This window comes from Rhodnius prolixus, unplaced genomic scaffold (assembly GCF_049639745.1).
Source record: "Rhodnius prolixus isolate KJV_2025 unplaced genomic scaffold, Rpr scaffold_11, whole genome shotgun sequence".
Lineage (NCBI taxonomy): Eukaryota > Metazoa > Arthropoda > Insecta > Hemiptera > Reduviidae > Rhodnius > Rhodnius prolixus.
The window spans coordinates 18,653,968-18,942,325 of NW_027411625.1; the positions used below are offsets into that span (position 1 = coordinate 18,653,968).

A 288,358-nucleotide genomic window follows, 5' to 3' on the forward strand; every position below is an offset into this window, starting at 1 on the left:
AACAAAAACTTACAGTTTAAAAAGTTAAGTATAAGGGTTGATTGAACGCCAAAAGGTACACAAATCAGCAAGTACCCAACATTTCATTCAAGCTTAGTTGATATAATTTAAGTAATTTTGCTGCATTAACTTTTTCTTCACATTTTTTAGAATTTATTAGATGTCACAGACCCTTATGCTGGCCAGTTCGTTCATAATATTATTTGGTTATAATTATGATAAAATGTATATTATATCTTCGTTTTTAAATAGGTACTTTATTTTAACTCTAATCCAAATTATTCTTCGGATTTATCTTTAATATGCCCTTTATTCTGAGTAGTCACATCTTATACATGCATGTTAAAGTAGAAAAAGACAAAGTTAGAGTCGGCTACTGTTTAAATTTGAATCACGGATTTCTCAATTGTAATTTAATTTTACTTATAGTAAAATACTGGAATAATTAGCTGTCCTAAAAGTATGCAATACTTATTTATTTTATATTACATAACATATATATAACATTGTGAGAAGAACAGCTACATTGAGGGTGTGATTGAAGAAAACTATATTATTATAAATCCTATATTGTTTTAAATCCTCCGTGATTCAAATTTAAACAGTAGCCGACTCTAACTTTGTCTTTTTCTACTTTAACATGCATGTATAAGATGTGACTACTCAGAATAAAGGGCATATTAAAGATAAATCCGAAGAATAATTTGGATTAGAGTTAAAATAAAGTACCTATTTAAAAACGAAGATATAATATACATTTTATCATAATTATAACCAAATAATATTATGAACGAACTGGCCAGCATAAGGGTCTGTGACATCTAATAAATTCTAAAAAATGTGAAGAAAAAGTTAATGCAGCAAAATTACTTAAATTATATCAACTAAGCTTGAATGAAATGTTGGGTACTTGCTGATTTGTGTACCTTTTGGCGTTCAATCAACCCTTATACTTAACTTTTTAAACTGTAAGTTTTTGTTAAGGAGATTTTTGTACCTTTTGGATAGATTTTCATTTTTGTCTATTTTGCAAAGTTACATATCTGCTTTACTGTTTTTTTTAAATTTGGAATAAGCAATTCTATCATTAGCCCAAAAAAAAAAAAAAAAAAAAAAAAAAAAAAAAAAAAAAAAAAAAAAAAAAAGTGTAAGAGCTGATCGCCGCTTTAATGTTACGTAGGGGAGCCCTAACTCTATCACCCTACCATTTTTTTTCAAAATCGGGCCAAGATTTACAGAGTAATTAGTAATAATAATTTTGGAGGGGGCCTTACATTAAGGGGGCTAACTCCTCTCCCATTCGAGGTACAGCGTCGAGACCCCCAAAAGGCACATCTACATAAAATTCCGAATTGAATGACATCTCATTCATGAAAATCGGTTCACGCGTTTAGGCGCTACGCAGTTTACAAAAAAGGTAACAACAACAACAACAACAACAACAACAACAACAAGAACAACAACAATTTTTGAAAATTGCTCATTTTCGGCAACTTTTTTCTCGAAATCTATTAGATCTGGGTGGTTGCAAAAAATTACAGTCATAAAGGAGGGTTTGCCCTACATTTTAAAGAAAATTTGGGAATTTTATCTTTTATAGAAAAAGAGAAAAAAATTGTCAAAGTTGGGTGTTTTTTAACGTTACGCTATTTCGTGCAGTTTTTGATGGTCAACCCTTATACAACTGTCCTACCGGACAGTTTTAAAAAGTGCCAGCACCTAGGTCTGATGATTAAATAAGGGCCTAATGAGTTTTCTTAAAAATTTCGATTATTTTTATTTTTCCAGCATTCGGTGGAAGATTGAGGCTGTTTGGAGAATAAATTATGTTTCGAATAGTGTCAATTTTTAGAAAATTTGGGTTTCTAACCGTGTCATCAGAATCGAATTCAGACTAAAACTTTCTGAGTAATAACATTTGTATTGCAAAAAAAGTAATGTTTTTAGAAAAAAAATATTAAGTGACGTCACTCAAGAACAGAGGAAAATATTAAGCTGGCCAATACGTCTTTGAAGTCCACTTCAGATGATTACACACAGTAGGCCTATGGACATTACTTACTGGTTCAACCTGTATATGCTTAGTTGCAATTCGGCTAAACAAATATCTTCATCTGATTCCGGATAAAAGTGCCCATAAAAAGTAAAATAATAATCAATATTATTTGGGTAGCTATTACGGAAAAACGAATGCCACTCACTATCTGAAATGCAACTTTCAGTATTTTTATTACCGTGATACCTATTCACTGCTCTCCAAAATTGAGCTGAGTTAGTAACATAAGCAAATTTATTTTTTAAATCTGCTTCATATAGTTGTTTGGAGTGTTTTACAAGAGTCTGATGGCTGTTCTTAGCACCCAAGTAATTTGAAAGAGATTGCCGTGAATGATTTTTCCTACATAGATTATAAAAGGCGGTTTAAAATTAGCCTTTGATTTTTTTACAAGCAGATGAAAACCGAAAGTTATTACCAACAGCCGGATTGTCTTTTTCATGAATTGTCCCAATTATGCTCGCTTCACTAAGTGAAAGATAAAGAGTTAGTTATTTTAGAAGATAATAGATGAACATCATCACTGTTTATATAAATGTTAGTTGAAACTTCAATATTCTGTTTATAAACGAGCCATTTGTTTGTTTTTTCGATCAATGGAATAATAAGTTGGAACTATTTTCTAAAGAATAAACTTTTACTGCTTTATTATTAGATAACAAGGATAATAAACACAAACTATGATCGGAGTTGCTAGTCGAATTAACTGACTTGTTTTACATGAAGTTTGTTCTCCAAAGTTACTGAGTGAGGTCTTTATTGCTTATTAATCACCCACGAGTATTATGACTACAAGTTACTACGTCATAGCGCGGCAGATAAGAGAAACTCTGTTCTGGGCAGCTACGGTGTACTTTCAACTATAAATAAATCTACACTTAAGATATCCAAAGCACATCAGTCAGTATTCCTTAGCCGTTTTAGAAGAGGTTCCTGCTCCGCCTCATTGCTGCTGTCACCTACATATGTTCCGAGTTCCTCATCTGAAAGTTTTACAGATTATAAACAATCAAAATAAATGCAATTAGTTCCATTTTTTACAGCTAGTCTAGTTTAAGATGATAGTTAGTTAAAGTTAAATCTTGTTGAAGGAAGTGTTAAACAAAAAAAAAAATGAAGGATTGTTGGGTTTACTGGTAAAAGGAGTAAGTTAGCGAGTGAGAACGTGTACGTAGGTAGGTAGGTGTGTGTGTGTGTGTGTGTGTGTGTGTGTGTGAGAGAGAGAGAGAGAGAGAGAGAGAGAGAGAGAGTGAGTGAGTGAGTGAGTGAGAAAGAGAGAGAATAAAAGAAATACGTTTATTAATGTCCTGGGACAATAGTCCCTTAAGGACAACAAAAAGTACATACATAAATTTAATTAAACAAATATTTCTCCTCTGAGTTGATGCCAAATTAATATATACAATATATACAGAGTAAAAAAAAACAAAAAAAAAACTGAAATTTCATTTCCTTTTTAAATATATACACAAATAAATAAATAAATAAAAATTTTAACAGAAAAGAAAAGAATTGGCCTACTGCTTACAGTTTAAATAACAATATAATAATTATATAATGATAATAATAACATTAATAACAATAATATCAGTAATAGTAATAGTGATAATAAGTAAAGGAAAAAATGACAAAATAAGAATAATAATTAGATCAAAATTACAGATTTAGATAACTTTTGAGAAGATGTTCATATAAATGATGTTTAAATGTTGTAACAGACTTGGCACGCAAACCAATCGGAAGAGAGTTCCATAACCTGCAAGCTTTTAAATAAAAAGAATTTTGATAAGTTGTAGTCAGGTCCAAATAAACAAGACAGCAATAATCTACATGCGGGAGGATGAGTGTTCAACTGCTTTCTTAATGATACAGGCAAGATTTCTTTATGGTACTTCAGTTGATACAAAGCTTTGTTCATTCTATTGACAACATCACCCACATGATTATGCCAAGTTAAGGCGCTATTGATTAAGCTAAGGTAACCCCCAAAAACTTAGCAGATTCCACATAAGGTAGATCAATGTTACCAATTTTGATCCTAGAAATATTGTTAAAATCGATGCCATTAACAAACCTAGAGCTACCAACCACCATCGCCTTCATTTTACTGGCATTAAAAGATACATTTTTATCTTTTGCCCAACTAAAAACAGAAGCGACATCATCATTTACACATCTGATTCCATTCTCCAATTGATCATAAGGAATATGAAAATAGAGAACTAAATCATCAGCGTAAATAAGATGCAAACAGTTTGAGATAACTCTAGAAATATCACTAACATAGATAGAGAACAATAACGGACCCAAAACAGAGCCCTGCTGCACACCAGAAGCAACATTTTACAATCTTGAGCGAGCACCATTCATTCCAACGACACATTGTCGCCGAGACGAAAGATAAGACTCAACCCATTTGAGGGCACTGCAAGAAAAATTCAAGCTTTTAAGAACAAAGAGGAGTTCAGAGTGACAGACAGAATCAAAGACCTTAGAAAAGTCAAAGAAAACCAAAACAGTAACCATTCGTTTGTCAATTGCATGGCGTATGTCATCAGTTAGTTTTAATAAAGCAGTCTGAGTACTATAGTTGTTCCGATATCCTGTTTAATAAGGATCTAATAAATTGTAAGTTTTAAGATAGTCAAAAATCTGATTGGAAACTATTCTTTCTAAAAGCTTGGATGTAGCACAAAGGATGGAAATTGGACGGTAATCATCTAAAGAGGAAGGTAATTTAATTTTGGGAATAGGGCGGATAAGAGATAGTTTCCATAAAGAAGGAAAAACTGAATTGGTTACGGAATAGTTATATATATCAAGAAGAGAAGGGATTATAACAGGAACGGACTTCTTTAGGAAATTAATTGGGATATCATCAACCTCCACAGCCCCAGATCTACTTTTAAATAAATTATCTAATAGTACATCCAAAGTTATGAATTAGATAGTAATAATAAATATCTAAATGACCATTTCCATTTTAATGACATAAAATGGATCTTGAAAGCCAGAGGAGGCTTGCTTTATCTCAATAGTGCACCCTCAAGAGAACTCCCACGTCGGCTGTGTTCTCTATGTAATAAATCTCTACCGGAAGACCTGTATCATTTTCTGTCAGTCTGCCCTATTTTGAAAGAGTTTCGGCAAGCGTATCTTAAAAAAAGTGAATTGACGATGGAAGAAACTCTAAAATATTTAAATGGTGATCTCCAATGGAGACCGATTATTAATTACTGTAAAGATGCATGGAGGTATAGAAAAGAATTAATATCAGAATTTAATTTCTAAAATCAAGTGGAATAAATAAAAGTAGCAAATATTGTTATATGGATAATAGTTTTCTATAAAAATTCTTAATAAATAGCTTATAAAATAATAATAATTAGTTAAAAAATAGTTAAGTATGAGAAATGAATAATACATTGTAATGGTATCATAAGGTACAAACAACAACCCCGCTGATGGTCTCAGACCTAGTGTATGTCTTTATTTTGTTTAGTCTTATTATTTAAAGAAGTATTTCTTATTTATTATTTATTTTAAAGGTAATTTATAATTTTTGTGATTGTTTACTTTTTTGTTATTATAAAAGGAAAATAAAGACTTTATCTATCTATCTATCTATCTAGTACATCCAAAGTAATATGTTGAAAGTAAAATTTGTCGTCGCCAGTTACCTGGATAGTCAGTGTTCTAGAGGGAGAGGGAATAGGAGAGTCAGTCTGTTTACTGAAGAAAGAGGAGAAGTGAACATTGATGTCGTCAAGAGAGAACGAAATTAGAGCTGGAGATATTTCTAGACTTTACCAGGCCTAATTTCCTTTTTTTTTCCGTATTCGGTATTTAGAGTATACGGACTCACAACGAGAACGACTAAATGCTCTAACGAAGAGAGAGAGAGAGAACAGACAACAGTAGTGAGAAATCCTAGGGAGTGCAGCCGCGCTACGAACGAGAAAAAGAGGAAGCAATTCGCTTTGCTACAGTTACGTCACATCTTATCCAAAAAATTATTGAAATCAATCTTAACTGGAAAATGATTCAACTCAATGTAAGAATCAAAATAGATAGACTATCAATTCAATGAACTTCTTTGGTGAGTGGTAGAAAATCGAAGTAAAAGTCCGCTCTATATAGTTGCACATTCGATGAACTGATTTTCATTCTACTCAAAACTTATGCAAAAATTTGTGTGATGAAAAACTTACTGTTTCGTTTGAGCTCAACATGAATACTTCGCGCCATTTTTTCTAAACAGTGACGTAAATTTGTATCCATATTTCTGATCTTTAAGAGGTTAGAAATGGTTACATCAAAACTCTGTTTTACCAATTCGTCTTTTACTTGTTGAAGCAAACCATTCACAATTTCCAGTAGAAGCTGACAGCCACAAGTAAAGTTTGTCTAAATAAAAAAAACAGGCTCAGTTAGTTCACTTGTAAATAACTCTTTAACAAAAACACAGTTTAAAAAGTTGGGTCTTAGTGTTGAATGAACGACAAAAGATACACAAATGAGGAAGTATGTACATTTATTTGATTCATACTTCAACTTTTAATTTCAGTCTTAAAATCCTTCGGACAAATGAATTACCTACGTATGTTAAATGTTGTAGGCTTCAACACACATTCTCTGTAATACAACGGTACTTTAGAAGGAACCGTGATGTCTCAGCTCTCAGTATTTCCTAAAAATCTAGTTTCAAGAAAACTAATGCAAAAAAAAATCTTATCTGAGGTAGTAAAGTACGTAAAGCTGCATATTCCTGCCTTTCTTAAGTTGAAAATTTTAACTACACATAGATTCTCAGACACAACACGTGGTCAAACCATGCAATTCATTGAAATTACAAATAGAAGTAAGCCCCCCTGGAATATTCCTAAATTACATTTTCCGGCAATATTATCCGAACCAGAATTTCAAAAATAATAGACCTAGATGAGAGCAGGAGTACACAAGGTGGAAGAAAAACGTTGGAGTCGTTATTATGAAAATAAAAAAAAAAATCTGGCGTGAGTACTCACAAGACTTTTTTTACTAAAGATCCTAAGGTTCTATCTCACCTTTACTCGGCAATATTTTATGGTTTCGATTTTATTTACATAAAATATACATACTTTTCCAAGATTTTGCAATAATTTAGCTATAACACCATAATTTGTTTCAGTATGCGGGAAATCTCCAAATTTATAAGAATTAAAAAGAATTGAGTATTCCTCATTTTCAAATTCAAAACTCTGAAAAATTTACCAAATTACTAATAACAATTGAATTAATACTTATGTTAAAATAACAATGATCTGTCAGAAATCACCTTGTAATAGCACTTAAACACATTCGGCAGTTGAATCTGACTGTTACTTGGAGATTTTACAGAAATTTCTAGCATAACTTCCAGTATGATTGCAACACAATTACGGTCCATAATCATGAATTCAGTCAGATTGTCTAAGAGCAAAATTAGCACTTCCAACAATCCACTGGACTTTGCAACAACTTCAACCAGGAAACTGAAAGATGACAAAATATCTGAGAAGTGCTAATTAGAAGTGTACTGAACAAGCACTGAAGAGTTGGCGCTGTCAACACCTCCTCTTGCCACCACTATCAAGTAGTATAAACAAAGAAGACCGTTATTCTAAATTAATAATTCCAATGCCTCAGCCTAGTCGACTGTTGCTTAAAGATACGTTATATTAATCTTTACTATTGTTAATTTTTTAAAATGCTTGGTAAAAAGAAGAACTGACCTTAGGTGGGGAAAAAGGAGCGGTGTGATTTAAACCTGATTTTGCGAAACCTGTCTCTTCAAGTCGATGTAAATTAATTCAGTAAATCAGTAAAGTTTCATTACCTTTACCAAGCAAAAATCAAGAGACCAACCTTAAAGCTTCATGGTGAGTTGCCTTATCGTAGTTCCAAATTCCAGCAAGCAGCCGGCACAAAATCACTTCATTATTAATTTTACTCCAGTCGAGTGATTTTTTCCTTTAAAGAATAAAGAATACACTTAAGTAAGATATACGACAAACATTAATTTTAAGTAAACTTATCATTAGCGTTATTTAGGGGGGTTATATGTTAAAGTCAAAAGCACTGGGACCTACAAGGATTTGGTCATACCCGTAGCTATCGTACATAGAGAACTACACGAACATAAGTGTACATTATAACGCTGCCGCACGCAGTAAATTGACTAGTAAATGGACATCCTCATACCGGAATAAGAGCTTAATCCAAAATTCCTTTAGCAAGACTACACTGACATTTCGTCTTCGATTGGCTCCATGTGTGTGAGCTTAAGCTATAATACGGGATTAATGGAATTTTTAAGAAGTCGATAAGCTGCAGTATTTCAGAGAATGCTAGCTTAACAAAATACATCTTTGGTCTAAGAGACATCCATATAATATAGCTGAGATTGCCTGGGATTATGACGTGAGCTTTAAACAGAAAAAATACGTTAAAAGCACTATGACAACGGAGCGGCAAATATTCTTGTTCGGTAAGGCTCTTCACGTTCTTCACAGCAACAGCCCATTTTAGAAGCTATCCAAAATATCTTACGATTGAGCCATTTCTGATATTTTTTTCTTGAAAGTAATAGCTCGACTCAAACACGATTAATTGTTCATTAAAAGCTATTTGCCTAAATTAAAAATGTATGTTAGGACAGTTATATAAATGTTGATCACCAAAAACTGCACAAAAAACGAAATGTTAATAAACAACAACTTTTTCATCCGTACCATGATAAAAGACAAAATTCCATTTTTTTCCTTCTTTTTTTTTTAACAGCAGAAGTAGAAAGAAAGGCAGAACACTATAACTAAACCGGACATTGACCATCTCATTAGCAAAAAGCAGGCCCATAATTCCCACAGAAATACTTGACAGTTTGGTGATTTAAATTAACTTTTCTTTAATTTAAATAAATATTTTATTTGTTCGTGTTTTTTTTTTTTTTTTTTTTTCTGTGTAAAATGATTGGGGTCACCTGCGGTAAACTGTTGTGACTGTAGGGAATAGTAAATATAATGAATAGTAATAGTTGCTATTAAATGTTAATAATGATAGTAATGTTACTGTGCTAATAAATAAGGTTTGTTATAAGTTTAGCGAGTTTTATTATTTAGGAACCCACTTATTAACTAGTGGCAGTCACTAGTTGTAGTTGCAGTTTTTCAAATAGTAGAGGAAAAATTTTAGAATAGTATACGATTAAATCGATCAGTACATCAATTTATCAAGTACTTAAGCGTTAAAAAAAATTAGTACTAATTAATCTGGTTTATTAATGTTAATTATTTTAGTATATATTGTATAAAATGAAGGTAATATCAATATGTTAAGTTTTATATATTGTGTTATATTGTTGTATGTTAATGTAATATTAATATGTTAATATGTTTAGTTTACAAGAGGTGTATCCAATAACTTTCATTAAGAAGAGGCCTCAGCCTTACCGCCTGATTTGAGCTAATTAATTAAAACTTATTACATTATTAAAAACTTTAAATTTTTGTATAGCTCAATAAATGGCTTATTTATTTATTTATTAATGTTAAATATTAAAAGTTTTCTTCAATAACATTCTTAATTTTAATCTTCTTTCAGTAATGTTATATTTATGTAATATAAAAAAGATAAAGATAGGGATTTTTTTAGGATAGACAATTATTACTAAAGCACTTTACTGTCCGGTAGGACAGTTGTATAAGGGTTGATTGTCAAAAAGTCCACGAAAAAGCGTAACGTTGAGAAACACCCATCTTTGACAATTTTTTTTTCTCTTTTTCTATAAAAGATCAAATTCTCAAATTTTCTTTAAATTATAGGTCAAATCCTCGTTTATAGCTGTATTTTTATTATTATTATTATTTTTTTTTTAACAACCCACATCTAATAGACTTCGAGAATAAAGTTGCTGAAAATGAGCAAAAGTCGCATTTTTTAAAAATTGTTCTTGTTGTTACCTTTGTTTTGTAAACAACGTATCGCCTAAACATCATCGATTCCAAATTTTGTACAGATATGCATTTTAATTGTGCCTCTTATGGAGGGGAGTTTCTCCCACGCCAGTAAGGCTCTGTCCAAAACAATTATTACTGATATTTTTATAACGGTTAGTCTGAATTGATATAACTTAGCAAGAAGTGGTTAAAGCATTCCCTACGTGACTTTAAAGTGCCATCTGTCTTACACTTACAAAGAAGAAGTAACTAAGCAATCGTTCAAATTATCTACGCCAGAATCGCTTTACATCAATGATTAGTCATTCGATTCGAAATTTTATATGGATATAACTTTTGTGGATCTCAACAACTACATTAGAAACGGAGTTTGTCCGACTTAAGTAAGTCCCTCTTAATAATCAATAATCTTCGACCAATTTTGATAAAAAAAAATTGGTTCGAGTTTTACTACGAGATTATCTCGAGGTTTTACGAGATTAAAGTGCCATCCTATACTTAGAATTGCAATCGTACGTATTTGAAATTTAACATATTTTCTCTTTGCTTTTTAGGGAAAAATAATGTAACCGCAGTTTAATTTTTTTCTTACTCCTCTTAAAAGGAAGTACTGTAATTGCTATTTACGTACAAATACCTTCCTATTTTAATCAGAATGTTTTCCCAAGAAACGATCGAAACGTTTCGAATTTTTTTTTTGTGGATTCTTTGGGGATTGCAACTATAAGCATTTTTTTAAAAAACGATCACTCCAGTAGAGAAGCGATTAGCTACGCGGTTAGCGTATTGGATTCCCACGTGGATGTTTGTTTCTGTTCTATAAAGTGAAAACTTTAACTTCAAATATCTCGAAAACTACTCGATAGATTTTGTTTATATTTTACATGTATGTGGGGACTCCTTTTGTCAATAATGGTGTAAATTTTAGTAAAAACCTATCTAGCAGAAAACGAGGCATTTAGAGTTAAAATTTGTTTCCGTTCTATAAAGTGAAAACTTTAACTTCAAATATCTCGAAAACTACTCGATAGATTTTGTTTATATTTTACATGTATGTAAATAACTCAAATAAATTAATAATATCAGAACCTACTTCAAAAATGTTTTTAAATCCATTAATGTTCCACAACCCAAGTTGAAAACAATCCTCAGCAGATAACCGTTGCCTCCAATTACTCTCTTTTCGCTGGGGGACGAAAAAACTGGTCGATTCTCTCGTGACTCAATTGTTTCCTTTATCGTTTCTTCCCCTTCTTCATCCTGCTCCCTTTGCTTACTTCGGAGATGTCCGTTACCTCAGAATCATCAAAATCAGTTTCTTCATAACGATCTTTTTTCTCCAATCCCACTAAATGTTTTCCTAAACTTTCCTCCAGATCCAGATTACTTCTAATTATTTTTGGTTTTGAATTTTCAAAGACTTTAACAAAAATTCTACCATTTCTTACCCAGACGTATTTAAGTTTATCACTTCTTTTAAAAGATCTTGCATCTTTAAAAAGTTGATTTAGTTCGGGTGATAAAAATTCCGATATATAAATAGGTACGCTGGAATTTCCCTTCTCAAACATATCAGCTTTCAGACGTAATTTGTTTTCTTTTAATAATTTTAACAACGATAATTTATCTTTCTCTCTTAAAAATTTAATTATAATCATTGGAGGAAATTTTTTATTTTTTGCATTCAAACAGAAACAATCATTTATGAATTTAAAATTAAAATCAAAATTGATACGTCTACATACTTTTTTAAAAACCTCTAAAGGGTCTTCCTTTTCAGCATTGGGGAAATTTAATATTTTTATTGCATTATAGTGAGTAGATTGCTGAGTCTGGATTAGCTCACTTTTCAATAATAAATTCTGTTTTTCCAATTTATCTATCATATCCTTTAATTGATTAGTTTCTTGTTTGAATTCACGTAGAGCCTTTTTTAAGTGCCCATCACAGGATGCTACAGCCAAGGAAATACGTTTATTTTCTTCTTTTATTATATCGAAATCACTTCTCATTGCTTTCATTTCAGCGGTGAGAGATTTCATAGCAGAAGAGATATTAGTAATACTAGAGATCAGTGATTCACTTACATTAATACTGTTATCCCCACTCACAGCGCCAGCATGCTCTCCAATGTTTACTTGCTTATCACTCATAGTAATAATAATAAAAATCCACTAACTCAGAGACAAGATTTAACAATAATCGTTCATTAAAACTGTAGTTAGTTTAAACAATTTTAATTTACTTTTTTCTCAAAAAATAAGGCACCAAATAATTCCAAATTTAACACAATGATTCAATCAACTGCAAAAATCAAGCAGACGAATTTTCAAAATTTTACATGCACTTATACGTTTGTACCAAACAATTAAACACAGAGCCGATGTGAACACTACACTGGCCAGGGCCAGACTCCTATTTGAGTAAATATTAGTAAAAATCTATCGAGCAGAAAACGTGATACATATTTAGAGTTAAAGTTTGTTTCGGTTCTATAAAGTGAAAACTTTAACTTCAAATATCTCGAAAACTATTGGATAAATTTTGTTTATATTTCACCAGTATATAGAGACTACTATTGTCTATAATTGTGTAAATTTTAGTAAAAATCTATCGAGTAGAAAACGAGTTCGATTATTATAGATTAATTAAAACTGTCCGGTAGGACAGTTGTATAAGGGTTGATCGTCAAAAACTGCACGAAAAAGCGTAACATTAAAAACACCCAAATTTGACAATTTTTTTCTCTTTTTCTATAGAAGATAAAATTCCCAAATTTTCTTTAAAATAAAGGGCAAACCCTCCTTTATAACTGTAATTTTCTTGCTTATTTGTGACCCTTTTGTCGTTTGATCAACCTTTATACTTAAATTTTTAAACTGTAAATTTTTGTTAAGGAGACCCTAAAGGATACGAATAGTTTTTTCATATGAAAAACTGATATACCCGCTACTTCTCAAACCCCTTTTTCAGAAGAATTTTGGGTCGCACCCAGATTTTAGAATAGGATTTATTTACTTATCAGTAAAAACTAAGAGTCAAAAACCGAAACTGTCCAATGTTAATCCATATGTACCAACCTTACATAATGTACCAATAAATTCCAAGTAGTTGTCAACAATTTGAAATTCATTGATCGCAATAAAATTACAATTTGATCCAAATTGTCTTCAATATTCATTAGCATATTACTGATACATAAATGCCTCAATAACTTCAATATATTTAACTGATCATCTTCACTTCTGAAATAGGAAAAATATAACACGCCAATAAAAAATAAACAGACTTTTTTGGAGAAACACACTGCTGTTATTGCGCTAATGGCTTGATAAAGAACTTCACTCTACCTTAATGATATATGATGAAAAATTCCACAATGGGACAATATTCCTTCAAATTCTGTACTAGCATAACAACATCTCCTGCATAAAATATCTATGGCAACTGCATGCAGTGGTTGTAACTTGGGTGTTATACATATGTAAGTCAGAAGCTCAGTGTTATGTCTGAAACACAAGTCAACACATACATTCCTTAACAAAAAGTTACAGTTTAAAAAGTCAAGTATAAGGGTTGATTAAACGACCTTTTGGCGTTTAAAGGTTCACCCCACTTGGGTGGGGCGAACTCCCCTCCATGTGAGGAGAGTTTTGCAGAAAGTGCAAATCTGTACAAAATTTCGATTCGAATGACACTTAATTCATGAAAATCGGTTCACGTGTCGATAATTTGAAACGATTGCTATACTTCCCCTTAACTAGTGTAAGAGCAGATCGTCGCTTTTATGTTACATAGGAAAGCCCTAACCCTATCATCCTACCAAATTTTATCGAAATCGGGCCAAGATTTACAGAGTAATTAGTAATAATAATTTTGGAGGGGGCCTTACATAAAGGGGGCCTCTCCCATTCGATGTACAGGATCAAGACCCCCAAAAGGCACATCTACATAAAATTCCGAATCGAATGACACCTCATTCATGAAAATCGGTTCACGCGTTTAGGCGCTACGTAGTTTATAAAAAAGGTAACAACAACAAGAACAACAATTTCTGAAAATGCTGTTTTTGCTCATTTTCGGCAACTTTTTTCTCGAAATCTATTAGATCTGGGTGGTTGGAAAAAAATTACAGTTATAAAGGAAAGTTCGCCTATATTTTAAAGAAAATTTTGGAATTTTATCTTTTATAGAAAAAGAGAAAAAAATTGTCAAAGTTGGGTGTTTTTCAACGTTACGCTTTTTCGTGCAGCTTTTAACATCAAAATAGAAAAATATATCACATATTAGATTTCGTCTATTACTATTGTAATTTAAACCTAAGGATTAAAACCTTAGGGGGGTGCCTAAGGATTAATGCGCTTTTAATCATCATTTTAAAACAATTTATTAAAACTGTCCGGTAGGACAGTTGTATAAGGGTTGATCGTCAAAAACTGCACGAAAAAGCGTAACGTTGAAAAACACCCAACTTTGACAATTTCTTTCTCTTTTTCTATAAAAGATAAATTTCCCAAATTTTCTTTAAATTGTAGGACAAACCCTCCTTTATAACTGTAATTTTTTGCAACAACCCTTAATATTAGTTGTAATAGTGAATGAAATTTTCACCTACTTACCTCTGCAATTCGTAGGGGCCCACTACACGCCATTTTTAACAGATATAAGAGAAACAAATCAGATGTGCAATTTTGGGAGAACAAAGAAGAAATTCATCTCCAATTTGTTCCCAAGGTACTTTATAACCTTTATTAGCGACAATCAGATACAATCCAAGCGTTATCCAGTTTTGTTCAATCTCAAAAAATTTGTTTTAAACAAGATAATGCTTCGTCACACACCTCCCATCAAACCAAAGTGAAACCTGAAGAACTCACTCCTTTCCCACAGTCCAGACCAAGCTCAATCTGACTACAGGTATCATTCGTTACTATCCTGAACATATTTTATACCAAAATATTAACTTCATCAAGTTCGAGGGCAACTGCGTAGATCTTCGCAGAAGGCTAAAGTCGGCAATAACTGGAAACATCCCCATTGTTCCGGATATTGTTAGTTCTTTAGACGTAAAAGGTGAGCTCGGAGTTGCTCGCAAAAATTTGAATTTTTGAGGCAAGCTGTATCAGACCTTGTTGAGGATATTGAGACGCCTTATCTCAAAAGGTTGGACGCATGGTTGTGGCATTAGTATGGAAGACTTAATCGGCTCTCATGGAATGAAGTCGAGGAAAGACAGAGTTGTCAATTGATTACTGACATGAAAGACGTGTGGGACGAAATTCAACAAATTACCCCCGGGACATCCTCCGGTAAGGAGAATAATATAGCAAGAGAACAAGCGGCTAATACAAAATCCGCTGAACCTAAAGCTGAAAGAACACGGCACACCCTCGCGCTGCAGTAATGGTAGCGGAGCAAACATTACTTGGGGAGATGGAAGACCTGTATTTAAGATGGCCACCCCAGCAAGGAAGTAATCCTCAGGTCAGACCAACCAATTAATCAACAATTAAGAGACCCAAAGCTATATAAGGGGGGATCACGTTTTCGGGGGACGGTTCTGAGCATTCTTTAAGCAATTTTCTTGAGGATGTCGAGAAAAAAAAAACGCAACCGAGAGGTAACCGAAAAGGAACTGTTTAGGGGAGTCACTGAGTTGCTGTCTGGCTCAGCGAAAATATGGTACAAGGCAAATTGAGAGCATTTTTGTTTGTAGGATGACTTGGTAAAGCAACTCAAAAAAGCGTTCTAAGATCTAGATTATGATGACCACTTACTTCAGGAAATAACGCGAAGAACACAGTGGGGTCATTCCATGTCAAATCAACACGGGGTCTGAACCTCACCATCTCGGATTTTCTTGAAATTTGGCACATGTGTACTATTGGTATAGACTTGGAAAAATATGAAATTTTACTGTGATATGTCAACTGGTTTATGAGTTACAGGGCTGTAAAGTTGCCAAAAATGGGCTGAAAAACAGGGAACCCCGTGTTTTTGAATTACTGTAGAAGCTTTCCTAATTGAGCTACAGACTTGGGATTGGTGTCATTTTATAGCATATATGATGCCCTTTCCTGTGATATGCGACACCATATGGGTTAGGATAAATAAAGTTTGTTAAATTTAAATTTTAAATTTTTTAAAAAGTACATATTTTAAAATTTTAAAATTAATTCTATGAATAGCTAGTAGTGTTATGAATCACTGGCCAAAATATTAATTTGGGACGACAATGGCTTCATTGTTAAAAAAAATTAAGACTAAAGCTCCAATCCGATTAATTCAACTCTGAATTCATGTTAATACAATAATGCTAATAATAATTCCACAAATAAGTCCAAAGTAAAACATACTGTTAAGTAATAGGATCTCTTTATTATTTTAAGCTTGAAAACGCTTCATTTGTTTGACATGCGTCACTTTCTAGTAGGACATATGTAAGTTCTTCCAGTCAGAGTCACAGGATCAATTTTTATCAAAACATCCACTACTGAGACCCAAAGAATATCGGCATTTCTTGGATGCGAGATGATTTAGAGGGACCAGCTGGATGAAGAAAAGTTATTTTTACTTCATCAAGTTCTTTATTTTTCTCTAAAAAATATCCAAGCCACCAGTTTCTTTATAGACTACACTGATATAACCTGATATGTCGGCTAATTTTAGTTTATCAGGGAATTTTGAAACTTCCATTTCGCAAGCTTCTGAGTTCATAGAAAAGTTTTTAACCAATATTTTGGATTTACTTCTGGGAATGAAAGCATGATATTGCTGTGTTCCTTTAATAGCCAATGCTTGAGCAAACCGATTTTTTAAAAAACACTCAGATTCAACATAGTCTTCCTGGGTTGAATATGCAAAGTCTATGTTGGTGATGTTTTCTACTGCCCACTCAAAAAGTTGTGAGTTTGGATTTGATTTCCATAGGGTCGTTGCAAACTGGCACGAGCTAGCAGTCTCTTTACCGAACCCCCTACGCCATCACAAGGCCCTTTGCCGACTTAAACCAACTTAAAGAGGCTGTTATCTCAGCCAAAGAAGACTGTTCTTGAACAAAGATATTATTTTTGTATAATTTGATTAACTGCATAATTTCATTAAAATAATATATTATAATTAATATGAATAATTACTGTAATCATAATTATTAATTCTAAAAATGATTTCAAAATCAATATTTTAAATCTTAATAATTATTAATTATGATTCATTGATTCATTATTACTATTTTCAATTTATTTATTACTTTAATTTTATTAAAATATATTTTCCATGAAAAGGAGCTTTAGTACTAAATTTTTTTAACAATGAAGCCATTGTCGTCCCAAATTAATATTTTGCCCAGTGATTCATAACACTACTAGCTATTCATAGAATTAATTTTAAAATTTTAAAATATGTACTTTTTAAAAAATTTAAAATTTAAATTTAACAAACTTTATTTATCCTAACCCATATGGTGTCGCATATCACAGGAAAGGGCATCATATATGCTATAAAATGACACCAATCCCAAGTCTGTAGCTCAATTAGGAAAGCTTCTACAGTAATTCAAAAACACGGGGTTCCCTGTTTTTCAGCCCATTTTTGGCAACTTTACAGCCCTGTAACTCATAAACCAGTTGACATATCACAGTAAAATTTCATATTTTTCTAAGTCTATACCAATAGTACACATGTGCCAAATTTCAAGAAAATCCGAGATGGTGAGGTCAAAAATGGTCTTTTTTTGTGTTGATTTGACATGGAATGACCCAGTGTTCGGATGAGCCTCCCCATATTTACCATTTTCAGCAACGTATTTCTCGAAACATATTAGATCTGGATTAGCAAAAAAAATCCAGCTATAAAGGAGGATTTGCCCTATATTTTAAAGTAAATTTGGGAATTTTATCTTTTATGTAAAAAGATAAAAAAAAATTGTCAAAGTTCGGTGTTTTTCAACGTTATGCTTTTTCGTGCAGTTTTTGACGATCAACCGTTATACAACTGACCTACCGGATAGTTTTAATATCAACCGGTCGGTTGAGCGAACCCCTACCAGAGTCTCAAAAGCATCGACTGGTCGAGAGAAATGTTAAAAGGGAACATTTACCATTCCTCGTCCAAGCCACCTACTCTTCCCTAAAGATACTACAGGCATTTCTATGTCGTCTCAAATCGTGGACCCAGTTGGGCGAACGATATAGGAAACCACCAGTTAAAAGACTATTAGAGCCCGCTCTAAGTCACCGATGAGGGAAGGGAAATATTTCTCTGTCCACCACCGAAGTGAAACCTAGTGGATCCCAGGAGAAAGAGGCCTATAGGCCTGTAATGCGAAGCGATATGGTCTGCTGGAATTGTGACAAAAGAAGTCATGGATTCCGCTCGTGGCAAGTAACGAAAGCAATCTTCTGTGAGGGTTTTGGGAAGAAAAGGGTTCGAAAGAAGGATTGCACGCGTTGCATCCCACCCACACAGTAAAAAGGAGAAGGAGTCGGGCTTAAGCAAAAAACGGGGAACCCGAAATTTCCCAAGGTTCTTAAAGGCAAATGAATGGAAAGACTGACTTCGATTCGTGAGCAACTTTATGAGAGAGGAAGCTAAATGCCGAGAGGAGTCACCGGCTCAGAAAGTAGACAAAGGGCCCCATATTACGATTAAAATATTTGGGAAGTCAATGTACATAGTTTTAGTTTTGGGAGCTTCCTGATCATTCCTTAGCACGGAGGGCTTGAAAAATATGTCCCTGCGAAAATGAGAGGCCATGCACCCCAGCAGAACAACGGTGGCTACAGCCAGTAAGTGGATCACGTTTGCCTTTTGAGAGGATAATAGTGCTACCAGTGGAGCTTAAGGGCAAGATCAAGCTCACCCCATTTCTGGTTGTTCAGCATTTAAGTAGCTCCCTCATTTTGAAAGTTGACTTTTGGAAAAAGATGTCCTTACTGCCGGATATTGCACAGGGCAAGTGGAAGTTCTCGCAAGAGGACGACATCAACTTCCACTCTCTAGTCGCTTTGCGCTGTGGGGAAAGCCTTTCTACACCTGTTGAGCAAACCCAGCTTAAACAATTGATTGAGCGATGGAAGGCGAGACAACCTGCACAATTGGGAATGAAAAGTAAAGTGTAGCATTTAATCGACACCGGATACAGTCGCCATGGGGCTGCTTTATGGAAAGCAGCGCTATTATTCCATCTTTCCACATAACCAAAAGATCATGGACCGGGAACTGGAGGATATGCTGGCACAGGGAATTGTGGAGCCATCTAATAGTGCCTGGTCATCACCTGTGGTGCTGGTTAAGAAACCGAATGGGTCAGTGCGCTTCTGCGTAGATTATCGGAAACTTAACCAGGTAACAAAGAGGGATGCGTATCCACTAATATATTCACTTTTTATATTAGTCAGAATATGTGACTAATATTCTGGGAAGGCTTCGCGATGTCCCATTCCTGTCCACTATTGACATAAACAGCGCTTAGCGGTAGAATCTAGGGAAAAGACTGCGCGTTCACGGTGCCAAATCAGAGTCTGTTACAGTTTAATAGAATGCCGTTTGGACTTCACAATGCGCCAGCTACTTGCAACGCCTGACTGATGAGGTTCTGGGAGCCGACCTGGAGCCATATGTACGAGTATTTGTCTACTTAGATGACATAATAGTGGCCTCGTAAGACTTCCAGACCTACATTCCAGACGCTGAACTCTGTGTTGGAGCGCTTTTCGAAAACTAATTTAACGCTACATTAAGAGTTTACATTGTGAGAAGGTTATAGTTATACCATAACAAAAACCACAGCTGCTTACCTGTCCACAATTTCTCCGTAATGTAATGCAATCTTTTCTAGTCTTAAAACAAAGGCAGCTTTATCGTCACAGTAAATACTAATCAAATCCTGCTTGACAATCCGCTCGTAGTACGAGACTTCACTCTGGCTAATTTGTTCGCCTCCTTTGCTAATTTAAAATAAAACAATATTTAGTTAATTCCGAAGTTTTTTTTTTTTTTCTAGACATACACATGTTTAAACGTAGCTACTTACACTAGAAATAAACCAATTAACTCTGAAGCCACTTTATTAATAGACTGAATAACATTTTTCGATAAAATTACTAGTATATTGAAAAATCTGTAACAAATATTATCAATGAACGACTTTCCCATACTCTTAGATCTTGTGAACTATCATAATTGAGTTTCTACAAGTGATTCTAGTTTCAAGGAGATAACAAATATTTTGAGCAAAATCTGATTGTATATGAATATTTGTATAAAAAAAAATATTTTTCAGACAGATTTTGTTTTTTTGGATTTTTTTCCAAATACGGTGGTTCATCAACTTTCTCTGAACTTTCAGTCATGAACTTACAGAGATAAACCATCGCTTTTATTTATTTAAAAGATTTGACTGTAAAAAATATACAGTGAGAATTCTGGAAGATCTGAGAGAGCTCGGTTGGTATAAATGCCGCACATTTTCTAGGGGAGAAGAATTGCTAGCTACTCTCTGGTCCCATTCATTAATCCCAGACTGAAACTTTTAATTACAAACCCTTACCACATATTTACGTGTTGTTTACACTATAACGTTTAGTTTCATGAAAATTTGTTAATTTATAATTATAACTAAAATTTGCATGAATAAGTAGTGCGAATATAGCACACCACACAGCCTTGTGGAAAATAATGCGATTGTGGCCGCCACTATGCACGGAATGCTATGCTTACAAACTTACTTCTTTCTTTCTTGAATTGTAAAAGGCATCACATAACTCTTCAAGTACAACAGTAATGTGTTAAGGCCAGTTCTCAATTCTACACCATCTCTAGATTTAGTAATCTGAATAACTGTTTGAATTGAACATTCCAACAAACCCTTCCACTTGATTAAGCATGAACTGAAATGCACAGCATGACTTCAGAACAAAGTACAATCACAACACTTCATGGTAACTAACATAAAAATAGCATAGAGCAATCGTGAATCTTTACATTTATATGTCAACGTTTTCCACTATCTGCGAATCAAACTATGATGAACTAAAATTAGAAACAAGTCAAAGAAAAGAACAGACACACAGACAACATATAGTGACCGAAAATGCAGATCCAACCAATTCGTACATTTCTGATAAAAGTCCTTATGAATGAAGGGTGGGTGCACAAGAACTTTGATGCCACCATATTCTCAATGTTTTTCTTGATCATGTTTTATCATATGTAACAAAACTTGGATTTTTTATGACCAAAAGTGTATAAGTCTGAGTTATTTTTGTGAGAAATTCTAACTGGTTTTGGCAAGGATGTTCGGAATTCATAGGAAGTCCATTTGTAAAGAATGCATGATGACTAATTCCTTCTAGCTTCAGAAAATTTTGAAAACTAATTTTTATCGAATTGCCCACCTTCTTCACCAACCGGAAGTTCCATTTGACTGAGACATAACGGACATCGCTAGTAAATCTGCTTCTCATCAAACGTCACGTATGTTGATAGAAGAGCATGCCAGTCGGATTTTGTAAGAGAAATTGGCGGCCCCTTCTTCCATATTTTTTTAGGCTTCCTCATGTACTGTAACGTATTAACGCTAGATACTCCAGTCTAGCAAAAAGTTTACCAGTAATTGCAGATTGGATTTGACTCGTCAGCATCCCGTAAATTGATCAATGTCAGGTGAAATCCGTTATGATTTTATCTACTGTCGTTATATTACTGTTACATTTTGTAAATCAACGAAACGATAAAAACGGATAGGACGGTGAATAGAGAAATCTTTCCGTTCGATTTCACAGAGCATCAGCAGTTACGCCTGTTTTCCCAGCATGAAAACTCAGTATACTTTTCTTACAAAACGCTTGCATCAAACACTGTAAATAAAAAGTTGCAAATTACAGAATTATTTTAAAGAGAACTGAATTATTAACCTCAATAGCTCGTAATTTCTTTTCACTTCTTTTTTGCCTTTACCAACAATATTTGTCATTAGAAGTGCCACAATATTTGATGCATATTTCTTTTCATTACTGTTTGCATCTGGCACCGCTATATTGTGCCAGCTAACAAGCATTGAAACCTACAAAAAATAAAAATTAGAACGCAGAAAACCTAAAATATTGGCATAACAAAGAGTAGCTATTTGAATAAAATGGTTTATTAATGTTCTAGTGTTCAACAAATGACAGTCAATTACAGTGCCTAACTCTCAGACTGCCCTAAACACATACAAAATAAACTCTAGCGGAAAGTACCTTTCATGGAGTCGTATTGGCAAAAATCTGTCTTAAAAGAAAGAGCGTACCATTTCTAGATTGACAAAGTTGGCTAAAAATATCGTTATTGACTCCTAGTAGAAAGGTGGAATAGTGATCAAGCAGAGTTTTGACTTTCTTTTTTTATTTTTTAGTTTTCACAGGAAATACTTCTTTCATTTACAAAACTACGAAATGTAGGATTCAAGAAACTGATCTTTAAGTGCTCAATTTAACACAAATACGGGTCGGTCATCGCAGAAAGTTTATACTTTATATTAAAACTGTCCGGTAGGACAGTTGTATAAGGATTGATCGTCAAAAAGTGCACGAAAAAGCGTAACGTTAAAAAACACCCAACTTTGACAATTTTTTTCTCTTTTTCTATAAAAGATAAAATTCCCAAATTTTCTTTAAAATATAGGGCAAACCCTCCTTTATAACTGTAATTTTTTTGCAACCCCCCAGACCTAATAGATTTTGAGAAAAAAGTTGCCGAAAATGAGCAAAAACGGCATTTTCAGAAATTGTTGTTGTTCTTCTTCTTCTTCTTCTTGTTGTTGTTGTTACCTTTTTTGTAAACTACGTAGCGCCTAAACGCGAGAACCGATTTTCATGAATGAGGTGACATTCAATTCGGAATTTTATGTAGATGTGCCTTTTGGGGGTCTCGACGCTGTACACCGAATTAGAGAGGAGTTAGCCCCCTTAATGTAAGGCCCCCTTCAAAATTATTATTACTAATTACTCTGTAAATCATAGCCCGATTTTGATAAAATTTGGTAGGATGATAGAGTTAGGGCTCCCCTACGTAACATTAAAGCGGCGATCTGCTCTTACACTAGTTAAGGGGAAGTATAGCAATCGTTTCAAATTATCGACAAGTGAACTGATTTTCATGAATGAAGTGTCATTCGAATCGAAATTTTGTACAGATTTGCACTTTAAAAGTCTCGTCGCTACGCCTCATATGGAGGGGAGTTTGCCCCACCCAAGTAAGGCCGTTTCTAAAACTATTATTACCAATATTTCTATAACGCTTTGTCCGATTTTGATAAAATTTAGCACGAAGAAGTGATTAAAGCTCCTCTACATGGCTGTGAAGTGCCATCATGCTCTTACACCTACTAAGAGGAAGTACTGAAATCGTTAAAATTATCATTGGGTGAACCTATTTACATTAATGAATTGTCGTTCGATTCAAAATCTTTGCCTCTTTGCCTTTTAGGGAGAAGTACTGTAATCGCCCGTTTATTTTTCTTACTCCTCTTAAAAGGAAGGTCTGAAATCGCAGTTTAAATTTGCTTTTTACGTACAAATACCTTCCTATTTTATATAAAAAGGCTTTCTCAAAAAAATTGTTATTGAGGATGGTTTGGGGACCGCAACTATAATCATTCTTTAAAAAGATCTCTCCAGTGGTAGTTACGGTTCCTACTTAACACCTTATCAGGTTATAATGTTAGAATTGCTTATTCCAAATTTAAAAAAAACAGTAAAGCAGATATGTAACTTAGCAAAATAGACAAAAATGAAAATCTATCCAAAAGGTACAAAAATCTCCTTAACAAAAACTTACAGTTTAAAAAGTTAAGTATAAGGGTTGATTAAACGCCAAAAGGTACACAAATCAGCAAGTACCCAACATTTCATTCAAGCTTAGTTGATATAATTTAAGTAATTTTGCTGCATTAACTTTTCCTTCACATTTTTTAGAATTTATTAGATGTCACAGAACCTTATGCTGGCCATTTTCATCTACAAAAAATTTGTTGAAGTAGCACTGTAGATTGACTGTAATATCTATTAATCTATAATAATCAAACTATTAATTACAGGTTAAAAAGAAAACGTTATAAAAAATAAAAAAAATTACGAGGCTACAAAATTTAAAAACTTTTTTAAAAAAATGCTTACACCAACATACATCAATGATTTCCATTATTTTATTTTTAATAAAAATCGTCTGTTTAAGTTCATTCTTCGATTAAAGTAATTGTTACTTTATGTAGTAGTCAAACGTTTATAATAATAGGTAATAATTATCTGGCTTTATAGAAAATAATATAGTTTTCTTCAATCACACTCTCAATGTAGCTGTTCTTCTCACAATGTTATAATATGTTATGTAATATAAAATAAATAAGTATTGCATACTTTTAGGACAGATAATTATTCCAGTATTTTACTGTAAGTAAAATTAAATTACAATTGAGAAATGAATAATTGTTGAATAATCTACTTGTTATTAACTGTGTGTTATTTGTGCTCACGAATATTTCGGTTAGACGAATTCAAGTCTGAAATATTGTTTTAAATCCTCCGTGATTCAAATTTAAACAGTAGCCGACTCTAACTTTGTCTTTTTCTACTTTAACATGCATGTATAAGATGTGACAACTTCAGAATAAAGGGCATATTAAAGATAAATCAGAAGAATAATAATTATTTGGAATAGAGTTAAAATAAAGTACCTATTTAAAAACGAAGATATAATATACATTTTATCATAATTATAACCAAATAATATTATGAACGAACTGGCCAGCATAAGGGTCTGTGACATCTAATAAATTCTAAAAAATGTGAAGGAAAAGTTAATGCAGCAAAATTACTTAAATTATATCAACTAAGCTTGAATGAAATGTTGGGTACTTGCTGATTTGTGTACCTTTTGGCGTTTAATCAACCCTTATACTTAACTTTTTAAACTGTAAGTTTTTGTTAAGGAGTTTCTTATACGTACTGTAGAGAAGCGCCAATAAGTTTAATTTAAATAAACAAACGGAAATGCCACATTTTTTTTTTTTGCGCATCGACTTCGCGGTCATTAGCGCCCATTTGTTTATTTTTTTCAAATTTTATAGAAAACGTCTCGACCGATTTTTAGGAATCCTGATAGAGAGAAGGAGGCACTTGCTCTCGCCGAAAGCGTAAATTCTGAGTAATCACATACAATAGTAATAATAATAAATTTATTGCTTTCAAGTTACCACCATAGCAAGGGGGTGAGCATACAAAACTGATAACATAATAAACATTATAAAAAATATTAATTTGTTATTTTGACATTAGTTCTGGGTTCTTTGAAATCCGGTAAAATAGTGAAAGTTACTTAAAAATACATATGGGAATAAGAAACCTTATTAGACAAAATAATGGAAATCTTCAGCATCTTGAGATATAGATAAATGACCATAATAATTATGGCAATTATCATAACAATTATTGTAATATTTTGAAGAAATGAATGTTAAGCCAGAAAATAATTCAAACACAAAAGTACAAAGAGACAACAATAGTACATGTTTGGCCCTACAATAATATTGATCTTAATCTTAATGCCTCGATAGTATATTTACAAATACTGTTTGCTTTGATATCATCTAAGCACAATAATTTTTCAAATTGGACGAAGTTATAAACCTGCTCCTCTTGAAAATAACATAGTAAGAATTTACTTCTCAGCCAGTCTAAAATTTTACATTCTGTAAAGAAATGACAAAGATCGTCCTTGGACCTAGCCTCATTACACAATTTACATTGGCTTTCAGGAAGAAATTTGTATTTCAGTCCATTAATCAATAATCGAACAGATTTTTTAGAAGCTAGTCTAATCTGAGAAATACTTCTGATTTTACTGATTTGAGGAATTGAATTCAGGTACGTTTCTTGGCCACCTAATAAACTAATATTTCTGTAGAACAAATTAAAAGTTGAATTTATAGAAATCTACATCTTTGCTCAACAAGCGGTTACTGAATGCGCTAATAAAGTCTTTTTTATATTTTATAATGATATTATGGTCCTCACAGTTCCAGATGTTCTTTATTTACCAATAGTAGCTAAATAACTTTTTAGTTGTAGAGCCCAGTTATACGGTAAGAAAGGGCAGTCGGTAAGAGCTTTCAATCTTCGAAAGGCAATATAAGGCAACCTGTTTCGAGGTAATTTCAAAACTTTTAAACACCAACCAATCATTCTGGAGAACACTTTTAGTTTTAAATGAGATCGCCCTGTCTCAAGCCGAATTAGAGCATTCGGAGAATTCAAGGACAAGTGTAACAGATATTTTAAGAATTTGGTTTGACCTTTCTTAATGATATCGGTGTAGCTAGTAATCATATACTCATGCACATTAAAATAGAAAAAGACAATGTTAGTGTTGGTTACTGTTGATATATGAATCACGGAATTAAAACAAAATTTGAATCTTTAATTCGTATGACAGAAGATACGAGAGCACAAATTACACACATTATAACAAATAAATTATTCATCTCTCAATTGTAACTTACTGTAGTCCCTTTAATTGAGATCTTGTAGTATAATATTTTAATAAATAGCTGCTCTAAAAATATGCATATATCTTCATCAATTTATACAATGGCGGGGCTTACAATTTAAACGAAAAGTTATAAATTTGCTAAAACGTTCGCTGGAATCAATCCAGCCTAAAACTTTTTTTTTTATAGGTTTCAGTCAACTCACATCCCGATATCGCCCACCTCTCACCAAAAAAGGTAAGGCTTTTTCTGCTACCCCACATATAGAAGTGAAAACGTATCATAAGTCAAAATAGACAATTTTTCCAAAAATATAGTGGGTTTAAAATAAATTACAACTAGGAATTAGAAGAAATACACTAATAATTTTAGTCTGACAAAATGCTTCATTGTGATTTTCTTTTGAATAGTTTAACTATCATTACCCAAAGGTAATTACAAATAATGAAACAACTTTGTCATTGAGTAGACACATACTTACAATTTGACAATAAAATTGGTTCACACCTGTTCCGCAAACACCACTATTAACTGCATACAATATTGGTCCCATCCAATGCATTGCAAAGCAGTGGAATATTTCTCTTGTATTATAAACAACTTTTATAATAAATGCACTCGCATTGGGATGTAGCTTTGGATTTCTCAAACTATTATTGAAAGACTTCATCCACATTGGCATTTTCTAATAAAAAAAAAAAAAAAAAACAGCGATACTTTAGTGAACAAAACAACAGTTTAATTAGATACGTTATATGTTGCAACATTCACTCCTTTGCAATTTTATTAAAACTATTCTGCAGGACAGTTGCTTAAGGGTTGATCGTCAAAAAGTGCACGAAAAAGAGTAACGTTGAAAAACACCCAACTTGAACGATTTTTTCTCGTTATCTAAAGAAAAGATAAAAAACCCAAATTTTCTTTAAAATACAAAGCATATCCTCGTTTATAACTTTTTTTTTTTGCAATAACGTAGATTAATTAGTTTTTGAGAAAAACGATGCCAAAAATGGGCTAAAACGGCATTTTGTTTATAAACTAAAGTGTCTTTTTTGAATATAATAACTTGCCAAAAAGTGTGTAATTCTTAGAACAATATTTTTACATAAAAGAAGAAAATTTCAATTAAAAAAAAAAATTTTTTTTTTACTTGTCCCGATGGAATGTTAATATCACATTTTCATTTTTAAATGTTCTTTTTTTTTTTTTTAGATTAACGGAACTATATGAAGAAACGTGGTCATGTGTCGCTTAAGGACTCAGTATAAGTCTACAGATCTGAGGGTCGTCATGATAGCACATGCTGTAGCTGGGGCATAGATCAACAGACCCCCAACTCAATACATAAATAATTGCCTAAAGCTTCCTTTAAAAACCAAAGTGATACTCACATCAGCTTGTGCATTGGTTCTTCCTATTCTTGTAATCAGCGCGCAGATTGTACCCATACATTCATGTTTGTTTAAATGATCAATTTCCAAATTGCATCCAATGTATACACGCTTGTCCTACAAACAATAATATTGCTAAATTATTCAACATTTTGATGGGATCTTGCCTAATTCAGAACTGACGCTTTCCAATAAATTAATGCCGATTTCCAAGTAAGAACGGGGTCGAATTTGAAGTCATAGTTGCCTATAACGCTGCATATTTACTATGTGCGTTCACACCTAAATGAAAATATTACTAGTACTGATAGTGCAGTGCTACAAAACCAAGTTCAAAATTTTGGTCTGTTTTTTTTTTCTGGAAGTTGCACTCACACTTGAAATTTATTGCAAAATGGTGTAATGATAATAGTATGAAGCTGAATCATAAAAAATGCTGTTATTTCATACTAACCTAAAAGAAGAACGGTTTTTATGTCAAAGCAAATGGTGACTTTAGGAACATAGCATACGGTTTGGAGGAGGTTCCTTGTCATAAGTTAAATAAATAGGAAGATGCGTTTAGTCTAGTAGAAGAGTATGTACCAAGGGCTTTTTAGCCAAATTCTAATTAAGTAATTTTACCTTACAGGTTATATACAATGGCTTCTTTTACTTACTGAATGATCAGGAAATTATATCAAATAGCTAACGAATCTTCGCGTGTTGTTTTCTTTTCCCCTTTGTCTATCCTTTTTGTTTATTCTTGGTTTTCTCTTTTCAATATAACCGAGCTACGGAACTAAGGCAAAAGTATCGAGTTTTTTCAAGATTTTTCTTGACCAACTTCCAGCTGTAGAGAAATCGCGCTTCTTTCAACCCACCAAGTCTTCCCTTCCTACCACCATCCTACTGTGGGTTTATGTGTATGCACATATTATTGCTTACTACATCAGGTAGTCGCTAGTGGCCGCTGAGTAAAACAGTTTAAGAGACTCAAGAATAACCACAAATAAAGATCATTTCTTCAGCGTTCACATCTAAGAAATCTTCGGGATTATGTTGATACCAAAGTAGTGCCCAGTTTTTTTTATTTCTATGACAGAAGTTTTGTGAAGTATCGCTTGAATTGTTCAGAAGTAATTTAGTTAAAAAGAAATCAGAAGCGACCCAGTCATATCTTAAGGCTTCAATAAGTTGTTTCAAAACCGAGGAAGCGAGAAGATTGGAAGATTTCATTTTTAAATATACTACTGACTGGAGATACTGACTGTCCAGAGCTTCTAGCTGCCTTTTTTTATGTGCTAGCTCAATCACTGCATGCACCAATGTTGTTCGCTGCCCTGCTCAGACGCACATACATTCGCTAAGAGCTACGTAATTTCAAGAATATATTCTGAATTGAATGGCCACATACACAGTGGAGACGACTTTCAAGCAGCGTCTGATTTTATTAAGAAACAATGTTTAAATATAAACAATTAATAAATTGTATGTCATTTTATACCTACATGTTTTTATTAACTTTTGTGTAATTGATTTATATGTTACAATGACTTTAACCATTGTTATTTATTTATTTCAAATTTTTAATATAGAAGCATTGTACCTTAGGAGTTGTATGATGGCCGACGAAATCATAAAGTTTACATTCTTGACTCACAATAGTTGAAGTGCTGTTAGTTTCTGTATCCTTCTCATGTTCAGTTCTAATAAACGATGGGTAACATTTTTCCATCTGCACAAAACAAATACGTTAGTTTTCACTAATTCAGGGACCTAGCGTGGTTCAACAAAATGTACAAATTTGGCCCAAACCACTCATAATGTGTTTAATATTCTGAAGGTACCTTATGTCTAAAGTGTATTTAGATAGTCGTTGGGCATTCAGTATCGGGCGAGGACATACATTCTCCTTATGTCTACTAAGTAGTTTATTAACTTGTTCGGTTACGTGCATGGTAGTCTCAGAAAATACCTCCACACATACAGTGTGTTAGTCTAGCTCCTATGGAGGCTGCTATAGGAGGGAGGAGTGGGAACGTCTTTTCTCTTATACTGACAAATTATTGTATGACTTATAATCGTTAAGATAAGTAGGGGATCTTAGCACCCTGAGACCAGAGGGCTCAAATCGCAAAAACAACTAGTGGGGAAGTTCCTGGATCAAGTAAAGAAAGGAAGGAAGCCAACTAATAATCAGGAATGGCACAATAAGCCTCTCTTAGAAGCAGTGCATTGGGAGACAAGAACAATTTAGTGTTTTACTTTAATATTGTATGAGCTAGTATTAAGAAGTTAGTCACTTAATAAAGCTGTACGGTAAAAAATATTTTCCGAACCAATTTTTAAATGAATGGTATAATTTCATCAATTTGGATAATGCTGAAAGAGAAACATAGCGGCTGCCCAAGAATAGTCAAGTCCTCACACCAAACTTTTTTACAAAATTAATAACCGACAAATATTCTTCAAAAATTGGTTCCCACAACTAAATGTGATGGAAAAAACTTGCTGATTTGTGTACCTTTTGGCGTTTAATCAACCCTTATACTTAACTTTTTAAACTGTAAGTTTTTGTTGAGGAGATTAAATAGAATAAGTCCAAACGTATTTAGATTTACTTTATAGCTCCTCTGGAGGGTTTAGATTAGTGGCCCAAGAATTTACCAATAAAAGAATTAAAGCAAGAATAAAGAAAAAATCTTAGTAGATAAAGCGAATTCTTATTAAAGGCAAAAATAGTTCATGGGAATGTTAACTCCAAACGTTTTGAGAGCGTTGTGTCTGCTATTGTACTACTCCGAAATATGGGCCAATATCTGTAAATCGTGGAAAATTACTTCTTTAAACTTTGTTATCGTGGCCGCGAAGTAGCCTTATCATTATGTGTCAATAGAAACTGGATGTAAAACTCTTTAAGTTGCTATTTTTAAAAGAATAGTTTCTTATGAATCAAGTTGTTGCAAACGAATCTGAGTAGGTATCCCCTCATTTGTTATCCCGAAACGCTGTGTGAATGTGGTGATAACAATTGCAATCGAGTGTAACAAATTCAAAACCTGTTGAGTCCTGGCTCAACAAAATATTTTATTTACAGTGGAGTCTCGGTTATCCGTCATGACCGGGACCGGACACGTGACGGATAGTCGAATAGACGGATAATGGAAAAAAACAGGAAAATTTCCAGATTCTTTTGTTTAACGTGTATAAAACTTTGTATTAACTGGTATACATATTTTATATGTGTAAAAGTATCATCAGAGGGGGCTGACGCGACACAACCTGAATGTGAGGTTACAACCTAGGAAGGTTCAGCGTCATTTGAGTGTTTACGTTAGATTGAGTGTTTACATAGTTTACATACTGTTTAAAGACGGTTACTTATAAACTTAGTAATTTAATTATTCTTTTCAGGTATTTTATTTGTTTTAATTATTTATTTATGTACGATTAATGTTTTGTATTAATGTTTATTTATAAAATATAATTCTTTTCAGAATAATAAAGTCTGTTTTCAAAACCGTCTTACAAATTAAATTACTAGTGGAAATATTTTTGACGTAGAAGACAATGGACAAAGTAGAAGGTAAACTTTTTGTGCACATTGTGAAAGAAGGAGAGGATGATTTCAAGTTAGCAGGAATTTCAGAAGACAAGGTTTTATGGTTCAGACTTCCAAGTGAGTTCCAGAATTTAAAAATTCATAAGGTACTATGCGCAAAATCAACAATAAAGTGTGCAATAAGAGCGATAAAACCAATTAATGGTTATCGTAAAGTGGGTGTTAGAATTGATGAATTACTAAAAAAAAGAGTATTTCGATGAAGATGGTAACCTCTGTTTTAAAAATCTCCCACTAGAAGAATACAATCCAACCACAGAAATATCTGCAAGTACAAGTAGGAGCAAACAAGAATTTTTTAATTGGATAAAATAAAAGAATTAGAAGCTAAACTAACTTTAAATGATTAAATTAAGTTACATGAGGTCGAGAGAAAATTTATTTTGGGAAAATTTGAGAAAAAACTAAATGCAACGGAATGGTTTGCTAAATTTGAAGCGGAGTGCTCTAGACATAAAGTGAGCCAGGACTCGAAGATCATTGAAGTACTCCGGTTTTTTTTAGAAGGTTCTGCAAAGGATTGGTATGAGGCGAATTTTAGGAAAATTGGTTTGACCAATTGGTCAGAATGGAAGAAATCATTTATGAACGTATTTGTAGACAAAGGTTGGTCGATGGTTAGAAGGGCTTATAACTACAAGTATTTAGGAGGATCATTAGTGGACTACGCATTAGTAAAAGAAAAATTATGTCTAGAATGCGAAAGTAGTGCCACTATTCAATCAAGAATCAAAATGATTGTTGTAGGACTACCTTTAGAAATACAAGACGAATTGGATAGAGAAGAAGTGATAGAAATGGACAAACTTTATACTGCACTCAGAAAATTGGACGATTCATATAGTACGAAAAGGAAAGACATTCTGATGACAACTAGGAAAAAAGTAAATAAACAGGCTGAGAATTGTGATGAAAGAAAACAAAATAAGTCTAATCAAGTAGACAAGAAACCCTGTTACATATGTGAAGCGTAAGGCTGGAAAAATCGCTACCACCCTAGTAATGAATGCAGGAACAAGAACTTGTATGCCACTAGATCGAAAGTTAATGCCATCGAAATGAACAGTGGTAGTCATGTAGCAGAGGCAATGAATGTCGAAATCAGTGATTTAAACTAAAGGGCCCGGAAGAATTGGATTCATTAATCAAATTAAATGTAATAATAGACGATAAGCTGTATATGACAGTGGTTCGAATGTAAGTTTACTGAACCAGAAAGTTGCAAATATGCTTAAATCCACAATAACGTTTTAAAAACAATTAATGGATTCAATTTCTGTTCTGCCCGGGCAAATATTATTTTAAAAATCGGAAATTGAACAAATACTTTGAGCACCTATGTGATTAAAAACAACCAATTTTCTTATGATCTTTTGTTAGGATTGGACGCCATTAAAAAATTTAAACTTATTCAAGATGAAAATTTAAATACATTGCAAAGAAACAATGATGGAAAATTGCTGAAATTAGATGACATTGAAAAAATGAATAAGAAAAAAAAATAGAAGAAAATGTGGTAGTTAATACCTATCAACATGTAGATGTAGAAGGAAATCTAGAATATATTGAAGATGAAAATAAAAAAATTCAAATTTCGCAATTAATCAAGAAGTACAAGGGCGGTTTCGCAAAAAACAAATTTGATATTGGTGTACTTAAATCAAGAGAGGCAGAAATTAAGTTAATTAGAGATGAGTATGTTACTTCCCGAGCTTACAAATGCTCGATACCAGACGAGAAAGAAATTAAAACGCAAGTTAAGAAACTGTTACAAATGGGTATAATAGAGGAATCAGATTCTCCATATGCTTCGTCGGTAACCTTGACGTATAAAAAAGATGAAGGATGTAAATCAAGACTCTGCATTCATTTTAGGAAGATGAATAGTACCAGAAAGTTATCCTTTCCCTACAATTAATGATGTTATAAAGTGTCAAATTGTCGGTTTTTCACAGTAATAGACATAAATTCTGCATTTTGGAGTATTCCATCAAAGAAATGTGACCAAGAGAAAACATCTTTCATAACAAAATTTGGTAAATTCATGTTTAAGGTCCTTCCTTTTGGTCTTAAGAACGCTCCAGCAATTTTCCAACGTGTACTCAGACAAGATGATTTAGATGACTTTTCTATCAACTATATTGATGATATATTAATATTTTCAAAGACATGGGAAGACCACATGAACCATATTGTTAGTGTTCTTAATGCTCTAAGAACGGAGGGTTTTGAAATTAAATTATCAAAGTGTATATTTGCATCTAAGTCAGTTAAATATCTCGGGCATTTTATACAAGAAAATGCAGTATCCCCTGCACATGAAAATTTATTGGCTATAAAAAATCTTAAAAGACCAATGGATAAGACAGGGGTTCGAAGTATATTGGGCTCAATTAACTTTTACTTAAAATTCATAGAAAATAGTGCTATTGAATTTGAACCACTGCACAATCTCTTGAGGAAAAATGTCGAATTCAAGTGGACAGATGAATGTGAAAAGAGTTTCGAATTAATCAAAGAGTACTTATGTACAGCTCCAATTTTAGCTATTTACGATGTAAACAAAGATATATACATTGAAACAGATGCCAGTTATAAAGGACTCGGAGCAACGTTAAAGCAACCACAGGACGATGGAAAACTTCACCCGGTTGCTTATTTTTCAAGAAAATTATCATTGAAGGAAAAGAAAATGGACATTATTCACTTGGAATGCAAAGTGATAAAAGAGTCAATAAAATATTGGCAATACTACCTCATTGGTCGAAAATTCAATATGTGCAGTGATCACAAACCTTTAGAGAACCTAATAATAAAATCTAGGACGGATGAAATTCTAGGGGATTTAGTTCACTACCTGTCCCAGTTTAACTTTAAAATTATTTATAAGAAGGGAAAAGAAAATATTCTACCAGACCTCTTATCAAGACAACCTGTTCTCGAGTATTTTGAGGATGAAGACGCCACAAAAGTAGTAAACTTATTAGAATTGAAGGAAATCTTAAACGACCAAACAGAAAACCTTGAAGAATTAAAATGTGCTAAAAACACTGATGTTCGAAATAACATTAAATTCAAGACGCTAAAAGGGGTACCAAGAATACTTGTCTCAGTTCAATTTGGGAAGCGACTAATAGAATTAGTACATAAAACATACGGTCACATTGGCGCAGCTCAACTGGCTTCCACAATCACACCATTCTAATATTTTAGAAACCTTTATCGATTAATTGCTGACTTTTGTAAAACATGCTCAGTATGTACTGAAAACAAAACGCGTCGCAGCAGGCTTATTGGCTTGATGTCCCATTTAGGACCTGCCAGAGAACCTTTTGAAATCATGTCCATCGACACTGTTGGAGGTTTCTCAGGAAATGGACCTACAAAAAAATTTATGCACATATTAGTTGATCATTTTAGCAGGTTTGCTTGGATATCCACTTCACGTACCCAATGTGCAAAAGATTTTATACATTTAATCGCTCCAGTTGCAAAACAAAACAAAATCAAAGTGATACTTGCTGACCAATATACTGGTTTAAACTCAGAAGATCTGAAGAGGTATTTAGACAAGCTGAATATATCTTTACTTTTTACAAGTGTAGATTGCCCACATTCCAATGGACTTAACGAACGCCTAAACCAAACCCTCGTTAACAGGATCAGGTGTAAAATAAATAGCGGGAAAAGGCGGGCTTGGACCGTCATTGCTGAAGAATGTGTTGCCGAATACAACCATACCATTCACACCTCAACTAAGTTTGCACCGGCATATCTTCTACGTGGAGAGAAACAAACAATTTGTCCAATAACTGCTTCTAACACAACTAATCTAGTGGAGGATCGGGAAAAAGCATTCGAAAACTCTTTACAAAGTTTTGCAATGAACAAAAAGAGGTTTGATAAAAATCGTCGAGAGTATGAATTTAAAGTTGGAGACCAAGTGTACATAGAAAATGGAAATAAACTCAACAGGCGGAAAATGGATAAAGTAAGAATAGGTCCATTTAAAATAACTCGAAGAATTTCCCCAACATTTTTTGAAATTAACTGCGGAAAACGGAAGAAAAATTCGAACTATTTCCATATTAGCAAGTTGTCTCCTTATGCTCCGGTACAAACCAACCATAGAGGGGGAGATGTAAAAGTATCATCAGAGGGGGCTGACGCGACACAACCTGAATGTGAGGTTACAACCTAGGAAGGTTCAGCGTCATTTGAGTGTTTACATAGTTTACATAGTGTTTAAAGACGGTTACTTATAAACTTAGTAATTTAATTATTCTTTTCAGGTATTTTATTTGTTTTAATTATTTATTTATGTACGATTAATGTTTTGTATTAATGTTTATTTATAAAATATAATTCTTTTCAGAATAATAAAGTCTGTTTTCAAAACCGTCTTACATATGTTTATACGCTTAAGCCTTAAAGGTCAGGTATCTTTCATTATTCAATTCATTCTATTGTGTATTAAAATTAACTCCTTAACAAAAACTTACAGTTTAAAATTACGTATAAGGGTTGATTAAACGCCAAAAGGTACACAAATCAGCTAGTACCCAATATTTCATTCATGCTTAGCTGATATAATTTAAGTAATTTTGCTGTATTAACTTTTCCTTCACATTTTTTAGAAATTATTAGATGTCACAGACCCTTATGCTGGCCATTTTCATCTACAAAATATTTGTTCAAGTAGCACTGTAGCGCTGTACAGTAGTAGATTGACTTTAATATCTATTAATCTATAATAATCAACCTATTAATTACAAGTAAAAAACAAAACGTTATAAAAAAAAAATTATGGGGCCAAAAAATTCAAAAACTTTTTTTAAAAAATGCTTACATCAACATACATCAATGATTTTGTTTATTTTATTTATTTATTTTATTTTATTTATTTTTTTAAATCGTCTGTTTAAATTCATTCTTCGATGAAAGTAATTGTTATTTTATGTAGTATTCAAACGTTTATAATAATAGTAATAATCTGGCTTTATCACAAATAATATAGTTTTCTTCAATTACACTCTCAATGTAGCTGTTATTCTCACAATGTTGTATATATGTAAAATAAAATAAATAAGATATGCATATTTTTAGGACAGCTAATTATTCCAGTATTTTACTATAAGTAAAATTAGGGGGACTAAATTAAATTACAATTTATAGAGAAATGAATAATTGTTTATTAATCTACTCGTTATTAACTGTGTGTTATTTGTGCTCACGAATATATCACTTTGCGAGATGGGTGCCCAGACAACTCACGGACGCTCACAAAGAAACCCGGCTTCAAATCAGTCAACAGTTGAAAAATCGATATTCGACTGAAGGAGAAGGTTTTTTCCAAAGAATTGTAACGTGTGATGAAACATGGATCCACCACTATGAGCAAGAGTCAAAACGACAGAGCCTTGAGTGGAAGCATACGACTTCTCCCATTCGGAAAAAATTCAGGACCCAGCCATCTGCCGGTAAAGTCATGCTTACAGTATTCTGGGATTTTCAGGGGCCAATTTATTGTGATTTTCTTGAAGGCCAAAGAACAATCAACAGCCAGTACTACAGTGACATGCTGGAAAACAAGATAAGACCTGCAATTCGAACGAAACGCCGTGGGCTCTTGACTGAAGGCGTGATTTTGCTTCATGACAACGCCCGTCCACATACGGCACAGCTGACGAAAGAAAAACTTCAGAAACTGGGATGGGAGATCCTTCCACATCCCCCCTACAGCCCCACCAGACTTCCATCTGTTTGGACCCCTTAAAGATGGTCTACGAGGGATACATTTTCGATCCAATGAAGAGGTAAAAAATCTGGTGCAAAAGTGGCTTCGAGATCAACCCAAAGAATTTTATGCAAAGGGCATTTACAAATTAGCAGAAAGATGGGACAAGTGTATAAGTGTTGCTGGGGACTATGTTGAAAAGTAACTAAAGTTTTGTACTGATTCAATAAACCGTTTTTGAGCAATAATAATTTGTCTCGTTACTTATTGAATGACCCTCGTAATTTATTGGGAACAAAATAATTTGTTTTTACAAGTTATAATGATTTATACAACAAAGAACATTTCTACTATTTATAAAAAGATGTGTTAAATTTTCAATTTTGAAAACTTCACTCTTCGAAATTGTTTGCAACCACATGAAATTTCAAATGTTGGAACGTAAAGTGACGTCGTCGTTCGTTCTGGGCGTAAGATGGACTTGTAACGACTAAAAGATCGTTCAACATCTACAGATGTTATAATAGGTGCCTTGCTGAAAGAAGTTATCTTGTTGGTTGTAAAGGGTACACGATGTTCTGAGATGACTTCTGTTCCACTGATAATATTAGAAATCTGGCAGATGGTCTCCCACCCTTTGTTCTTGCTCAGTACTTCTACCAGTTTTGATCTGATCAGATCTCCCTTACTCCCAGGTATTCCTTCCACCTTTTCGATGACTTTTTTAACGTTGGACACGTTTTCTGTCAGTCGAACATTTTGGGACTCAAGTTGGGTAATGACTTGTGCAAGAAATACGCGTCAGAAATGAATGCAAGGTCGTTCCTTAAATTAGGTTTCTTGAATAAAGACTTGGCTGTATTTATCGCTACTGCTTCGTCTTCGAGATGTGAAAGGACATTCTTGATTTTATTGTAGTTTTCATAGTAATACTGAGCTGCTTCCAGCCAAGTACCCCATCTTGTCAATATTGGTTCTGGTGGAAGGCACAAGTCTGGATAGAGATCTTTTAGCATTTTAATGCGACTTGGTGCTTTTAAGAACACTTTTTTAACCGAGGAGATTAAGGAATCTACGTCACTGAACAAAGATCGGACAGTTCCTGCTACTCGATGCAAGGCATGAGGAATACACGTCACATGAATTATCTTAGGATAAAATAACTGAATAGATTGCCCAGCCTTGACCATGTTGGGGGCAGCATCAGAGAGAAACAAAAGAACTTTTTCGTTCAAAACTCCACTGGCCCATAGGATATGCATTGAGGCATCGAAGAATCGTGAAATGGTGGAATGATTGCATTTTTCGAGAACCTCACAGTTCAAAAGGAATGGCTTTGAATCCACATCAGCATCACTGTCAAGTTTTCCAATAACTGCATTGGCAATATACCTGCCCTCAACGTCAGTGGTTTCATCAATTGACACCCAAATCGGTCCATCTTTGATATGTTCTCGAATTTTGGTTAGTGTATCTTCATAGATATCTTCCAGGTAGTTTTTCCGCAGAGTGCTCTCGTCAGGCATTTTTTTCCCAAAAAAGGTTTTGAATTTTTTATCCTCATAATTTTGTTTTATTTTAGCTTCTTCCTGCTAAATTTTAGCAAAATCGGACTAAGCGTTGTAGAAAGATTAGTAATTAAAACTGTCCGGTAGGACAGTTGTATAAGGGTTAATCGTCAAAAACTGCAAGAAAAAGCGTAACGCTGCAAAACACCCAACTTTGTCAATTTATTTCTCTTTTTTTATAAACGATAAAATTCCCAAATTTTCTTTATATTATAGGGCAAACCCTCCTTTATAACTGTAATTTTTTTTGCAACAACCCAAACCTAATAGGTTTCGCGAAAAAAGTTGCCGAAAATGAGCAAAAACGGCTTTTTCAAAAAATGTTCTTGTTCTTGTTACCTTTTTTGTAAACAACGTAGCGCCTAAACGCGCGAATTTTATGAAAATGTGCCTTTTGGGGGACTCGACGCTGTACATCGAATGGAAGAGGAGTTAGCCCCCTTTATGTAAGGCCCCCTCCAAAATTATTATTACTAATTACTCTGTAAATCTTGGCCCGATTTTGATAAAATTTGGCAGGATAAAAGGGATAGGACTCCCCTAAGTAACATTAATGCGGCGATCAGCTCTTACACTTGTTAAGTGGAAGTATAGCAATCGTTGCAAATTATCGACACGTGAACCGACCGAAGTGTCATTCGAATCGAAATTATGTACAGATAAGTCTCGACGCTATGCCTCATCAGGAGGGGAGATCGCCCCACCCAAGTAAGGCCCTTTTAAAAACTATTATTACCAATATTTCTATAACGCTTAGTCCGATTTTTTATAAAATTCAGCTCGAATAAGTGGTTAAAGCTCCTCTACGTTGCTGATGCTCTTGCACCTACTAAGAGGAAGTACTGCAATCGTTTAAATTATCAATGAGTGAACCGATTAAAATCAATGAATTGTCGTTCGATTAAAAAATCTTTGCCTCTTTGCCTTTTAGGGAGAAGTACTGCAATAGTAGTTTATTTTTCTTACCCCTCTTAAAAAGAAGTACTGAATTCGCAGTTTAATTTTGCTATTTACGTACAAATACCTTCCTATGTTATTCAAAACGCTTTTTCAAAAAAATTGTTATTGAGGATGGTTTGGGGGAACGTAAATATAATCATTCTTCAAAAAGATCTCTCCAGTGGTAGTTACGGTTCCGACTTAACACCTTATCAGATTATAATGATAGAATTGCTTATTCCAAATTTTAAAAAAGATATGTAACTTTGTAAAATAGACAAAAAGGAAAATCTATCCAAAAGGTACAAAAAAATCTCCTTAACAAAAACTTACAGTTTCAAATGTTAAGTATAAGGGTTGATTAAACGCCAAAAGGTACACAAATCAGCGAGTACCCAACATTTCATTAATACTTCATTAATAGTCAAGTAATTCTACTGCATTAATTTTCATTAATAAGTTATTTTTTAGAATTTATTAGATGTCACAGACCCTTATGCTGGCCACTTCAATTATAATATTTTTTGTTATAATTATGATAAATCACATATAATATGTACATACATGTTAAAGTAGAAAAAGACAAAGTTAGAGTAGGCTACTGTCTTGAATTCGCCTTACCGAAATATTCGTGAGCACAAATAACACACAGTTAATAACAAGTAGATTATTCAACAACAATTATTCATTTCTCAATTGTAATTTAATTTAGTCCCCCTAATTTTACGTATAGTAAAATGCTGGAATAATTAGCTGTCCTAAAAATATGCATATCTTATTTACTTTATATTACATATATACAACATTGTAGGATGAATACCTAGATTGAGAATGTAATTGAAGAAAACTATATTATTTGCGATAAAGCCAGATAATTATTACCTATTACTATAAACGTTTGACTACTTCATAAAATAACAATTGCTTTAATCGAAGAATGAACTTAAACCGACGATTTTTATTTAAAAATAAAAATAAATACATGAAATAAACAAAATCATTGATGTAAGTTTTTATAAAAAAAAGTTTTGAATTTTTTAGCCTAATTTTTTTTTATTTTTTATAACGTTTTTCTTTTTAACCTGTAATTAATAGTTTGATTATTATTCATAACTAGATATTACAATCAATCTACAGTGCTACTTGAACATATATTTTGTAGACGAAAATGGCCAGAATAAGAGTCTGTGACATCTAATAAATTCTAAAAAATAACTTATTAATGAAATGTTGGGTACTCGCTGATTTGTGTACCTTTTGGCGTTTAATCAACCCTTATACTTAACATTTTAAACTGTAAGTTTTTGTTAAGGAGATTAGTAATAATAATTTTGGAGGGGGCCTTACATTAAGGGGGCTAACTTCTCCCCCATTCGGTGTACATGGTCGAGACCCCCAAAGGGCTCATCTACATAAAATTCCGAATCGAATGACACCTCATTCATGAAAATCGGTTCACGCGTTTAGGCGCTACGTTGTTTACAAAAAAGGTAACAACAACAACAGCAAGAACAACAACAATTTTTGAAAAAGCGGTTTTTGCTCATTTTCGGCAACTTTTTTCTCGAAATCTACTAGGTCTGGGTTGTTGCAAAAAAAATACAGTTATAAAGGAGGATTTTCCCAATATTTTAAAGAAAATTTGGGAATTTTATCTTTTATAGAAAAAGAGAAAAAAATTGTCAAAGTTGGGTGTTTTTCAACGTTACGCTTTTTTGTGCAGTTTTTGACGATCAACCCTTATACAACTGTCCTACCGGACAGTTTTAATGAATACAAAATAATTTTTTGTTTTTGGTTTTAATTTTTAAATACTGAGGACAGTGACGGTTATTTGGAATAGACGGATAAATGGGTGACGGATAACCGAGACTCCACTGTATTTTGTAAATTAAAACTGTCTGGTATATTTCTATAACGCTTAGTACGATTTTGATAAAATTCAGCTCGAATAAGTGGTTAAAGCTCCTCTACGTTGCTGATGCTCTTGCACCTACTAAGAGGAAGTACTGCAATCGTTTAAATTATCAATGAGTGAACCGATTTAAATCAATGAATTGTCGCTCGATTAAAAAATCTTTGCCTCTTTGCCTTTTAGGGAGAAGTACTGCAATCGTAGTTTATTTTTCTTACTCCTCTTAAAAGGAAGTACTGAAATCGCAGTTTAATTTTGCTATTTACGTACAAATACCTTCCTATGTTATTCAAAACGCTTTTTCAAAAACATTGTTATTGGGGATGGTTTGGGGGACCGCAACTATAATCATTCTTTAAAAAGATCTCTCCAGTGGTAGTTACGGTTCCGACTTAACACCTTATCAGGTTATAATTATAGAATTGCTTATTCCAAATTTTAAAAAAATCTGTAAAGCAGATATGTAACTTTGTAAAATAGACAAAAAGGAAAATCTATCCAAAAGGTACAAAAATCTCCTTAACAAAAACTTACAGTTTAAAATGTTAAGTATAAGGGTTGATTAAACGCCAAAAGGTACACAAATCAGCAAGTACCCAACATTTCATTAATACTTCATTAATATTTAAGTAATTCTACTTCATTAATTTTCATTAATAAGTTATTTTTTAGAATTTATTAGATGTCACAGACCCTTATGCTAGCCTCTTCATTTATAATATTTTTTTGTTATAATTATGATAAATCACATATATGTACATGCATGTTAAAGTAGAAAAAGACAAAGTTAGAGTAGGCTACTGTCTTGAATTCGTCTTACCGAAATATTCGAGAGCACAAATAACACACAGTTATAACAAGTAGATTATTCAACAACAATTACGGTGAAGGAACCAGTATTTGACTTGGCACCAGTAATTGACATACCAGAAATAAACTGGTATTATAAGGGATATGAGCCGTTTTTAGTGGTGATTCTTTCAGTTTCGTTATTGAGAAGCCTTTGGGCAGCAGTTCCAGAAAAATATTAATTATTGGAAGGTTCCTTGGTATCAGTGGAAGGTTATTTGTGTTAAAAGTTCAAAATCAAGGAGAAAACAAGCCGTTGCTAAGGAGGATTGATAAGAAAATAATTTTTCTTTTTTCTTATTTTTCGTTTATTTGTTCATATATTCGTGTGGTTATCAATGTTCTGTTATAATTAGTATTACTTGTAGATTTCATTTATGTAGTTTTCTTTTTAATTATAAGAAGCATTGAGGAGAAAATGGGGCTGTCAATCACTGGTCCTTGAAACGGCAATTTGCCCAGTAATTGACATGTCTGTCAATTACTAGTCCTACAGCTTTTTTTATTGGAACCAGTGATTGACTTCCTGGGAAAATGATAAGATAGGTTGATAAATTTTATTATAATTAAAAGTTCAATACATTGTGAAATAAAATCATTGATAAAAATCGGCAACATAAAATAAATAGTAAAACTTCCAACAAAATATGTTTAAATTAATGAATTAGCAAATGTACGCCTTATTTCAAGAGGGCATGCAGAATGATTATCCTGTTGAGATCAGCAATGTATGAACAACAAACTGGAGTAGTCGAGATCGCCGAACAGCTTCACGAGACCTACGTGACTTATAAAAACGGCCCACTTATCGGAGTTTGAAAATCTTTCATTCTCCCTCAGTATTGGGTCCTTGCCACAATGCAAAGAAGAAAGCGAGGAAATGGCTAATCCATAGAATTCCAGCAAAGAAAACGGCCAGAGAAAAAATGAAGCTCCATCAAGAGAAGTACCAGGTGCGAAATCAAACATACGTGCAGAGTTGGTGACTTTGTGATGTTACACCTTAATAGCAAGAAAAAGATTAAAAGGTCTATTGTATTTACCAATTGATAAACATGTTGACCGAAAACGAATGGATGTCATCCCAAAGGCTAAATAGGCTAAACTGTATTCTAAAACAATGAAATCGGTATGAAAACCATTTTTAATTCCCAAATAGGTGAAGGTTGGATCGCCCTTTACTACTTTATGAAGAACGCTACCAATTTAATAAAACCGTTGATGTGTGAGGTTTTCAAATGGCTTGTGATTTCAAGTGGCTAATTATCAATTACATAAGATATATTATGATGTTCATTTCCTGTGTATTCCGAAAGAATATTTTGTTCTCTCATTCATTTTTTCTGTTATGGTGTGCCTATTTTAATAACACATATTTTTGTCAATTGGTTACCTAGTTATGTGAATATCAGTGGTTTATTTGTAGGTATGTGTATATTAATACCTATCCTTTCCAAGTTAAAGAGTCAATAACAGATATATATTTTTTAATCTAGTTTTTTTTTCATTGACGTTTCATTTATTTATTACTGTTATAAGTGCGAATGCTTACAACCTGAGGCGGGACGCGATGAACGTGCACACAATGTATATATACATGTGCTCAAGAGGTAATTCAGTAATAATAAACAATAAAATACTGAATAGATGCAGAAAGTAAGAATGAATTACATTCAGATAGTTTGGTTTCGAAGCAAATGACACTGGCAGCACAGATTGTGGAAAATATTAGCGAAGCGCTCCAAAAGAAGGGAAGCGTAGGAGAAATTTGGTTCACTAGAAAGCACCAACAACTCGAACCCAAAGACGCGTAGATGCCATCGGTGGCAGCGTTATAGGCGGAATGAATGAAACAAGGATGCGACCACATAGTCTAATCGGAATAGAGAGGGTAGTTTGGTAAAGTGGGAACCAAAAAAGGTTTAAGTAACAAAATATTTAGCGGAAACTTGGAAGGATAAGAGAGCGGAAAAGTTGAGAGAAAGAGATAAAAGCGAGCCGACAGACATTATGTGCGATCTAACAAGTATGTTAGCTAATATCTCCTTGGTACTATTGAAAGTAAGGGCTGTTCTTCAAATTACCTGTCTTGGTTTGGACTTAATTAAAACTGTCCGGTAGGACAGTTGTGTTAGGGTTGATCGTCAAAAACTGCATAAAAAAGGGTAAAGTTGAAAAAAAAAAGATTATTTAGGTTTACCTATTTAAAAACATTGTAATTAATTATAAGACTAATTTTTGTTATAAATCCAATTGAAACAGTGATTTAGGTGATTTAAGTGATTTATTTAGATTTAAAAGTGATTTTGAATGCATACCTTATGTCGTTTCATGAATATATTTGTATGTCAATTACTGGTCCCGCCCCATGTCAAACACTGGTTCCACCGAAAATTCGGTATGTCAATTACTGGGTCATTGACATACTTCCAAAAAAAATCATTTTTGGTTGACATAAAGATCAAATTTACTGCTTTTAAAATATTAATAAAATAAAATACATCCTACTGGAGCGGTACAATTTTACAACCTACACCTGGAGCCAAAATAACGGAAGTTATTCTATCTTAAACTCGAATTTTTTCTTAAGCAGTCAATTACTGGTCCCTTCACCCTATGATTTCTCGATTGCAATTTAATTTAGACCTCCTAATTTTACTTATAGTAAAATACTGGAATAATTAGCTGTCCTAAAAATATGCATATCTTATTTACTTTATTAAAACTGTCCGGTAGGACAGTTGTATAAGGGTTGATCGTCAAAAACTGCACGAAAAAGCGTAACGTTAAAAACACCCAACTTTGACAATTTTTTTCTCTTTTTCTATAAAAGATAAAATTATCAAATTTTCTCTAAAATAAAGGGCAAATCCTCCTTTATAACTGTAATTTTTTTTGCAACAACCTAGATCTAATAGGTTTCGAGAAAAAAGTTGCCGAAAATGAGCAAAAACGGCATTTTCAGAAATTGTTGTTGTTCTTCTTAAAACTGTCCGGTAGGACAGTTGTATAAGGGTTGATCGTCAAAAACTGCACGAAAAAGCGTAACGTTGACAAACACCCAACTTTGACAATTTTTTTCTCTTTTTCTACAAAAGATAAAATTCCCAAATTTTCTTTAAAATATGGGGCAAACCCTCCTTTATAGCTGTAATTTTTTTGCAACAACTCACATCTAATAGGTATCGAGAAAAAAGTTGCCAAAAATGAGCAAAAACGGCATTTTCAGAAAATGTTCTTGTTCTTGTTCTTCTTGTTGTTGTTCTTCTTGTTGTTACCTTTTTTGTAAACAACGTAGCGCCTAAACGCGTGAACCAATTTTCATGAATGAGGTGTCATTCGATTCGGAATTTTATGTAGATGTGCCTTTTGGGGGTCTCGACGCTGTACATCGAATGGGCGCGGAGTTAGCCCCCTTTATGTAAGGCCCCCTCCAAAATTATTATTACTAATTACTCTGTAAATCTCGGCCCGATTTTGATAAAATTTAGTAGGATGATAGGGTTAGGGCTCCCCTACGTAATATTAAAGCGGCGATCTGCTCTTACACTTATTAAGGGGAAGTATAGCAATCATTTCAAATTATCGACACGTGAACCAATTTTCATGAATGAGGTGTCATTCGATTCGGAATTTTATGTAGATGTGCCTTTTGGGGGTCTCGACGCTGTACATCGAATGGGCGCGGAGTTAGCCCCCTTTATGTAAGGCCCCCTCCAAAATTATTATTACTAATTACTCTGTAAATCTCGGCCCGATTTTGATAAAATTTAGTAGGATGATAGGGTTAGGGCTCCCCTACGTAATATTAAAGCGGCGATCTGCTCTTACACTTATTAAGGGGAAGTATAGCAATCATTTCAAATTATCGACACGTGAACCGATTTTCATGAATGAAGTGTCATTTGAATCGAAATTTTGTACAGATTTGCACTTTGAAAGTCTCGATGCTGTGCCTTATAAGGAGAGGAGTTTGCCTCACCCAAATAAGGCCCTTTCTAAAACTATTACCAATATTTCTATAACCCTTAGTCCGATTTTGATAAAATTTAGCACGAAAAGCTCCTCTACGAGGCTGTGAAGTGCCATCATGCTCTTACTCCTACCAAGAGGAAGTACTGCAACCGTTAAAATAATCAATGAGTGAACCGATTTACATCAATGAATTGCCGTTCGATTCAAAATCTTTGTCTGTATTCGCAGTTTATTTTTCTTACTCCTCTTAAAAGGAAGTACTGAAATCGCAGTTTAATTTTTCTATTTACGTACAAATACCTTCCTATTTTATTCAAAACGCTTTTTCAAAAAAATTGTTATTGAGGATGGTTTGTGGACCGCAACTATAATCATTCTTTAAAAAGATCTCTTCAGTGGTAGTTACGGTTCCGACTTAACACCTTATCAGGTTATAATGATAGTATTGCTTATTCCAAATTTTAAAAAAATCTGTAAAGCAGATATGTAACTATACAAAATAGACAAAAAGGAAAATCTATCCAAAAAGTACAAAAATCTCCTTAACAAAAACTTACAGTTTAAAATGTTAAGTATAAGGGTTGATTAAACGCCAAAAGGTACACAAATCAGAAGTACCCAACATTTCATTAGTATATCATTGATATTATTTAAGTAATTTTACTGCATTAATTTTCATTAAAATTTTTTAGAATTATTAGATGTCACAGACCCTTATGCTGGCCACTTCATTTATAATATTTTTTTGTTATAATTGTTATAAAATGTATATTATATCTTCGTTATTAAATAGGTACTTTATTTTAACTCTATTCCAACTTATTCTTATGGATTTCTCTTTAATGTGCCCTTTATTCTGACACATATTCATGCTTGTTAAAGTAGAAAAAGACAAAGTTAGAGTCGGCTACTGTTTAAAAAATTTGAATCACGGAGGATCTAAAACAATATTTCAGTCTTGAATTCGTCTCACCGAAATATTCGTGAGCACAGATAACACACAGTTACTAACAAGTAGATTATTCAACAATAATTATTCATTTCTCAATTTTAATTTAATTTAGTCCCCTTAATTTTACTTATAGTAAAATGCTGGAATAATTAGCTGTCCTAAAAAGTATGCAAATTTTATTAAAATTTTAATAAAAAGATATTACAGTCAATCAATTTAAGTTAAATGGTGTGCTACTTGAACAAATATATTGTAGATGAAAATGGCCAGCATAAGGGTCTGTGACATCTAATAATTCTAAAAAATGTTAATGAAAATTAATGCAGTAAAATTACTTAAATAATATCAATGAAGTACTAATGAAATGTTGGGTACTTCTGATTTGTGTACCTTTTGGTGTTTAATCAACCCTTATACTTAACATTTTAAACTGTAAGTTTTTGTTAAGGAGATTCTTCTTCTTCTTCTTCTTCTTCTTCTTCTTCTTCTTCTTCTTGTTACCTTTTTTGTAAACTGCGTAGCGCCTAAACGCGCGAACCGATTTTCATGAATAATGTGTCATTCGATTCGGAATTTTATGTAGATGTGCCTTTTGGGGGTCTCGACGCTGTACATCGAATGGGAGAGGAGTTAGCCCCCTTAATGTAAGGCCCCCTCCAAAATTATTATTACTAATTACTCTGTAAATCTTGGCCCGATTTTGATAAAATTTGGTAGGATGATAGAGTTAGGGCTCCCCTACGTAACATTAATGCGGCGATCTGCTCTTACACTAGTTAAGGGGAAGTACAGCAATTGTTTCAAATTATCGACATGTCAACCGATTTTCATGAATGAAGTGTCATTCGAATCGAAATTTTGCACAGATTTGCACTTTCTGCAAAACTCTCCTCATAAGGAGGGGAGTTTGCCCCACCCAAGTAAGGCCCTTTCTAAAACTATTATTACCAATATTTCTACTATAACGCTTAGTCCGATTTTGATAAAGTTTAGCACGAAGAATGATTAAAGCTCCTCTACTTGGCTGTGAAGTGCCATCATGCTCTTACACTTACTAAGAGGAAGTACTGCAATCGTTAAAATTATCAATGGGTGTACCTATTAATGAATTGTCGTTCGATACAAAATCTTTGCTTCTTTGCCTTTTAGGGAGAAGTACTGTAATCGCAGTTTATTTTTCTTACTTCTCTTAAAAGGAAGTACTGAAATCGCAGTTTAATTTTGCTTTTTACGTACAAATAACTTCCTATTTTATTCAAAACGCTTTCTAAAAAAAATTGTTATTGAAGATGGGAACTATAATCGTTCTTTAAAAAGATCTCTCCCATGGTAGTTACGGTTCCGTTTTAACACCTTATCAGGTTATTCCAAATTTTAAAAAAATCTGTAAAGCAGATATGTAACTGCAAAATAGATAAAAAGGAAAATCTATCCAAAAGGTACAAAAATCTCCTTAACAAAAACTTACAGTTTAAAATGTTAAGTATAAGGGTTGATTGAACGCCAAAAGGTACATAAATCAGCGAGTACCCAATATTTCATTCATGCTTAGTTAGTATAATTTAAGTAATTTTGCTGCAATAACTTTTCCTTCACATTTTTTAGAATTTATTAGATGTCACTGACCCTTATGCTGGCCAGTTCGTTCATAATATTATTTTGTTATAATTATGATAAAATGTATATCTTCGTTTGTAAATAGGTACTTTATTTTAAATCTATTCAAAATTATTCTTCGGATTTATCTTTATTATGCCCTTTATTCTGAGTAGTCACATGTTAAAGTAGAAAAAGACCAAGTCAGAGTCGGCTACTGTTTAAATTTGAATCACGGATTTAAAAGAATATTTCAGTCTTGAATTCGTCTTACCGAAATATTCGTGAGCACAAATAACACACAGTTATAACAAGTAGATTATTCAACAATTATTGATTTCTCAATTGTAATTTAATTTAGTCCCCCTAATTTTACTTATAGTAAAATACTGGAATAATTAGCAGTCCTAAAAATATGCGTATCTTTTTTTTTTATTTTATATTACATATATATAACATTGTGGGAAGAACACCTAGATTGAGAATGTAACTGAAGAAAACTATATTATTTGCGATGAAGCCAGATAATTATTACCTATTATTATAAACGTTTGACTACTACATAAAATAACAATTACTTTAATCGAAGAATGAACTTAAACCGACGATTTTTATTAAAAATAAATAAATAAAACAAAATCATTGATGTATGTTGGTGTAAGCATTTTTTAAAAAAAGTTTTTTAATTTTTTAGCTCCATAATTTTTTTTATTTTTTATAACGTTTTCTTTTTAACCTGTAATTAATAGTTTATTATTATAGATTAATAGATATTAAAGTCAATCTACAGTGCTACTTGAACAAATATTTTGTAGATGAAAATGGCCAGCATAAGGGTCTGTGACATCTAATAAATTCTAAAAAATGTGAAGGAAAAGTTATTGCAGCAAAATTACTTAAATTATACCAACTAAGCATGAATGAAATATTGGGTACTCGCTGATTTATGTACCTTTTGGCGTTCAATCAACCCTTATACTTAACATTTTAAACTGTAAGTTTTTGTTAAGGAGATATTACATATATACAACATTGTGGGATGAATACCTACATTGAGAATGTAATTGAAGAAAACTATGTTACTTGCGATAAAGCCAGATAATTATTATAAACGTTTGACTACTTCATAAAATAACAATTACTTTAATCGAAGAATAAACTTAAACCGACGATTTTTGAAAATCATTGATGTATGTTGGTGAAGTTTCTTTTAAAAAAAAGTTTTGAATTTTTTAGCTTCATAATTTTTTTATATTTTTTGTAACGTTTTTCTTTTTAACCTGTAATTAATAGTTTCATTATTATAGATAACTAGATATTACAGTCAATCTACAGTGCTACTTGAACATATATTTTGTAGACGAAAATGGCCAGCATAAGGGTCTGTGACATCTAATAAATTCTAAAAAATAACTTATTAATGAAAATTAATGCAGTAGAATTACTTAAATATTAATGAAGTATTAATGAAATGTTGGGTACTTGCTGATTTGTGTACCTTTTGGCGTTTAATCAACCCTTATACTTAACATTTTAAACTGTAAGTTTTTGCTAATACAAAGTTTTAACTGAGAAATGTTCGAACCATTGGTACGCTCAGTCTAACAGTTGAATGTGTATTGAATTATTGCTATATTAATATCTGTAAAAGTATAGCCTGTTGTGGCATGGAGAGGCACATTTAAAACTGAATGTATCAATAACAAAGATTATAATAGTCTCTCACACAAAAGTGTAATCAGAATATTTCATAACAGTTATTACAATATAATGCTAAAGAAATATAGTTTTGTTATATACTGAGAAAGCTAACTTTTAATGATATATTTTAATAAATTGCATGACATTTTTACTAATGCACATGGTAAGTACAGAGACCGGAATCAGTGAACGAGTTGTGGAATCGATTTCAACCCTGGAACTGATTCAAATCCAACGACTCCAAAGGCGGACTCGTTCAGCCCATTACTACTGACTACCACCAGAGAGCTGGCCAGGCACCGAGAGTCAGCGAGTATAGGCGGAGAGAACCGACCCTAGAGTGGGCGCGCGGCGCAGAGGGGGGTCCCACACACAACCCCAGGTGCCCCACAATGTTGCCGGATCGCTTCCCATTTACGCGGTTACGACCAAACTGTTACCTTTCGCTGAAGTAAGCGGAGAGCATGAAGTGCTGTGCGAATACGCCAAGAAAGCTTCCTTTCCTTTCGGTGAAAGGAAGCGGAAATGGTGAATGTGTACGTGTGCATGTTAAGCGTAGAGAACTGAGAGAGGGCCTAGGAGAGGCAGGAGCGGTTGAATGTGACTGGAGGGCACCAGCAACTGGTGCAGACACTGCCAGGCACTAGGTATCAGCGGAAGTGAAGCGTGGGCCCTCGTGGAGGCAGAGATACGGTAAGAAGCACACCATAAGCAGACTCGAGTTACGTACAGGATCATGGTCAGTAGCGGACTCCCTCTTCAATAGATAAGGAGGTGACCATATGGTCAAAGGGAAGGTAGACGGGGTAGTTTGATAGCGCGGGAATGGAACGAAATAACACTAAAACAATAAGTTTAAATAGATAAAAGGCTTAAGAGAAAAAAAGAAAGGTTTTAAATAAACAAGAAAAGCTGAAAGTCCAACAAGCAGGAGTGAAATAATAACTTAGTTATCATCGATAAGAAATATAAAATTGAAATTAAAGCGGATGCCTACGTGAGTACGCACGCGGGCGAGGGGCTACATAGCGCGGAGCGGTAGCCAGCCAAATTGGCAGAACGTCTCCGACCTCGCTCGAACAGATGTAACATAAAATTCTATTGTTAAACTTTATAATGGTAATCAAGATACTGAATTTATCAAGATGAGAAATAATAAATAAGTAACATGCTAACTTACTGCACTTTTGATCGCTGGAAAGACAAGTGAGATATTTTTGTCCACCAAATTTTCCCATACCGAACTCTCGTTAAACTTTTCTCGAAACAGGAAAAAATTGTAACTGAAACCATCTTCGTAATTTCGTGCAAGCAAAGTAATTAAACAATTGAATGAAGCACATTGATATATTCGCCATAGTTGGATGTCAATATCATTTTGTAACTGTTTCCTTACAGAGTAACACCTGAAATCACCAAATTTATGAGTGAGCAGCATTTACGATTCGAAACGCCACCAAACAGTACAAACAAACTTACCTTGAAATTAGCTCACAAACCAATGAGCTATAACACATACTTTCCTCACAGTTTTTTAAGACGGTTTCTTCTAAAACTGTTCGATCTAATGTTCCAAACATCACTTCTAATAGCTGCAGCATTACGACCTTATAGCATATCCAATTCTCAGGCTGCAACATGCGAACAGCAGTATCTCATTATAAAGACTTTCTTCCAGTTTTTTATTGCTGTTTCGTAACATGCCGGAGACCCCGAACACACTCGCTCACAACCGCCGGATAACAAATGCACAAACTCATAAGATATTTGTTAAAGGGAAATTTTAATGTTAGAGGGAATTTTAGTTATTGGCGCCAGAACATAGCGTCAGTAACATGGAGTCTTAATCTAAGTGTAAAACTTGTAATACGTTCTGTATTTTGTATTATGCCCTTTTATGTGAAATAGTGTTTTGCTTAAATAAAAGTCTTTAGAATTATAACGTGTTTTCTCCAATAAGAACCATTCTATCATCAATTCAATCAGGTTATGGGCCCAGTAATATTTCATAAAAGTTTTAGTTCATTATCTGTGAAAATCTAGATTGGAAGTTGATATTTTTTACTAGGTCGAATCATAGCAAAATTGAAGTCGTAAAAGGGACATTACCTATTAATAAATTAAGAGGCAATGAAAATTGGAACTTATGGAAATTCCAAGTGGAAATTTTGCTGAAATCAAAGGGCTGGTTATTATTATTATATTATTATGACCTTTATTTAACTAAATACAATTATACAAATGTAACAAGAACAAAAGGTATACAGCATGGCAAATGCCGTTGCTTATAGAAAACAAAAAACAAAAAATTAATAAATTCAGATAAATGAATGACAAAGATATTTAGGTCAATATTATTGATACATTAATAAGGACGAAGAAAGAAAGAGAGAGAAAAAAACCAAACAAAGAAACAATAAACAATTATAAAATGAAAAAAATAAAAGATTCTCAGAGAATAAGAATAAAAAGTAAGTTATTCAAAAAGTTTTCCCATTTTTCTCTGGAAAAATAAACTAAACATACATATATACCATATATAAAAGTAATAATTGAGGTGCTTTAGTCTACAGTCCTAGGCCTTCAGGCAGAGATTGCGAATCAGAAATAATCACATTAAAGTTACCTAGAAGAATTACATTTGTATTCGATATTCCAGATAAAAAATTAGATAAACAGAAGAAATCGTCTTGCCATTTCGAAGGATTTACGATGTAAATGTACTAGAACTATTAACATATCAAAATTTTGCTTACTGAAAGATATTACCACTCTTTTATTGACTCTTACAAAACTAAAACCTTTTTCTAAGTTATTAGAACGTATACAAATTAATATCCCCCCATTAGCACGCCTAGATTTAGATGATTTAATTGCAGGTATCCCCATTAATTTATAATTTTTGAAAAATTGTGAAAAATAACTGAAACTATCCTTTAAAAGATAAGATTTAAATAAACAAAATACTTGGTGATTAGTGAGAGAATTCATAAAATAAGAGTCGGTTACTTTACCTTTTAAGCCTGCAACATTATAAGATATTACTGTAATTGCTGTAGATTTGAAGTTTGTTGAAGAGTTCCAGCATGTAGACCTATCTCAGGATGATTGCACAATCGGAATAGATGGTAATACAGGTGGAGGATCAAGTGCAGTGGTAGTAGGTTGTTGCCTGAAGTAATCCCTAGGAAGGCTATTCTTAGTTACGGCAGAAATAAAACCGAGCAGACAAAGTTTCCAAGTTAATAGTTACTTCCTTTGGCGAACCCATATTTTCTACAGTTCTCTTAGAGACTCTATTTGTGAGTTCAGGAGAGCTTCTAACTCTTTTTGGTGTGCTTGAATCTTTTTTAAATATATACTCAGCTTTCTTAGACATACGAAAAGATTATTAAAAAGCCTGGTTATCCAATTAGAGGAAAACAGAATAAGTATTACTTTATATTAAAACATTTTACTAAAATAATTTTTCTCCTAACTTGTTTTAAATTAATGTCTTTCAAAATCTACTATATTATTAGTCAAAATAAATATGCTATTTACGAATGTTTGTATGCAATAACGCTGTTTGTAGACAGTATCAAAGTACGTACACACACAGAGATGCACTGGATTAAATAAAACCAATTTAAACAAACTGTCGTAATTACGAAACCATTCGATATTTTTTCTCCAAATTTTCTCACGATAAGCAGATTCTATTAAAGAATGATTATGCTGAATTTCACAATAAACAAACTTTTCTAACTGGGGTTAATCACAATAAATTTATTTCACATTACATATAGATGTTCACCCTATGACTGCTAGCAGCACACCTCCCAAAGGGCTGGTTAGACTGTATAGTAACTCCACAAATTGAAGCTAACAACCGAAAAAGTTTGTAATGATGAAAGAGCTCAGGGCCTCATTATAACACTTATTGAGGACAGAATTATATCATATTTGCTGAACTGCAAAACGTCATATGAAATGTGGAATAAATTATGTAGCTTATTTGAGCAACAGTCAAATGTAGGAAATTATCTTTTACAAAAGCAATTTTTTGAATATCAGTTTAAAAATCGAGGTTTGGGAACACATATATCAAATTTAGAAATTTTAGTAGCTAAATAGAAGGCACAAAAAGAGAGCATTAGTGATACAATGTTAATGACCAAGATTTTGTCATCGTTACCACCAGAATGTAAACATTTTGTGTCAGCTTGGGAATCTGTATCAGAAGAACAAAGAACGTTAAGTAACCTAACTTCTCGTCTATTTATTGAAGAAGGAAGAATGAAAGAAAATGAAAGTTTAAATGTTAATAATGTACATGCCTTTACTTCAAAGAGGATGAATAGGTACTCTAAGCAAAAAGAAAAGTATCAACAATCAAAAAACTTTCAGAAGCCGGCAAATAAGAAATTTCCATGCCATTTTTGTGGTCGTATAGGACATTATTGCTGATTGCCCGATTAAGTTTCAAAAAGAAGAATATAAACAAAATAGAAATACTAATTATAAACAAAAGAAGAAAGCAGCCTTTATTAGTTTAAATTTGATTGAAATATTAGCTGATGAACACTCCTGGATTTCGGACAGCGGAGCAAGTGATCATATGTGTATCAAAAAGGAATGGTTTGAAGAATAGATGAAATATGAAGAACCTTTATCAATTAAAATTGGAGATGGTTCTTTTCTCCAAGCTCTTGGACAAGGTACAGTTGAAATATTAGTATATAATGGTAAAACTTACATTCCTACTGCTCTCACCAAAGTGCTGTATGTCCCCAACTTAAAATTTAATTTATTTTCTACCAGTGCAGCTACAGAAATGGGCTATAGTATGGTCTATGCGAAAAATGGTTGTAAAATTATGAAGAATAATTTGGTCTATGCAATTGGAAATAAAAAGGAAAAATTATTTTATATGGATTTTAAGTTACCTACAAGTTCTATAACCTGTCATAGCGCAAAAAAGATTGAATGCTTAAGAACCTATCATGAAAAATTTGCACATCAAAATGTTACTCAAGTTAGAAAAATTTTGGAATTGACTGGAACAGAGTTCATAGACGATAAAAATTTCTTTTGTGAATCCTGTATGATTGGCAAACAACATAGATTACCCTTTCAAACAAGTAACATACTTCAAGAGCGACTAAGCCTGGAGAAATTTTACATATAGATCTTTGTGGACCGATGGAAGAAGAGTCTTTAGGAGGAGCTCGATATTTTTTACTCGTTAAGGATGATCTTAGTCACTTTAGAATGGTTTATTTTTTAAGAAATAAAAGTGAAGTAAAAGACAAAATTAAAATGTGTGTAAATTTTGTAAAATACGAGTACAATGTACGAGTACAATCATCGCATTAAAATCATAAGATCTGACAACGGAACAGAAATATTTAATTCTTATATACAAGAAATAACAAATAAAGAAGGTATTTTACACCAAGTCTCTTGTACGTATGCACCAGAGCAAAACGGCAGAATAGAGAGGGAAATGAGAACAATTGTTGAAGCCGCTAGGACCCTGATTCATGCCAAAAGCTTGCCGAAATCACTTTGGGCAGAAGCAGTAAACACTGCAATATATACTTTATGTTTATACATGACTGGCAAAAGCAGTGTAGAAAAGAAAACTCCATTAGAAGTTTAGTCTGGAGGAAAGATAGACATTGGTAAGTTACATGTTTTTGGTGAAACTGTCTTTGTGCATGTGCCGAAGCAGAAGCGACTTAAATGGGATCCTAAAAGTAAAAAAGGATTATTTGTTGGATACAGTGAATCTTCGAAAGGCTTCGAATCTATTTCCCAGAAAAAGGTGAAGTTGAAGTAGAACGAGACGTCATCTTTGTTCAATCAAGACATGAGAAAGCAATATCCCTTGATATTTGCAGTAACCAAAGTAAGATGAATATATGAACTATGAAGAACAAAAGGAACCAACATTGTTGTCTGAAGAGAAAGAACAAGAAAAAGAAGATATATATGTTGAAAAGCAGGGAGGAGAAAATAAAGAAACAAATGAAACTGAAACTATACAAATTGAAAGAGAAGATAAAGAAAAACGAAAAACAAACCAAGAAAACGAACAGAAAAAGAAAAACGAGCAGTATAGTCTGAGAGACAGAAGGTTATTAAAGAAACCACCAGATTTGGAAAATTATCTACTAATTGGAGAATGTGAGAATTTAACTACATCAGAAGCTTTAATTAACCCGAATTGGAAACAAGCAATGCAAGAAGAAATCGATGCACTACATAAAAATAAAACATGGCAAATTGTGGATCTACCTGAAGATAAAGAACCGTTAACAACTAAGTGGGTTTTTCGAAAGAAATACAAGAAAGATGGCACCATAGAGAAGCATAAAGCAAGGTTGGTTGTGCGAGGTTTTCAGCAGGTAAAAGGATTAGATTTTCAAGAAACATATGCTCCTGTTGCACAACATGATTCTATAAGATTTCTCATTGCTCATGCTGTAAAGAAAAAATTTAAAATACTTCAGTTTGATATAAAAACGGCCTTCTTACATGGAGAATTAGATGAAAAGATATATGTTACACAACCTGAAGGTTTCGTTGAGAAATGTAGTGAAAACAAAGTGTGTCTACTAAAGAAAAGTCTTTATGGACTAAAACAAGCTCCAAGAAAATGGGGAGAGAAATTCAAATCTTTTCTTGAAACTAAAAATTTTAAAGTATTTAAGTCTGATTCATGTGTATTTCTTAATAAGTCATCAGGAATTATAATTGCACTGTATGTAGATGATGGATTGGTAATAGGAGAAAATCTGTATGAAATGGAACAACTAATGTTGGAATTGAACAAAACGTTTGAAGCTACCTGGGGAGAAGCCCAGTAAATACTTAGGTATAGAAATAAAACAGCGGAAGGATGGATCAATTCTCATCAACCAGAGTCAATATACGAAGAAAATACTTCACACTTTTAACATGAGGTATGCAAACTCAACCTACACTCCGATGGAAACTTTGAAGAATACATCCGACACAATTGCTGAAGGGAAACCGTATCGTGAGCTGATAGGAAGCCTGTTGTATTTGTCAACCATGACTAGGCCAGACATATCATTTGCAGTAAACTATCTCAGCAGATATGTAGAGAGTCCAAGGTCAGAACATTGGCTTAAATAAAAGTCTTTAGAATTATAACGTGTTTTCTCCAATAAGAACCATTCTATCATCAATTCTATCAATACTTCTGTCTGTTCATAACAGTGCGCCCTCTTCATGGCTAAGGATATCTGTTTTACATCATGCCAAATATACTTTCCAATACCTGCCGCTGCCATCTTTGCATTACCCCTTTAGCAAAATGTATAAAATCTTCACACAGAAGGAAAGACACTGTCGTTATTGAATTCCAACTCTTGTATATTTACTGAACAATCCACTTTTTTTAAAAATTGTAGATAATGGAACTCAACAAAATGCAGTTGGACATGTTCAGATGATTTCTCTCCACAATATCTGCACAAATTACATTCTGTTAATTTCAACCGGTTAATTTCAAAAAATTGCCCTTGAAAGGATCTTGCACAATGAGGAAACATATCTCCTAATGAGGAATATCAACGGGTGCACACAAACGCCTACTCTTCCCATAAAACGACCTGTATACCAACATCTCATTTGTTAAAGTGGCGTCGTTAAAGGACTATTCAAGAATTTTCTGTTCTTTTTTGGAGGAGGAGTCGAAAGAGTTTATAAAAGATCTCAAATCAGACTCTAAAATAGTTTCACAACTTTGGATATTCAGAAACTTTTGAGACAAGTCAGTAGGTAAAGATCCGAAGTTGTGCCGCACACCCCTCGTTGGAACCAAGCTTTAACTGCCTTCGATGTGAATACGAATTTGAGAGAATCAAGGATATATCATAATATCTGCATATTCAAATCTCTAAATAAATAAAATACATGTTACCTTATCGTATGAATACAATTCTTTGAATATACACTGGTAGTGTTCAACTGTAACAGAAGTAGCCATATTTTGTAATAACACTAAATAAAACTGTTTTACAAAATTATTTCGATGTTTAAAGCCAATGGTAGGATTTATTGATATCTGATGGGCGGTTTTTAAAATATGTAATTGGCAAGAATTTGATAACCTGTAAAAGAAAAATATTCCATTACATTTTCTTATTGTGGAAAATTGCTGCTCCATGAGGGATGATAGCTACCTATCCACATGGTTCATAATGATGCTATAGCTGGTTGCAATTACACTTAAACTGTTCTTACACAAACTTTCCAATAAATGCGATAAAATTAATTCATTTTTCGTTACATCGAAATTGAGTATTAGGTTATTCCAAATTCGCTTTACAGAGTCCCTTGAGCATTCATTAACGTATGACATACTGAAAAACAACAAAAATCAAACAAATTAAGTCTGGAATTTTCTAAATGCAATGTCTAGGCTACTTGGAAAATTTGCAGCTTTTAACTGAGCAGTTTATTTACACCTAAAGTTCACCTCTAGACCATTCATCAGAACAACAGCCCTCATTAGCCATTCTTCTACCTAATAATTCGAATCTTCCTTGACGTCAACATTTCTTTTTCAACCAAAAACTTCCTGAACAAATATACTCGGTACGGAAAAAACCTCAGTCACAAAAGATCAGGAAACTATTGGTTGGTTAAGAATTTGCAAAAGTAAATTTACAAAGGCATACATACTTACAAACTTTCAAATAATTTCGGAGAAAAATAAATAATAAACGGTAGAAAATCTATCTTAAAAACATTTTCTTGAAGCAAATTAAATATCCATCCCTGAAAATGAGTCTGCACCAAGCAATCTTTCAGCATATACTCATTAGTCATCTGCTGATCGTAACTCGAAAAATTATGTAATAAGTTAGTAAATACTTTCAAGTTATTAGCATTTCTGTTAGCCCAATTAATTAATTCTCGTGATTGTCCAATGATTGCATATTTTAGTATGGATAGAAATCTGAAAAATGCCAAATTGTCATTAGCGGTATTTTGAAAAAATAGGATTAAAAGGTAACAGTACTTTTAATTCGTTAGAAGTGAGCGCATTGGGGCTCCGTAACATGTTCATTTCGGAAACGTGGTAGCATGAGGCTGTATAGGGCACGACTACTTAGCTTGGCATTCAAAAAATACAAATCCATTACGTCGAAACCCTTCTGCAGCGTGCGGCTACATCGCAGTCAGAAATCAGGTTTTAGATTGGCGGCAAAATTTGAGGCTCGTTGCGACAGGTAAAGGCGAATAAAAGAGACCTTTTCAGTACCTTTGTCAAAGTTTACGGAAGAGCTGCTTAATATGTAAAGGTTTGAACAGTTGGAGTGAGTCAATAGGATTAGGAGACACATGAGCCCGCTGGATCTGCAATGGTCACTACAGCTTTTTCTTGACTGCGAAAGAAATTCTGCTCCATATCTTCTATATCGCTAGGGAGCGATAAAAGCGAGGTTATTCAAATTGAGCAACGGCGATGAGCTATACAGGCAGCTTTGGAGCTTGCTTGTTGAGATCGAGCTTGCTCTAAGCTATTGTTCACGACTGTTAACGTGTTACAATACATCTTTATGATTAGAATGACTGAAAACCGCTTCGACCGCTCCCTCTTTTCAATACTATTCTACCACCATTGTGTACTGTCCAAAGCATTTCTATGTATGTTGTACACAACTATGCAACAGCTACGAGCTTAGTCAATAATAAGGTCTAGCAACTATATGTACAGTGTTGACTCACCGTTTCAATAAATCATAATGAAAATTTTGTAGTAAGTTATTAATGACGTTTAATTTCATTTTAGAGCATAAGTTTCCAATTTCTACTTTATCACATCTGCCCAATATATGTTTTCCAAAGACATCGATGAATAAAGTAAAATAAATCTGGCAAACACAGTAATCTATGTGCTCAAAACTCCGACAGTTACAATGAGTTAAATCTTGCCACACTTGTTGCTGCTTGAAACAAAAAAATGTTGTATCACGTTGTGATACAACATGTGATATATATCAAATACATTCAAAAAATATAATAACATTAACAGCATACTAAACTGGCTGCATTATCTTGGTTAACTTGGAGTTCGACCTTGGTTTTTATAGTGATCACATGTGTTTCTTTGATCTGTCTTTGAACTTTTTTTTTTTTTTTTTGTATGTAGAGAAGATTTTTAAGAGAAAAACACACGTACTAGTCAAAAATTTTCGGACTTCTTTGTATTTTTAATTTTTTAAATATGCTTTTGGTTTATTCAACAGTTTGAGAAAATCTTATTTTAACAAAGAGTTAATATTCGTTTGATTTAATTCAACTTCAAGTATGAATAGTGAGGATACGTGTTCTAAAAGAAGAAGTTCCGTCCACTGAAAATATCTTCAATATTGAAAACAAATTAGTGAGTGTGCTATTTGAAAAGTTTGATTTTTAATCAAATGCAATTACTTCTACTAGAGACCAAATTAAGGCATATAAAAACAAAATTAACAGTTTTAAGAAAGAAATTATAAAGCTTGTTTCCGAGATATAGGGATCGATTAGGGCTCTAAGAAATACAGAATTAAAACAGGATAATAACAAAATAAGAGATATAATTGATTGTATTTTTATTGAACTGAAAGTATTCAATATTGCAAATATAAAGCAGTGAAAATTTTAAATATCCCCGTAAAGAAGATGAGAATTTCACTCTCCAAGTTACAATGTTAGAGAAGACATTGTGTTTGATAATATTTGGAAAAAGCGTCTAGTTTTTTCAGACTGAAACCCAAACATAAAAGTAAAAAATATCCCCCTTCAATTCTATTAAAATTTATTAGTGAAGTTGAAAAACAAGCCTTTTAAACAAGAGAAAATTATCAAAAAATAAATTAACTTCAGAATTATTTGATGACCCTGCCAAATTGCCTACATTTGTCAATGAATTAAAACAGCCTCCTCATTGTTTCGTGAGGTGAACAGTTTAAGGCAAAATCTACTATTTAAATATATTTGGTTCATTAACAATTCCAAGAAAGTTTGGCAAAATGAAAGCTCTGGAGTAATTCGAATTAGATGTGAGAATGATCTGTATGAATTTGTAACATCTATGTGAGAATGATCTGTATGAATTTGTAACATCTATGTGAGAATGATCTGTATGAATTTGTAACATCTATGTGAGAATGATCTGTATGAATTTGTAACATCTGATGTTATTAGCATCTGAAATCTTGGCAACATCCATAAATAGAAATTCTACAGCTCAATTGTTAACGAATGAAACTTCAGGTAAAACCCTCAGGACCAGGAAAGAATCTCAAAAGAGTACGAAAGCTTCAGATTCACTTTTAGGACAAAAGCGTTAGAAGTCCCCCTCCTACAGTCTTATGGCGAATGATTTCAAAGTGATTTTTTGGAATTAGCAACAGTTATGATGATGCAGGTTAAACATGCAATCTAAAAATTTATATTACCCTGAAAGAGGCAATAAATTAGCCGACACGTCGGTAAAAAAAAAAGAAATTTGTGTACAAAATGTTTGACCGCTCCTTAATCTTCCCTCGGAATTTTTTTTGGAATATTAGAAGATTGGATTATCGCATTTTTTATACAGAAGACTTTAATTGGCAAGTAAACAGTTTTAAAATAATGTAGGAAAGTATTTACATCAATTTTGTCATCTTGCACAGAATTCGTAATGTAATGTTTAACTGTACTTCAGAAATCTTAACTGTTTCTAATATTTTCAAGTTTGGACATTATTTCCAATGTTTACTGACTTTCTCCCTTTTTAAAGTTTGTTTATAGTTGTTTATAAACTAGAGAAAGTCTACGAGCAGATCAGAATAATTCACATCTTTTTCTAAAATTGTTATACATACAAATAAACATCTCACCTGTCGTTTCAGGTCTCTAACTTCTGAGTTAAACGAAGGTTTATTGTTATAATTAAAAATACTTTTGTATGTTCGGTTCTTTCCTAACATATCACTCTTTATAACTGATTTATATACGACTACTAACAAATGTTTATTTAATTCGTCTACATTTTTACTGTTAAAATAGATATAATTGCACAATAAGTTTTAGGAATAGATTATCTCATCTAACTGGATTAACTATAAAGTAATTCTACTTAAATTTAGTATTACTTCCCTCTGTAGATATGTTCATAGATAGTTTTTATTTATTTTCGCTCTTTAATTGGGAGCATGACAAATATGAAGATAATTATTTACTTTTATTTTTATGTATTACTTTCTCAATTCTTTATTAATGTATTAGTGATTTAAATAATTTCTGTTTAGTAATATTTTATGAATCCACTGTAGTTTTTATTTTATTTATTTTTTAACTTTTAGTATTAATGTTTTGTATTCTGAAGTCTGTCCTGTTGAAATCAGCAGTTTAAAACCGCAATAATTTAATAGAAGCTATTTAAATTTATATAAGTGTCCATTTGAGTGAATTTATTTAAGTTGCTTTTATTCTCTTAGTGTGGTGTGGGTGTGAGTGAGTGCGTGTGATGTCTGAAATGCTCAGGTCAACCCCTTGCTACAATTGTAATATTATAAGCAAGTAACAATAAATAAATAATCAACAACCTAGATCACTTAAACTCTTGAGAACCCGTCCCAGTAAACGATGTTCTTTTGCAAAAGAAGCACTCATTACTTTCTCGTAAAAGAAAGCCTCTTTTTAGCTCGATAGAGAATGTATTATGATTTTCTATAGTAATTAAACTTTAGATATGGTTTTTAGTTATACTGAGAATAAAAATGTGGTTTTTAGAAGTAAGGCTGTGATTGTTTCTTCAGTCAGTGCTCAACTTATGAGCTAAAACATTGAAAATCGCAGCAAATTCAAATAAATATGATATTTCGTTCAGAGGAACCAACAGAAAATGTTGGGGCAACATCACTTTTATTTTATAAATATTTTGTAAGAAAAGTTATTTTTAAGGGTTTCTGGGGGAGATAAAAGGCCACACATCCACTTTTCTCTTAAGTACCGCTTTATTATAGTGTATCTATTCAATAACATCTAGCAAATATTATCGAAACCTTAACAAAAACTTACAGTTTTAAAAGTTAAGTATAAGAATTGATTAAACGCCAAAAGGTACACAAATCAGCAAGTACCCAACATTTCATTCATACTAGTATCATATTTTTTAGAATATATTAGATGTCACAGACCTTTGTGCTGGCCTTTTATCACCCATAAATATTTTTCTGTTAGAATAATAAGATGTATCTCATCATCATAGTTAGTATTAGAAAGGCTTTTCATTTTAACTCTATTCCAAATCATTCTTGTGATTTATCTTTATTCTGAATAATCATCACATTCACTCACACATTAAGGTAGAAAAATTAAAAGTTAGAATTGGTCTTTTACTGTTGTAATTTGAATTTCGGTGTTAAAACGATATTTCAGTCCTGAATTCGTCTTAAGTGAGCACAAATTACATATGTAGTTAATAACAAATAGGTAATATTTGTAATTCAGTTCATTAATTTTCAAACTTTAATTTAATGTAGCCCTTTAATTCAGAACATGTTGTAAAGAAGTTTTATTTTACCAACTAAAAATATGCATATTTATTTTGTATTTTAAATATATAACATTGTAGGAAGAACTCCTAGATTAACAACGTAATTGAAGAAAACTACATTAATATTTAATATTAACGAACAAGATTAATTATTAATTACATATTATGGGGAAATGGTAACAAGTTGGTGGGAAGAAGATGGAGAGTGGAGAAATGATGTGGAATAAGTGATGAATAGTCACAACCCATTAAGAGAAATAATAGAAAGAAAATTGCAATTTCCATTACCTTCCAATAAAAAAAAAAGATAAATTTTGATAACACTACTTCCTCTTAAGGGATGTAAGAGAAAAGCTGTGATCACAATAACTTCTAAAGAGGGGAAAGAAGAATGATTTGCAATTACAGTTCTTGTCCGTAAACAGGGCAAAGTTTACTGCGAATACGGCATGGTTGCAAATACTTCCCCTTAGTACGTGTAAGATCAGGAACACACTTAAAGTCACGCATTCTAAATTCTTCTTCTTGCCTAATTTGATCAAAGACGGGTGAAGATTTACAGAATTATTATTAATAACCGTTTAAAAGGGGGCTTTATTTACGTGAGGCAAACTCCCTCCTAAGTATGTACCATCGAGAACCCAAAAGCCGAATCTATTGTATCTAAAATTTCAAATTGAATGATAATTCATTCATTTAAATCAGTTCGTACGTCGATAATTCGAACGATTGCAGAACTTCCTCTTAGTAGGTGTAAGGGCATGATGTCACTTTAGATTCACGTAGGGAAGCTTTAACTGCTTCTTCCTGCTAAATTTTAGCAAAATCGGACTAAGCGTTGTAGAAAGATTAGTAATTAAAACTGTCCGGTAGGACAGTTGTATAAGGGTTGATCGTCAAAAACTGCACAAAAAAGCGTAACGTTGAAAAACACCCAACTTTGACAATTTTTTTCTCTTTTTCTATAAAAGATAAAATTCCCAAATTTTCTTTAAAATATTGGGAAAATCCTCCTTTATAACTGTATTTTTTTTGCAACAACCCAGACCTAGTAGATTTCGAGAAAAAAGTTGCCGAAAATGAGCAAAAACCGCTTTTTCAAAAATTGTTGTTGTTCTTGTTGTTACCTTTTTTGTAAACAACGTAGCGCCTAAACGCGTGAACCGATTTTCATGAATGAGGTGTCATTCGATTCGAAATTTTATGTAGATGTGCCCTTTGGGGGTCTCGACCATGTACACCGAATGGGGGAGGAGTTAGCCCCCTTAATGTAAGGCCCCCTCCAAAATTATTATTACTAATCTCCTTAACAAAAACTTACAGTTTCAAATGTTAAGTATAAGGGTTGATTAAACGCCAAAAGGTACACAAATCAGCGAGTACCCAACATTTCATTAATACTTCATTAATAGTAAAGAAAAAAAAAAGAAAAAAAAAAGAAAAAGAAAAAGAAGAAGATTTTTTGAAAATGCCGTTTTTGCTCATTTTCAGCAACTTTTTTCTCGAAACCTATTTAATCTACGTTGTTGCAACAAAATTACAGTTATAAAGAAGGATTTGCCCGATATTTTAAGGAAAATTTGGGAATTTTATTTTCAATAGAAAAAGAGAAAAAAATTGTCAAAGTTGGGTGTTTTTCAACGTTACGCTTTTTCGTTCAGTTTTTGACGGTCAGCCCTTATACAACTGTCCTACCGGACAGTTTTAAAAAGTAAGTTAGAACCTTGAGAATTTTGTGAGAAAAGATTGTATTCACACATTATTTTTGAGTGTGTCGACCTTTTACTTTTCTCCTTTAATATTTTGAACTAAGGTTTGCTAGGTGTAGGTTTTGAAAAGTAGCGTTTATCTATTTAGGAAACGTTTCGGTACTGATGTGCCCTTGTCATGATATAAGACATATTTTGAAAGGTACATTATGTGACGTTACATCCTGGAGCATTTTACCTTCTAATTTTTTTAATGAAGGCGCGTCAACATCTGAGGTTATTGGCGTCCGTAGCTTTTTTCAGTGCAATGCCGGCTTCCGGACAGTGTTCTCTCGTTTCAGACAACACTGTCTATCACCGGACAAGAAGCTGTAAGAAGCTTTTAGAAAGAGAAATCTAAAAGCCGTCAGAAGCTGGATTCGAACCCGGGACCTCCGAGTGGGAATCCAATACGCTAACCGCATAGCTAATACCCGTTTTTCTTCTAGTAATGTGAGGTATTTATGAATATTTATGTTCTCTTAAGAACACGTGCCTGTGCAGTCTTTGCAGTTCTGGGTTGTGTGGGGTGATTTTGTCTTTGACTTTCGTGTGTACTGTCTTGCTTAATGGACGTAAGAGACAATCAACTAGCTAAAAATAAATGTGAAGCACTGATCCAATGAAATCGAACTTAACCTGTACTCAACTAAAAATTTGGCTTACATATTGCTGAGTAGCCAGTTGTAATGTGATGAGGTCTGCAGTGACGCCAAGAGTATTGTGACTGCGACGTAAATACACACCACCATCATCTTTCAGACCACTTTTTATCACAACTGGTAGGTTTTCCAAAAGATGAAGTATGATTTCCTGGAAAAGAATGTTTTTAACAGTTTATTATCACAGGTTCTACCAGCTGCATATCAGAATATTTTGTTAAAGTATAAATAATAGCGAGACGAAAAATTGTTGGTTTTTCTTATCACAGTGTCGGCCTAAACAGTTAGCTGAGCCATAAACTTTTAGCAAACCATGACTGTTTGACTGTCTCTATCGCTATATTAGTCTTCATCATGCTGAAAAAGTGAATAGCTGCAAACGTGAAATCGAAGTGGAAAAAGCCTTAAACTAGTGCACAACTTAGCGATGATTTTAAACATTTACAAGTGGTGATTTGACCTTAAAAAGAAAAACAAGTTCTCTGCAGCAATCACGCAACATTGATGATACTGTAAAGTATTGGTAGTGTGTAGTGTGAGTGGGAAAGCCGAAATGTGTAGAGTACAGGACGGTGTGCGAGTAAGGTAAGAACCCTGGAGGGTGGTGGGGTGGTGAGACGGGGCAGAAGGAGGTAAGCCATGCCGAGGTAAGACCACGGGTTTGCGGAGAAGCTGCGAATTGATAAATTGCTGATTGGCGTGAGGTGAGCGTACATCTCTGATTAAGCCTCTGTATACCCTTAACCACTCACCAGGGTTCAGGCATTAACTCCGATTTTATTGTATCACCAGGGTTTATTTTTCGTTTCTTTATTTGTTAAAAGCGTTATAGTTCAATTTGAGTTGTAATTTCTTTTATTATTTCCGTTCCTTTAAGGGATTAATCGCAAACTAGTTTTTTTCAGCAGCTCAGCTTTACAAACTACTGTAAAGTGATGGTAGTGCTCAGTACCAATAATAATAATAAATAATAAATAGGTAGAGGACAGAGTTCAGTAAGGTAAGAACCCTGGTGAGTGGTGGGGAAGAGTGACGGAGGCAGAAGGTGGTAAGCCATTGCCGAGTTAAGTCCATAAGTTGCTGAGAAGTATATAACTAAACGATTGGCGAGAGGTGAGCCAGATCTCAGGTTAAGCCCTCTGTGCACCTTTAACCACTCACCAGGGTTCAGGTATTAACTCTTGTCAATAGTAATTTATCAGAGGTTATTTTTTAGTTAAAAGAGTTTTGGTTTATTTTGTTTTAGTTATTGTGAGGGATATTTTTAGTTTAGTAATGTTATTCATTTCAGGGGTTTTTATGTTACCGAAATTTAATTATAGTTGGGAGAGTTTGTATATACGAGTGAATGTAGAATAGTAATAATAAATCGCTAACTAACTAACTGTCTTTTCCTCCCCCTCTCTCTGTGTGAATGGTCGTGTAAGTGTGCGTGTGATTGTGTGTTTGCAGAAGATCGAGGAGAGCGCGCGCGTCAGAAGGACCGCGCGCTGTGAAGTAAGTAGGTACCAGAGAGGTTTACACTACTTTTATTCAAACATGATAAAAGATTGAAGAACTTGATGCCATTGAACTTGTATTAAACTCAGTTTAAGCATAGACTTAGCTCCACTAGGTTGTTTAGCTACAATCCTTTTTATTGCCGGAGAAAATTTCATCATTTTACCGAAACTAAAACTGGAGTTTTTTTTGTTTAATTTAAAGCAAAGAATGATAGGAGCAAGCGATCCAAGAGCTGGCAGAAACATTCCTAACAATAGTTCATCGTAATGGGCTTTAGGTTGAACGAAAATAAAATAATGATTTATCGAAAAACGTACTTTTTTTTTAAAGACACCTCATTCTCAGATTTTTCTTTTGAATGGTGCGCAGTCAAGTTAAACCACTATGGATAACAGAACTAATCAACTTACTAACCTGCATTTCTTTTGTGTCCTCTTCGACTGCCAACATACATTTCATACAGCTGATCACGTTTATATGGCAGTCAGTAAATCGTAGTTTCCCCTTTAATATACGCTTTAAATTATCAGATAAAGTGCGATAAGCTGGCGTTAAGGCAGACAATATCTGCCCCCGCAGTGTACGCCACAAGTCTTTGTAATTCTCATTTAAAGATTTTATAATTTTTTTCACACTTGATGTTAGCAACTTATCATTTTGTTCGTTCAACTCAATACCTAGTTTAGTAGGTTGTGTCACACAACTACAAAAGAAGAAAAATGTTTAAGTTCGCTTAAATACTTATGCTTGTTTTCCTTGACACTGATCGGTTTTGGCTGTTCTTCCATTATTAGAGATCGTATTGGAACCTAGAAGTTTCATTCCAGGACATCCAGGACATATGACTAGTTCTTCACCAGTGGTGCTAATTAAGATGAAAACATGACGAATACTGCTGGCCAAACGAAACTCTAAGAATGAAATTCTGAAAGCGGAAAGACAGCCTCTATGAAGGTTGCAATTTTAGTGATGAAGATTCTCAGTCAGTCACTAATTCTCCAATAAATTTAATCAAAAATTGCAGCGTTTTCAACTAAAGCGACGAGTTAATAACCTATTTTATTTTAGTTAGACACCCTTCGCGCAAATGACCGTAGCAGTCGATGCACAAAATAATAATTATTATTATAAGGGAACGGATTAGCTATGAGGTTAGCGTATTGGATTCCAACGCGGAGGTCCCGGGTTCGAATTCAGCTGCTGACCCTTAAATTTTCTCTTCCTAGGAGCTTCTTACAGCTCACTGCCCGGTGATGGACAGTGTTGTTCGTAACGAGAGAACACTGTCTGGAGGCCGGCAGTGCACTGAAAGAAGCCCCGGGCGCCAATAACCTCAGATGTTGACGCGCCTTAAATAAAAGATAAATAAATAAAAATAATAATTGTGTACATATATGTATATATATTGTATTATACATACAATATAACCAACTTTAAGTTGTAACTCAACCAACCCGCATAGCCACGCCCTGAAGAGGACAATATATTTGTCGAAACGTTGGCAAAAAGACGAGTTGTTTTATTTGACCGATTCCTCGCAAATCTTCCATCCTAAGTTAAACAATTTGCGGTCACGAAAACTATATATTCATATTTGTAAAATAATAGTATTGAGACTAATTTCATAAAATAGAGGTACGTTACCAACTTGAAGAATTCGTACCAGGGAGCTCAGGGAAAGTCGGTGGCAATAAGTACGGCGAGTCCTGGTGGCTATCAGCTGATATTGATTCCTCAGGTCTTAGAACTTTTTGGATATCCTCGCCGACACGAAATGACATGCCTTTTTACTCGGCAAATATGGCTCAGAAATGGGCATTATGCCGTTTAATTGCGAAGGAATCATAGTTAGAAAAAGAAAACTTTTTGGCATTTTCTGACCAGAGATAACAGCGCAAAAACGACAGTCAGGAAAACTCTGAGGCCTTACGAAAATAGAGGCTTACCTAGTATTTTTGCAATACAACTACTTTTTTTTATTTTTTTTTTTTTAATGCAGCATAACGAAATGTAGGTTATCTAAGACATTTACTGTTAAGTATGCAACATAAAGTTAGTACTAACCGTAACAACATGTTAGAAAAGTTGTCTGCGTGTATAAATAATTTTAAAGGTAGGATAGTAAACAACTCCAAAATCTTTATTGCTAACAATCCACTAGTCTTCCTCATTTCTGTAGCAGCTTTTAAACTTTCAAAGTTATGATTTTCCAGTCTTGTAGAAAGGGACTCAAAAAAGTCATTCTCTTGCTCTATATTACAAATTACTTCCATATACAACTGTATTCCAAAAATTAAGCTGAAACCACAAAAAAAGTTCATTAACAGAAAAGAGATGTTCCAGTTAAAATTCAATGGGCAAGCGCTTAGGAGTAGATCACTTAACAATATAACTTGCAACAACCTAAATTATTAGAGATATACATTCTGACTCAGACTAAAGAATGATGCGAGCCTCTGCAGCCAACAAAATGGTGTTCTCTGGAGATTGATAGACATTAGAATTAAAAAGTACAGTCAAGGTGCGGAAGAGTACATCGATGATACTTAACAAAAACTTTTAAAAAAAACAGTTTAAAATGTTAAGTATAAGGGTTGATTAAACGCCAAAAGGTACACAAATCAGCGAGTACCTAACATTTCATTAATATGTACTTCATTAATAGTTAAGTAATTCTACTGCATTAATTTTCATTAATAAGTTATTTTTTAGAATTCATTAGATGTCACAGACCCTTATGCTGGCCTACAAAATATATGTTCAAGTAGCACTGTAGATTGACTGTAATATCTAGTTATTTATAACATAGGAAGAATATTTCGGTAAGACGAATTCAAGACAGTAGCCGACTCTAACTTTGTCTTTTTCTACTTTAACATGCATGTACATATAATGTATATGTGATTTATCATAATTATAACAAAAAGTATTATAAATGAAGTGGCCAGCATAAGGGTCTGTGACATCTAATGAATTCTAAAAAATAACATTAATGAAAATTAATGCAGTAGAATTACTTAACTATTAATGAAGTATTAATGAAATGTTGGGTACTCGCTGATTTGTGTACCTTTTGGCGTTTAATCAACCCTTATACTTAACATTATAAACTGTAAGTTTTTGTTAAGGAGATTTTTGTACCTTTTGGATAGATTTTCCTTTTTGTCTATATTACAAAGTTACATATCTGCTTTACAGATTTTTTTAAAATTTGGAATAAGCAATTCTATCATTATAATCTGATAAGGAGTCATTCCATGTCAAATCAACACAAAAAAAGACCATTTTTGACGTCACCATCTCGGATTTTCTTAAAATTTGGCACATGTGTACTATTGGTATAGACTTGGAAAAATATGAAATTTTACTGTGATATGTCAACTGGTTTATGAGTTACAGGGCTGTAAAGTTGCCAAAAATGGGCTGAAAAACAGGGAACCCCGTGTTTTTGAATTACTGTAGAAGCTTTCCTAATTGAGCTACAGACGGGATTGGTGTCATTTTATAGTATATATAATGCCCTTTCCTGTGATATGCGACACCATATGGGTTAGGATAAATAAAGTTTGTTAAATTTAAATTTAAAACTTAAATTTTAGATTTTTTAAAAAGTAAAATTAAATTAAAGTGATACATAAATTGAAAATAGTAATAATGAATCAATGAATCATAATAATTAATTATTAAGATTTAAAATATTGATTTTGAAATCATTTTTAGAATTAATAATTATGATTACAGTAATTAATCATATTAATTATAATATATTATTTTAATGAAATTATGCAGTCAATCAAATTATACAAAAATAACTCAATTCAATATCTTTGTTCAAGAACAGTCTTCTTTGGCTGAGATAACAAACAGCCTCTTTAAGTTGTTTTAAGTCGGCAAAGGGCCTTGTGATAGCGTAGGGGGTTCGGAAAAGAGACTGGCAGCTCGTGCCAGTTTGCAACGACCCTATGAAAATCAAATCCAAACTTCACTACAACTTTTTGAGTGGGCAGTAGAAAACATCACCAACATAGACTTTGCATATTCAACCCAGGAAGACTATGTTGAATCTGAGTGTTTTTTAAAAAATCGGTTTGCTCAAGCATTGGCTATTAAAGGAACACCAATATCATGCTTTCATTCCCTGAAGTAAATCCAAAATATTGGTTAAAAACTTTTCTATGAACTCAGAAGCTTGCGAAATGGAAGTTTCAAAATTCACTGATAAACTAAAATTAGCCGACATATCAGGTTATATCAGTGTAGTCTATAAAGAAACTGGTGGCTTGGATATGTTTAAGATAAAAATGAAGAACTTGATGAAGTAAAAGTAACTTTTCTTCATCCAGCTGGACCCTCTAAATCATCTCGCATCTTAGAAATGCCGATATTCTTTGGGTCTCAGTAGTGGATGTTTTGATAAAAATTGATCCTGTGACTCTGACTGGAAGAACTTACATATGTCCTACTAGAAAGTGATGCATGTCAAACAAATGAAGCCTTTTCAAGCTTAAAATAATAAGGAGTTCCTATTACTCTTTAGAAGAAGAAAAAATACGTGTCTGAAAATGAGCAAACACGGCATTTTCAGAAAATGTTCTTCTTGTTACCTTTTTTGTTAACAACGTAGCGCTTAAACGCGCGAACCGATTTTCATGAATGAGGTGTCATTCGATTCGGAATTTTATGTAGATGTGCCTTTTAGGGGTCTTGACGCTGTACATCCAATGGAAAAAAGTGTTAGCCGTAGGACAGTGTAAAGTGGTAAATAACAAAAGGCGAAGTATTGTGAGGTTTAAAGGTGAAACAGAGAATAAACAGAAGTTCCGCGATAAGAGCGGTGGAGGGAGCAAAGGCCGGTGAGTGAGGGACTAGGCAGAGAGTGGGCAGTCACAGACCGACACAAGCCGAGAATCAAACTTAAAGATGGGTGAGCTTGTATGTCGGTGTGTTAGTCCCTTACTCACACGGCCTGGTGTATAGCGGGGGTGTTAACTGTAGAGACTATTTAACAATAAATATTAAGAACATGCTACATAGCAGATATTCATTCGTATTGTAAAGTTTTTTTCTTGTCCTTTTACTAAGAAAACTTTACTTACACAACTAATGCCTGCCACTAGTTACGTTAAATATGTGGGTTTGATTAAATAATAAAACTCGCTAAATTTGTAAGTAATAACCTGATTTATTAACACATTACCTTTACTCACATTAACATTTACTAGCAACTAACGCTATTCATTACAGTCACCATTTACAACAGTCACAACAGTTTACTGTTACTTACTCACTACGTAACGCCACAAAACTGTTCCCCGACTGACCACTGGTCCGCACTGCACCGAATTGCACTAGTCTCTGCTACACAAACAAAGCTCTACTCACTAACTGACTAACCGCCTGACTAGCTAACTTTGAAGCACTCCGCAACACTGACTCTCTCAAAACTAACTCATAAACTTGACTAATAACTCTAAACTCTAATAACTGTCTGCAAAGACTTCACTAAAAACTCTGTCTAAAAACTTGATTAAAAACTGATTAACAACTCATTAAGAACTCCTTAAAAACTGACTTCTCCAGCTGTGTCTGCCTCCTTTTAACTGCGTGCCTCCCTCCAACTGGGACTGCCCTCCTTCAACTCTCTGAGCATAAGTTTCCACGCCCTCCTGACGTTCATTGGCTGGAGAAAACATACTGCCACCACCTCAGCTGGGGCCGCCCTCCTCCTACTCTCTGTCTCGCTCCTACCTGTCAATCACTGGCTGGGAAAACACATATGCCACCACCCCAACTGAGGCCTTTCTCTTAGCTGGCTTTTACACAGGTCACTAACTCCTTGAACAATCTAGCCCATTCCTTTCTAGTTCAGGTAGAGACCGGCCCTTTTGTCTACACAGTGGTAGCCTGATACCGACTTTGGTCGCTTAACCCCTAGAAAAATCTAGGCCTTTCTTCTCTGCCACAGGTAGATACCGCCCCTTTTGTTTATGCAGTGGCGGCCTGTTACTGACTTTGGTCGTTCAATCTCTAGAACAATCTAGGCCTTTCTTCTCTGCCCAGGTCAACTTCGTTACAGTATAGTTATAAAGTCTTTTATGTTTTATGGTTTAAGTTTGCCTTTTTATTTATTTAATAAAGTTTTTGTTCTGTTTACCAGTTAACTGTTCTTGGCTATTATTTATCCAACCCTTCCCTAGTGTGTGTGAGTGTGTATGTGTAGAGAGTGAGTTGACAAGAGCGTGTGCAGGTGTGATCGAGAGCATCTCAAGGAGTGCAGCCGCGCTGCGAACGAGAGACAGCGGAAGCAGCGACTCGCTGGGTTTACAACAGATAAGGGTTGATCGTCAAAAACTGCACGAAAAAGCGTAACGTTGGAAAACACCCAGCTTTGACAACTTTTTTCTCTTTTTCTATAAAAGATAAAATTACCAAATTTTCTTTAAATTATAGGGCGTATCCTCCTTTGTAACTGTAATTTTTTGCAACCTAGATCTGATAGATTTTGAGAAAAAAGTTGCAAAAACGGCATTTTCCGAAAATCTTCTTCTTCTTTTTTGGGGTCACGATGGTATATACTTAGGAGAAGAATTTGCCCCACGTAAATAAAGCTTCCTTTTAAACGGTTATTAATAATAACTCTGTCAACCTTCGCCCGTCTTTGATCAAATTAGGCAAGAAGAATTTAGAATGCGTGACATTTAAGAGCCATTCTGCTCTTACACCTACCAAAGGGAAGTGTTGCAATCATGCTGTATTCGCAGCTTAATTTATTTTGCTCTTTTATGGAGTAGATGATTTTGCAAACGATTTTTTCCCCTTCTTTAGAAGTTTGCGTGATCAAAGCTTGTTTTCTCTTACATCCCTTAAAAGGAAGTAATTTTATCAAAGTTTATCTCTTTTTTTTATTGGAAGGTACTGTAATCGCAATTTCCTTTCTATCATCCCTCTTAATAGGTTGTAATTATTCATCACTTAATTCCACAAAATTTCTCCAGCTTCTTCCCAGTAACTTGTATCCAATTTCCCCATATCTTGTGTCAGTTATTACCGATGCCCATATATTTAAAAAATCATTGTATGTATAAATTTGTTCCAATCAAGGAACAAAAAGAAAAATCTATCCGAAAGGTACAAAAATCTCCTTAATAAAAACTTACAGTTTTAAAAGTCAAGTATAATGGTTGATTAAACGCCAAAAGGTACACAAATCAGTAAGTACCCTACATTTCATTCATACTTCTAGTATCATATTTTTTAGAATGTATTAGATGTCACAGACCCTTATGCTGGCCATTTTCAAATACAAAATATTTATTCTGTAAAGTGTATTACCCATTTAACTTAGATTGATTTTAATAGGAGGTTTGATTGCATTTGTTTTTAAAAAAAAGTTAATGAAAAATATATGTAATTGTTTTGACGTAAAAATTAAAAATGCGTACATACCGACTTTTTTTTTGTTTTTGAAATCTGATTTTGGTAGAAGTTTAGCGCAGCAGAAGGAAGTAAAAATCGTCGGTTTACAAGTTCTCAATTAAAGGGACTACATTAAATTAAAATTAGAAAGTGCATGAATTTTGATTACAAGTATTATTTATTTGTTATTAACTGTATGTAATTTGTGCTCTCGCATTCTCGCGTCATAACGAATTCAAGAATGAAATTTGATTTAACTCTGCGATTCAAATTACGACAGTAAAAGACCAACTCCAACTTCCCTTTTTCTTTTTAATGTGCGAGTGAATGTGATGATTATTCAGAATAAAGATAAATCACGTGAATAATTTGGAATAGAGTTAAAATGAAATGCCTTTTTAATACTATGAACTAGGTATAATTCTGTTTCCTGCTTAAATTCGCGCGCCCCCTCATACAAAAAACATCTCGAAATATACAATTCTAAAACATTACCTATGCACTAAACATTCATAACCTGCATACTAGTTTTCATTAATTTTATTTCGCTATTTATATAAGCAACTTTTAGTGTTCATTAACAGTTTAAATAACATACTTACAAACCATTAAACTTCCTTCACTCAGCAAGTGTAGCGTTAGATGGAATCACAGTTTTCTAAAAAAGTCAAATTTCCTAAACCAAACTGACTAATCACCTCTGATGATAAATGAAAGTTCGAAACCGGTTAGGGATCCAAAAACATGCATTCTATGAAGGATAAAATCCGCTTTACTTTACAATAAGTAAATAAGAAATAATGTAAAAATGTATAAGAAAATGGGAAGAATAACGGTGTAATAACTGGTCGAATACTGGTTTGGTTGCTGGGAAATTCAGTGTTTTTATCTGTTCATTGTGTAGAACACTGCTTAGAAAAACCTTCTCGTTATAGAGGTAAAACTTTTTATTTGAACCTAATTACTGTTTGACTGCTTTAAAATTCCTAGTCCAACTTGTATTAAATAAATAAATTGTCCAATTTTTGTATCTTCTACTGAATATTGCAAATTTAAAGAAAGCAAGAATTGGCACTTACTTTATGTCTCTCTCCAAACAGGACAAGTCCACTTTTAGATTGGTTACCAACCACTGATAGCACTCCAGTAATCTATTCAACAACTTCACCCACTTCAGTACATCTGTTATCTCGGTAGCACTACTCATCCAAGGCATAAACTGTAGCTTCGTTAAACTTACTTTCCTAAGTATTGAAACTTCAAGGTGTTCAAGTGAATAAGGAGGTTCAAGTTTTAAATTTTCTAAACAAAAACATAATATAGTAATAATATATAATATACATATCTAGCGTCAATATTCGCACAAATTTCTTTTACAACGTTTTAACGTATATTTTCTTCAGAATTGAAATTTTTCACACTAAAGTCCGCTATGGTATAGATTAAATGCAATAAAAGATAATACTCTAGCATCTGAGAAGTCGCTGATTAATTTTCCTGAAAAGAATTTCAATAAGGTCTCCATCTATTCCCCCCCCCCTTATTAATGTAACTGTCTATTACACTGACGCAACAAGCAAATAGATGTACAAGTACAGCATAAAAATCAAAATGAAGTTATAAAGTATAAATCATAATTAACAAAATAAAGGCTTGAAAGAAGTCAGTGCAAAAATACCGAATGAATTAAATTCGAAAGATGCCCTGTTAATCTCTCGACCAGGTGGTTGCAAAGCCATTGTCGCTTCACTCCACGAGAAGGATTTGACTGGAGGGTAGTGCGTGACAAGTTGCGATTAAGGGATTATGACGCACGAAACCTTTGGAGTGGAATTTGAAATGGCGAGAGTGGGCAACGCCAGGAACAAATAGGATTCGGAGATCGGTGTGGATGGTATGGTTGCTAACATAAAAAGGTGCCTCAGTGATCGTTCGCACGATTTTTTTGACTGGTTTGGATTCTGTTTAGGTTTGAACGCTTCGCTGTTCCGTACAGTTAAAGTACTTATAGCAACAAGTAAGGCTAAGTACAGTCTTTTCTTGTTTGTAAGAATCAGTTCTAATAGTTTAACAAGTAGTCTCTTCAGCATACAATATCTCTGGTTGAGTCCAAGTCGTTTGAGTCTAGTATGTGGATTCCACGTGAGTCGCTTGTCAAGGTATATTCAAAGATAACGAGCGGTATCCGCTACAGGTACAGAGAAGTGATACAAATACACTGGAGGAAGTGTTATTTCTAGAGTGATATGCAGTGGGATTTGTTTCCATGGACCATTATTCTCCATTTGCTCCAACCAGGGTTCAGGGATATCAAGATGAGCCTGGAGGGATCTGGTAGCGATAACAGGAACAGTATTTAAGGAGAGAATGGCAGTATCGTCTGCGAAGGTGTAAATGCTTGTACTTGGGTAAAGGGGAAGGTCAGCCACGTGGAAAGTTTATAATAATGAGGGAATGATGGAGACTATTGCTTTTATTGGAAGCCGTTGCAGAATATTGTCTGGGGTGAAGTCGTAGCAAGCAGATTCTTTCCTATGAAGGGAGTGAATAATGGTTTTGAATTTTGTTGGAGTGAAGTGTTTTGGCGGTAGAGAAAGACGGAGAGATATGTCAACGATATATCTATGTTGTTGACATCTTTTGTGTGTCGTGGGTCATGTATGTCAGAGTGTGCTGAGAATACCGAGAAGAGGTGCTGCGCCAAAAGAGCGCGGTTTTGAAAGGGGAAGATCCCCAGTTCGAATCCCGCATATGTCAACATTTTATTAAAACAAGTATTACGATGTATTAAGTATTATAAATGACTGCGGGATTCGAACTGGGGATCTCCAACTTACAAACCCACGCTCTTGACCACTAGACCAACACCCGTCCCTTCCTCGCAAGATATTCTTACCGTAATCATAGGTCAAGAAGTCTTGCATACGGGGTACATTAAAATGATGCAATGGTTGATTTTATTTGATGATAAAACAAATTTATTCTGATTCTCCCACAACCATTACATTACATTACATTCTTTAAAATCTTCAATTATTATTATTTTTGTTTGAAAACCGTTCACAAATGGATAAAATTGTAACTTTAAATATCTCGACTAATATTGGGGATATCGAATCGGGATTAACGTCATTTTTCACAGTTTTTTATGTACTTTCCATAATCATTGTCAAAGCCAGTGGTCCTTATGTAACCACGATTAGGTTTTTTGCCGTAACTCCGCCAAAAATGAAGATACAGCATTGGGGGTGAAAAATTTGGAAACTAGACCCAAAAAAACATATAGATTACTCGTTTTTTTTTTTAAATTCCGCTTTCCTAAAAAGTTATTAGCGATTGATGCGTTTTAAATGGATCACCCTGTATACAGGGTGTTCATTTTAAGATGGCTCAAATGCATTTCATGCTTAAACGGTTAATCTGAGCAAAAAATGGTAAAATGGAAGCATGTACTGTGCCTTCAAAGGTGCCTCCTCTGGCAAGCAAGCCAGGTTAGCCAGGAGGTTATCAACTGCTCTCTGTATCTGAGGAGACACCTTTGAAGGCACAGTACATGCTTCACAAGTTGAGTAAAGTGCATTATTTGATAAATTAAGGAATAAGTTTGATCCTTTACATGAAAGATATTGATCACTTAATATGGGGCAGTTGGTTTCCATTTTTTTTGGTAATTGAACGCAACTCTCCCAAAATTACCAAATAATTATTAAACCTTCTTGTTTGTAACAGATGTGAAATTAATTTTTAGCCATTTTGTGTATGCTTGAGAACATCTACAGCTCTTAACATTTGATTTTTCTTAGAAAAATCACGCGGAAAACGACTTATTTCTCGACATTAAGAAAAATACTAGCTTTACTGCCTTGGCAATATTTTTAGTAGAAAGGGGATGAAAAAATACATAAAAATGACCTATCACGTGCTCTTCTTTTTTTTGATAACAAGTTAAAAAATTGAAATATTATTAATAAATACAAGATTTTGAAATGGCCTAGCACCTTCAATTTTAAAGATATCGATTGTCTTAAAATAAGAAAGTCAAAGGTTACAAATTGCACTTTAAAATAATAATAATAATTACTTCTGATCTCTCTGAAATATTTGAGAAAATGTTAGGAAATATTTTAAACAAGTACTATTTTTATAAACAAAAATTCATATGTACTTACTCCAAATTACAATTTCATACATAACTACACTGTTGAAAAAGAAAAGAATGTGAATAAATCTTGTTTTTTTGTTTTGTTTTTTTTTAAGTGCAATTTGTAACCTTTGAATTCCTTATTTTAAGACAGCCTACTTTAAAGATTGACTACTGGTCCATCTAAAAGAGTTTTCAATGAATTAAACAACTTGATAACTAACACTCTTGAGTGCTCTTGAACACGTTTTCTTGCAAAACAAACGTAATTTCTCATACGAAGGTAAAAGGAATCCTGGAAAATGATATACCGTTTGAAAGCCCATTAAACAAGGAAACTTTTATAAAAAGTGCCAGCACCTAGGTCGGATAATGATCTTGATAATTGTCGGATGTAGAACTCTGACACGCCTTTTTTTGTGTGTGTTATGAGTTGTCTAATACAGAGAGGTGAAGCCAAAGTTCGGTGTCTGGTAGCAATGTATCATAACAACTGCTCTCCTGAATACTACTAGTCAGGTGATAAACGTTGTCGCCATGTTGTTCACCTGTTTCGAGTGGTACATTCAAGTATAGTCTCTGTTAAAGTTGTTCACTGAAAAGGGCCCAGTTAATTGGTAAAGTAAGGGATTGTTGGGTTGAGGACATTAGGGCGCCAGTTTGGGAAGAAATAAACAAGCAGACAACCATTTTTGGAAATATGTCCACAATAAGCCTTTAAAAAATGTTTTTATTATAAAGAACAAAAACTTTACCTTGTACGCAAACATTCCTCAACCGTGTATACACCTTGGTAATAGATGCTCGACAACGATCATTTCCGGTGTAACATTGTTCTAAAAGCCAAATCAACAAGTCTAGTATATGTCTGCCTTCAAATGAAAATGGTTGCATCCTGGAAACATTGTCCTGCAAAAAATAAGTACAAATGTTAACATGAGGTTCAGTGCAAATCCTTCGATTCTAAATCTTATCAAAGCACGAGTACTGGAAGGGGGCCTACCCTACATTCCTTGCATTAACACTACGCAAAACACAGCATTGTATAAGGTGATATCTCTGGCGCTCAAATAGAGGACCGCTACATAAAGGATCGATTATCATTGTACTGAATCTACATGGTAGACTTGATTCTTTTTGCAAGGTCATTTGAACCCGAATTATGTAGAAGTCCAACCCGGAAAATGGCTATTCTCCGACGAATTACACTAGGGATAACACCCTTCTGTAACGCTCTTTAATTGTGTTGACTCAGGTAGACGGTTTGTGAACTCACCAGAATGAATTTGATACGCTCACTCAGCTGTAGGACACCACTAAATTTAAATCCTGAGATTCTGTATAGGCAGAGAAGCAGCTTTTTTATAGGGAAGAAAAAATTGTATACCAACAAAATCGACAACTGGTTAAAGGACGCTAAATATGAATATATATTGGTTTTAGTGACCGTAAACATATTATGTATGTATGTATGTATGTATTTTCAAATGCTTGAATGGAAGCTTGACTCTAATAAGTAAACTAAAATAGAATTTGCTTGATACCTGACAAATGACTGGTCCACATTTCTCGACTGCATTACACACGACAACCAGTGCCGCATCTGCATCATCACTTTCCATAGGATTTAAATTTAGACTGCAAATTAAACTATGTATCACATGTATGTAGTAATTGTTCAAAAATTGCACATCTTCTAGTAATTCTGGCAAAATGCGACTCAACATTTTCATTGCCACTGAAAATTGATCATAGTCTGAGACAGTCAGTACTAGCCTGCTATATGTTATTTTAAAAACGGAAATACCCACCACTCTGAATTCTGATATCACTTAAGCCGTGAATAATAATGTCGAAGTACGGTTGAACACGAGCACAAATATCTACACTTCTGTTGTCCAACACGCAATGGAAGAATTCTTTGCCGCAAGTGGCTGCGAGATCTCTCACTCCGTCGTGTGCCCTGTCCGCACGGCCCTGAATCAGTAGATTGCATTTATTCCCAGCTAGTCCTATTCCCTATCCTAGTATGATATTATGCTTTATTTTGTTTTTTAATTTTTTATGTCCACCATTATTGACTATTTTTCGTATACCACCAACCAGCAACTCGCATACCACAGGTTGGGAAACGCTGGTATAGATGATAGTACTGTACAACTCAATGAAATGCCACATTACAGGAAAGTCATTCGTTAGGCATTGGACGATCTCCAATAAACAACCAAAGACTCACTGCCAGCTACAGCTCTTAGACCTTTTGATCAGGAGAAATAGTTACTTACGGCAATCAAACAACATACCAGTCTCTCAAAGCACAAACTAGTCAAGGCAAATAGCACTCCTCCAAGTGGTTCTTACCGACAGAATACAGACTGAGTGCCCAAATCTCCAGGTTAATCTCCACCATATCAATTTATTTAATATTCAGTTAACACTTGTTTGAAAACTAGATGAAAATCTGTACGCTCGCAAAACTTGATCCTCCTGCAGAAGCAATAAAGTATCTTACCAATAAGTTGATGAATGTCACTGCGAATGGTTCGCAAAGATTTACGGATGAAACCGCACGTGAAATTTGTAAAGAAAGTGCACGAAACAGAGCACGGATTACTGAGTTACCATCACAGCCTAACTTCAATACACAATGGAATATCATTTCAAATAAACATACGTGTTCTATTTGCTCTTCCAATTTCAATGATGCACCTAAAAGCACAAAAATCATTAAAAAGTGTGGACAAAGGTAACTTGTAATAAAGAAAGAGCGAAGAATATCTCACACTGGCCAATTAGACTGCTAGCTGCGACATGCAACACCTCGCAGGCGTACAGCCGTACACTATCCTCAATCTCTGAGTTCATACATAGATGAATGACATGAATTAGTATGACGCCTGAAAATTAAATACAAGTTAGTCTTCCATTTCTATTTACCTTGAGTGCTTAAATCTAATCCCAATTTAAAGTAAATTACCAAAAGAACACTATCATTTATCTTCAACTCATATCCCAAACCATTAACTTTTGGTAATATCAAACCAAAAAGAAATCCTTTAGGGTAAAATAGTGAGGCTTCTCAAAAAATTAATAAAATAATAATAATAATAAAGGGAAGGGATTAGCTATGCGGTTAGCGTACTGGACTCCCACACGAAGGTCCCGGGTTCGAATCCAGCTGCTGACCCTTAGATTTTCTCTTCCTAGAAGCTACTTACAGCTAACTGTCCGGTGATGGACAGGGTTGTCTGTAACGAGAGAACACTGTCCGGAGGCCGGCAGTGCACTGAAAAAAGCTCCGGGCGCCAATAACCTTAGATGTTGACGCGCCTTAAATCATAAAAAAAAAAATAATAATAAATATATAGGAACCTACTCAAAAAATAATTCAGACGGTTCGCCTTAGAGTTTTACTACTGGTGGAAATTAAAGAAAAAAAATTGTTGGTCAAGAGATCAATGAACTCCACGAAATCGTAACTGCGAGTCTTTGATATACCCGTACTATTCATAATGGGTGAGACTAACTAAACAAAACGGTTTGTTGGACTCATTTAACGTGACAATAGGTTGTAATAATCATTTAAAAATAAGAGAAAATTGAAACTTTGTGTATACCGAACAAGTTTATAAGAATTAGTTTATACTTCACTTATATTTCATGTTTAATATCTCCACTTTAATAGTAAAATTTGCAAATTTGCTAATAGCCTGGCTATATGGGCGGACCGAAGCGCTAGATCTTGCGTAATTAACTTAGAATTCACTTACTTATATCCACTTTGATAATTTGGTGTGGAAAAGCAATTGAAACTGTAAATTTGGTTGGTCCTATTACAATCGGTTTGTTTGTCTCTCTATTCGTCTTCAAAATTATAGCCAATTTCTCTTGTATCGTTGACCATTTTGTATTTCGAGTACTATATTTATCTTGAGAGTTAAATTGAACATTTACGCAATCACCTGAAATGAAATGACATGAGTAGGTATTACGATCTAAGGCAGCCGCCTTGAATTCGTTTCACTTTCTTAAAATAATGCACAATTAGAAATTTATTACTTTAAAAATGAATTCAACATTCACCAATTGCTGATTTAACATTCTAACGAAACTTGTAGAGGTAATTATATGGTGAAGCATACAAGTTACCACCAGCTACCAGCCTCTGTCGGTGATTGGCCGCGAAAACGAGCTCGAACCTGGTAGAATGCCCATGCATCCAGCATTGGGGCACAGTAGCAGAAAACATCTCCACTAAGTGGAACTAAACGACTCGGATACTTTATTCAGATTTGGAGAGGAAGAAGAGGAAACGTCGCCACATATCCTGTTTGATTTCTCTGCAATTGTTAGTTTGGGATATGAGACCTTTAGCACATTGGGACCAGTTAAAAAGATGAAGCTAAAATGAGTGATTGGGAAAAACCCTGGGCCTAGTGAAAAATAAGTTAATATACAGGGTGATCCATTTAAAACGCACCAATCGCAAATAAATTTTTAGTAATGCGAAATTTCGAAAACACCCATGAAGTAAACTAAATGTTATTTTGGGTCTAGTTTTCAAATTTTCCACCCCCGATGCTGTATCTTTATTTTTGGTGGAGTTACGGGCAAAAACCTAATTGGGGTTTCATAAGGACCACCGGTTTTGACTATGATTATGAAAACTACATAAAAAACTGTGAAAAATGACGTTAACCCCGTTTCGATATCCCTAATATTTGTCGAGATATTTAAGATCAAAGTTACTATTTTATCAACTCGTGAACGGTTTTCAATATTAATTTTCCAACAGAAATACACGTTTTGGGAGGTCCTCTGACTGCGAAAAATGTTATTTGTGACGCAAAGAACAAAAATAATAATAATTGAAAATTTTAATGAATGTAGCGTAGTGTAATGGTTATGGGTGAGTCAGAATAAATATGTTTTATCATCAAATAATAGCAATCATCACATAATGTTAATATACCCGTACGCAAGACTTCTTCACCTATGATTACGGTAAGAATATCTTGCCAGGGTGTTGGTTTAATGGTCAAGAGCGTGGCTTTGTAAGTGGGAGGTCCCCAGTTCGAATCCAGCGTATGACTACATTTTATTTAAAAAAAGTGCTATGATGTATTAAGTATTGTGAATGACTGCACCCGCGGGATTCGAACTGGTGATCTCCCACTTACAAAACCACGCTCATGACCACTAGACCAACACCCACTCCTCCCTGGCAAGATATTCTCACCGTAATCATAGGCCAAGAAGTCTTGCATACGGGGTACATTAAAATGATGCGATGGTTGATTTTATTTGATGATAAAACAAATTTATTCTGATTCTCCCACAACCATTACATTCTTTAAAATCTTCAATTTTTTTTTTTTTTTGTTCTTTGCGTCACAAATAACATTTTTCGCAATCAGAGGACCTCCCAAAACGTGTATTTCTGTTGGAAAATTAATATTGAAAACAGATCACGAATAGATAAAATTGTAACTTTGATCTTAAATATCTCGACAAACATTAGGGATATCGAAACGAAGTTAACAGCATTTTTCATATTTTTTTATGTAGTTTTCATAATCATTGTCTACACCAATGGTCCTTATGTAACCCTAATCGGGTTTTTGCCCGTAACTCCGCTAAAAATAAAGATACAGCATCGGGGTTGAAAAATTTGAAAACTAGACTTAAAAAAACATATAGTTTACATCGTACGTTTTTTCGAAATTCCGCTTTCCTAAAAAGTTATTAGCTATTGGTGCGTTTTAAATGGATCACCCTGTATAGATGTTCAAGGGTTTTGGTGGACCACACAACACAGGGCTGCGTTGCATGGGAAACACAGCACACACCTTGTTCTAATCTACCTTACTTAACTTATTCTCCATATTTGAACAATTCAACCTAGCCACAGATGGATAGTATTGCAATGTTGAATAGGAGAAGGCACTCTCTGGTAAGTCCCGAAACTTTGAAGTTGAATAACTTGCGAACAACAATTTTAAAATTTCTTTTGAACAGAGTTGCTTCAGCTGTTGCATTTCTGGAAGTTAGTGCATAGAAAGCGGAATTCCAAAAAAACCCACTAAGTAAACTACATAAAAAACCGTGAAAAATGACGTTGATCCCGTTTCGATATCCCAAATATTAGTCGAGATATTTAAGAACAAAAAACAATTTAATCTATTTGTGATCGGTTTTCAGTATTAATTTTCCACCAGAAATAAACGTTTTGGGAGGTCCTCTGCGAGACTTCTTGACCTTGACTGCAGTAAGAATATCTTGACAGGGTAGGGCGGGTGTTGGTCTAGTGGTCATGCGCATGGCTTTGTAAGTGAGAGATCTCCAGTTCGAATCCCACGTATGCAGTCACTCTTATTACTTAAAAAATCATACTTTTTTTAATAAAGTGTAGTCATACGCGGGATTCGAACTGGAGATCTCCCACTTACAAAGCCACGCTCATGACCACTAGACCAATACCCGCCCCACCCTCGCAAGATATCCTTACCGTAATCATAGGTCAATAAGTCTTGCATACGGGGCACATTAAAATGATGTGATGATTGCTTTTATTTGATGATAAAACAAATTTATTCTGACTCACCCACAACCATTACATTACATTTTTTCAAATCTTCAATTTTTTTTTTTTCTTCTTAGGGTCACAAATAACATTTTTTTCAGTCAGAGGACCTCCCAAAACGTGTATTTCTGGTGGAAAATTAATACTGAAAAACCGTTCACGAATAGATAAAATTGTAAATTTGATCTTAAATATCTCGACTAATATTAGGGATATCGTATCGGGATCAACGTCATTTTTCACAATTTTTTATGTACTTTCCATAATAATTGTGAAAACCTTCTGTAACCCCGATTAGGTTTTTACCCGTAACTCCGCCATAAATAAAGATATAGCATATTTGGTGGAAAATTTGTAAACTAGACCAAAAAAAAAAACAGTTTACTTTGTGGGTTTTTTCGGAATTCCGCTTTCCTAAAAAGTTATTAGCGATTGGTACGTTTTAAATGGATCACCCTGTATACAGGGAGGAATGGTCGAAACTTCGGGAGGTGATTCCATTTGCAGGAAAAAATTCCATATAAACTATGGATCGATTCGGCTCCGTTTTATAGATATTTTTAATTTTATGTTTTTTCAAGCTATCACTACTTTTTAGCAAACAGTTGTCTATATTTCTCAAACTATTAAAGCTACAGCAATTTCAATAAGCTCATTAGAAAGAAGGTTAAATTTGCTTTTAAATAAGCTAATTTATATTTCAAAATAATAATATTAAGTATTTCACTTTGTGGCCCAATTATAAGAAATAGCAAGTTTCTAATTTTTTCCAAAAACTTTGACTTCATTTTTCTCAAAAAAGGTGCACTACTCATGAAAAACATCTACATGCAATCATCTTTCGAAAGGTATACCATAAATAATATTTATTTTAAAAATTGATACAGAAATCGCTTATTAATTCCAAAAGTTTCCAAAATTTTGTAGTTCAAGAAAATCTGTGTTTTATTCATATTATTATTATTTATTTATTTATTTATTAATATTTAGCATATTTTTTTAATTAACTAAAGAATAGCACACAGTTCTATACTCATTAAACGAAAATCCTTTCTTTCGAAATTGGTACCTAACACTCATTTAAATTCATATACCATTTTATTTTATTTTATTATTTATAATGTAAATTTAATATTTTTTAATATAGTTCTTGATTAAATTATTATTAAATTACACGTTTGCAAAAAATGGTACTGGATTTGATGTTTCTGATCAATTATAATCTTATGATAGGTGAATTACTTTCGTAATGCCGACGCTGTTTTGACCCCTATTTTTTGCAATTAATAAGCAATTTCTGCATCAATTTTTAAAATAACCATTATTTATGGTATACCTTTCGAAAGGTGATTGTATGTAGATGTTTTTCATGAGTAGTACACCTTTTTAACATATGTAATATTTTTGAGAAAAATGAAGTCAAAGTTTTTGGAAAAAATTAGAAACTTGCTATTTCTAAAGTGAAATACTTAATATTATTATTTTGAAATATAAATTAGCTTATTTAAAAGCAAATTTAACCTTCTTTCTAATGAGCTTATTGAAATTGCTGTAGCTTTAATAGTTTGAGAAATATAGATAACTGTTTGCTAAAACGTAGTGATAGCTTGAAAAAACATAAAATTAAAAATATTTATAAAACGGAGCCGAATCGAGCCATAGCTTATTTAGAATTTTTTTTTTTTTGCAAATGATGACCGGAATCGCCTCCTGAAGTAACGGTAGTCATACACATAATCTACTAAATATTTAAATATTGAGTTTAAACTGCTTACATTGTGAATGTATAAAATACTTCATATGTGGATAAATAGTTTCAAGAAACCTATCCATTTTGATTTTATCCACTATTCTAAGCCAGTTTTCCAGACAGAGAAGCGCTTGTAGCATGACGTCCTGATCAAATGTTTCAGATTTGAATAAGTCCTGAAAATAAATAATTGTGAAAATACCAATAAGTGGTAGTTGAACGGAGGAATTGCTATGTTTCAAGCCTCATTTGAAAAAAAATAAAAAATTATGGGTTTTCAGATCCCATTATTACACGTTTGAGAAGCAGAATTGAATTGAGAAACAGAAATTATTTTTATGATGAAATCAGCGTAGGATAACATAATGTTTACTTACGATAAATATTTCCATCGTCTCATCTAAGAAAATTACCACAATCTTATCGGGAAAAATTGATAAAAATTTGAACAGAGTCTTTTTTATCCTCTTGCACTTATTTGTTGATCTCAACAAATCTAGAATAAATGTAGATATTTCTAGCAATAATTTTTGTATTTCTCCTGCCGTTCCATCCTGAAAGTGTTTAATTAAATTACAATTTGATTAGATTGTTGACTTGCCTAACGCCCCAACAAAATACACGGGGAGAAGTAGGTTGCAATGTCTATACTTAAGAAGAGATTCTACACCTCATAACCTTTTCGTAAAGTAATCGTCTATTTTTTCAGGCGGGGCTTAACGTCCAACTACCAATTAGGTGTCGTGGACGAAGGCGATTAGCAAACATACTTTACTGTAAATTTCTTTTATTAACCATTAAATAAAATCCAAGGCCTAAGACCGGGAATCGAACCCAGTACCACAATACATATTAGCTGACCTCATAACCTTTTCGTGTAACTGCACATTTTATTTATTTTTTTGAAATAGTTCAAGATTTTTATTCCTAAAAAATTATCTTTGCTGCTGGAGATTAGAAGAATATTTTATTACACCAATCAGTAAATTTCAAAAACATCAAATTTTTCTGAAGATGATAAAAAATGTTATCATTTTTAAGTTCGAAATTAATAGTCCAATAATAATTTTCAAAATTTAAAGTCTAAATTAATTTGACTAATAATATAATAATAATAATAATGCGTTTATTTAAATACTTTTTTTTTCAAATTACAGAAATTCCATAAACCTCCCAAACACTTGAACATGGACTCAGTCCATCTGCTAGAGAAGCATTGTACATTAATTAAAAATCATAAGAAGTGATAACCAACCAAAAGAAAAATAAAACAAAAATTAAAATTAAAGAATAGATAAAACCTGTCTGGCAAACTGAAATAATTAAAGTAATGATACAAATATTTTCTACTTTTATAAATTAAACGAAACAACTTCTGAAATAAATATTTAGAACCACACAATCTCACTCAAATAAGAACAAAACACCCGTAAGGCTGTACATAAAAACATAAATTAATTTCAATTACACATAAGATAATTCTTTCTTTAAATTAAAAATTAAATTCATCTACCAAAAACTGTCGGTACTTTATTGCCTGTAAGTGATAATACGTAATACAACTTCTTCCAATTTTTACCATTTAAAATTTGGATTACCTCCTCTTTTTCTAATAAATGCTTGACTAACCATCGAACCCGGAATTCCCGCAGAATGGGGCAGGCACTCCCCTATCTAATGAATTATATCCTCTTTTTCCCCCCAATTGCATAATGAGCAAAGTCTCTTGTTCTCTGTTCGGGAAACATTAAAGTTCAAGTTCACCAATTGGCCTCTAAGCATAAATATAGACCTCATGAAACTGGTATTGTTTTCGTCCGTAATGTAATGATTTGAGGCCAAATTCCAATTCAAATCTTTGTACAAAGAGTGAAAATAAGAATTTTGGGCCCTACCATTTACCGTTTCTAAAAAATTAAATTCCAAATACTTTAAGATTTTTTTCATTATTATTCACAGCTTCCTCATAAGATAATAAACAAACTTTTAAAAATAATTCCAGGTTCAATTTATGCAAGTAAAATTTCTTTTTTGTTGCTTCCTCCGCAAAAACTTTCGGAAGGCGGTCACTTGGTAAATTTAGAACTTTTCTGATGTAATTTAAATGAAGGAACAGGTAATAATGAAATAACGGGAAAATTCCGGATTCCAAATAGACAATATAATTTGGGGCATTCCTAGGTAGGGAAAATAACTTTTTAATGAAAAATAAATCTAATTTTTCGACTTCATGATTTCGAAACCCCATGACTGCGCGCCATAACAAATAATTGCCCCATTACTGAATTAAACACTTCAAACTTACTGGAATCGGGCACCTGAGGTTTCTTCAGAAAACTATTGTAGGTTGAAACTATTGCAAATTTAGTGGAGCTCATTTTTTCTTTAAAATATTTTGTAAGTGATAGTTGTGGAGGACTAGGCCAACGCCCAAATGCTTATAACAATTTACTATCTCTATCTTATCTTTATTTAATGACCATGATTCGTTCTTTCCCCTCCTTCCACCCCTCCCAAAAATCATAACTTTGGTCTTACTTAGGTTTACCTCAAGGTTCCACATTTTACAATATTCTGCTAAATTATTTACCATTGATTGTAAACCCTTTGGTTCCGAGAACATAAGCACCACGTCTTCTGCATACATTAGACATCTAATGTTCACATTTCCGATGTAGACCCCTCCACCAATAAAGTCATGCAGGTCGTTTAAAAAAAAGAGAAAAAAGTGAAGGAGAGAGCAGGCAACCTTGCCTGAGCCCGTCTTTAGTCTTGAAAGATGTCATCAACCCATTATTCGTCCACGCTGCAGTTTCAGTACGCCTATAAAGACCCCTAAGTACTTCAATAAACTTACTCGAGACGCCCAATGAATTTAGCTTATAGTACAGAGAATTACGGTCCGGGGAATCGAACGCTGCTTCCACATCGATAAATAGACAATACAATTTTCTTCTCTTATTAAAAGTTTTTAACTTAATAATATTTAACAAGGTAAAAATATTTTTATTTGTTGAATAACCTTTACGAAAGCCTGCTTGATATTCATTAAGCACTTTTCTAACCGAAATCCACTTTGTTAACCTTTTTAAGAGCAAAGCTGTAAATAATTTTGAAATACAATCTAAGCAACACAAAAAGTTTAGGCGTAAAAATCTTGAAATATTAACAAATTTGCCATATCTCGAAAATGGATAAGAAGCGCACATAATTTTTTTTATTTATACCAAACAAGGTATGTAGGACAGCCTTCTTAACTATAGTCAGTTCAGTCTGCTTCACCTTGTACGCTTCATATCTTAGACGGACTGGCTTTGTTTACAGAATTCAATGTAAGTATACAAACAACGATGTACAGATCTCTGGGAGTGAGTGTGTCTGGCATGCAGCATGCAATCTTTTAATTTACCTTAAGTTCATCAGTCAAATCAACCGATTCATTTCCTATTGATAGAATTCTGTAAATTCCACAAATATTTGGAATTTCCATAGATAATCTTAAAATATTATAAGAAAATAGCTTCGTCCATGTCTTCAGAAATAATGTTTTATTTTCATTTAATATCCTGTCAATCAAATAGATTAAGCTTTCAAGTGACGTGCCTAGCTCGTCACATAATGGCCGCATATCAGCCGACTGTTCCTGAAATGATGCAAACCTTTCTTACACACTTACTCTCATTTTTCTTGCAATTTTCAATGCTTTATCAAACTATCAACTATGTATTTATTAGTAAGTGTCAAAAACCTTAAATACTCATTCGAAAAATAACAGAAAGTTTAAAGGAAGCTCATTAAAATACCATTTATGAAGAGAATTTTCTTAGAAAAGCGATAGTTCTCTAGCAAAAGAGGCAACGATGAAAGTTAAAAAAAAAAAAATTGTTCAAGTATTTCCACTTCTTCTCAAAATGTTTTTGTAAAATTTTAACACTTCAGCAACATATTTAATGTTGAAAATGCGGGTAGGTCCGCAGTGCCGGATGGATAGTACCTTTGATTTTATCTCTTAAACAAAAACTTGCAGTTTATAAAGTTAAATATAAGGGTTCATTAAACGCTAAAAGGTACACAAATTAGCAACAACACAACATTTCATTAATACTTCATTGATATCATTTGAGTAATTTTACAGTATTAACTTTTCATTAATATTTTTAAGAATTTATTAGATGTCACACACCTTAATGCTGGCTATTTTCATATACAAAAGATTTGTTCAAATAGCACACCATTTAACTTAGATTGACTGTAATATCTATCAATCTATAATAATCAAACTATAATCACAGATTAAAAAGAAAAAGGTATAAAAAATAAAAGTAATTATGAGGCTAAAAAATTCAAAAACTTAAAAAAAAAAAATTGCTTGCACCATCATACTTCAATGATTTTATTCATTTATTTTTTAGATAAAAATCGTCGGTTTAAGTTCATTCTTCGATTAAAGTGATTGTAGTTCTCAGGCGTTAATAAGTAATCTGGGTTAATATTAAATAATATAGTTTTCTTCAACTACACTTATAATCTAGGTGTTCTTCCCACAAAGTATGTAATATAAAGTAGATAAATATATGCATATTTTTAGGACAGCCAATAAATTATTAAATTACTTTACTATAAGTACTCAATTAAAAGGACTACAGTAGATCACAATAGAGAAATCAATAATTATTGTTGAATAATTTACTTGTTATTAACTGCGTTTAATTTGCAACTTCTATTAGACGAATTGAAGAATTTTGTTTTAAATCCTTGATTCAAACTTAAACAGTAACCAAATCTAACTTTGTCTTTTTCTATTTTAATGTACATGTGTATGTGATTACACAGAATAAAGGGCATAATAGAGATCAATTAGAAAAATAATAATTTGGAATAGAGTTAAAATATAGTGCCAATCCCTATTAAAACTGTCCGGTAGGACAGTTGTACGTATAATTAATTACCTACGCACAAAAATGTACTGTGTTTCAAAAACGTGTTATTCTCCAATAAATTCAGATGAACATTTACCATTTGGATTTATATTTTTTTTTTTATCTATTCTACAAAGTTACATATCTGCTTTACAGATTTTTTTAACATTTGAAATAAGCAATACTTTCGTTATATCGTGATATGGTATTAAGTTGGAACCGTAACTACCACTGGAGAGATATTTTAAAAGAATGCTTATACTTGTGGACCCTAAACAATCCACAACAACAATTTTTTGAGAATAACGTTTCGAATAAAACAGAAAGGTATTTGTAAGTGAATAGCAAAATTAAACTACGATTACAGTACTTCTTACTAAGAGGGCAAAGAGAAATTAAACATCAATTACGCACGATTGCAATACTTCCCTTTAATAGCTGTAAGAGTAGGATGGCACTTTAACGTCACGCAGTAAAGCTCGAACCAATTCTTCCTGCCAAATTTAATCAAAATCGGGCAAATATTATCGATAATAAATTAAAAGGGGCCTTACTTAAGTAAGGCAAACTCCCTTTCTAATGCTGTAAACATCAAGATCCGCAAAAGCTATATCACATAAAATTTCGAATCGATTGACAATTCATTTATGTAAATCGGTTCACGCGTCAATAACAACTGCAGTAGTTCCCTTAATAGGTGTAAGAGCTCTGCGTGGTTTTTGGGGTGTTGCTCTACAACGACTGGTTCGACTACAGGAGAGGACGTCGGCTGAGGCGAAGAAGAGACAAGTTCTGTCGGCAACTACGCAGACCCCTTTGGTGGCCGAGGAAACCGGCCGGTATGCTTTGAGGAGGAAGAGTAGGGAAGGGAAAGCAGATGAGATAGCAGCGGAAATTGGAAGGGATGGTTCCACTTCAACTGGTTGGACGGAGATACGCCCTAAACGAATCCGTGAGCTGCAGAAGGAAGGAGAGAGGAGGGAGGCTGGGCCGGCGAATGAGAAGGAGCCAACGCCGAGGAGGAGTAAGAAGAAAAAGAACAGGAAAAAGAAAAAGAATAGGCCCCAGAGAGTCCGTCCAGATGCTGTGCTGATAAAGCCGGCTGAGGGGAAATCCTATGCGGAAGTGCTAAGGGAAATTCGTGAGCGGGTCAAGCCAGAAGACACCGGAACAGAGGTTAGTTGTATTAGGCAGACGAGAGCCGGTGGTATATTAGTAGAGCTAGGTAGTAACACCAAGGATAAAGCCGCCTTTGGGGCTGCGTTAAACGCGGTTCTCCAGGACAAAGCGAGTGTTACAAATTTAGAGCCCAAAATGTCAATTGAGATACGGGACTTGGATTCACTGGCGGATGAAGAGGAAATTCGGCATGCGATTGAGCAACGACTAGGAGATTTTGGAAGCGATGTGAATATCCACCTCACAAAGACTGATGCCAGAGGCCTTAAGGCTGCGATAGTGCAACTTGGCGTAAGTGGGGCTGGCCAATTATTGCAAGACGGCTTCCTTAGAGTTGGTTGGGTGCGTTGCCGGTTAAGGCAAAGGGTTGCAGTTATGAGATGCTTCAGATGTCTGGCATAAGGGCACGTTTCAGTGGCGTGTAAAGGCCCGGACCGCAGCAAACTCTGTTATAGGTGTGGAGGACCAGGCCACCTTGCTGCGGCTTGCTCCGCAGAAGGATGCTGTATGCTATGCTTAGATAGGAAACTATCTGTAGAGACGTGCAGGCATTTGCCGGGATCAGGAGAATGTGCTGTGTTCCGAGAGGCGCTGGAGCAGAGCAGGAGGAAATTAAATGTAAACTTTCGATGAAGATCCTACAGGGGAATCTTCATAGAAGTAAGCTAGCAGACTCTCTACTGGATCAGCTTGTAAGTGAAAAGAGTCCAGACTTGTTGCTACTTTGTGAGCAATACCGCGCCCGGGATTCCGGATGGTTTGTGGACTCACTAGGGACTGCGGCTATCTGGATCCCTGATGTGGGAAAGGTCTCGGTGGAGGCATGTGAGAGTAAAGCTGGGTATGTTTGGATAGAGAGCAGAGGTACGGCATACTTCAGCTGTTACTTTACTCCAAACGAGAGCATCCATGAATTTAGGCGAAAGCTCAATTCCCTAGAAGATGATATCCGGGGGAGAGGCGGTAGGATTTTGGTTGTGGGGGATTTAAATGCAAAGGCGGTGGAATGGGGAATGCCCGTTACGGATATGAGAGGCAGGCTCATCGTGGAAATGGCAGCTAGAACGGAGCTCGTTGTGTTGAATGAAGGAAGCACCTCCACTTTCAGGCGACCGGGGTATACGGAGACTATACCAGATATCTCCCTGGCATCTGAGGGACTTGCGGCACGTGTTCGTGGGTGGCGGGTGATCGAGGATTTCACTGGTAGTGATCATCAGTACATCACATTCAACATAGGTTTTGAAAGAAATTCTGATTATCTGGGAGCTAGAACTACGCCTGCAGCGTGGAATCTCGCTAGGCTGAATGAGGAAGTCTTTCAAGCTGTCCTCACCGATGGAAAGCTCCAGGTAGAATTTTTTTTTTTTTTGTTTTCTTTTTTTGGCATTGGCTTCCGCCATACAGCCAGCACCAGGTAGAATTAGTTCAATCTGAAGAAGATGTAGGAGCGGAAGCTGTGGTAGCCACTACTACGGAGCTTATCTCGGAGGCATGTAGGCAATCTATGCCTAAGGAGCCCCCTGGCGAGGTAGACGGCCAGTATACTGGTGGACTACTCATATTGCGGATTTGCGTAAAATCTGCATAAAGAAAAGAAGAAGAGCCCAGCGGGCACGGCAACGGCCAGAGGCGCTTAGTCGCTCTCTGGAATACAAATTGGCCAAGAAGGAACTGCGAAGGGCAATAGCCAGAAGCAAGAATCGCTGCTGGGATGCCTTAAAAGATGAGGTGGACGCTGATCCCAGGGGTAGGGGGTATAAGATTGTCATGGAGAAGCTAACGGGTTTTATGAAGCAGCCAGTTTTGGATGCTCGGACCGTTGATGAGATTGTGAGAACGCTGTTTCCCTCCCATCCGCCAAGGCCAGCTAGGCTTTGGGGCGAAATAGAGACCCCCGTTCTGTTTACGGAGGAAGAGTTGGAGGGTGCAGTACGTACCCTAAAAACCAGAAAGGCCCCTGGCCCGGATGGCATTGCCAACGAGATATTGAAGAAAGTTGCTCAGCAGCATCCTGACTTAGTATTGGGAATGTATAACGCATGCCTAAAAGCTGGAATTTTTTGTGACAGATGGAAAGTGGCGCGGCTAGTATTGATCGATAAAGGGAAAGGGGGATCACTCCCCACATCCTTCCGTCCACTTTGCATGCTTGATACTGCTGGGAAGCTGTACGAAAAGCTCCTTAGAGGAAGACTCATTGAATATGTGCAAGCGGCAGGAGATCTGTCACCGAGGCAGTATGGCTTCAGGGCTGGCCGATCGACCCTAGACGCGATAAAGGAAGTTGTGAGAGCCGTGGAAAGGTCGGAGGATCACTCCCAGTGGCTGCAAGGATAGTGCTGCTAGTCACACTTGATGTTAAAAATGCGTTCAATTCGCTGAGATGGGTAGATGCGATGCGCGCGTTGGAAGAGGACTTCAAGATCCCTACATATCTGCAGCGGATCTTAGGTGATTATTTCAGTAACCGAGTTGTAGTATATCAGACGGAGGAAGGGGTTAGATCCATGAATGTTACGGCCGGAGTAGCGCAAGGCTCGATTCTAGGACCTGACCTCTGGAACATAACGTACGACGGGTTACTTCGGCTAATATTACCGGAGGAAACGCTGTTGATAGGATACGCGGATGATGTAGCAGCTCTAATTTCGGCGCGGGACCTCATTGTAGCCCAGCTGAAGTTAAACCAGGTTATGCGCAGGGTAAATTGGTGGATGGCGGCACACGGATTGTCATTGGCACTGGCGAAGACAGAGGTCGTAATGCTCACCAGGAGACGGATTGAGACGGGCCTCCCATTCAAGGTGGGTACAGAGACGATTGTCTCACAGGACGCTGTCCAGTATTTAGGAGTAACCTTAGATGCCAAGTTAACTTTCGGCAAGCAATTACAGAAGGCCGCCGATAAGGCATCAAAATATGTCGGAAAGTTAAGTAGGTTACTGACTAACGTAGGGGGCCCGAGGGCTCATACCCGTATGATGCTAATGGGAGTAGCGCACTCCTTACTGCTATACGGGGCTGAGATCTGGGCGGACGCGCTCCAGAAGGAGGTATACAGAAAGAGACTGGCGCGGGTACAGAGGGTTGGCCCGTTACGGATTGCCTCCGCTTACAGAACAGTTTCTGAACCGGCCATTTTGGTGATCGCGGGAGTTATTCCCGTGGCGCTACTGGCCGGTGAGAGGAAACGGCTCTTTGAAAGAAGGTGGGAGGCCGATAGAGCAGCAGCCTACAGAGAAGAGCGGGAACGCACAATGGCTGCGTGGCAAGATGCGTGGACTGGGGAAACTCGTGGCAGATGGACGGCAGTTCTGCTCCCAGATGTCAGAAGTTGGGTTGGTAGAGGTTTTGGTGAGGTAGATTACTACCTCACCCAGCTCCTCAGTGGCCATGGTTACTTCCGGGAGTTTCTCTGGAAGATAGGGAAGCGGTCGGTGGGAAATTGCCCCCACTGTTCAGGAATAAGAGACGACGCCCATCACACATTCTTTGAGTGCGAAAGATGGGGTCGTATCAGAAGAGATTTGGAAGAAAGAGTGGGTCAATGGGTTCCTGAGCGCTTCCAAAGCATAATGCTCTCTGGCAGGGCGCAGTGGAATGCTGTGGCGATGTTTACAAGGGCAGTTCTAACCCTTAAAAGAAGAGACATGGATGGAGAGGAGGATAACCCCTAGTGGGTAAGGAACAGGAGCCTAGCCTGAAGTAGTGCTGCACAAGCGAATCCAGGCTAGGCCTGGTAGTAGGGGGGTGTTTTAGCCGGTAGGCCGCGAGGGAGTCCGGCACAATGTGCGTAAGATGCATTTCACCCCTCTTAAAAAAAAACAAAAAAAAAAAAAAATAGGTGTAAGAGCAGGATAACATTTTAATATCACGCAGACAAATCCTAACTCCCTGCCAAACTTTATCAAAAACAAAGATTCACATAGCAATTAGCAATACGTGGGGCAAACGTCTCTCCTATAACTGTTAGCGTCGAAACCGACAACAGCCATATCTATTATTTAAAATTAACCATCTATATTTCTTTACCTATTATAGCTAGAACATTGCAATTTATACCAGTCACAGAGCTAACTTCTCTCTACAATTCGATAAAGAATTCATTGGATTATCAAGAACACGAAGAGACATAAAAATGTTTGAAATTTGAACGTATTTAAAAACCTCCAAAATTTAACCTTCCATCTCTCAATAAATATCATCACTAAAAAACTGCATTTAATACTAGTTACAAAGCACACTTTTCTTTGACTAAGCGTTATAAAAATATAGTAATAATATTTTTAGAGAGGGCCTTACTTGCGTGAGGCTAACTCCCCTCCTTAAGAGGCACATCGTCAAGACTTCTAAAATGCAAATCTATACAAAATTTCGATTCGAATGACACATCATTCATAAAAATTGGTACAAGCGTTGATAATTTGAAACGATTGCCATATTTCCCCTTAATAGACTTTAATATTACTTAGGGGAGCTCTAACCCATTCATCGTACTAAATTTTATAACTATCAGGCTAAGATTTATATGTTATTAACAATAATAATTTTAGAGGGCCTTACATACATGGGCCTAACTCCGCTCCCATTCGATATACAGCATCGAGACCCCTATGATGCATCTACATAAAATTCTGAATCAAATGACACCTAATTCATGAAAATCTTGAATTTGCGCGCCAACTCCCGCATAAAATCTAACTCCAATTATACAATTCCAAAACATTGTACATACATTAAACGTACAGAACCCTTAAATAGTGACCAGCTTTCATCAATTTTTATTTCATTATTTTTACAAAATATTTTACGATTCATTAACAATTTCAATAACACACGTACACACACCATGTAACCTCCCTCACTGAGTCAGCAAGTGTAGTGAAAGACCGTAAAATAAGTGAGGTCAAAATCTCTACTCTGAACTGATTAATCGACCTGATGATGGATGAAAGTCCGAAACCTGTCAGGGATACTAACAACATGCATGCCAAGAAGGATAAAATCAAAGACAAAACCATACTTAAATCTCAATAATATTAAATTACTAATAATATATTATGCAGTGAAATGACAACAAAAAAGTTGGAATTAGTTGAATAGTGGAAGTATTTTGTAAAATCAGATTAAGTGATCATCAAGAAAATTACCTAAAAATCGACAAAAATTGAAAATTCACACTACATAATACATCTATCAAACTGGGAAGTTTAGCTATTCATTCGATCTTCGTTATTAATTTAGTGATAAAAAAGTTTCAAACAAACGTTGTCTACACGTATGAGATGATAATGCAATATTTAATCCCATTCTTACTCGCCCGTATGAGCAATGTCTCTGAATGTTAAAAAAAAAGTACTGTAAACCCAAATGAACATTTTAGTGTTCTGAGACTGTGATATATATACTCACGTTGGATCTTGTCAATTCCAATTCCTCAAAAAGTAAAATTGCTTGTTTGACAAAGCAGTCGTAAATAAACGGTTGGCTTGAACCTGTAAAATTAAAGTAAGCACCAAATCTAGCACTAAGATTTTGTTAAGCAAATCTGAAGAAATTTTGGATAAGTATTAGTAAAACTGCTAAGTTTTGAAGAAACATTGAAGTATTTCACACTTCTTTTCAAAACATTTTGTACAATTTCGAAATGTCAGCACATATTTATTTATTTGAATAAAAAGCGGATATTTAATGTTTACCTTTTATTTAAGACAATTATTTATAGTTACTGAGTGGATGGTACTATCAGGCAGGTATGTGACCCTACCCTGTACTCAGATGCACTTTACATTCTAATTACACCACTAAAGCAGATAGTGATACTGGCCATGATAGGTTGCTGTGTACAACGCTCGCACACGATTAATTAAGTTTTCCCCGGTTATCAGAAGCCAAATTGGGAGTTGAAGTACTAGTTCGCGTTATGAATGATGAAAGGCTGATGTGAGTTAAAAAAACTCACTTACAAATAAGACTTTTTTATTTGTATATTTGGGGGGGGGGATACAATAGATTCACTCGTAGCGTAAGTGCAACTTCTACAAATAGGAGGCTCCGATTTCTGGTTACTTTAGATTAACGTTACCGGAAATTCCCAAGGTTCTGACGGTCTCAAGGTAAATAAGAGGCTTCTGGCTAGACTTGGAGCAATGGCACCCACAGATTTTGTTAGAATGGAGAGGACTGTAATAAACTCTGTTATTACAACTCTGCATTACAACGCTAACATTTAGCGTAGCCTTAGAAGTTTAGTTTTTGAGTCTGCAAAAAACCGAACCAGGTGATAAAATTAATGAGCGAACTAAACTTGGAAGAAAGCTATAGTTTATTAGACAGTGTTTAGCCATTAGCATTATCATGCGCTGAGAAATGAGACAACATGGGAGATTTGGTCAGACTTACCTGTAAGTTCAGAAGCCATCAGTCCTTGCCATAAAGATACGTGAACCTCCAAATCTTGCGCACTTATTGGATCAGCACTGAGGTAGTTTTTAAAAATTAAACTTTGAGAAACTGAAAAACAAAATGCATCAATTTCAAAAACAAATCCGCGTTAAACAGTTTCAACACCTGCTCTTTCGCAAGCCTCTTCATACAAGAGTCGAAATTTTCTGAATTCCTGCAATATTTACAAATACTTCAAGCACAATAATCGGTCACCATAATTACCTGAACTACCCATTAAAAACTTCCTCTAATTTTTTTAGCAATTTCACTACGAACATGAAGTTGCTATTGTTTTTTTTAAAAGCGGATTAGGTAGAGAAATACAAAAATAAACTTTCACATTTGTGAGGATTTCTGAGGCTGTGGATCTCTATTTAGAAAAACAACCTATTCGCGAACAAGGACTTGTAAAGCGAGCACCGGTGTACGCCAAGGTCTGAGAGGATGTACGCTCTTCTTAAATTTTAGCTCATTGTGAATTTTATTTCTAGATGAGTTCACGAAGTTAATTTAAATTACTGCTACTTCTTAACTACCTTCCATAATGTAAATAATTTGTATTCGAATTTTACTATTAGTACTGTTATAAATATTGTAACTTATGGCAAGTAAACATCTGAGGTCACTACCACCTGCAGCCTGGTTCAATAGACTGCCGGTCTTCAGACCCAGTTGTAAACAACATTGAGCTGTAATAGGATGAAAAATTAATGCCAGTTTCAGTCATTACAAACTTTATTATGCCGAGCTTTCGACCTAGGAACTAGGTCATCTTCAGGGCTGTGGAACATATTTACAGTGTGTTAACAATTATATTACCAGTTAATTATATTACAATGAATACGTATAATGTAACGAAAATTTACAAAAATATTTACCTCATTTACAATATACTGTTTTACTTCATTAGAGGGTTGGTGCGTCTTCTACCTTGTCTGTTCATGGACTGAATGTGATCAGTCTGTGTGATTGTGTTCGGTTGTAAGGAAGTCAGTGTTGCCAATTGTCAAGTATTTTGCAGCAAGTTGGCGTATATGTTGTTTAAATTGTTGGTGTCAGTTTTGAAATTTAGACTGTTTTCTGTCTTAGATATGTATATCGTTTCTACGGGATGAAAAATTAATGCCAGTAATCTTCTTAGATTACTAAGAAAACAGTCTAAATTCACGCCAACTTGCTGCAAAATACTTGACAATTGGCAACACTGACTTCCTTACAACCGAAAACAATCACACATACTGACCACATTCAGTCCATGAACAGACAAGGCAGAAGACGCACCAACCCTCTAATGATGTAAAACAGTATATTGTAAATTAGGTAAATATTTTTGTAAATTTTCGTTACATCATACATATTCATTGTAATATAATTAACTGGTAATATAATTGTTAACACACTTTAAATATGTTCCACAGCCCTGAAGATGACCTAGTCCCTAGGTCGAAAGCTCGGCATAATAAAGTTTACAATGACTGAAACTGGCATTAATTTTTCATCCTATTGAAACTATGATTCAGTCACCAAAAATAATGAACAGTAATTGAGCTGTAAGAAGTTCCAAGGAAGAGGAAATCTAAGAGAAGAAGATCGCATCGAATCCGGGATCTCCGCGTGGGAATCTGGTATCTATCCACTAACTAATCTGTTTTCTCAATTATTATTGAAGAAAAATGTCCTGCAAGAAAAAATGGGAAATCAATTCAATAAAGTGGCTTTTCATCTGAAGGATTTTGATCTTCGCTGCCGGATCCAGAAAAGTACAGTTAAAACTTCCTTAGTATCCGTTTTTATTCTCAAATGCTCACCACAGAGAAAGAAAAAGAAAGAGAGGGGAAGAAAGAAATCGTGCGTATAATGGAAACTACTTTTTTTCACGTTCAAGTGAGCTCAGAATATTTTTTTTTCGATGAAATTGTTTCTAAAAATTTCATATATACATGTTCTGCAGTAAGAGTAAATGAGGGTGTTACCCAGGTAGTCAGTTAGTGCAGGCTTGCAGCTGTGCACACAGCACAGAGCGTTGTGCAGAGACGCGACCAGACCTTCTGCTCCCTGCATATTACTGTAGTTTCTAATAACAAATAACAGGAACTTGACAACCACATCTTCCTGATGAGCACTGATACAGGAGACTGACTTCTTGTAGAAGATCAGAATAGCCAGGCACTCTAGATAGGTGCCAATGTAATTCCTTTTTTCCGCACTGCAACAAACAAAACTAATAATATATTTTTTTTGGAAAATAAGTCAGCTAAAAGGTAACATTACCTCTTAGTTTTTTTGGTAGAAATCCAAAAAGGCGACAAACACGATCCAGAAAATTATAGAGGAAAATCTCTTATAAATACAATTTGCAAACTGTTTACTGGGATATTGACTAAAAGGATTCATGATTGGGCAGAAACAAGTAACATTCTTCCGGCAGAGCAAGCTAGATACAGGAGAAGTCGTAATTGTTTGGGTCATTTATTCACAATCAATTCATTAATAAGTATTCAATCTAGATTTAAAAAAGTTATTATTTAGCAATGTTTTTGGACTTTAAAAGAGCATTTGATTGCATTAATATGAAAAATTATGGAATAAATCATTAAGTGGAATTAAGTGGAAAGCTAATAAGAATAATACAAAATCTGAACGATAAGGCTTGCCTTTATTTGAAAATCGATAATTAATTTACTGATGACTTAGAGGTAACGCAAGGTGTCTTAAAATGAATTTGCTGAATGCCTTCGTCAGTGTTATGAGAAGCTCTTACAAAGAGAAAATCTAACGGCTACTACTGAAAGGTTTTTTCCCCTATTATCCGATTAAACAAACATCCCCTAGTGCCATCTAAATGATCAAAAAAATTCTGCGATTTTTGTTTTTGAGTTATAGTTCTACTGAATTCATTTACACACACACCTCATTTTTTTTTTTAAATAAATAAATACCAAAAATATATATTTCCGGCGAGAATTTAAAATGAAAAATTTACAGGATGACTCCCCCTTGCGAGAGGAGAGAAAATGTAAATTTGTTTGTAACTGAAGAAAGATACGAGAAGATGCTTACCGGGTGCAGGCCCTAGTAAACTGGCAGGCCAGCGAGTAGAACACCTGGTCTTGATCAGGCAAGCGGTCAGAGTTGCCGTTAATTAGGTTCCTAAAGCACCTGACCAAATGCAGCGGAGGTCCGGCGTCTCTTGAATACAATGCGTCTATGCTCTGACAAAAACGCTGCAAAGGTTCACAAATCATTTACCATATACCTCAACAGAAAATATCAACATCTAGTACTCAAGAACAATACAACTTCCATTTTCAATGAGACATACTTGAAATTTTTACTGGATACTTCACTTGAATGTTTTTAATTAGAGCACTTACGGTACAAGACAATAGTACTTTGCACAGTATGAAGGAGCTCTCCCATAATGATATTTTTTATCCTACGCCTGCCTCAGGAACAGATAATAAATAGTTATCAATCTTTACTCTTTTGTTAAAGATATATTATCGTCGCCTCAAGAACAAGGCATTCCTTAAGATGTGGAGAAGCTAACATAATATGTCTCCCATATTATGTCTCCCAGATGGCATAACGGGTATACGTACTACGACTATTTTATGAAAGTGCTTTTGGAGTTTGAAGTAGTTTCTCATGGCGATTACAAGCGAACTCTAGTCTATATACCTAGAACGCTTTCCGTTTGGCATGTTGTATATAACATACGAGGGTCGTTTGAAAAGTCCGTGCAAAAATAAAAACTACTTAATTTTTTGGGGTAAACCTTTTTTATTTTTCAACATAGTCTCCTTTTAGGCTTATACACTTCGTCCAACGCTGCTCTAGTTTGTTGATCCCTTCCGAATAATAGGATTTGTCCAAGTCTGAAAAATAGCCATTCGTTTCTGCAATCACCTCCTCGTTTGAATAAAATCTTTTTCCCGCCAGCCATTTCTTCATATTGGGGAACAAATAGTAGTCCAAGGGAGCCAAGTCTGGAGAATAGGGGGGGATGTGAAACGAGTTGGAACCCTATTTCCATTAATTTTGCGACCACAACTGCTGAGGTGTAAGCTGGTGCGTTGTCGTGATTGAAAAGGACTTTTTTGTGGGCCAATCGTGGGCGTTTTTCTTGCAGCTCGGTTTTCAAACGGTCCAATAACGATGAATAATATGCACCTGTAATAGTTTTACCCTTTTCCAGATAGTCGATGAGGATTATTCCTTGCGAATCCCAAAAGAAAGTCGCCATAATCTTTCCGGCCGAAGGAACGGTCTTCGCCTATTTTGGCGCAGATTCCCCCTTGGTAACCCATTGTTTAGATTGTTCTTTGGTCTCAGGAGTGTAGTGATGTATCCATGTTTCATCCACAGTGACGAAACGACGCTTGAAGTCCTGCGGATTCTTCTGGAACAGCTGCAAACCGTCCTTGCAACACTTCACACGATTTCGTTTTTGGTCAAGCGTGAGCAATCGCGGCACCCATCTTGCGGATAGCTTTGTCATGTCCAAATGTTGATGCAAAATATTATGTACCCGTTCATTCGAGATGCCCACAGCACTAGCAATCTCACGCACCTTCACTCTTCTGTCATCCATCACCATATCATGGATTTTATCAATGATTTCTGGAGTAGTAACCTCAACAGGGCGTCCAGAACGTTCAGCGTCACTTGTGCCCATATGGCCACTCCGAAAATTTTGAAACCACTTATAAACTGTTCTAATCGAAGCTGCAGAGTCACCATAATGTTTATCAAGCTTCTCTTTAGTCTCCTGAGGCGTTTTGCCTTTCATAAAGTAGTGTTTAATCAACACACGAAATTCTTTTTCGTCCATTTTTTGAAAATCACTCGACTTCCTCGATTCAAACGAATGCCAAACACAAAGAAATAGACCGATCTGGCTGAAACGTGGTGTGTGTTCTTCCAAGAGATGCTACTAACTAAACATAACCTCGATACGCGCCAGTACTGCTATCTCTCTGACTTTGCACGGACTTTTCAAACGACCCTCGTATATGTATATACAATACAGGGTGTTCATTTAAGACGGCTCAAATGCATTTCATGCTTAAACGGGTAATCTGAGCAAAAAATGGTATGGGAAAAATTTGTTCCCCGACACCTCTAGTTTCAGAATATATGACTTGATTTTAGATTCCTGCCAGCGTACGCGGCTGACGCGCGATCCATTGTCCCATGGAACTCATTGTCCCATCCAGTGGCCACCTCGATCTCTGGACTTAACCCCAATGGATTATTTTTTGTGTACAGTGACCTTAATCCCGTGGCTTCAGTCGATGATCTGAAATGTCGACTAACTCTACCTGCCTAGATCTTGACTTTGCCACCATAAGTGCTGCTACAAGCAGAGCGTGGGAGTCCAGAGTTTTGGCTTGCCTATCCGTTGAGTATGCCCAGTTTGAACAGATTCTTTAAAAAAAAATAAAGTAATTTTGACAATATACTGAAATTTGTTTTTTCATATTTTAAATTACCATAACTTTTGAAAAACCTAACCGATTTAAAAAAAAAAATATTTTTTGTTTTTTTAGGAGTTCAAATGTTATAAAAATATGCAAAAAAAATATAACGTTCCATTTGAAAAACAAAAGTTGGATGCTGTATCTCGAGATTCAGGGGTTAAAAAAAATGGGTCAATCACAAAAAATAAACTAGACTAAAAAAAAATAAATACGTATTTTTTATTTTTTCGAAATTTCCCGCCGTTAAAAACTCTGGTCACCCTGTATATATATCTCCTTAACTAAAACTTACAGTTTAAAAAGTTAAGTACAGTGACTCCCATTAATATTGGGACAGTACATACAGAAGTTAAAAATTGACGAAAATTAAAAGTGGCACTCATTTATTCAAATTTTTATAAATTTATTTCATTTTATAATTACTATTACTTAAATAAAAACTATTTAAATAAGTACATAAAAATGTTTTGGTAGATTAAAAAAAATATATATAATAATAAGTGCAAATTCTACCTCTCATAAGTATTGGGACACTATTATAACCAACATACATCAATGATTTTGTTTATTTTATTTATTTATTTTTATTTCTTAAATAAAAATCATCGGTTTAAGTTCATTCTTCGATTAAAGTAATTGTTATTTTATGAAGTAGTCAAAAGTTTATTATTATAAACTTTTGAAATTAGGTAATAATTATTACCTATTATTATAGGTAATAATTATCTGGCTTTATCGCAAATAATATAGTTTTCTTCAATTACATTCTCAATCTAGGTGTTCTTCCCACAATGTTGTATATATGTAATATAAAGTAAATAAGATATGCATATATTTAGGACAGCTAATTATTCCAGTATTTTACTATAAGTAAAATTAGGGGGACTAAATTAAATTACAATAGAGAAATCTCCTTAACAAAAACTTACAGTTTAAAATGTTAAGTATAAGGGTTGATTAAACGCCAAAAGGTACACAAATCAGCGAGTACCCAACATTTCATTAATACTTCATTAATAGTCAAGTAATTCTACTGCATTAATTTTCATTAATAAGTTATTTTTTAGAATTTATTAGATGTCACAGACCCTTATGCTGGCCATTTTCGTCTACAAAATATATGTTCAAGTAGCACTGTAGATTGACTGTAATATCTAGTTATTTATAATAATCAAACTATTAATTACAGGTTAAAAAGAAAAAAAAATATGAGGCTAAAAAATTCAAAACTTTTTTTTATAAAAAACTTACATTAATGATTTTATTTTATTTATTTATTTTTATTTTTAAATAAAAATCGTCGGTTTAAGTTCATTCCTCGATTAAAGTAATTGTTATTGTATGAAGTAGTCAAACGTTTATAATAATAGGTAATAATTATCTGGCTTTATCGCAAATAATATAGTTTTCTTCAATTACATTCTCCATCTAGGTGTTCTTCCCACAATGTTGTATATATGTAATATAAAGTAAATAAGATATGCATATTTTTAGGACAGCTAATTATTCCAGGATTTTACTATAAGTAAAATTAGGGGGACTAAATTAAATTACAATTGAGAAATGAATAATTGTTGTTGAATAATCTACTTGTTATTATCTGTTTATTATTTGTGCTCACGAATATTTCGGTAAGACGAATTCAAGACAGTAGCCTACTCTAACTTTGTCTTTTTCTACTTTAACATGCATTGCATGTACGTATACAGGGTGTCCCAAGCTATATGGATAACTACTTTTTCTCGGAAACTAAGATAGCTAGAAAAAAACTAAAAAATACGTGTTCCCTTAGTTTTTTGTTAGGAATCCAAATTTAATTTGTAAATTTTTTTTCTGTGCATTCAGAAGCGAGATACAGGCACCAACTTTATTTTTTCAAATGGGAAGGTGCGGTTTTTATTTCAGAAATAGATTCCTCTATTTTTTTAAAGAAAAATTTACTTGAACGGCTTTTTTCTGTGAGCGATATTTTACAAGTTATGAATGAAAACATGATTCTTATAAGAAATGCCAAAAAGATAATATTATAACGGTTTTTTGATAGAATAAGAAGAAAAGTACTATTTTATTATAAATTTTACTCCTCATTAATATTACAGATCATATTCGAAATGGCCTCCACCATTACAGATGCATAGACATGCTCTTTCCTGCCAATTGCCCCTTACTGCCAAAGAAATAGATTCGGCTTTAACCGAGTTACAGGCATCTATTATTCTTCGCTTTAGCTCATCTACAGATGCCAACCCAGCTTGATTCTGATGCACCTACATTTAGAAATGCTTCTAGGTAAGCAGAAATAAGGAAAGAAAGAAAAAACTTATGAATAATCACCTTGTTTTTCAGGTATCCCTAAAGGAAATAGTCCATAGGTGTCAAATCCGGTGAACGAGGTGGCCACTGAATCGCCCCCCGAGTTGATATAACACGCCAATCAAATAGCTTGTCGAGATATCTCTTTACATGCCTGATGGTGTTATATCGACACGGGGGATATTCAGTGGCCACCTCGTTCACCGGATTTGATACCTATGGACTATTTCCTTTGAGGATACCTGAAAAACAAGGTGATTATTCAAAACTTTTTTCTTTCTTTCCTTATTTCTGCTTACCTAGAAGCATTTCTAAATCTAGGTGCATCAGAATCAAGCCGGGTTGGCATCTGTAGATGAACTAAAGCAGTGAATAATAGATGCCCGTAACTCGGTTAAAGCCGAATCTATTTCTTTGGCAGTAAGGGAAAATTGGCAGGAAAGAGCATGTCTATGCATCTGTAATGGTGGAGGCCAGTTCGAGCATGTTCTATAATATTAATGAGGAGTAAAATTTGTAATAAAATAGTACTTTTCTTCTTATTCTATCAAAAAACCGTTATAATATTATCATTTTGACATTTCTTATAAGAATCATGTTTTCATTCATAACTTCTGAAATATCGCTCACAGAAAAAAACCGTCCAAGTAAATTTTTCTTTAAAAAAATAGAGGAATCTATTTCTGAAATAAAAACCGCACCTTCCCATTTGAAAAAATGAAGTTGGTGCCTGTATCTCGCTTCTGGAAGCACCGAAAAAAATTTACAAATTAAATTTGGATTCCTAACAAAAAACTAAGGGATCACGTATTTTTTAGTTTTTTTCTAGCTATCTTAGTTTCCGAGAAAAACTCGTTATCCATATAGCTTGGGACACCCTGTATATGTGATTTATCATAATTATAACAAAAAAATATTATAAATGAAGTGGCCAGCATAAGGGTCTGTGACATCTAATAAATTCTAAAAAATAACTTATTAATGAAATTTAATGCAGTAGAATTACTTGACTATTAATGAAGTATTAATGAAATGTTGGGTACTCGCTGATTTGTGTACCTTTTGGCGTTTAATCAACCCTTATACTCAACATTTTAAACTGTAAGTTTTTGTTAAGGAGATTTTTGTACCTTTTGGATAGATTTTCCTTTTTGTCTATTTTACAAAGTTACATATCTTCTTTACATTTTTTTTTTAAATTTGGAATAAGCAATTCTATTATTATAATCTGATAAGGTGTTAAGTCGGAACCGTAACTACCACTGGAGAGATCTTTTTATAGAATGATTATAGTTGCGTTCCCCCAAACCATCCTCAATAACAATTTTTTTGAAAAAGCGTTTTGAATAACATAGGAAGGTATTTGTACGTAAATAGCAAAATTAAACTGCGATTTCAGTACTTCCTTTTAGGAGGAGTAAGAAAAATAAACTACGATTGCAGTACTTCTCCCTAAAAGGCAAAGGGGAAAGATTTTTTAATCGAACGACAATTCATTGATTTAAATCGGTTCACTCATTGATAATTTAAACGATTGCAGTACTTCCTCTTAGTAGGTGTAAGAGCAAGATGGCACTTCACAGCCACGTAGAGGAGCTTTAACCACTTATTCGAGCTGAATTTTATCAAAATCGACTAAGCGTTATAGAAATATTGGTAATAATAGTTTTAGAAAGGGCCTTATTTGGGTGGGGCAAACTCCCCTCCTTATGAGGCACGGCGTCGAGACTTTTAAAGTGCAAATCTGTACAAAATTTCGATTCGAATGACCCTTCATTCATGAAAATCGGTTCACGTGTCGATAATTTGCAACGATTGCTATACCTCCCCTTAACAAGTGTAAGAGCTGATCGCCGCTTTAATGTTACGTAGGGGAGCCCTAACCCTATCATCCTACCAAATTTTATCAAAATCGGGCCAAGATTTACAGAGTAAATTCACCAAAGGAGGGTTTGCCCTATAATTTAAAGAAAATTTGGGAATTTTATCTTTTATAGAACAAGATAAAAAAATTGTCAAAGTTGGGTGTTTTTCAACGTTACGCTTTTTCGTGCACTTTTTGTCGATCAACCCTTATACAACTGTCCTACCGGACAGTTTTAATTTATAGTTTGTCCAAGGTTCTGCCCAAATATTTATACAATTTGTAAATATATACCTTAAACATATATTCAATATGAAATTAATAATTAAATTAGTTTATATAAATCAAGCCACGTATAACATGTCGCGCAAAAATACAAATACAACGATTGAACAAAGAAAAATTGTAATTTCTTTGCACATGGACAAAAAAAAGTGTTAGAGAGACAGAAAAACTGATCGGACCTAAAACATCTACTGCGTGGAACATCATTCAGCGTTACCAAAAAGAAAAAGAATTGTTTCAACCCCACAAAAAAGCCGTCCTTAGCTGCTCTCTGAGAGAGAGCAGCGTTATATTTTAAAAGAATTAGAAAAGATCACCGACTTAGTGCTCCAAAACTTCAATGTGAAATTTTTGACATGTTCAGAGAGCAAAAAAAGGAACAGAAACTGTTCGGAGAGTGCTCAGGAAACTCGACTATCATGGTAGAGTAACCTGGAAGAATCCTTTTGTCAGTAAGATAAATCGTATTAAGAGAGTGAAATATGCCGAAAAATATTTTAATGTAAAAAGTGACTTTTGGAATGATATACTCTAGCAATGAAACAAAATTTAATGTTTTTCAGTCAGGTGGAAGGGTTATGGTCTGGAGGAAAGCGAATGCTGAACTCGAAAAGAAGAATTTACAGCCAACATTAAAGGGTTTTAAAGCTGCACCACCGGGCGGAGGTGAGTTAGTTATGGTTTGGGGCTGGATGTCCGCATCAGGATTTGGAGAATTAGTGTTTATTGATGGAGAGAGAGACAAAATGGTTTATAGTAATATATTAAAAAATAATTTGAAAAATGTGCCAAAAAATTGGGTATTTTAGGGTCTTTTAAATTCTACCAAGATAACGACCCCAAACATACGTTAGTGACTGTTATATAATTGGCCAAAAGTATTCCAAACCTCTCCGCAGTCACCGGATCTTAATCCCATTGAAGATTTATGGCAATATTTAGCTAGAGCTTTAAGTAAACGAGTAATATCTAACAAAAATGAATTAAAACGATGTTTCCTGGAAGAATGGGAAAAAAATACCACCTGAATTAACCAAAAACTTGTTTCACCTATGTCTGATCGTTTGAGGGCTGTTGTAAGTTAAAAAGCAATTATTAAATTATTGCCAACCAAATATTAAGTAGTATGAGATTTTAATATTGAACATTTAAACTCTAGCACTTCTGGTGTCCCAATATTTTTGAGAGCTTTATTTTACAGTTTTTCAAAAAGTGCTACCTAACAGTTTGGAATTTCATTGATTTATACTTATATATAATTTCTACAGATGTTGCTAATGTTATTAAAAAAAAAAAATCCAAACTTTTGTATGTTGTTTTCATTTTCCTTTTAAAACATTTTGTAACAGGTGTCCCAACATTAATGGGAGTCACTGTATAAGGGTTGATTAAACGCCAAAAGGTGCACAAATCAGCAAGTACCCAACATTTCATTCATACTTCTAGTATAATATTTTTAATGGTCGCTTTAATGGTACGTAGGGGAGCCCTAACCCTTTCATGCTGCCAATTTTTATCAAAATCGAGCTAAAATTTACGGAGTAATTAGTTATAATAATTTTGGAGGGAGCCTTACATATAGGGGGCTAACTCCTCTCCCATTCGATGTACAGCGTCGAGACCCCCAAAAGTAACATCTACATGAAATTCTGAATCGAATGACACATCATTCATGAAAATCGGTTCGCACGTTCTGTATAGGCTCTACGTTGTTTACAAAAAAGGTAATAACAACAAGAACATTTTCTGAAAATACCGTTTTTGCTCATTTTCAGCAACTTTTTTCCCGGAATCTATTTTATCTGGATTGTTGCGAAAAAATTACTGTTAAAAAGGATGATTCACCCTAAACTTTAAAAAAAAATTGGGAATTACATCTATTATAGAAAAAGAGAAAAAATTGTCAAAACTGGGAGTTTTTCTACGTTACGCTTTTTCGTGCAGTTTTTGACGATCAACCTTTATACAACTGTCCTACCGTCCAGTTTTAATATTTTTTTTTTTTGTGTCAATACAATAAGTCATTTCAACCGTCTTCAGTAAAGGATTTGAATTTTAATATTCTTTCTAACGCAGCAACAGCTCATAATCTGGCACCCTCTGATTACAATCTCTTCTGCTCCATGGCCTACATTTTTATCTGATATAAAACTTACCGGAAGGAGCAGATGAAAACAGCTTATTTGGAGCTTTGACTATAAAGATACCTGATGGAAGGGCACAGAAGCTTGTTCGTTGATGAGTTCAAGTTATATCCTATATTTCCAGTTTTAGGCTGAAGAGGTGTATAAAAACTCCTTTTTAATAGTTAAGTAAAAACCACTGCAAAGTGTGTGGGAACCAAACAATAAACAAGGGACAGAAAATAGCATGCACAGAAGCTCCAGCAATATAAAATTACCTGCAAGTGTGTAGCATTTGTGTGCTGAGAGGCCGCATGATAAAAGGCTGCAGAAACTTCTCTCACACTTTTACTTTCTTTTAAGAATACATCACTACACTCTGTGATGTTGATGCTGAACATGTTATGCCACTCTTCGAAATCTGACGTCATAAAGCTGACTAAGTGCGCGAGATGCCGTTGAAGTAACTTTAATGCCACTGTAATCGAATAATTAATCATTGTTACACTTGCAAAATTTAACTCTTGTATTCTTTTTGATATAAAAACGAACGATTATGATGATCTATTAAATCTTCAAAAATGTATTTTCGCCGGAAATACAGACCCGCAGATTCGTTCACAACCTTCATATCTAGAACACGCTTTCCTGCTTAATATTTATTTAGATGTAAATACAAGAGTAAGAACAGTAAATCCAATCAACTGATATGAAGTTAAATGCAAAACTTGGTAGCACAATTGATGGATTTATTAAAGGAAAAAAAAAAAAAAGAATGATGAATAAGGTTCTGTTACATCTCATAAATTCTAAAAAATATTAATTCACATTAATGCAGTAAAATTACTTAAATGATATCAAAGAAGTATTAATAAAATGATGGGTAATTGCTGACGAAATCTTGTACAGATTTGCATTTTAGAAACCTTGACGTTGTGCCTCTTCAGGAGGGGAGTCGGCCCCACGCAGGTAAGGCTCTCTCTAAAACTATTATTACTAATATTTCTCAAAAGCTTAGTCCGATTTTGATAAAATTAAGCACGAAGAAATGGTTAAAGCTTTCCTACGTGACTTTAAAGCGCCATCATGCTCTTTCACCTAATAAGAGGAAGTGCTGCAATCGTTCAAATTATCGACACGTGAACCTATCTACGTCAATGAAATGTCATTTGGTGCGAAATGTTATGTGGATATAGTTTTTGTGGTTATCGACATCTACAACATTAGAAACGGAGTTTGCCCCGCTTAAAAATCAATAACCTTCGTTGGATTTTGATAAAATTTGGCGGAAAATAGTGTTTCGACTCTTACTACGTTACATTAAAATGCCATCATATTTTTACAGCTACTAAAGAGAAGTATTGCAATTGTGCCTATTTGAAGTATAATTTCTCTTTCCTTTTAGGGAGAAGTGATGCAATGGCAGTTTAATTTTTCTACTACTTTTTATTTCTTAAAAGAAATGAGATATAGAAGGATAAATTTTGGAGGTTTTCAGATAAATCAAATTTCAAACCTTTACATCTCAAATCCTACTGTTCAGACTTCAATGAATGCTTTACCGAATTGTAGAGAAAAATTAGCTCAATCACTGATATAAGTGTCTATGTATTAGTGATAATAGTTAATGACACCTGGAAGGATAAAGTTTGGAGGTTTTCAAATACTTCAAATTTCAAAGCTCTATATCTCCGTTCGTGTTGCTCAGAATTCAATGATCTCTTTACCAAATTGTAGAGATTCATGAAAATCTGTTCACGCGTCGATAATTTGAAACGATTGCTATACTTCCTCTTAACTGGTGTATGAACAGATCGTCGCTTTAATGGTACGTAGGGGAGCCCTAACCCTTTCATGCTGCCAATTTTTATCAAAATCGAGCTAAAATTTACAGAGTTATTAGTAATAATAATTTTGGAGGGTGCCTCACATACATGAGGCTAACTTCTCTCCAATTCGATTTACAGCGTCGAGACCCCCAAAAGTAACATCTACATGAAATTCTGAATCGAATGACACATCATCATTCATGAAAATCGGTTCGCACGTTCTGTATAGGCTCTACGTTGTTTACAAAAAAGGTAATGACAACAAGAACATTTTCTGAAAATGCCGTTTTTGCTCATTTTCAGCAACTTTTTTCCCGGAATCTATTTTATCTGGATTGTTGCGAAAAAATTACTGTTAAAAAGGATGATTCACCCTATACTTTAAAAAAAAAAATTGGGAATTACATCTATTATAGAAAAAGAGAAAAAATTGTCAAAACTGGGAGTTTTTCTACGTTACGCTTTTTCGTGCAGTTTTTGACGATCAACCTTTATACAACTGTCCTACCGTCCAGTTTTAATTTAGCAAGAAGAAGCGGTTAAAGCTTCCCTACGTGACTCTTAAGTGCCCTCATGCTCTTACACCTACTTAGAGGAAGTACTGCAATCATTCAAATTATCGACTTACAAACTAATTTTAATGAATGAATTGTCTTTCAATTTGAAATTTTAGATACGGTGGATACGGCTTTTGGGGGTCTCGTTGGTATATACTTAGGAGAGGAGTTTGCCCCACTTAAATAAAGCCCCCTTTCAAACGGTTATTAATAATAACTCTGTAAATCTTCGCCCGTCTTTGACCAATTTAAGCAAGAAGAATTTAGAATGCGTGATATTTAAGTGCCATCCTACTCTTCCACCTACTAAGCGGAAGTATTTGCGACCATTCGGTATTCGCATTTTAAATTTTCTTTGCCCGTTTACGGTGAAAAACTATAATTGCACATCATTTTCCCCTCTTTAGAAGTTATAGTTTGTTTTCTTGTTTTCTCTTACATCCTTAAGAGGAAGTAGTGTTATCAAAATTTATCTTACTGCACTTATTGAAAGGTGGTAACTGCAATTTTCTTTCTATTATCTCTGTTAATGGGTTGTAATTATTCATCACTTGATTCCTATCATTTCTCCACTCTCCATCTTCTTCCCACCAACTTGTTGCCATTCCCCCATAACTAGTGTCAGTTTTTTTCATCCTAGATCTTCCAACATATTATTCCCGATACCCGTATATTTAAAAAATCATTGGATATGTAATTTTTATCCAATCAAGGAACAAAAAGAAAAATCTATCCAAAAGGTACAAAAATCTTCATAACAAAAACTTAAAACAGTTTAAAAAGTTAAGCGTAAGGTTAGATTAAACGCCAAAAGGTACACAAATCAGCAAGTTCCCATCATTGCATTAATACTTTATTGAGATCATTTAAGCAATTTTACTGCATTAATTTACATAATTATTTTTTAGAATTTATTAGATGTCACAGACCCTTATGCTAGTCAGTGCATTTATAATAATTTTTTTTTTTATAATGAAAAAATGTATATTATATCTTCATAATTGAATAGGCACTTTATTTTAACTCTATTCCAAATTATTCTTCTAATTTATCTTTATTCTGGCCCTTTATTCTGGGAAATCACGTACCTATGCACGTTAAAGTATAAAAAGACGAATAAAATTCCAAATCGAATGACACCTCATTCATGAAAATCGGTTTGCTCGTTTAGGCGCTACGTTGTTTACAAAAAAGGTAACAACAACAAGAACAATTTTTGAAAATGCCGTTTTTGCTCATTTTCAGCAACTTTTTCCTCGAAATCTATCAGATCAAAGTTGTTGGAAAAAAAAAACACAATTATAAAGGAGGATTTGCCCTACATTATAAAGAAAATTTGGGAATTTTATCCTTTATAAGAAGGGGAAAAAAATGTCAAAGTTGGGTGTTTTTCAACGTTATGCTTTTTCTTGCACTTTTGGACGATCAACTCTTATAGAACTGTCCTACCGGATAGTTTTAGTAACTGTGTAAATCTTCGCTCGATTTTGTTAAAATTTGGCAAGAAGAAGTGTTTGAAGTGCATGACATCTAATAATTTATTATAATATTAATGAAAATTTTCGTAAAATTTCTAAGTGAAATCATCAATTGTTATTAAATTTGAATAAAACTCAAACTTTGTCTTACGTTTATAAATGTCTGAAATTACGAGCTGAAGTATGAATGATGTCGGATACTTGCTGATTTGTGTACCTTATATCATTTAATCACCCTTATGCTTAACTTTTAAATTGTAAGTTAATGTTAAAAAGTAATGTAGTTTTGGATGAGTCCTTATGTAAATGGTGCTAACTCTTCTTCCATAGAAATTGCAGTGTCAAAGCCCCCAAAAGGTACTCTACATGAAATTCCAAATCGAATAACATTCATGAAAATGGGTTCACGTTACGTTGTTTGCTAAAAAGGAAACAAAGACAAAACAATTTTTAAAAATGCTGACTTTGCCCATTTTTGGCAGTTTTTCAAGAAATATATTTAATATGCGTCGCAGCAAAAACATTACAGTTATTAACGTGGACATGCCATTTATTTTGAGCAAAATTAAGAATTTTAACTTTTATAGGTAAAAAGGAAAACATTGTAAAAGTTCAACCCTTATACAACTGTTCTGCCAGATAGGTTTAATTACGCTTAAACAAAATTTCCCCAGAACACAAGTGCAATCCAGGAACGTAAAGACGACATTACCCTGGTTGATATTTGCAAAATAGCTAAGTAGCTCGTAGTAAACATTCTTCATTGGCGCACACAGTGTGACCATATTTACTTTGGAACAGAAGAGCTGCTTTCTTGCACAACTAAAAAGATAAAACTGTACTTACCGCAGTAAGATAGTTTTGTGGCATGATCTGACAGAAGCACTGACTTGAGAATATTGTAGACTTGCAGATATGGGAAAAGATCTGAGTGCAGTGTGCAAAAATTACTCACTGCTTCCAAGAATCCGTGGCTCGCTTGAGCATGGGCAGGTTCACAAAGCTGAAAGAAATACTCCATAAAAGGCATATAGAGCAGTGAGATTTAAGACAGACAACACAGAGTTCACAATACCTGTTTGCTATCTCTCAATAGAACATTTCTAATTTCACTAAAACGGTCGACTCTTATGTTGCCTAAGTGTTCACCAAGTGCTCCAAGCAGTTTGTAGTAAATACTTTTCACTGGAAAAATAATAATAATAATAATAATAATAATACCATTAAGATAAAATGAGGGTAAGTGCTCGAGTTCATTCGTAGGGGCATCAGAAATCTGTTTGTTCGCTTTTCCCAAGTATATTTCATTTCTAATTACAACCATTCCCCCCACAGAGAGCATTGGATTAGCCTTTTGTTTAGGAATCTTGGTGCCCTTGCGGGCATCTTAGCCAAAATACTGACACCTAAACATTCATACAATATGTACTCTTGTAAATAGTTCATATTAGTAAATAGTATACAGGGTGTAGACGGAGGAGTGGTCGAAACTTCGGGAAGTGATTCAGCAGCTCAAATGCAAAAAAAAAAATTAATAAAAAATTTTTTTTTTCTAATCTCGGTGTAGTTATTTCCGTAAAAAAAAAATTAATAAGCTACTCGGTGAGAAGTGTGAAACGTATTTATTTACTTTTTAAGCGTAGATACAAAGGTACAAATTACCGTATATAAGTATTTGTACATTATGGTTGATAAATAAAATTCCTTTTCCGCTATTAATGAAATTTCACTTGCAATTAAATAGAGTTCTGATGAAAAATGAAGATAAGGTTGCATTAAAAACGTCTATCGATAAAATAAATGAGAAATTCGAAAAGGTTTTATTGGAATCACAGCATCTGAAAGACGAATGTTTCAAATTTATAAGAAACTAAAAAACTTAATAAAACAGTTCCACACTACGATCGTCTAAAACAAGAAAAAATAATTTAATAATTTTGAATACGTGGAAGGAGAAGATGAAGAAAATTACAATTATTAGAAACTAAAGTGTTACGGTTGATCGGATCGAAAATGAAAACAGGATTATCAAGTAAAGATAATGCTCAAGTTAAAAAATTAGGTAAAAACTGCAATAATATTCGCGTTCTAATATCATTTGTTTCATATAAAACCAAAATCGCTGTACTAAAAGCAGGGAGAAAGCCATCGGGATTAAAACTGTCCGGTAGGACAGTTGTATAAGGGTTGATCCTCAAAAACTGCTCGAAAAAGCGTAACGTTGAAAAACACCAACTTTGACAATTTTTTTCTCTTTTTCTATAAAAGATAAAATTCCCAAATTTTCTTTAAAATATTGGGAAAATCCTCCTTTATAACTGTAATTTTTTTGCAACCGCCCAGATCTAATAGATTTCGAGAAAAAAGTTGCCTAAAATGAGCAAAAACGGCATTTTCAGAAATTGTTGTTGCTGTTGTTACCTTTTTTGTAAACTGCGTAGCGCATAAACGCATGAACCGATTTTCATGAATGAGGTGTCATTCGATTCGGAATTTTAGGTAGATGTGCCTTTTGGGGGTCTCGTCGCTGTACATCGAATGGGAGAGGAGTTAGCCCCCTTTATGTAAGGCCCCCTCCAAAATTATTATTACTAATTACTCTGTAAATCTTGGCCCGATTTTGATAAAATTTGGTAGGATGATAGGGTTAGGACTCCCCAACGTAACATTAAAGCGGAGATCTGCTCTTACACTAGTTAAGGGGAAGTATAGCAATCCTTTCAAATTATCGACACGTGAACCGATTTTCATGAATGAAGTGTCATTCGAATCGAAATTTTGTACAGATTTGCACTTTCTGCAAAACTCTCCTCACAAGGAGGGGAGTTTGCCCCACCCAAGTAAGGCCCTTTCTAAAACTATTATTACCAATATTTCTATCTCCTTAACAAAAACTTACAGTTTAAAATGTTAAGTATCAGGGTTGATTGAACGCCAAAAGGTACATAAATCAGCGAGTACCCAATATTTCATTCATGCTTAGTTGGTATAATTTAAGTAATTTTGCTGCATTAACTTTCATTCATATTTTTTAAAATTTATTAGATGTCACAGACCCTTATGCTGGCCATTTTCATCTACAAAATATTTGTTCAAGTAGCACTGTAGATTGACTTTAATATCTATTAATCTATAATAATAAACTATTAATTACAGGTTAAAAAGAAAAACGTTATAAAAAATAAAAAAAATTATGAAGCTAAAAAATTCAAAAACTTTTTTTAAAAAATGCTTACCCCAACATACATCGATTTTATTTTATTTATTTATTTTTAATAAAATTCGTCGGTTTAAGTTCATTCTTCGATTAAAATGATTGTTACTTTACGTAGTAGTCAAGAGTTAATAATAATAGGTAATTAATCTGGCTTTAGCGCAAATAATATAGTTTACTTCAATTACATTCTCCATCTAAGTTTTCTTCCCACAATGTTGTATATGTGTAATATAAAATGAATAAGATATGTATATTTTTGGGACAGCTAATTATTCCAGTATTTTACTATAAATAAAATTAGGGGGACTAAATTAAATTACAATTGAGAAATGAATAATTATTGTTGAATAATCTACTTGTTATTAACTGTGTGTTATTTGTGCTCACGAATATTTCGGCAAGACTAATTCAAGACTGAAATATTGTTTTAAATCCAAAAATATTGATTCAAATTTAAACAGTAGCCGACTCTTAGTCTTTTTCTACTTTAACATGCATGTACATATATGTGACTACTCAAAATAAAGGGCATATTAAAGATAAATCAGAAGAATAATTTGGAATAGAGTTAAAATAAAGTACTTATTTAATAACGAAGATATACTATATTATACATTTTATCAAAATTATAACAAAAAAAATATAATGAATAAACTGGCCATCTTAAGGGTCTGTGATATCTAATAAATTTTAAAAAAATATGAATGAAAGTTAATGCAACAAAATTACTTAAATTATACCAACTAAGCATGAATGAAATATTGGGTACTCGCTGATTTATGTACCTCTTGGCGTTCAATCAACCCTTATGCTTAACATTTTAAACTGTAAGTTTTTGTTAAGGAGATTTTTGTACCTTTTGGATAGATTTTCCTTTTTATCTATTTTGCAGTTACATATCTGCTTTACAGATTTTTTTAAAATTTGGAATAAGCAATTCTATCATTATAACCTGATAAGGTGTTAAAACGGAACCGTAACTACCACTGGAGAGATCTTTTTAAAGAACGATTATAGTTCCCATCTTCAACAACATTTTTTTTTTAGAAAGCGTTTTGAATAAAATTGGAAGTTATTTGTACGTAAAAAGCAAAATTAAAATGCGATTTCAGTACTTCCTTTTAAGAGAAGTAAGAAAAATAAACTGCGATTACAGTACTTCCCCCTAATAGGCAAAGAAGCAAAGATTTTGTATCGAACGACAATTCATTAATAGGTACACCCATTGATAATTTTAACGATTGCAGTACTTCCTCTTAGTAAGTGTAAGAGCATGATGGCACTTCACAGCCATGTAGAGGAGCTTTAATCATTCTTCGTGCTAAATTTTATCAAAATCGGACTAAGCGTTATAGTAGAAATATTGGTAATAATAGTTTTAGAAAGGGCCTTACTTGGGTGGGGCAAACTCCCATCCTTATGAGGAGAGTTTTGCAGAAAGTGCAAATCTGTGAAAAATTTCGATTCGAATGACACTTCATTCATGAAAATCGGTTGACATGTCGATAATTTGAAACGATTGCTGTACTTCCCCTTAACTAGTGTAAGAGCAGATCGCCGCTTTAATGTTATGTAGGAGAGCCCTAACTCTATCATCCTACCAAATTTTATCAAAATCGGGCCAAGATTTACAGAGTAATTAGTAATAATAATTTTGGAGGGGGCCTTACATTAAGGGGGCTAACTCCTCTCTCATTCGATGTACAGCGTCGAGACCCCCAAAAGGCACATCTACATAAAATTTCGAATCGAATGACACCTCATTCATGAAAATCGGTTCACGCGTTTAGGCGCTACGCAGTTTACAAAAAGGTAACAACAACAACTACAACAACAACAACAACAACAACAACAACAACAAGAACAAGAACAACAACAATTTCTGAAAATGCCGTTTTTGCTCATTTTCGGCAACTTTTTTCTCGAAACCTATTAGATCTGGGTTGTTGCAAAAAAATTACGGGCGTAAAGGAGGATTTGCCCTATATTTTGAAGAAAATTTGGGAATTTTATCTTTCATAGAAAAAGAGAAAAAAATTGTCAAAGTTGGGTGTTTTTCAACGTTACGCTTTTTCGTGCATTTTTTGACTTACAGTTTAAAATGTTAAGTATAAGGGTTGATTAAACGCCAAAAGGTACACAAATCAGCAAGTATCCATCATTTCATTTACACTTCATTGACATTATTTAAGTAATTTTACTGCATTAACTTTTCCTTCACATTTTTAGAATTTATTAGATGTCACAGACCCTTATGCTGGCCAGTTTATTCATAATATTTTTTTGTTATAATAATGATAAATTGAGTTATGAATTATTCTGAGTAGTCACAAACACATGCATGTTAAAGTAGAAAAAGACAAAGTCAGAGTCGGCCACTGTTTAAATTTGAAACACTGAGGATTGAAAACAATATTTCAGTCTTGAATTCGTCTTACCGAAATATTCGTGAGCACAAATAACACACAGTTGATAACAAGTAGATTATTCAACAATAATTATTCATTTCTCAATTGTAATTTAATTTAGTCTCCCTAATTTTTTCTTATAGTAAAATACTGGAATAATTAGCTGTCCTAAAAATATTCGTGAGCACAAATAACACAGTTAATAACAAGTACATTATTCAACCACAATTATTCATTTCTCAATAGTAATTTAATTTAGCCCCTAATTTTACTTATAGTAAAATACTGGAATAATTAGCTTTCCTAAAAGTATGCATATCTTATTTATTTTATATTACATACATACAACATTGTGGGAAGAACACCTAGATTGAGAATGTAACTGAAGAAAACTATATTATTTGCGTTAAAGCCAGATAATGATTACCTATTATTATAAACGTTTGACTACTTCGTAAAATAACAATTACTTTAATTGAAGAATGAACTTAAACCGACGATTTTTATTTAAAAATAAAAATAAAAAAAATGAAATCATTGATGTATGTTGGTGTAAACATTTTTTTTAAAAAGTTTTTGAACTTTTTAGCCTCATAATATTTTTTATTTTTTATACCGTTTTCTTTTTAACCTGTAATTAATAGTTTGATTATTATAGATTAATAGATATTAAAGTCAATCTACAGTAATATTTGAACAAATATTTTGTAGATGAATATGGCCAGCACAAGGGTCTGTGACATCTAATAAATTCTAAAAAATGTGAAGGAAAAGTTAATGCAGTAAAATTACTTAAATTATATCAAGTAAGCATGAATGAAATGTTGGGTACTAGCTGATTTGTGTACCTTTTGGCGTTTAATCAACCCTTATACTTAACATTTTAAACTGTAAGTTTTTGTTAAGGAGTATGATATAAAAATTGCTCAAGCTTTTACTCCCGAAATTAGAAATGAAGTGAGAACTGATTCTACTTCTGAGAAAAGCTAGAGATAGGGGATTCCGTGCGTTTATTAAATATAATAAACTGATAGTCTCAGATTAACTATTTACTTTGGAAGAAAAGGCCCAATTTTCAAACACATCTGATAAAGATAATGGATACGAAGATATAGAAGCAAAAAAGGAAGAAGTAATTAGAGGGAAAAAACACACAAGATCGAAACGGATCAAACGCACAAGTGGGTCAAAGGAGAGTAGAAAATAATTAGAGTGGCTGCAAACACCGGTTGCTTCTCTTTCTAGAAGAGAACCGAAAGGGAAAATTAACCGAATCCATCTCAAGCTTAGTACTCTAGAAATAGCTTTCAACAGGATTTTAGTGTGCGGGCAATGGCTGGTCTACAAAGGATAAGGGAGTAAAAAGAATTAAATAGAAGAACTATTTATCTATTTTCTAGTGGAATATTTCCTTTTTTAATGTTTTATTCAATTTAGAATTAGAAGAGATAAATGGTTTATGCGAGAATGATTTTTTTGTTTTTAAATGAGATCTGGATAGTAAACAACATTAATAAAATACCTTATTTTTTTAAACGATTATAATTACGTGTCAAGTAGTACAACTAAAGATAAATCGGGAAGAGCTAGTGGAGGGATCGCTGTTTAAAAAATAAAATACAAAAATTTATAAATCTAATATTTGGTTATTAGTTTTACTCGATGTGTATAGGGTGAAAAATGATTATAGGAGTTAATTATTGGAGCCCATTCGCTGACATACATTTCTGTTAAATGACAAGTGTTAAATGATAATTTGTTAACGTTGTTAGAAAATATTGATAAAGATGCGGTGTATGTCATTGGGGGGCTTGTAACTCAATATTTGGTGATAAAGATTATTTACAGCAATATACATTTATGGAAACGTTGTTGGCCTAGATAATCTTTAGATATTATTTTAAATAGCAGGGGAAAAGTTATAGTAAGCTATGAATTCACTGAGTATGACTGTAAGTTTCGGGAACGGAGTCTTGATGAGTATCTTTGATGGATATGAAATAAGAGAATTTCGTTGCTCACTTTCATAGACCTTGCAATTTTAATATTTTACTGTAGAATCCAATTCACTCAAAAAATAAAAATAAATTTGAGCAATAAACATGGTAATAATGTTATAATATACGTATAATAATAAAGAAGTACAAGAACAATTTTTGAATATGCCGTTTTTGCCCATTTGTGCCATCGTTTTTTCTCAAAAACTATTAATCTTCGTTATTGCAAAAAAAAAAAAAAAAAATACAGTTATAAAAGAGGATTTGCCCTACATTAAAAAGAAAATTTGGGAATTTTATCTCTTCTAGATAACGAGAAAAAAATTGTTTAAGTTAGGTGTTTTTCCACGTTACTCTTTTTCGAGCACTTTTTGACGACCAAATCTTATTTGTACGTTACATCGTAGGAGATGTAGGTGTTTTCAGTATCTGACAGGATTAAAAGGCTGATCTAAACAAAAACAACCAGTTTCCTCTAATCTGTAGAAAGCTTCCGACCTTGTTTCCACTCTTGTTCTTCGTAGTTACTTTTCATAGGAACTTGCTCGAAATTCACGCTGCATAATAATCACAGTTTTATATTCCTAAAAACTATTAAGATCAGAACCTTACCGGTCATATCCACATTCTGTATTTTTTCCAATAGCACACTCATTACTGAAGACCAATCTAAATTATAGAACTCCTTAGACAAAATTATATGGTTCAATATCTCCGCTCCAACGAAATTTAGCTTTAACTTGGAGGATTTCATAAACATAACACTTACAGTCTGTAAAATAATAATAAAACTATTTTCTACCTCCGTACTTAATCCATTTAAAATCTACTGCATTTTAGATAAAACTCACCAATATGTGTCCTGCATATTTTAAAAAACATTTTGTAAAGTGGGCAACCTGGTAACTCAAACATTTAGCTAACTTAACGGTACACTTGTGGCTTGAAGTGTCATTTAAGCAAAAACTTAGACAATGCAAACCTCCAGAGCTGGTATCACAGAGTAATGCTATTTTAGATTCTGAAACCATTAAGACATAATTAAGACAATCCACTTTACAATAATGCGTGACTAAGTAATGAACGTTACCATTTTCCTGTGATGTTGCCTTCTTTCTATAAATGTAGTTGAGCTCTTTGATGATACGGTGGCAATCGTTACAATCTTGAGTTAGTAAAGTAATTTTTAACTCGTCAAATAATTTTTTAAGTTTGCTCATGATTTCACTTAAATGTCTTACAAAAAGGTTCAAACAAGCCAAACAGCCTAAGATTTGAAATGTGCAACCTTAAGCACTGTTACAATGAAACTAATTACCAAGTTTCATTGCAGGTCCAAAATATTATTCCTCATTCGTTATTTAATAATAATATTTTTTACAGGATGTTTACTTGCTTTTACCCTAATAATGCACCCCGAAGCTGTTTCTATCCAGAGTTCACAGCCAGCACCTTAAGGCTTGGGGAAATGGGGAATTGGCGCGCTTTCTGTGGCCCTGCGCTATAAAGTTCTTTATGTCATTAATTTAATTTTAGAAAATATATTTTTACTTTAGCCTACAATAAATTAGTCAAAATATAAGTAAGCTTTAGAAAATAAAATTTGCAAAAATCTTCACAAATTTAAATTATACAGGGTATATCAGTAAGTAAAGTCCATAGGCCTACTGTGTAGTAGTGATGGGCTATTTGAGCGGACTCGTTCCATTGGAACGAGTCCGATGGTGGAACGAGTTGATTCAAATCCCTATTTTTAAAAAAAGTGATTCCGCCCCGCCCCAAAAAATTTAGGCAAATAAAAATGAAAATGAGGCAGCAGAAGGTTTGGAACGATTAAACATAAGAACAAATGTCACGCAATTTATTATATTATTATATCATTAAATGTTAGCTTTCCCAGTTAATAACAAAACTATATTTCTTTAACACACATTACCAATTAGGTAATACTAAATTTTGGCTCAGTGTTACTTTGACTGTCTCACGGTCATGTACACGGTTAAACTTACCCAATGAAGATAAGAATAAGAGTGTCCAGCGCTATGTTAAAGATTAAGCACACAGCTTTTTCTTTTCGTAAGATAATGAGATAATATTTTTAAAGCTTGATATACAAGTCCTAGTAAATAAATATTTCTTTATTTATGAGTAATTATCATTTTGCTTGAAGGGTTAGATTTTTTTTTATGGGAATAATTTCCTACCCATTTCCGTTTCTCTATCTTGGATCCTCTTGAAGCACATTAACTCCAGTCTTCTAGTGGTCAAGCTAGATAATGACAAAACTGCATTGCTTTAATTTATATTTGACTAGCCTATTTTTGTGTTAATTTTTGTATTACGTTGTTAATTTTATATTTATCAGAGCAATTGGAAATTAGGGATAGTACTCAATGTGTGTTAAAGAAATATAGTTTTGTTATTAACTGGGAAAGCTAACATTTAATGATATTTTTTAATAAATTGCGTGACAATGTTACTAATGCATAGGGTAAGTACAGAGACCGGAATCGGTGAACGAGTTGTTGGAATCGATTCCAACCCTGGAACTGATTCAAATCCAACGAGTCCAAAGACGGACTCGTTCTGCCCATCACTACTGTGTAGTAGTGATGGGCTATTAGAGCGGACTCGTTCCACTGGAACGAGTCCGATGGTGGAACGAGTTGATTCAAATCCCTATTTTTAAAAAAAGTGATTCCGCCCCGCCCCAAAAATTGAGGCAAATTAAAATGATAATAATTAATACTGTAGTCGTTTACACTAAAATAAAACTGACTTGAGGCTACTATGTAGAAGTTCACTGACACATTACAACTTGTAAGAGGAATCCACACCAAAATACAAAACCTGGCGAGCTTAAATACTGATGCTTGAAGAATAAAATAAGTTCCAAGGTTTTTTTAGAATATCAATTCTAAAATAATTTCATTTTAAATTCATTTTATTATTTTGTTAATTTCTAAACAAAAGTAGGGGTCGATCTAAGACAGGGAGTCGAAGGAAAAATAATTTCGTATCCAATATAGCGAACCTTGCAAAGAAACACCAGGCACACCCATCTCATTAATTAAAAAGCAATGCTGTAGTTACTTTACTTATTATTTAATATATTTTATTTTACATAAAGAAAATGGTGTGTGCTTAATCTTTAACTTAGTGGCTGGACGCTCTTTCTCTTATCTTTATTGGCGAAAGTTAAATCGTGTACATGTTATTAAGACGATCAAAGTAATACTGAGCTAAAAAATAGTATTACCTAAATGGTTTACTTACTGCTGTATCCCTCCCACTCTATCACCTATTTCACAAACATTCATCGATTGGAAATATTTTTTAGTTTAATATTCGTTTCATTTGAAAACAAAAAACATTATAACGCTTTCTCAAGATGTTTTTAATTTTTAAAAATTTGTTTTTGTCCATTACTCTTATAAAATACGAAGAATTTCAAATAAAATATAATATACAAACTAGTATATAAAATGATCTAGTATGCAGGTGGAGTCAGTCCTCGTTACCATGGCAATGGAACCGTTAAACAACTCCGGTTTCAGCTCCAGCAATTTCTATTGGCTAGATTCAGTGAACGAAAAAATGGAACGAGTCCGGTTTCAAAAGGATTTAAATCACTCCGGATTCGACTCCACCAACTCCAGTGGATTTAACCAATGAAAATGCTAGAGTTGAGGACAGATAAATTTTATAAAAATTCACACCATTTTGAAGCACAAATTATTCTCCAAACAGCCTCAATATTCCTCCGGATACTTGAAAAATAAAAGAAATCGAAATTTTTAAGAAAATTCATTGGGCCCTTTTGTAATCATCATCAGACTAGGTGCTGGCACTTTTTATAAAAGTTCCCTTGCCTAATGGGCTTTCAAACGGTATGTCATTTTCCAAATTAACCTTCGATTATAAAAATATACTTGTTTAAAATATTTCCTAACATTTTCTCAAATATTTCAGAGAGATCAGAAGAAAATGTTTAAAGTGCAGTTTGTAACCTTTGACTTCCTTATTTTAAGACAATCTACGTAAAAATTGACTACTGGTCAATCTAAAAGAGTTTTCAATGAATTAAACAGCTTGATAAACTAACACTCTTGAGTGCTCGTGAACACGTTTTCTTGCAAAACAAACGTAATTTCTCATACGAAGATAAAAGGAATACTGGAAAATGATCTACCGTTTGAAAGCCCATTAGACAAGGAAACTTTTATAAAAAGTGCCAGCACCTACATAGGTCGGATAATGATCACATAAGGGCCAAATGAGTTTTTTTAAAAATTTCGATTACTTTTATTTTTCCAGCATCCGGAGGAAGATTGAGGCTGTTTGGAGAATAACTTATGCTTCGAAATGGTATCAACTTTTAGAAAATTTATCTGTCTTTCTAACCGTGTCATCAGAATCGAATTCGGACTAAAACTTTCTGAGTAATAACATTTTTATTGGAAAAAAAAAGTAATCAATTTAGAACAAAAAATTTAAAGTGACGTCACTCAAGAACAGTGGAAAATATGAAGTTGGCCAATACGCCATTGAACTCCACTTTAGATGTATGTACTACTTAAATTTGTTTCTCATTTTCCCCCAATATTCTAAATTGATTTCTATTACTTATTGGGCCATACTAGGTACTTTAACACTCGCCTATGAACAATATTTTAATGAACTATTACAGAAGATATTTAAAACAAATAAACCTCTATTGTACTTTTGGAAATTATACAACAATTAATATCATTTAGATAACTTTAGTACAAATTTTCATTCATATATGTTAGAATTTATTAATGTGATATACCTCATTAAAACTGTCTAGTAGGACAGTTGTACAAGGGTTGATCGTCAAAAACTGCACGAAAAAGCGTTACGTTAAAAAAAAACCCTAAATTGACAATTTTTTTCTCTTTTTATATTAAAGATAAAATTCCCAAATTTTCTTTAAAATATGGGGTGAATCCTCCTTTACAACTGCAATGTTTTTTGTAACAGCATAGATTAAATAGATTTGGAGAAATACGTTGCTGAAAATGGGCAAAAACGGCATATTTAGAAAATATTCTTCTTGTTTTTAACTTTTTTTTAAGCAACGTAACGCCTAAACGCATGAATGAAATGTCATTCGAGTTGAAGAGAAGTTAGCCCCATGTGTGTAAGGCCCCCTCTAAAACTATTGTTACCAGTATTTTTACAGCCTTAGTCCGATTTTGCTAATATTTAACACAGGGAAGCAATTAAAGCTTCCCTACGCGATCAAATTCAAACAAAACAAAAATTTAACACTAAACATCTAGTTTCCTACTCGACATATTTTTACGAAATTTTATACAATTATAGATAAACGTTGTCTCCATATACAGGTGAAATATAAAAAAAATCTATCGAGTAGTTTACGAGATAATTGAAGTTAAAGATTTCACTGTTTCAAACGAAACTTTTGTCTATAATTGTATAAAATTTCGTAAAAATCCTTCGAGGAGTTTACGAGATATCCCAAAATTGCTCTTAATAGAAAAGATATTTAAAGGGACGTAAAATGAACAAAACTCTCAACAGAATCTAATGTTTAATATCATACGAGGTAAGTAATTATCTTATGTATGTAAATGGGTTTTTAATAAAAATCCCTAAACTGTTTTAGTAGAAAACTGTCATTTTTCCAACTAAATATCTCATTATATAAATGTAATTATATAAATTTCTTAATATGGAAAATGGGAACGCACGCTTTACAAACAGTTAATTATTATAACTATTTAGGACTTGGTCTTACACCACTCCTAAATTTTAAAAAACATTTTTCAGTTAAATTGGAAAATGCGAAATTCGCATTAAATACTACATATTCTAATTTGATGAAAAAAACAGACATTCCAATATCCAAAAAAATAAATGTATTCAATGCTGCGGTAAGAACTATCATGTGTTATGCTGGGCAGGTATGGGGCTTTCACAGTTTTAAAGAAATAGAAAAGTTAAATTTATTTTTTGTTAGAAAGTTGTTTTGCCTGCCAGTAAATGCGCCTCCTTACATTTTATATCTGGAATCAAATTTTTATCCAATTTTTTGTTACACGTTAAATTTGCATTTGAATTACATAAAGAAAGTTTTAGCCTTGCCAGAAGGGAGACTGCCCAAAGCATTAGCTGAGGAAGTTATAAAGAATAGAATATATTGGCACAAAGAAAACTTAGAGTTATTTGGTAACCTAAACGTTAGCTTGGATTATGTAGGAGATCCAGAAACTGTAGTGGCCAGTTTTAAAAGTAAATTTAAGGAAAACATGATATCAAAAGGGCAATATTCGAGCTTCCATTCGTTATATAAACATCTGGTTGCTGATCTTGGAGAGGGTCACTACATATCCGATACTAACAGTTTCGGTCTTATGAAGGTCAATTTCAAGCTAAGAGGGCAGCTAGTTAACTTAAATTATAATGTAATGCGTTCGGAGGAACAGTGGTCATGTACCCTCTGTAACTTACGAGAACGTGAGGACATGTGCCATTATTTATGGAAATGCCCTGTTTTACAGGAATTAAAACTGTCCGGTAGGACAGTTTTAAAAATGTCCGGTAGGACAGTTGTATAAGGGTTGATCGTTGAAAACACCCAACTTTGACAATTTTTTTCTCTTTTTCTATAAAAGATAAAATTCCCAAATTTTCTTTAAATTATAGGACAAACCCTCCTTTATAACTGAATTTTTTTTGCAACAACATAGATGTAATAGGTTTCGAGAAAAAAGTTGCCGAAAATGAGCAAAAACGGCATTTTCAGAAATTGTTGTTGTTCTTCTTGTTGTTGTTACCTTTTTTGTAAACCGCGTACCGCCTAAACGCGTGAACCGATTTTCATGAATGAGGTGTCATTCGATTCGGAATTTTTTGTAGATGTGCCTTTTGGGGGTCTCGACGCTGTACATCGAAATGGAGAGGAGTTAGGCCCTTTATGTAATAAGGCCCCCTCCAAAATTATTATTTCTAATAATTTCTTTGTAAATCTTGGCCCGATTTTGATAAAATTTGGTAGGATGATAGGGTTAGGGCTTCCCTATGTACCATTAAAGCGACGATCTGCTCTTACACTTGTTAAGAGGAAGTATAACAATCTTTCAAATTATCGAGACGTGAACCGATTTTCTTGAATAAAGTGTCATTCGAATCAAAATTTTGCACAGATTTGTACTTTAAAAGTCTCGACGCCATGCCTCATAAGGAGGGGAGTTTGCCCTACCCAAATAAGGCCCTTTCTGAAACTATTATTACCAATATTTCTATAAAGCTTAGTCCGATTTTGATAAAATTTAGCACGAAGAAGTGATTAAAGCTCCTTTACGTGGCTGTGAAGTGCCATCATACTCTTACGCCTACCAACAGGAAGTACTGCAATCGTTAAAATTATCAATGAGTGAACCGATTTACATCAATGAATTGTCGTTCGATTCAAAATCTTTGCCTTTTAGGGAGAAGTACAGTAATCGCAGTTTATTTTTCTTGCTCCTCTTAAAAGGAAGTACTGAAATCGCAGTTTAATTTTGCTATTTACGTACAAATACCTTCCTATTTTATTCAAAACGCTTTCTCAAAAAAATTGTTATTGAGGATGGTTTGGGGACCGTAATTATAATCATTCTTTAAAAAGATCTCTCCAGTAGTTACGGTTCCGACTTAACGCCTTATCAGGTTATAATGATAGAATTGCTTATACCAAATTTTAAAAAAAATCTGTAAAGCAGATATGTAACTTTGCAAAATAGACAAAAAGAAAAATCTATCCAAAAGGTACAAAAATCTCCTTAACAAAAACTTACAGTTTAAAATGTTAAGCATAAGGGTTGATTGAACGCCAAAAGGTACATAAATCAGCGAGTACCCAATATTTCATTCATGCTTAGTTGGTATAATTTAAGTAATTTTGCTGCATTAACTTTCATTCATATTTTTTTAGAATTTATTAGATGTCACAGACCCTTATGCTCGCCAGTTCATTCATAATATTTTTTTGTTATAATTATGATAAAATGAGTTCTGAATTATTCTGAGTAGTCACATATACATGCATGTTAAAGTAGAAAAAGACAAAGTCAGAGTCAGCCACTGTTTAAATTTGAATCACGAAGGATTTAAAACAATATTTCAGTCTTGAATTCGTCTTACCGAAATATTCGTGAGCACAAATAACACACAGTTAATAACAAGTAGATTATTCAACAATAATTATTCATTTCTCAATTGTAATTTAATTTAGTCCCCCTAATTTTACTTATAGTAAAATACTGGAATAATTAGCTGTCCTAAAAATATGCATATCTTATTTATTTTATATTACATATATACAACATTGTGGGAAGAACATCTAGATTGAGAATGTAATTGAAGAAAACTATATTATTTGCGATAAAGCCAGATAATTATTACCTATTATTATAAACGTTTCACTACTTCATAAAATAACAATTACTTTAATCGAAGAATGAACTTAAACCGACGATTTTTATTTAAAAATAAAAATAAATAAAATGAAATCATTGATGTATGTTGGTGTAAGCATTTTTTTAAAAAAAGTTTTTGAAATCTTTAGCAAAATTTTTTTTTCTTTTTAACCTGTAATTAATAGTTTGATTATTATAGATAAATAGATATTACAATCTACAGTCTAGAACAAATATTTTGTAGATGAAAATGGCCAGCATAAGGGTCTGTGACATCTAATAAATTCTAAAAATGTGAAGGAAAAGTTAATGCAGTAAAATTACTTAAGTCATATCAATGAAGTATAAATGAAATGATGGGTACTTGCTGATTTGTGTACCTTTTGGCGTTTAATCAACCCTTATACTTAACTTTTTAAACTGTAAGTTTTTGTTAAGGAGTATAGAATTAGGTGGCTGGGGAAGAAGGCACTAAGGCAGGCAGAAATTATTAATTTATTGAATAGTGGAAATTGGACAAAGTTGTTTTGCTTTCATGTTTCGGCTTATAAGTACAGGATGTTCCTTATAAGTGAATATAATACGTAGAATTTTGTTTTTGCTTTTGTTTTTTAATTCAAAATATTATGTACATATGTCCGCTCGCTTTACAACAGGACTTGTTTACTTCTGCTTTGTTTTACTTTAGCAAGTAAGTTATTTTTTTTTGTTTTCTCAAGTTTTAAGATGAACTCTAGGCTGACGGTATACAACCATGCCTAGCAATAGCTATTAGTTTGTTTATATGTAATTTTCTCTTTTTGTAAAATGTGTAATAAAGCTTTCTATTCTATTCTATTCTATTCTATAAAAAAAATCTATCGAGTAGTTTACGAGATAATTGAAGTTAAAGATTTCACTGTTTCAAACGAAACTTTTATCTATAATTGTATAAAATTTCGTAAAAATCCTTCGAGGAGTTTACGAGATATCCCAAAATTGCTCTTAATAGAAAAGATATTTAAAGGGACATAAAATGAACAAAACTCTCAACAGAATCTAATGTTTAATATCATACGAGGTAAGTAATTATCTTATGTATGTAAATGGGTTTTTAATAAAAATCCCTGAACTGTTTTAGTAGAAAACTGTCATTTTTCCAACTAAATTTCTCATTATATAAATGTAATTTTTAAGTTTCACAAGAGTATAGGAAGCATAATGAAGAATACCGGTTAGGGAAGTGAATGTTATGAGGGAAGAAACAGATAATCTCGGAGAAAAGTGCAGAGGTCGTCCAGATAAGAGAACCAAACCCATGGTATCAGTCACATGCCAACATGCAACTCGGACACTTTATCTTCATTTATTTCATTTTTAATTCTGTTGTATTTACTTTTCAGTTGCGATGCCCAACTTTCCCAAATGGGCGATTTAATGAAAATGTATTTATTGAAATCATTGGAAATCCAAATACATTTATACCATCCTCCATTTACACAGGTATGTTAACTTTAGTATTTGTTTACCAAAGACTGGGCGATGTTGAAATGTCCTGAGAACGCTACAACTTTGGCTAACTGCCCTGATAATTGTGAGCCAGCTTGTAATGCTTTCACTAACTAAACCCCTTTGAACAAATAAATTGGTAGTTGGAAGTTGGAAAAATTAGCCGATTACTTTATTTATTACTTGCATACATACTTTCCCAAGAAGATTAATCTTGGCAATATTTCAAGGGCAAGGCATGCATTGTCTTTATCCTATTTAAATTGTATTAATTTTTAACGAAATTCGTGTATATTCAATCCTTTAACAACCTTCGATTGGAAGATTTAATGTAATAGTGAGAATGGGGGGGGAGGAAGCCATGTGGCACGCCATTATTTTAATAATAATAATAAACTTGAGTGCACACAAATGCTGACGTGCGATGTCTGACCAAAACTACTAAATAAACCTATTCTATCGAGACAACGGCGATTAATTTGCAGCAATGTCGGTGGAAAAGAAGTTTTTAGAAGTTTTTTTTTTTTACTACTCCTCAATAATCCAAAAAATTCATCAAGATATTAAGGCCGAAAATAAGGCCATCGTTAATATGGGCACAATTAGGTTTTAACTTGATAAATCTAATAACAACAAACCAAATATTTCTAGCCACTTCAGTTTTTTTTTTAAAGATCAAATGATATTAGTACATCCGGTCATGCCGTCTTCTTCCAACTAAGATTTTTAAAACTCATCTATTTTCCGTTAATATAATACATGTGATAAGAGGATTAGTTACGCTAAAACGGCACGAGCTGTTTTACTACTCATTAAACTGCTAATATTGTCGAATAAGACCGTTTGAAACCTGCCTGGAATTCGCCCAGCACATTCATATTCTCACTCACAATGGCACTACAACCCAATTAGTTGGGTCTCCTCATTTTAATCCGCCAGTCGTCCCTCTCTCTTGCAGCCGCCATCCAGTTCCTAGTTCGCAATAACTGCCTGGCATCCTGCGTCACGCTGTCAAACCATCTCAGTTTCGGACGCCCAACTCTCCTTTTGCGGTCAGGAACTTCCTGTAGTAGCCTGTACGGGATCTCTTCATGGGCCATTCTTGCGACGTGTCCAGCCCATCAACATTCATATTCTCCCTTAACGTAATTCTGTCCAGCAATAACCTTGTGAACAATTTTCTGATTTTATTAGAAAAAGAGATGCCCCTGTAGTTGGATACTTCATTTAATAACTACGTATTCGGCACGTTGCCACTCCCGTAAATTTCATTAAAATTTGAAGTGAGTATTTTTAGGGAACTCTCAGGACAGTTCTTGAAAAATTCATAATAAATTCTGTCAGTTCCCGGTGCTTTATTATTTTTCGCTGTATTCAAAACCATTAGTTACTCTGACTGTGAAGAGGAAGAATCTAATAGAGGAAGAATCTAATAAATCATTAAGTTATACATGGTTCAGCATAAACAATAAGTGCAGTGCTCACAGACGGATTCAATAAATTCTTAATACAATCTATCCAGATATTAGGGAAAATGCAAGTATCAAAAACAAAATTTTTGTTTTTGAAAGGACGCATCAACTTCAAGAAATGTTTAACATTCTTAACCTACTATTTCTTTACTACTCCTCAATAATCCAAAAAATTCATCAAGATATTAAGGCCGAAAATAAGGCCATCGTTAATATGGGCACAATTAGGTTTTAACTTGATAAATCTAATAACAACAAACCAAATATTTCTAGCCACTTCAGTTTTTTTTTTAAAGATCAAATGATATTAGTACATCCGGTCATGCCGTCTTCTTCCAACTAAGATTTTTAAAACTCATCTATTTTCCGTTAATATAATACATGTGATAAGAGGATTAGTTACGCTAAAACGGCACGAGCTGTTTTACTACTCATTAAACTGCTAATATTGTCGAATAAGACCGTTTGAAACCTGCCTGGAATTCGCCCAGCACATTCATATTCTCACTCACAATGGCACTACAACCCAATTAGTTGGGTCTCCTCATTTTAATCCGCCAGTCGTCCCTCTCTCTTGCAGCCGCCATCCAGTTCCTAGTTCGCAATAACTGCCTGGCATCCTGCGTCACGCTGTCAAACCATCTCAGTTTCGGACGCCCAACTCTCCTTTTGCGGTCAGGAACTTCCTGTAGTAGCCTGTACGGGATCTCTTCATGGGCCATTCTTGCGACGTGTCCAGCCCATCAACATTCATATTCTCCCTTAACGTAATTCTGTCCAGCAATAACCTTGTGAACAATTTTCTGATTTTATTAGAAAAAGAGATGCCCCTGTAGTTGGATACTTCATTTAATAACTACGTATTCGGCACGTTGCCACTCCCGTAAATTTCATTAAAATTTGAAGTGAGTATTTTTAGGGAACTCTCAGGACAGTTCTTGAAAAATTCATAATAAATTCTGTCAGTTCCCGGTGCTTTATTATTTTTCGCTGTATTCAAAACCATTAGTTACTCTGACTGTGAAGAGGAAGAATCTAATAGAGGAAGAATCTAATAAATCATTAAGTTATACATGGTTCAGCATAAACAATAAGTGCAGTGCTCACAGACGGATTCAATAAATTCTTAATACAATCTATCCAGATATTAGGGAAAATGCAAGTATCAAAAACAAAATTTTTGTTTTTGAAAGGACGCATCAACTTCAAGAAATGTTTAACATTCTTAACCTGTTTTATTTTAATACTTTCACTATAATTTTTTTTTTTAACATATATTTTTATATTTCTTTCTAATTTTCATGTAATAATTTTGAATTTTACAGGAACTTGCTTTCCTAAAAATATTTAATAGATCATACAACTATTTCCGCATTCTTAAACATTCCCAATCATACCAGCCCTTTTTAAATTCAACAGGTTCATTTGAATAAATCATATTAAGTTTGTAATCCTCTGTCTGATCTATCTATTAATATATGATGTTTGGCTAAAATAGTGACGATTTCTCTTACATACTTCTCTTTAATGTTAGCATACCATTTCAAATTAGAAATATGCAGAATATCATAACAGCTACTGTCATCAATTACATATTCAATAAGCAGATGGTTTACGATCGCTTGTAAGATCTTATGTCCCAGATGAAGCTGAATCGCTCCGGCGTCGAAAAAACTCCCAAGATTTACTGTAGAGGTTGGTCAGTTCGCAGACGTAAGAGTTTATTACCTCCATTTATCACAAGTCTTTTACGTTTCTCGTATATTATTTCCTATATTTCTCGTATTTTATTTCCTATATTTTCTTGACTACTTTCTTCTTCACAAGCATGTACTAAATTAGAGCTGATTAAATTTTAAACAATGAAAAAACTTCCGTCCGCCAACAGAACATTTTCTATATATTTCGCATTTATCTGCAGTAACTGGTTCGTTATTAATTGCGCCTCCTTATCATAATCTTCAGAAATACAGGGCGACCAGAGTTATATGCTCCACCCAATTTTTTTTTAATCGGCGGGAAATTTCGAAAAAATAGAAAACACGTATTTATTCATTTTTAGTCTAGTTTATTTTTAGTGATTGACCCATTTTTTAAACACCTGAGTCTCGAGATACAGCATCCAACTTTGTTTTTTCAAATGGAACGTTATAGTTTTTTTTGCATATTTTTATAGGATTTGAACTCCTAAAAAAAACAAAAAAAAATTTTTGAAATCGGTTAGGTTTTTCAAAAGTTATGGTAATTTAAAATATGAAAAACAAATTTCAGTTTGATGTCAAAATTACCTAATTTTTTTTAAAGAAGCTGTTCAAAATGGGCACAATCAACGGATAGGCAAGCCAAAACTCTGGACTCCCACGCTTTGCTTGTAGCAGCACTTATGGTGGCGAAGTCAAGATCTAGGCAGGCTAGAGTTATTCACCTCAAGATCCCCTCTTCTTCAATTACACAGATAACACACTAATGCACTTATTGTTATAAATTTGTTCATTCCCCTACTTCAATTCTTGATCACAACCAGCACAATAGAAATAATAACTTTGGGCGTAGCTAAGCTTCGTTATCTCCCCACTTTCCAAAAGCTAACAAATAACTACAACTTTTTGCTAAAAATACTGAAAGTAAATTTCAAAACATCTTTAAAACTGCTCGATCAATTTTCTCGAAACTTACAAAAATCATTCAGTATTCAGTACAAGATTATCTATCTCACATTTGTAGATTTTCATGAAAATCGCAACGGTAGAAACTAAAGTAAATAGCCCTTATAGAAAGACACGATGTTACCTGTACGAAAGACAGACAACTCAAAATAAAGTAATTTTAAAGGGTCTGAGAAAGCTAATAAATTCTAAATAATATTAATGAAAATTTAATTCAGTAAGATTACTTAAGTATTGTTCTCATTAATCCAAACGGAGGAAAGAATATTGCCATTTCCAGTCATTATTTTTCATTTCTGCCTTTCTTTAGTCCTAGCGTCTAACTAGGTCATCTTCAGGGCTTATGCTGTTGAAAGTTACAATTTTTTTTTTTTTTTCTTCTTCTTCTTACACTGTTACATGTAAAATTGGTGTGTCTTCTGCCTTGTCTGTTAGTGTGTACCAAACAGTACATAAACTGACAGAAGATAAAAGTTGAAGTTCACAATGTATGTAAAATGACGAAGCAAAGTTCTAAGAAAATAATAGGAGAAAATCTCAAAAAACTAAAACATTTATTCAGTACAGTGGTACTTCCAGGACCTTATTGATGGTTTATATGATGGTATAACTAAAGCAAGTATCAAACATGAACTATGACCACGGACTGACAAATACACAAAACTCAATTTATAAAAGACACTTTTTCTAATGCAGATTGCCTCCAAAAAGACATTCCTATGAAATCTCAAATTCAAAAGCTGGCATCTAGAAAAAGTAGCCATTGTAGTGAGAGGGATGCTCCTATTTTTATCGTCACCACTCATTATTTGTGTGTGTTTTATTTAGTGCAAATTAAAAGTGATTATACCTTTGACAAATTTATTATAACTCTGGACGGAGAGAATGGAGGCGGCAGTCTGCAAATCCTCAACTCCAGAGACGTGGTATTCGCTAACGACTGCTTGAGTACGGTACTGCAGAAAACGGAAGAGGCACGCAACCAGCTGCAGATACTGTGGACCTCGCCGAGATTTGGCTGTGCAAATATCAAGTAAATATGAATCTTCTGTAGTTCGCACTGGAATATTAGATCTAGTTTGAATATTTCTTTTGTTTGTTCTTATTGCTGCTAATTCTAAAAACAATTCTCTGCTACCTAAAGGGAGAAATATGGAGCGGGGTAGCTATTTCCCATGAGATGTAACTTGATGCGCTACTTTTCTGCATCGGCTTTTTACATTTGCCATAGTAAGGAGAGGAGACTTGATCGTCAAAAAGTGCACGAAGTTGAAAAAAAACAAACTTTGACAATTTTTTTCTCTTTTCTGTAAAAGATAAAATTCCCAAATTTTATTTTTTATAATTCCAAAATTTTTAACTGTAATTTTTGTCCAACAACCCAGACCTGATAGATTTTAAGACAAAAAAAAGTTGCTGAAAATGAGCTATACGGCATTTTCAAAAATTGTTCTTGTTGTTGTCGTTACCTTTTTTGTAAACAACGTAGCGCTCAACCTATTTTCATGAATGAGGTGTCGATTTGTACTTTTATGTAGATGTGACTTTTGGGGGTCTCGTCGCTGTACATAGAATGGGAGAGGAGTTAGCCCCATGTATGTAAGGCCCCCTTCGAAATTATTACAAATAACTCTGTTAATCTTGTTCCGATTTTGATGAAATTAGGCAGCATTAGGCTAGGGCACCCCTCAGTAACGTTAAAGCGACATTCTGCTCTTACACCTGTTAAAAGGAAGTATGGCAATCGTTTAAAATTATCGACAGATGAACCTATTTTCATGAATGAAGTATTCGAATCGAAATTTTGTATAAATATGCATTTTATAAGTTTTGCCGCTGTGCCTGAAAAGGAGAAGAGTTTACTAATATTTCTATAACGCTTAGTCCAATTTTAGCACGAAGGAGTGGTTAAAGCTTCCCTAAGTGGCTCTAAAATGCCATCATGCCATCATCATCACACCTATTAAGAGGAAATACTGCAATCGTACAAATTATCGACGCATCATCCATTTTACGACAATGAATTGTCATTCAATTCGAAATCTTTGTCTCTTTGCCTTTTAGGGAGAAGTACTGTAATTGCAGTTTAATTTTTCTTACTCCTCTTAAAAGGAAGTACTGAAATCGCAGTTAAATATTGCTATTTACGTACAAATACCTTCCAATTTTAATCGAAACGTTTCCCCAAGAAAATTGTTTTTGTGGATTCTTTGGGGACTGCAATTCTAAGCATTCTTTTAAAAGATCTCTTCAGTGGTAGTTACGGTTCCGATTACATAACATATCATGTTATAATGAAAGTATTGATTATTCCAAATGTTAAGAAAATCTGTAAAGCAGATATGTAACTTTGCAGAATAGACAAAAAGGAAAATCTATCCAAAAGGTACAAAAATCTCCCTGACAAAAACTTACAGTTTAAAAAGTTAAGTATAAAGGTTGATTAAACGCCAAAAGGTACACAGATCAGCAAGTACCCATCACTTCATTAGTACTTCATTAATATCATTTAAGTAATTTTACTGTATTAATTTTTATTAATATTTTTTAGAATTTATTAAATATCACAGACCCTTCTAAAAGCAAAAGCTTCTAGAAAGAGGAAATCTAAGGGCCAGTAGCGATTATGATTATGATGATGATGATTATTGTTTTGTATATTATAAAAATTGACTGTCCAGTAAACAGAAATCATCATCATGACGAAGTCGAGAATCGAAAAAATTCTACGATTGCGGGTTGGGGAAGAAACCGTGTCGTCAAAGCCAAGTGTAACTCGGTCTCATAATTGATTATAAGTTGAGTTTCGGCGAGCAGATCTACCGGGCGGCTGATAAAGCCTCGAATTACTGTATTAATTAAAATAGGAAGGATGATGGCCAAAATGAGCGGCCCTAGATCCAACAAGCAGGGTTGTTGATAAGGCGGCTTAGTCTGTTCTTTTGCGCGATTCTGAGGTTTAGATGGAGGATGGTGCATGTGCTTACTTCTCTTAACTATATTAAAACTGTCCGGTAGGACAGTTGTATAAGGATTGATCGTCAAAAAGTGCACGAAAAAGCGTAACGTTAAAAAACACCCAACTTTGACAATTTTTTTCTCTTTTTCTATAAAAGATAAAATTCCCAAATTTTCTTTAAAATATAGGGCAAACCCTCCTTTATAACTGTAATTTTTTTGCAACCCCCCAGACCTAATAGATTTCGAGAAAAAAGTTGCCGAAAATGAGCAAAAACGGCATTTTCAGAAATTGTTGTTGTTGTTGTTGTTGTTGTTCTTCTTCTTCTTCTTCTTCTTCTTGTTACCTTTTTTGTAAACTACGTAGCGCCTAAACGCGAGAACCGATTTTCATGAATGAGGTGACATTCGATTCGGAACTTTATGTAGATGTGCCTTTTGGGGGTCTCGACGCTGTACACCGAATTAGAGAGGAGTTAGCCCCCTTTATGTAAGGCCCCCTTCAAAATTATTACAAATAACTCTGTTAATCTCGTTCCGATTTTGATGAAATTAGGCAGCATTAGGCTAGGGCACCCCTCAGTAACGTTAAAGCGGCGATCTGCTCTTACACTAGTTAAGGGGAAGTATAGCAATCGTTTGAAATTATCGACAAGTGAACTGATTTTCATGAATGAAGTGTCATTCGAATCGAAATTTTGTACAGATTTGCACTTTAAAAGTCTCGTCGCTACGCCTCATATGGAGGGGAGTTTGCCCCACCCAAGTATGGCCGTTTCTAAAACTATTATTACCAATATTTCTATAACGCTTTGTCCGATTTTGATAAAATTTAGCACGAAGAAGTGATTAAAGCTCCTCTACATGGCTGTGAAGTGCCATCATGCTCTTACACCTACAAAGAGGAAGTACTGAAATCGTTAAAATTATCAATGGGTGAACCTATTTACATTAATGAATTGTCGTTCGATTCAAAATCTTTGCCTCTTTGCCTTTTAGGGAGAAGTACTGTAATCGCCCGTTTATTTTTCTTACTCCTCTTAAAAGGAAGGTCTGAAATCGCAGTTTAAATTTGCTTTTTACGTACAAATACCTTCCTATTTTATATAAAAAGGCTTTCTCAAAAAAATTGTTATTGAGGATGGTTTGGGGACCGCAACTATAATCATTCTTTAAAAAGATCTCTCCAGTGGTAGTTACGGTTCCTACTTAACACCTTATCAGGTTATAATGATAGAATTGCTTATTCCTAATTTAAAAAAAGCAGTAAAGCAGATATGTAACTTAGCAAAATAGACAAAAATGAAAATCTATCCAAAAGGTACAAAAATCTCCTTAACAAAAACTTACAGTTTAAAAAGTTAAGTATAAGGGTTGATTAAGCGCCAAAAGGTACACAAATCAGCTAGTACCCAACATTTCATTCAAGCTTAGTTGATATAATTTAAGTAATTTTGCTGCATTAACTTTTCCTTCACATTTTTTAGAATTTATTAGATGTCACAGACCCTTATGCTGGCCATTTTCATCTACAAAATATTTGTTCAAGTAGCACTGTAGATTGACTTTAATATCTATTAATCTATAATAATCAAACTATTAATTACAGGTTAAAAAGAAAACGGTATAAAAAATAAAAAAAATACGAGGCTACAAAATTTAAAAACTTTTTTAAAAAAATGCTTACACCAACATACATCAATGATTTCGATTATTTTATTTTTAATAAAAATCGTCGGTTTAAGTTCATTCTTCGATTAAAGTAATTGTTATTTTATGTAGTAGTCAAACGTTTATAATAATAGGTAATAATTATCTGGCTTTATCGCAAATAATATAGTTTTCTTCAATCACACTCTCAATGTAGCTGTTCTTCTCACAATGTTATATATATGTTATGTAATATAAAATAAATAAGTATTGCATACTTTTAGGACAGCTAATTATTCCAGTATTTTACTATAAGTAAAATTAAATTACAATTGAGAAATGAATAATTGTTGTTGAATAATCTACTTGTTAATTACTGTGTGTTATTTGTGCTCACGAATATTTCGGTAAGACGAATTCAAGTCTGAAATATTGTTTTAAATCCTCCGTGATTCAAATTTAAACAGTAGCCGACTCTAACTTTGTCTTTTTCTACTTTAACATGCATGTATAAGATGTGACAACTTCAGAATAAAGGGCATATTAAAGATAAATCAGAAGAATAATTTGGAATAGAGTTAAAATAAAGTACCTATTTAAAAACGAAGATATAATATACATTTTATCATAATTATAACCAAATAATATTATGAACGAACTGGCCAGCATAAGGGTCTGTGACATCTAATAAATTCTAAAAAATGTGAAGGAAAAGTTAATGCAGCAAAATTACTTAAATTATATCAACTAAGCTTGAATGAAATGTTGGGTACTAGCTGATTTGTGTACCTTTTGGCGCTTAATCAACCCTTATACTTAACTTTTTAAACTGTAAGTTTTTGTTAAGGAGATACTGTAAACGCGTTGCTCAGGTGCAAAGGCAGGCTGCACTTCGGATCGCCTCTGCATACTGCACAGTATTTAAGCCGGCTCTCATAGTTATTTCTGGAGCGACTTCTATTTCTTTTTCAAAGCAAAACAAAGTAAAAAAATAATAATTAAAAAAAAGCAATTTATAAGAGTAGGATGGAAGTCGGAAAGCGAACTGAAATATCCCGTACTTTAAAAGCTGGTACCCTGGGATGAAGAATCTAGAGGTCGCTTGACGGCAAGTCTCATTAAAGAGGTGAGGCCGTAGGTAGAGAGACAATCCGGTGAAGTCGAATACTATCTTACCCAATTCTTTAGTAGATATGGGTATTTTAGGTCGTACCTCCATCGGATGGGAAAGTCGGAGTCGGTTCTCTTGTATATTGCAGAGCATGCTTTCAATGTAGAGCACACTTTCTTGTGACAGATGGGCGCGCCTGCGGGGCAAATTTGCTCAGTAAGGAAAAAACCTAAATCCATGTAACAGGCTTTTCTCACCACGTACTGCTTCCAAAGAAAGGCAAACTGGATCTGCTTCTGTAACCCTGGGAAGAGCGCAGCTAGCCGCCAGGGTGCATTGTGAAACAATGTGAAAAAAAGTCCAGGTTAGTGTTCCTGAAGATGAGTGTTTTGGTGGGTAGTTCCATACGGATAGTCGTAACACTGTAGAGCTTGTTGCTGCGTGCATTATGCATTTCACATCCTCCATAAAAAAAAAATTAACATCACTTTTATTATTATCACAGAGTTGCACTAAAGGTTCACGATGACTGGCTAATTAACAGCAAAGTCTTGTGCAGCGACATCAAGGAGGAAGATAAAAAAATTCCAGAATGTTGCACTTGCGATTACGCCAGATATAAGGTAATACAGTATTTGATATTTAAAAAATTCTTCATGTAGTCTTTCCTTTACTCTGATCTAATATACATAGCACCGAGAACTACTAGTTGGTTTACATTCCTGAAACATGGCTGTTATTTTTTACTTTATCCAATAGCCACCCTGGCATCATATCCAGTCAAGCCAAAAGAGTGGGGATTATTCTGCAGTATTTGGTTGTTGCCTCAGTTAATTTTATAGAGTTAATAGGGTTAATAGAGTTAATATGCTAAATGTCACGGACATTCTAGTTTGAAACTGCGCCATATTTGATCTTTTACGAAGTGGTAGTCAGTCATCAGGCAAGATTGCGGGGAATGGAAACACATAATTTCTTCTTTTGGCTACAGCCCTGAATGGGCTCGTTAAGTGAAAATGAATAGAGCCCTGTTTTTCTAGCCCTATGCTTAGTTCAGAGTCGGAGATGAATCTGTTATCATTTACTGGGAACCTCACTTGGCTAGATTCGGATCAAATCGAAAAAGAGATGAAAGCAGACTTGCCGAGCCTACTAAAAATAAAGTAATGCCTACTATTTCAATCAGGCTTTACGTCCAACTACCAAATTACGTGACTTGGACGGAGGGAACTATCATACGTACTTTACTGTTAAGTTATCATATTAACCATTAAATAAAATCCAAGGCCTAGACCGGGAATATAGCCTAGTACTGCAATACGCCTTAGCTTTGCGGGACTCGCCTTTAACTGCTCGGCTACCATAGCGCCTGCCCTCCCTTCCATCCTAATATTCTAAACGCACGCCTCTCAGATTAAACTGTGAACAGACGTCAATAATAGTTTTGTATTTTATCCGTCATGGCATGCTCCTTCTCTTTGGATGCTCTGATCGTCTTTGGATGATCATCTATCGACCCGAATCATCGAGTTGCATGAGTTGCTGAGAGTTTCAGTCACGTACTGTACCTGAGCGGATCTGCAGAACAAAGCTAGAGTCTGAAAGAACATGCCAAGCCGACAGAATCTACTAGTTCTCTTCAAATGTGATCAACACAACTCGCTGATAGTATCGTAATATTAGTTTGTTGCCCGTCAGATCACATTTGAAGGTTTGTGGTCACCTGAAAGCCATCCCAAGGATTTCCCCACATCTCTATGGCTGACACATTTTTCTGATGTTATCGGTGCTACTCACGGTCCCAACTTCACTATGTGGGCCGAAGGCGGCCTGGCCAGTTATGGACTGAAGCAGCTGGCTGAGTATGGCATTGTCAGGGAAATGGAGAATGAATTAAAATTGCAGGTATGCATCATAATTCTGTAAATTACCATTATATGTATATATATATATTGGCGCCACTTCAATTGTTTAATTTTATTGTTTAGAGCTCCAAGTTGCGAAGTATTGTTAAAGCGGCCGGATTATGGCATCCTAACCTGAACGGCAGGACCTCAGCTGTAATGAGGGTGGACCCACGTAGACACTTGCTTTCTCTGGCATCCATGTTTGGTACCATATCTCTTTATATTTTATATTATATCTGGCAACCTACCTTGTCTAGATGAAACCGTCTTGCAGTGCAACTTTAGCACAGAGGTGTGCTACCAGTACACTCGTTTTAACGTGTCTTCAGTCTTAAAAGCTCAAAAGTCCTGAATTCGCCGAAACAAATTCCGTCGATGTCAACGTTATCAATTCAGTTTTTCCCAACTGTCCAGTTGCGTCTGTATTCGTTATGTGCAATTTATAGCTGTTTAATAAATTTATAAGATGATTTACATTACTTTATGTCTGATACTGTGTATACTTAATGTTTGAGCAGAGAGATCTAATTTGTCATCGGTGAGGTCCCTGTTTCTCAGATGAGTCGTTGGGATAACTTTTGTGAAGTTCAGGTGAACTGAGCAGTTGGTTGTCTTCTGAATAAAAAACGCCTAATAAATAATTTTTTTTGGCTAAAGCTCAGCATGCATCACCGTATCCAGAAAAGTTTTGACCAATTTTAAGCTGGAGAAGCTACCTTAATTTTCCTATTTTTTCACAATGTTTCTTCATTGGGCAGTACATTATTTATGTATTATTTTTGTACTGTATCTTCTGACGTTCCTTTTTTGACTCGTCTAGTATAGAGCCACATTTTCTTTGGTCCACTAGTGAACATTTGTTCGTTTACCCTCGATGCCGGATTTTTTACTAGTTGTCTTACTGGAAGGAGGGAATGCTATCAGAGATATTCATTTTTGTCAAGAGAGCTGAAATACTTTCAAATACAAGAGAACTGAAATATTATTTTTGGTGACTGAATCATAGTTTCAATAAGATGAAAAAATTAATGCCAGTTTCAGTTATAAACTTTATTATGCCGAGCTTTCGGTCTTGTCTGTTCAAGGACAAGACAGAAGACACACCAACCCTCTAATGATGTATTGTGAATTAGCCCTGAAGATGACCTAGGTCCCTAGGTCGAAAGCTCGGCATAATAAAGTTTATAATGACTGAAACTGGCATTAATTTTTTCATTCTTGTATCTTGTTTACTCTAAAGATTTAAAGCATCGTTTACTTGCATTATCACATTCCTAGTATTAGATTTTTACCATTTATTTCGTCGACTTTTCTTTGGAGTGTTTTAAGCACGTTATATGAGAACTTTTTCCACACAGTCACAAAATCGGTTTATGCATTTTTTAAATAATGTTTTCAGAAAAACAGCAAGAGGATAACTCACAAGGCGTCATATTGTTGGGCATTTTTGTTGACGCGTCTTAAATAAAAAAAAAATACAAAAATAAAGAAAGAACCTCGGTTATCCGGTTTTACCAGTACGGACAATTTGTTTTACGACATGCTCGAAAGATTTTTCTGAAATTTGATACGATATTCATTTATAAAAATAACGTCAAAAATTCTTAATTTTGTAGTGCGTGTGTCTGTTAAAGGTCCGTCTCCTGATTGGATTGTGGGCGTCTCTGCGCTCAATCTCTGCCTGGAAAACTGTACCTGGCTGGAGTCCATGGAAATCGATCTATTTCCTTACGACGCAGGCACAGACAGCGGTCGAACTTACATGGTCAGTATTGTTTCCTTTACTATTTTAGAGACTGGACCTGCCAGTCGTGGTGCTATTCTGCAGCCCAGGTTGATCTTACATCAGAATTAATGTTAAATAATGTCTCTTTAACAAAAACTTACAGTTTAAAAAGTTAAGTGTAAAGGTTGATTAAACGCCATTTCATTAATATCAAGGCATCATTTCAATAATATTTCATTGATATCATTTAATTAATTTACTGGCGGTAGTGCGAACGAATAATTTGTGATTTTATGCTGCCTAGATTCCTGTTTATTATTATATGTTGATGTTGTTTCCCTGAGCTACCTCTTATTTTGTTTCCTTTTGAATATGAGCAAAAGAAAAGAACAGTATATGTATTATTGACTGTCACTTTCCTTTTTCTTTTTAAATTCACCTACAGTTTTATTATGTATAATTTCAGTATTAGTTTGTTTATTTCATTTACTTTTGTATTTTAATTCTTATAGTATAGTAAAAGGCTAACTCCTTCAGTAACATGCTACTTTGTATAATACATACAAAAATAAATAAATAAATAAATAATAAAACTTTTCATTAATATTTATTAGTATTTCTTAGATGTCACAGACCCTTATGCTGGCCAGTTCATTCATAATAATTTTTTTTGTTATAATAATGATAAAATGTACATCAAATCTTGATAATTGAATAGGCACTTTATTTTAACTCTATTCCAAATTATTCTTCTGATTTATTAAAACTGTCCGGTAGGACAGTTGTATAAGGGTTGATCGTCAAAAACTGCACGAAAAAGCGTAATGTTGAAAAACACCTAACTTTGACAATTTTTTTCTCCTTTTCTATAAAAGATAAAGTTCCCAAATTTTCTTTATAATATAGGGCAAATCCTCCTTTATAACTGTAATTTTTTGCAACAACCCAGAATAAGTATAATTTTTTGCCAACAACCAAGATCTGATAGATTTTGAGAAAAAAGTTGCTGAAAATTAGCATAAACGGCACTTTCAAAAATTGTTCTTCTTCTTGTTACTTTTTTGAAAAAACAACGGAGCGTCTAAACGCGCGAACCGGTTTTTGATGAATAAGATGTCATTCGAATTTCATTCATTAGAATTTTATTTTTTCATAAGAGTCTGTGACATCTAATAAATTCTAAAAAATATAAATGAAAATGAATGCAGTAAAATTGTTTAAATGATATCAATGAAGTATTAATGAAATAATAGGTACTTGCTGATTTGTGTACCTTTTGGCGTTTAATCAACATTTATATTAACTTTTTAAACTGTAAGTTTTTGTTAAGGATATCTACTTTATATTCAACATATATAACATTGTAGGAAGAAGTTTTAAGAATGTTGATTACTTTGCAGAGTATAAAAACTGCCACAGAGCCGCCAGAGAGGATCAGAAAAATCACTACCAAGTTTCCAGATGACCCGCACTCTCCCTTCTTCAATCCTACTTCTGAGGAGATGCCAGCTCTGGCAAGATTGTTTATTCAAAGAGACCAAGTAATAACGAAGTTGTGCACGGACCTGACGGAACAGGAACTGTTGCAGCAAGTGAGCGAGGGCGAGAACACAGAGGACGAAAACCGCTGTGAGATAAACTAAGATATTTTCTTGAAATCAGGATTCTATGAAATAATAGTTGCTTTTGCCTAAACTAGACAAGTACACTTTAATTCGACTCTTTGGAAGAATCACGATGTTGCAAGTCTCTCAGAACCTCCATTCCTGAGACAACTTTTTTTCCATTACCACTATACTATCTGGTTCAGTGCGTGGGGAGTCTGATAGTGTGGTGATTGCTTTATTAGCGGAAGTCAAATTTATATTCACAAACACCTTATGATTTAATCTCCGAAGGTGAACCAAAATCCGAAACCTGACGGAACGACAAAAGCAAGCATGCCATGACGGATGAATTGACCAGCGATACAAATCCAACATTCAAAAAATGCCGTTGGAGGTAAGAGAATTAAAAAGACGAGCCCAGTAAAGTGCCGCTTCTATACCACCGTCTCTGTTCTAATAGCTAAATTCTTCAATCTTGCCCTCTTTGTTGAATAGATTTTTTTTTTTTTAGATTTTAGTGATTTTAAGGAAAATGGCTCCAACAATGTGCTTTTAACTTTGTATTAACATCATTTATATGTAGGCCTGTTACTTTATTTGACATATTTTCCGACAAAATTTGTTTTATTGAGGGTTCTGATACATGTGTGAAGTTAAACCATTTCTTTAACCCCTTAACAAAAACGTACAGTTTAAAAAGTTAAGTATAAGGGTTTATTAAAAGCCAAAAGGTACACAAATCAGCAAGTACCCAACGTTTCATTCATACTTCTAGTAAAATATTTTTTAGAATTTATTAGATGATACGGACCCTTGCGCTGGCCTTTTATCACCCATAAATATTTTTCTGTTACAATAATAAAAGATGTATCTCATCATCATAGTTAGTATTAAAAAAGCACTTCATTTTAACTCTATTCCAAATTATTCTTGTGATTTATCTCTATCCGAATAATCATTGCATACACTCGCACATTAAAAGAAAAAGAGAAAGTTAGAGTTAGTCTTTTACTGTTGTAATTTGAATTACAGGGTTAAAAAAATGAAATTTCAGTCTTGAATTCGTCTTAGGTGAACAAAAATTACATAGTCTATAACAAGTAAAGAATACTTGAATTTAATGTAGCCCTTTAATTGAGTACTTGTTGTAAAAAATAAATAAGTTTTATAACCAACTAAAAATATGCATATCTATTTTATATAACACTGAGGGGACCTAGATTAACAATGTAATTGAAGAAAACTACACTAAAATATAATATTAACAAACTAGAATAATTATTAATTACATATTATTTTTAACGCGTAACTACCACATAAAGTAAAGTACCAATTAGATTAATTGAACAATGTACTTAAACCGACGTTTAAGCAATTTTAAATTTTAACGTCAAAACAATTATATTTTTCATTAACTTTTTTTTTTTCTACTTCTTTAAATCTGTGCATGAATAGTTTAATACCTCCTATTACAATCTAAATTAAATGGGTGCTACTCATTACTGAACAAATATTTTATGCATGAAAATGGCCATCGTAAGGGTACGTGGCATCTAATACATCCTAAAAATTATGATTCTAGAAGTATGAATAAAATGATAGGTACTTGCTGATTTGTGTACCCCTTACACTTAACCCTTATACTTAACATTTAAAACTGTAAGTTTTTGTTAAGGAGATGCTATATCAGTGATTCAGTTCAGTCTGTTTGAGTCGAAGCTGAAGGTTCTATGTGTCAAGATGGAGTCCTAAATAACGAACTTGAGTAACTGTTGGGAGGGAAGTGCGATTAAAGTATGTGGCGAGAAGGAGTTAACGGTTTAAGGTGAAAACAGTGTGCTTGAATTTTTGTTGATTCATCTTTATTCTTCACTTCTGAAGCCAGGGTTACAGGAAGTTAGTCGAGGATCATCAAAATTTCCAGAAGATAGAGATGTACGTAGTTGTGAGAGTGGAAATGTATAGAAAATTACTGACTTTGCTGGGAGGTGGAATAGGATGCTGGTGGAAATTAGTTCATAGACGGCGTTATTTTTTCTCTCTCTCTCTCTCTCTCTCTCTCTCTCTCTCTCTCTCTAGGTAGGTTTGTCGTACGTCCTTTGGAGTGTAAGGTTTAGGCGGAAGGAAAAGGGGAAACGGGATGTCAAGTTCTCGGGTGATGAGATCAGTATGTACTAGTTGTCAGTGTCTGGGTGAAGAGTAAAGACTTGGGAGAGGAGGAAAGCGAGGCAGTGGGCCTTCTCCTCATCGGATTTGGCCCATGTACCGTCAGTCTCTGTCGTAGATGATTGACTGTATTTTAATATTTGTCTTGTTGCTGTCCACAGAGAATTTTCTTGGCTTGAAAAAGAAATGCATGCATTGTAGTGTTTGTGTAATTGGTTAGTAGTTAGCTGTCTTGACAGTTGGTTAAATAGCCGTTTATCTTAAGGGTAAGGAGTGCAGTGCCATCGTGCCATATGTGATAAGACTTGTTATAAAATGGGGAAGACTTTAAGGCATATGTGTAGTTTGGGGATGATGTATGGTGGGTGTAGCAGGCAGATGCTTTACTGTACAGAATTCGTCAGTAGTTGTACGTTCTCGTCTACCTTTTACAAGTAAAGTAATTTTTTATTCTCCGATGTAAAATTAGAACCAAGTTGAGCATACTTGCAAAAGACGAGTTAAAAAAGGTATGAGCAGAGGTGCAATGGTAGTGCAACAATTATAACTGCACACATCTTCACTGCCTATCTTCATTTTCAGCTTATATTTGATAACTAACATGTCATTGTTTCTTCAGCTGAGTGCGCCGTCACTGAGTACTCCAGTTGGAGTGAATGCAGTGTCACGTGTGGCAAAGGCCTAAGAATGCGTTCCAGGAATTATCTGACACCAACTAAAGCGAAAAAGAAAAACTGTGACAGACAACTGATATCAAAAGAGATGTGCACGGCTGCAGAACAAAAATGCCCGTTAGTCCATGAAACATTTATTTGTTATGTGAATAAGAAATTACTTGCGCTGCTTACAACTACAAGAGAAAACCTTTAAGGTTGTATAGAGATTGGTCACTATTGCAAACCTCTACTTTGATTTATTGGTGGTGCAAGCTGCATTGGATGTGATTTATTGTAAAAGGGGCACACAGAACTTGCATTTGCCTGACTGACTGAGAGATAACATCGAACTAGATCTGTTCAAACGAGTTTTGGAACATTACACGTGTACCGACTTAGAGTGTGGCATGTGGCGTAAGAACACACTCCAATGTCCACTAGATAGCCAGTTGGTGTACTTGTGAGAGATTGGGTTTATCTAGCGTGTTGATCTACCTATGCTCACTTCCCTGTAGAGGAGTATCAATAGATTGGATTGGATTAAAGCGTTGGGCGGCATTTTTTTCTTACGCAGTGCAACCAAAAGAGACTTATTGCCTACTCCTTTTAGTTCTAGAAGAAGGTTGCCTTTTCTTTTTATTACGTCAGTTTGGGGGGGGGGAGCGTGGCATGGGTACTTAACGGGACGAGACCGGCGGCCAGTCACAGTGGGACCACTTGTAGATATGCCATTTACCTCGACCATCAGAAGCTAGTAGGCTACCTTTAAGTGACTTTTCTTAAGCACTTAATTAAGGCCAATCAATATAAATTAAAAATGTAGAAATTTTCAATCCTTGCGTTATGTACAATGTGATGACTGTATTCCAAACTTTCTCCTTAAGTATAGGTAGGAAAATTTGAAAGGGTCATTTTGCGCAAGATAAGTGTATATAATTTTTTTGTAAGTTTTTTTACAACCATTAGATTATTCAGTAATATTTGAGTGCATAATGTGATGCATGTTGTTTATGCAGCGGCGACCTAGACGAGGATGAAGTGCAGCCGCTGGTAGAAGCGGGCGAGTGCGAGGTGTCGGATTGGTCTGAGTGGAGCGAGTGCTCCGTCACCTGCGGTATTGGAGTCAAACTGCGCAGCCGTACCTTTCTGTCCGCTCAGTTAAAAATTGTTAAGAAGTGCATGCATATAAGTATCACAGAAATGGAGAAGTGCATGTTGCCTCAGTGCCACTTGAACGAAAAGAAGGTACATATATTAAATGCTCGTTAAGAAAAACTTACATTTTAAAATTAGTTAAATATTTAAGTAAAAGAATGTAAATATTTCACCTTTGTCATGCTACTCCGACGATGATTCGATCCACTATGCTAGTTGCCAACTTTTGTTCTGGTGCTTCTAAAAAAATACGATTAGAATGAATTTAATGCTGAAATGCTAAGGTTATCAGTACTTGGAGCTATCACTTCTATTCGAGAGAACGTTCATTTTGTAAGTTTATTAAACTTTTGTGAAAATTATTAGCAGAGCAAAGATTCTAGTATCTCTAGAATTAGAACGGCTTAAATTTGAAATGTAATACTAAAGTGAAAATAATCAAAAAAAGTTATTTTTGGTGGGAAAAACGATCATTAATTTTATACAATCCCATTTTTAGATGGTGCCAAAGATTCAGTCAGGCACTTGATCACTGCTCCTTTGACACATGTATTGCTTGTGTTGCAGATCTCCAGGGCATGCAGCGTCACTGAGTGGAGTGTATGGAGTCCTTGCAGCGTCACGTGTGGCACTGGTATGACCAGCCGAGTTAGAAAGTTTCTTTCAGCAAAACCTGTGCCATCTTGTTACAACCAAGTGAACTTATCACAGCAGCTAACATGTAATGCACCAAATTGTACAATCGATCAAACACAATTAAAAGGTGAATTGAAGAAATTGTGTAAAGTAATATTTTCAGCTTTATGATGACCACTTTCAGCTCATGGTGAAAAATACCAAATTTGACCATTTTTTTTTCTCTTTCCTATAAAAGAGGAAAATCCTATTTTTATTATTATTTTTTTTTTATACTATACAGGGTGACCAGAGTTATATGCTCCACCCACTTTTTTTTTTAACTGTGGGAAATTTCGAAAAATAAAAAACACGTATTTAACCATTTTTAGTCTAGTTTATTTTCAGTGATTGAGCCATTTTTTTAAACCTCTGTATCTCGAGATACAGCACCCAATTTTTGTTTTTCAAATGGAACGTTATATTTTTTGTTGCACATTTTTATAGAATTTTAGCTCCTAAAAAAAAACAAAAAAATAATTTTTGAAATCGGTTAGGTTTTTCAAAAGTTATGGTAATTTAAAATATGAAAAACAAATTTCAGTTTAATGTCAAAATTACGTTATTTTTTTAAAAGAATCTGTTCAAACTGGGCACAATCAACGGATAGGCAAGCCAAAACTCTGGACTCCCACGCTTTGCTTGTAGCAGCACTTATGGAGGCGAAGCCAAGATCTAGGCAGGCTAGAGTTATTCGACGTTTCAGATCGAATGAAGCCACGGGATTAAGGATACTGTACACTTTATTTTTTTGATATCCCCACAAAAAATAGTCCATTTGGGTTAAGTCCGGAGATCGAGGTGGCCATTGGATGGGACAATGAGTCCCTAAGCACTTTTCATGGAAATTTCTGTCCCGGTAACCTCGAACCACTCTCGCATTATGTGCCGGGCAACAATCTTGTTGAAAATACATATCTAGCCGACGTTGTAGAGGAACACCTTCAAGCAGAACTGGCAAAATGTCTCTTAAAAAAAGTTAGATACCTTTCACCAGTTAAGTTCTCTCTGTAGAAGTATGGACCGATTAGTTGATTTCGTAAAACTCCACACCACACGTTTGTAGAAAAAACAACCTGAACGTCGAATAACTCTAGCCTGCCTAGATCTTGACTTCGCCTCCATAAGTGCTGTTACAAGCAAAGCGTGGGAGTCCAGAGTTTGGGCTTGCCTATCGTTGATTGTACCCAGTTTGAACAGATTCTTTAAAAAAAATAACGTAATTTTGATAGTAAACTGAAATTTGTTTTTCATATTTTAAATTACCATAACTTTTGAAAAACCTAACCGATTTCAAAAATTATTTTTTTGTTTTTTTTTAGGAGCTAAAATTCTATAAAAATGTGCAACAAAAAATATAACGTTCCATTTGAAAAACAAAAATTGGGTGCTGTATCTCGAGATACAGAGGTTTAAAAAAATGGCTCAATCACTGAAAATAAACTAGACTAAAAATGGTTAAATACGTGTTTTTTATTTTTCGAAATTTCCCACAGTTAAAAAAAAAGTGGGTGGAGCATATAACTCTGGTCACCCTGTATAATATAGAGCAAATCGTCCTTTACAAGCGCAATTTTTCGTAACAAGTCAGATGTAAAAGATTTCAAGAAAAATATTGCAGAAACGGCATTTTCAGAAAATGTTGTTGATATTGGTGGTGGTGGTGTTGTTACTTTTAATGGAAACAATGTCGTGCATAAACTAAACGCACAGACCGATTTTCATAAATTAGGTTTCTTTGTATTTTGGACTTTCATTTAAATTAGCCTTTTGGGGGCCGGCCTCTAAGGTGTAAATGAAATGGGAGAGGAGTTAGCCCCAAGTATGTAGGCTCCCTGTAAAACTATTATGGCTAATAAGATTGTAACGCTTAGCCTAATTTAGATAGAATTTAGCACGAAGAAGGTTCCCCACGTGACATTTAAGTGCCATCATGCCCTTATACCTATCTACTAAGGGAAAGTATTGCAATCGTTTGAAATCATTAACGCGTGAATCGATTTTCATGAAAGGAGTGTAATTCGATTGGAAATTTAATGCATTAATGGCTTTTGCGGGGTCTGGGCGCTTTATATACGTATTTTACGAGGGGAGTTTGCCCCCACGTGAATAAAGCCTCCTCTTAATTAGTTATTGAATTAATAACACTGTAAATCTCTGCAGGAAGTTGATAAAATTTGGCAAGAAGAAAAAGAAGAAGAATTTAGAATACGTGACATTTGAGTGCAATCGTGCTGTTACTTGTGGATCCAGATAAAATACTGAAGATAATGTTCAACTCAGTTTACTGTCGCGTAACTCGTTTTTGCAAAACAATACATATTTGTTTATATGTAAATAAATGTTTACAAATATTATAGGGGCGGGTGTTAGTGTAGTCTTGCAGGGCGTGGCTTCGTAAGTGGGAGATCCCCACTGAATATAAGTCTAAATATAAATTGTTTATAGTAAAGTATGAGCTTGCGCCTCCGTGCACGACACCTAATTGGTAGTTGGACGTTAAGCCCCGCCTGAAAAAATAGGCGATTACTTTATTAACAATTATAATGTTATTAACCACATTTTATCTCATTCTGAATCCAAAACTAAATAACCAAATTAACCAGCAAATTAAACATACAAGTGTAAATACACCACTGTTTTTTAAAATACAAAACCTCATATTAGGCTTTGAACTAGGCTTTATAAAGAGTTTAAGCTGGTTACAGTCATTCCAACGCCCTCTAAAATATAAACTTATGTCCTGCAGTAACACCTATCAAGGGGAAGTATTGCTATCATACCGTATTTGCAATTTAAATTCTCTTTTCCGTTTTAGAGAGAAGTGTAATTGCAGCTAATTTTTTCTATCCCCTCTTTAGGAGAAGTTATTGTGATCACAGCTTAGTTTCTCTTACGTCCGTCAAGAACATTTATCACAATTGATCTTACCGCTCTTATTGGAAAGTAGTATAATCGCATTGTTCTTTCTATTATCCCTCTTAATGGGATGTAATGATTCATCACTGTATCCTACAACATTTCTCTCATTCTTTATCTTCTTCCCTTCAACTTGTAACTACTCAGTTTTTTTTTTTAAATTATACATCTTCACACTAACTTCTTACCATCCCTCATAAGTTTTATTTCACCATGCCCTTATAACGTTTCTCACAGTGTGAATCTTCTTTGCACAACTTGGTACCTCTGGCCCATAACGTTTTTCACAATCTTCATCTCCTCAATAACTTGATAGTTTTACATTCTACTACCTTGGTACGAAGTATTAAAGCAACTTTGGATTGGAAATATGGAAATTGTCAATCAACCCTTATACAAGTCTCTTACTGGATAGTTATAATGACTCATTAAATTAGTAATCTAACTGGAGATGACAGAAGGGTGTTAAAATGATTAACTTGGCTCGCTCGGTCTGTATCCCATTGTGCTGCACCCCTCTATTCTACTAGTAAATATTCTATTCTACCCTTGCATTTGCAGATAGCAAGAAGAGCTTCACAACATGGCTTGCTTAGAGCCGTGAACGCTGTTAATCTGAAAATATTTTCTCCAATTTTCCTCTCCAATTCTCGCACGATAATTTGCAGCATTCAGTGAAGGTGAATAAATATCTCAGCCATGAAAAACGCAGAAATAGCGTAAGGAGGTTTAAAGCGTGTTAAAAGAAGCAAGCACCAGGTTGACTAAACTTGGCTAATTTATGAAAATATGAATTATAGTTAGGTGTGACAACTTCTCCTCTGTATGGTGCTGCTTTCAACGTCAGTAACAGAAATCCTCTACTTCGTTTACTGCTAAAAACAATTTAATATACTTTCAGAAATTTGCTCTTATGAGCCACAATATGGACCTTGTAGAGGAAATTTCACGAGATGGGCTTACTCGCAAGCAAAAGGAATATGTGAACCGTTCCTGTATGGCGGTTGTCGTGGTAATAAGAATAACTTTAATACAGAAGAAGAGTGCAAATTAGCTTGCCATCCAGGTCAGTTATTCTTCCCAGTGTGTGTGTGTGTGTGTGTGTGTGTGTGTGTGTGTGTGTGTGTGTGTGTGTGTGTGTGTGTGTGTGTGTGTGTGTGTGTGTGTGTGTGTGTGTGTGTGTGTGTGTGTGTGTGAGTTGACCATTTTGCTTTAATTGAAGTAGCCAAAAAAGTGGGATAAATGTATTTGAGATTTTTTTTTGTAGCGACAGTGGAAGAGAGAGCTAATGAGAAAGAAGCAGGCGCGGTAAACTGCGTGGTCTCCAAATGGAGCACATGGTCGTTCTGCACACCTTGCATCAATGGGACGAAAACTAAGACCCGAACCATTGTAGTAAGTACACTTTCGAAACACTTGATAAACTAAATATACATGTAAAGATTGAACACATTTGTTTGAACTATTGTAGTCGAAATTTTAAGCGTAAACATGTTGTTAAAGCGCCCAGTAAATGATGCACTACAACTTTGCTTTGGGTACAACCATTCTATTTGTGCAATTGTACGGGCTAAGAAAAGTAAACTTATCTGTATATAATTGTAATAATACTTATGTATATATAATGTAGAGTTGCACTGTTGCTCTGGTTGAGTGAACATCGTTTTCTTTGTGTACGTTTATCTTGAGTCAGATTGAAAGATTGACGTTGTTTTCTTTGGTATTGGGATATTTCAGAGGAATTTTTGCGCTAATTGTCTGTAATGAAAGTTTTCTTCTTCACTTGAGTAGTGAAAATGGTAAATAGGTGTTAGTGTAATGGAAAATTTTTTTGAAAATATTTATTGGTTTACAAGACTTGGTGCTTGCCTGTGTTGGTTAGGATATTGTAAATTTTCATTTTTACAGTAAATGTGGAAGTATTATTTATATGTATTGGAAGTAATAATGTTCAATAGTTATTAAGCGATATGTTGGTATTGTGTTTGGCTGACGTAAAAAAAAAAAGAAATTGTATCCATCCATCGTCGGTATATGGTTTCTTCGTATGTTCAATGCTGTTGGATTGCCTCATTATTGGGGTTTGTCATTTGTGCGTATATTGTTTGTTGGAAAATAAGTTGTTTGGAGTAATTGGTAGGTATGTTACATTGTAGGAAGGAATATTTGGTTGTGCAACATATTGGTTGATATTGCTAGTAGGGTTGGTTGGGGTGTGTATTTATGATTTTGCTGTGGTGGTATGTATTTGTTGGTTTGTGGTGGGTGTGCCATATTTATTGGGACGGAGGTGAAGTACCTCCTTTGTGGAAGTCGTATTAGTGGTGCATTTTTTAAAGACTTGTTATTATGGTTTTTGCTTGCATTAATCGTCTGTTAGCAGTGGTAAGTTTTGTTTATAAAGTATTGGAAGTTATTGCGGAGGAAAATGTAGTAATTCGTTTGGAGTTGATGGGTGTTGGTGTGAGGTAGATTGTTGGGAAAAGTGTCTTTTATAGATATTATTGAGTGAAGTAGTTAGTACAAGTTATAAAGGGAGCATTGCTTGTTTTCTGAAGCTAGATTTTGTTTCGTGTATATATATATATATATATATATATCTCCTTAACAAAAACTTACAGTTTAAAATGTTAAGTATAAGGGTTGATTAAACGCCAAAAGGTACACAAATCAGCAAGTATCCATCTCATTTCATTTATACTTCATTGATATTATTTAAGTAATTTTACTGCATTAACTTTTCCTTCACATTTTTAGAATTTATTAGATGTCACAGACCCTTATGCTGGCCATTTTCATGCATAAAATATTTGTTCAAGACTGCAGTCTGTAGATTGTAATATCTATTTATCTATAATAATCAAACTATTAATTACAGGTTAAAAAGAAACAAAAATATGAGGCTAAAAATTTCAAAAACTTTTTTAAAAAAATGTTTACACCAACTTACATTAATGATTGCATTTTATTTATTTATTTATTTTTATTTTTAAATAAAAATCGTCGGTTTAAGTTCATTCTTCGATTAAAGTAATTGTTATTTTATGAAGTAGTCAAACGTTTATAATAATAGGTAATAATTATCTGGCTTTATCGCAAATAATATAGTTTTCTTCAATTACATTCTCAATCTAGGTGTTCTTCCCACAATGTTGTATGTATGTAATATAAAATAAATAAGATATGCATATTTTTAGGACAGCTAATTATTCCAGTATTTTACTATAAGTAAAATTAGGGGGACTAAATTAAATTACAATTGAGAAATGAATAATTATTGTTGAATAATCTACTTGTTATCAACTGTGTGTTATTTGTGCTCACGAATATTTCGGTAAAACGAATTCAAGACTGAAATATTGTTTTCAATCCTCCGTGATTCAAATTTAAACAGTGGCCGACCCTGACTTTGTCTTTTTCTACTTTAACATGCATGTGTTTGTGACTACTCAGAATAATTCATACCTCATTTTATCATTATTATAACAAAAAAATATTATGAATGAACTGGCCAGCATAAGGGTCTGTGACATCTAATAAATTCTAAAAATGTGAAGGAAAAGTTAATGCAGTAAAATTACTTAAATAATATCAATGAAGTATAAATGAAATGAGATGGATACTTGCTGATTTGTGTACCTTTTGGCGTTTAATCAACCCTTATACTTAACATTTTAAACTGTAAGTTTTTGTTAAGGAGATTTTTGTACCTTTTGGATAGATTTTTCTTTTTGTCTATTTTGCAAAGTTACATATCTGCTTTACAGATTTTTTTAAAATTTGGAATAAGCAATTCTATCATTATAACCTGATAAGGTGTTAAGTCAGAACCGTAACTGCCACTGGAGAAATCATTTTAAAGAATGATGATAGTTGCCATCCTCAATAACAATTTTTTTGAGAAAGCGTTTTGAATAAAATAGGAAGGTATTTGTATGTAAAAATCAAAACTAAACTGCGATTTCAGTACTTCCTTTTAAGAGGAGTAAGAAAAATAAACAGCGATTACAGTACTTCTCCCTAAAAGGCAAAGAGGCAAAGATTTTGAATCGAACGAAAATTCATTCATAATGTAAATAGGTTCGCCCATTGATAATTTTAACGATTGCAGTACTTCCTCTTAGTAAGTGTAAGAGCATGATGGCACATCACAGCCACGAAGAGGAGCTTTAACCACTTATTCGGGCTGAATTTTATCAAAATCGGACTAAGCGTTATAGAAATATTGGTAATAATAGTTTTAGAAAGGGCTTTACTTGGATGGGGCAAACTCCCCTCCTTATAAGGCACAGCGTCGAGACTTTTAAAGTACAAATCTGTACAAAATTTCGATTCGAATGACACTTCATTCATGAAAATCGGTTCACGCCTCGATAATTTGAAATGATTGCTATACTTCCTCTTAACAAGTGTAAGAGCAGATCGTCGCTTTAATGTTACTTAGGGAAGCCCTAACCCTATCATCCCACCAAATTTTATCAAAATCGGGCCAAGATTTACAGAGAAATTAGAAATAATAATTTTAGAGGGGGCCTTACATAAAGGGGGCTAACCCCTCTCCCATTCGATGTACAGCGTCGTGACCCCCAAAAGGCACATCTACATAAAATTCCGAATCGAATGACACCTCATTCATGAAAATCGGTTCTCGCGTTTAGGCGCTACGCAGTTTACAAAAAAGGTAACAACAAGAAGAAGAAGAAGAAGAAGAAGAAGAATTTTTGAAAGTGCCATTTTTGCTCATTTTCAGCAACTTTTTTCTCGAAATCTGTTATATCTATGTTGTTGCAAAAAAAATTACGGGCGTAAAGGAGGGTTTGCCCTATATTTTAAAGAAAATTTGGGAATTTTATCTTTCATAGAAAAAGAGAAAAAAATTGTCAAAGTTGGGTGTTTTTCAACGTTACGCTTTTTCGTGCAGTTTTTGATGGTCAACCCTTATACAACTGTCCTACCGGACAGTTTTAATATATATATATATATATATGTGTGTGTGTGTGTGTGTGTGTGTGTGGAATGTTATTAGGATTATTAGGTTGACAAAATCTGACCGGTTAGTGTTAATAAATTTGTTAGACGTTATGTCAAGTAAAATGCTATTGGACGTTTGCTTATTATCGAATTTTGATAGTAAAAATTGTTTTGAGTGGACCCAATTTAAGGGAAAGGGTAATTCTTGGTCTAATTTTCCACTTCTATTCATAAACGTTTATTATACGGTTGCTTTTGCAGCATGTATTGTGTCTTCAAAGGTGCCTCCTCAGACTCGCAAGCCAGGTTAGCCAGGAGGTTATCAACTGCTCTCTATATCTGAGGAGGCACCTTGAAGGCACAGTACATGCTTCACAAGTTGAGTAAAGTGCATTATTTGATAATTAAGGAATAAGTTTGATCCTTTACATGAAAGATATTGATCACTTAAATATGTGGCAGGGGGTTTCCAATTTTTTTGGTAATTAAACGCAACTCTCCCAAAATTACCAAATAATTATTAAATCTTCTTGTTTGTAACAGATGTAAAATTATTTTTTATGTATGCTTGAGAATATCTAAAGCTCTTAACATTTGATTTTTCTTAGAAAATCACTTGGAAAACAACTTATTTCCCGATATTAAGAAAAATAGAGGCTTTACTGCCTTGGCAATATTTTCAGAAGAAAAGGAATGAAAAAATACATAAAAATGACCTATCGCCTGCTCTCCTTTCTCTTTGACAACAAGTTAAAAAATTGAAATATGATTAAAAACATCAGATTTTGGAATGGCCTAACACCTTTAATTTTGAAGATATCGAATTGCGGTTTCCGGTTTCTTTCACAACTTTTTATACTCTTTAAAACTGTATATGAAAATGGGAGTCAACTGCGAATCCGGGCAACAAATATTTCCTCTACAATGTTTTGCTCAGATCAACCGTTTAAGCATGAAATGCATTTGAGCCGTCTTAAAATGAACACCCTGTATATGTATGTGTGTGTATGTAGATAAATATCTGTACTTAAATTTATTGTACATATTACAGGGGTTGTGAAGCGTACAATAATTTTACGTAATCACTGGTAAATATTCTAAAAAAAATTATTAAAAAGGTAATAAAATAAACATTGTAGGTAAAGTGTATTTCTTTATTGGTTGATTGAAAATGATGTCAACTTTAAAGATTCTATTGCACAATGGTAGATGTTATTTAGGCGATCAGATGAGTTAATTTTGAGAATATTGATTGATGGGGACCTTTTCTGGAGGAACGGCCGCAGGTAGTGCCTTCTCAGTGGAGTATACAGCGGACAGAGAAAGAGAAAGTGTTGCAGGGTTTGAATTCTGTTGAGATTGTATATGGCGGAGTTGGAGTTAGTGTCATATGTAATAATAAGCATTTGTAGGCCTGATTCTCAGTGCTCAATCACTGATACTGGGTGGCTGACCTCCCTGAGTTTTTTTACATATATATGTATATTATAGTCGAGCGAAAGTAAATGTATTGAAAAAGTAAGTAGTCAAGTAAAGCTTTGTTTATTTATTTGATATTTATTTGCAGAAGCAGCCGAAGAACGGCGGCAGACCTTGTCCACCGCTCTCTAAAACAATAAAATGTAGTGTTCCGAAAAATTTCTGCGATCTTGTAAATTTGTACGAGTAAAAAATTTTTGGCTACTTTGTAATCACCTAGGATTAAATTTTTAGTGTGCACTAAATGAAGTAGTATAATAGTAGTAGAGTGAGTGAGATGTGAAAGTAAGTTAGTTAGTGGAAGGTAGCAGCAGTTTGGCAGGTGATGGCGAATTGTAAATCTTGTAAGCATCTAAATTCTGTAAGCAAATCAATTTTCTTCTTGGTTTTTGAAGGTAAAGTAGAAAGGTGTGAAGTGAGTAATCCTATAAAACATATGTAAGAAGTTTGTAATGAAAAGTTGTCGGCGGAAATTCACTGGCAATGTCACCTTGAATTTATAACACAAAATTCTTTTGTTTTAAAAAGCATGTAAAATTGGTGTATTGAGAGAGTTCACGCACAGATTCATAATGATCATGCGAATGTGAGATACAATAATTAAACATAAATGTTAAATATAAAATAGAAATAATGATGTAAGTTGGTTTTGTAGTTTGAGGTAAGATTTGTTAGTTAAATAATGAAATGACTATCTCGCCATATCTGTTTAAATAGTTATCATGTGATGATAAGCTAGAGGTTATACTTTATTGCAAGGGTGGCCAACTTTTCTGTATATAAGATCTACTTTTTATCTTAAAAGTGTGTCGCGATCGACTTATTGTCATAGGTGCAGTCTAAGGGGGAAGAAGGGGTGTGAAATGCAATAGTATGTTTATACACTGTGTTTAGTATAAGGTGCATTCCAGCGAGGTATGGGTAGATAAGTAGAATGTATTTTTTTTAAATCACTTATTAAGTTTTCAAGATGTAGGCTCATGAAGAAAATAAATTTCCAAACCCAACCTTTGATAGCGGTTTGGTGGATATTTATCCAGTTGGAGCTACCACCAATATTTTGATTAAAAAGGTGTAGCACAATTATTAAGAGTTAGCAGAGTAGCCAAAACAAAAATGTTTATTTCTTTAAAAAACACACATTAACTTTATAAAAACACAAGTAATCAAAGACCAGAACGTTCGAAGCTCAAACAGGAAACTGTAAAAGTAACTAAGAAGGTTGATGTCTGGTTGTAAACCTGTAACGTTGCCGCCACAGCAGCATTCTGCACATGCGGTACCAAAAAATTAGATTTTCCGACACTTTCAAGATAGATTTTTACTAACATAAGATGCAATTTAATTTTTTTTCAACTGCAATGTATAAGTTGTTGTACTATTTGTTCATAAATATGAAAAAGTTGTTATAAAATGCACAGTATGGCTGATAATTTGATTTCAATATTTCACTTTCGCGTTTTTTTTTGGCCAGGAAAGTTCATCATGAAAGAATAATATGACTTACTTTTTGCTAATCTATCAATAGCTCGCTGAGTACACCTCATACTAAAATATAGATATACGGCTTATCTACCTAAGTAAAAAACAACAACAATTATTAGGCGCTAATGGCCACAGACGTCGATGCACCGAAAAAAACAAAACAATTATTTAAAGGGCAAAAAAAAGAACTCACATCCAGGAGTATTAAAAGAACATGGATAATTATTAACAATATTTAATAATTCAAAGTAGCTACAGATAAAGACTGATTTAGAATTTACTTTGTTGCCTTAACATTAATGGGAAGACTGAGTTTGCATGTCTCTAATTAGGTGTATATCCTGACAAAGATAATGAGTCTTCAGTATGGGAATCAGTCAGGACAGAAGGTAGTTTAGTCTTCGTTAGCTTCAAGTATAAAAATGGCGATTCTACAATCGCTTCAAAGTCCATGGTACACCGAATTCCACCCCAGACATTTCGACGATTGACCAAAACTGGCCTCGCGATCGACTTGTTGGCCACTCCTGTTTTATTGTATATAATACTTAAACGTAATCTCCTTAACAAAAACTTACAGTTTAAAATGTTAAGTATAAGGGTTGATTAAACGCCAAAAGGTACACAAATCAGCGAGTACCCAACATTTCATTAATAGTTGAGTAATTCTACTGCATTAATTTTCATTAATAAGTTATTTTTTAGAATTTATTAGATGTCACAGACCCTTATGCTGGCCATTTTCGTCTACAAAATATATGTTCAAGTAGCACTGTAGATTGACTGTAATATCTAGTTATTTGTAATAATCAAACTATTAATTACAGGTTAGAAAGAAAAACGTTATAAAAAATAAAAAAAAAATTATGAGGCTAAAAAATTCAAAACATTTTTTATAAAAAACTTACATCAATGATTTTGTTAATTTTATTTATTTATTTTTATTTTTAAATAAAAATCGTCGGTTTAAGTTCATTCTTTGATTAAAGTAATTGTTATTTTATGTAGTAGTCAAACGTTTATAATAATAGGTAATAATTATCTGGCTTTATCGCAAATAATATAGTTTTCTTCAATTACATTCTCAATCTAGGTATTCATCCCACAATGTTGTATATATGTAATATAAAATAAATAAAATATGCATATTTTTAGGACAGCTAATTATTCCAGTATTTTACTAAAAGTAAAATTAGGGGGACTAAATTAAATTACAATTGAGAAATGAATAATTGTTGTTGAATAATCTACTTGTTATTAACTGTGTGTTATTTGTGCTCACGAATATTTCGGTAAGACGAATTCAAGACAGTAGCCTACTCTAACTTTGTCTTTTTCTACTTTAACATGCATGTACATATTTATGTGATTTCTCATAATTATAACAAAAAAATATTATAAATGAAGTGGCCAGCATAAGGGTATGTGACATCTAATAAATTCTAAAAAATAACTTATTAATGAAAATTAATGCAGTAGAATTACTCAACTATTAATGAAGTATTAATGAAATGTTGGGTACTCGCTGATTTGTGTACCTTTTGGCGTTTAATCAACCCTTATACTTAACATTTTAAACTGTAAGTTTTTGTTAAGGAGATTTTTGTACCTTTTGGATAGATTTTCCTTTTTGTTTATTTTACAAAGTTACATATCTTCTTTACAGATTTTTTTAAAATTTGGAATAAACAATTCTATCATTATAATCTGATAAGGTGTTAAGTCGGAACCGTAACTACCAATGGAGAGATCTTTTTAAAGAATGATTATAGTTACGTTCCCCCAAACCATCCTCAATAACAATTTTTTTGAAAAAGCGTTTTGAAAAACATAGGAAGGTATTTGTACGTAAATAGCAAAATTAAACTGCGATTTCAGTACTTCCTTTTAAGAGGAGTAAGAAAAATAAACTAGGATTGCAGTACTTCTCCCTAAAAGGCAAAGAGGCAAAGATCTTTTAATGAACGACAATTCATTGATTTAAATCGGTTGACTCATTGATAATTTAAATGATTGCAGTACTTCCTCTTAGTAGGTGCAAGAGCATCAGCAACGTAGAGGAGCTTTAACCACTTATTCGAGCTGAATTTTATCCAAATCGGACTAAGCGTTATAGAAATATTGGTAATAATTGTTTTAGAAAGGGCCTTATTTGGGTGGGGCAAACTCCCCTCCTTATGAGGCACGGCGTCGAGACTTTTAAAGTGCAAATCTGTACAAAATTTCGATTCGAATGACCCTTCATTCATGCAAATCGGTTCACGTGTCGATAATTTGCAACGATTGCTATACTTCCCCTTAACAAGTGTAAGAGCAGATCGCCGCTTTAATGTTACGTAGGGGAGCCCTAACCCTATCATCCTACCAAATTTTATCAAAATCGGACCAAGATTTACAGAGTAATTAGTAATAATAATTTTGGAGGGGGCCTTACATAAAGGGGGCTAACTGCTCTTTCATTCAATGTACAGGATCGAGACCCCCAAAAGGCACATCTACATAAAATTCCGAATCGAATGACACCTCATTCATGAAAATCCGTTCACGCGTTTAGGCGCTACGTTGTTTACAAAAAAGGTAACAAGAAGAAGAAGAAGAACAATAACATTTTTTGAAAAAGCCGTTTTTGCTCATTTTTGGCAACTTTTTTCTCGAAACCTATTAGATATGGGTTGTTGCAAAAAAATTACAGTTATAAAGGAGGGTTTGCCCTATAATTTAAAGAAAATTTGGGAATTTTATCTTTTATAGAAAAAGAGAAAAAAATTGTCAAAGTTGGGTGTTTTTCAACGTTACGTTTTTTCGTGCAGTTTTTGACGATCAACCCTTATACAACTGTCCTACCGGACAGTTTTAATACGAGCATATTTGAATAATAAATTTGACTGTAAATAAATTTCTTCTTACCAACTTATTTTAACTGTTTTATTTTTTTGAAAATTTTACAAAACTTTCCTTTTTATCCAATCCTTTTCTAAAGCAAGCTAAGTTTAGAAACAACTTATTGCAATAAATTTAACTTATTTTCTTTCTAATAAGCGCTTGTATATATTGAATGAGATTAAATTAAGAAAATAAAGGATAAATCGGAGAAGATAGTAATTTAGTAATTTAGTAAGTGTATAAACCTTAACAAAAACCTACAGTTTAAAATGTTATGTATAAGGGTTGATTAAACACCAAAAGGTACACAAATCAGCAAGTACCGAACATTTCATTAATACTTCATTGATATTAAGTAATTTTACTGCATTAATTTTCATTAATATTTTTTAGAATTTATTAGATGTCACACACCCTTATGCTGGCCACTTCATTTATAATATTTTTTTGTTATAATTATGATAAATCACATAAACGTACATGCATGTTAAAGTAGAAAAAGACTTACACGTTTATAGGCAATAGTAGTCTCCATATACAAGTAAAATATAAACAAAATCTATCGAGTAGTTTTCGAGATATTTGAAGTTTAAATTTTCACTTTATAGAACGGAAACAAAGTTTAACACTAAATATCTCGTTTTCTGCTCGACAGATGTTTACTAAAATTTACACAATTATAGACAATAGTCGTCTCCATATACAAGTAAAATATAAACAAAATCCATCAAGTATTTTTATTTATTTATTCCGTTACAGTCAGAGACATACAGAAGGGGTTGGCCCAGTTAAAAATTATAAATGTGTTATAAAAAAATTTGTAAATGATATAAACATAAAGTATCCTAAAAGAGTTACAATGAAAAGAAAGTAAATAAAAAGTAAACTGAGGAGTAATAATATTAAATAAAAATAATTATCCATCAAATAAGAATCAGACATAATATTTGCCAATTAGCTTACCTATATCAAGTAAATAGAAAATTTTCTATATTAAAAGTGAACACTTCAAAGAAATAGGAATAATAAAGATACAGAAAAAAAATAATAATAATAATAAAAATAAAAATAAAAATTATAATACAAAATGTATAAGAAAAGAAAAATAATAGAAATACTGACAATAACAAATTAAAATCATAGAGCAGTTTGCAAATGAACATAATCTACTAACCAAAAATTAATATTAATAATCATTGTACAAAGGGGGAAAAAAGTCAATAAAATAAATGTGCAAAAAAAAACAATAACTTGTCAGTAATATCGTAGTGATTAATTAAACTAAATAATCAGTTTTCTATATTTTAATAAGTTAATAAAAAAGAAGAAAATGTCATTTAATTTAGACAAATGCCCTGGCTCCAAAAAGGTCAGTAAGTTTATTAATTGTTGCTCATTACTAATGGAAGGCAGAAAATGTTTAATTATAAATTTGTTTCTTAACGAATCAAAAGCTGGACAGACTATAAAGTTATGAACTAAATCATCAGGCTGGTTCAGAGTACAAAATATACAGAATTGAGTGGTATCAAAGCGAAATTTCTCTTTATTTATATAAATATTAAAACATTTTTTATGAGATAAATGTAGTTGTGCGATTAGCCTCAATTTGTTAATGTGAGTATTGAAAGTAAGATAGAGTTCACAAGAGTAAGAGAAGTTACAAAAAAATCTGTAAATGGTACTATAACGACTGTTTAAAACAAGATCTATATCCTTACTGAACAAATTATTTTTGAAGGAGACTAACAAATTATCGTAGTTATCATGAACTAATTGGAAATCTTGAGACTGCCAAATATGATCTGATCCTATATAAATTAAATATCTTCTCATTTCTGACGCCCAATTATATGGCACGGTGAAATTACACAGTTCTAGCAGTCTAGAATAGCATATTTTAGGCAATCGAGAATTTGACATAGCAAGTAAAGATTGCCACCAATTTAACATGCGTTTAAAAATTTTAAACTGTGTGTGACATCTACCAGTTTCCAGCCTAACGTATGAGTCAGGAGTGGATCTTGAAAGGGTAATAATAATTTTAAAAATCTTAATTGGCCTCTCTCCAAAACATGAGAATAACAAGGACCCCAAACTTCCGATAGATATAATAACACGCTCTCAGAGATGGCGTCATACAGATGAATTCTGGTTTTCCAATCATCACATTTAGATGATTGCAACAAGGATCGAACTACAGCTGTAGCAGTACTATTTCTAGCTAGAAAGTGTTCACTTGCTCTAATAAATTTAGCAGAACGAAAAAACGGGACACCTAAGTAGGTGAACTGACTACAAAATTCAATCGGTTGTAGGTTATACATTAAACGTTTAATGTTAGAAGAATTACCTCCTTTAGTAAACATCATTGCAAAAGTTTTATTTATGTTCACAGTTAAGCTATTTTCAGTACAATAATCGTGAAGTATATTAAGATTTCTTTGGGCCCCAATCCAGGTAGGTGAGAGTAGCACCATATCGTCTGCATACAATATCATATGTAGATCTTTTACATCAGTTATAGCGAGGCCGATAGAATTACGGCTAGTAAAAAATTCCACAATATCAGACACGTACAAAGAGAAAAGGAGGGGACTCAAAATTTCACCTTGTAAAACTCCCTCAGTTATAGAAATCTCATTACTTGTGATTAAACCATCAGAAATTACCATTGCAGCATTACCATACAAATGCATTAATAAATGTAAAAATGTTTTACTTAAACCAAGATTATATAATTTAAACCATAATTTATTATGATTAATAGAGTCAAAGGCTCTTTTGTAATCGACGAAAACGGCAAAAACTTTACGTCTTTTTAATCTGAGAGAGATATTTATAGCTGCAGCCACCGTAAAAACACAGTCACGACATCCTCGCTCTTTCCGGAACCCCATTTGTTCCTCTGGAATTAATTCCCTAGATTCAACCCAATTATATAATCTATTATAAAGAATTTTTGTAAAAATTTTAACAATACTATTAAAAATGGCAATGCCTCTATAGTTATGTATATGGGTCAGACGTATCACCCTTTTTGTGAATTAACTTCATTCTTATTAGTGACCAGGCACTAGGTGTAATTTCAGCACGCAAAATCTGATTAAACAAGCGCAACAAATATTCTAACCAAGAATAATTTAAGAACATTTAAACACTTCATTAGGTATGAAGTCCACTCCTGTAGCTTTATTAAGTTTGCTATTGTTGATACTTAACAACACCTCATCTAAAGTTATGTCTACATCCAAAGCTAGGTCAAATGGTCCAAAAAATTTAAAATCGTTATTAAATTTAGGTGGCAAAATTGAGTTGTAAAACTGTTCCCAATCTCTACAACTAATTTGTTTAGGTTCAGGGGGTTTAAATCTAAATTTATTGATGGCAGACCAGAATTCTGTAGGATTATTAACATTACGAAGGCACAATCTCAGATTATCAAAATACATTTTTTTACTAATACTAATTATTGCACTGTGACCGAGCGCCGCTAAGGGCGATCAGGGCAAGGGGAATTTCGCTCGCTCAGCAGGGGGTACAAATAACTCGTCAGGCTATGAATACACTGATTTATTGTTGGTCCCAATACACCAATTAGAAAATCGCATACAAAGAGTTGAGCTCATTAATACAAAACCAAACTAATACTTCCAAAAACATAATTAACAATAGAAATATAAACGAAACTGAAGAAACTATAAGATAACATAAAAGTAAGATTAAATAGGCAAATTACAAATTAAATCAACAAAGTTGGGCCCTTATTCTCAAACATTCTGTGACCGAGCGCCGCTAAGGGCGATCAGGGCAAGGGGAATTTCGCTCGCTCAGCAGGGGGGTACAAATAACTCGTCAGGCTATGAATACACTGATTTATTGTTGGTCCCAATACACCAATTAGAAAATCGCATACAAAGAGTTGAGCTCATTAATACAAAACCAAACTAATACTTCCAAAAACATAATTAACAATAGAAATATAAACGAAACTGAAGAAACTATAAGATAACATAAAAGTAAGATTAAATAGGCAAATTACAAATTAAATCAACAAAGTTGGGCCCTTATTCTCAAACATTCTATTATTATTACTGTTATTATTATTATTATTATTATTATTATTATTACTATTATTATTATTATTAATACTATCGGTTATCTTTTGTTAATCTACACTCTAGCAAATGTACTTCTCCCTCACTACGGCCACAGTTAGCCTCGGCCGGAAGCAATGCGTAAAAATTTATGTTCAATACTCACAGCAAAACAATCCCATCAAACGCATAACACTTGTTTCCTCTCACACACTCTAACTAACTCTGCCGGTGTCTATACACTATACACCACGCGCTCGCTATTCTCTCTCTCTCTCTCACGCGGTACATTGCTCTCGGCCGCTACCAGCCGTGCCGTCAGCAGTTTAACTTAACAATTGCATTTTTTCCTACTAATTATTCAATTATTATTTACAAATTAAATGCTCTCCCTTTACACTTACCCCCCCGTTAAAGTGGGTTCTACCGCCTTGCGGAGGACCCACCACTCGCTTGTCACTTCCCAACTCTCCACCGGGCTCTCCGGAGCTTCGCGTCTTCACGCTCGGCGGACGATAGGGAACAAGTGGTGCCCCTGCATTCGCTGGTTGGTTGTCTCCAGGATCTCTCTGTGTCGGTGGGTGCCCTCATGCCACGGCGGTGCAATTCAGCTTGACTGGCTCGAGCAAACTGTATAACCGCTCGTTCGACTCCTCCCTCCAGCTCTACGTAAGCTTGAATCTCGTTACCAGCATCCGCCACGCTCACAAGGGGTTCGCCTTCTCTTATAGTTTCTTGAACAGTAGTGTATGGCGAGACGGTCTATGGAGGGAGAAGACCGGCAATCGTGCTGGGCAGATTAGTGGACTCCTTCCCCAACAGTGCCTGAGGTCCTCCGTTTTCAGAAACACGAAGCTCTCTCAGTCTACTCCCACCAGTGTGAAGTCGGCCTTAGGTTGTAGCAGCAGGTATAGTCCAGTTATCGGATCCTTCACGGGTATTGGTCCACCCGGTAGTTGTCAAAATATATCTTCCTTTGGTCACCGAGGGTATGTCCACCAAGATGTGAATGTCGTCATGTGTGGAGGCAGCGTCTATCTCAGCGATGTCGTAGTAATGGTACATATCCGCCGGCAGCGGTTCCCGACACGAACCATAGTCTCTCGGATAATATCTGACTGTCTTTATACACTATCCTACTCAGTCACTTGGGGCCAATAGCCTGCTAACTTTCTCCTGGCTAGGGTGCTGAGGGCACCCTCGAGCGACCGCAATTCCACCTTCGCCTCCAAGGTATTGATCTCAAGATTCCGGAGGACGTGAGGAAGAGGAGGTGCATGAGGTTAGAGGTGGTTACCCTTAATTCCCTAATGGCTGTGCGGGTGCCTCCCATCGTGGTTGTCAAGGCTAGTTGGCTAATTTTGTCATTGGTCCCGGGTCAGCAGCACTCGTCCCTCGTTCGGGGACTCAGCTCCGCTGCTCAACCAAATTCATCCGACCACCGCCCAATAGTTTCCTACACCGGATTACTTCATCAGTCCTCCCGGCTCCTTTGGGAACGCAACGCGTAGGACGAGCGAGTGCAGGGAAGCCTAGGTGTACCGACTGGGGTGTATGTAGGGTCTCGTATCGTGTCATCTGGGGGTGAGTACGCCGACGGGGAGAGCTCTCCCACGTTCAGATCAGTGGCTAGTTCTGTTGTCTCCGTTCTGTCATCAGCCCGCTGGTAACCCCGCGGCCTCAAGTTGACCCCTGCATAAAGATCGTCACCTCCTGAGGTGTTAATTTCAGTCTGCTCCTCTTCGATGGATTCTGCAGTTTGTCCAGACTCGGCGTTCCTTGCGCCGTCCCCTGCAACTTCTCCCACGATCCCCGGCGCCCCTTCGAGTGACAACCCTTCGTAAAACAAGTCGTGCGTGTCCTCCGCTCCTAGGTTCTGGCTTAAGGAGGTGGGGACATCTTGTTCCGTGGTTTCTTGGGGGATTCCCTCCACCACCACCGGTTTCAAGCGATTTATATGCACCATCCGAGTGCTTCCGTCGCCCATCGCAATCTCAAATGTCACATCTGTGATACTCCGCTGTACGCGGAAAGGCCCCTCCCACGGCCTGCGGAACTTCTGCGCTTCTCCTCGGCGTCCAGCGGGGTTGTGTAGGTAAACCCATTGCCCTTCCACCAAGCTCCGTACCCGCGCCTTTTTATTATACTGAGCCGCTTGTGCCTCGAAGGCCCGCTCGGTCGTCTCAGCGGCTATCCGGTGTGCTTCCCTTAACCTCCCACGTAATGCCTCTGCATAACTCGTTTCTTGATCTACCTCTTGACGAGGCCTAGGGTCGAGTGCGCTAGGGCGCGGCAGCTCTCGGCCGTAAAGGAGATAATTCGGGGTGAATCCCGTCGCAGAATGTGGCGTACTATTATATGCCATCAATACGTAGGGCACCCATCTGTCCCAGTCTTCCCCATCGCGGCGCACAAAATGCGATAACGCATCTACCAACGTGCGGTGGAACCTCTCCACTCTTCCGTTACTCTGGGGATGGTAAGCGGTCGTGAACAACTTCTTTATTCCAAGCGTATCGCAGGCGTCCCTTACCAAGGCCGAGGTGAAATTTCGTCCCTGATCAGTTAGTAGCCGACTAGGAGCTCCATGTCGGACTACCAAGTGGTTCACAAATATTTGGGCCGTCTCTTGGGCTGTTTGGCTTTTTAGCGGTACTGCTTCGGCGTAGCGCGTTAAATGGTCGATCATCGTAAGGAGGTACATGTTACCCTCCCTTGTTCGTGGTAGGGGTCCCACTATGTCCATGGACACCTGCTCAAAGGGGCGCCCGGCCGCGTATGGTACCTGCAGTGGTACTCGTAACTGCTGGGGCGTCTTCCGTTCCAGGCAACTCCGGCACTTCTCTATATGCCTCTTAGCGTCTTGAGACATAGTCGGCCAATAATAACCTTGCCTCAACAGAGCCAGGGTCCTCTCTAGTCCGGGGTGTCCCGCGAAAGGGGAGTCATGGCACTCCTGCAAAATGGTCTCCCGCATTGGCTCTGGTACCATCAGTTGGTACGGCTCGTTTCCCCCCGCAAATCTATATAATAGTCCGTCCAGATCCATGACGCATTGAGCTGTGTTGGTGTTCTTAAAGTGCACACAGTCCGCGTCCGCTAATTGCAGCGCCCGGATCGTCCCTCTCCCCGAATCCGCTTCCCCGTTTATCGTGGCCACCCGTCGACTCAGCGCATCGGCGTTGGAGTTTTTACGCCCAGGCTTATGAAACACTTCATACTGAAATTCCGCTAGGCGGAGCTGCCATCGAGTTAGACGCGATGATGGGTCTTTCACTGTGAGAAGCCACCGCAGCGCTGCATGGTCCGTGATCAGGTTGAAGGGCCGGCCGTATAAATAACACCTAAAGTGTTTCGTGGCCCAGACGACCGCTAGCATTTCCCGTTCGGTCGTACTATAATTTTGTTCTGCCTTATTCAGTTGGCGACTTGCATAAGCAATGGGCCGTTCCGCCCCGTCTTGTAGCTGAGACAGTACCGCCCCGAGGGCAACTCCTGAAGCGTCAGTAGCTAAAATGAAGGGTAGTGAGAAATCTGGATATGCTAACACCGAATCGCTGCATAGCTCATCCTTTAGGCCCTGAAAGGCTTGTTCCTCTGCCTCTCCCCACTGGAACCGCTGGTCTAGGCGTGTCAGATAAGTTAGGGGTCGGGCTTTTTCCGCAAACCTTGAGATATACCTCCGGTAGTAACCTACTAGCCCTAGAAACGAGCGTAGCTCTCTAACATTGCCAGGAGGGGGAAAGTCCTTCACAGCAGTTACTTTCTCAGGATCCACTTGAACTCCCCTCCGACTCACAACGTGCCGGACAAACCCTTTCCGTAGCGAATTGGCACTTGGCGAGGTTAACCACTAGGTGCGCTTCTCTCAGTTTGCTCAACACCCCACTTAGTCTCTCGGCATGTTCTTCGATCGTCGCGCTATGGATGATCACATCATCCAGATATACAAAGCATGTTACTCCTTTAAGGTCCGCTAATAGCCGGTCCATCAGTAACTGGAACGTAGCAGGAGCCCCCGCCAGGCCGAAAGCCATCCGACGGTACTGATAATGCCCCTCGGGTGTGGAAAATCCGGTTTTTGCCTGGTCCTCCGTAGCTATTTCGATCTGGTGATAGCCCGAGGCCAGATCCAAGGTGCTGAAATAGCGGCTCCTTCCCAGACTTTCTAGCGTCTCATTGATATTTGGTAGCGGATAAACCGGAACCTTCGTTACAGCGTTCAACGCCCGGAAATCGGTACAAAACCGGTACTTCACCGATCCATCGGAGGTCTTCTTCCGTACCAACACCACTGGTGCCGACCATGGACTGTCAGACGGTTCAATTACGCCTTTCGTCAGCATGTCGTCAACCAGCTCCTTCATAGTTTCACGTTGGTGGTATGGCACCCGGTAAGGGCGCTTCGCAATAGGGGTCGCATTTCCCGTATTAATGGTGTGTTTGATTTGGGAAGTACACCCTAGCGAGGATGTGTCCGGGTCCTGAAAAACATCCTCAAACTGGGCTAGAACCGTAGCCAAGAGATCTCGTTCCTTCCCCCGTAAATGGCCTAGCTTGTCCCCAAGGAGCTTTCCCAATCCTTCACGGGCTCTGGGAACCCCGCCACTCTCTTGGCAAACGCCGACCCACTTGCTTCCCTGAGTTTCTATTTCCGTCACCCACCCTAGCCTCTCAGATTTCCCTATCATCACTTCCGTTTGCGATACATTTACCATCCGCACCCACACGGCGCCATCAACTACTTGACTTATCCCTCTGCCTACACACCAGTCCCGATTGGTCTCTGCTGGGTAGGGTTCCACCAGCACAGTGGCGCCTGAGCGCCAGCCGGAGGCCCTACCACGTACCAACACTTCACAACGGGGTGGGATCCTTATCTTTTCTGCCGCGACCAGGTATACGGCTCCCGACCCATCTCTCTCTTCCTCGTCCTCGGGGAACTCATTTCTCTCAACTCTGGATTGAGGTTCACCCTTCCCTACGAGTAACACCTTCTCCTGTCCATCCGAGGCTCCTTTCCCCTCATCTCCTACCAATTCACGCGTCCGCATATCCAGCCTCATCTTCAAAGCAGCCATACCATCGATCCCTAGAATGCCATCTCCCTCAACATCTATCTCCGCTATTAAAAACTCCTGGGCGATGGTTTGACCCCGCCACATCAAGTCTAGCCGCTGTACTCCCTTGATTCCAACGGGGCTACCCGTCACACCCCGTGCTACCACCCCACTCTCTAACAACGGAACCCCCGGTACTGGTTGCCGCAAGATGGAAACACCCGCCCCCGTATCCACGAGCAAGGTCCTGGTCTCTCCTGAGAGCTTCACCGGGATCCTGATGAATCTGGAGCTGGGAGTGGCAACGTTTATAATCCTGTATCTTGGCCCCGTGGTGGCATCCCTCCCGCAGGTGGGGCTGACTGCGGGAGGAGGGATTTTGGGGCAGCCTCCAAATAGTTGGATTCCCTAACAGCATAGTCTGGTCTCACGGATCCAGGTGTAGCTCTCTTCGGGCACATCCTACAGATGTGCCCCAATTCCCCGCAGGTATAACATTTCACACCCCTCGCCCGTGGTTCTCTCACCCTATCCCTAGTACTCGAGCTTTTCCACTCACGAGGGGGCGACTGGTAGGGGCGGGGGCACTCCCGCGCAAAATGCCCCTCTTGTGCACAGTTGAAACATCTCCCCCGGCGCCCATAGCTACTATCCGCGTTTCTTGCTATGGCATATATCCCCCTCTCCAGGGTGGATCTAGCAATGCCGGGCCCGCTTTCCGCCTCTTCAACCAGATGCGCTCGCTTCACAGCTTCCGCCAAGCCTGTGGGGGGATGAAAGCGTAACTGGCGTCCCGGTTCACCCGCGAGGCCCTGGATGAACGCAGCGAGGACCACTCGCTCCATGAAATTGCGCTCCCACTGCTTCTGCTCCCCGCTCCCCGAGTGAGAAGTAGCAAACTCCCCCAATTGCCTACAGCGATCCGCAAACTCTCGGACACCCTCCCCACGACGCTGGGACACTGAGTTGAGCGCGAGTAAGTTTTGCTCAGGGGTACGGTGGTCCTGGAATCTTTCCAGGATGGCTCTCTTGTAGTCCTCAAAGGAGGACACCGCAGCGGAAAATATAGGGTGACTCGACACAAACACAGCAGCTGCGCCTGTCGTCTTTAGCTTACAGATCAGCCTCTTATCGTGGTCCGTCCAGGCACCACTCTCCGCCACCATCTCTATCTCGTTCAGGAAGTCCTTCGCTGGGGGCGCCCCGGTTTCCCCCGACCATGGCTTGATCAAGGCTTGTAAGCCCATCTCCCTCCGCCCGGAATGACCAGTCGATTCACGCTCGCTCGCTAAGGAAGGGCCATCCGTGCCTACCATTGTCCTCAACGTGGTTAACTCCCCCTCCATGCGTAAACGTTCCTCATCTAGGGTCTGTAACTCACGATTGGCTCGGCGTAATTCCTCCACCTCCCTCCTCAGAGCCTCCATGGTAGGGTCCGTTAGTGGCATAGAGATCCCACTTCTGACACCAGAATTGTGACCGAGCGCCGTTAAGGGCGATCAGGGCAAGGGGAATTTCGCTCGCTCAGCAGGGGGGTACAAATAACTCGTCAGGCTATGAATACACTGATTTATTGTTGGTCCCAATACACCAATTAGAAAATCGCATACAAAGAGTTGAGCTCATTAATACAAAACCAAACTAATACTTCCAAAAACATAATTAACAATAGAAATATAAACGAAACTGAAGAAACTATAAGATAACATAAAAGTAAGATTAAATAGGCAAATTACAAATTAAATCAACAAAGTTGGGCCCTTATTCTCAAACATTCTATTATTATTACTGTTATTATTACTATTATTATTATTATTATTACTATTATTATTATTATTATTAATACTATCGGTTATCTTTTGTTAATCTACACTCTAGCAAATGTACTCCTCCCTCACTACGGCAACAGTTAGCCTCGGCCGGAAGCAATGCGTAAAAATTTATGTTCAATACTCACAGCAAAACAATCCCATCAAACGCATAACACTTGTTTCCTCTCACACACTCTAACTAACTCTGCCGGTGTCTATACACTATACACCACGCGCTCGCTATTCTCTCTCTCTCTCTCACGCGGTACATTGCTCTCGGCCGCTACCAGCCGTGCCGTCAGCAGTTTAACTTAACAATTGCATTTTTTCCTACTAATTATTCAATTATTATTTACAAATTAAATGCTCTCCCTTTACATAGCAAAATTAAACTGTGATTTCAGTACTTCCTTTTAAGAAGAGCAAGAAAAATAAACTGCGATTGCAGTACTTCTCCCTAAAAGGCAAAGATTTTGAATCGAACGATAATTCATTGATGTAAATCGGTTCACTCATTGATAATTTTAACGATTGCAGTACTTCCTCTTAGTAGGTGTAAGAGCATGATGGCACCTCACAGCCACGTAGAGGAGCTTTAATCACTTCTTCGTGCTAAATTTTATCAAAATCGGACTAAGCTTTGTAGAAATATTGGTAATAATAGTTTTAGAAAGGGCCTTATTTGGGTGGGGCAAACTCCCCTCCTTATGAGGCACGGCGTCGAGACTTTTAAAGTGCAAATCTGTACAAAATTTCGATTCGAATGACACTTCATTCATGAAAATTAACAATGTAATTTTACTCCATTAACTTTTTATAAATTTTTTTAGAATTTATTAGATGTCGCAGACCCTTATGCTGGCCATTTCATTCATTTTAAGTTTTTTGATATAATAATAAAAGGTGAGTAATATCAACATAATTAGTTATAAAAATTTAAGTAATTTTATTGCATTAACTTTTCCTTCACATTTTGAATCTGAACTAGCCAGCATAAGGGTCTGCGACATCTAATAAATTCTAAAAAAATTTATAAAAAGTTAATGCAGTAAAATTACATTGTTAATGTAAGGTATAAAAATAATGTAAAAGTTAATGTAGTATCTATACATGCATGTTAAAGTAGAAAAAAACATTAGATATTACAGTCAATCTAAGTTAAATGGTGTTCTACTTGGAACATATATTTTGTAGATTAAAATGGCCAGCATAAGGGTCTGTGAAACATCTAATAAATTCAAAAAATGTGAAGGAAAAGTTAATGTAGTAAAATTACTTAAATAATATCAATGAAGTATGAATGAAATGATGGATACTTGCTGATTTGTGTGCATTTTGGCGTTTAATCTACCCTTATACTTAACATTTTAAACTGTAAGTTTTTGTTAAGGAAATACTGTTGGTAACTGTTAAAAAGCGTAAAAGAGAAACCACCAGTACACAATGACTTTGTTTTCATTAGTAATTTTGTTTATGAGTTAGATGGTGATATTACTCTCGAGGAGTTACTTTCTAGTATTAGTAATTCTAAACTAAATAAAGCCTCTGGCACGGACATGATCCCTAACGAATGCTTTAAAGCCTTACCCCCCAATTGGACGGCCTATTTACTAAATTTGTTTAATAGTATTTGGACACATGAAACTATGCCACCCTCCTGGGGTAAAATTAAACTGCAGTTACTTTTTAAAAAAGGTGATCGTTCAGATCCTAACAACTACCGAAGAATTGCAATATTTAATACCATCACTAAAATATTTACATCTATAATTTATAATAGGCTTTTGAGTTGGGCAGAAGCTAGTGGTCTCGTTCCGGAGGAACAAATGGGTTTCCGAAAAGGCAGAGGTTGTACAGATGCTGTTTTCTGTCTAATGGCAGCTGTAAATATACAATTGAGATTGAAGAAAAGGAAAGTGTTTGGTATATTTATTGATCTGAAGCGTGCTTTTGATTCTGTAGATCATACCAAGCTCTGGTTAAGATTAGCTCAGATTGGTGTCAGCGCAAAAGTAATAAGAATACTCTCCAATATGTACTCAATGGCTTCCTTTGTTATTTCCGGAGAGACCTCTGCTTCTTCTAATGAAATTCCCGTTACCCAAGGGGTCCTGCAGGGTGAAATCTTGAGTCCACTTTTATTTACACTTTTTATCTCGGATATAATTGATTATTTTACTGACAATGGGGCTCGCGGTGTCAATATTAATAAGTTCAAAGATCTGATTATGATCTTATATGCGAATGACATGACAGTCTTAGCTTCTTCTTGGCATGAAGCCCAGTCATGTTTACGCATTTTGGAAAAATATTGTACATCGAAATCACTTGCTGTCAATCCTGAAAAAACCGTAATTGTTCCATTTCATAAAGGAGGTAGGATCTCCAAGTTTCCGTCTTTTTATTATAAAAATAATAAAATTAATGTGGTTAACTCAGTTAATTACCTTGGGGTGCCTTTTTTCTCTTCTGGAAAGTTTTCTAATGCTGGGAATAATTTTTTGGCTAAAAGTACTGCTGCTAATTCTACGGTGCTAAAATTGTTGAGGGTTTCTAAATCGGATGAATGGTCCAGTAAAGAGTATTTATTTGATACCCTGGCTGAAAGTGTTCTCTTATACCAGTCAGAGATCTGGGGTGGCCAGTGTCTGGCGGTAGTGGAACGATGCCAGACGGGGTTTTTCAAGAAACTTCTGAGACTCCCAGTTAGTACTCCAAATGCGTTCATAAGATTAGAAACTGGACGGCTAAAACTACAATATAAAGTATTTAAAAAAATGGTTAATTGGTGGTGCAAGCTTTTGTCGATGCCTGGCAACAGACTTCCGCGAATGTGTTATCTGCGGTTATTAGATTTTATTAATGATTCCTCAATGCCCTTTAACTGGACCTCAGAACTTAACAAATACTTTTGTTTACTTGGCGCTGACGACATTTGGGCGAAACAAGATCCTGACGTCATCAAAAGCTCGAAAAATGATATCTTGTCTAAGTTAGCAAACCATTTAGTCAGCGAAGATATAGACTTTGTTTTGCACTCATCTTATAATTGGTGGTACAGAAATATCTCTTCTTGGGGCAATCGTGAAAATTATTTAGGTCTTAAATGTCATATAAACAAAATCAGACTGATAAGCCAGATCAGGTTAACCCATTATAAACACTGTGTAGTTGTTTGTGGAGACATGCGATATTCGTTCTCGCATGATAATATCTGCACGTTATGCCGATCCCAGCAATCAGATACTCTGCTCCACTTTCTTTTTAAGTGCTCCGCTTTGACTGATATTAGAAAAAGGTTTATTTCTAATTACCTAATTTTTTTCACTGAGGGTGAAAATTTGGAAAATCTTATTTCTGAGATGAATTTAGAAAAGATAAATAATATATATTGGTACTTCAATAACGGTTTAAAAATAAAGGGCGGATCAAGTATTCCAATAAATCTTTAAATAACAAATTATGAAAAACAAAGAATGGATAATTAAAGGAATAACATAATTTGAATAGAAGGAGGGAATAAATAAAAGAATAAATGAGAGTGAAGAAGAAAAAGGGAAGAAAGGGAGAAAAAAGGAAAAAGAGAGGGGATGAAGTGAGGGGAAAAGGAAAAAAGAGAAAGAAGGGATTAATGTAGATAAATATTAATATTACTGGAAAGTATTCTGCTTTATTTAATTGATTAATGTATTCTTTATTTGATATTTTGGTTTTTATTATTATTTTGTATTTATTTATTTTATTTTGTTTATTTATTTATTTGCTTATTTATTTATTTTTAGTAGGATGATCTTTTATTTCCAAGTTTTTCTTTTTAATTTTTTGGTTGTAATTTAATTTTGAACTAACGTGTTTTTTCTTTATATTTAATTACCCAATCTTGTAGCTTTTGTAAACCTGTATTTTGTTTGAAATCCCACTCCTTGCTTATAAGTTTTGTATTTAAAAAGCAATAAATACATTGATTGATTGAATAATAAAGTAGAAAAGCTAAAACAAGTGTACATTGACAAATACAAAGCAACATTCCTCCAAAAAAATACAGTTAAACGGAATTTCTGAAGAGGTTGCCAGCTACAGATCCTGTAGCACTAGTGCAAACTAAAGCGACAAGAAAGCACATTGAAATGCACAATTCATGTAATGAATTCCTCTCATTTTTCTTCTTCATTTCACTGTAATAAAAATAAATAGTGAAAGTAATAATAATAGAAAATTTAAGTGGAACTATAACAATCTAGAAATACTCTACTGACCATAATTTTAATCAAAATGTATTGAATATTCAGTAAATGGTGAGATGTTAACATGTAAAGTGTAGTGCCAATAAATTCCGCTAGAATGCATTTGCATGTTCAATTGCTAGTAAAAGGAATGTAATTATTAATTTTTCCCTTTTTTCCTTATTTAAGTCAATCAATTATTGTATAAAAAATAACAAAAAAATATTACAAAGTCGCAATTACCAATTGAAAAGAGGAATGAAATAGTTTTTTAATGAAAATGTAAAACAGTTAAATTTATCAAGTAATACTACTGAATTAGCACAAAAATCAATCAAAGCAATAATTTTAAAAAGAAATAAAAGAAATTAATAATAAAATAAAACTTGCAAAAAGTATTAAAATTCTATAAATTGAATAAGAATGCAAAATTAAAAAAGCATTAATATCACTCAAAGTCAAGTGCTGCAATGATTTAAAATATTAAAATTTAAACTACTAAAAGCATAATTAGCAATTATAAAATATGTAAAAATTGTACTCATTATAAGAAACAAAAAAGAAATAACTTTCGAAATAAATAATTAAATGTAAAACTTGTTTAAAGAGTATGCATCTTAATAGCTACTTACCCAGTAATAATAATAAGAGAATTATCAATTGAAAGACATTTAACAAAAGTACAATTGTTGAAATAAATACATTCATAAATTATAATTTAATATTGAGAAATAAAAGAAATACATTGTTGACCATAATTTAAAATAAAATCTATTCATTGCTCCATACACATCTCACAATTGCAGCAGTTCAGTACCACCAAAATCCGATAGAAAGCATGACCTGGCCCTATGCCCATACATATGCAACACGAGAAGTTATAATTGATCTTTTTTCTTTTAATTGTTAATGTTTTTTTTTAAATACAGAATAAATAAATAATGCAACAAATATTAAATATTGTCAATTTCAATAAAAGAGATAAAGTAAAAAGTGAAATAGTTAAATAACTTATACAATTGAAAACAACACTTAAATTCATTATCAGTGGATGGTATTAAGTTAAAAAGAATGAATAGACATAAAAATGAACAATTAAAATGTATAAAATCCATAAAATACATTAATGAAATACGTTTGATTCTCGTATGATCCGGTGTAAGAATAGCTTACTTAACAATGCCAGATATGTGGACAGGAGGTGGGGTTTCCCTTAGCTGTTCATGTAAACTTTTTCGTATTCACAGCATAAATAAAATAAATAGAAAATTTAAAAAATGAGATGTAGAACTTTAAGAAAAAGACAAAAATTGATTTCCTACAAATGTTCTACTCTGATACAATTATAACAATTACTATTAAATTCTCTTATTTTATAAAACTTAAATAATATTCCAAAAATGCATCATAACGAGTCTTTAATTAATGCAGCAAGCTAGTAAAAATAGAATAATTACATTAAAAGTACTAAATAACAATAACAATTTATCATTTGAAAGTATTCTACCTTTACTTGTTTAATAATGTATTAAAATGGTAGAAAAGCCAGTGTATTGATAATAGAAACACATTAAGCTTGTATATAATAATAAATAACAACATTTATTACTTGCAATAAGTACTAATTATTTAACAAACAAACAGGAGTAATATCACTTTTTGTAGATCTAAGTCTTTTAAATAGTATCATATAAATTGGTAGATGATTCATTATTGATAAATAATCTTCATCTTTATTGATTGTAATAATTACTAATTTCACGTAAATAGCAAAATAAAAATATATTTCAATGATTATGTCGTCTAAAATCATTAAAGACATGAAAATTGATATTTCAAATAATGTGAAACTACTAAAATCAAGTCAAAACAGCGTAATAATTAAAATAAACTCACTTGCATTAGACGCCAATTTCATCACACACTGTGCAATAAAAGTGGAAATTTAGCGCGCTTCCTTTCTCTGGTAAGTGTGCTAAAAGAGACACCTGTGTTGATGATTCTACACTATCACTGCACAATACCAACAAAACGAAGGTGGCCCTGAAAAGGCCACTTGTTCATTAAACTAGGGAAGCTAGAAACACTGTACGCGGTAAATGAAGTAACAAGTAGCGCACGTAATAAAAGAAAACTTTAAATTTAGGCAGATTTTCCAATGTATATTAGAAAACAGCCGGACCATAACGTAGACAAACTTTCTATTGGCTGAGTTCGTAACTCATAGCTTGTCAATTTTGCAAATATTGAAATAAGTAAATTTATGGTTTGAAATATTGTCAAATGTTGTTACAATGTGAAATAGTAAAGAGAAAAAACATTTATTACAAAAGGAATAAGAAATTATTGAATAATAATTAAAATATGGAATTTTCAATAAATAGAGATTGTAGTTGTGGCCGCTGGAGTCGTCTGCGTCAAGGGGGGGAACTTTATTGCAGTACAAGTATTGTACGAACGTAGCCAATAGGAATTGAGATAGAGCCCTATATAAGACGGCCAGTTGACTGCTCTGGTTAGTTATTCAAGAATTTTTAAACCATCAACATCTCAAGCAGAACAACTGCCAACGTGGGATTATACAGCTAAGCCAGCAGTATCAAGTGAGAAGAGGCTAGCTGGCCATGATTCGCCTGGACGAAGGCGCAACGTGGGACTTTAAAATTCGCCTGGACGAAGGCGCAACGTGGGACTTTAAAATTCGCCTGGACGTAGGCGCAACGAGGGACTTTAAAATTTGCCTGGACGTAGGCGCAACGTGGGAATACCATCTCATCTGTAACACCCCAGTACTAGTTACTGGTGAAATTTTTGAAATTTTCGCTGGGTCTTCGGACTCGGTGAACCCCCCTTCAACAAAGCTGTGGTGACACAGCACGCCTTCGAGTTGTTAGAGGCTAGCCCACTTGTGTGGTTTTGCATCTGGGCAAATCTGTTTTATACAGATATGTTGCTTGTTGCTGATCAGACAAGTGAGAATAGCAGAGAACAGTCCCCTGCTGGCCTGTAAACACGTCTTCCGTTCTTTAAGGACAGACGTGTGTTGCTTGGTGTGGCTCAGTTTCTAGAGGCTGTGGCAGACCAAGTCGACTATATATAGGCAGTTTGGGACTTTGCCTCAGAGGTGTGGTACACGTGTCTTCGGGCCCAAGATTCGTGTGCTAAGTGGTCAGGAGTTCAGGCTAGCTAACGTGCTAGTAACATTAGCTGTCCTGGACTCCTGCCTAGGCCACTTAGAGTTTATCACATCTGTAATTTTTGGCCCGCGCGCAGCTGAATGCGCCTTTACAGGGCGCGCTGCGCACATTTTTTTAAAATTAAAACAAAATTTTATAAAACTTAGCTTCATTATTCAAATACGTCTTTGCACAATAAAATGCACACAACTTTATTTAAACGGATCCACATATACATTTGACTACAATGATATTTCCTTCATTTCCTCCTGTTCTCGTCAACATTCAATAATGTTTTTTCTTTTCCAATGTAAAACTCTCCATCACCTTAGATGTTACTTCCTTTCCAACTTTTTTACCAATCAATTTTCATGCTACAAAAGAAATTCTCTTTGAAAAATTAAAAACTATAAAATCTAAACATCAGGTAAATGCCATATACAACTCCTTAACAAAAACTTACAGTTTAAAATGTTAAGTATAAGAGTTGATTGAACGCCAAAAGGTACACAAATCAGCTAGTACCCAACATTTCATTCATGCTTAGTTGATATAATTTAAGTAATTTTGCTGCATTAACTTTTTAGAATTTTTTTAGAATGCTTAACATTTTTTAGAATTTATTAGATGTCACAGACCCTTATGCTGGCCATTTTCATCTACAAAATATTTGTTCAAGTAGCACTGTAGATTGACTATAATATCTAGTTATATATAATAATCAAACTATTAATTAGAGGTTAGAAAGAAAAACGTTATAAAAAATTATGAGGCTAAAAAATTCAAACACTTTTTTTAAAAAATGCTCACACCAACATACTTCAATGATTTTATTTATTTATTTTTATTTTTAAATAAAAATCGTCGGTTTAAGTTCATTCTTCGATTAAAATGATTGTTATTTTACGTAGTAGTCAAGCGTTAATAATAATAGGTAATAATTATCTGGCTTTAGCGCAAATATAGTTTACTTCAATTACATTTTCAATCTAGGTATTCTTCCCACAATGTTGTACATATGTAATACAAAGTAAATAAGATATGCATATTTTTAGGACAGCTAATTATTCCAGTATTTTACTATAAGTAAAATTAGGGGGACTAAATTAAATTACAATTGAGAAATGAATTTGTTGTTGAATAATCTACTTGTTACTAACTGTGTGTTATTTGTGCTCACGAATATTTCGGTAAGACGAATTCTATACTGAAATATTGTTTTAAATCAGTGATTCAATTTTAAACTGTAGCCGACTCTAACTTTTCTTTTTCTACTTTAACATGCATACGAGGGTCGTTTGAAAAGTCCGTGCAAAAATAAAAACTACTTAATTTTTTGGGGTAAACCTTTTTAATTTTTCAACATAGTCTCCTTTTAGGCTTATACACTTCGTCCAACGCTGCTCTAGTTTGTTGATCCCTTCCGAATAATAGGATTTGTCCAAGTCTGAAAAATAGCCATTCGTTTCTGCAATCACCTCCTCGTTTGAATAAAATTTTTTTCCCGCCAGCCATTTCTTCATATTGGGGAACAAATAGTAGTCCGAGGGAGCCAAGTCTGGAGAATAGGGGGGATGTGAAACGAGTTGGAACCCTATTTCCATTAATTTTGCGACCTCAACTGCTGAGGTGTGAGCTGGTGCGTTATCGTGATGGAAAAGGACTTTTTTGGGGGCCAATCGTGGGCGTTTTTCTTGCAGCTCGGTTTTCAAACGGTCTAATAACAATGAATAATATGCACCTGTAATAGTTTTACCCTTTTCCAGATAGTCGATGAGGATTATTCCTTGCGAATCCCAAAAGACAGTCGCCATAATCTTTCCGGCCGAAGGAACGGTCTTCGCCTTTTTTGGCGCAGATTCCCCCTTGGTAACCCATTGTTTAGATTGTTCTTTGGTCTCAGGAGTGTAGTGATGTATCCATGTTTCATCCACAGTGACGAAACGACGCTTAAAGTCCTGCGGATTCTTCTGGAACAGCTGCAAACCGTCTTTGCAACACTTCACACGATTTCGTTTTTAGTCAAGCGTGAGCAATCGCGGCACCCATCTTGCGGATAGCTTTGTCATGTCCAAATGTTGATGCAAAATATTATGTACCCGTTCATTCGAGATGCCCACAGCACTAGCAATCTCACGCACCTTCACTCTTCTGTCATCCATCACCATATCATGGATTTTATCAATGATTTCTGGAGTAGTAACCTCAACAGGGCTTCCAGAACGTTCAGCGTCACTTGTGCCCATATGGCCATTCCGAAAATTTTGAAACCACTTATAAACTGTTCTAATCGAAGGTGCAGAGTCACCATAATGTTTATCAAGCTTCTCTTTAGTCTCCTGAGGCGTTTTGCCTTTCATAAAGTAGTGTTTAATCAACACACGAAATTCTTTTTCGTCCATTTTTTGAAAATCACTCGACTTCCTCGATTCAAACGAATGCCAAACACAAAGAAATAGACTGATCTGGCTGAAACTTGGTGTGTGTTCTTCCAAGAGATGCTACTAACTAAACATAACCTCGATATGCGCCAGTAGTGCTATCTCTCTGACTTTGCACGGACTTTTCAAACGACCCTCGTATATGTATACGTTTGTGACAACTTCAGAATAAAGGGCATATTAAAGATAAATCGGAAGAATAATTTGAAATATAGTTAAAATAAAGTACCTATTTAATAACGAACGTATATTATACATTTTATCATCATTATAAGAAAAAAATATTATGAATGAACTGGCCAGCATAAGGGTCTGTGACATCTAATAAATTCTAAAAAATATTAATGAAAACTAATGCAGTAAAATTACTTAAATGATATCAATGAAGTATTAATGAAATGTTGGGTACTAGCTGATTTGTGTACCTTTTGGCGTTCAATCAACTCTTATACTTAACATTTTAAACTGTAAGTTTTTGTTAAGGAGATTTTTGTACCTTTTGGATAGATTTTCCTTTTTGTCTATTTTACAAAGTTACATATCTGCTTTGCAGATTTATTTTAAATTTGGAATAAGCAACTCTATCATTATAACCTAATAAGGTATTAAGTCGGAACACTGGAGAGATCTTTTTAAAGAATGATTTGGCGGTGCCCAAATTATCCTCAATAACAATTTTTTTTTGAGAAAGCGTTTTGAATAAAATAGGAAGGTATTTGTACGTAAGTAACAAAATTAAACTGCGATTTCAGTACTTCCTTTTAAGAGGAGCAAGAAAAATAAACTGCGATTACAGTACTTCTCCCTAAAAGGCAAAGATTTTGAATCGAACGACAATTCATTGATGTAAATCGGTTCACTCATTGATAATTTTAACGATTGCAGTACTTCCTCTTAGTAGGTGTAAGAACATGATGGCACTTCACAGCCACGTAGTGGAGCTTTAATCACTTCTTCGTGCTACATTTTATCAAAATCGGACTAAGCTTTGTAGAAATATTGGTAATGATAGTTTTAGAAAGAGCTTTACTTGGGTGGGGCAAACTCCCCTCCTTATGAGGCACAGCGTCGAGGCTTTTAAAGTGCAAATCTGTACAAAATTTCGATTCGAATGACACTTCATTCATGAAAATCGGTTCACGTGTCGATAATTTGAAACGATTGTTATACTTCCTCTTAACAAGTGTAAGAGCTGATCGCCGCTTTAATGTTACGTAGGGGAGCCCTAACCCTATCATCCTACCAAATTTTATCAAAATCGGGCCAAGATTTACAGAGTAATTAGTAATAATAGTTTTAAAGGGGGCCTTACATAAAGGGGGTTAACTCCTCTCCCATTCGATGTACAGCGTCGAGACCCCCAAAAGGCACATCTACATAAAATTCCGAATCGAATGATACCTCATTCATAAAAATCGGGTCGCGCGTTTAGGCGCTACGTTGTTTACAAAAAAGGTAACAACAAGAACAACAACAACAAGAACAAGAACAAGACCAATTTTTGAAAATGCCGTTTTTCCTCATTTTCAGCAACTTTTTTCTCGAAATCTATTAGATCTATGTTGCAAAAAATTACAGTCATAAAGGAGAATTTGCCCTATATTATAAAGAAAATTTGGGAATTTTATCTTTTATAGAAAAAGAGAAAAAAATTGTCAAAGTTGGGTGTTTTTGAACGTTACGCTTTTTCGTGCATTTTTTGACGATCAACCCTTATACAACTGTCCTACCGGACAGTTTTAATAACAGTTAACAGTTACAAAGAAGATTTAAATAAATTAATTTTGAACATCGAGAATAAAGTAAAATTCCAGGAAGCAGAAATTGTTAGAATTAAAAAGGTGAATACTTTATTAAAGAAAGAAATAGATGACTTAAAATCAAATTATTATACTCCGCGATCTCCTGATATTATTAAAATTTTGAATGTCCCTAAAATGCAATATGAAAACCTTTCAACATTGCTATCAAAAATTGCCGAAACAATTGATTTCCAAATATATACTGAAAAGTTAGACTTCCTCTACAGAGGTAAAGCTTTAAATCAATCTTGTCCGCCAGTCTACGTCAAATTTATTTCTCGGATTGACAACGAAAAGTTTTTGATGCAAAAGAATTTGAATAAAAATAAACTTAACACAGAGATATTTGGATATTCTCCTGTTGTACCTATATACATTAATGAAGTTATGCCAATTTACATTAGTAAGCTATTTGTGAAAGCTAAAGAAATTCAAAGGCAAGGAGGGCTTAAATTTGTGTGGTACAGGAATAATAAGCTGATGGTGAGGGTAAGTGAAAACTGTCGCCCTAACATTATCAGATCAGCTGGTGATTTGTTAAAGTTTACGCCTGGAAATGAGGATTATTCTGGTGATGATTTGGAAGATACCACTACTGCAGATACGGATACGACAGACCAATCTCTTGTCGTGAAAACTGTCAAGAAAAGGAAAACCAAGAAAATAGCTGACTCAAAGAAACCGGGTCCACTGGATGTTTTTTTACGCACCACAACACCTACTACGTCCAAGAACAAATAAAGGAAAATAGGCCAGACGTAAGAGCAGTGAAACTTAAATTCGAGTCTATTTCTGTGTCTAATTTTGATTACATAAAATTTGGTTTTTGGAATTTAAAAGGTTTTAATTGCTTGTTTAATTTGGTAAGTGATGAAATTGAATCTCTATTAAGTGTCGATGTATTGTGCTTTTGTGAAACTTGGCTCCATTCAGATAATTTTCAACCCCCTATATTTTTGGATAATTATGAATTTTATTACTCGAATGCACGGAAACTTTATAAAAAAGGCAGAGCTTCAGGAGGACTGATTATTTTTGTAAAGAAAGGTATTTTTGATAATGTGAGTATTTTAATTAATAAAGAATATTTTCTAAATTTAAATTTAACTCTTGGGAATACTAATTTCGTGATTGGCTTAGTTTACAGGAAACCCAGTTTACCGGATGATGATATAATTAACTCTTTTTCCGATGATCTTCACTACATAATGTTAAATTATTCTGAGGCCCAAATAATAATTGGGGGCGATTTTAATTCCCGTATAGGCCTGCTTAATAGTACGGAGGATGATGTATTTGCAAATTTACACATAAAAGGATATAGAAGCTCTCAGGATGGATGTTTCACGAAAAGAGGCTCTCTTCTGGTTGATCTTATGGAAAATTCTGGGATGTTTGTTTGCAATGGCCGAGTAAATGGGGATGAATCTGGAAAATTTACCTATGTGGGTACTCAAGGCTGTAGCGTTATTGATCTTGTTTGGGCTAATATTGGTCTAACTCCCTTTATTCAAAATTTTACTGTAATGAATAATTCTTTGTTTACTGATCATAATCTTTGTGTTTTAACTATAATCTCACCCTTATCCAGTATAAAAAGTTCAAAAAATCTCGATTCTGTTCGTCAAATTACTTCTATTAATAGAAACAATGCTATCTTGGATGAATTTAAGTCATTGCTTAATGACGCCAATATTTCTGATAATTGCTTTGAAGATATAAATTTAAGTTACGACCAATTCAAATTAAACATGCATGAATTTATGTTAAAATCCGGTATTCTGTCCACTAAGAAATTTAATTGTAATAATTAAAAAAAAAGGCATAGATCGTAAACCATAGATCGTAAATCGTGAATGTTTACTTGCAAAAAAGTCAGTTAAATCTCAACTGAAAAAATGCAAAAGAAGTAATTTTAGTGAGACTACACTGTTACAATACAGCGAACTTAAAAAAAATTATCGTGCTGTAAAGGGAGAGCATTTAATTTGTAAATAATAATTGAATAATTAGTAGGAAAAAATGCAATTGTTAAGTTAAACTGCTGACGGCACGGCTGGTAGCGGCCGAGAGCAATGTACCGCGTGAGAGAGAGAGAGAGAATAGCGAGCGCGTGGTGTATAGTGTATAGACACCGGCAGAGTTAGTTAGAGTGTGTGAGAGGAAACAAGTGTTATGCGTTTGATGGGATTGTTTTGCTGTGAGTATTGAACATAAATTTTTACGCATTGCTTCCGGCCGAGGCTAACTGTTGTCGTAGTGAGGGAGAAGTACATTTGCTAGAGTGTAGATTAACAAAAGATAACCGATAGTATTAATAATAATAATAATAGTAATAATAATAATAATAATAGTAATAATAACAGTAATAATAATAGAATGTTTGAGAATAAGGGCCCAACTTTGTTGATTTAATTTGTAATTTGCCTATTTAATCTTACTTTTATGTTATCTTATAGTTTCTTCAGTTTCGTTTATATTTCTATTGTTAATTATGTTTTTGGAAGTATTAGTTTGGTTTTGTATTAATGAGCTCAACTCTTTGTATGCGATTTTCTAATTGGTGTATTGGGACCAACAATAAATCAGTGTATTCATAGCCTGACGAGTTATTTGTACCCCCCTGCTGAGCGAGCGAAATTCCCCTTGCCCTGATCGCCCTTAACGGCGCTCGGTCACAGCTATTTACGTACAAATACCTTCCTATTTTATTCAAAACGCTTTCTCAAAAAAATTGTTATTGAGGATGGTTTGGGGACCGCAACTATAATCATTATTAAAAAGATCTCTCCAGTGGTAGTAACTCCGACTTAACACTTTTTCAGGTTATAATGATAGAGTAGCTTATTCCAAATTTTAAAAAAATCTGTAAAGCAGAAGTAACTTTGCAAATAGACAAAAAGGAAAATCTATCCAAAAGGTACAAAAATCTCCTTAACAAAAACTTACAGTTTTAAAAGTTAAGTATAAGGGTTGATTAAACGCCAAAAGGTACACAAATCAGCAAGTACCCAACATTTCATTAATACTTCATTGATATTATTTAAGTAATTTTACCGCATTAATTTTCATTAATATTTTTTAAGAATTTATTAGATGTCACATACCCTTATGCTGGCCATTTTCATCTACAAAATATTTACTCAAGTAGCACACCATTTAACTTAGATTGACTGTAATATCTATTTATCTATAATAATCAAACTATTAATCACAGGCTAAAAAGAAAACGTTATAAAAAATATAAAGATATAATATACATTTTATCATAATTGTAACAAAATAATATTATGAATGAACTGGCCAGCATAAGGGTCTGTGACATCTAATAAATTCTTAAAAAATATTAATGAAAATTAATGCGGTAAAATTACTTAAATAATATCAATGAAGTATTAATGAAATGTTGGGTACTTGCTGATTTGTGTACCTTTTGGCGTTTAATCAACCCTTATACTTAACTTTTAAACTGTAAGTTTTTGTTAAAGAGATTTTTGTACCTTTTGGATAGATTTTCATTTTTGTCTATTTTACAAAGTTACTTATCTGCTTCACAGATTTTTTTAAAATTTAGAATAAGCAATTCTATCATTATAACCTGATAAGGTGTTAAGTCGGAACCATAACTACCATTGGAGAGATCTTTTTAAAGAATGATTATAGTTGCCATCCTCAATAACAATTTTTTTGAGAAAGCGTTTTGAATAAAATAGGAAGGTATTTGTACGTAAAAAGCAAAATTAAACTGCGATTTCAGTACTTCCTCTTAAGAGGAGTAAGAAAAATAAACTGCGATTACAGTACTTCTCCCTAAAAGGCAAAGATTTTGAATCGAACGACAATTCATTAATGTAAATAGGTTCACCCATTGATAATTTTAACGATTGCAGTACTTCCTCTTAGTAGGTGCAAGAGCTTGATGGTTCTTCACAGCCAAGTAGAGGAGCTTTAACAACTTATTCGAGCTGAATTTTATCAAAATCGGACTAAGCGTTATAGAAATATTGGTAATAGAAAGGGCCTTACTTGGGTGGGGCAAACTCCCCTCCTTATGAGGCACAGCGTTCAGACTTTTAAAGTGCAAATCTGTACAAAATTTCGATTCGAATGACACTTCATTCATGACAATCGGTTCTCGTGTCGATAATTTGAAACGATTGCTATACATTCCCTTAACAAGTGTAAGAGCTGATCGCCGCTTTAATGTTACGTAGAGGAGCCCTAACTCTATCATCTTACCAAATTATTTCAAAATCGGGCTAAGATTTACAGAGTAATTAGTAATAATAATTTTGGAGGGGCCTTACATAAAGGGGGCTAACTCCTCTCCTATTTGATGTACAGCGTCGAAACCCCAAAAGGCACATCTACATAAAATTTTGAATCGAATGACATCTCATTCATGAAAATCGGTTCGTGCGTTTAGGCGCTACGCAGTTTACAAAAAAGGTAACAACAAGAAGAAGAAGAAGAACAACAACAACAATTTTTGAAAATGTAGTTTTTGTGCATTTTTCGCATCGTTTTTCTCAAAAACTAATTAATCTATGTTATTACGAAAAAATTACAGTTATAAAGGAGGATTTGCCCTATATTATAAAGGAAATTTGGGAATTTTATCTTTTATAGAAAAAGAGAAAAAAATTGTCAAAGTTGGGTGTTTTTCAACATTACGCTTTTTCGTGCAGTTTTTGACGATCAACCCTTATACAACTGTCCTACCGGACAGTTTTAATAATACTTACTAGTTAGGGTGGGTAAATCTTAATATTTACAAATTTATTAGTTATAGTTGAAACATGAAAATAGGCGGATTTAGTTAACAATTTATTGTTATTTTAAATGCTTCACCAAAGAAAGGAAATTCCTGTGTCAGAACGCACATTAATAGTTACATTAAATAATTATAATAATACTTACTAGTTAGGGTGGGTAAATCTTAATATTTACAAATTTATTAGTTATAGTTGAAACATGAAAATAGGCGGATTTAGTTAACAATTTATTGTTATTTTAAATGCTTCACCAAAGAAAGGAAATTCCTGTGTCAGAACGCACATTAATAGTTACATTAAATAATCAAGGATTTTCATATCGTAACATTGCAAACATTAATCAAAGAAGCCACACAAGATATCCTTTCCCACCGAGATAAAAGACAAATTTTCAGCGTGTATGCAAACTTTTCTTCCGCACTGTATCTACATATATCAAAATTCAATTTATTCAACACATCTTCTTCTTCATTTATTTTCTTTTTTCCAAATAAAAACCTTCATCAAACAATCCCATCAACTTCAACTAAATTATTAAACAGAAAAAAAAAATAATCACAAATTTATTTCTATTCAAAAATTACAATTAAATGTACATTGCTTCCCGTACGATCCGCTTGTATTCTCCCTTACTAATCAAATGCCTCTTCACCGGGCTGGGGTCCGCATTTATACTCCCTCCTTCTCACTTCACCACCCTTCTTTCCTAAAACAATAGAACATGTTCATCATTATTTATTTCTTCAAATACTCACTTAAATCATTTATTCTCATTTACTTTCTTCAAAAATCATACATGCATCTCCTACTTAACACTTCATTCATAACAACTATTTCTCTTACAATAATAATAACAACATTTCCATTATATTCAATCTACATAAATAGAATATCTACTTTCTTTCTCCTCTTCTTCTTTAACTACATCAACTCATTTATCTTTTATTCTCACAAAAAATCATCACAAACATACCAACATAACCAATCCTTAACAAAAACTTACAGTTTAAAAAGTTAAGTATAAGGGTTGATTAAACGCCAAAAGGTACAGAAATCAGCAAGTACCCATCATTTCATTAATACTTCATTCATATTATTTAAGTAATTTTACTCCATTAATTTTCATTCATATTTTTTAAGAATTTATTAGATGTCACAGACCCTTATGCTGGCCAATTTCAACTACAAAATATTTGTTCAAGTAGTACACCATTTAACTTAGATTGACTGTAGTATCTATTTATCTATAATAATCAAACTATTAATTACAGGTGAAAAAGAAAACGTTATAAAAAAATATGAGGCTAAAAAATTCATAAACGTTTTTTAAAAAATGCTTACACCAACATACATCAATCATTTTATTTTATTTATTTATTATTTTTAAATAAAAATCGTCCCTTTAAGTTCATTCTTCGATTAAAGTAATTCTTATTTTATGTATTAGTCAAAACGTTTGTAATAATAGGTAATAATTAATCTGGCTTTATCGCAAATAATATAGTTTTCTTCAATTACATTCTCAATCTAGGTGTTTGTGTTATATGTAATATAAAATAAATAAGATATGCATAATTTTAGGACAGCTAATTATTCCACTATTTTACTATAAGTAAAATTAGGGGGTCTAAATTAAATTACTATTGAGAAATCAATAAATATTGTTGAATAATCTACTTGTTATAACTGTGTGTTATTTGTGCTCACGAATATTTTGGTAAGACGAATTCACGACTGAAATATTCTTTTAAATCCTCCGTTATTCAAATTTAAACAGTAGCCGACTCTAACTTTGTCTTTTTCTAATTTAACATGCATGTATATGTGACAACTTCAGAATAAAGGGCACATTAAAGAGAAATCAGAAGAATAATTTGGAATAGAGTTAAAATAAAGTACCTGTTTAATAACGAAGATATAATATACATTTTATAACAATTATAACAAAAAAATATTATGAATCAACTGGCCAGCATAAGGGTCTGTGACACCTAATAAATTCTAAAAAATATTATGCAACGTTATAGTTGTCCTCAGAGGTGGTGATATATCAAATAAATAAAAAATAAAAAACGCATATCAAAACTGAACAAACCAAAGTATATTTCTTTAAATTAAATAATGACGCCAGCTGGGTAACAAGTTATATAAACCATAAATAAACTAAAATAATAAAACAGTTAAAGTTTCCTTTAAAATACAAAATTTAAATAATCAAGTTAATTAAGATTTAAAAATAATGAGCTCAAAAAAATATTTTACCAATTGGTCTTCGGGCCCTGGCGGACGGTAGGTGAGTGTCCACTCCTTACTTTTCTACAACTAACTCCCTCTCCTTCCCTTTTGGCGGTGGGTCCCTTAGACTCCCTCCACTCAACACACTATGTTACATTATGCCCACCGACGAAAAGACATTTCTTCGTAAGGAGAAATGGATGAAGCTTCCTTAATTTGCGAATCTGCCTGTCTTCCTTCATCCCGACACAAGTATTAGGTCTCCTCCCATATAGAATTCTCTTTATACCTATGCAGCATGTTTGTATGAAATTTGCCTCGACTTCGGCCATCCAGGTACTGTAACTCATAAGTCCCATTCTGTAGCGAAACTCCAATAATGTAAGGGCCTTCAAAAAGTGGTAGCCATTTCCCCACTTGAGTGTCAGTGTTTTTTGGTATCTGGTTAGAATAAACTAAAACTTTTTCTCCTATATTAAAAGTCATCAATTTATGTGTATCTCTAAACATTTTATTCCTTATTACGCCCTTTCTTATTATCTTGTCCTTGGCTCTTTTCCTGATTTCGTCTAAATTAACCATATCAGAACTCACGCCAACACTCTTCCAGGGTCTATCAGGTCTCTTACCATAGTGTATCTCTATTGGGGTTGTCTCAATGGTATGGTGATAGGTACCATTTATTGTATTTTCTATATCTTGCAACTCCCAGGCCCATTTAGTGTGAGTATCTCCCAACAAAACTCTAAAATAATTTCCTAAATCTCTGTTTGTGCGTTCCGTATTATTAGATTGGGGATGTCGTATTGCTGAGTACGTACACCTTATTCCCCAAGAAGTCAAAGTATCAACCCATTTCTTACTGGTAAACTGTACTCCATGGTCACTAAGCACTTTGTTAGGCTTCCCCGCTTCCTTAATGTAACGCTCCAAACATCTCAACGCACTGTCAGTAGTAATTGATTTGAGTGAGTACAATTTAACGAACTTTGAAAAATTATCAATAATGCAGAATATATATTTTGTCCCTCCTTTACTTCTAACTAACGGTCCATAAAAATCACAAGACACAAGCTGCCCTGGCCGTTCACATTCAATGGTAAGTTGATCCGAATAATTCTTGAAATTTTTAATTTTATTTAATTGGCAAATGGGACATGAATCCACTATTTCAGTTATTTTTTTCCAAAGTTTAGGGATATAGAAATCTATATTTATTAAATGGAATAGTTTCATAATTCCCACATGAAGAAATTTTATATGTATCGCTTTAATTAACTGTGTCTGCATTAACTCTGGTACATAAACTCTGAGCGGTAAACCGGCTCTATCTCTGCCACATACTATAATTCCCTTTTCTATCCTGAACTTCCACTTTCCCTTTTTAACAAACTGTTCCTCCAATCTTTTCATAATCAACTTTTGCGATAATTCATCAATTTCATATCCCTCAATAAGTTTTGAACGTAAATTTTGGAAGTAATTGTTTTTGTTGTTTCGTTTCATTCTATTAATAAAATATCGCCCTCCTTTAGTGCCGTAAATTTTTGTTCCAGTGTTAACTGCTCTGCTTAAAACATCTGCTACAATATTATCTCTTCCTGGGATATGGATAATTTCGTACTCATATTGCTGCATGAAGAGTGTCCACCGGCGTATACGAGCTGGTGAATCCTTGCACTTGTTTAGGAAAACTAAAGCCTTGTGGTCGCTATGAATATAAAATTTTCTTCCAGCGAGGTATCTGTGGAACTTCCTAACGCTCCACACTACACTCAGTAACTCCAATTCAGTAATAGTATGATTTCTCAGCACCACGCAAAGTTCTTGAAGCAAAATAAATTACTCTTAGGTCGCCGGCATCGTCATATTGGCTGAGACTCGCACCTAAGGCGTTATAACTGCTATCACAGAATAGATGAAATGGTTGTTCAAAGTTCGGGAATTCTAAGATAACTGTATTTAAAAATAGTTGTTTAATTTCGTCGAAAACTTTGTTTTCTTCCTCGCCCCAATTCCACTTCGATTTTTCTTTTAACAAATGACTCAATTTTCCAGTAATATGGGAATAGTTTCTAGTAAATTTAGCATAATAATTTGTTAGTCCTAAGAACCCTCTAAGTTCCTTCTTGTTAGTTGGTATAGGAACGCTTGAATCACTGAAAGCTTATCTTGCTGTGGCTCTGTACCTCGGGGAGTTATTTTGTGTCCCACAAAGTCCAATTCTTCACAAAAGAATCTCGATTTTTCCAAATTGACTGTGATATTAAACTTTTCAAACCTCTTAAAAACAGTCTCTAAATGTTTTAGATGTTCTTCTTCTGTCCTCGAAAAAATCAACAGGTCATCAACGTAACATTTAACGAAATTTAAATCCCCTAGGACGTTATTGCTATGCTAATGCTGCTAAACTGTTTTTCGTTCCGAAAGGGACTACTCTGAATTGATAAGTCAGCCCATCAAACTGAAAAGCGGTGAATTTACGTGATTCTCCATCCAAAGGTATTTGCCAAAACGCTGCCGTTAAATCGATTGAAGAAAAGTATTTCATATTATGACAGAATCTAAAAATTTCTTCTACGGTTAAAAAGTTATCTTTATGACTAATTAAATATTTATTCAACTGTCGTGCATCTATCACAGCCGTACCGATCCGTCTTTCTTTTGCACACATACTAGCGGATTTATGTAACAGCTTATACATCGTTCTATTATATTTAAAGACAACATCCGTTTAATTTCAAGTTCTACTTCCCGTCTTTGATGGAATGGTACAGGATACGGTTTAAAAAAATATTCCTTAATCGGTTGAGTTTTAAATTTACCTTAACAAAAACTTACAGTTTAAAATGTTAAGTATAAGGGTTGATTAAACGCCAAAAGGTACACAAATCAGCGAGTACCCAACATTTCATTAATACTTCATTAATATTTAAGTAATTCTACTGCATTAATTTTCATTAATAAGTTATTTTTTAGAATTTATTAGATATCACAGACCCTTATGCTGGCCATTTTCGTCTAAAAAATATATGTTCAAGTAGCACTGTAGATTGACTGTAATATCTAGTTATTTATAATAATCAAACTATTAATTACAGGTTAAAAAGAAAAACGTTATAAAAAATAAAATAAAAATATGAGGCTAAAAAATTCAAAACCTTGTTTAAAAAAATGCTTACACAAACTTACATCAATGATTTTGTTTATTTTATTTATTTATTATTATTTCTTAAATAAAAATCGTCGGTTTAAGTTCATTCTTCGATTAAAGTAATTGTTATTGTATGAAGTAGTCAAACGTTTATAATAATCTCCTTAACAAAAACTTACAGTTTAAAAAGTTAAGTATAAGGGTTGATTAAACGCCAAAAGGTACACAAATCAGCAAGTACCCAACATTTCATTCAAGCTTAGTTGATATAATTTAAGTAATTTTGCTGCATTAACTTTTCCTTCACATTTTTTAGAATTTATTAGATGTCACAGACCCTTATGCTGGCCAGTTCGTTCATAATATTATTTGGTTATAATTATGATAAAATGCATTTATATCTTCGTTTTTAAATAGGTACTTTATTTTAATTCTATTCCAAATTATTCTTCTGATTTATCTTTAATATGCCCTTTATTCTGAAGTTGTCACATCTTATACATGCATGTTAAAGTAGAAAAAGACAAAGTTAGAGTCGGCTACTGTTTAAATTTGAATCACGGAGGATTTAAAACAATATTTCAGACTTGAATTCGTCTTACCGAAATATTCGTGAGCACAAATAACACACAGTTAATAACAAGTAGATTATTCAACAACAATTATTCATTTCTCAATTGTAATTTAATTTTACTTACAGTAAAATACTGGAATAATTAGCTGTCCTAAAAGTATGCAATACTTATTTATTTTATATTACATAACATATATATAACATTGTGAGAAGAACAGCTACATTGAGAGTGTGATTGAAGAAAACTATATTATTTGCGATAAAGCCAGATAATTATTACCTATTATTATAAACGTTTGACTTCTACATAAAATAACAATTACTTTAATCGAAGAATAAACTTAAACAGACGATTTTTATTAAAAATAAAATAATCGAAATCATTGATGTATGTTGGTGTAAGCATTTTTTTAAAAAAGTTTTTAAATTTTGTAGCCTCGTATTTTTTTTTATTTTTTATAACGTTTTCTTTTTAACCTGTAATTAATAGTTTGATTATTATAGATTAATAGATATTACAGTCAATCTACAGTGCTACTTGAACAAATTTTTTGTAGATGAAAATGGCCAGCATAAGGGTCTGTGACATCTAATAAATTCTAAAAAATGTGAAGGAAAAGTTAATGCAGCAAAATTACTTAAATTATATCAACTAAGCTTGAATGAAATGTTGGGTACTTGCTGATTTGTGTACCTTTTGGCGTTTAATCAACCCTTATACTTAACTTTTTAAACTGTAAGTTTTTGTTAAGGAGATTTTTGTACCTTTTGGATAGATTTTCATTTTTTGTCTATTTTGCTAAGTTACATATCTGCTTTACTGTTTTTTTTAAATTTGGAATAAGCAATTCTATCATTATAACCTGATAAGGTGTTAAGTAGGAACCGTAACTACCACTGGAGAGATCTTTTTAAAGAATGATTATAGTTGCGGTCTCCAAACCATCCTCAATAACAATTTTTTTGAGAAAGCCTTTTTATATAAAATAGGAAGGTATTTGTACGTAAAAAGCAAATTTAAACTGCGATTTCAGACCTTCCTTTTAAGAGGAGTAAGAAAAATAAACGGGCGATTACAGTACTTCTTCCTAAAAGGCAAAGAGGCAAAGATTTTGAATCGAACGACAATTCATTAATGTATAAATAGTTTCACTCATTGATAATTTTAACGATTTCAGTACTTCCTCTTAGTAGGTGTAAGAGCATGATGGCACTTCACAGCCATGTAGAGGAGCTTTAATCACTTCTTCGTGCTAAATTTTATCAAAATCGGACAAAGCGTTATAGAAATATTGGTAATAATAGTTTTAGAAACGGCCTTACTTGGGTGGGGCAAACTCCCCTCCATATAAGGCGTAGCGACGAGACTTTTAAAGTGTAAATCTGTACAAAATTTCGATTCGAATGACACTTCATTCATGAAAATCAGTTCACTTGTCGATAATTTGAAACGATTGCTATACTTCCCCTTAACTAGTGTAAGAGCAGATCGCCGCTTTAATGTTACGTAGGGGAGCCCTAACTCTATCATCCTACCAAATTTTATCAAAATCGGGCTAAGATTTACAGAGTAATTAGTAATAATAATTTTTAAGGGTGCCTTACATAAAGGGGGCTAACTCCTCTCTTGTTTAATGTACAGCGTCGAGACCCCCAAAAGGCACATCTACATAAAATTCCGAATCGAATGACACCTCATTCATGAAAATCGGTTCGCGCGTTTAGGCGCTACGCAGTTTACAAAAAAGGTAACAACAACAACAACAACAACAACAAGAAGAAGAAGAAGAAGAAGAAGAAGAAGAACAACAATTTCTGAAAAAGCCGTTTTTGCTCATTTTCAGCAACTTTTTTCTCGAAACCTATAAGATCTGGGTTGTTGCAAAAAAATTACAGTCATAAAGGAGGGTTTGCCCTTTATTTTAAAGAAAATTTGGGAATTTTATCTTTAGTAGAAAAAGAGAAAAAAAATTTCAAAGTTGGGTGTTTTTTAACGTTACGCTTTTTCGTGCACTTTTTGACGATCAACCCTTATACAACTGTCCTACCGGACAGTTTTAATATACAACTGTCCTACCGGACAGTTTTAATACTTAAAGTTCTTAATTAATCCTGGTTTCGAACTAAAAATAACTCGATTTCGATTTACTAAACTTTCAAACTTCTGTAACGATTCCAAATCTGTGTTATTATTCTTGCTGATAGTCTCAACAGTTGCTCTAATAGCGTTAGTTATTTCTGGGGAAGGTGTCTGTATTAACTGCAATTTAAATGTTTGATCAGAACTGGTATTGAACGGTAAATAAGCTTTTCCACCTGAATCTAAATTGGTAAATTGTACAATTTTTTCTGAAAAATCAAATTTTGCATTAAGTTTATACAAAGCTTCGGCTCCAATAATTATATCCTGAGAGAGATTTGGTATCACATAAAAAACTCCTAAGTAATAAAGAGAGTCAAAAAATACATCTAATATAATTTGGGATTTAATTTTCTTTGAATTTTTGTTTAACGCTGACGTCACAACTACATTAGAAACAGGCAGTTGTTGATAGGAAATATTAAGGCACTGTAATTCTTTAACAAATTTTTCTGACACAGCATTGACTTCCGATCCGCTGTCTATTAGTCCGATAAAACCTTTATTACCAATAAACAACTTAATAAAAGGACATCCGTCAAAATTATTCACTTCCTTTTCATTAATTTCGCCTTCATCTAATAGTAAATCTCCCCAACTTTTTGTTAAAATACGAATATCATAAACATTATCTTCTATTGAATGACCATTACTTGAATATTGAATATTGTTGTCGGCAGTGTCGATAACGTTTGAACTTCTTTCTCTATAAGAATTCTGTTCACTAATCCTTGAATTCTGCTCTTTTCTATTTTTAAGCCAGTTAGTGTTATAAAAAACTCTTTGATATTTGCCGTTATCCTTTTTAAAAAACTCAGTTTGTATCTTATTCTTATTTTGTGATTTTCTTTCAAAATTGATATTTCTATAATTATATCCTTTTACGAATTTATTTGTTTGCTGAAAACAAAGTTGTTTCTGATTTTCCATCCAAACTTTGTAATTACTATTTGGCCTAAATTTTCTTTTCATTTGTGTCGAATACCTTTTATCGCAATTATTCTTCCGTAAGTGACAATTTTGGTGGTATTCGACAGAATTTACTCGTTTTTTGAACCTTTAGTTCCTTCGGCGTTATCTGATGGTAGCCATTGTGGGTTGTGTCTTGAATACTGTTGATTGCTGTTTTGCTGATATCTTGGATTTGATGTTCGTTCATTAAATGGTTTAAACTCTGACCTCCTGCACTCTCGATGTATAGTTTCAAGCGGAAATCCATTCAAAACTTTTAGAAAAATTTCGAAATCCTGTATACCTTGTACAACCACTGCTTGTGCGAAAGTATTTCCAAAATGTTTAGCTATTAATTGTAACATTTTAGTCTCTGAGATTGGAAATTTATCCACATTCTTGCACATTTGATAAACAATCATTGCGTATTCATCTGCTTTACGAGCATCAGAAACATCGAATCTTCCAGTTTGAAGCAATTCGACTGCCTTGCCCTGTTCAACATCGTCCCAAAAATAGTTGATAAATTTTTGCTTTAATTCGTCGAAGGTTTTTATTTTATCGACTACCAACTGAAACTAAACCATACCTCTTCCGTCTAGATGTTGTTCAAAAATTTCAATCTTAATCTTATCACTTAGTGATTTATATTTTCGCTCAAACTCCTTCAAGAATTCTATCGGGTTTTGATTCTGTGTATCCACAAACCTAACTCGGCATTTTATGTTACACAGGTCCATTGCTCCACCACCTTGCACACTCGGCAGTTCTCGCATTTCTATTCTGTTGATTCTCTGTTCGATGTCTTCTAACTTCCCATCACATTCTTTCGTCCATTCATTTCGGCTATCTTCAATCACGGCAATGTGGTTTTGAATTTTTGTTAAAATGTTTTTTTTTTTCTTTTTTTTTTTCGGCGCATCGACGTCTGTGGCCATTAGCTCCATAAAATGTTGTTGCTTAACTCTTCAGTCTGGTTCTTGTTGTAATGTTTCTGTTCTTCTACTGATGTTTTAATATTCATGTATAACATATCGAAACCTTTCTCCCTCTTCTACCTTTCAACTGCTAACTCTTTTTCTAGATCTTCTACCACTTTTGTCACTTTTATTATCTGATCCGTATTACCCCGCACCATGTCATTAATTTCAGTATCTTTCATATTCAATACCTCATAATTCACCCTTTCAAAATTCTGGTTTAATATATTCATTTGTTTTGCTTGGTCAGTTGCCATTTGTTTTATCAGAGATTCTAAACTCGAAAACTTTTCCGCTGATTCCATTTCGTTACTTCCATCCTTTTTTTCTCCTTTATTTGACATTTTTACTATTCGGGCGCCAATCAATTTATTTTATACGAAATCGTTAATTAATAACGCAGAGGGTCTCCTGTTGGTTCGTACAAGGAATTTTCTCGAGTCCCTGGAGCGGGTGCCAAAATGCAACGTTATAGTTGTCCTCAGAGGTGGTGATATATCAAATAAAAAAAAATAAAAAACGCATATCAAAACTGAACAAACCAAAGTATATTTCTTTAAATTAAATAATGACGCCAGCTGGGTAACAAGTTATATAAACCATAAATAAACTAAAATAATAAAACAGTTAAAGTTTCCTTTAAAATACAAAATTTAAATAATCAAGTTAATTAAGATTTAAAAATAATGAGCTCAAAAAAATATTTTACCAATTGGTCTTCGGGCCCTGGCGGACGGTAGGTGCGTGTCCACTCCTTACTTTTCTACAACTAACTCCCTCTCCTTCCCTTTTGGCGGTGGGTCCCTTAGACTCCCACCACTCAACACACTATGTTACAATTAATGAAAATTAATGCAGTAAAATTACTTAAATAATATCAATCAAGTATTCATGAAATATTAGGTACTTGCTGATTTGTGTACCTTTTGGCGTTTAATCAACCCTTATACTTAACTTTTTAAACTGTAAGCATTTGTTAAAGAGATTTTTCTACCTTTTGCATAGATTTTCCTTTTTGTCTATTTTCCAAAGTTACATATCTGCCTTACACAATTTTTTAAACTTTGGAACAAGCAATTCTATCATTATAACCTGATAAGGTGTTAAGTCGCAACCGTAACTACCACTGCAGAGATCTTTTTAAACAATGGTTATACTTGCGGTCCCTAAAACATCCTCAATAACAATTTTTTGAGAAAGCGTCTTGAATAAAATAGCAAGGTATTTGTACGTAAATAGCAAAATTAAACTGCCATTTCACTACTTCCTTTCAAGAGGAGCAAGAAAAATAAACTGCAGTATAAATTACAGTACTTCTACCGAAAAGGCAAACAGGCAAAGATTTTCAATCGAACCACAATTCATTAATGTAAATCGGTTCACTCATTCATAATTTTACCGATTGCAGCACTTCCTCTTAGCAGGTGTAAGAGCATGTTGGCACTTCACTGCCACGTAAAGGAGCTTTAATCACTTCTTCCTGCTAAATTTTATCAAAATCGGACGAACCGTCATAGAAATATTGGTAATATTAGTTTTAGAATGGGCCTTATTTGGGTGGGGCAAACACCCCTCCTGATGAGGCATAGCGTCCAGACTTTTAAACGGCAAATCTCTACAAAATTTCCATCCGAATGATACTTCATTCATGAAAATCAGTTCACTTGTCGATAATTTGAAAAGATTCTTAGACTTCCCCTTAACAAGTGTAACAGCAGATCGTCGCCTTATAGTTACGTAGGGGAGCCCTAACCCTATCATCCTACCAAATTTTATCAAAATCGGGCCAACATTTACACAATAATTAGTAACAATTTCCACGAATTATTTGGACTTTTTATCGCGCAAACGTAGTGGCCAGAATTAAGGTCCGAACCGTAGTGACGAAAGTGTGAATTAAAGCCGTCAATATTAATTTTATTTTCATCGAAAGAGTGAATTTCATTTAAAACACGATTTCCTTGATAACGCTTTAATATAACTATTAGATAATCCGATACCGAATTTAGTTTACTACGAATATAAATTTTATTTTCTCCGCATTCTGAACAAGTTATATCCGATAATTTATAGTCGAATAACGAGTGAAAGGTAACCGGCTCGTTATTTTGGAGAACCCCGAATTCTAAAAAGTACATTACCTCAAGATTAATGGGAACGTCATCCCAATAACTATTGCAATTGAAACACTTTCGAACGAATTTTACTGTACAATCAAATAACCTGCAAGGAATGTTATTTTCTGTTTTTAAAGCGGATATTAGAAATATTAGAAATTCTTGCGCGTCTTGTTGAACATTCGCGTTAAAATTTACGTCACTACCGTGAGCAATTAATTCGCGGAGTCTTTTGGTATTAGGTTTTTTGGCACCACGAGTTATTCCGGATGTTAAAATATTAAATAATTCGAAAGTTACACTCACTTTTTGGTAGTTATCACGAGTTTTTGGATCCGGAAAAGTTATGTTTATATTATTGACGAGGTTATTCGTTAGGTTAAATTTAACGGTATCTATATTAATCAAACACTGTGCAACGACATTCGCGTAACATGAAACGCCGTCAGAATTTGGTAAGCCAAATATTTCCGTTTTAGAACAAAGTTTGCGATTAACATTTGATTGGAGAAGGGATTCTTCTTTTGTTAAATTGATGGTGGGGGAAACGCAAATATTATTATTCGCAGTTTGCAAACGTGGTGATTGGATCATTTTATTTAAACGACGGTATTCACTTATCGCGTCCATATCTACTTTTATTTTTTGCCGAATCGAAATCAATTAAATACAAACCGTTTAAATTAGTGACCCTCGAGAGAGCTACATAGTGCATGCCCGGTGCAAACACTTCTTTACCCAAACTCGTGAATAAACAATCCAAGGTTAAGCCTTGAGATTTGTGGATGGTTACCGCGTACGAAAGAGTCACCGGAAATTGTTTCCTATGCACGTAAATATTTTTTAACAACAGAAATCGCGCTTTTACCCTTTCTAAAGTAAAGGGTTTGTTATTCACGATAATGATTAAAGTATCTACTACGTTTCCTTTATAAACAAACCGTTCCAACACACCAATTGTTCCGTTTACAATTCCGTTAGCAATATCGATATTTCGTTTAACCATTATTTTCGCGCCAACAAATACATTTATAGTTTTAGATAAATTAGCCGTACGGGAGACGTCTTCCGAAATTTTATTATTTAAAAAGTTCAAATCTTTTATTTTTTTATTCGATAATTTAGAGTTATAATCAATTTCATCGATACTATCTATTGTAACTATTTCTTTCGCGAATTTATCTGAATAAAGTTTATTAAAAGTTATACATTGAGCTTTAGTCGCGAAGAGACATAACGGATTTTTACCGGAATCGAGTAATACTTTATAATTTTCAATTACATTATTTAAATCATTATTAGGCAAAACACGTGAGTTTAATAGTGCGATGTCTTCTGCGCAGACATTACCCGACCGAATATTGAGCAAAGTGTTTATGAAACCGCTTTTATCATTTTTCTGTCTTACGTTAATTTTTAATTCGTCGTATTCGAACATCGACCAAAGATCAACAGAACCGATAGATCCGAGTTTGGATTTGCATTCGATGCGAGTTAACTTTTTAAAAACTTGATTACCTTTAACGGGCTGCAATTGTAACAAATCCCCGAAAAGTAAAATATTAAAATTACCGAAAGGTTCATTATTTTTAGCAATTTCCGTCAACCGAAGATGAATATAAGCGAAAACGAGACTCGAAACTAAACTAATTTCATCTATTACCAATAATTTCATATCTTTAAGTACGTGTCTAATCGCCCGACAACTTTCGACGTTTAATTTATTATATTCGGCGGTTTGTTGGTGCTCAACCGGGAGCGACAAAAGCCGGTAAATGGTGACGCCATTTACAATGTATGCAGCCAGGCCGGTCGGAGCCGTTATAGCCACTGAAACAGTGTCTTTCTTAGGCGGAAATGTATTGTTAATCCAAACTTTTAACGCTTTTAAGAGATACGATTTACCCGTACCGCCTACACCAGAGACGAATAATTTTATTTGATTATTGCATTTTTTTTGACTTTGGTCGATAAGTGTTTTAGTTATTTTATTAAAAATCCGGCTTTGATCTTCGTTTAAATTAAATTTACTATCGCGATCGTCAATACTGGTATACATCGCCGCGCAAACTTCCAACATCGCCACGTCTGCATCCTGCACTTCTCGGATAATATTATCCTCTTCTAAATTAATGAAATTCTCTTCTTTGAATTCCGCAATTTTACTCTGAAGTTCTTTGATTCCTTCTTCAATCATAATTAATTTATCGTGATAAGTCATGGCCTGTTTTAATTCCGCGGAATAATGGTCAAACGCTTCTTGGTACGTCCGAAAACCTTTTAAAATATCCGATTCATTTCGCCACGGTTTAAAAAGAAGTAAAAGGGAATGATAATATTTATTTCGGTCTTGTTCTGTATTTAACGTTTTGTACATCGGATGTTGAATAACGTAAGGTTTTCCACGCTTTCTTAAAATAACATTATTTTTTAATTTTATTCGGTTTACGGCTTCTAATTGATCGCGGGAAAGATCGTAATAACGACAGAAGTCGTATAAGTTTAAATTTTCTAGATGGTCGGGTCGATTCGGATAGTAATCGTTTAGCCATGACTTCAAATATATATCCGTGGAATTAGCCGGCATATTTTGTAATTGGTTAAACGGTTTTAAACATAGTTTTCTATTCTCGCGAAACGTGGTGCTGATATATCGCATATCTTCCGATTTACCGTACAAATGATGCCCGAGTAACCGATCCACTGTTTCGTATAGCCCGATCTGACGATGCGTTAATTTTTTTAAACCTAAACTCCATAACGCTTTTTTATTCGATTCTTTACATATATCAGCCCACAAATCTTCTAATTCCGTTTTTTCATTTTTCGATATATAATAATAATAATAATAATAATAATAAGTGTTTATTGGAACAGAACATTATACAATCCATACTAAAATAAAATAAAAAATACACTTTTCGACATTGGACATACGTCCGTCTGCCTAGTTAGTCTTTAACTTACAGAATATAAATAATAAAAAAAATAAATAAATAAATAAAAACAACTCAAATTATCTTATAACAATTCAAACATAAAATGAGACCTAGGGAGAATAATAATAAATCAATATTAATAATAATAACATATTTACACTATATATATACATATTTTTATCCATTGTACTGGGCAACCAGAAAATCTCTGTATGTGGATGCAGCCCTCACATACCCACAAAGTCTATCCCAATCCTTCCCGTTTAAGTATTCTATTAGGTCTTCTTTGGACAGTTGAACCTTCCCAAAATACCTCATTCTATATTCGGCAAGAATTGGACAGACGGCCAGAAAATGGAGAGTATCCTCTTTAGCTTTTAAGTTGCACATGGTACAATCCCAGTTGGCTTCAGTGGACCATGGTCTATAGTTTAGACCCAGCATATGACATCTCGTCCGGAACACTAAACGGTTTTACACATAGTTTTCTATTCTCGCGAAACGTGGTGCTGATATATCGCATATCTTCCGATTTACCGTACAAATGATGCCCGAGTAACCGATCCACTGTTTCGTATAGCCCGATCTGACGATGCGTTAATTTTTTTAATCCTAAACGCTTTTTTATTCGATTCTTTACATATATCAGCCCACAAATCTTCTAATTCCGTTTTTTCATTTTTCGATATATAACTAGTTACGTAAATAACTAATCTCAAATCTCCGTCTTTAACAAATTGCACGTCAACGTTAAACCCGCCGGAAGCTAATAAAAGGACAGGGTTGTAGTCGTTAATGCGTACCTCACTTCTCTGTCTGGGCAAGTCATAAACACGTTTCGGACCGAAACCTTTAACTCTAGACGCGATTGTGGAAATTATGTCATTAATTATCAATTCGTCGGTAACTTTACGCGGAAATCCAAACCGACATTTAGTATACATTTTTTGATTAACGCGATATTTACGTTGACAGTACGAGTTACACTTATGCAATTGATATTTCCGGACAAACGAGTGTAAGACAGGTGACTCTAAAGGATCCGGTAACCGAGCACAAATATATGTGTTAATAAAATCGGCAACCTTTTTAAAGCAATCGTTATTAATTCCCGGACTATCCCGAATCCACAATAACATGTGGTAATGCGGCGCCCCCCTTTCTTGATATTCTACGCGCCAAAAATAGTGTTCCACGAAACCTAACACCGGATTTATTTTATCGTTTATTAGAAACTTGAACATATTTCGGATAAGACGGTGATAATATCTGCATACGCTAGTCGGATCTAACGCACATAACTCTCCGGCGGACATTTTCTCCACGTTAGGAACATCATTATTAATTTTGACAATATACTGCAATAATTCGGAATGATCATATTCTGCACATGACAAAGTTACAAAAAAAGTTGGCGCCCCAAAATCGCGTGTCATGGCATTGAGTTCTTGGCGACGACGTTGCCAATACTCTTTAGTACCCCGTAACGAACTAAATAAATTGATTAAATGTTGTTCCAACTGTTCATCGTTTACGGTAACTTTAGTTAAAATATCATTGACCGTGTACGGTTTGTACGCGCGAACGTTTAGCAAATGTGCAATCGCCCCGCCTAGGTATTTAAATTCACTGTCATTTAACAAATGAAATAAATAACAAGGATCCCGCCGAAATCGCCCGTCTTTGTTTAATATTCGCGTTTTACGATACTCAGCGTCCGACAGAGGAATATTTCTATTTACGTCAAATTTTCTGAACCTGCCTTTAGGAAATAGATGCGGAAATGTCAAATAATCTAAGTATTTATCAAAAACCGACACATAATCTCCCTTCATTTGCTGCATTTGATACGATTCGATTTCGCTCGATTCAACTGCGCTCATATTTATCGGATGAAGGGAGTGAAAAGTATAAAATCCGGTTTTATAAAAAGTTGTACTATCTACTTTTTTTATGGATGCCCCGGATACATCCTTAAAAGTATATTTATTACCTAAATTTTCGTTAATATTCGGTAACAATTTTACATTTAGATTTACATTCGCGTATAACGGGTTAATTTCTTTTAACGCGGCAATCGCATTGTAAATTTTATTCGCGCTCACTAAATCTCGCCATATGACTCGGTTTTGTGTAGGTACGCCATTAACAAGTACAACCACTTCATGATTTTGGGGCAGTTCGTTCGGTAGCAAGTCCACGTTTTTCTGCAAAGGGAGGGGTAAATAAGTGACGCGACCCTTTAACCCTTTAAGTTTTTCACTGACCGCAATTTTCCCTTTTTTCGGCTGGAGACGAATAACACATTGGAACGATTTAACTAATTGGGTCAGCATAGTTTCGAAAATATTCAGCTTACCAACTTCTTCAGGCAAGGGATCTACTTCTAAACAGTTATACGCGGCGCGTCCGGGAATACAATTTTGATTTAATTTTTGTGCACAGTATGTACAAATTTTAATATTATCCAAATGACCTTTATCATAATTTTTATTAATATAAATAATTACAGTTCGCCACGATTTATTATCTTTATTTTGAAATTTAATAAAATCTTTTAAATCCTCGTCATAAAATAAGATATTACAACACGCGCAAAAGTTTTCCGGAAAAGAAGTTACTTTACTTTTTAACGCAGACAAGTTTTTCTTATATTTATTCAAAATGTTCATTTCGTTAGTGTCGCAGCTGGTGGAAGTTACATATTTTTTAAATTTGTTGGTGTCGATTTTAAGATTCCCGAGGAACTTTTTTAAATCATTAACCGACCGTAAAATAGACTCGACATTATTCGTTTTATTTATACAGGAAGTTACACGATTAATTTGAAAACATAGATTACGCATAGTGTAAATCTGTCTTTTTATGTTCCTGAACGCGGTGTAATGTACCGATAACTCTGAAAGAATTTGCAGAAGTGTACTGCATTTGAATATGCTGTCGTGTGAAGCGCAGTGTATGGTGTGTCCTTTTTTATTGAGATGTCTGTACCTACATGTGTTCGCAAGCTTTTTGATTGACATTTCATTCATATTGCTTTTCACTAATTCAACTAATTTATTTAAAATAGAACGCATACTTTGTTTCGAAAATTTACACGTAATACCACAAGGCCATTTTACTATATTTTTAAAACTGTCCGGTAGGACAGTTGTATTAAAACTGTCCGGTAGGACAGTTGTATAAGGATTGATCGTCAAAAAGTGCACGAAAAAGCGTAACGTTAAAAAACACCCAACTTTGACAATTTTTTTCTCTTTTTCTATAAAAGATAAAATTCCCAAATTTTCTTTAAAATATAGGGCAAACCCTCCTTTATAACTGTAATTTTTTTGCAACCCCCCAGACCTAATAGATTTTGAGAAAAAAGTTGCCGAAAATGAGCAAAAACGGCATTTTCAGAAATTGTTGTTGTTCTTCTTCTTCTTCTTCTTGTTGTTGTTGTTACCTTTTTTGTAAACTACGTAGCGCCTAAACGCGAGAACCGATTTTCATGAATGAGGTGACATTCAATTCGGAATTTTATGTAGATGTGCCTTTTGGGGGTCTCGACGCTGTACACCGAATTAGAGAGGAGTTAGCCCCCTTAATGTAAGGCCCCCTTCAAAATTATTATTACTAATTACTCTGTAAATCATAGCCCGATTTTGATAAAATTTGGTAGGATGATAGAGTTAGGGCTCCCCTACGTAACATTAAAGCGGCGATCTGCTCTTACACTAGTTAAGGGGAAGTATAGCAATCGTTTCAAATTATCGACAAGTGAACTGATTTTCATGAATGAAGTGTCATTCGAATCGAAATTTTGTACAGATTTGCACTTTAAAAGTCTCGTCGCTACGCCTCATATGGAGGGGAGTTTGCCCCACCCAAGTAAGGCCGTTTCTAAAACTATTATTACCAATATTTCTATAACGCTTTGTCCGATTTTGATAAAATTTAGCACGAAGAAGTGATTAAAGCTCCTCTACATGGCTGTGAAGTGCCATCATGCTCTTACACCTACTAAGAGGAAGTACTGAAATCGTTAAAATTATCATTGGGTGAACCTATTTACATTAATGAATTGTCGTTCGATTCAAAATCTTTGCCTCTTTGCCTTTTAGGGAGAAGTACTGTAATCGCCCGTTTATTTTTCTTACTCCTCTTAAAAGGAAGGTCTGAAATCGCAGTTTAAATTTGCTTTTTACGTACAAATACCTTCCTATTTTATATAAAAAGGCTTTCTCAAAAAAATTGTTATTGAGGATGGTTTGGGGACCGCAACTATAATCATTCTTTAAAAAGATCTCTCCAGTGGTAGTTACGGTTCCTACTTAACACCTTATCAGGTTATAATGTTAGAATTGCTTATTCCAAATTTAAAAAAAACAGTAAAGCAGATATGTAACTTAGCAAAATAGACAAAAATGAAAATCTATCCAAAAGGTACAAAAATCTCCTTAACAAAAACTTACAGTTTAAAAAGTTAAGTATAAGGGTTGATTAAACGCCAAAAGGTACACAAATCAGCAAGTACCCAACATTTCATTCAAGCTTAGTTGATATAATTTAAGTAATTTTGCTGCATTAACTTTTCCTTCACATTTTTTAGAATTTATTAGATGTCACAGAACCTTATGCTGGCCATTTTCATCTACAAAAAATTTGTTGAAGTAGCACTGTAGATTGACTGTAATATCTATTAATCTATAATAATCAAACTATTAATTACAGGTTAAAAAGAAAACGTTATAAAAAATAAAAAAAATTACGAGGCTACAAAATTTAAAAACTTTTTTAAAAAAATGCTTACACCAACATACATCAATGATTTCCATTATTTTATTTTTAATAAAAATCGTCTGTTTAAGTTCATTCTTCGATTAAAGTAATTGTTACTTTATGTAGTAGTCAAACGTTTATAATAATAGGTAATAATTATCTGGCTTTATAGAAAATAATATAGTTTTCTTCAATCACACTCTCAATGTAGCTGTTCTTCTCACAATGTTATAATATGTTATGTAATATAAAATAAATAAGTATTGCATACTTTTAGGACAGATAATTATTCCAGTATTTTACTGTAAGTAAAATTAAATTACAATTGAGAAATGAATAATTGTTGAATAATCTACTTGTTATTAACTGTGTGTTATTTGTGCTCACGAATATTTCGGTTAGACGAATTCAAGTCTGAAATATTGTTTTAAATCCTCCGTGATTCAAATTTAAACAGTAGCCGACTCTAACTTTGTCTTTTTCTACTTTAACATGCATGTATAAGATGTGACAACTTCAGAATAAAGGGCATATTAAAGATAAATCAGAAGAATAATAATTATTTGGAATAGAGTTAAAATAAAGTACCTATTTAAAAACGAAGATATAATATACATTTTATCATAATTATAACCAAATAATATTATGAACGAACTGGCCAGCATAAGGGTCTGTGACATCTAATAAATTCTAAAAAATGTGAAGGAAAAGTTAATGCAGCAAAATTACTTAAATTATATCAACTAAGCTTGAATGAAATGTTGGGTACTTGCTGATTTGTGTACCTTTTGGCGTTTAATCAACCCTTATACTTAACTTTTTAAACTGTAAGTTTTTGTTAAGGAGATTATCTTTAGTTATGTACTTTTTAAAATTGTGCCTATTGAGGAAAACGGCGAGATTATCTGCGAGCAATATATGTCCGGGAGGAACCACGCTGTAGGAACTTTCGTAGAAGTAAGGTTCAGAATGTGTCGTGTGTTTTTGTTTACCTCCGAAAACTCTAACGATATTTTTAGGTGTTAGTGTTTTAATTTTATTTACTTCGAACTTATTAACGGCCTCATCGACAACGGCTTTTAATTTATTATTTAGATACCTAAAGTAGGATCGAGCAATTCCGGTTAAATGTTTAGAATGTTTAATGAGGTAATAAGACATTGTGCGATTAATTTTATTCCTTACGCGGCGGTGTTTATTGAACTGACGATTCCGTTTTAAAGTTAAACACAATTTGTTTATTAGCGCGCTTTCATCTTTAAATGTACTAATTTTTTTTCGAGTTTGAATCTGTTTCTTTAATAAAGATGCGAATGACGCCGAGGGTTTATTTACGTTTTGGCGAGTCAAAAAGTACCGAATATTTCTTTTTAAATTTATTACAGCGCGATTCTTTTCATCATACCTTTTTTGTCTGATGTTAATTTCGCTTCTTTTCTTTTCATTGTAATTTCTTTGTTTTTTAATCTTTTGTTCGCTATTTATTCTGTCTTTTTGTTTCTGTTTCCTTGCTATGCCCACTTTATGGGCAACATTATACACTCTTTGCTGTTTTCTTTTTCTATCTATGTGCTCATTATCAAATTTTCTCTGTTTCTTCTGTATTTTCTCTCTATTAGTTAAATTATACTCTCTCTGTTTCTTTTTTTTATCTTCTGTATGAGCAAAATCATACTCTCTCTGTTTCCTTGCTATTGTTTCTTTGTGTTCCAAATTATACTCTCTCTGTTTCTTTTTTTTATCTTCTGTATGAGCAAAATCATACTCTCTCTGTTTCCTTGCTATTGCTTCTTTGTGTTCTAAATTGTACTCTCTCTGTTTCTTTTTTTTATCTTCTGTATGAGCGAAATCATACTCTCTCTGTTTCCTTGCTATTGCTTCTTTGTATTCTAAATTGTACACTTTCTGTTTTTCTTTTATTTCTATTTTTTTTCTTAAGTTATATTTTCGCTGTTTTGTTACTATTCCCTTGCGATTTTTAACGTAGTACCGTTGTTGCTTAGTTGCGGCGGGAGTCACAATAGTGTAGTTTTCGAGCTCAGCAGTGCTGTCAATTGTCTGTCTAATACCCGATACTAATTTTTTAATTGTTTGCTTTTTTTCCGGTGTTTAGAAGGCATATCTATAATATAATTTAAAATCTTTAGTATTTTAAGAAATAAATAACTAACTCTTAATATAAATACTTAAAGTAATGTTTTCTTCGACTCTGGAAAAAAAAAAAAATAGGTTCGAAAAACGAAGTAAATTTTTGTTTTTTGCAATGAAACATAAAACTTTAAAGAGTAATTTTTTTAAATTGGAAATATTTTAATTAGATGTAATAACAAAAAAGGAACTTTCAGAACAATAATTGATTATAAAAACAAACAGCAAGGATGGAAATTTAGTTTGTAGTTATCCGGATTCAACGATGTGCCATGGGGTAAGATAGATTTGCAATTTACCAAAATAAATAAAAAGAAGCTTAGAGAAGAATAAAAATAAAATCAATGAAAAACGAAGAAATCCTTCACTAAGGCAGCGTACTGAGACTTCTGGTTTAGGGATTGTGTTGTCTGTGGGCTTTGTCGAACCTGATTGAAATGTCGGGTATCAGCTTCGTATGATATTCGTTTTGAGATATTTTGACAACACACACAACACTACATATACAGTATGTGCGCATATTACATTTCCGGTGGAAAGGCGAAACGGAAAATTTTTACAAGGGCGCGATACTTGTCTAAGAGGAAGTGAAAAAGTAAAAAAATGTTTTATTTATTTTCTAAAGAGGCATTTTCATCAAACTAAGAATTTTACCGGAATACTGAATCCATCCTAATAGTTAGCAGTTAAGTGGTACCTCCGACCACTAGAACGAAATGATACTTAAGCCTGCCTACTTTTCTTCCTCCACCAGATTCGTTTTAGAGCGAATTTTCTCAGAAAACTCAAATAGTAAAAGTGATAGACATAAATATATGAAACTGTATGCCAAGAAAATTTGCTGCAGAAAATTGTTTTTAAGAAAATCTTGAAGAAGTGAAATCTGTCCATTAACATGATTATTTGTTACAAGTTTATTATCAGACAAAGTGTCAGACAAAAGTAATAAAGCAAGTTGGTCATAAAAGCGGGGAGTTTACGTCCAAAAAATGGATAAAAAGAAAAATAAATTAGAGTATCTACATCACAACAAGAAGGTAATCACTTTATTTCTCCGATTGAGCAACGAAAGTACTCTAAGCAATATTATTAACTTTTTGATAAAGGAAGTGAATTTTAACAATCAGTCAGAACTAGGATCACTTTTCATCTAGACAGACATCAGCAGTTAAGCACAATTAATCGAACTAAAAACAACCGCCAAATAAGGGAAACTGAATTAAAATTTATTTAACTAAATAATTACAAAAAATCTACTTACCAAATTGAGTAGGATGTATGAAGTCTTCAACAAATAGTTTAATAGCTAATAAAATAGAAAAAATAACTAGCACTTCTTCTACGAATGTCAAAAGACGTTTGAATTAGATTAAATAATTATTTCGACTTTATAGTGCATACAAAAGATAAAGGAGGGGGAAATCACGCCACTATAAGTTTAAGGTTTATTAAATTAAAACCATACCATGTTTATTGTTTACAATTCAGGTGAAAGAGTAAAGTCTAATAGCACTTATATTATCAAGTAAGGGATTAGTTATGGATATTATGTCTGAATGTTTCTATGTACACATTTCTTCATGGTTTATTCAATTATAGGAAACTTTATTATTATTGACTCTTTCTTATCGCAACAAATACAAATTAATAATACAAACACTTTTAACTGATGAAGTTCTCTTATCGCAACTTTTGGAATAAGACTTTCTCAGAAATTATAATTTCTATGAACAAAATCTGGTAGCAACACTCTCACGACTTCCTCTTAATATTATTCTTTAAATTAAACTCACAAATATTCCACAAACTTGGGATGTTTGTTCTATTTAATTCTAATAAGTTTAGAATTAATTCGAATTTCCTGTACAAGTTTCACAGAAATTTCTAACAAACAAAAATTTACTCATGAAAGTGATACTTCCGGCTGACCGATTTTGACTAAAACCTAATTGGATCATCTAACCATCATTGTATATCTAAGCTAAAAAATTTAACGCTCTGCGATTTCTGGTAAAACTACTTTTACAGACTGAAGGAACCTCAAACGGATAATTCCAGTAAAACTCAAATTCAAAAAACAGCATGAACACAATGATTCTTCTACTAAGTAAATTGAGTAAGACAAAATTGATCTTAAAAAACAACGGAATTTTTACAGGCCGCTCTATATACTTTCATGTCATTTTAAGGGAAGCTTAATCTATCGTGCAATAAAATTAAAAGAAAAATAAGAGTTATAAAAAAGTTAGAAGAACTAACACATTGTTACACATTGTGACAAAATGTGCTCCCTTAAAATCAATAACGTAACGTGCTTAAAAAAAAAAAATCTATATTTTTAGTAAAACTTAAAATAATTTTATATCGAATTTTAGCCGTTAGAGAGCCAGCAGATAACTGACATTTGGACTGACTGAAAAAATTTTATTTGATATTATTAATTTGTTTGTGCATGTTTCTGTTTTTTGAAATTAATAAAATTGTTTACATTGAATATGTTTTTCGCAATGAATTCCTCTGTTTGGTCCTCACATACTATCACGATAATCTCCTTAACAAAAACTTACAGTTTAAAAAGTTAAGTATAAGGGTTGATTAAACGCCAAAAGGTACACAAATCAGCAAGTACCCAACATTTCATTCAAGCTTAGTTGATATAATTTAAGTAATTTTGCTGCATTAACTTTTCCTTCACATTTTTTAGAATTTATTAGATGTCACAGACCCTTATGCTGGCCAGTTCGTTCATAATATTATTTGGTTATAATTGTGATAAAATGTATATTATATCTTCGTTTTTAAATAGGTACTTTATTTTAACTCTATTCCAAATAATTATTATTCTTCTGATTTATCTTTAATATGCCCTTTATTCTGAAGTTGTCACATCTTATACATGCATGTTAAAGTAGAAAAAGACAAAGTTAGAGTCGGCTACTGTTTAAATTTGAATCACGGAGGATTTAAAACAATATTTCAGACTTGAATTCGTCTAACCGAAATATTCGTGAGCACAAATAACACACAGTTAATAACAAGTAGATTATTCAACAATTATTCATTTCTCAATTGTAATTTAATTTTACTTACAGTAAAATACTGGAATAATTATCTGTCCTAAAAGTATGCAATACTTATTTATTTTATATTACATAACATATTATAACATTGTGAGAAGAACAGCTACATTGAGAGTGTGATTGAAGAAAACTATATTATTTTCTATAAAGCCAGATAATTATTACCTATTATTATAAACGTTTGACTACTACATAAAGTAACAATTACTTTAATCGAAGAATGAACTTAAACAGACGATTTTTATTAAAAATAAAATAATGGAAATCATTGATGTATGTTGGTGTAAGCATTTTTTTAAAAAAGTTTTTAAATTTTGTAGCCTCGTAATTTTTTTTATTTTTTATAACGTTTTCTTTTTAACCTGTAATTAATAGTTTGATTATTATAGATTAATAGATATTACAGTCAATCTACAGTGCTACTTCAACAAATTTTTTGTAGATGAAAATGGCCAGCATAAGGTTCTGTGACATCTAATAAATTCTAAAAAATGTGAAGGAAAAGTTAATGCAGCAAAATTACTTAAATTATATCAACTAAGCTTGAATGAAATGTTGGGTACTTGCTGATTTGTGTACCTTTTGGCGTTTAATCAACCCTTATACTTAACTTTTTAAACTGTAAGTTTTTGTTAAGGAGATTTTTGTACCTTTTGGATAGATTTTCATTTTTGTCTATTTTGCTAAGTTACATATCTGCTTTACTGTTTTTTTTAAATTTGGAATAAGCAATTCTAACATTATAACCTGATAAGGTGTTAAGTAGGAACCGTAACTACCACTGGAGAGATCTTTTTAAAGAATGATTATAGTTGCGGTCCCCAAACCATCCTCAATAACAATTTTTTTGAGAAAGCCTTTTTATATAAAATAGGAAGGTATTTGTACGTAAAAAGCAAATTTAAACTGCGATTTCAGACCTTCCTTTTAAGAGGAGTAAGAAAAATAAACGGGCGATTACAGTACTTCTCCCTAAAAGGCAAAGAGGCAAAGATTTTGAATCGAACGACAATTCATTAATGTAAATAGGTTCACCCAATGATAATTTTAACGATTTCAGTACTTCCTCTTAGTAGGTGTAAGAGCATGATGGCACTTCACAGCCATGTAGAGGAGCTTTAATCACTTCTTCGTGCTAAATTTTATCAAAATCGGACAAAGCGTTATAGAAATATTGGTAATAATAGTTTTAGAAACGGCCTTACTTGGGTGGGGCAAACTCCCCTCCATATGAGGCGTAGCGACGAGACTTTTAAAGTGCAAATCTGTACAAAATTTCGATTCGAATGACACTTCATTCATGAAAATCAGTTCACTTGTCGATAATTTGAAACGATTGCTATACTTCCCCTTAACTAGTGTAAGAGCAGATCGCCGCTTTAATGTTACGTAGGGGAGCCCTAACTCTATCATCCTACCAAATTTTATCAAAATCGGGCTATGATTTACAGAGTAATTAGTAATAATAATTTTGAAGGGGGCCTTACATTAAGGGGGCTAACTCCTCTCTAATTCGGTGTACAGCGTCGAGACCCCCAAAAGGCACATCTACATAAAATTCCGAATTGAATGTCACCTCATTCATGAAAATCGGTTCTCGCGTTTAGGCGCTACGTAGTTTACAAAAAAGGTAACAACAACAACAAGAAGAAGAAGAAGAAGAACAACAACAATTTCTGAAAATGCCGTTTTTGCTCATTTTCGGCAACTTTTTTCTCAAAATCTATTAGGTCTGGGGGGTTGCAAAAAAATTACAGTTATAAAGGAGGGTTTGCCCTATATTTTAAAGAAAATTTGGGAATTTTATCTTTTATAGAAAAAGAGAAAAAAATTGTCAAAGTTGGGTGTTTTTTAACGTTACGCTTTTTCGTGCACTTTTTGACGATCAATCCTTATACAACTGTCCTACCGGACAGTTTTAATAAGTGACTACAAATTTATTATGCCCACCTAAGTTTTTATACTGTTTCACTTAAGATCTAATAACTGTGTTCATTTTTTGTTTTTAGTTTTTAATAACTTGAATAGTTGATGGTATGATTCTATACCTTAGTTTCCATGTCTCAAGTCAACCACTCGCCTTGAAATAAATCATTGCTTTATTTTCGATGTCATTTCCCATTTTGTAATTTATTGTATTTAATCAGGCCAAATATCATTCAAATAACAATAATATAAAAAGAAGATGACGCAATTTATTCAATTGTAATTTACATTTATATTTGCGAATAAAACAAATTCTATGTCAAATCGTACGATATTTATAAGTTAATTTCTGTATTTTATTTAATTTCATGCTTTAAATTTGTATATACGTATCATTTTAATTAGTTTTCTTATACCGAATGGCCTAAAGGTCATCACTTAATAATTCAATATTCTTAATTATATGGTTTTGATGTTTTACTTATCTTTAAATGAACCTTTCACAGTTCTAGCCTTATAAGCAGTTAATTTAATTACATAATGGAATTGAATTGCACTCCACTTCTTGTAACTTTTTAAATATTACGATCGTTGTTTCTTCTAAATTATGAAGGAAACTTTTATTAATGAACTGAATTTAATTTTATGTTTGATGTAGTTGTAAGATTTGCACAACTAATTCAAAAGAAACAATTTATAATATTAAATAAAAAAAATTGTCCACACTGTGAAAGATTTGTTTAAAAATAATTATTTTATTATTTATTTACATATATATGGTACTTTTATTTTAAATGTGTGACTAAACTAACTGACGGACTAAGTCCGCCAAGCCGGTCCCAAGCCCAGGTGAGAAAGGATGAGGGGTCCGTCGGAGTTACTTATGCTTCAGGATCTAAAGGCTAACTATACGCGGAGCCAGGAGAGGGAGGATATATTCATGAATGTTTATGCTGTGTAAATATGGTATTGTTTGCAACCCTCTATAAAACTATAAATAAACTCCTTAACAAAAACTTACAGTTTAAAATGTTAAGTATAAGGGTTGATTAAACGCCAAAAGGTACACAAATCAGCAAGTACCCAACATTTCATTCAAGCTTAGTTGATATAATTTAAGTAATTTTGCTGCATTAACTTTTCCTTCACATTTTTTAGAATTTATTAGATGTCACAGACCCTTAAGCTGGCCAGTTCATTCATAATATTATTTTGTTATAATTATGATAAAATGTATATTATATCCGTTTTTAAATAGGTACTTTATTTTAACTCTATTCCGAATTATTCTTCGGATTTAGCTTTAATTTGCTTTTTATTCTGAGATGTCACATATATATGCAAAAGTAGAAAAAGACAAAGTTAGAGTCGGCTACTGTTTAAATTTAAATCACGGATTTAAAAGAATATTTCAGTGTTGAATTCGTTTTACCGAAATATTCGTGAGCACAAATAACACACAGTAGATTATTCAACAATAATGATTCATTTCTCAATTGTAATTTAATTTAGACCCCCTAATTTTACTTATAGTAAAATACTGGAATAATTAGATGTCCTAAACGTATGCATATCTCATTTATTTTATATTACATAACATATATTTAACATTGTGAGAAGAACAGCTACATTGAGAGTGTGATTGAAGAAAACTATATTATTTGCGATAAAGCCAGATAATTATTACCTATTATTATAAACGTTTGACTACTACATAAAATAACAATTACTTTAATCGAAGAATGAACTTAAACAGACGATTTTTATTAAAAATAAAATAATCGAAATCATTGATGTATGTTGGTGTAAGCATTTTTTTAAAAAAGTTTTTGAATTTTGTAGCCTCGTAATTTTTTTAATTTTTTATAACGTTTTCTTTTTAACCTGTTATTAATAGTTTGATTATTATAGATTAATAGATATTAAAGTCAGTCTACAGTGCTACTTGAACAAATATTTTGTAGATGAAAATGGCCAGCATAAGGGTCTGTGACATCTAATAAATTCTAAAAAATGTGAAGGAAAAGTTAATGCAGCAAAATTACTTAAATTATATCAACTAAGCTTGAATGAAATGTTGGGTACTTGCTGATTTGTGTACCTTTTGGCGTTTAATCAACCCTTATACTTAACATTTTAAACTGTAAGTTTTTGTTAAGGAGATTTTTGTACCTTTTGGATAGATTTTCATTTTTGTCTATTTTGCTAAGTTACATATCTGCTTTACTGTTTTTTTTTAAATTTGGAATAAGCAATTCTATCATTATAACCTGATAAGGTGTTAAGTAGGAACCGTAACTACCACTGGAGAGATCTTTTTAAAGAATGATTATAGTTGCGGTCCCCAAACCATCCTCAATAACAATTTTTTTGAGAAAGCCTTTTTATATAAAATAGGAAGGTATTTGTACGTAAAAAGCAAATTTAAACTGCGATTTCAGACCTTCCTTTTAAGAGGAGCAAGAAAAATAAACTGCGATTACAGTACTTCTCCCTAAAAGGCAAAGAGGCAAAGATTTTGAATCGAACGACAATTCATTACTTAATGTAAATAGGTTCACCCATTGATAATTTTAACGATTGCAGTACTTCCTCTTAGTAGGTGTAAGAGCATGATGGCACTTCACAGCCATATAGAGTAGCTTTAATCACTTCTTCGTGCTAAATTTTATCAAAATCGGACAAAGCGTTATAGAAATATTGGTAATAATAGTTTTAGAAACGGCCTTACTTGGGTGGGGCAAACTCCCCTCCATATGAGGCATAGCGTCGAGACTTTTAAAGTGCAAATCTGTACAAAATTTCGATTCGAATGACACTTCATTCATGAAAATCGGTTCACTTGTCGATAATTTGAAACGATTGCTATACTTCCCCTTAACTAGTGTAAGAGCAGATCGTCGCTTTAATGTTACGTAGGGAAGCCCTAACCCCATCATCCTACCAAATTTTATCAAAATCGGGCTAAGATTTACAGAGTAATTAGTAATAATAATTTTGAAGGGGGCCTTACATAAAGGGGGCTAACACCTCTCCCATTCGGTGTACAGCGTCGAGACCCCCAAAAGGCACATCTACATAACATTCCGAATCGAATGACACCTCATTCATGAAAATCGGTTCACGCGTTTAGGCGCTACGTAGTTTACAAAAAAGGTAACAACAACAACAAGAAGAACAAGAACAACAACAATTTCTGAAAATGCCGTTTTTGCTCATTTTCGGCAACTTTTTTCTCGAAATCTATTAGGTCTGGGTGGTTGCAAAAAAATTACAGTTATAAAGGTGGGTTTGCCCTATAATTTAAAGAAAATTTGGGAATTTTATCTTTTATAGAAAAAGAGAAAAAAATTGTCAAAGTTGGGTGTTTTTCAACGTTACGCTTTTTCGTGCAGTTTTTGACGATCAACCCTTATACAACTGTCCTACCGGACAGTTTTAATCTATCCAAAAGGTACAAAAATCTCTTTAACAAAAACTTACAGTTTAAAAAGTTAAGTATAAGGGTTGATTAAACGCCAAAAGGTACACAAATCAGCAGGTAACCAACATTTCATTAAACTTTATTGATATCGTTGACGTAATTTTACTGTATTAACTTTTCATTAATATTTTTTAGAATTTATTACGTGTCCCAGACCCTTATGCTGGCCATTTTATTCATAATAATTTTTTTGATTAATAATAAAAGGTGAGTAATATCATCATTAGTTATAAAAAGGCACTTTACTTTAACTGTAATCTAAATTATTATTGTGATTTTTTTTTTTTAGGCGCTTTATTCTGAATAATCATCACACTCTCACATTCAAATGGAAAAGGGAAAGTAGGAGTTGGTCTATTGCTGCTGAAATCTGAATCACGGATTTAAAATAAATTGAATCTTGAATTAGTCTTACTGCAGAATATATGAGCACAAATTATGCAGTTAATAACAAATAAACAATACTTGTAATTATAATTCATTTGCAAACTTTAATTGATTGTAGTCTTTAATTGAGTACTTATCAAAGACGTTTTGTTATCAAATAATTAGTAAAGCACTTTAATAATAATTTTTATTTATTTATTTATTTATTTAAATAATAATTGCCATTTGAAAAATATAAATATCTTTATTTTGTTTTACATATATGTATATAACCTTCAGAGTAATCCATCTAGGGATAAATTAATTTAAAAATATCCTTAATTACATTGTATTTATTTAGTTAGTATATACTGTATAATAAGGAAAGTAATGTAATCGCCTATTTTTTCAGGCGGGATTTAACGTCCATCTACCAATTAGGCGACGTGGACAGGGGCGAAAGCTCGTACTTTACTAAAAACAATTTTTTCTGACAAATAAAAAGTAGTCTTACTGGAGTTCTACCACTTACAAAGCCACGCTCTTGACTACAAGACCAACGCCCGCCCCTAGTATATCAATATTTATATCTATATCTATAATATAAGTATAATATATATACAAATATAAGTAATCAAATTAAAAGTGTAATTAAAGATAACTATAATAATATTTAATATTAATAAACCATGTTAAGTATTAATTATCTGTTATTTTTAAAGAAGTGTACTTGGCAAATTGTATCCAACTAATTTATTCAAAGGATGAACTTAAATCAATGATTTTTAGGTTCATACTGATGTAATAAATTTTTTAATAAATAAATCTGACGTCAAGGAAAAAATTCGGTGAATGCATTTTTTAAAAAGTATTTTAATAATTTAATTTAATTTAATAATTTTTTTTTAATTGCGTTTCATTAAAAAACCTGTGCATTAATAGATAGATACCTCCTTTTAAAATCAATCTAAATTAGATGAAGCGAGCCTTCTCGCAGCACAAAAATTATTATGAATAAAATGGCCAGCATAAGGGTCTGGGACACGTAATAAATTCTAAAAAATATTAATGAAAAGTTAATACAGTAAAATTACGTCAACGATATCAATAAAGTTTAATGAAATGTTGGTTACCTGCTGATTTGTGTACCTTTTGGCGTTTAATCAACCCTTATACTTAACTTTTTAAACTGTAAGTTTTTGTTAAAGAGTTATAATATTGAATTTATGAATTGTGTATATGGACTTTTGTTGAGGCATGAACTGCCATCTTTTTATTTATATGCAATGGGAGATGGCAGAGATATTTTCATCTCTCATATATATATTTAGTAAGAATAGTTAGAAATGTTAGAAATAACATTTTTACTGTAATAATTTTTTATTTTGGAAATTCCGGAAATATTGTGGGGTATGTAGACTTTTGTTGGACACTGTATAGAAATTGGTGATTTATAGTTAAGAATTTGTATGAATGAATAAAACTGATTGTACATTGATGAAATATGATGAAGAAAGAAAGAAGGAATAAAGAATTAAAGTAGAATGTATTTGTTGGTAATATGTGTTTAGTGAGTGCATTGAGTAGTAAAACTATGTTTTGTGAGAGAATTAGAAGTGGTTGTGTAGTGTGTGAACTTTGATTGAAATATTGTTTAAAAGAAATGAATTTGGGTGTTGATTAATGTGTGTAGTATTATTTGACGAAAGGAAGTTTGTTTGTTGGTTGGAGTAGTTTATTTTATGCGTTATTATAGCGCGCGTTTGGTGAAATTGTAACCAGATGGAAGGTTTGAGTGAGTCTGTTTTGGTTGTTTAATGTTTTTTATGTAGTGAAAGTGGGTATTTTGAAAAATATTAGTGTTTAAAGAATAGAATGGTAAATACTGTTATGATTAGTTGTTTGTGTTGATTATGGTTTGAGAAAGGATTGATACTTGTAAAGTACTTTGTTAAGGATTATATGTTTTCATAATAATTTTAATGTACATACATATATGTTTGTTATTTGATTGATATAAAAAAAGAAATGTATAGTTTTATGGATGATAGTATGTAAATTTTTGAAGAATTAAATGAATATAGTAAAGGAAAATTGCAATTTTTTGATTGTGTAAAAATAATGACATTGTTTATAAGAAAGTTTAGGTATAGAGAAAGAAATAAGAGGAAGCCTGGCTGTGTGTGGTTGGGAAATGAAGGAAGTAATAAAAGGTTTTGGAAGTTAGGTGGGAAATAATGTTTTAGAATTTTGTTTGGGTTAGTTAAGTTAAGAGTTTTATATGTTAAAAGTTTTCTTTAGTGGAAGGAATAGGGTTAATTTATTTAGAGGACTGTAGCATTTACATGGGTATTGTTAGTGATGGGTCTGTTGGTATAGGTATGTAGAAGGGAAGGCAATGAATGAAGGGAGGCAGGCGTAGAGAGAGACGGAGAGAAATATGAGAATGTGTGGGGAGATGTATTGGCGGAGCAGCGAAAAATCGTGTGAGGCAGTGAAGGAGGCAGAACAGGCATATAGCTAGCTAGTTGTAAAGCGAGGCACACCAGCCAGCCAGTACAGTGAGAGTGAGGTAGGGAGACTAGCTGTGTGGTTGGCTAGGAGGATTGCCTGGAAGCTTGAGTTAAATGAAATAATGGTTTTTATGTAAGAGCAGTATAAGTTTGAAAATTGATTGATTGAAATAAAGTAATGCATAGGTAAAGGTTATGTGTAAATTAATGGGGATGAATAATGAAATTTTGGGAAAATGGAAATAAAAAAAAATATAATAGATTTAGATAAATAAAGACAATAGGAAGAGAAATGGAGAATAAGGGAGACAGAGCAGCATACGTAAATATTAAAGGTAGGTTTGTTGGTAAGAATTGTTGGAGTTTGATTTTGTTGAATTTTATGATTAACATTTATTTAATGAGGAAAAGAAGTGTTTTTTGTATTAGGGAGATAGGTAAGTATTGGAATAGTAGGGATTTTGGCTTAGCGGAAATGGTAGCTAGCTACGTAGGTAGGGACACTTGAAAAGAGATGTTTTCTTTGCAAATAACATGAAGAGCGCTAGTGTGGATTATCACTTGATTTATTCTTAAGAATGAAAATACATACAATTTAATAGAATTTGATATATGTACACAATTTATGTGTTAAGTTTATTTGATAGAGGAGGAAAAGAGATGTAAATGAAAGTTGAAATGACTTTTGATTGATTTATTTATTGCTATTAAAGTTACATACGCTTTTGAGCAAGTGAGTGAAGCATAAAAGTACATAAGTAAAATAAAATAAGAGTAATAAAAGTTGTTAAAAAAATAAAAAATAATTATTATTGTTAGGGTTAAAGGGGGAAATAAGAAAGTATATTCAGCAAACAACAACACAATAAATAATAACAGTTATATTATAATAATAATTATAATCAAACTTAATCACAAAGACATGTACATACTAAACAGAGTACAACACAAGAACATAATGGATTAAAACTGTCCGGTAGGACAGTTGTATAAGGGTTGATCGTCAAAAAATGCACGAAAAAGCGTAACGTTGAAAAACACCCAACTTTGACAATTTTTTTCTCTTTTTCTATAAAAGATAAAATTCCCAAATTTTCTTTTTAAATAAGGGTCTGTGACATCTAATAAATTCTAAAAAATAACTTATTAATGAAAATTAATGCAGTAGAATTACTTAACTATTAATGAAATGTTGGGTACTGTGATTTGTGTACCTTTTGGCGTTTAATCAACCCTTATACTTAATCTCTTTAACAAAAACTTACAGTTTAAAATGTTAAGTATAAGGGTTGATTAAACGCCAAAAGGTACACAAATCAGCAAGCACCCAAAATTTCATTAATTCTTCATTAATATTTAAGTAATTTTACTGCATTAATATTCATTAATATTTTTTAGAATTTATTAGATGTCACAGACCCTTATGCTGGCCACTTCATTTATAATATTTTTTTGTTATAATTATGATAAATCACACATATGTACATGCATGTTAAAGTAGAAAAAGACAAAGTTAGAGTAGGCTACTGTCTTGAATTCGTCTTACCGAAATATTCGAGAGCACAAATAACACACAGTTATAACAAGTAGATTATTCAACAACAATTATTGATTTCTCTATTTTAATTTAATTTTACTTATAGTAAAATACTGGAATAATTAGCTGTCCTAAAAATAACATATCTTATTTACTTTATTTTACATATTACATTTTTTTTTATAAAAAAAAGTTTTGAATTTTTTAGCCTCATAATTTTTTTTTATTTTTTATAACGTTTTTCTTTTTAACCTGTATTTAATAGTTTGATTATTATAAATAACTAGATATTACAGTCAATCTACAGTGCTACTTGAACAAATATTTTGTAGACGAAAATGGCCAGCATAAGGGTCTGTGACATCTAATAAATTCTAAAAAATATTAATGAATATTAATGCAGTAAAATTACTTAAATATTAATGAAGAATTAATGAAATTTTGGGTGCTTGCTGATTTGTGTACCTTTTGGCGTTTAATCAACCCTTATACTTAACATTTTAAACTGTAAGTTTTTGTTAAAGAGATTTTTGCACCTTTTGGATAGATTTTCCTTTTTGTCTATTTTACAAAGTTACATATCTGCTTTACAGATTTTTTTAAATTTGGAATAAGCAATTCTATCATTATAACCTGATAAGATGGTAAGTCGGAACCGTAACTACCACTAGAGAGATCTTTTTAAAGAATGATTATCGTTAAGGTCCCCCAAACCATCCTCAGTAACAACTTTTCTTGAAAAAGCGTTTTGAATAACATAGGAAGGTATTTGTGCGTGAATAGCAAAATTAAACTGCGATTTCATTACTTCCTTTTAAGAGGAGTAAGAAAAATAAACTGCGATTGCAGAACTTCTAGGCAAAGAGGCAAAGATTTTTTAATCGAACGACAATTCATTGATTTAAATCGGTTCACTCATTGATAATTTAAACGATTGCAGTACTTCCTCTTAGTAGGTGCAAGAGCATCAGCAATGTAGAGGAGCTTTAACCACTTATTCGAGCTGAATTTTATCAAAATCAAACTAAGCGTTATAGAAATATTGGTAATAATAGTTTTAGAAAGGGCCTTATTTGGGTGGGGCAAACTCCCCTCCTTATGAGGCACGGCGTCGAGACTTTTAAAGTGCAAATCTGTACAAAATTTCGATTCGAATGACATTTCATTCATGAAAATCGGTTCACGTGTCGATAATTTGAAACGATTCCTATACATCCCCTTAACAAGTGTAAGAGCTGATCGCCGCTTTAATGTTACGTAGGGGAGCCCTAACCCTATCATCCTACCAAATTTTATCAAAATCGGGCCAAGATTTACAGAGTAATTAGTAATAATAATTTTGGAGGGGGCCTTACATAAAGGGGGCTAACTCCTCTCCCATACGATGTACAGGGTCGAGACCCCCAAAAGGCACATCTACATAAAATTCCGAATCGAATGACACCTCATTCATGAAAATCGGTTCACGCGTTTAGGCGCTACGTTGTTTACAAAAAAGGTAACAACAAGAACAAGAACAAGAACAAGAACAAGAAGAAGAACAAGAACAAGAACATTTTTTGAAAAAGCGGTTTTTGCTCATTTTCGGCAACTTTTTTCTCGAAACCTATTAGATCTGGGTGGTTGCAAAAAAATTACAGTTATGAAGGAGGGTTTGGAGTAAGATTTAAAGAAAATTTGGGAATTTTATCTTTTATAGAAAAAGAGAAAAAAATTGTCAAAGTTGGGTGTTTTTCAACGTTACGCTTTTTCGTGCAGTTTTTGATGGTCAACCCTTATACAACTGTCCTACCGGACAGTTTTAATATTTTAAACTGTAAGTTTTTGTTAAGGAGTTAGATATAGGAAGCGCGCAGCTTCTCCCTTTGCTCCACTCTTCTAATAGTACAACCAAGACTTGCTAATTCTAAATACTTTATTTCCTTAACAATTATTATAACTTCAAATAGGATAAGTAAAAAAGACATGGTTGGAAATAAAATATAAAGTTGAAAATAAGATAAAAAGTTATGAGGAGAGAAATGAAGATAAACTAAAAGAAAGTATTCTCCCAAAAGAAAACTTGTAATTCTAAGAGACTGTTTACAATAATTGTATATGGCATTTACCTGATGTTTAGATTTTATAGTTTTTAATTTTTCAAAGAGAATTAGAAATAGAGGAAGTAAGATCTAAGGTGATGGAGAGTTTTAGATTGGAAAAGAAAAAACATGATTGAATGTTGACAAGAAGAGGAGGAAATTAAGGAATATCATTACAGTAAAATGTATATGTGGATCGGTTAAAATAAAGTTTTGTGCATTTTATTGTGCAAAGACGTATTTGAGTAATGAAGGTGAGTTTTATAAGATTGCAACCTAAATGGAAATACATTTGATTGATAGCTAAATTAGAGACATGTGTGTAAAATAGATTATATCTGCTATTGAAAACCTCTGATAGGAAGTTATTTATGAGTTTGCTGATGATGTTTTTCTTTTCTTTTGTTAAAATGAAAGGATAGTGGGTAAGTAAAAGATGCAGTGCACCAATAGATGACATTGTGCTCTGAATGAAAGATATGCAAGTTTTATTATCATTTCTTTTGTGAGAATTTATTGAATATAATTATTTATTTATTTTTTTATTTATTGTTTATTTGTGAAGCCTCAGCCATTCAAATGAGTACAGTATTTATACCCAAAAAATTAAAAGCAATAATAATAATAATCTTATAATAAACAACAAAAGGAATTACTTAACTCTTATGTTGAAAAAAGAAATAGAAAGAACATAAATTAGATACTATTCAAATTAAAATAAATGAGTATTATAAAATGAAAGGAATAAACCCACTTCTTAAAATAAAGATGAATATTAAGTCAGTATAACTACTGTCAAAAATAATTTAAAAAAATGAAAAACACTAACTATACATTAACTATTCATACAAAATGAAGAACCTCAATTTGAGCATGTTTACAGTACTTAGAAATAAATTATCTAATTGATCTTTATCTGCTATTGAAAGACATAAAAGTAAAATTAGCGGGCGAGTCAGAAGGACTGCCCATTGCAGATCCTGTCAAAAGATTTCCTATTACCTGTTAGATTACTATCGTAAATTCAAAATCATCACAATCTTATTGATTCAATTCACCCACCCTACAGTTAGAATCCCCCAAAACAATTATTCTTGTATCAAAATAACAGTGAAATTGCATCTCTGCTATAAATTATTCAAGATATTCAGTACAAAAAACTAGACTACAAGTAAGCTTAAAATTCACTAAACAATAATATATTCCATATCGAACAATCTAATTCTAACAGCGAACCACAAATTTGGCTTAGTAATCAGCTTAATTTGAAAATAAGTTTCCCACTTAACTGAAATGGCCAGTCCACCGCTAGCCCTACCCTTAGTTTTCTCTCGAATTCCCTCGTTTAAGAAAACACTAAATGGATCAAAGAAGAAGCCAAGGCTATGCCAGCAGAGGAAGACCATTATTCACAAAACACAAAATATCACAATTAATTAAGAAATGTTGATTAATGGAATCAGCATCAAATAAATTTTTAATACCACCAGTGTTTCACAAAAATAACTTGATAACCGTGAGAAGAGCAGAAATCGTTAACGCCAGCTTGGGAAGATAGAAGGCCTGAGTAACTGCTATACAGAGCCAGCAGCATCACATTGAACACTCAATCCAGGGGAACCGCCAGAACGATAAGAAGTTCCATCGGATGGGTGTGCATTCTTCGCACCACAATTAGCTACATTCTTCTTCTTTTTAGAGTTTCTTCTTTTTGTTGGCGGGGATTTGATGTATGAGGCCGAAGACTGACCTCTATCTGAATGTAGTGAAGAGTGAACTTGCTGGTAAGAAACTATCTCAGGGACACCCTTGCCTACTCCAAGCTCGGATGAAATGGTGGAGTGGTGAGCACAACCCGTGGTACCAGCTAAAGACGCACTCAAATCGGATTCTCCAGATAAAGTCACAGGAGCCACAAAGTTGTCAGGAATAGATATAATTTCAGGCTTTTTGTTAACGACCGGCAAGTGTATTTCGGTGGAATTCTTCCCCTCACATATGGTTCCTCGTCTCTCTCTTTCCTTCACACTTCTCGTCTCTTCATCCCAGTAGTAGAATTTCTTGTCCATGATCAGAACATCATCCCTAATCAATACCATTTTATTGCTGTTTCTTTGAAGAATACTTCTTTTAAACTCGTGAAGCATCTTTCGTCTATTTCTGACAGCTAAAGAATAATCTCTACTCACAGAGTACATCGTGCCTTTCAATTTTTTTGAATTTTTAATAATATTTTTTTTTTTTTTTTTTTTTATCTCTTATTTGAAATTTACACCTGCACTCATACAGTACAATAAGTAAATATGCTGGGCGAACAATAAAAATGGCGTGGCAATCATGAATGATGATCATCCAGTGATGACCATCATTAGTTTACCAGTTGGTCACGGGGCCAACGGCGCCTCAGCCGTCTTTGGAGGTTGGAGGGAAGTGTGGTTGAGAATAGGTTTGCAGCTAAAGGATTAGGGTGAAATGATAGTTTTTGGTGGAATGTGTTGTAGCGGGTTTTGGCAAGTTCTGGTATAAATGGAATGTTGAGGTCTGTGTGTATGGAGTGGTTACTGACATAAAAGGGAGCGTTTACAATGCGGCGGAGTATTTTAGATTGGAGTGTTTGTAATCTGTTGATGTTAGATCGTTTAGCTGTCCCGTAAAGTTCAAGTCCGTAAGTCCATATTGGAGCAAGAAGGGAAGTGTACAGTCGACGCTTGTTCTGTAGTGTTAGTTTAATAATATTTAAAACCACATTTCTCGTATTAAATGTAACTTTAAGCATACAATTCTCATTTTTTAAATTTTTAATCTGAATCACTTCATCTATATAGGATTTAGCAAATCCCACTCCTAAAATATCGTTACAAAATTTAACAACTGTTTCTTCATTTTTATCATTACGAGCATCTAACCCTCGAAAAATCAAATTGTTTCTACGATTAAAATTATCTAGTATATCTAAACGTTTTTCGTAATATTTATTCTTATTTTCTAGAACTTCAATCGTTTGCTTTAATTTTGTACATTGTTCATTTAATTCAGCTAAATGAGTCATCAACTGAATAATATCAGCCTTTTGAGCTAATTGTTTTGCATCAATAACTTGACTTTGAGCTTGTAATAAATCGTCTTTACTTAAATTTGCAGATTTCTCCATACCTTCAACTGAATAACAAAGCTCCAGTAAATTAGTAAACAAATCAATGCGCACGCAGTCCAATACAGACCAACAGCATGTACTTCACTAACACAGACACACTAAGAAATTAAGTTCAAATAAGAAGGAAAAAATTAACTATTTCATCATAGAATTTCTCAAAAATGGATCGATGAAATTTTATGAAAATTTGAGAAACGAGTAAATAATAGAAAAACTAGCCACACACCAAGTTTCATCAAAATCCAAGCACAAATTACCGAAAAAAAAACAGAACTAAATACACTCGTATAGACAAGATGTTACTCGGTCAAAAGCTCATACCGTACTATTGAATATAAAATATTATAAGAAACATAAGGCAGACGTGTACTATTCATTGTGAGTATTTTAATGAAGAAATTATAAATTGACTTTTAAAGGGAAATTATAATGGGCGAAAATGGAAATTGTAATGGAAGAAAGGAATTGGGAGTAGTTTTTGGAAGGTAGTAGAGTCTGTTTAGAGATTGCAATTGTACAGTTTGAAGCAAGTGGAGATAACTGTGAGCCCAGGTTTGTGAGTAATAGAGTAAAGTGACCACACGTCCTGATTTTGGCGGGACAGTCCCGCTTTTTGGTGGACTGTCCCGCGTCCCGCCGATTTTTAAACATGTCCCGCTTTTTAGAAAATATCTGGATTTCTTATTTTAAATGTAGTGTAGAAATTTATTAAGTATTATGGTGAATATAAAGAAATAAAAAATACATAAAAAAAAGCACATAAAATGCATACAGAGTAAACTAAATTAGGCAATGTAGCGAGTAAGATTTACTCGGTGGTGTTCGATCATTGTCGTTACGTCTCGTACATTGGGATCGTCTAATTGGGTGACATTAAAAAAGGAGATTTTATGGGAATATGTGTAAAAATGTTTTGAATATATTAGTAACCATTTTGCGAAAAATAATATTTGCGAAAATGATGTTTATGGTGAGGTGTGATTGGTAAAAAGATATGCTACAGATGAAAAAATGAAATGTTGCTGTCTGCAAATGTGGAAAGAGAGAAAAAATGGACGGAGTTATTCCTTGATTTTAAACAGAATAATATTGCTTATGAAAATATTTTGAAAATTATGGAATTCGCGCTCTCCCTTCCAGGAACAAATGCAGCAACAGAACGTGTTTTTTCTAGTATCAATAAAATATGGACAAGTGAAAAAACCCAGTTGAACAGTGCAACTTTAAAATGTATATTAAGTGTAAAATATAATTTGACCAATTCATGTGAAATAATTGACGACATTTTAATAAATGATGCGAATCTATTGGAAAATATTGACACGGATGAAAAATATGACGGTGAAAGAAAATGGTAATTTTTTTTAAATAAAAAATTTAATTTGATTAAAAATCATGATGTTGAAATTATTATTTTTTACAAATATTTTATAGTTACCAACAGAGTTGGGCACTGATTAAAAAAAAAATTAAATTCTAAATTTAATTGATTAAATTTTTTAATTGATTGAATTTATTTTTAATTTTAATCAGAATTTAATCGTAATTTTAATCATATGACAATTATTTAACCAATTAAATTTCAGATTTAATCGTTAATCAAACTAATTTAATCAAACTAAAAAAATATGATTAAATCTGAGAATTAAATTGAACTTTAATTTTAATCACCAAATTAGTTCAATTTCAATCGTTAATCAAACTAATTTAATCATCCACTTTTATGGCTTTTCAACCAATGGTTCGAACCACGTTTTGGCGAAGCCCTTTTTCTAAGCGTCTTCAATAAAAACTTTTGGGTTAATTTTTGTAGAATTGGACTTCTTCAAGAGTCTCTAGACCAGTGGTTCTTAACCGTTTCATAGACGCGGAACACAATTATATGTATATATTTTTCTCGCGGAATCCTAACATTAAATAATTTGAAATTCGGTATATAGCAAAAACTTAAAATTAAAAAAAAAGGAACAATTTTTTGTTTTCGTATCTTTCCTAAGTTTCTAAATTTCAATACATTTAAAATTGAAATTTCGCGGAACACTTGGACCATATTCGCGGAACACCGGTTAAGAACCACTGCTTTATATCTTCTACCTTTTTAGATCTGTGCACAAAATAACAATAGTTTATAATTGAGAAAAACAAAGTGTATAAGAGAACAAAATTCCATACCAATACGTGGTTCACAATAGGAGATATAGAACAGCAACAATTTACAGAATTTCATGACCCAAAAAATTTTCAACCCTTTATATCTTCTACCTTTTTAGATCTGTGCATAAAATAACTATAGTTTATAATTGAGAAAAACAAAGTGTACAAGAGAACAAACTTCCATATCAATACGTGGTTCACAATGGGAGATATAGAACGGCCATAATTTTACAGAATTTCATGACCCAAAAAATGTTCAACCCTTTATATCTTCTACCTTTTTAAATCTGTGCACAAAATAACTATAGTTTATAATTGAGAAAAACAAAGTGTACAAAAGAAAAAAATTCCATATCAATACGTGGTTCACAGTGGGAGATATAGAACGGCCATAATTTTACAGAATTTCATGACCCAAAAAATTTTCAACCCTTTATATCTTCTACCTTTTTAGATCTGTGCACAAAATAACTATAGTTTATAATTGAGAAAAACAAAGTGTACAAGAGAACAAAATTTCATACGAATTGGTGTTTCACAATGGGAGATATAAAACGGCCACATAATTACAGAATTTCATGACCCAAAAAATTTTCAACCCGTTATATCTTCTACCTTTTTAGATCTGTGCACAAAATAACTATAGTTTATAATTGAGAAAAACAAAGTGTACAAGAGAGCAAAATTTCATACGAATACGTGGTTCACAGTGGGAGATATAGAACGGCCATAATTTTACAGAATTTCATGACCCAAAAAATTTTCAACCCGTTATATCTTCTACCTTTTTAGATCTGTGCACAAAATAACTATAGTTTATAATTGAGAAAAACAAAGTGTACAAGAGAACAAAATTTCATACGAATACGTTGTTCACGGTAAGAGATATAGAACGGCCATAATTTTACAGAATTTCATGACCCAAAAAATTTTCAACCCTATATATCTTCTACCTTTTTAGATCTGTGCAGAAAATAACTATAGTTTATAATTGAGAAAAACGAAGTGTACAAGAGAACAAAATTCCATAGCAATACGTGGTTCACAGTGGGAGATATAGAACGGCCATAATTTTACAGAATTTCATGACCCAAAATATTTTCAAACCTTTATATCTTCTACCTTTTTAGATCTGTGCACAAAATAACTATAGTTTATAATTGAGAAAAACAAAGTGTACAAGAGAACAAAATTTCATACGAATACGTGTTTCACAGTGGGAGATATAAAACGGCCATAATTTTACAGAATTTCATGACCCAAAAAATTTTCAACCCTGTATATATTCTAAAATTATAGATCTGTGCACAAAATAACTATAGTTTATAATTGAGAAAAACAAAGTGTATAAGAGAGCAAAATTCCATATCAATACGTGATTCACAGTGGGAAATATAGAACGGCCATAATTTTACAGAATTTCATGACCCAAAAAATTTTCAACCCTGTATATATTCTAAAATTATAGATCTGTGCACAAAATAACTATAGTTTATAATTGAGAAAAACAAAGTGTACAAGAGAGCAAAATTCCATATCAATACGTGATTCACAGTGGGAGATATAGAACGGCCATAATTTTACAGAATTTCATGACCCAAATAATTTTCAACCCTATATATCTTCTACCTTTTTAGATCTGTGCAGAAAATAACTATAGTTTATAATTGAGAAAAACGAAGTGTACAAGAGAACAAAATTCCATAGCAATACGTGGTTCACAGTGGGAGATATAGAACGGCCATAATTTTACAGAATTTCATGACCCACAATATTTTCAAACCTTTATATCTTCTACCTTTTTAGATCTGTGCACAAAATAACTATAGTTTATAATTGAGAAAAACAAAGTGTACAAGAGAACAAAATTTCATACGAATACGTGTTTCACAGTGGGAGATATAAAACGGCCATAATTTTACAGAATTTCATGACCCAAAAAATTTTCAACCCTGTATATATTCTAAAATTATAGATCTGTGCACAAAATAACTATAGTTTATAATTGAGAAAAACAATGTGTACAAGAGAGCAAAATTCCATATCAATACGTGATTCACAGTGGGAAATATAGAACGGCCATAATTTTACAGAATTTCATGACCCAAAAAATTTTCAACCCTTTATATCTTCTAAAATTATAGCTCTGTGCACAAAATAACTATAGTTTATAATTGAGAAAAACAAAGTGTACAAGAGAACAAAATTTCATACGAATACGTGTTTCACAGTGGGAGATATAAAACGGCCACATAATTACAGAATTTCATGACCCAAAAAATTTTCAACCCGTTATATCTTCTACCTTTTTAGATCTGTGCACAAAATAACTATAGTTTATAATTGAGAAAAACAAAGTGTACAAGAGAACAAAATTTCATACGAATACGTTGTTCACGGTAAGAGATATAGAACGGCCATAATTTTACAGAATTTCATGACCCAAAAAATTTTCAACCCTGTATATATTCTAAAATTATAGATCTGTGCACAAATTAACTATAGTTTATAATTGAGAAAAACAATGTGTACAAGAGAGCAAAATTCCATATCAATACGTGATTCACAGTGGGAGATATAGAACGGCCATAATTTTACAGAATTTCATGACCCAAAAAATTTTCAACCCGTTATATCTTCTACCTTTTTAGATCTGTGCAGAAAATAACTATAGTTTATAATTGAGAAAAACAAAGTGTACAAGAGAGCAAAATTTCATACGAATACGTTGTTCACGGTAAGAGATATAGAACGGCCATAATTTTACAGAATTTCATGACCCAAAAAATTTTCAACCCTTTATATCTCCTACCTTTTTAGATCAGTGCACAAAATAACCATTGTTTATAATTGAGAAAAACAAAGTGTATAAGAGAACAAAATTCCATACGAATACGTGGTTCATGGTGGGGATAAAGAACGGCCATAATTTTACAGAATTTCATGACCCAAAAAATTTTCAACCCTGTATATATTCTAAAATTATAGATCTGTGCACAAAATAACTATAGATTATAATTGAGAAAAACGAAGTGTACAAGAGAACAAAATTCCATACAAATACGTGGTTCACAGAGAGAGATATAGAATGGCACAATTTTACAGAATTTCATGACCCAAATAATTTTCAACCCGTTATATCTTCTACCTTTTTAGATCTGTGCAGAAAATAACTATAGTTTATAATAAGAGAAAAACGAAGTGTACAAGAGAACAAAATTCCATAGCAATACGTGGTTCACAGTGGGAGATATAGAACGGCCATAATTTTACAGAATTTCATGACCCAAAATATTTTCAAACCTTTATATCTTCTACCTTTTTAGATCTGTGCAGAAAATAACTATAGTTTATAATTGAGAAAAACAAAGTGTACAAGAGAACAAAATTTCATACGAATACGTGTTTCACAGTGGGAGATATAAAACGGCCATAATTTTACAGAATTTCATGACCCAAAAAATTTTCAACCCTGTATATATTCTAAAATTATAGATCTGTGCACAAAATAACTATAGTTAATAATTGAGAAAAACAATGTGTACAAGAGAGCAAAATTCCATATCAATACGTGATTCACAGTGGGAAATATAGAACGGCCATAATTTTACAGAATTTCATGACCCAAAAAATTTACAACCCTTTATATCTTCTAAAATTATAGATCTGTGCACAAAATAACTATAGTTTATAATTGAGAAAAACAAAGTGTACAAGAGAACCAAATTTCATACGAATACGTGTTTCACAGTGGGAGATATAAAACGGCCACATAATTACAGAATTTCATGACCCAAAAAATTTTCAACCCGTTATATCTTCTACCTTTTTAGATCTGTGCACAAAATAACTATAGTTTATAATTGAGAAAAACAAAGAGTACAAGAGAACAAAATTTCATACGAATACGTTGTTCACGGTAAGAGATATAGAACGGCCATAATTTTACAGAATTTCATGACCCAAAAAATTTTCAACCCTGTATATATTCTAAAATTATAGATCTGTGCACAAATTAACTATAGTTTATAATTGAGAAAAACAATGTGTACAAGAGAGCAAAATTCCATATCAATACGTGATTCACAGTGGGAGATATAGAACGGCCATAATTTTACAGAATTTCATGACCCAAAAAATTTTCAACCCGTTATATCTTCTACCTTTTTAGATCTGTGCAGAAAATAACTATAGTTTATAATTGAGAAAAACAAAGTGTACAAAAGAGCAAAATTTCATACGAATACGTTGTTCACGGTAAGAGATATAGAACGGCCATAATTTTACAGAATTTCATGACCCAAAAAATTTTCAACCCTTTATATCTCCTACCTTTTTAGATCAGTGCACAAAATAACTATTGTTTATAATTGAGAAAAACAAAGTGTATAAGAGAACAAAATTCCATACAAATACGTGGTTCATGGTGGGAGATATAGAACGGCCATAATTTTACAGAATTTCATGACCCAAAAAATTTTCAACCCTGTATATATTCTAAAATTATAGATCTGTGCAGAAAATAACTATAGTTTATAATTGAGAAAAACAAAGTGTACAAGAGAGCTAAATTCCATATCAATACGTGATTCACAGTGGGAGATATAGAACGGCCATAATTTTACAGAATTTCATGACCCAAAAAATTTTCAACCCTTTATATCTCCTACCTTTATAGATCTGTGCACAAAATAACTATTGTTTATAATTGAGAAAAACAAAGTGTACAAGAGAACAAAATTTCATACGAATACGTGGTTCACAGTGGGAGATATAAAACGGCCACAATTTTACAGAATTTCATGACCCAAAAAATTTTCAACCCTTTATATCTTCTACCTTTTTAGATCTGTACTCAAAATAACTATAGTTTATAATTGAGAAAAACAAAGTGTACAAGAGAACAAAATTTCATACGAATACGTGGTTCACAGTGGGAGATATAAAACGGCCACATATTTACAGAATTTCATGACCCAAAAAATTTTCAACCCTTTATATCTTCAAAAATTATAGATCTGTGCACAAAATAACTATAGTTTATAATTGAGAAAAACGAAGTGTACAAGAGAACAAAATTCCATACGAATACGTGGTTCACAGTGAGAGATATAGAATGGCAACAATTTTACAGAATTTCATGACCCAAATAATTTTCAACCCTTTATATCTTCTACCTTTTTAGATCTGTGCAGAAAATAACTATAGTTTATAATTGAGAAAAACGAAGTGTATTTGAGAACAAAATTTCATACGAATACGTTGTTCACGGTAAGAGATATAGAACGGCCATAATTTTACAGAATTTCATGACCCAAAAAATTTTCAACCCTTTATATCATCTACCTTTTTAGATCTGTGCACAAAATAACAATAGTTTATAATTAAGAAAAACAAAGTGTACAAGAGAACAAAATTTCATACGAATAGGTGGTTCACGGTAAGAGATATAGAACGGCCATAATTTTACAGAATTTCATGACCCAAAAAATTTTCAACCCTTTATATGTTCTAAAATTATAGATCTGTGCACAAAATAAGTATAGATTATAATTGAAAAAAACAAAGTGTAGAAGAGAACAAAATTTCATACGAATACGTGGTTCACGGTAAGAGATATAGAATGGCAACATATTTACAGAATTTCATGACCCAAAAAATTTTCAACCCTATATATCTTCTATCTTTTTAGATCTGTGCAGAAAATAACTATAGTTTATAATTGAGAAAAACAAAGTGTACAAGAGAGCAAAATTTCATACGAATACGTGGTTCACAGTGGGAGATATAGAACGGCCATAATTTTACAGAATTTCATGACCCAAAAAATTTTCAACCCTTTATATCTCCTACCTTTTTAGATCAGTGCACAAAATAACTATTGTTTATAATTGAGAAAAACAAAGTGTATAAGAGAACAAAATTCCATACGAATACGTGGTTCATGGTGGGAGATATAGAACGGCCATAATTTTACAGAATTTCATGACCCAAAAAATTTTCAACCCTGTATATATTCTAAAATTATAGATCTGTGCAGAAAATAACTATAGTTTATAATTGAGAAAAACAAAGTGTACAAGAGAACCAAATTTCATACGAATACGTGTTTCACAGTGGGAGATATAAAACGGCCACATAATTACAGAATTTCATGACCCAAAAAATTTTCAACCCGTTATATCTTCTACCTTTTTAGATCTGTGCACAAAATAACTATAGTTTATAATTGAGAAAAACAAAGTGTACAAGAGAACAAAATTTCATACGAATACGTTGTTCACGGTAAGAGATATAGAACGGCCATAATTTTACAGAATTTCATGACCCAAAAAATTTTCAACCCTGTATATATTCTAAAATTATAGATCTGTGCACAAATTAACTATAGTTTATAATTGAGAAAAACAATGTGTACAAGAGAGCAAAATTCCATATCAATACGTGATTCACAGTGGGAGATATAGAACGGCCATAATTTTACAGAATTTCATGACCCAAAAAATTTTCAACCCGTTATATCTTCTACCTTTTTAGATCTGTGCAGAAAATAACTATAGTTTATAATTGAGAAAAACAAAGTGTACAAGAGAGCAAAATTTCATACGAATACGTTGTTCACGGTAAGAGATATAGAACGGCCATAATTTTACAGAATTTCATGACCCAAAAAATTTTCAACCCTTTATATCTCCTACCTTTTTAGATCAGTGCACAAAATAACTATTGTTTATAATTGAGAAAAACAAAGTGTATAAGAGAACAAAATTCCATACGAATACGTGGTTCATGGTGGGAGATATAGAACGGCCATAATTTTACAGAATTTCATGACCCAAAAAATTTTCAACCCTGTATATATTCTAAAATTATAGATCTGTGCAGAAAATAACTATAGTTTATAATTGAGAAAAACAAAGTGTACAAGAGAGCTAAATTCCATATCAATACGTGATTCACAGTGGGAGATATAGAACGGCCATAATTTTACAGAATTTCATGACCCAAAAAATTTTCAACCCTGTATATATTCTAAAATTATAGATCTGTGCAGAAAATAACTATAGTTTATAATTGAGAAAAACAAAGTGTACAAGAGAACCAAATTTCATACGAATACGTGTTTCACAGTGGGAGATATAAAACGGCCACATAATTACAGAATTTCATGACCCAAAAAATTTTCAACCCGTTATATCTTCTACCTTTTTAGATCTGTGCACAAAATAACTATAGTTTATAATTGAGAAAAACAAAGTGTACAAGAGAACAAAATTTCATACGAATACGTTGTTCACGGTAAGAGATATAGAACGGCCATAATTTTACAGAATTTCATGACCCAAAAAATTTTCAACCCTGTATATATTCTAAAATTATAGATCTGTGCACAAATTAACTATAGTTTATAATTGAGAAAAACAATGTGTACAAGAGAGCAAAATTCCATATCAATACGTGATTCACAGTGGGAGATATAGAACGGCCATAATTTTACAGAATTTCATGACCCAAAAAATTTTCAACCCGTTATATCTTCTACCTTTTTAGATCTGTGCAGAAAATAACTATAGTTTATAATTGAGAAAAACAAAGTGTACAAGAGAGCAAAATTTCATACGAATACGTTGTTCACGGTAAGAGATATAGAACGGCCATAATTTTACAGAATTGCATGACCCAAAATATTTTCAATCCTTTATATCTTCTACCTTTTTAGATCTGTGCAGAAAATAACTATAGTTTATAATTGAGAAAAACGAAGTGTACAAGAGAACAAAATTTCATACGAATACGTTGTTCACGGTAAGAGATATAGAACGGCCATAATTTTACAGAATTTCATGACCCAAAAAATTTTCAACCCTTTATATCTCCTACCTTTTTAGATCAGTGCACAAAATAACTATTGTTTATAATTGAGAAAAACAAAGTGTATAAGAGAACAAAATTCCATACGAATACGTGGTTCATGGTGGGAGATATAGAACGGCCATAATTTTACAGAATTTCATGACCCAAAAAATTTTCAACCCTGTATATATTCTAAAATTATAGATCTGTGCAGAAAATAACTATAGTTTATAATTGAGAAAAACAAAGTGTACAAGAGAACCAAATTTCATACGAATACGTGTTTCACAGTGGGAGATATAAAACGGCCACATAATTACAGAATTTCATGACCCAAAAAATTTTCAACCCGTTATATCTTCTACCTTTTTAGATCTGTGCACAAAATAACTATAGTTTATAATTGAGAAAAACAAAGTGTACAAGAGAACAAAATTTCATACGAATACGTTGTTCACGGTAAGAGATATAGAACGGCCATAATTTTACAGAATTTCATGACCCAAAAAATTTTCAACCCTGTATATATTCTAAAATTATAGATCTGTGCACAAATTAACTATAGTTTATAATTGAGAAAAACAATGTGTACAAGAGAGCAAAATTCCATATCAATACGTGATTCACAGTGGGAGATATAGAACGGCCATAATTTTACAGAATTTCATGACCCAAAAAATTTTCAACCCGTTATATCTTCTACCTTTTTAGATCTGTGCAGAAAATAACTATAGTTTATAATTGAGAAAAACAAAGTGTACAAGAGAGCAAAATTTCATACGAATACGTTGTTCACGGTAAGAGATATAGAACGGCCATAATTTTACAGAATTTCATGACCCAAAAAATTTTCAACCCTTTATATCTCCTACCTTTTTAGATCAGTGCACAAAATAACTATTGTTTATAATTGAGAAAAACAAAGTGTATAAGAGAACAAAATTCCATACGAATACGTGGTTCATGGTGGGAGATATAGAACGGCCATAATTTTACAGAATTTCATGACCCAAAAAATTTTCAACCCTGTATATATTCTAAAATTATAGATCTGTGCAGAAAATAACTATAGTTTATAATTGAGAAAAACAAAGTGTACAAGAGAGCTAAATTCCATATCAATACGTGATTCACAGTGGGAGATATAGAACGGCCATAATTTTACAGAATTTCATGACCCAAAAAATTTTCAACCCTGTATATATTCTAAAATTATAGATCTGTGCAGAAAATAACTATAGTTTATAATTGAGAAAAACAAAGTGTACAAGAGAACCAAATTTCATACGAATACGTGTTTCACAGTGGGAGATATAAAACGGCCACATAATTACAGAATTTCATGACCCAAAAAATTTTCAACCCGTTATATCTTCTACCTTTTTAGATCTGTGCACAAAATAACTATAGTTTATAATTGAGAAAAACAAAGTGTACAAGAGAACAAAATTTCATACGAATACGTTGTTCACGGTAAGAGATATAGAACGGCCATAATTTTACAGAATTTCATGACCCAAAAAATTTTCAACCCTGTATATATTCTAAAATTATAGATCTGTGCACAAATTAACTATAGTTTATAATTGAGAAAAACAATGTGTACAAGAGAGCAAAATTCCATATCAATACGTGATTCACAGTGGGAGATATAGAACGGCCATAATTTTACAGAATTTCATGACCCAAAAAATTTTCAACCCGTTATATCTTCTACCTTTTTAGATCTGTGCAGAAAATAACTATAGTTTATAATTGAGAAAAACAAAGTGTACAAGAGAGCAAAATTTCATACGAATACGTTGTTCACGGTAAGAGATATAGAACGGCCATAATTTTACAGAATTGCATGACCCAAAATATTTTCAATCCTTTATATCTTCTACCTTTTTAGATCTGTGCAGAAAATAACTATAGTTTATAATTGAGAAAAACGAAGTGTACAAGAGAACAAAATTTCATACGAATACGTTGTTCACGGTAAGAGATATAGAACGGCCATAATTTTACAGAATTTCATGACCCAAAAAATTTTCAACCCTGTATATATTCTAAAATTATAAATCTGTGCACAAAATAACTATAGTTTATAATTGAGAAAAACAATGTGTACAAGAGAGCAAAATTCCATATCAATACGTGATTCACAGTGGGAGTTATAGAACGGCCATAATTTTACAGAATTTCATGACCCAAAAAATTTTCAACCCTTTATATCTTCTAAAATTATAGATCTGTGCACAAAATAACTATAGATTATAATTGAGAAAAACGAAGTGTATTTGAGAACAAAATTTCATACGAATACGTTGTTCACGGTAAGAGATATAGAACGGCCATAATTTTACAGAATTTCATGACCCAAAAAATTTTCAACCCTTTATATCATCTACCTTTTTAGATCTGTGCACAAAAAACAATAGTTTATAATTAAGAAAAACAAAGTGTACAAGAGAACAAAATTTCATACGAATAGGTGGTTCACGGTAAGAGATATAGAACGGCCATAATTTTACAGAATTTCATGACCCAAAAAATTTTCAACCCTTTATATGTTCTAAAATTATAGATCTGTGCACAAAATAAGTATAGATTATAATTGAAAAAAACAAAGTGTAGAAGAGAACAAAATTTCATACGAATACGTGGTTCACGGTAAGAGATATAGAATGGCAACATATTTACAGAATTTCATGACCCAAAAAATTTTCAACCCTATATATCTTCTATCTTTTTAGATCTGTGCAGAAAATAACTATAGTTTATAATTGAGAAAAACAAAGTGTACAAGAGAGCAAAATTTCATACGAATACGTGGTTCACAGTGGGAGATATAGAACGGCCATAATTTTACAGAATTTCATGACCCAAAAAATTTTCAACCCTTTATATCTCCTACCTTTTTAGATCAGTTCACAAAATAACTATTGTTTATAATTGAGAAAAACAAAGTGTATAAGAGAACAAAATTCCATACGAATACGTGGTTCATGGTGGGAGATATAGAACGGCCATAATTTTACAGAATTTCATGACCCAAAAAATTTTCAACCCTGTATATATTCTAAAATTATAGGTCTGTGCAGAAAATAACTATAGTTTATAATTGAGAAAAACAAAGTGTACAAGAGAGCTAAATTCCATATCAATACGTGATTCACAGTGGGAGATATAGAACGGCCATAATTTTACAGAATTTCATGACCCAAAAAATTTTCAACCCTTTATATCTCCTACCTTTATAGATCTGTGCACAAAATAACTATTGTTTATAATTGAGAAAAACAAAGTGTACAAGAGAACAAAATTTCATACGAATACGTGGTTCACAGTGGGAGATATAGAATGGCAACAATTTTACAGAATTTCATGACCTAAATAATTTAAATGCGGTAAACATGGTTAAATGTGAGTGTAAGATGGTCCTATCTAAGTCTAGTGAGTGGTAAAGATGGTTAAATGTGAGTGTAAGGTGGTCCTATCTAAGTCTAGTGAGTGGTAAACATGGTTAAATGTGAGTGTAAGGTGGTCCTCTGTAAGTCTTGAGAGTCACCAACATGGTATAGATGAGACACCAGACTGGTAGAATGAAGGTGCCAAGTTTGGGAAAGGTAATAATATTGATAGAGAAGATGCACCAGCTAGGCGGAATAAATATGCATTGGTCCGATTCTGGTTTAACCGTTGGCAATGTTTGGTTTTAATAATTTAATCTGTCATATTTTAATTAAATTAAAAAATTTAATCGTTCAATGTGATTAAAACTAAATTTGGAATTTAATTCAATCAATTAAAATTCTGATTATTTAATTTTAATTTTAATCTTAATTTCTAGTTATGATTAAAAATTTTAATTGATTAAATTGCGATTAAATTAAAAGTGAATTTAATTTTAATCAACTAATTTTGGGCGATTAAATTTTTTACTTTTAATCGTGATTAAAATTAAATTTCGGTTTAATTGAATTGTTTTTTAATTGATTGAATGTTTGCCCAACTCTGGTTACCAATAATTAATAATAAATAGATTTTTGTTAAAATATATGAATGTATAGGATAAAATATATATAACTAAATTGTAATTGTCATTTGATTCTATTTGTGCGGCTTTTTCTCAATGAAAATGTGGTCACTTTACAATAGAGTATTGTTGGTTTGAGGATAGAATTGAGTATGTAGTTTCTTTCTAGTTTGGTGAAGTGTTGCCGCAGAATTGAAGAAAATAGACTTTACTTTATTGAATGGCAGTTTGTGTGAGTTGGCGAAGTACGAGTACTTTGAGGCGTGTAAATATTTACCATTAGAAGTAATAGGTAATGAATGAGATGAAGAATTTGAATAGGCTTTGGTGAAAAGGTAATATTAGGGAATTTCTTTTTACGAGTACTGTTTGAAAAATGTATGATTTTAGTTTGACTTGCATTAAGAGTGAGGTGTTTTAAACAAGAGTACTTTTGGAGTATGAGCAAGTGAATAAGAGAATTTGGAAAAAGAAGTATGTGATGTGCGTAAGGTATTAAGATGATGTGATTGTTGCGGTATATTGAAGAGAGGTAGCGCGTTTAGACTAGTAAAATTGTATTATATCGGAAGTAAATAGATTAAAGGGAAGAGGAGATAGAAATAAGTTTTGATTTAGAGTTTGTATTAGATAAATTAAAGGATTATTTGCAGAGTTGGGCAAAACTTCAATGACGACTAACGACTAATCTCATGACTAAATTAGTCACAGACCGATTACGACTAACGACTAAAGGTTAGTCTTAGTCGTGGAATATATCACGACTAAAGATTAATTGAGATTAGTCACTATATGATTGACGACTAATTGAGATTAGTCGTCCAAAAATTGGTGACTAATTGAGATTAGTCGTGACAAGAGCCACGACTAAATAACATTAGTCGTCCAAAAATAGGTGACTAATTTCATTAGTGGCGTCATTGAGCGACGACTAATTTAGTGGTTAATTGTTTCTTTTAGTTGTTTAAGTTAATCGTTAGCCTTAGTCGTGAATTATTCATTTATTTATTCTTGATGACGACTCACTAGACTTATGTAGGACCAACTTACACTCACATTTAACAATGTTTACGACTCACATGACTTATATTGGTCCTCTTTACGCTCACCTTTGACCATGTTTACGACTCACTAGACTTATATTGGTCCTCTTTACACTCACCTTTGACCATGTTTACGACTCACAAGACTTATGTAGGGGACCAACTTACACTCACATTTAACAATGTTTACGCCTCACAAGACTTATATTGGTTCTCTTTACACTCACCTTTGACCATGTTTACGACTCACAAGACTTATGTAGGACCAACTTACACTCACATTTAACAATGTTTACGACTCACAAGACTTATATTGGTCCTCTTTACACTCACCTTTGACCATGTTTACGACTCACAAGACTTATGTAGGACCAACTTACACTCACATTTAACAATGTTTACGACTCACATGACTTATATTGGTCCTCCTTACGCTCACCTTTGACCATTTTTACGACTCACAAGACTTATGTAGGACTTCCTTACACTCACATTTAATCATGTTGACAACTCTCTAGACTTACATAGAAGCATCTTATTCTCACATTTAATCATGTTTACGACTCACAAGACTTATGTAGGGGACCAACTTACACTCACATTTAACAATGTTTACGCCTCACAAGACTTATATTGGTTCTCTTTACACTCACCTTTGACCATGTTTACGACTCACATGACTTATGTAGGACCAACTTACACTCACATTTAACAATGTTTACGACTCACAAGACTTATATTGGTCCTCTTTACACTCACCTTTGACCATGTTTACGACTCACAAGACTTATGTAGGACCAACTTACACTCACATTTAACAATGTTTACGACTCACATGACTTATATTGGTCCTCCTTACGCTCACCTTTGACCATTTTTACGACTCACAAGACTTATGTAGGACCTCCTTACACTCACATTTAATCATGTTGACAACTCTCTAGACTTACATAGAAGCATCTTATTCTCACATTTAATCATGTTTACGACTCACATGACTTATATTGGTCCTGTTTACGCTCACCTTTGACCATGTTTACGACTCACAAGACTTTTGTAGGATCACCTTACACTCATCTTTGACCATTTTTACGACTCACAAGACTTATAAAGGACCAACTTATACTCACATTTTCTCCCACAACATTACATTACACATTTTTTTAAATCTTCAATTATTATTATATTTGTTATTTGCTTCACAAATAAGCATTTTTGCAGTCAGAGAACCTCTCAAAACGTGTATTTATGATGGAAAATTAATATTGAAAACCGATCATGAATTGATAATTTTGTAACTTTGATCTTAAATAACTGGACAAATATTAAGGATATCGATACGGGATTAACATGATTTTTCCTAATTTTTTATGTAGTTTTTATAATCTTTGTCAAAACCAGTGGTGCTCATGAAACCGCGTTAAACTTTTTGTCCGTAAGTCCGCAAAAAATGAAGATACAGCATCGGGGTGGAAAATTTGAAAACGACCGAAAAAACATATAATTTATTTAATGGGTTTTCCGAATTTCCGCTTTCGTAAAAAGTTATTAGCGATTGATGCGTTTTAAATGGATCACCCTGAATGTTTTTATGTAAATATACAAATATGTATACATAGTTAGTTGGTGTGTATGTGCTTGGAGTATATTAATTGGGCAAATATAAAAAGTAAGCTATGTGCATAATTAATAATGCAATGTGTAGTCGATAGATGGAGAAAAAAGAAAAAAAGTAAAAGATACATGTGACGCGGTGAAAAATAAGATTAACATAAATGTAAAGTGGTTCTACATAGTAGGTCTAGTGAGTCAGCAATATGGTTAAATGTGAGTGCAAGGAGGTCCTACATAAGTCTTGTGAGTCGTAAACATGGTTAAATGTGAGAATAAGATGGTCCTATTTAAGTCTAGAGAGTTGTCAACTTGGTTAAATGTGAGTGTAAGGAGGTCCTACATAAGTCTTGTGAGTCGTAAACTTGGTTAAATGTGAGAATAAGGTGGTCCTATTTAAGTCTAGAGAGTTGTCAACATGGTTGAATGTGAGTGTAAGGAGGTCCTTCATAAGTCTTGTGAGTCGTAAACATGGTTAAATGTGAGAATAAGGTGGTCCTATTTAAGTCTAGAGAGTTGTCAACTTGGTTAAATGTGAGTGTAAGGAGGTCCTCCATAAGTCTTGTGAGTCGTAAACATGGTTAAATGTGAGAATAAGGTGGTCCCATATAGGTCTAGTGAGTTGCTGTGGTGGTTTAACTTTAAAGTGCTTGCATTCTCAAATTACACAAATTTCAGATTAGTATAGATAACATGCTTTCAGCAAGAGTAATCTTGGCGATGACTAAGACTAATGATTTGTGATTGAAAAAATTAGTCACGACTAATATTAATCATGATTATTTTATTTAGTCGCGCTTACGACTAATATTAATCATGATTAAATGTGACCACGATTGAATTAGTCATGACTAATTAGTCGCGACTAAATTTTTAATCACATTTTTAGTCACGACTAAAAATTTTGCCCAACTCTGATTATTTGAAAGAATTGGGAAGAGTATTAATATTAATGAAATGATTTGAGAGGAGTTTGGGTGTTGGCCAGTAGTGACGGGCTATTTGAGCGGACTCGTTGCAGTGGTACGAGTTGATTGAAATGCCTATTTTAAAAAAAAGTGATTCCGTCCGGCTGGAAAAAATTGAGGTAAATTAAAATGAAAATGAGGCAGGAAGGATTAAAGATAAGAAGAAATGTGAGGGAATTTAGTAAAATATATGATTAAAAGTTAGGTTTGCCATTTAATAAGAAAAGTATATTTGCTGAAGACACATTAATTACTATCCCTAATTTGCAATTGCTGTGATAAATATAAAATGAAGAAGGTAAGAGAAAAATAGGCTACTCAAATATAAATTAAAGCAATGCAGTTTTGTGATTATCTAGCTTGACTGGAGTTAACTTGCTTGAATTGAAGATAGAGAAAGGGAAGTATTGGATAGAAATTGCAACTGTTGATAAAATAACGAGGTAACGAGGACTGACTCCTCCTGCATACTAGATCTTTGTGTGTTTATATTTTATTTGAAATTGTTGGTATTTTATAAGAGTAATGGAGAAAAAGAAAGAAATTTGAAAAATGAAAATGATGTTAAGAAAGCGTTATAATGTTTTTTGTATTGAAATGAAAGGAATATTTAAGTAAAAAATATTTCCAATCGATGAATGTTTGTGAAATAGATGAAGTGTGGGGTCAATTAATATAAAAGAAAGTGTTGGACCATTCCAATTTTAATTTAGTTGAAGAAGGATGAGGGGTGGGAGACACCACCAACACTTGAAATACCCTTAGAAAAAATATAATTAATGTTTATTTTACAATTAAGGTATAAATGACAACGTTTACAATGCACTTAACAAAAGGAATAAAGTCTATATTACAATTAAAGAATAAATGACAACTTACAATGCACTTGGCAAAATGAATAAATTCTATATTTAATTCTTTCTTAATTACTAGACACGGTATTGGGGATAATTATTGAAGGAACAATTTTATATAACGACAGAGTTCTGACTCTCTTTTAGCGCTAATACCAGGCACGGTATTGGAAAGGATACAGTTTTGACAATGTATTAAATGTACAGGGAATTCTCTAGTTACAAATACCATACAGGTATCCTGGCATAAATTATTATTGGAATCATCAGAACCCCAGACGGGGGTGGTAAGTAATTTTCTTTTAATAATGAATGTACAAGACTTACATACATGACAGATACAGAAGGTACAATAAATAATAACAATATGGCCATTAAAGTCCAATTCTTAACAGACAAACTCTCCTCATTAGCACTGGCACATGTTCCTCCGGCGGAAGGACGCCATCAATTTGGCGGAGCGACGCACAGCACACAAGGTCAGCCAGCAATTCCGTCTCTGTTGAGGTGCCCAAGGGCAACTGCAACTGAACTTCTGCCTTGCACTGGTCACCATCCCCACCACGTCCAAACAACCAATGCTGTCAACGGACAATTGTCGCTCAAAGAAAATTCTGGTCAAGGGGGGCCGCAACTCCTTGCGAGGATCCAACAGTACACGTAACTTGGTGGTCCTGACAAGGACCAGTTACAAAAATACATCGGCCCACGAATCGCCAGCGGGGAAACCACACAGTTGAGTGGCCCTGAAAAAGGGCGATCTCGATGTTGGGTAAGGCCGCTCCGAGAATAGCTTGAAGACAGCGCGAGCCCACAGAATAAGTGAAGTGAGAGGCCCTGAAAAGGGCCGTAAGCTAATACCAGTCAACCGGCTTTGGGAGCCCCGGCAGTGTGGCCAGCACCCCGATAAACCCCGGTACCAATTGGCCTGGTCCTCGCTCGTATCTCACTCTGTGGTAGCGCTGGTGATTCTGCTTGCCTCTGTAGCTGGTGTACTAATGCGGCTCTGAATACTGCACTTTCTTCTTTCTTCAATATATATGCAATAAGTGATAGATATTTTTTCTCTGGTCCGGTACAGAGATCCAGGTGGTTTTTAAAGTAAGGCCCAGTCAGCAACCTTCAAGCTAGTGTAGCCATTGTTGATGTTTCCATGTTTAAAAATTTTCTTTGACTGATGCAGACACGGCCGATTCTGCCCTTTATATAGCAAAGCCGACCGTGCCGTGCGCTGGCGACGCGACTGTTTCGCTACCTCTGAACCGTCCAAAGAACCAAACTGCCATTCCAGAGTGTTGAGAAAGACTTTTAAAATGGGCTATTTGCCTCTTTTTCTATTTTTTTTTATTTATTAAAAAAAACATAAATACATATAAAAATACATTGCTTATATTTACAAAAATTATGTAGCTGTTCAATTATATAGCAAAGTAAAGTTGGGGTTCCAACAGTGATTATTTGGTTAATGTTTTCGTTAGGGACTGCAGTTAAGAGATGATGGACATATTTGTACATAAATGGTATTTGAAAGGAAAGTTGTTTAAGGCAAGTGTGAAGTATTGTGTGATTATGATGTCCGTTAATATTGGGCTGAGACAAGTTGCGATGGCTACGCGGAAATTTTGTTTGTAGGAAAAATAGCCTCGGTGACAAGAATGTTTGAAAAGTTGTAGAAAGTTGTGAAGCGGTATCTGTGTATGGTGTTGCATTTTTTGGGAATTATGTTGAGTACTAATTGTGTACTCTTTAACAAAAACTTACAGTTTAAAATGTTAAGCATAAGGGTTGATTGATCGCCAAAAGGTACACAAATCAGCAAGTACCCAACATTTCATTAACACTTCATTGATATTATTTAAGTAATTTTACTGCATTAATTTTCATTAATATTTTTTAGAATTTATTAGATGTCACAGACGCTTATGCTGGCCATTTTCATCTACAAAATATTTGTTCCAAGTAGCACTGTAGATTGATTGTAATATCTATTTATCTATAATAATCAAACTAATAATAACAGGTTAAAAAGAAAAACGTGATAAAAAATAAAAAAAATTATTAGGCTAAAAAATTCAAAAACTTTATTCAAAAAATGCTTACACCAATATACATCAATGATTTTGTTTATTTTATTTATTTATTTTTATTTTTATTTTTAAATAAAAATCGTAGGTTTAAGTTCATTCTTCGATTAAACTAATTGTTACTTTATGTAGTAGTCAAACGTTGATAATTATAGATAATAATTAATCTGACTTTATCATAAATAATATAGTTTTCTTCAATTACATTTTCAATCTAGGTTTTCTTCCCACAATGTTGTACATACGTAATATAAAATAAATAAGTTATTCATTTTTTACTAGCTTGCTGCCTTCATCAAAGACTCGTTATGATGCATTTTTGGATTATTATTCAAGTTTTCTAAAATAAGAGAATTTAATAGTAATTGTTATAATTTGTATCATTTTGCTTCAGTAGAACATTTTTATGAAATGTATTTTCTTAAACTTGTACATCTCATTTTTGAAATTTTCTATTTATTTCATTTTTGCTGTTAGTATGAAGAAGTGTACATTAACGGCTAAGGGAAACCCCACCTCCTGCCCACATAGCTGTCATGGTTAAGTAAGCCATTCTTACGCCGGATCATACGAGAATCAAACGTATTTCATTATTGTATTTTATGAATTTTATAGTTTTTAATTGTTCATTTTTGGGTCTATTCATTCTCTTTAACTTAATACCACTCATTGATAATGAATGTAAGTGTTGTTTTCAATGGTAAAAATTATTCAACTATTTCACTTTTTACTTGATTTTGATTTACGGAACTTATTATTATTTATTATTTGTTGCATTATTATTCTTTATTTTAAAAAAAGTATTAATAATTGAAAGAAAAAGTAAAAATGATCAATTATAACTTCACTTGTAAATGTACGGGCATAGGGCCAGGTCATGCTTTCTATCGGATTTTGGTGGTACTGCACTGCTGCAATTGTGAGATGTGTATGGGAGCAATGAATAGATTTTTATTTTAAATTATGGTCAATAATATACATATTTCTATTACTTCTTTCATTTATTTAAGATTAAATTATAATTTATGAATGCATTTATTTCTACAATTTTACTTTTGTTAATTGTATTAAAACTGTCCGATCGTCAAAAACTGCACGAAAAAGCGTAACGTTGAAAAACACCCAAATTTGACAATTTTTTTCTCTTTTTCTATAAAAGATAAAATTCCCAAATTTTCTTTAAAATAAAGGGCAAACCCTCCTTTATGACTGTAATTTTTTGCAACAATCCAGATCTAATAGGTTTCGAGAAAAAAGTTGGCGAAAATGAGCAAAAATGACATTTATAGAAATAGTTGTTGTTCTTGTTGTTGTTGTTGTTGTTGTTACCTTTTTTGTAATCAACGTAGCGCCTAATCGCGTGAACCGATTTTCATGAATGAGGTGTCATTCGATTCGGAATTTATGTAGATGTGCCTTTTGGGGGTCTCGACCCTGTACATCGAATGGGAGAGGAGTTAGCCCTCTTTATGTAAGGCCCCCTCCAAAATTATTATTACTAATTACTCATTAAAGATTTTGAATCGAACGACAATTTATTGATGAAAATCGGTTCACTCATTGATAATATTAACGATTGCAATACTTTCTCTTAGTAGGTGTAAGAGCATGATGGCACTTAACAGCCACGTAGAGGAGCTTTAACCACTTCTTCGTGCTAAATTTTATCAAAATCGGACTAAGCGTTTCAGAAATATTGGTAATAATCGTTTTAGAAAGGGCCTTACTTGTGAGGGGGAAACTCCCCTCCTTATGAGGCATAGCGTCGAGACTTTAAAAGTGCAAATCTGTAGAATATTTCGATTGGAATGACACTTGATTGATTAAAATCGGTCATGAAAGTCGATAATTTTAAACGATTGCTATACTCCCCCTAAAAAAGTGTAAGAGCTGAAAGTCGCTCTGATGTTACGTAGGGTAGCCCTAACCCTATCATCCTACCAAATTTTATCATAATCGGGCCAAGATTTACAGAGTAATTAGTAATAATAATTTTGGAGGGGGCCTTACATAAATGGGGCTAACTCCTCTCCCATTCGATGTACAGCGTCGAGACCCCCAAAAGGCAAATGTACATAAAATTCCGAATCGAATGACCTGATTCATGAAAATCGGTTCGCGCGTTTAGGCGCTACGTTGTTTAGAAAAAAGGAAACATCAACATTTTAGGACAACATCAACAACAAGAACAAGAGCAATTTTTGAAAATGCCGTTTTTGCTCATTTTCAGCAACTTTTTTCTCGTAATATATTAAATCTGGGTTTTGCCAAAAAAATTACAGTTATAAAGGAGGAATTGCCCTAAATTTTAAAAGAAATTTGAGAATTTTATCTTTAATAGAAAAAGAGAAAAAAATTGTCAAAGTTGGGTGTTTTTCAACGTTACGCTTTTTTGTGCAGTTTTTGACGATCAACCCTTATACAACTGTCCTACCGGACAGTTTTAATCTATGTTGGTTGCAGAGGGATGAAAGATGGAAGGAGATGAGTAAATGTTTGTGTGGTATTATGAATTTGCCTTTAAGTCGTAAGGAATTTTGAAGATTATACTGGTTGTTGGATAAGGGCTGTAGAATGTTGGGTAAATATTTGGTAAGTTGATAGGTGGGTGAACATATGAAAGAGATGATGGGCCTAAGAGGGAAGTTATGTTTATGTGTTTTAAGCAAGCGATAGATTATTGGAGCTAATGGGGAGTTGTTGATTAAGGATTTTGGTTCTAATGTGTTAATAAAGCCGTGATTGAAAATGCAGTTAATAAGTTGGATAGTGATTTTATTGATTGTATTGGTAGGATGGTTTTTGAGTTTTGTACATATTATGTATGTTTGTGGGAAATGAGTTGTAGGATTTTACTTTGATAATAAGTTTTTTTAATTGCTACCGTTTGATTAGTTTTGTGAGAGGGTAGGATTAATATGTCCGGGTTATTGGTTAAGTAAGTGTGTGTTTGGTTGGATAGTTTGTGAAGTAAGTGGTGTGTTTGTGTATGTTGTTGTTTGTGGTGCATGTACACAGTTAGTAATGGCGTTAATTGATTGCGATGGGATAAGATGCCTATCACTGTGTATTATGAATAAATAATAAGGTATATTGAAGGCTACTAATGAAATGAAAAGTTGTAACGTTTTTGACATTGTGATCCATGGCAAATTTAGGACAGAAATTGACTAAGATTTTGAGGAATTGCTGTGTGAGTTAAATTGACTAAGGAATTTTCTTTTGTTAGCAGAGATTGTTTCTTTTGCTATAGCAGACTTAACTTTTTGATGAGATTTGTTTTGTTGTGATTAAAAATTTGATTGTGGGGTGATAGTTGTGTTGGTTGAAAATGTTTTATGATATTGGCTGGAATAAGTTGATGTGCAGGAGATTTGTGTAAGTGAATCGGTTTGTTGATTTGTTAAAGGTTGCAATAGCAGATTTTAATTTGAATATTTAAGAAGCTTTTTTGAAAGTTGTGTGTGGACTTAATGATAGATTGCGTAAATTTGTGTACATGACTGGCCCACGATTTCAATAAGATTCAAGAGCAAATTGGAGAGTAATGTGTTTGTAAAATGGCATATTAGCACTAATATTTGTGGCTGTTAGTTTGTGTAACTCAAGCAAGCCGCCTAGCGACGTAAGTTTGAATAATTATAAAGAATTTATTGTATTTTACTGTTTATTTTTGTATTACTGTTTTTTTTTTCTATGTTAGTGACTGAAAATTGTTTTGTATTTGTAATATGGAGGCACTGAAGAGGACAATATATTTGTGGAAAGGTTGGGAAAAAGAGGAGTTGTTTTATTTGAGCGATTGATGGGAAATGTTGGATGGTAAATTGTTGATAATTTGTTATATTTGTATTAGATGGTTATTTTATGTATTTTGTTGAAGTGAAAAAAGTATGTAGGAAATGGATGTAATAATTTAGAAGAAAGTGGAAGAGAAGAAGTTGTAGTGACAAATGATCGATATGTAATGACGGGTCGATATGGACATAGCAACGTGCAAAAAAAGGTTATAGAGTAACCTAGCTGGGGTGAGCAATATAAGTTTATTTGTATTATTATTACAAAAATATAGTGTTCTATCGAGCTGTGTGTTATTTCCTTGTTTGTTTCACCACATTACAAAAAAGTGATGATGGAAGGTGAAAATTGTGAAAAGTAGGAAAAAGGAAATGTTAATGAGTTTGTTTATTGAAATTTGATGTTTTTCTCGTTAGTTGGAAGTTAAATTGGTTGTTGGATGTGTTAGTGAAGCATTAAAAATATGTAATAATAATAAGGAGAAGGATATGATGTATAGTAAAGTAAAGTATACATTTGTAATAAGTTTTATGGAAGGAAGTAGTTTTGTTGAAGTAGGAGTGAATTATAGAGAGGGAGTGAGTAGATGAAATTAGAATTGAGAAATGAATAATTTATGGTGAAGAATGAAGTGAGCATATTTTCATTGAGACAAAGCGGGACAAATGAGAATTAGAATTTAGTTATATATATTTTATTGTATACCTGCAGAAAAATGTATTTATTATTAATTGTTGGTAACTGTTGTATACTTATGTGGCCGAGGGATGTAGTCCAGTATAGAAGGTATTTTTTTTCACCGCTCGAAGGTACACGTAATTTGGTGGTCCTGACAAGGACCAGTTACAAAAATATATCGGCCCACGAATCGCTTATGGCGCTCCCCAGCGGGGAAACCACATAGTTGAGTGGCCCTGAAGTGAAGTGAGAGGCCCTGAAAAGGGCCGTAAGGTAATACCAGTGAACCGGCTTTGGGAGCCCCGGCAGTGTGGCCAGCACCCCGATAAACCCCGGTACCAATTGGCCTGGTCCTCGCTCGTATCTCACTCTGTGGTAGCGCTGGTGATTCTGCTTGCCTCTGTAGCTGGTGTACTAATGCGGCTCTTTCTACTGCACTTTCTTCTTTCTTCAATATATATGTACCGTGGAAAGAAGCAAACTGCCATTCCAGAGTGTTGAGAAAGACTTTTAAAATGGGCTATTTGCCTCTTTATCTATTTTATTTTTATTTATTAAAAAAAACATATATACATATAAAAATACATTGCTTATATTTAAAAAAATTATGTAGCTGTTCAATTATATAGGAAAGTAAAGTTGGGGTTCCAACAGTAACTACGTATAAAAATATTTGTAAAAAATAATATTTTAACATGATGATTTTTAATGAAATAAAATTTTTGATTTAAAAAAAATTGTGATTTTCTTTGACGGTGATATTTTTGATTGGAGTGAATACTTTGCAATAGATTGGGATCATTTATTAAAATGTGTTGAAATATTTGACTAGAAAAAAAGATGTTCTCTTGCTGCATTTGTTGGTGGAAGGGAGAGCAGGAATTCTAGAATTTTCAAAATATTTTGATAAGGAATATTATTGTGTTTAAAATGAAGGAATAACTCTGTCCATTTTTGACTGTTTCCACATTTGCAGACAAGCCTTTTTACCAATGACACCTCATGAAAAAGATAATTTTGGCAAAGTTACTAATATATTGAAAAGATTTTGCACATATTATGTGAATTAAGCCGAGACGTAAGGACAATGATGGAACACCAGCGAGTAAATCTAACTCGGTACATTGCCTGATTTAGTTTACTCTGCATGCATTTGATGTGTTTTTTGAATGTATTTTTTATTTATTTATATTCACCATAATTTGTGTTTTGTTGTATTGTGATGATTTTTGTTGGAGAATAAAAGATAATTGAGTTGATGTAGTTAAAGAAGAAAGTTGATATTGTATTTATGTAGATTGAATATAATGGAAATGTTGTTATTATTATTGTAAGAGAAATAGTTGTTATGAATTTTGTTTTAAGTATGATTTTTGAATATGAGAATAAATGATTAAGTGAGTATTTGAAGAAATAAATAATGTTGAATTGTTTTAGGAAAGAAGGGTGGTGAAGTAAGAAGGAGCGAGTATAAAGCCCGACCCCAGCCCGGTGAAGAGGCATTTGACTAGTAAGGGAGAATACAAGCGGACCGTAGATTTAATTGTAATTTTTGAATAGAAATAAATTTGTGATAATTTTTGTTTTGTTTAATAATTTAGTTAAAGTCGATGGGATTGTTTGATGAATGTTTTTATTATGAAAAAAGTAAATGAATGAATTGAATTTTGATATATGTAGATAGAGAGCGTAAGAAAAGTTTACATATTTTTGTTTTATCTCGGTGGGAAAGGATATGTGAAGTGGGTTGTTTGATTAATGTTTGGAATGTTAGGATATGAAAATGGTTGATTATTTAATTTAAGTATTAATGTGCGTTGTGACACATGGAATGGTAGAGGAGTTAGCCCCGTTTATGTAAGGCCCGATGGAAAATGATGATTACTTAGTGATGAAATTAGTGTGTAAATGTTGGGCCGATTATGATAAAATTTGGTAGGGTTAGGGCTCCCCTACGTAAGATGAGAGCGACGTTGTGCTGATACAGTTTTTAAGGGGAAGTATAGGAATGGTTTTAAATTATGGACAAGTGAAGAGATTTGAATGAATTGGAATGTAAATATTGTGGAGATTTGCACTTTTAAAGTGTGGAGGAGGGGAGTTTGGCCGACCGTTTGTAAAACTATGATTAGGAATATTTGTAAAAGGGTTTGTGGGATTTTGATAAAATTTAGCAGGAAGTAGTGATTAAAGGTGCTGTAGGAGGCTGTGAAGTGCCATGATGCTGTTACAGGTACTAAGAGGAAGTAGTGAATGAGTGAAGGGATTTACATGAATGAATTGTGGTTGGATTGAAAATGATTGCCTTTTAGGGAGCAGTAGTGTAATTGGAGTTTATTTTTGTTACTGCTTTTAAAAGGAAGTAGTGAAATGGGAGTTTAATTTTGTGTATCTTTTGGCGTTTAATCAACCCTTATAGTTGAGTTTTGAAAGTGTAAGTTTTTGTTGAGGAGATACATATATTTAGTAAGAATAGTTTGAGATTTTGACTGTAATAAGTGTTTATTTTGAAAATTTGTGAAATATTGTGGGGTATGTAGACACTGTATGTATATTATAGAAATTTGTGAATATAGAAATATAGTTGAGAATTTGTATGAATGTATAAAATTGATTGTACATTGATGAAATATGATGAAGAAAGAATTAAAGTATGATGTGTGTAGTGAGTGGTATGTTTTGTGAGGGAAGTAGAAGTGGTTGTGTAGTGTGTGAAGTTTGATTGAAATATTGTTTGAAAAAAATAAATTTGGTTGTTGATTAATGTGTGTATAATTTGAGGAAAGTTTGTTTGTTTGTTGGTTGGAGTAGTTTATTTGATGCGTGATTATGGCGCGAGTTTGGTGAAATTGTAACCAGATGGAAGGTTTGAGTGAGTGTGTTTTGGTTGTTTAATGTTTTTGAATGTAGTGAAATTGGGTATTTTGATTAATATTAGTGTTTAAAGAATAGTACTGTTATGATTAGTTGTTTGTATTGATTATGAATATTGAGAATATACTATGTTTGTTATTTGATTGATATAAAAAAAGAAATGTATATTTTTGTGGATGATACTATGTAAATTTTTGAAAAATTAAATGAATATATTAAAGGAAAATATTAATTTTTTGATTGTGTAAAAATAATGACATTGTTTATAAGAAAGTTTAGGTGTAGAAAGAAATAAGAGGAAGTGTGGCGGCTGTGTGTGGTTGGGAAATGAAGGAAGTAGTGAAAGGTTTTGGAAGTTGGGTGGAAAAATAATGTTTTATAATTTTGTTTGGGTTAGTTAAGAGAGATAAGAGTTTTATATGTTGAAAGTTTTGTTTAGTGGAAGGAATAGGGTTAATTTACTTGTAAGATTGTAGGATTTACATGGGTATTAGTGTTGGGTGAGCTTGTTATGGAATATATTGTTCTCTTACGGCATCAGTGCAAAATGGATCAGGATATTGGAAGGTCTGTACGGTTTGTCTAGTTTGAGGGTTAAAGTTGGTAATTCCTATACTGAGGAGGTGTCTGTCTGTAGAGGGGTGCTTCAGGGAGATACTATCTCCCCATTGCTTTTTGCTATCTTTATAAACGATTTGGATCAGTTTCTTTTGAATAATAACTGCAGCCCCGTCAGTTTAGATCACAGAACGGGAGTGGCAGCACTGCTTTATGCAGATGATGTCATTCTACTTTCGGACACGGCAGTGGAAGCGCAAAGAAAGTTAACGGCTTTGGAGCGTTATTGCAGTTTGAACGACCTACAAGTCAATGTTAGTAAATCTAAAATGTTAATATTTAAGAAAGGTCGTAATAAGAAGAGTAAAGAAGCATTCTATTATAATGGTGCTCCTCTGGAGATAGTCGCCACTCAGAAGTATTTGGGTATAACATTTTCAAACTCAGGTGTTTTCCTTGCAGCAAGCAAAGATATGATTTCGAAGTCTGTCGTTGCAATGAATATGTTAAAAGGAGCTTGTACTAAATCAAAATTAAATTCATGGCCCTCCCTACTCAGATTATTTGAAAGTACAGTCTGTTCTGTTTTGCTTTATGGTTGTGAACTTTGGGCGTTACGATACTGTGACCAAATTGAAATTATACAATCTAAATTTTTTAGGTCTTTATTTTTTTGGCCTATTAACACTCCAAGTTATATGATTCGTTTAGAGACAGGGCAAATCAGGTTGAAACTTATTGTTTTTAAGTCTGCTATCAGCTGGCTAATCAAACTATTAAACATGCCTAATAATAGGTTTCCTAAAGTAGGTTTCGACAAGCTTCTCTCTTTAGATAAATCCTCTAGTAATTTTGTCAAACACAACTGGGTCTCGCAACTGAAATGTCTATTTATTGAGGCAGGTCACGGCCATGTTTGGAATAACCTAGATGTGACTCACTTGAAGAGCAACAAACATAAAATATTAAATGATTATCGTGCCGTTCTGTATAATTATGATTGTAACCGGGCTGCTAACTCCTCTTTTAGTGCACTCTTTTTTAACAGCATTAGATATATTGATTGTCACAATTTTTATTTATCTGCTAATGCTCCCTATGCAATTAAGAGAGTCATTAGCCAGCTGCGATTAGCCTCAGGAAAAAATTTAAGAGTATATATAGATAAGACCAAGTATACGATGAACCTTGATGAAAGTTGTAAATTGTGTCATCAATGTGTAGAAAATCTACATCATCTTTTTTGGTCGTGTCCCTTCTACGGGCACTTTAGAATTAAATATATTAATAAATACGTCTTCAGAAATGTGAATGAGTTATTATATATCTCTAAAGTGGAGCAAATTTATGATATATTCTATTTTGTTTGCAACTTTTTAAAACTGAGGTCATTTTTATTGAATGAATAATACAGTGTTGTAGACTAATTCATAATTATTGTATATTTGGATTTGTAAATCACTTACTGGAAACATTTATGTTCAAAATATTATTGTTATCTTTTTAAATCCATTGCCCTTATTTAGTATTATTTTGGTTAAATTCATTTTATTTTATATTGCATTGTACTATTATTATCATTATTTTTATTACATTAATCGCTTTTTCTTTTTTTCTCGTCTGTAAAAGTAATACTTTTCATTTTCAATTTTTCTATTTCTTGTTATTGATTAGTTTGTTTTTGTTTGTCAAACCCACCCCATCTGTATTGTACAACTATGTAAACGGATGTAAAAATAAATAAATAAAATAAATAGTGTTGGGTGAGTTGATGTAGGTATGTAGAAGGGAAGGCAATGAATGAAGGGAGGCAGGCGTAGAGAGAGACGGACAGAAATATGGGAATGTGTGGGGAGATGTATTGGCGGAGCAGCGAAAAATCGTGAGGCAGTGAAGTAGGCAGAACAGGCAGTTAGCCGGTGCGGGCAGGCATATGTATATGTAGCTAGCTAGTTGTAAAGCGAGGCACACCAGCCAGCCAGTAGAGTGAGAGGGAGAGTGAGGTAGGGAGACTAGCTATGTGATTGGCTAGGAGGATTGTGGTTGAAGGTTGAGATAAATGAAATAATGGTTTTTATGTAAGAGCAGTATAAGTTTGAAAATTGCTTGATTAAAAAAATGAAGAAATGCATAGGTAAAGGTTATGTGTAAATTAAAGGGTACTTGTAATGAAATTTTGGGAAAATGGAAATAAAATATAATAGATTTAAAGAAAGGAAGAGAAATGGAGAATTTTGAATGATTTTGTTGAATTTTATGATTATTATTTATTTAATTGGGAAAAGAAGTGTTTTTTGTATGAAGGAGATAGGTAAGTATTGGAATAGTAATAGCGGAAATGGTAGCTAGCTACGTAGGTAGGGACACTTGAAAAGAGATGTTTTGTTTGGAAATAAGATGAAGGCAGTGACTGGAGCAACTACAGTCCTGCTGGTGGCGCTAGTGTGGATCATCAGTTGATTTATTGTTAAGAATGAAAAATAGAATTGAATAGAATTTGATATAGACAATTTATGTGTTTAGTTTATTTGATAGAGGTTAATTTATTGCTATTAGGGTTACATACGCTTTTGAGGAAGTGAGTGAAGCATAAAAGTAGATAAGTAATAATAATAATATTAAGGAGAAAATATAAAAATAAGAATAAAATAGAAATACAAAAGTAAAATAAAATAAGAGTAATAAAAGTTTTAAAAAAAAAATGAAATAAAATGAAAAGAAATAATAATAATAATTATAAGTTGAAATAAGATTTGTAAAAGAGAGATGGTTGGAAATAAAATATAAAGTTGAAAATAAGAAAAAAAGTTATGAGGAGAGAAATGAAGATAAAGTAAAAGAAAAGTTGTAATTGTAAGAGACTGTTTAGAATAATTGTATATGGCATTTACCTGATGTTTAGATTTTATATTTTTTATTTTTTTAAAGAGAATTTCTTTTGGAGGATGAAAATTGGTTGTAAAAAATGGAAAGGAAGTAAGATGGATAGTTTTAGATTGGAAAAGAAAATGCATTATTGAATGTAGACAAGAAGAGGAGGAAATGAAGGAAATATGATTGTAGTAAAATGTACAGTGACTGGCATTAATACTACATAGAAAAGTTTGTATTTTTTTTGTTTTAAATAACATTAGGAACATGTGTAGAAATTATATATAAGTATAAATGGATGAAATTGCAAACTGTTGGGTAGGACTTTTTGAAAAAGTGTAAAATAAGGCTGTGAAAAATATTGGGACACCAGAAGTGGTAGAGTTTAAATGTTGAATATTTAAAATCTGCTACTATTTTGACTTACAACAGCCGTGAAAGGATGAGGCATGGATGAAAGAAGTTTTTGGTTAATTGAGGTGGTGTTTTTTCCCATTCTTGCAGGAAACATGGTTTTAATGAATTTTTGTTAGATATTACTCGTTTGCTTAAAGCACTAGCTAAATATTGGCATAAATGTTGAATGGTATTAAGATGTGGAGACTGCGGAGAGGTTTGTAAAACTTTTGGGCAACTATATATTTGGGGTGGTTATCTTGGTAGAATTTAAAAGAGCCTAAAATACGCAATTTTTTGTCACTTTTTTTGAAATTATTTTTTAATATATTACTATAAACCATTTTGTCCATCATTCCATCAATAAAGACTAATTGTGGAAATCCTGATGCGGACATCCAGCCCGAAACCATAACTGACCCACCCACCTTTTTATAAAAATTTGAATAAATTCGGTGGCACTTTTAATTTTGGTCAATTTTTAACTTGTGTATGTACTGTCTGTCTGAATATTAATGGGAGTGACTGTATATGAGGAAGGGTTGAAATAATGGAAAGGAAGTAAGATGGATTGGAAAAGAAAATGCATTATTGAATGTAGACAAGAAGAGGAGGAAATGAAGGAAATATGATTGTAGTAAAATGTACAGTGACTGCCATTAATATGTACAGGTTGTTTATTTTATTTTATTGTTGATTTTCCAGTGGAACGAGTCCGATGGTGGAACGAGTTGATTGAAATGGGTATTTTTAAAAAAAGTGATTCCGCCCCGCCCGCCCGCCCGAAAAAATTGAGGGAAATTAAAATGAAAATAATGAATACTGTAGTGGTTTACACTAAAATCAATAAGGTTGGGTATTAACTTGGTTAAAATTATGGAAGAAAAGTGTTTAGTTTGAATTAATGGGCGATCTAATTGAGACAGTCCCTGACAGTTTACTTTTTCAAGTTGTGTTGGGTGTTCCGTGATAGATTTGGTTTGGGCAAATGAAAAGTGTATTAATTTTATTGATGATTTTTATGTTAATGATAAGGTAATTAACTGAGAGCATTTCCCTGTTGTTTTGTCCTTAAAGTTACGTGGTAATATAAAACTAGGTAAAAACTATTTGACTTGCTGAAAATTTGTATGGAATTGAAAATTAAGTGAATTGTAGTAAACATGTGCAAGTAGATTTTGCTTGGGAAACAGCAGATTGCTTAAATAAAAAGTGAATAAAATCGATTGAGAATCATGCCTGTGAGGTTGGTATGTTTAAACATGTGAAATATGGTGAAAATAATTTGAAAAAAGCATGGTTTGACCCGGAATGCTATAAGTGTAAAACTTTAGTTGAAAAAAGTGATAGAAGCTGGAAATGTAATAAATAACTTGCAAGCGTATATTATTTGTAAAAAAAACTATATGAATGTTATAAAGTTTAAAAAACTTGAGTTGTAGGAAGATATTTGTAACAAAGTTTGAGATTGTAGGAAGAGTTGAGACTTTTGGAAAAGAATAAAATATACTAGAAGATACGAGGTTAAAATGCCTTCTCCCATTGCTATGGAAGCTTGGAATACCTATCTATTAAATTGATACCCTCCTAATATTTATTTATTTATTTATACTACATTAAAGCCTGAGGCTTATTGTAGGGAGTTGGGTAAAGTATTTACATAAGTATTTAGAAAATTGAAGAACATAAAACAAAACAAAAAATGAAATTACCTAAAAAAGAAACAGAAAGTAAGATCTTTATCAGTATAATAACTTAGATAAAATAAAACCAATACTTAGTAATAATAATAATAATAATAATATTACAAGAAAATAATCTAAATGAACCAGCACAGGATACTAAATGAATTTTTGAATATTATAAAATCACACATTTAGGTTTATAATTTTTTTTTTTTTTTATAATCAGTTAAATTTGTAACTTTAATTTGCTTAAGTTAAGGCTGCTATGAATATAGAAGTAAATATGATGAATAGAAACAATATCCAGTATGGTGATGACATTACTACAGTCGTCCACATTCTTTATATATTTACTTAAATATTTAGTTCTAGCTGTAGAATATAAAGGACAGTTTAGCAGAAAGTGAAGAATATCCTCTCTATGTGGAAGTGAGCAACAACGGCATTGTTCTTTGTGGAAAATAAACTTTTCACCTTTAATGTATAGTCTGGTATGGTGCTTGGAGGCTAAACGTAACTGACAGACAGACAGCTCTAATTTTGTTAAAATGAGTGTTAAATAATATATATGAGTAATGAAAATTGAAATAACAGAAACTTGTATAATAATTATTATAACTAGAACTGATAACTTTGTCAATATCTTGACTTAACAAATTGTTACTGTACGCAAATACCATATTATGAAATTCACTTTCAATTAACTTGACATCTTGATCATCAGATCTGGCAATAGAGGTTAAACAGTTTCTCAAGTCATGGGTGGAGTTAAAGGGCAAGTGAAAAGTATGGAAGAGTGCAGCTAGTCTGTTGTAGCAGATCTTAGGGGTTCTATCATGTGACATATTAAGCAGACAGACCCACCATTTGAGCATTCTCTTAAATATCTTGAATTGGGTGTGAATACGGCCAGTTTGGGGTTGATATAGCTGCTAATATTGAATACGATTACTGCTTGAACTTGGATGTTAGTGAGCCTCTCTTAGACAATGCTATTAATGCTATGAAATGGCAGGTTGTTTAAAAAGATGTAAACTAGGTAAAGCTGGTGGGCAAGATGAAATAAATGATGACTTTTTTAAAAATTGACCTGAAAATTGGCTACTTTATTTGGAAGTGTTTTTTAATAAAATAATGGAATGTGAAGATATTGGTGTAAAATAGTGATGTTTATGTTGGATAAAAAAGGGGATAAAATGTGCAGAGATAACTACAGGGGTATTGGTGTGGTTAAGATTTTGACTGAGATAATTTTAAGTAGGAAAATGTAGTTGCAGAGTTTGTGAACTCTATAGCTGAGATAAATTATGGTATTAAAAAGAAAAATGTTTATTGTCTTTTGGTAGACTTGCAAAGAGCATTTGACTGGTTTTGTGAGTATTAGAGATAATAATGGATATTGTATAAAGGTGAAGCTGAAGGAAGGAGTAATTGAGGGAGAAATTTTGAGTGCCATTTTTTGTAACCTATTGGTATCCGATTTGGAGGGTTATTTGAGAATTGGAATTGATGAGAAAAAGGATATTATCCTATTGGGTTTTTGGAGATAGCCCCTCCGATTTAAGAAAGAAATGAAAAGTATTAGAGTGTGTTGGAACCCCAACTTCACTTTGCTGCATAATTGAACAGCTACATAATTTTTGTAAATAGAAAAAAAATAATTTTTATATGTACATATGATTGCTTATCAAAGAAAAATAAAAAAGGAAAAGAGGCAAATAGCCCATTTTAAAAAGTCTTTCTCAAGACTCTGGAATGGCAGTGTGGTTCTTTGGACGGTACAGAGATAGCGACGCAGTCGCGACGCCAGGGCGCAGCACGGTCGACTTCGCTATAAAAAGGGCAGAATCGGCCGTGTCTGCATCAGTCCAAGATAATTTTTCAACGGGAAAACATCCACAATAGCTACCTTAGCTGGAAGATTGCTGACTGGGCCTTACTCTCAACCTGGATCTCTGTACCGGCCAAAGGACCTCACTGTCCGGACCAGAACAAAAAATCGATCACTTAACCAATTGGTGACCCCGACGTGATGACTGAAGCGAGGGACGCACCGCTCGAGCCTGCACCGGACACAGAGGCTGTAAGCCTCGTGAAGTTACCCCAGTTCTGGGAGGAAAATCCAGCATTATGGTTTCTACAAATCGAAGCTCTATTTGGGGCCTACAAGATCAAGAGCGAGGCTGGACGATTTCAAGCCCTGGTTGGTCAGCTACCATATCAGGTGCTTACACAAATAGCCGGCTCAGTGCAGTCACCTGGTCCAGTGCCTTACACGTCAACGAAGGAAAAACTGATCGCTATCTACAGTCAAAGCCAGGAGAGAAGGATACTAAGGCTTCTGGAACAAACACAGCTTGGCGACATGACTCCTTCACAGCTGTTGCGACAAATGCAAAACCAAGCGGGTACAGCGATGTCGGACGGCGTCTTACGTACCGTTTGGCTGCGAGCGGTGAGAAGAAGAGCTTGTATACTGGACTTCATCCCTCGGCCGCATTAGTATACAACAGAGTGCTATTGAAGCTTAAAGAAATTGCAGGTTAATAGAGGGAAAGTTAAAAGTTGTGAAAATGTTTACTTTGGTTGTTCCAGGCTGGAGATGGTTTGGTATTTTAATTATTTGGGCATTACATTTTGTAGATGTTGACTTTTTAAAGAGGCTAAAGATGAAGGAAGCGGTTAGGAAGGCGAACTGTGCAATGGGCTGATTGTTTAATATTTTTTAGAAAAATAATTGAAAATGTTGGGAATGAAGAATGTATCTTTTTAATTGAATAATTAGAAATGCTGTGCTGTATGGTGCTCCCGTGTGGATGCTGTAGAATGTAGATTTATTAAAAGAAGGTTAAATGTTAACCAATGTAGTGTGAAAATGTGTTTTTGAACATTGGTGAAGGTTGACAGTGAAAGGATGAATGATAAATTGAAGTGGTACTGACAATTGCGAAGTTTAATTAATAAATTGATTGCATCCTTTGTGTGGCGAAATAATTTGAGTAAATCTGATCTAGACTCTATCGTTGATAGATATAGGGCTTATTTATTTAATGAAGATGTTGCGAGAGCAAGAAATTGTAATTATAGTAAAGATTTGCATGGAATAATTGGTAAAGAAATATTGTGGCAACCTTATCTCCTGTTGGATATTGCTGTAAAATATAAAGGCCTATTTGCTGAGCTAAGATTAAATGGGAAACATTTTTGAAAATTGACTATAGACAATGTAAGTAAGTTTTAAAATTAGTGGTGAAAATGTTTGTAAGCTGTGCAATTTTGATGGCCAGCTTAGCATGGAGAGAGTAGTTAGGAATGAGAAGAAAGAAAGCCTTTTCCTGTTGTAGAAATACACGAATTTTTGGCTAAAATTAAGAGAATTTCTATTATTATTTCTATTTGTTAACCTTATATTTTAGTTTATTTTATTTATATTTTAGTAGTGTATTGATGATTAGTAGTTTTTGTTTGTAAACACAATTCCATTGTAACGACTGATAAATGTAAAATGTAATAAGATGTTTTATGGGAATAATTTGCTAGCCATTTGCAAATGAAGTTACAATAAGGACAAAACTGGAGTTTGTTTAATTTTTATATTTGACTGGCCTATTTTTGTTAATATTTGGTTAGGTTGTTAATTTGATATTTATGAGATGAATTGGAAATTAGGTAACTACTTGATGTGTTGACAGACTGGAATTAATAATAATAATAATAATAAATTGTTTATTAATCTTTAAATTATAAAATTTACATAATGAAAAAAAATAACCCTTAAAGAGACAAAGTGCATGGACATAAATAGTCCATCTGCAGAGTTGCACTAATTATAAGTCATACAATCTATTGACTTTCACAAAATACATAATAAAAAATAAAATGTAAAATTAATAGAAATTATAAATTCTGTTTGAAGAAAAATAGTGAAGAAAGAGAATTAAAATAAAGATACTCTTTTTTACATACACATACCGAATTAGTAATTGAATTGTTGGATTAACATTTTTCTATAATTACTAGCTGAAGGAATAAATTTATTTAAGAATAGCCAATCATTTCCATTTAATTGATCTATTAGTTGTGCCATGCTTAATTCTACTTTGCCAGAACATCTGACTCTAAATTCCCTGATAATTGGGCAAACCGCTATAAAGTGATTGGAGAAGATTCGGAAGGACTAATTGGTCCTTCGAAGACCCTGACGATCTTTGGGAGAGCAAAAGGAGTAAACTATAATTTGAAGACTGACAATAAAAGGGAAATTAACGTATTATAAATGTTGAGGACTTACATGAACTGGCATTACATGCTTATTACTATGGTCATGACCAAATATGAAATTAAACATGGAATGAACACAAAAAACTATCTTAGTGAGCGGATCACAAACACGAGGTTTTTCACATAACCGGAAGAACGCCGACAGTATATTCCGTTGTTGAAGCCCACAGCATGAAAAACGAATTCTGAATATTCCTCGAAGAGGGAGGAGGGACGATTAGAAATAATATTTGAAATTAACCGTTAAATAGGGGATGGAACTAGGTGGGGGACACCACCACTCAAAATACCTTTTACAAAGAAGCAAATATTTATTAATTTTGACAATCGGGAATACTTAAAGTTAGAATTGAGAATAAGAAAAACATTTCCTGACGAAATAGGAACACACTAGGCTATGGCGTGTTATAAAGTTTTAAGACTTACAAGAGCAGACATTACATTATTTTCTGCAATGGTCATGACCAAATATAAAAATTAAACATCCAATGGATCCAAAAGATGACTATAGTGATCTGATCACAGGCACAAATTTCACACCTAACCGGAAGAAGCCCGATAGTATTTTTTGATGCTAAGCACAGAGACACAGCCAAACACATGAAAAACGACCAAACACTTTCGTCAAGTCCAAGGACAACTGCCTGAGCCAGGTCACGTACGCAGTCCCTTTTTTCCTACAGACCTCCAATGCAGCCAACCCTCCACTGCATGAACCTAAATTTCCCACAAGGGGGCCGCACCTCCTTGCGAGGATCCAACAGTGATAAAGATTCTCCACAGCCCCCAAATTACACATGGAAGAGTAATGCTGTGCCTCTGTACGCGTTTTGTTGTAATTTAATTTAAGAAGCTACCCTCTTGCTTTAAAAATATTACTCATTAGATAAAAATTATTGTCATCAGATTTATAATGCTTATCCAAACAAACATAATTTAAGTTGTTTGTACAGAGAGTGAAAGGTTGAATGGAAAGCTTTTTTTAGACATTCTTCTTTAAACTCTTGATTATTTTCTCAAAGAATCCATTGAACGAATCGAAATTCAACGATGGATTTCGTACTTGCAATACTTGTCCATTCACTTTTGCTGGGTTGCTGCAGATAAAGGCACAGTTGGAAATGAGATGGCCGACAAATTAGCGAAGGCTGCCTCCAGGAACATGGATTTGGATTGTACATGTATAAAAATTGCGCGCTCAACTATAATCTGGAATTTAAGATGTGAAAGTATTAGTGAGTGGAATGAATGGTGCGAGAAGGGAAGCACCACTAAACTCTTCTTCCCTACCATCTATGACCGACTGAAAGTGAGCCAGCTTCCGCTCGGCTTTAAGTTAACGCAGGTGCTGAGTGGCGATGGCAAGTTCCGACAATACCTTCATCGCTTGCGCATTATTAGTGATGCCAGCTGCCAGTGTGGAGATTTATCGAGTCAGACGGTCACCCATATTATTTTTGATTGCAGGCTGTTTGAAAATTTTCGCCTTCCTTTAGTTGGGGCTATGCTGTTAAATAACTTTGAATTGAATCACTTGTCACTGGTGCATAGCGAAATTCTACCGTTATTTGTAAAATTTGTAAATAACATGAATTTTGATAAATTGTAAATTAAGTGAATCGACCCAAAAGTAAATTAACATTTTCATTTTATTATTTAATTAATTTTACTAATTTAATTATTTTATTGAATTATATTAATTTCAATTCTATTTCGGTTGATTCTGTAATTGTTTCAAGTTTCTATATATTTTTGCATTATTTCAATTTAATTTAGCTACTTTTATCATTTGATTATTTTAAGTGGCGTTTTCTAATTTCATTATTTATCTTTGATTATTATGATTTTAATATTCTTTATTTTATTATCATTAAGTATTATCTTCTTATATCATTTAATTTAATATCATTTTGTTAGTATATCAACTATTATATTCTACTCTAAATTATTATTTGATTATTGATGGTAAATGTTGTATACCAGCATGTATTATACATTGTATGGAGCATGCAGAAACAAAAGTTTAAAAAAAAAAAATACTTGTCCAAATTTGTCAAGTCAGTGTCGCACTTTATTAACAGCTAAAAATATTGTTCTTTGATTTTGGGGTTTAGTTGTTTTAAAAAAACATAGGCTCAGCCAGAGTTGGGGAAAATTTTTAGTCGCGACTAATATTTTTAGTCGTGACTAAAAATGTGATTAAAAATTTAGTCGCGACTAATTAGTCATGACTAATTCAATCGTGGTCACATTTAATCATGATTAAATTAGTCGCAAGCACGACTAAATAAAATAATCATGATTAATATTAGTCGCGAATTAGTGGTGATTAATTTTTTCAATCACAAATGATTAGTCTCAAGTCATCGACATGATTACCCTTGCTGAAAGCATATTATCTATGCACTTATACATATCGTATACTAATCTGTAATTTGAGAATGCAAGCACTTTAAAGTTAAACCACCACATCAATTCACTAGACCTATATGGGACCACTTTGCACTCACACTTGACCATGTTTACGACTCACAAGACTTATAAAGGACCACATTATTCTCACATTTCACCATGTTTACGACTCACAAGACTTATAAAGGACCACATTATTCTCACATTTAACCATGTTTACGACTCACAAGACTTATATAGGACCACCTTACACTCACATTTAACCATGTTGGTGACTCACTAGACCTACCATGTAGAACCACTTTACATTTATGTTAATCTTATTTTTCACCGCGTCACATGTATCTTTTACTTTTTTTCTTTTTTGTCGATCTATCGACTACACATTGCGTTATTAATTATGCACATAGCATAATTATATTTGCTCAATTAATATACTCCAAGCACATACACACGAACTAACTATGTATACATATTTGTATATTTACATAAAAACATTCAGGGTGATTCATTTAAAACGCATCAATTGCTAATAACTTTTTATGGAAGCGGAAATCCGGAAAACCCATTAAATAAATTATGTTTTTTTGGTCAAGTTTTCAAATTTTCCACCCCGATGCTGTATCTTCTTCATTTTTTGCGGAGTTACGGCCAAAAAATTGATCGGGGTTTCATGAGGTCCACTGGTTTTGACAAAGATTATGATAACTACATAAAAAATTATGAAAAATGATGTTAATCCCGTATCGATAACCTTAATATTTGTCGAGTTATTTAAGATGAAAGTTACAAAATTATCTATTCATTATTCATGATCGGTTTTCAATATTAATTTTCCATCAGAAATACACGTTTTGAAAGGTTCTCTGACGGCAAAAATTTTTATTTGTAACGCAAAGAACAAAAATAATAATAATTGAAGATTTTAAAAAATGTAGTGTAATGTAATGTTGTGGGAGAAAATGTGAGTATAAGGAGGTCCTATATAAGTCTTGTGAGTCACCAACATGGTTAAATGTGAGAAGAAGGAGGTCCTATATAAGTCTAGAAAGTTTCCAACATGGTTAAATGCAAGAATAAGGTGGTCCTATATAAGTCTTGTGAGTCGTAAACATGGTTAAATATGAGTGTAAGGTGGTCCTATATAAGTCTTGTGAGTCGTAAACATGGTTAAATGTGAGAATAATGTGGTCCTTTATAAGTCTTGTGAGTCGTAAACATGGTTAAATATGAGTGTAAGGTGGTCCTACATAAGTCTAGTGAGTCGTCAACAAGAATAAATAAATGAATAATTCACGACTAAGGCTAACGATTAACTTAAACAACCAAAAGAAACAATTAACGACTAAATTAGTCGTCGCTCAATGACGCGACTAATGAAATTAGTCACCTATTTTTGGACGACTAATGTTATTTAGTCGTGGCTCTTGTCACGACTAATCTGAATTAGTCACCAATTTTTGGACGACTAATCTCAATTAGTTGTCAATCATATGGTGACTAATCTGAATTAATCTTTAGTCGTGATAAATTCCACGACTAAGACTAACCTTTAGTCGTTAGTCGTGATTGAAGTTTTGCCCAACTCTGGGCTCAGCTCAGACTGGAATTAGTGAACGAGTTGTTGGAATGGATTCGAACCCTGGAACTGATTCAAATCCAACGACTCCAAACGCGACTCGTTCTGGCGATGACTAATTGGTTTGAGCTGTTGTGTTATGCGTGGGGTGGGTAGGAGTTTTAAGCGAGACAAGTGTGAGTTGGTGGAGGGGATGAGAGTGGGGATGAATGGAGTGGGGGTTGCGTAGTGCGCATGCGCGAATCCCCTCTTTATAAGACGGTGTACTGTGCGGAGCAGCTCATTCATTCGAGAACAATCAAAGGAGTAACATCTGAGGAAGAAGAAGAAGAAGGAGGAAAAGCAGGAACAGATAGAAAAAGGATGCACTGCTAGCTAGCAGACTCAAATAAGAAGAAGAAGAAGGATAAGAAGCAAGCTGAGCGGCTGAAGATGAGATATTGTCATCCTAGCAAGCAGCTACGTGTTCACCAGCGGATAAGATCAGTGCTACCAGCTAGGACAACGAAGAGTCCTTTTCAGGGCCAGGAATCCTTGCTGCGAAGTGGTGGGGTGATCAAATCATCCTAGTAAAGTGAAGTCAGAGTCGAACTTACAAGACTTCTCTTCAAATTTGCCAACTGTGGATTTCCTACTTGCAATACTTCTCCAAATTTGTCAAGTCAGAGTCGCACTTAATTTAGCAGGTTTAGTTCTTTTAAAAAAAGAAACCGCGGAAAAAGTTTGAATTTGAAAAAGCGCGGGAAAGCTGTTTGAATCAGAAAGACGAAAAAAAATTTTCTTGGCCGGCGGCAAAGCCGCCGGCCAAGATTTATCATATAAATTAATAAAAAAATGTGCGCAACGCGCCCTATAAAGGCGCATCCTGCTGCGCGGGCAAGGGAAAAAATAACTACAGATGGGAAAACTCCAAGTGGCTTTGGATCAACAGTCCAGGGCAGCTAATGTTACTAGCACATTAGCTAGCCTGAACTCCTCACCACTTAGGCACACGAGTCTTGGGCCCGAAGACAAGTGTGCCACTGGCCAGCGGGGAGTTTACCCCACCTCTAAGGCAAAGTTCCAAACTGCCTGTAGTTGATTTGGTCTGCCACAGCCTCTAGAAACTGTGCCACACCGAACAACACAAGTCTCTGTTCATAAAGAACGGAAGACGTGTTTACTGGCCAGCAGGGAACTGCTCTCTGCTATTCTCACTTGTCTGGTCAGCAACAAGCAACATATCTGTATAAAACAGACAGAAGCCCACATGCAAAACCTAACAAGCGGGCTAGCCCATAACTCGAAGGCGTGCTGTGTCACCACAGCTTTGTGAGTGGGGTTCGCCGAGTCCGAAGACCCAGCGAACATTTCAAAAATATCACCAGTAACTAGTACTGGGGTGTTACAGATGAGATGGTATTCCCACGCTGCGCCTACATCCAGGCGAATTTTATAGTTCCACGCTGCGCCTACATCCAGGCGAATTTTATAGTCCCACGCTGCGCCTACATCCAGGCGAATTTTATAGTCCCACGCTGCGCCTACATCCAGGCGAATTTTATAGTCCCACGTTGCGCCTTCATCCAGGCGAATTTTATAGTCCCACGCTGCGCCTTCATCCAGGCGAACAATGGCCAGCTAGCCTCTTCTCACTTGATACTGCTGGCTAAGCTGTAAAGTCCCACGTTGGCAGCTATTCTCCTTGAGATGTTGATGGTTTAAAAATTCTTGAGTGACTGACCAGAGCGCTCAACTGGCCGTCTTATATAGGGCTCTATCTCAATTCCTATTGGCTACGTTCGTACAATACTTGTACTGCAGTAAAGTACCCCCACTTGACGCAGACGACTCCAGCGGCCACAACTGCAATCTCTATTTATTGAAAATTCCATATTTTAATTATTATTCAATAATTTCTTATTCCTTTTGTAATAAATGTTTTTTCTCTTTACTATTTCACATTTTAACAACATTTGACAATATTTCAAGCCATAAATTTACTTATTTCAATATTTGTAAAATTGACAAGCTATGAGTTACGAACTCAGCCAATAGAAAGTGTGTCTACGTTATGGTCCGGCCGTTTTCTAATATACATTGGAAAATCTGCCTAAATTTGAAGTGTTCTTTTATTACGTGCGCTACTTGTTACTTCATTTACCGCGTACAGTGTTTCTAGCTTCCCTAGTTTAATGTACAAGTGGTCTTTTCAGGGCCACCTTCGTTTTGTTGGTATTGTGCAGTGATAGTGTAGAATCATCAACACAGGTGTCTCTTTTAGCACACTTAGCAGAGAAAGGAAGCGCGCTAAATTTCCACTTTCATTTAATAGCGCGGGAGAAAATTGGCGTCTTACCAAGTGAGTTGATTTTAATTATTACGGTCTTATTTCTGCATTTTAATAGTTTCACATTATTTGAAATATCAATTTTCATGTCTTTAATGATTTTAGACGACATAATCATTGAAATATATTTTTATTTTGCTATTTACGTGAAATTAGTAATTATGATACTCAGTAAAGATGAAGATTATTTATGAATAATGAATCAACTACCAATCTGTATGATACTATTTAAAAGACTTAGATCTACAAAAAGTGATATTACTCCTGTTTGTTTGTTAAATAATTAGTACTTATTGCAAGTAATAAATGTTGTTATTTATTATTATATTCAAGCTTAATGTGTTTCTATTATCAATACACTAGCTTTTCTACCATTTTAATACATTATTAAACAAGTAAAGGTTCAACAAGTGTTTGAATGTGTGGAGAAACGCGCCAAACTAGTAACTTGTGATTACGTCATTTCCCCCTAGGAGTTTCCAAACTAGTTAACCATACACTTCCGATTGTATTACCCCTGTTTACTTTCCACAAAGAGCTTGAGCTCAAGCTATGTGTGTCTGTGTGAGTAGGGCTACTCGGCTAGTTTCCAGAATATCGATATGTATCTTCGATTTATTATTTACCTTCACATGTAACCTAACCTTTTCTTCTTATTTATTTATCCTTTTATTTATTCCTTATTTTCAAGCTAAATATTTGACTGTTATTATTTGTAATGGCGAATATTATGGCTAAATTCTTAAAGAAATTGATTAATTGCATAATAAAAATAATACTTTCAAATGAAATTTTTTAGTACTTTCTATTTTTACTAGCTTGCTGCATTAATTAAAGACTCGTTATGATGCATTTTTGGAATATTATTTAAGTTTTATAAATTAAGAGAATTTAATAGTAATTGTTATGATTTGTATCAGAGTTCTACATCTCATTTTTGAAATTTTCTATTTATTTCATTTTTGCTGTGAATACGAAAAAGTTTACATGAACAGCTAAGGGAAACCCCACCTCCTGCCCACATATCTCGCATTGTTAAGTAAGCTATTCTTACACCGGATCATACGAGAATCAAACGTATTTAATTATTGTATTTTATGGATTTGATACTTTTTAATGCTTCATTTTTATGTTTATTAATTATTTTTAACTTAATACCACTCATTGATAACGAATTTAAGTGTTCTTTTCAATTGAAAAAAATTATTCAACTATTTCACTTTTTACTTTATCTCTTTTATTGAAATTGTCAATATTTAATACTTTTTTGTATTATTTATTTATTCTTTAATAATGAAAAGGATGAATAATTAAAAAGAAAAAGATCAATTATAACTTCACTTGTTGTACATGTATGGACATAGGGCCAGGTCATGCTTTCTATCGGATTTTGCTGGTACTGAGCTGCTGCAATTGTGAGATGTGAATGGAGCAATGAATAGATTTTTATTTTAAATTAAGGTCATTAATGTATTTCTATTACTTCTTTTATTTTTCAATAATAAATTATAATTTATGAATGTATTTATTTCAGCAATTGTACTTTTGTTAATTGTTAATTGTATGTATTTCCATATAAATTAAGATGCATACTCTTTAAACAAGTTTTACATTTAATTATTTATTTTGATAGTTAGTTCTTTTTTCTTTCTTATAATAAGAACAGTTATTGCCAATTATGCTTTTGAGTAGTTTAAATTTCAATATTTGAAATCATTGCAGAACTCGACTTTGATTCATATTGTGGCTTTTTTAAAGTTGCATTTTATTCATTTTATTCATTTTAATACTTTTTGCAAGTTTTATTTCTCTTTAAAATTATTGCTTTGATTGATTTTTGTGCTAATTCCATAGTAATTACTTGATCAATTTAACTGTTTTACGTTTTCCTTATTTCAATTGGTAATTGCGACTTGGTCATATTTATTAGTTATTTTGTATACAATAATTGGTTGACTTGAATAAGGAAAAAAGGGAAAAATTAATAATTACATTCCTTTTACTAGCAATCGAACAGCAAATGCATTCTAGCGGAATTTATTGGCACTACACTTTACATGTTAACATCTCACCATTTACTGAATATTCAATACATTTTTATTAAAATTATGGTCAGTAGAGTATTTCTAGATTGTTATAGTTGAACTTGAATTTTCTATTATTATTACATTCACTATTTATTTTTATTACAGTGAAATGAAGAAGAAAAATGATAGGAATTTATGACATTACCTATTTGCACTAGTGCTACAGGATCTGTAGTTGGCAACCTCTTCAGAAATTCCGTTTAACTGTATTTTTTTTTGAGGAATGTTGCTTTGTATTTGTCAATGTACACTTGTTTTAGCTTTGCTTCTTTGTTATTTCTCTTTTATGCTTTTTAACAGTTACGGTAATGCATCATGTACTTTGACACTTGGTGCTTTGTACTTTAACGATCATGGGGGTGTGGGGGCGAAGCCCCCACAAAGAAATGAAAGGGGGTGTGGGGGCGAAGCCCCCACATGAAATTAGAATAATGAAGAATGATTTGTTAAATTTAACTAAGTTTTTGTCGATATGCTTGTTATGAAAAGGTGTAGTTTTCTTTAAATACGATTATTTTAGAGTATAATTTTGATTCTTACTCCCTTTCATCCAATCAATTCTCTCTCTCTTTCTCTCGAATTGAATCCCTAATTCTACATGTAATCCTAGGTAAGATATTGAACATAACTGTAGTTAGCTTCAACCTAAATTTTACAAGAGAGTTGGGACTTGACGAAATATATTGGGTGTATGACTGACTTTACGCATTATTTCAATTAAAAAACGCATTGATTTCAAATATAAAAATCATTATCAAACTATGCTCCATCGCAAGCTAGAGAACCTTTCACTCAATAATTCCATTCCACGCTGATTCTTTAGAGCTCGGTTAAAACGTATTAATATTAAATATCACCAGTGATATTTTCACATGGATGCAATACACTACACCTCTCATATCCCACCAGATACACAGCTGCCATGAATGTCTCGCTTTGGCCTTGATGGACCTGCATCTTTGTCAAGTAAGGCTTCCAATTGTGCACCTTCAAATTTTTTACGTGTCTGACTTTTACTGATGCAGCATGTTCTTTGTAAGCTTCCACAAGCAAACGATCACTTTCCGCTGCACTTTTCTTTAGAAAAAAATTATGATATGTACCTACCTTTATTTGTTGGCAGTGAAAATCCGTAGTCATACTTGAACACCCAATAGAACATTACGAAAAAAGTAGAAAAATTATCCTTTGGACACATTATTTGAACAATTCAACTAACAAATTTGTATATTGTCTAATTAGTCTAGGTTGTACAGACAGACAAGAATGAATAATTTTTCTAATTGACTCTTAATCTTATTTTTTTTTTCTGGATTCAAAAACTTTATTCAAAAAATGCTTACACCAATATACATCAATGATTTTGTTTATTTTATTTATTTATTTTTATTTTTTTTTTTAAATAAAAATCGTAGGTTTAAGTTCATTCTTCGATTAAACTAATTGTTACTTTATGTAGTAGTCAAACGTTGATAATTATAGATAATAATTAATCTGACTTTATCCGCAAATAATATAGTTTTCTTCAATTACATTTTCAATCTAGGTTTTCTTGCCACAATGTTGTACATACGTAATATAAAATAAATAAGTTATTCATTTTTTACTAGCTTGCTACCTTCATTAAAGACTCGTTATGATGCATTTTTGGATTATTATTCAAGTTTTCTAAAATAAGAGAATTTCATAGTAATTGTTATAATTTGTATCATTTTGCTTAAGTAGAACATTTTTATGATGAAATGTATTTTCTTAAACTTGTACATCTCATTTTTGAAATTTTCTATTTATTTCCTAAGGGAAACCCCACCTCCTGCCCACATAGCTGGCGTTAAGTAAGCCATTCTTACACCGGATCATACGAGAATCAAACGTATTTCATTATTGTATTTTATGGATTTGATACTTTTTAATGCTTCATTTTTATGTTTATTAATTATTTTTAACTTAATACCACTCATTGATAATGAATATAAGTGTTCTTTTCAATTGAAAAAATTATTCAACTATTTCACTTTTTACTTGATTTTGATTTACCAAAGTTATTATTATTTATTATTTGTTGCATTATCTATTTATTCTTTATTTTAAAAAAAGTATTAATAATTGAAAGAAAAAGTAAAAATGATCAATTATAACTTCACTTGTAAATGTACGGGCATAGGGCCAGGTCATGCTTTCTATCGGATTTTGCTGGTACTGCACTGCTGCAATTGTGAGATGTGTATGGGAGCAATGAATAGATTTTTATTTTAATGTATTTCTATTACTTCTTTCATTTATTTAACATTAAATTATAATTTATGAATGCATTTATTTCTACAATGGTACTTTTGTTAATTGTATTTCCATAGAAAACTGTCTGAGTTAGTAGCCATTAAGATGCACACTCTTTAAACAAGTTTTACATTTAATTATTTATTTAGATAGTTATTCCTTTTTTGTTTCTTATAATGAGTACAATTTTGACATATATTATAATTGCCAATTATGCTTTTAGTAGTTTAAATTTTCATTTTTTTAATCATTGCAGCACTTGACTTTGAGTGATATTGAGGCTTTTTTTAATTTTGCATTTTATTCATTTTAATACTTTCTGCAAGTTTTATTTTACAATTAATTTCTTTTATTTCTCTTTGATTGATTTTTGTGCCAATTCAATAGTATTACTTGATCAATTTAACTGTTTTACGTTTTCCTTATTTCAATTGGTAATTGCGACTTGCTAATATTTTTTATACAATAATTGATTGACTTGAATAAGGAAAAAAGGGAAAAATTAATAATTACATTCCTTTTACTAGCAATCGAACATGCAAATGCATTCTAGCGGAATTAATTGGCACTACACTTTACATGTTAACAACTCACCATTTACTGAATATTCAATACATTTTTATTAAAATCTCCTTAACAAAAACTTACAGTTTAAAAAGTTAAGTATAAGGGTTGATTAAACGCCAAAAGGTACACAAATCAGCAAGTACCCAACATTTCATTCATGCTTACTTGATATAATTTAAGTAATTTTGCTGCATTAACTTTTCCTTCACATTTTTTAGAATTTATTAGATGTCACATCACGGAGGATTTAAAACAATATTTCAGACTTGAATTCGTCTTACCGAAATATTCGTGAGCACAAATAACACACAGTTAATAACAAGTAGATTGTTCAACAACAATTACTCATTTCTCAATTGTAATTTAATTTTACTTATAGTAAAATACTGGAATAATTAGCTGCCCTAAAAATATGCATTTTTTATTTATTTTAAATTACATATATACAACATTGTGGGAAGAACACCTAAATTAATGTAATTGAAGAAAACTATACTATTTGCGATAAAGCCAGATAATTATTACCTATTATTATAAACGTTTGACTACTACATAAAATAACAATTACTTTAATCGAAGAATGAACTTAAACCGACGATTTTTATTTAAAAATAAAAATAAATAAATAAATAAAATAAAATCATTAATGTAAGTTTTTTATAAAAAAAAGTTTTGAATTTTTTAGCCTCATATTTTTTTTTCTTTTTAACCTGTAATTAATAGTTTGATTATTATAAATAACTAGATATTACAGTCAATCTACAGTGCTACTTGAACATATATTTTGTAGACGAAAATGGCCAGCATAAGGGTCTGTGACATCTAATAAATTCTAAAAAATATTAATGAAAATTAATGCAGTAGAATTACTTAAATATTAATGAAGTATTGATGAAATGTTGGGTACTTGCGTGATTTGTGTACCTTTTGGCGTTTAATCAACCCTTACACTTAACTTTTTAAACTGTAAGTTTTTGTTAAGGAGTTACCAATATCATCTCATTCTAAGCTTTTAAAAAGGTTCTCCAGCACTGTTATCTAAAGAGTCGGGGATAATGGGTCTCCCTGGCGAACGCCTCGCTTTATTGGGAAAATTACTCCAAACTAATCCAAATAACCTCACCATAATTCAATTATCCTTATCCTAATCCAATGGACATAATTCAATTATCTCAATCCTACATTTAATCCGTAAACCTAATACAATCATTGTATCATAACTCAATGATCCTAAGTCATTAATCCGAAAGTTCGTCAACCCTACTAATGCTAAGTCATTGATCCAGTCAGTCAGTCAGTCAGTCAGTCAGTCATTAATTCCAATCCTAAGTCATTAATCTTATCTTATCCAAAATCCTAAGTCAATAATCCGTATCTTTAAGTGAATTGTCCTAATCCTAAGCAATTAATCTAAAATTTAATCATAATAAAAGTCAAAATTAGTCAATCTCAAGTCAGTCAATTGTCCCAAGTCCATTCATTCTAAGTCAATAAATCTAAGTCACTTAGCTTTCCCCCCAAATCTTATCCTAAGTCACTATCCTAAGTCATTAGTCTTACTGCAATTATCCTAAGTCACTAAACCTAAGTCACTTAGCCCCTAATCTAATCCTAAGTCACTGTCCTAAGTCATTAGTCTTACTGCAATTATCCTAATCCTAAGTCATTAATCCTAATCCAATTATCCCAATTCAATTATGCTAATAAAAAATTGAAATTACCCCAATCATAAGTCATTAATCGTAACCCTATTATCCTAAGTATTTAATAAATGTAATTATCCTAATCCTAAGTAACTATTCTAAGTCATTATTAATTAATCTATCTAATTATCCTAATCTTAAGTCATTAGTGCTAATCTAAATGCCCTAGTCCTAAGTCATTTATCTAAACTCTATTATCCTAATCCTAAGTCATTAATCCTAATGCAATTATCTGTGTGTGTGTCCTAAGCCATTAATCCGAAATTTGATACTAGTCGTCCTGAGCCAATTATTCCAAAATTGTAATGAAATTACCCTCATCCTAAATCATTAAACATAAAGTTATTTCTTATCCTAATCCTAACTCAATTATCCCAAGTCATTAATCCCATGCTAATTATCCTAATCCTATTAATTCCAAGCTAATTATTCTAATCCAATTATTCTAATAGTAAGTCATGGATCCTAAGTCTTTAATTCGACATCTAGCTACTAATCCGAAATCTAGCCACTCCAATTGTAATACAATAAACAATTAAATCTAATCCAGTGATGTCATTAGTCCTAATCTAATTACTTTAATCCTAACTCATTATTCCTAATTAAATTACCCTTTTCGTAAAGTCATTAATCCTAATCCAATTATCGTAATTCTTAGTTACTAATCCAATTATTGTAATCCTAATTTAATTATGCTATTCTAATCGTATTGAATCCATTGCAATTGTAAGTCATTATTAGTCAGCCCATTCCTAAGTCATTGCTTAATTACCCTAAGTCACTAATCCTACATGTAATCCTAAATGAACAATCCGATTTCCTAAATCAACAATTACTTCCTAAATCACAAAGGCGAATGTTAAGTGAGTAATGAAAACCCATATTAAATCGTAAGTCTTTAACCCTAATCCAATTATCCTAAATCATTATTAATTAATCCAATTATTCCAATATTTAGTAATTAATTCTAAGTAAGTAAGTAAATAATCTGAATTAATGCCCACTCCTAAGTCACTAACTAATCCTAAATTTATTTCCAATCCTAAGTCATTATAATTACTTTAATTATCCTTATTAAGTCGTTATTAATTATTTTTATTATTATTTTTATTATTATTTTCTTTTTATTATTATTATTATTATTATTATTAGTATTATTTTCTTTTTATTATTTTTATTTTTTTATTATTATTGCTATTTTTATTTTATTTTTTTTTTTTTTTATTATTAGTATTATTTTTTTTTATTTTAATTTTTTTCTTATTATTAGTATTATTATTATTTTTATTTTTACTATTATTTTTTTTTATTATTAGTATTGTTTTTTTTTTTTTTTTTTTTTTTTTATTATTTTCTAATTTTTTTTATTATTATTATTAATTATTAATTATTATTTATTATTATTCATTATTGATACTAATATTATTATTATTATTATTATTTATTATTTTTATTTTTACTATTATTTTTATTTTTTTTTTATTACTAATATTGTTTTTTTTTTTTTTTTTTTTTTTTTTTTTTTATTGTTAGTATTTATTTTTATTATTTTTACTATTATTTTTATTTTTTATTAATTATTATTATTAATTATTAATTATTAATTAATTAATTTTTTTATTAATATTATTAATATTATTTTTACTATTATTTTTATTTTTTTTTATTATTAGTATTGTTTTTTTTTTTTTTTTTTTTATTTTATTTTTATTAGTAGTGTTTTTTTTTTTATTGTTAGTATTATTATTAATGGTTTTCTTTTATTTTTTTTTAATTTTTTTTTTCCTTTTATTAGTATTAATTTTTTTATTATTAGTATTTTTTTTTTTTTTTTTTATTAGTATTAATTTTTTTATTATTAGTATTTTTTTTTTTTTTTTTTATTAGTATTAATTTTTTTATTATTAGTATTGTTTTTTTTAATGTTATTTTCATGTTATTTTCATGTAATTTTTATGTTATTTTCATGTAATTTTTATGTTATTTTTAAGTTATTTTCAAGTTATTTTCATGTTATTTTCATGTTATTTTTAAGTTATTTTCAAGTTATTTTCAAGTTATTTTCATGTTATTTTTAAGTTATTTTTAAGTTATTTTCAAGTTATTTTCAAGTTATTTTCAAGTTATTTTCAAGTTATTTTTAAGTAGGTTAGGTTAGGTTAGGTTAGGTTAGGTTAGGTTAGGTTAGGTTAGGTTAGGTTAGGTTAGGTTAGGTTAGGTTAGGTTAGGTTAGGTTAGGTTAGGTTAGGTTAGGTTAGGTTAGGTTAGGTTAGGTTAGGTTAGGTTAGGTTAGGTTAGGTTAGGTTAGGTTAGGTTAGGTTAGGTTAGGTTAGGTTAGGTTAGGTTAGGTTAGGTTAGGTTAGGTTAGGTTAGGTTAGGTTAGGTTAGGTTAGGTTAGGTTAGGTTAGGTTAGGTTAGGTTAGGTTAGGTTAGGTTAGGTTAGGTTAGGTTAGGTTAGGTTAGGTTAGGTTAGGTTAGGTTAGGTTA

The 288,358-nt window shown here is 33.4% G+C and overlaps 4 protein-coding genes and 2 long non-coding RNA genes across 15 annotated transcripts; 4 read left to right on the forward strand and 2 right to left on the reverse strand.

Annotated features, from left to right (window-relative positions):
• Nucleotides 1-2,144: 2,144 nt before the first annotated feature.
• On the reverse strand, nucleotides 2,145-125,795 carry LOC141459222 (DNA-dependent protein kinase catalytic subunit-like). Of its 10 annotated transcripts, none has more exons than XR_012461424.1 (43): nucleotides 125,329-125,710; nucleotides 125,090-125,259; nucleotides 124,851-125,010; nucleotides 117,692-117,801; nucleotides 117,463-117,619; nucleotides 113,031-113,230; nucleotides 103,745-103,908; nucleotides 102,658-102,890; nucleotides 100,640-100,750; nucleotides 99,650-99,732; nucleotides 91,546-91,779; nucleotides 88,514-88,690; nucleotides 88,162-88,312; nucleotides 83,574-83,765; nucleotides 82,587-82,700; nucleotides 82,316-82,512; nucleotides 81,615-81,780; nucleotides 81,348-81,541; nucleotides 80,559-80,712; nucleotides 76,742-76,964; nucleotides 70,311-70,544; nucleotides 68,661-68,949; nucleotides 66,748-66,894; nucleotides 60,535-60,755; nucleotides 59,489-59,761; nucleotides 58,983-59,162; nucleotides 58,721-58,910; nucleotides 52,264-52,415; nucleotides 51,965-52,190; nucleotides 29,537-29,665; nucleotides 27,949-28,065; nucleotides 27,039-27,242; nucleotides 21,948-22,096; nucleotides 20,760-20,921; nucleotides 20,066-20,152; nucleotides 19,830-19,979; nucleotides 13,383-13,541; nucleotides 13,113-13,277; nucleotides 7,943-8,047; nucleotides 7,374-7,569; nucleotides 7,084-7,296; nucleotides 6,268-6,463; nucleotides 2,145-3,039 (listed from the first exon to the last, which is right to left on the reverse strand). XR_012461424.1 is itself a non-coding variant. In XM_074138031.1 (43 exons), exons 1-43 carry the CDS (start codon nucleotides 125,456-125,458, stop codon nucleotides 2,954-2,956), a joined length of 7,257 nt encoding a protein of 2,418 aa, XP_073994132.1. In that variant the 5' UTR covers nucleotides 125,459-125,706; the 3' UTR covers nucleotides 2,145-2,953. The 10 variants fall into 10 exon arrangements, 8 of the variants coding, with proteins under 8 accessions (XP_073994132.1, XP_073994130.1, XP_073994131.1 ...); XM_074138031.1 differs by having other exon boundaries at nucleotides 7,177-7,296; nucleotides 125,329-125,706; XM_074138029.1 differs by lacking the exon at nucleotides 2,145-3,039 and adding an exon at nucleotides 3,339-3,819 and having other exon boundaries at nucleotides 7,177-7,296; nucleotides 125,329-125,708.
• Nucleotides 31,234-53,156, forward strand: LOC141459383 (uncharacterized). Its single transcript, XM_074138418.1, has 5 exons — nucleotides 31,234-31,344; nucleotides 31,428-31,747; nucleotides 31,904-35,844; nucleotides 35,928-35,986; nucleotides 50,958-53,156. The coding sequence occupies exons 2-3, from the start codon at nucleotides 31,501-31,503 to the stop codon at nucleotides 32,524-32,526; spliced, it is 870 nt and encodes a 289-aa protein (XP_073994519.1). The 5' UTR covers nucleotides 31,234-31,344; nucleotides 31,428-31,500; the 3' UTR covers nucleotides 32,527-35,844; nucleotides 35,928-35,986; nucleotides 50,958-53,156.
• On the forward strand, nucleotides 93,644-94,787 carry LOC141459384 (uncharacterized; the record flags this gene model as incomplete). Its single annotated transcript, XM_074138419.1, has 1 exon — nucleotides 93,644-94,787. A coding segment is annotated over one exon (993 nt), but the record flags the coding sequence as incomplete, so codon positions are not given.
• Nucleotides 125,796-133,980: 8,185 nt separating the features above from the next.
• Nucleotides 133,981-167,690, forward strand: fat-spondin (extracellular matrix protein f-spondin). The gene is made up of 13 exons (XM_074138585.1): nucleotides 133,981-134,167; nucleotides 139,140-139,344; nucleotides 144,536-144,653; nucleotides 145,729-145,935; nucleotides 146,019-146,142; nucleotides 147,572-147,702; nucleotides 149,064-149,292; nucleotides 152,056-152,227; nucleotides 153,109-153,337; nucleotides 153,815-154,010; nucleotides 157,743-157,907; nucleotides 158,109-158,236; nucleotides 163,380-167,690. The coding sequence occupies exons 1-13, from the start codon at nucleotides 134,005-134,007 to the stop codon at nucleotides 163,479-163,481; spliced, it is 2,169 nt and encodes a 722-aa protein (XP_073994686.1). The 5' UTR covers nucleotides 133,981-134,004; the 3' UTR covers nucleotides 163,482-167,690.
• Nucleotides 167,691-192,222: 24,532 nt separating this feature from the next.
• On the forward strand, nucleotides 192,223-228,089 carry LOC141459564 (uncharacterized). Its single transcript, XR_012461513.1, has 4 exons — nucleotides 192,223-192,469; nucleotides 225,672-225,743; nucleotides 225,826-226,003; nucleotides 226,315-228,089. It is a non-coding gene; the product is annotated as an uncharacterized lncRNA (long non-coding RNA).
• Nucleotides 195,259-222,047, reverse strand: LOC141459565 (uncharacterized). The gene is made up of 2 exons (XR_012461514.1): nucleotides 218,308-222,047; nucleotides 195,259-195,750 (listed from the first exon to the last, which is right to left on the reverse strand). It is a non-coding gene; the product is annotated as an uncharacterized lncRNA (long non-coding RNA).
• Nucleotides 228,090-288,358: the final 60,269 nt, after the last annotated feature.

Bases quoted from the DNA above. Each gene is read 5' to 3' on its own strand.
- LOC141459383 (XM_074138418.1), top strand. From the start codon at position 31,501: ATGGACAAAGTAGAAGGTAAACTTTTTGTGCACATTGTGAAAGAAGGA. The intron at 31,748-31,903 runs TTCGATGAAGAT...TAAATGATTAAA, and splicing joins ATTACTAAAAAAAAGAGTAT to TTAAGTTACATGAGGTCGAG.
- fat-spondin (XM_074138585.1), top strand. From the start codon at position 134,005: ATGCAACTCGGACACTTTATCTTCATTTATTTCATTTTTAATTCTGTT. The intron at 145,936-146,018 runs GTATGCATCATA...TTTATTGTTTAG, and splicing joins AGAATGAATTAAAATTGCAG to AGCTCCAAGTTGCGAAGTAT. The intron at 152,228-153,108 runs GTTAGTCCATGA...TTGTTTATGCAG, and splicing joins GCTGCAGAACAAAAATGCCC to CGGCGACCTAGACGAGGATG.
- LOC141459222 (XM_074138029.1), bottom strand. From the start codon at position 125,458: ATGAGCAAACTTAAAAAATTATTTGACGAGTTAAAAATTACTTTACTA. The intron at 113,231-117,462 runs GTAAGTACAGTT...ATTCGATTACAG, and splicing joins CACAAAACTATCTTACTGCG to TGGCATTAAAGTTACTTCAA. The intron at 19,980-20,065 runs GTAAGTAGCTAC...ATTTTAAATTAG, and splicing joins TTAATTGGTTTATTTCTAGT to CAAAGGAGGCGAACAAATTA.